This window comes from Gossypium hirsutum, chromosome A11 (assembly GCF_007990345.1).
Source record: "Gossypium hirsutum isolate 1008001.06 chromosome A11, Gossypium_hirsutum_v2.1, whole genome shotgun sequence".
NCBI lineage: Eukaryota > Viridiplantae > Streptophyta > Magnoliopsida > Malvales > Malvaceae > Gossypium > Gossypium hirsutum.
The window spans coordinates 7,795,039-8,083,396 of record NC_053434.1 but is presented as its reverse complement, the minus strand read 5'-3'; the positions used below and the strand labels follow the sequence as shown (position 1 = coordinate 8,083,396).

General features: G+C 33.3%; 25 protein-coding genes, 1 long non-coding RNA gene and 2 pseudogenes across 36 annotated transcripts; 13 read left to right on the top strand and 15 right to left on the bottom strand.

Annotated features, from left to right (window-relative positions):
- Window positions 1–9,948: 9,948 nt before the first annotated feature.
- LOC107923333 (cytochrome P450 704C1) lies at window positions 9,949–12,327 on the bottom strand. Its single transcript, XM_016853538.2, has 6 exons — window positions 11,948–12,327; window positions 11,496–11,711; window positions 11,130–11,423; window positions 10,720–11,040; window positions 10,423–10,626; window positions 9,949–10,354 (listed from the first exon to the last, which is right to left on the bottom strand). Exons 1-6 carry the CDS (start codon window positions 12,242–12,244, stop codon window positions 10,166–10,168), a joined length of 1,521 nt encoding a protein of 506 aa, XP_016709027.2. The 5' UTR covers window positions 12,245–12,327; the 3' UTR covers window positions 9,949–10,165.
- Window positions 12,328–23,056: 10,729 nt separating this feature from the next.
- Window positions 23,057–25,139, bottom strand: LOC107923219 (cytochrome P450 704C1). Its single transcript, XM_016853435.2, has 5 exons — window positions 24,590–25,139; window positions 24,212–24,505; window positions 23,778–24,122; window positions 23,485–23,685; window positions 23,057–23,398 (listed from the first exon to the last, which is right to left on the bottom strand). The coding sequence occupies exons 1-5, from the start codon at window positions 25,115–25,117 to the stop codon at window positions 23,195–23,197; spliced, it is 1,572 nt and encodes a 523-aa protein (XP_016708924.1). The 5' UTR covers window positions 25,118–25,139; the 3' UTR covers window positions 23,057–23,194.
- A 2,838-nt stretch (window positions 25,140–27,977) lies between these two features.
- LOC107924792 (growth-regulating factor 9) lies at window positions 27,978–30,679 on the bottom strand. The gene is made up of 4 exons (XM_016855385.2): window positions 30,499–30,679; window positions 30,089–30,415; window positions 28,903–29,493; window positions 27,978–28,622 (listed from the first exon to the last, which is right to left on the bottom strand). Exons 1-4 carry the CDS (start codon window positions 30,641–30,643, stop codon window positions 28,249–28,251), a joined length of 1,437 nt encoding a protein of 478 aa, XP_016710874.1. The 5' UTR covers window positions 30,644–30,679; the 3' UTR covers window positions 27,978–28,248.
- A 34,218-nt stretch (window positions 30,680–64,897) lies between these two features.
- On the top strand, window positions 64,898–66,906 carry LOC107923552 (fasciclin-like arabinogalactan protein 10; annotated as a pseudogene).
- Window positions 66,907–73,223: 6,317 nt separating this feature from the next.
- On the top strand, window positions 73,224–78,299 carry LOC107924389 (sporulation-specific protein 15). Of its 4 annotated transcripts, none has more exons than XM_016854819.2 (13): window positions 73,224–73,606; window positions 73,834–74,018; window positions 74,098–74,201; window positions 74,340–74,420; window positions 74,743–74,855; window positions 74,946–75,032; window positions 75,369–75,571; window positions 75,664–75,865; window positions 75,959–76,009; window positions 76,111–76,209; window positions 76,296–76,355; window positions 76,729–76,850; window positions 77,031–78,299. In XM_016854819.2, exons 1-13 carry the CDS (start codon window positions 73,358–73,360, stop codon window positions 78,139–78,141), a joined length of 2,667 nt encoding a protein of 888 aa, XP_016710308.2. In that variant the 5' UTR covers window positions 73,224–73,357; the 3' UTR covers window positions 78,142–78,299. The 4 variants fall into 4 exon arrangements, with proteins under 4 accessions (XP_016710308.2, XP_016710307.2, XP_016710309.2 ...); XM_016854818.2 differs by having other exon boundaries at window positions 76,726–76,850; XM_016854820.2 differs by lacking the exons at window positions 75,369–75,571; window positions 75,664–75,865; window positions 75,959–76,009 and having other exon boundaries at window positions 76,726–76,850.
- A 4,767-nt stretch (window positions 78,300–83,066) lies between these two features.
- Window positions 83,067–83,516, bottom strand: LOC107923553 (uncharacterized mitochondrial protein AtMg00820-like). The gene has a single exon (XM_016853741.1). It carries the CDS (start codon window positions 83,514–83,516, stop codon window positions 83,067–83,069), a length of 450 nt encoding a protein of 149 aa, XP_016709230.1.
- Window positions 83,517–88,398: 4,882 nt separating this feature from the next.
- Window positions 88,399–89,537, top strand: LOC107923276 (protein LITTLE ZIPPER 3). The gene is made up of 2 exons (XM_016853486.2): window positions 88,399–88,925; window positions 89,019–89,537. The coding sequence occupies exons 1-2, from the start codon at window positions 88,846–88,848 to the stop codon at window positions 89,233–89,235; spliced, it is 297 nt and encodes a 98-aa protein (XP_016708975.1). The 5' UTR covers window positions 88,399–88,845; the 3' UTR covers window positions 89,236–89,537.
- Window positions 89,538–101,446: 11,909 nt separating this feature from the next.
- LOC107924436 (kinesin-like protein KIN-UB) lies at window positions 101,447–108,586 on the top strand. 4 transcript variants are annotated; one of them, XM_016854885.2, is made up of 19 exons: window positions 101,447–101,808; window positions 101,894–101,994; window positions 102,127–102,249; window positions 102,361–102,546; window positions 102,794–103,015; window positions 103,139–103,292; window positions 103,532–103,681; window positions 103,857–103,945; window positions 104,201–104,395; window positions 104,538–104,660; window positions 105,283–105,411; window positions 105,503–105,634; window positions 106,018–106,141; window positions 106,228–106,320; window positions 106,741–106,866; window positions 107,015–107,140; window positions 107,520–107,663; window positions 107,864–107,992; window positions 108,083–108,586. In XM_016854885.2, exons 1-19 carry the CDS (start codon window positions 101,622–101,624, stop codon window positions 108,241–108,243), a joined length of 2,694 nt encoding a protein of 897 aa, XP_016710374.1. In that variant the 5' UTR covers window positions 101,447–101,621; the 3' UTR covers window positions 108,244–108,586. The 4 variants fall into 4 exon arrangements, with proteins under 4 accessions (XP_016710374.1, XP_016710376.1, XP_016710375.1 ...); XM_016854887.2 differs by having other exon boundaries at window positions 101,450–101,808; window positions 102,361–102,474; window positions 104,192–104,395; XM_016854886.2 differs by having other exon boundaries at window positions 101,451–101,799; window positions 104,192–104,395.
- Window positions 108,587–127,792: 19,206 nt separating this feature from the next.
- Window positions 127,793–129,695, bottom strand: LOC107923057 (AT-hook motif nuclear-localized protein 22). The gene has a single exon (XM_016853268.2). The coding sequence runs from the start codon at window positions 129,053–129,055 to the stop codon at window positions 128,150–128,152; it is 906 nt and encodes a 301-aa protein (XP_016708757.1). The 5' UTR covers window positions 129,056–129,695; the 3' UTR covers window positions 127,793–128,149.
- A 12,491-nt stretch (window positions 129,696–142,186) lies between these two features.
- Window positions 142,187–151,270, bottom strand: LOC107923843 (brefeldin A-inhibited guanine nucleotide-exchange protein 2). The gene is made up of 11 exons (XM_016853989.2): window positions 149,570–151,270; window positions 148,310–148,627; window positions 147,854–148,199; window positions 147,338–147,760; window positions 146,959–147,251; window positions 146,295–146,568; window positions 145,346–145,845; window positions 144,932–145,253; window positions 144,482–144,860; window positions 143,667–144,352; window positions 142,187–143,047 (listed from the first exon to the last, which is right to left on the bottom strand). Exons 1-11 carry the CDS (start codon window positions 150,742–150,744, stop codon window positions 142,427–142,429), a joined length of 5,337 nt encoding a protein of 1,778 aa, XP_016709478.2. The 5' UTR covers window positions 150,745–151,270; the 3' UTR covers window positions 142,187–142,426.
- Window positions 151,271–156,708: 5,438 nt separating this feature from the next.
- On the top strand, window positions 156,709–160,133 carry LOC107924279 (LOB domain-containing protein 19). Its single transcript, XM_016854640.2, has 2 exons — window positions 156,709–157,239; window positions 159,747–160,133. The coding sequence occupies exons 1-2, from the start codon at window positions 156,955–156,957 to the stop codon at window positions 160,020–160,022; spliced, it is 561 nt and encodes a 186-aa protein (XP_016710129.1). The 5' UTR covers window positions 156,709–156,954; the 3' UTR covers window positions 160,023–160,133.
- A 480-nt stretch (window positions 160,134–160,613) lies between these two features.
- Window positions 160,614–163,829, bottom strand: LOC107924278 (uncharacterized). The gene has a single exon (XM_016854639.2). The coding sequence runs from the start codon at window positions 163,577–163,579 to the stop codon at window positions 161,657–161,659; it is 1,923 nt and encodes a 640-aa protein (XP_016710128.2). The 5' UTR covers window positions 163,580–163,829; the 3' UTR covers window positions 160,614–161,656.
- A 6,632-nt stretch (window positions 163,830–170,461) lies between these two features.
- Window positions 170,462–174,275, top strand: LOC107924447 (AT-hook motif nuclear-localized protein 1). Of its 2 annotated transcripts, XM_041080893.1 has the most exons (6): window positions 170,462–170,755; window positions 171,310–171,639; window positions 172,114–172,181; window positions 172,430–172,561; window positions 173,266–173,427; window positions 173,713–174,275. In XM_041080893.1, the coding sequence occupies exons 2-6, from the start codon at window positions 171,351–171,353 to the stop codon at window positions 173,998–174,000; spliced, it is 939 nt and encodes a 312-aa protein (XP_040936827.1). In that variant the 5' UTR covers window positions 170,462–170,755; window positions 171,310–171,350; the 3' UTR covers window positions 174,001–174,275. The 2 variants fall into 2 exon arrangements, with proteins under 2 accessions (XP_040936827.1, XP_016710393.1); XM_016854904.2 differs by lacking the exon at window positions 170,462–170,755 and having other exon boundaries at window positions 171,247–171,639.
- A 12,480-nt stretch (window positions 174,276–186,755) lies between these two features.
- On the bottom strand, window positions 186,756–189,084 carry LOC107923786 (uncharacterized). Of its 2 annotated transcripts, XR_001691639.2 has the most exons (5): window positions 188,882–189,084; window positions 187,454–188,606; window positions 187,210–187,384; window positions 186,996–187,118; window positions 186,756–186,919 (listed from the first exon to the last, which is right to left on the bottom strand). It is a non-coding gene; the product is annotated as an uncharacterized lncRNA (long non-coding RNA). The 2 variants fall into 2 exon arrangements; XR_001691638.2 differs by lacking the exon at window positions 186,996–187,118.
- A 4,734-nt stretch (window positions 189,085–193,818) lies between these two features.
- Window positions 193,819–195,226, bottom strand: LOC107941749 (uncharacterized; annotated as a pseudogene).
- A 4,689-nt stretch (window positions 195,227–199,915) lies between these two features.
- LOC107941746 (ATP-dependent DNA helicase 2 subunit KU80) lies at window positions 199,916–204,909 on the top strand. The gene is made up of 12 exons (XM_016875350.2): window positions 199,916–200,051; window positions 200,286–200,378; window positions 200,522–200,573; window positions 200,708–200,839; window positions 201,301–201,704; window positions 202,336–202,625; window positions 202,734–202,929; window positions 203,043–203,246; window positions 203,600–203,767; window positions 203,852–204,163; window positions 204,457–204,587; window positions 204,686–204,909. Exons 1-12 carry the CDS (start codon window positions 200,037–200,039, stop codon window positions 204,747–204,749), a joined length of 2,061 nt encoding a protein of 686 aa, XP_016730839.2. The 5' UTR covers window positions 199,916–200,036; the 3' UTR covers window positions 204,750–204,909.
- Window positions 204,910–205,587: 678 nt separating this feature from the next.
- On the bottom strand, window positions 205,588–207,084 carry LOC107941748 (vestitone reductase). 2 transcript variants are annotated; one of them, XR_005904793.1, is made up of 4 exons: window positions 206,870–207,054; window positions 206,328–206,791; window positions 206,054–206,230; window positions 205,588–205,979 (listed from the first exon to the last, which is right to left on the bottom strand). XR_005904793.1 is itself a non-coding variant. In XM_041080892.1 (3 exons), the coding sequence occupies exons 2-3, from the start codon at window positions 206,722–206,724 to the stop codon at window positions 206,112–206,114; spliced, it is 516 nt and encodes a 171-aa protein (XP_040936826.1). In that variant the 5' UTR covers window positions 206,725–206,791; window positions 206,870–207,084; the 3' UTR covers window positions 205,588–206,111. The 2 variants fall into 2 exon arrangements, 1 of the variants encoding a protein (XP_040936826.1); XM_041080892.1 differs by having other exon boundaries at window positions 205,588–206,230; window positions 206,870–207,084.
- A 16,433-nt stretch (window positions 207,085–223,517) lies between these two features.
- On the top strand, window positions 223,518–226,781 carry LOC107941758 (probable protein S-acyltransferase 14). The gene is made up of 7 exons (XM_016875361.2): window positions 223,518–224,207; window positions 224,644–224,863; window positions 224,965–225,056; window positions 225,295–225,418; window positions 225,502–225,587; window positions 225,885–225,950; window positions 226,320–226,781. Exons 1-7 carry the CDS (start codon window positions 223,998–224,000, stop codon window positions 226,443–226,445), a joined length of 924 nt encoding a protein of 307 aa, XP_016730850.1. The 5' UTR covers window positions 223,518–223,997; the 3' UTR covers window positions 226,446–226,781.
- A 454-nt stretch (window positions 226,782–227,235) lies between these two features.
- Window positions 227,236–230,309, top strand: LOC107941753 (uncharacterized). 2 transcript variants are annotated; one of them, XM_016875354.2, is made up of 7 exons: window positions 227,236–227,392; window positions 228,153–228,521; window positions 228,603–228,766; window positions 228,844–228,924; window positions 229,430–229,505; window positions 229,591–229,683; window positions 229,884–230,309. In XM_016875354.2, the coding sequence occupies exons 2-7, from the start codon at window positions 228,164–228,166 to the stop codon at window positions 230,042–230,044; spliced, it is 933 nt and encodes a 310-aa protein (XP_016730843.1). In that variant the 5' UTR covers window positions 227,236–227,392; window positions 228,153–228,163; the 3' UTR covers window positions 230,045–230,309. The 2 variants fall into 2 exon arrangements, with proteins under 2 accessions (XP_016730843.1, XP_016730844.1); XM_016875355.2 differs by having other exon boundaries at window positions 227,318–227,444.
- A 248-nt stretch (window positions 230,310–230,557) lies between these two features.
- On the top strand, window positions 230,558–232,725 carry LOC107941751 (pentatricopeptide repeat-containing protein At2g45350, chloroplastic-like). The gene has a single exon (NM_001327455.2). It carries the CDS (start codon window positions 230,617–230,619, stop codon window positions 232,528–232,530), a length of 1,914 nt encoding a protein of 637 aa, NP_001314384.2. The 5' UTR covers window positions 230,558–230,616; the 3' UTR covers window positions 232,531–232,725.
- A 117-nt stretch (window positions 232,726–232,842) lies between these two features.
- LOC107941755 (40S ribosomal protein S13) lies at window positions 232,843–234,994 on the bottom strand. The gene is made up of 5 exons (XM_041082006.1): window positions 234,914–234,994; window positions 234,233–234,274; window positions 233,441–233,579; window positions 233,168–233,354; window positions 232,843–233,066 (listed from the first exon to the last, which is right to left on the bottom strand). Exons 1-5 carry the CDS (start codon window positions 234,992–234,994, stop codon window positions 233,033–233,035), a joined length of 483 nt encoding a protein of 160 aa, XP_040937940.1. The 3' UTR covers window positions 232,843–233,032.
- A 1,234-nt stretch (window positions 234,995–236,228) lies between these two features.
- Window positions 236,229–238,397, bottom strand: LOC107941752 (UDP-glucuronate 4-epimerase 3). The gene has a single exon (XM_016875353.2). It carries the CDS (start codon window positions 237,883–237,885, stop codon window positions 236,572–236,574), a length of 1,314 nt encoding a protein of 437 aa, XP_016730842.1. The 5' UTR covers window positions 237,886–238,397; the 3' UTR covers window positions 236,229–236,571.
- Window positions 238,398–240,793: 2,396 nt separating this feature from the next.
- LOC107941756 (transketolase, chloroplastic) lies at window positions 240,794–244,594 on the bottom strand. Its single transcript, XM_016875358.2, has 7 exons — window positions 243,706–244,594; window positions 243,383–243,473; window positions 243,181–243,286; window positions 242,818–243,100; window positions 242,400–242,548; window positions 242,171–242,324; window positions 240,794–242,050 (listed from the first exon to the last, which is right to left on the bottom strand). The coding sequence occupies exons 1-7, from the start codon at window positions 244,198–244,200 to the stop codon at window positions 241,091–241,093; spliced, it is 2,238 nt and encodes a 745-aa protein (XP_016730847.1). The 5' UTR covers window positions 244,201–244,594; the 3' UTR covers window positions 240,794–241,090.
- Window positions 244,595–246,250: 1,656 nt separating this feature from the next.
- On the top strand, window positions 246,251–249,333 carry LOC107941757 (protein GRAVITROPIC IN THE LIGHT 1). Its single transcript, XM_016875360.2, has 3 exons — window positions 246,251–246,657; window positions 247,085–247,141; window positions 247,606–249,333. The coding sequence occupies exon 3, from the start codon at window positions 247,672–247,674 to the stop codon at window positions 248,938–248,940; it is 1,269 nt and encodes a 422-aa protein (XP_016730849.1). The 5' UTR covers window positions 246,251–246,657; window positions 247,085–247,141; window positions 247,606–247,671; the 3' UTR covers window positions 248,941–249,333.
- A 1,380-nt stretch (window positions 249,334–250,713) lies between these two features.
- Window positions 250,714–251,426, top strand: LOC107941760 (pectinesterase inhibitor 9). Its single transcript, XM_016875363.2, has one exon. It carries the CDS (start codon window positions 250,718–250,720, stop codon window positions 251,342–251,344), a length of 627 nt encoding a protein of 208 aa, XP_016730852.1. The 5' UTR covers window positions 250,714–250,717; the 3' UTR covers window positions 251,345–251,426.
- Window positions 251,427–271,311: 19,885 nt separating this feature from the next.
- LOC107941759 (pectinesterase 2) lies at window positions 271,312–274,605 on the top strand. The gene is made up of 2 exons (XM_016875362.2): window positions 271,312–272,474; window positions 273,734–274,605. The coding sequence occupies exons 1-2, from the start codon at window positions 271,604–271,606 to the stop codon at window positions 274,420–274,422; spliced, it is 1,560 nt and encodes a 519-aa protein (XP_016730851.1). The 5' UTR covers window positions 271,312–271,603; the 3' UTR covers window positions 274,423–274,605.
- Window positions 274,606–277,274: 2,669 nt separating this feature from the next.
- LOC107941744 (plasmodesmata-located protein 8) lies at window positions 277,275–279,624 on the bottom strand. The gene is made up of 3 exons (XM_016875348.2): window positions 278,658–279,624; window positions 277,713–277,820; window positions 277,275–277,634 (listed from the first exon to the last, which is right to left on the bottom strand). The coding sequence occupies exons 1-3, from the start codon at window positions 279,412–279,414 to the stop codon at window positions 277,630–277,632; spliced, it is 870 nt and encodes a 289-aa protein (XP_016730837.1). The 5' UTR covers window positions 279,415–279,624; the 3' UTR covers window positions 277,275–277,629.
- A 1,044-nt stretch (window positions 279,625–280,668) lies between these two features.
- Window positions 280,669–281,802, bottom strand: LOC107941745 (auxin-responsive protein SAUR36). Its single transcript, XM_016875349.2, has one exon. It carries the CDS (start codon window positions 281,376–281,378, stop codon window positions 280,875–280,877), a length of 504 nt encoding a protein of 167 aa, XP_016730838.1. The 5' UTR covers window positions 281,379–281,802; the 3' UTR covers window positions 280,669–280,874.
- Between the last annotated feature and the right edge of the window lie 6,556 nt (window positions 281,803–288,358).

Genomic DNA, 288,358 nt, shown 5'->3' with positions numbered 1-288,358 from the left:
ATAGTTCCCATATGAAGACATGCCAAAGTGTAGTGAGAGCATTTGATGGCACGGAAAGGAAGGTAATGGGGAAAATTAAAGTACCCCTCTTAATCGGGCCGAGCACGTATGAAGTAGATTTCTTGGTCATGGACATTAAGCCTTTATATAATTGCCTATTGGGGAGACCATGGACACACTCGGCAGGGGCAGTCCCTTCATCGCTGAACCAAAAGTTGAAATTAGTGACTGAAAGTCAGTTAGTAACGATCAATGCTGAAGAGGACATCATCGCGACAATAACCAATGACGCCCCATATCTTGAGGCAAATGATGAAGCAATCGAGTGCTCTTTTCGATCTTTGGAGTTTGTGAACGTGACGTTCATCACCGAAGGAAATAAGATTCCAATACCCAGGTTATCTGATACTACAATAATGAGACTACGGCTAACTATTGGAAAAGGGGCTCTACCCGGAAGAGGACTCGGGAGATACCTCCAAAGAAGGATTACTGTGCCAATGATGAAGGACAAACAAGACCATTTTGGGTTAGGGTTTAAGCCGGACATGAAACAAAGAAAGAAGAAACTTGAGGAGAAGCAAGAAAAAAGGAGTGCGCGATTGAGCGGGGGAGAAATCGAATAGGAACCAATGATCTTCCTCCATATATCGAAGACTTTTGTGTTTGGAGGGGTCATTCACTCCGAGCGAAAGACGTCGGGAAAGAAAATCTTGGAAGAAATTATGGAGAGTTTGGACATCAACGCCACGTGTGAAGAAGGAACTGGGGTAGAGAATTTGTCGGGCATTCGCCCCTATGAGCCGGGAAGCGTTCTAAATAATTGGACTGTGGAAGAGATTTCTGTAGTCTTTAGAACTAACTCAGAGTAATGTCTAAAACACACTTATTGCTCTAGGCCTAGGAGTAAGAAGTGTCCTTTTGTGAAATAGGCTTATGTTCGAAATCGTTATTTCAATAAAATGCATCCTTTTGACTTATTCCATGCAAATATTTTTTTATTATTTCATTCATGATCATACCATACATATCTTTGTTCTTAGATTCTCTTGTTCTTTGTATCTTCCTTCGCACCTACAACAGGTCTCCAGATATCAATAATGTGAGTGACGTTGCTACTCATTCAGAGTCTCCTTTTGAGCGGGATATGTGTCTAGAAGGATCTCAAGACTTTGAGGATGACGGAGACTGTAACTTATCCCCTGATTTGTTAAGGATGGTGGAACACGAAGAGAAACAGATTCTACCCCATAAAGAGACCGTAGAAATCGTGAACTTGGGAGATGAACTAGAAAGGAAAGAAGTAAAGATCGGAGCTTGCATTACCACAGAGACAAAGCGGGACCTTATTGAGTTACTCCAAAAGTTCAAGGATGTATTCGCATGGTCATATCAAGATATGCCTGGGCTAAGTACTGACATTGTGGTACATAGACTCCCTATCAAAGAAGAATGCAAGCCAGTTCAGCAAAAGCTTCGAAGGATGAGACCCAATGTGTTGTTGAAAATAAAAGAGGAGGTCAAGAAGCAATTCGATGCTGGTTTCCTACAAGTGGTTAAGTACTCAGAGTGGGTAGCCAATATTGTCCCTGTCCCTAAGAAAGATGGAAAAGTACGGATGTGTGTGGACTACAGGGATCTGAACAAAGCCAGGCCGAAGGATAATTTCCCATTGCCTCATATTGACACTTTAGTGCATAACACGACAGGTTACTCACTCTTCTCCTTCATAGACGGTTTCTCAAGGTATAATCAGATCAAAATGCATCCTGAAGACAAGAATAAAACCACATTCGTGACTATGTGGGGAACCTTTTGCTATAAGGTGATGCCGTTCGGATTGAAAAAATGCGGGAGCAACATATCAGAGAGCCATGGTAACCCTATTCCATGATATGATGCATAAAGAAATTGAAGTCTATGTCGACGACATGATCGCCAAATCTCGAACTGAAGAAGAGCATGTGCAAGTCTTGAGGAAATTATTTTTTAAGTTGAGGAAATTCCAGCTGAAACTCAATCCAGCGAAGTGTACCTTCGGGGCCAGGTCTGGAAAACTACTTGGATTCGTAGTCAGTGAAAAATGGATTGAGATCGACCCAGATAAAGTCAAAGCCATACAAGAGTTACCTCCGCCGCGTACTCAAAAGGAAGTTCGGGGATTCCTAGGAAGATTAAATTACATCGCTCGGTTTATTTCACAACTAACAGAGAAATGTGACCCCATATTCTGTCTCCTTAAGAAACACAACCCTGGTGTTTGGGACGAAGAATGCCAGAAGACCTTTGACAAGGTTAAGCAATATTTGTCTAATGCCCCAGTGTTGACACCACCTAGTCCAGATAAACCACTAATACTGTATTTGACGGTGTTTGAAAATTCTATGGTATGCGTGCTTTGCCAACACGATGAATCGGGAAGGAAAGAAAGGGCGATATATTACCTCAGTAAAAAGTTCACTGAGTGCGAGACGAGATATTCGTTCATTGAAAAGTTGTGTTGTGCCTTAATCTGGACAATCTGAAGACTAAGACAATACATTTTGTATCACATAACTTGGCTAATCTCTAAAATGGACCCTCTGAAGTACTTGATGGAGTCGACTGCTTTGAACGGTAGGATGGCCTGATGGCAAATTCTACTTTCTGAATTTGATATAGTCTATGTGAACCAGAAGGCCGTAAAGGGGAGTGTGATAGCAGATTTCCTAGCCAGCAGAGCCCTAAAGGACTACGAGCCTCTAAACTTTGACTTCTCAAATGAAAATCTAATGTACATAGCAACCACTGAAGAAGACCCTCAAGAAGGTCATCCTTGGAAGCTAAACTTTGACGGAGCGTCAAATGCCGTGGGCAATGGAATCGGGGCAGTCCTGGTATCCCCGAACGGAGATCATTATCCCTTCACTAGTAAATTGGATTTTGACTGCACAAACAATATGGCAGAATACGAAGCATGCATCATGGGAATACGTGCAACCATAGAACGTAAAATCAAGGTGTTAGAGGTATATGGAGATTCTGCCCTAGTGATTTATCAACTCAAAGGTGAATGGGAGACAAGAGACCCCAAATTGATCAATTACCGAAGGTTGATCCTTGAGTTAATTAAAGAGTTTGATGATATTGTCTTCTACTACCTCCCACGAGAAGAAAATCAGATGGCTGACGCCCTAGCAACTTTAGCTTCTATGATCAAGGTGAACCAACCAGAGGATGTGAAACCAATCCAAATGAGCATTTATGAAGCTCCGGCTCATTGTTACAACCTCGAAAAAGAAGAAGAAATTGATGATCACCCTTGGTACCATGATATCCTGCGATATGTGAAGAATCATGAGTACCCCGATCAAGCTACCGAGAATGACAAAAGAACGTTAAGAGGACTGGCCCATGACTATGTCTTAGATGGGCAGATCCTGTACAAAAGAAGGAAGGATCAAGTACTGTTGAGATGTGTAGATGCTATAGAGGCTAAAAAAATCTTAGAGGAAGTCTATGAGGGCGTCTGTGGGACACATGCTAATGGGTTTGCAATGGCCAGACAAATTATGAGGTTTGGATATTATTGGTCCACCATGGAAGGAGACTGTATTAACTACGCCAAAAGATGTCATAAGTGCCAAATCTATGGAGATAAGATTAATGTACCTCCCTCACATCTGCATGTCATAACTTCGCCATGGCCTTTCTCGATGTGGGGCATGGATGTGATTGGGACAATTTCACCAAAAGCTTCAAATGGGCATCATTTCATCTTTGTGGTCATCGATTATTTCACCAAGTGGGTGGAAGCCACTTCATATGTCAATGTTACAAAATCGGCAGTTAGCAAGTTCCTAAAAAAGGAAATCATTTGTCGATATGGAATGCCGGAAAGGATCATATCTGACAACGCATTGAATTTGAACAATAGCATGATAGCGGAAGTCTGCAGTCAGTTCAAGATCAGACACCACAACTCGTCACCGTATCGCCCAAAAATGAACGGTGCAGTTGAGGCAGCTAATAAAAACATGAAGAAGATCGTGGGGAAAATGACTGAAACTTATAAAGACTGGCATGAGAAGTTGCCATTCGCCCTCTATACTTATCAAATATCTGTCAGGACTTCTACCGGGGCAACGCCTTTCTCATTGGTCTATGGAATAGAGGCGATTTTACCTATCGAGGTCGAGATTCTTTCCCTCAGAGTTTTGTCAGAAGTAAAGTTAGATGAAGCAGAATGGATCCAGTCCCGATATGATCAGTTGAATTTGATTGAAGAAAAAAGGCTAAGGGCTATCCGTCATGGTCAGATGTACCAAAAGCGAATGATGCGAGCTTACAACAAAAAGGTTCATCCCAGAGAATTCCACGAGGGAGACCTAGTATTGAAAAAGATCCTGCCCATACAAAAAGATTTCAAAGGAAAATGGATGCCTAATTGGGAAGGACCTTATGTGGTAAAGAAAGCCTTTTCTGGAGGAGCATTGATATTGGCTGAAATGGATGGCAAGACCTTACCCAATCCCATGAATTCGGACTCGGTTAAGAAATACTTTGCCTAATAAAAAAAAAGGGAAAGGCCAGGGTGAAAACTCGCAAAGAGCACCTTGAGACCAAAGGGATTTTGAATTGAAAACTCATAAAGGGCGATTCAAATTTTAATCAAAGATGGGGCATGCGATGGTCTTATGATACCTAAAATTAATAAGGATGAGAGATGTTACATTTTGGGGCATCTACAAGAGTACTCTAGATCCCTTAAACACATATTGGGCAAAAAGGAGTCCTCAAGAAGCCAGTACAAAGAAGCTCACGTTGCGATATCTGGGGCACCTATTCCCTTCTTATTCATTTTTTATTCCAGCAATGTTTGTTGACCGTGATGAATCTTTTCCCTTCAAATTTTGTTTCTGATAAATTTCAATTCCATCATTACTATAATCTTTTTCAAGCATTTTGCATTGAAATGATGATTAATGGACTAAAAGCCATTTTCACAAAAAGAGTCCTGAATATTGCTCTGAAAGTTTCTAAATAGTACAGGAACCTAAAACAGGACTATTATTTAGAACTAACCAAACTCAAAGATTGGAAGCATATGAAAAGAAAGAGTTTAAATTGAGACTACCTCTTCGGGTTTTCTGTTCAAAATTTGAGCTGAACAAAAAGACAGGGTACCATTTCAGTGAAAGAACCTTGATGAGCAAAGAGCAATGGCCACCTAAACATTAAAAAGGATTCTCGCTCACAATATGTTGCACCTATACATTCATAGATCATTCATAACGCATCTGATTAGGAGCATTTGATTCATTTTGATCATAGCATCCTAATTCGTTGGCATAAGCATAAATACATAGAATTGATTCTACAGGTCATGTTCCTAGAATCAGTGAATTCACCAGACCTTAACCCCCTAAGCAGTAGGGTAATAGGCTAAAAATTACAAGTCTCGTCTCCCTGAAGTTGCAGTGGAACAGATCAAATCCAGCGAATTCTGTCTTCCTGAAGCCTCAGCGAAGTAGATTGAAGTCACTAGCCTTATCTCCCTGAAGTGCAGTGGAGCAGATTGAAGTTACAAGTCTCATCTCCTTGAAATCGCAGTGGAGCAGGCTAAATGTACAGATCTTAAACCCCTAAGCAGTAGGGTAACAGATTGAATTCAAAGGGCTTTAACCCCTAAGCAGTAGGGTAACAAGCCGAATTTGCTGATCTTATCACCCTAAGTAGTAGGAAAACAGATCAAAGAAGATGGGCCTTAACCCCCTAAGCAGTAGGGTAATAGGCTAAAAATCACAGATCTTGCCTCCCTGAAGTTGCAGTGGAGCAGATCAAATACATCAAATTTTGCCTCCTCGAATGCAGCGAAGCAGATTCAAACCACCAAGCTTTAACCCCCTAAGCAGTAGGGTAACAAGCAGAAGTTTATAGATATTATTACCCTAAGCAATAGGGTAACAAGCCAAATTTTCAAACCTTAAACCCCTAAGCAGTAGGGTAACAGGTTGAGTTTACAGATCTAAACCCCTAAGCAGTAGGGAAACAGATCAATGATGACAAGCCTTAACCCCCTAAGCAGTAGGGTAACAGGTTGAAAATCAAATATCTTCTCCCTGAAATGGCGTTGGAGCAGCTAAAAGCCACAGCAGATTTCCTTGAAGTTTCAGTGGATTAATCGAAGCTACAGCAGATCTCCTTGAAGTTTCAGTGGAATTGATTGAAGTCACGTGTCTTATCTCCATGGAGTTGCAGTGGAGCAGATCAAAACAAACCTTACCTTCTTGAAGTTGCAGTAGAGTAGTGAAGCGAAGCGAAGCAACAAGATTGGAATAAAGCTACCTGGAGAAAATGAGCACTAAACAAGTCCAGACACAGTAAGACAGGGCAAAATTGGTCTTTCTTAAGTCTTTGCTCTGTTCTCGTTACATGACAACAAGCAAAGATGGGCAGCTGTACAAGCCCAATTTTGGGCCCAAATAAACATAACCCAACTACCCAATTAAAACCCAATACAAACCCAAAACCCTTAGCCCAAAACTTGGCCCAAAACACTAACCCAACCCCAAAAAAAATCAGAAAAAGAAAACCCTAATCCCACCTACTCCACCACCCTTGTTGGCCACCCACCTTGGCCACCTACTCCACCACCCTTGTTGGCCACCCACCTTGGCCACCTACACCACTATGCCACCACTCCACTTGCACTTACAAAAGGAAGAGAAAAGAAAGATAATATAAAATAAATCATGTAACAAGGCTATAAAAGCCATCAAAACACAATGTAAAAGGATTCTTTTTTTTCTTCATCAATACAAAGGAGAGGAGAAAAGAATTGTATTTTTGAAAGGTTTTTTTTATACAAAAAAAAAGAGAAGAATGTAAAAGCAAAAGGTTTGCAAGCAAATTTGAAATAAAAAAAGCGAGTATTGAAGAAGAAAAGATTCAAACGCGTTAAGGTTTTTATTTTTTTTTCCTTTTTATTTTCACTTTTTTTTGTACATATAAACATTTTTCTTTTTTTTTTCTTTTCTTTCAAAAATAGTATACATATATTTAGATATAAAAATAAAAAAGAAAACAAAAAACAATACATTTTTTAAATTCCGGCCGCCGGCGACGGCGGCAAAGACGGCGGACGGCGCCAGTCCGACGCCTGGGTACTGACCGGACCATGGCCGGAATGGGGAAAGAGGGAGAGAGTTGAGAGCTTTGTTTTATTTTTTTTATTTTATTATTTTTACTATTATTTATATTATTATTATTTCTCATCTATATATTATTATTTATATTATTATATTATATATACCCTCTCCATATTTATTTATATTATTACTATCATTATTGTTACTTCTATTATTTTTTATTTCTGACTACTATTATTATATATATATGTATTATTGTTTGTATTATTATTATTATTATCACCCCTATTGTTATTACTTTACTTTTGTATTCTAATATATTATTAATATTACTTATATTTTCATTATTTTTGCTATTACTATTATTATATATTAGTGTATATTTTTATGTATATATATATTTTTATATATAGTATTATTATTTACTTTACTTTAATATTATTATTATTATCATTATATCTAACCAAATAATAATTCTTTCATAAAAGTAATATTCCGTATTTGGTAATTCGAGACAATCGTGCCCTAACTTACTGGGTTTCGATTTTTCTCCTTTAACCTAAATAACGGAATGCTCTTTTAAATCGCGACATGAGTTTTGAAAAATACTTATTCTCGGAGATACGAGGTGTTGTGCCCTAACTTACCGGGTATGGCATTTTGTTACCTCGAAATAAGATTTTTGCAAGTAAAGGCAATATTCGGTGTTCGAAAATTCGAGGAAACGTGCCCTAACTTACTAGGTTTCGATTTTCTTCGTTCACCTTAACTAACTAAATAACCTTTTGAAATACACGAATTTTTATATAAAAGGCAAGCCCGCTCTCGAAAATTCAAGATGTCGTGTCCTAACTTACTGCATGTGACATTTTATATTGTGAGACGAGAAGGTCTTTAACATTTGAGCATTTTCTTTACAAAGAGGGATCGTATTTTAAATTCTTTCAAGTTTTCAAATTTTCGACACTAAGACACTAATTAATCAACTAGGTACCAATTTTGGGCGTATCGAGGGTGCTAATCCTTCCTCGTGCGTAACCGACTCCCGAACTCATTTTCTGATTTTCGTAGACCAAAAATTATCGTTTTAGTAAATCTTAACTTTTATTAAAATGATTAATTTAAGGTGATCCGATCACACCTCATCAAAAAAGATTGGTGGCGACTCCTCTATTCGTTTTCATTTCCCAAAATCTAAGTCGATTCCCGTTTTTTCCAAAAAGAGTATTCCGTTATTTAGGTTAAAGGAGAAAAATCAAAACCCAGTAAGTTAGGGCACGATTGTCTCGAATTACCAAATACGGAATATTACTTTTATGAAAGAATTATTATTGGGTTAGATATAATGATAATAATAATAATATTAAAGTAAATTAAATAATAATACTATATATAAAAATATATATATACATAAAAATATACACTAATATATAATAATAGTAATAGAAAAAATAATGAAAATATAAGTAATATTAATAATGTATTAGAATACAAAAGTAAAGTAATAACAATAGGGGTGATAATAATAATAATAATACAAACAATAATACATATATATATATAATAATAGTAGTTAGAAATAAAAAATAATAGAAATAACAATAATGATAGTAATAATATAAATAAATATGGAGAGGGTATATATAATATAATAATAATATAAATAATAATATATACCTGAGAAATAATAATAATAATATAAATAATAGTAAAAATAATAAAATAAAATAAAAATAAAACAAAGCTCTCAACTCTTTCCCTCTTTCCCCATTCTGGCCATGGTCCGGTCAGTACCCAAGCGTCGGACCGGCGCCATCTGCCGTCTTTGCCGCCGTCGTCGGCCACCGTGCGTGGTGGCCGGAATTTAAAAAATATATTTTTTGTTTTCTTTTTTATTTTTATATCTAAATATATGTATACTATTTTTGAAAGAAAAGAAAAAAAAAAAGAAAAATGTTTATATGTACAAAAAAAAGTGAAAATAAAAAGGAAAAAAGAAATAAAAACTTTAACGCGTTTGAATCTTTTCTTCTTCAATACTCGCTTTTTTTATTTCAGATTTGCTTGCAAACCTTTTGCTTTTACATTCTTCTCTTTTTTTTGTATCAAAAAAACCTTTTAAAAATACAATTTTTTCCTCCTCTCCTTTGTATTGATAAAGAAAAAAAAAGGGTCCTTTTACATTGTGTTTTGATGGCTTTTATAGCCTTGTTACATGATTTATTTTATATTATCTTTCTTTTCTGTTCCTTTTGTAAGTGCAAGTGGAGTGGTGGCATAGTGGTGTAGGTGGCCAAGGTGGGTGGCCAACAAGGGTGGTGGAGAAGGTGGCCAAGGTGGGTGGCCAACAAGGGTGATGGAGTAGGTGGGATTAGGGTTTTCTTTTTTTGATTTTTTTTGGGGGTTGGGTTAGTGTTTTGGGCTAAGTTTTGGGCTAAGGGTTTTGGGTTTGTATTGGGTTTTAATTGGGTAGTTGAGTTATGTTTATTTGGGCTTAAAATTGGGCTTGTACAGCTATTGTATGTTTGTTTTGATATGTCAATTAGAAAAGACTTTTCTTTAAGGATTACAAGATGTAGTTGCAGATGAATTTTGATGAGAGTTTTCGTGATAACTATGGAAAGAATTTTGTACTCTTTTTGAGTTTACTCTATGAGAATTTATACGTTTAGTACATTTAGATTTATTTTTTTCCTATTGTATTTTTGTTTGTTTACTTATTTAGTAAAAAGTCGAAGTCTCTTTTACCCATGATTTTTCCTTTCTTAATGATTTTCTACGCAAATATTTGTGTATTTCTACTTTTTCTTATTCGTTGTTTATACTGAATGATCCCTAACAGTTTATTTGGATGCAATTGCATGCTGTTCACTTAACAATTTATTTAGCACTTCCCTGAACTCATTTTCTTCGGACAGAGAAGGTTCAGGTTTCACGTGGTATAGATATATTTAAAGTGTGGAATTGCTAGGTACAATGAACCGAGCCGGTTAGTAGATGAAACCCTTCGTCGAACAAGAAGCAAGGACCTGGTTTTAAGTCCGACATCGGTGAAATGCACGAACGTGAAGGCCCCCGTCTATATGAAGATTGATCATCGTCCTGTATGTCACTTCTCTATTCTCATCACTCAATTTGAATACGAAGCAGCGGAGAAGAACAGCTGAGAAAATCTTCATCTGTCTATAGGCAAAGTCCTTACCCAGACACACTCGAGGCCCTGCCTGTTAATCGAAAACAAAGATCAACCGTAAAATCACACCAGTGAAACAATATTCAGGAATTTTCATACCTGGAAAGCTGTAAACTTGAAAGGGCTTTCTGATCGGAACATGCCGTTCTTGTCGAGCCATCTCTCGGGTCTGAACTCCTCTGCATCATCACCCCAAATGAACTTCATTCTACCCATTGCATAAGGTTGATAAACAATCAAATCATCTTTCCTCACACTAAAACCATCTGGCAGAGTATCATCAGAGAAACATATCTTTCCATCCTGCAATTGAAGTGATTCACAAATAAATTTTTCTATAAATGAGTTAAGGAAATTTCAGTAAGAGAATTCAAGATTCATGGCAACTTTCCTTACCATAGGAACTGCCGGGTAGAGCCTTATAGTTTCAGTTATAGCTGCATGAAGATAGTGCATTTTTTCTAAAGCCTCTTCTCTCAGGCTAGCAGCGAATTCATCAACATCTTTAACCTCCATTGATTTTGTTGCTTCCTTCACTTCCACGGCAACCTTTTCTTGAACATCAGGATGTTTGCAAAGCATGTATATAAACCACGACAGAGTGGACGCTGTTGTGTCTTTTCCAGCACCTGTGAAGTTAATAATTGTATCTCTCAAGTATTTTGGGTCAGTGTCATTCAATTGGAGGTATCTAGTTAAAATGTCTGCCTTTTTTATCTGCAGAATCCCATAGAAATACAGATCAGTTCAGAATTCTACTTCAATTCTTCATATAAAAAGCTCAAGTAGCTCTATTTTTTACTTACTACAGCCGAATCGTCCTTGGAGTCGCGTAGTTGCTCAATCTTGTTATGGATCAGCTTAAACACAAAATTGTCAACCACTTTTATATTTCTCTTTAATGCAGCTTCCGATCCGATGTTAAGATATCTCTTGATCTTCCAAAAGAGATCGACGTATCGGTAAACGACCAAAACACTTGCATTATCAAAAGCAGTTGCAAACTCCTTGCCTTCTACATTGGATCCACACATGCTATCTAGTTCAACCCCAAATGCAACTTTGAATATTGAATCCAAAGTCGATTTCATAAACAAGTCCTGCAGAACATTGCGTTAAGTAACAGTTTTGATTTTATATATCACCCAAACATTTCCATTAGGTGAACTTACTTGCATATCCATTGTCTCATTGGAATTAGCTGCCTCAGACACTATATTGGCAAGTCGTGCCACATTTTTCCGAAAGACAACACTGCTGAAATCTCTCAACACCTTTGTTGAGAATTCATAGCTTGATGCCTTCCTCTGTTGACGCCATTTATCCCCATCCACTGTGAAAATTCCCTCGCCAAAAAAATCCCTTAGCAGGCTGTGATTATACTCACCCTGCACACCAATTGAAAAACCAGAAACCTGTCATTTAAAACACCACTCTGCCCCTTTTGGGTACCCATATTGTTATCAAAAGCCATATCATTTTACGAGCTACTCATCAAAGTGAAACTATAACTGACATTATTAATACTGACTAGATTAAAAAGCTTTTTCCCCATCTAAATCTGGGTATTCCTAAATTCAAGCCAACAAATTATTCTGCGTGTTTTGGATGAGCAGGGAAAGACCTTGCCATAATTATCGAAGTTGGTTTTGAGTATATATTCAACGTTGGCAGGTTCCGAGGTATGAATCTCACTCCTGTAAGGAGAAAGTAGCCTGTAGGTCCGATACTTGGCTGCAAGATGAGCCATATAATGATGCAATCTATTAAAGTTGAGTAGCAGGTTAATAATCGTGCCGGCAACGGGGTGGTACTTGTTCTTTGTCTGTTTTTGTTTCAATTTCGCAGTGAAGAAGGTGAGGGAGATTAGGGAGAGGAGCAGAACCAAAGCTGTAAAGGTAAATGAGTAGGAGAAATCCATGGGGATGGAACAAGATGAGGGAAGCACTTCCCATAAATGTTCTCTTTTATGCTTCAAGGACAGTATGTTTGAGGCTCACACTATCACTACTAATTTTATTATTTCACGGCGGATATTATTGAAGCTAATTTCTTGTTTTTTGTCTCATTTGGTTATGTCTACGATAACTTGCAACTGTCGTGACAGATTGATTGTCTGTGTCCAACACTCTATTTCTTTTGGGGTTTTTTTATTGGTAAACTAAGTTTATCTTTTCATCGTTCAATTTTTTAAAAAATTATGAAGTAGTTATTAAATTATTTAAGTTTTTGAACTATTTGAAATTTTTTATTTAAGTTATTGGGTTCTTTAAGTTTTTTTTTTTAAATTTGACTAGCAATCTCTAAGCGACGATTCAAAAATCAATATAGTAGATTAATACCTATCAATGAATAGAAGAACATATCTTAGATCCAAGTCAATCTGACATTCAGTGTCAGAGATTAGAGAAGAAAATTGTTTGAATTTTGATTTGAAAATTCGTTACATTCAAAACTATTTCATGAAAAACTAAATTGTAGAAGAGAAGAAGAATAAAAGCTTTCAATTAGTGCAGGCGGTGCAAAAAAAGTTATATAATAGCTATTTTAACATCTCGGTAACTTAAATAAAAACTTTTGAATTGCTCAGTGACCATTTTGAAAATTTTTGGAGTGATCAAAACGTAAATTTACTAATAGTTTAGTGGTCTTAGTAGCTTACCCCCTTTTTTTTCATTTTAGGCCCCCTTCCTCCCGAAAATGAAAAAAAAGATATTCAAAAATTCAAAAAAAGTAAAACCTCCTATTCGAGTTAAACCAATTCAACTTTTTGAATTCCTCGTAGAAAGAGATTTGGCTAATGAAAAAGCTTTCAAGGCCGCCCAATATCCTTTCTTTTTCCAAACACTTTTTTGACGTAGAAGTACGTTTTTGTAACAGCCCGATTTTGGGCCTAGTCGGAACAGTGGTTTCGGGACTACTATTTTGAGGCCAGAGAAAATTATTTTAGTATTATTTTATGTGTTATAATATAATTTTATAAGTGCATGTAAATTTTGGTAAGTTAATTTTAGCAATTTCTAGTCTAATTTCGAAAAAAGACTAAATCGCGTAAAAGGTAAAAGTTGTGTTTTAATACCTAAAGGTGTTAAATTGCCTTGTATCTTAAATTGGGGGTCTTTAAAGTGAAATTAGGCCATTGAAAGTGTGATGGCCATGGGAGACAAAATTGTTGAAAAGTCAAAATTAGGTGAAATTTGGTCACCAATTTTGACTAATTTTATTATTAACAAATCAAAAAGAAAAAGCTATCATTTTTCTCTTCTCCTTCACCGAAATACGCAGCAAAGAAAGGGCTTTGAAGCTGGAAAATTTCAGCAACATATTTCCCTTGCTTGTAAGTGATTTTAATGTCTTTGCTTGATGATTTTTACATTTTTGGAACCACTAAAGCATGAGCTTTCATATGAGGGATCTATTTTGCAAAATGATGAAGAGTCTAGGGTTTTGCCATGAGAGTAAATGTGTTGTTTGTTGTGTTTTTATGGAAGATTATGAGTCCTAGTTGTCTAATAAACAACTTTTGTGAAAAAAATTGCATGAAAACACCTTAAAAAGGGCTAGATTGCTAAGTTGTAAAATGAGTTGTAAATGTGTGAAATAGTTGAAATTATGAGTTGTTATAGTTATGAAAATGGTTCATCTAGACTCAAGGAGTAAAGAAATGTGATAAAAATTATTTTACGAGCCTAGGGGTAATTTGGTAATTTTGGCAAAATATAGGGGCAAAATTGTAAAAATTGCCCAAGTGTGTCAATGGACTAATTTGATCAGCACATTGTTTTAATAAGTTGAATGTGATATTTTAGATGATGAAAATCGATATTTGGACCTAGAACGGAAAGAAATCGATTAAGGGATAATTACGTCTTTTTTTTCACCTTTGTGGTATCGAGGTAAGTTCATGTGTAAATAATGTAGCATAATTGTTATTTTTAAGTTATTGATGTTAAATATATGATATGCTGATTTTTATCATGAAATATATGCTTTGTGGTTATTTTCGAATAAAATGCAAGTTATGTGTATTATCTGTTAAATATAAAGTGCTACTGAGTATTGGTTTCGGTATTTTACGGAAGATGGCAAGGATATGTGTTCGAGGAAAATCCCGTTTGAACCTTAGGAATAGATTAGGATACAAGTGACATGTCACTAGGATGGTTGAGCATCCGAACTCGTTGAGTTGAGTCCGAGTTCACTTATGGATGCGAATGTTCGAACTCGTTGAGTTGAGTCCGAGTTCGTGAGATGTAACTAGGCATCCGAGCTCGTTGAGTTGAGTCCGAGTTCACTTATGGATGCGAACGCCCGAGCTCGTTGAGTTGAGTCCGAGTTCACTTATGGGCGGGTTACATGGTAGCTTGGCTACATATGTGGCACTTATGTGCAAACTTTCCATGTATCCGAATTATATTCCGATGTGTTCAACGGGTAAAATTCTACTCAAATGGAGGAATACTCAAGATGAAAGGGACGTATTGGTAAATGTTGTGAAATGGATACTTTGAACAGGTATGTACTTAACCCTCGAGTTGAAAACTCGACATAACAACAATATGGTAAGATGATAAATGAAAATGTGGTATGAATGTCTCGGTGATGATTATACAAACGATGTTGTATTAATTTTGTGAACAATGATCATGAATGAGTAATTTAGCCTTGACAGATTTGAGTTACTGCAGTAGTGTAACTTTGAAAATACACTAAAAATAGTGGAAAATGAGTCAGAGGAAGAATAAAATATGGGATTAAAGCTTAATGAGTCTATTTTCACATGAAAGAAACAGGGGAAGAAAAAGAATTCCATATTGTGTGATATTTGAATTCTTGTGAAACAGGGTCTGAATGAATTTGAGATCCCCTGTTCTGACTTTATAAATTCACCAAAAATTGTGAAAAAATTATTAAGAGTCATACCTTACATGCATGGATTCCTTATTGAGTCTGTTTTTAGGGGAAATAAACTCCATGGTCGTTGGAATTTTGTATAGGGAGAAATTCGGTTTGTAGTGCACAGGGGTCAGAGTGGTCATACCTTGAAACAGGGGAGACTTTAACTAATAAACTGTACTAATTGGCCCAACCAAAAATTCTAGAAAAAAATTAATAAGTAGACATATGAGTCTAGTTTCAAGAGAAATAGACGAGAACATTATTCGAGTCTTGTACTATAAGATAATTGAACTTTAGTACAGAAGGGTCGGAACTGTCAGACAGTGAATCAGGGGTAACTTTGAGGAATAAACTGTACTATTCGGCTTAACCAAAAATTCTGAAAATTTTATGGAAGAAAGGAAAATAAGTCTAGTTTCAGGTAAAATTAACAGAACTTAATTCGGAGTTTCGTAGCTCTAGATATAAATAATTTAGTGACCGTTGCTCAGAAAGACAGCTTGTAGTGAACTTGAGAATATGTTGTAAACATTGATAAAACAAGTTAATGAGTGCTTATTGTTTTCATATGAACTGACTAAGCGAAAGCTTACCCCCTCTTCTTTCCCATGTTTTCTAGAGTTTCCAGGTTAGCTCGGGTTGGAGGCCGTCAGGGATATTATCACACTGTCAAGCTAACGCTATTGGTGTAGTGATTTCAAGTACTTTGAGCCTATGGCATGTATAGGAGTTTAAATATTAGAGTATGTGATATGGCTTTAACCATATGTGTTGGCCTATTTTGATTATGGGGTTGTAAATCTATTTTAATTATGCATGCGTGTGCTATGGTATTATGTGATGAGTTTATAATGATTATAGTATGAATGTGGTAAAGATGTGAGTGAAATCTATGATATCTATTGCATGTGAAATTGCCATAATCATGACATGTTAGGAATTTTTAAGTACCTAATTTTGCCATGTTGTATGTTATTGTATAAGTATGCGTGTATCTATTGTGAGTGTGACAAAATGGCTTGGAAAATAGCCTTATATTTGTCCAGGTTTTTGGACACGGGTTTGGGACACGGGCGTGTCCCTAGCACACGGGCGTGTGCTCTATACCCACACGGGCGTATGAAGCCTTGATGCAAGAGATTTTCTAAGTTTTTCATGAGTTCTCGGTTGGGTCCCGAACCACTCCGGATGTATGTTTTGGGCCTCGTAAGCCCGTATATGGGACAGATTGTATGTGAAAATAAAAGTTTTTAATTATTTGAGATTTCATGGCCCTGTTTAGTATGGAAGTGTTAGTAACAGTCAGGTAGCACCTCGAACCCCGTCCCGGCGTCGGATGCGGGCGAGGGGTGTTACAGTTTTTTGGAACTACCATTCAAAAAATTAGTTATTCAGTGCTATAGTTGGATGTCAAAGACATCTATTTTTAAAACAAAAAGATCGGTCTTTTGATGGGCAAGGGCGAAGCCAAAACAATTTTGTAAGGGGCCGGATGAAATTTTAATTTTTTATGGTCTATATCTTTATAATTTTTAAAGATTAAATTGAATTTTTATAATTTTGGGGCGGGCCAAAGTGTAATTTTACCTTTACTAGTTTAAAATTTTTAAAAAATATCAAGGGCTTAAATAGTAATTTTACATTTTAGGGGGATCGGGGCCCCTGCCACCCCCTAGATTCGCACCTGTTGATTGGTAAACTACAAAGTTGGTCACTTAACTTTCATAAATTTTCATTTCGAGCATTAAAAAAAAAGTTTGCATTTTAGGCATTGTTGTTAAATATAGTATTCATTTTAGTCACTCGCCATTAATTCAATATTGTTGTACATTTATAGAGAAAAGCTTAGGTTTCATCGTTACAACTGAGTTGCTCAATTCCTTCCAAAATGAAAATTTATTAAGTTTAAATGATTAAAATAATTGCAAAATAATATTGAATTAACAACGAGTGACCACAATGAAAATAGTTTTTACCAATAACATCTAAAATATAAACTTCCTTTTTATGCCCAAAATAAAAATTTATGAAAGGTTGGTGAGGATATGTATAAAGTATCCTATACAAAAATAACTCCAAAATGTATATTTCTATTTATAATGTTGGAACTATATATAATGTTTACAATTTTTTAAATTGAAAGATAAATATATCTATATATATTGACAATTAAATTGAAAGATATTATACATTTAAACACATTGAAACTTATAATCTTTAGATTATTGTAATAACAATGATATCTTAAACTTAAATTTTTTTAGAACCAATTGTGAAACTTGATTTTATTACTGATTTGGATAATAAGACAAGTCTAAAACCATATATAATTTCTAATGAAATTCTCCAGCAACAATATTTAAATTCTACAAGTCTTTTCCTATTAGGCATGCTTGGTTGAATAAAAAAATGGGAGAAATAAAAGGATGTTGAAAATAATTCAATTTGAAAACGATTTTCTTATACAGCGAAAAATTAAAATTTTAAAAATTGAACCTATTTGTGATATTTATAACAAATAAACCCTAAACTGAATCCGTACTTGTGTTTTTCGATAGACAGATTCTTATCATTCTTGGCTTCCAACCAAACAACCTTCTCCGCTATTCTCGTAGCATGAATTGTTTCGAGTGTGGGCTCAAACGATTCGAATCAAATACAGAACTAAAAGTAGTTTTGTTTATTTAGATGTGAAAACAGAAAATCTCTTCTTAAATAGAAACTGACAGAAATTATTATTCCGGTTAATAGTTGAGAATAAATCTCTATCTATTTTCGAACAAAGCAACAATATCTTAAAATTGTGCAAATAGCCCTACTGGTTCAATCTATTTATAGAAAGTGGAGGTAGAACTCTTGTTGAATTGTAGAAGTTTATTTCAACTAAAAAAATAAACTTCTAGTTTATTTAGGAGTATATGGGGCAACAACCCTAGTTATTTGAGTTATTCAAGTCAACCCGAATAAATAGCAATGATATCCATAATCACGACGATGCTCCTTTTACTTGATCTTGTCATGGTCTCAACTTCCCCTTGGTGGTGGGTTTTTTGGTTGGAGACATGGAAACTTCCCTATCTCTCAGGCATATTGGATGGTCTTCTCTCTCACTGTGGCTACCAGCGACGATTGGTGGGGTAGTTTGGTTAAAGTTTGTTTATTTTGGGATAAAGGTTGTGTAATGACCCAAGATTCACAGGTACCGAAAAAGTACAGTATCGGGCCTCCGTCTTAATAAACCAAATTAGTAAATAATTATTAGGAGTAATTATGAGTCTAGTAGTGAGCTTAATTAAGTTTTAATTAGGCGAATTTAGCTTAATTAATAGTAATAAGAAAAAAAAAGACTAAATTGAATAAGAGTTAAAAGTTTAATTATAAATTAAAAGGAAATAAAAAGGACCAAATAGGCAACTAAGCCTATTTGGGAAGATAAGGCGACAAAATGGAGTAAAAATCTAAGATTTTTACTTAAACAATGATTATATAAATATTTAATTTAGTTACAAAATTTTATTAAATCAATTTAAAATAATTAGATTTTTATATGATAAATATAGTATGATTTTGACAAGTGGATGGTGATAAAAATATACAAATGTAATAATAATATGTATACAATTGTAACATAAATATTTAATTACTTTTTATTTAAGTAAATAGATATTTATTTTTATTATTATTATTATTATTATTATTATCAAATAAATTGAATTATGACAAATTTAGGGTGGAGATAAAATTCATGTGTAATAATATGTATAACACAATTGGAATACATGTATTGTTTATTAAAATAGATATTTATTATTTATTTATTATAAATAATTATTATATAAGATTTTTATATGACAAACTAATTAAAAGGTGACAAATATAATATAAATATTTGTTAATAAAAAGATATTTTATTATTATTTTTATTTTTATTATTATTATTATTATTATTAGTGTATATATATATAAGAAATGAAACAAAGGAAAAAAAGAAACAGAGGCATTCGAACAGAGCAGGAAAAAGAAAGAAAGAAAAGGAAAAGAAAAAACTGAATGTTTAAGGTTTAAAGCTTTGATTGATAAGTTAATTAAGCCATTTTTACTTAATTTTGATGTTTTAGAAGCTTTAAAACAAAGTTTTGTTGAAATAAAGTTGAGGTTTTGGAAGTTCATAGGTTTTTAAGCATGGTTCATGTTGAACAAATTGTTGAATTAGGGATTTAATTAAATGAATTTCAAGTTAGAATTGATTAAGGGATTAAATTGTAAAAGAAGCTATAAGTTTTATGTTAGAGGGACTAAATTGAAAGAAACTTGAGATTAGGGTTTTACCATGAATATTTGATGGTTAGGGTGAATATGAAAGGAAATTGAATAGAAATGAAGTATGAATTGAGTTATAAAAGTAAATGAGTTAATTAGGATCAAATTGAAATCAAGGTTTGAATTAAATAGAAATTCAATTATTTATTGTGAATTAATGATGTATTAATAGTATAAATTATTTTAATTTTCATAGCTAATAAGGAACCCGAGGCATCGGCATTGAAAGGAAAGGAAAAAATTATCGAGAAGTAACCGAATAAATCTGGATTTGTATTACTATAATTCAAGTTATTTTTTATTAAATGTTAAATTTTTAATTATATGTATGGTAAGTAAATTATGAGGCAAGTATTATTATGAAATTGAAAAGGAAATTGAATTGATGCATAAGTATTGATATAGAATTGTATATTAATGAAAAGTGAAATTGAATTGGTTTGTAAATGAATTGAAAGTGATATTGAATTGAGAAAGTGAATCGAATACCCTATTAACTAGTCGGGCTGAGTCGGATATAGTTGGGCATGTCATAGGATTAGAAGTGTTCAGGGATGCTTCGACCTCAAGTCGATGAGACACTGGGTGTCACTATATTACTTCGGATAGATTCGATGAGGTACTGGGTAACAACTTACTTCGGCTTGGCCGATGAGACACTGGGTGTCAATTATTTACTTCGAACTATCCGATGAGGCATTGGGTGCCATACTGGAGTATTTGGTTGGATTCGTGTATCCGCTAAAGTTTGAGTCTGTTAATAGCGGTAATTAAAGGAAAGGTTAAACTGAATAAAATGAATTGATTGAGCCATTGAAAGAAATGTGAAAATGGAACGTGAATTAAAAAAAATGTGATTTGAATGTGAGTATAAAAATGGAAAGCATGAACCAGTGGTTCATGAGATGGATAATGGCTCAACATAAATGTATATGATTTCAATTGTTGATTAACTAAATTGAATTGTATGAATATATTGAGAATGACAAATTTATGTTTGAATTGGTTTAGTTAAAAAAAAGAAAATAAATAAATAAAGTTATATGATTGAATGATATGATTATTATGTTTATAATTTGAATTATGGTAATACCACTGAGTATAAAATACTCAGCGCACGGTTGTTTCCGTGCGCAGGTTAATAAGTATTCAGAGTTTCGGTTCAGCATCCAGGCGATCCCGACTCCAACGCAAAACTCGGTGATGTATTCTTCTTTTGGTAAAAGTGGCATGTACATAGGTGTTAATTTGGTTAATTTAAAATGCTATATGATTTTTGTTGTAAAGAATGGTATTTGGTATTTTGGTGTTTAAACTAATGAAATGGTATGAAAATTTATATGATATACATGGTATAATTGGTGTTAAATTTAGAATGGATAAATGAAATTCTAATTTAATTTTTAATGGTAACATAAATGTTATAGGTATGATTTTAATACAATTAAACATGAAATTGTATTGGTTGAAATATTGGTTTTGGATTGGTCCCGGTTTGAAATTGCAGGGAAGGTTAGATATTTATAAAAAAGTTATATTGAGTTTTAAAAAAAAAAATCCTCAGAGCACCTGAACAAGTTTCGATTCCCCTCTAATACATATTTTGGGCTTTAAGTGCCCAATTAAGGGACTTTATAATTATTTTATAATATAATATGTTCGATAATTATTTGAATATTAATTGTAAATTGTTCGATTGTCCGGTAATGCCTCGTAACCTTATTCCGGCGACGGTTTAGCATTAAGGGGTGTTACAGGTTGGGCTTGAGTTAAACAAGTGTATTTACTGCTTGATCTCTTGATCTCATTTGGAACATTTGCTTATAATTTTACCTAGAGTTGTTCATAGGTCAAGTCGGGCCAATGCTCGGTTTCAAAAATATTTTATATTCAAGTCTGATTTTGGGCCGGCGTGATTCATTTAAAAAGCTCATTTTATTATTAAAATATTAATAAAATATTTTTAATTGATATTTTATATATTTTATTAGGGGTGAGCGTTTGATTGAATCGAGTGAAAAAATTTCGAGTTAACGAATCTTATTTTATCATCCTAAATCGATTCAAAAATTTTTCGAGTTGAGTCGAATGATATTATTCGAGTTAAAATAAAAAATTAAACATGTCAAATTAAAATATTGTTATAGCATAACTAATTTAATATTTTAACTTTCTTTATATTTTTTTTAGGATTTTTAAATTTTTTTATAATTTTTTAAAACTATAATTTTTGTAATTTTCATAAATATTTTGAATTTTTTAAAATTATTTTGAATGTTTTTGTAATTTTTGTTGAGAAAGTGACTAATTTGCTCATTTTCAAAATTGACAGGGACCAAAAGGGTATTTACACCAGTATGTTATTCGAATTATTTGAGTTATTTGAATTGTAAAATTCAACTCAACTCAAACTTGAAACTCGAATTACTTATTCACGTTGACTTAGATAACTAAAATAATTTGATTCGATTAACTCGAAATTCAATTTTTTTTCGATTTTTTCGAATTGAATTTTTGTTCATCCCTATATTTTATAATTAAATTTAAATTTAAAAATATTTTTTATTATTTAATTGAAATTACAAAAATTCTTATCTAAATTCAACTCCACTATCAAATCAAGTTGATTACCCAACCCTCAAATAGGATTACTCTTGATTGAGAAAAAAATCATAAAAATTTAGTGAAAATCAGTTGTCAAACCTAATTTCACCACTTATGGGCGGTTAGATAAGACTAAAACTAGATAATTTCTAATGAAATTCTACAAGGACAAGGTTTAAATCCACAATTCTTCTCCCTTCCCATCCCTACAGTCTATAGACAAACAATAAATACTCATCCGCGGCTCACCCACTTCCAATCATTGTAAAACCACAAAGGAAACAAGTTACAAAATTGAAATTAAAATCCAAAGAAATACATATATAAAAGACTGTATGAATACTTGTCATACCATTAAAAAGTAATGTTGCTACGAAGGCAAATGTTCACGGATAGAAGTCACATTGTTGGACGTCAACACAGATCTTGCACACTTGTGCATTGGATTTGTCATTAGCAATCTTGTCCTTCTATTAAGTTAAAAAAAAATGGATATATTTCAAATCAAACATAAACTTTAAATTTAAAATTAAATGATACATTAAATTTTATATGATATAATTTAAAATTTAAATTTTATATAAAAGTAAAATGGTGTAAAAATTAAAAAGTAAAGTAAAACTTAAACAAAGAGAGAGTGAATGGTAAAACTTCTGTAAAAACTTTGAAAATATAAAAGTCAAGATTTAATTCAATTAATTTGATTAAATTTTGAAGAGAAAGAATAAAAGTAAAATATTATGGTGAGGGTGAGAAATCCTAATATATACATATATAAATAATAGTAAGTAGAATACGATTGGCCAAATTCTGCCCATGTACACCTTAGCTGCTGCATTTTCAAGATTATCAATCTGGGCTCAAATTTAGTTATCAGATAGCAATGATCAAAGTGTATTATTTTGCGATCTTGACCCAAGTTTCATCTTCGATATTATTAGAAAAGCAAATAAAATTTACAGAATCCAGTTCTTATGCTGTGTACACAGAACCAGAAGCAGAAACGAAAATATATTTTGGACATTTTTCAAGGATCTATTATAATTGCTCATGTCGTGAAGTTGGTTTGAGTTGTCCTGGGAATAGCACGAAGATGAAGCCCACCTTTCATATGCAGAGTGAATGTTACTTTGTAGATTGCATCTTTCGATTCATCCGCTAGTTTGAAGCGAAAAAAATGAAGAAGTGCGATTGTGAATATCTTCATTTGTCGATAAGCAAATTCTTTACCTAAACAAATTCGAGGACCCGCCTGTAAACAATGCAAAACCCAAATCCAAAATTATGTACTATATATATAAAGATATGTATTAAAGAGGGAGTAGAAAGGGTTCAAACATGAAACGATATGAATTTAAAAGGCGATTCGGGTTGAAAAACTCCGTTCTTAAGCCATCTTTCCGGTCGAAAAATCTCAGCATCTTCACCCCAAATGTAAGGCATTCTACCCATGGCGTAAGCCAAGTAGTTAATCTCTTCTCCTTTCTTGATTATGTGGCCATCTGGTAAAATATCATCCTCCATTGCACACCTCCCATTCTTGTAAGTACAATAAGATTATACCAATGTTATGGGTTGAATAAAAAGTTGAACCAGGGAGAAGACATTCAAAATAATAAGATATTATATACCATTGGAGTTACAGGGTACAATCGCAAGGTCTCAGTTAATGCTGCATGAAGATATTGCATTTTTTGTAGGGTTTCATCAGTTAAGGTTGCTAAGATATCGTCAGTATTAGCATGGTATTCTCCGCTGCCGCTACAGGTGCAGTCTATCACTTCCTGTGCAACTTTTTCTTGTATCAACGGGTTCTTGCAGAGCATGTAAAAGAACCAGCACAAAGTGTTGGCAGTTGTATCTTTACCGGCAATCATGAAGCTAAAGATTATGTCCCTTAGATATTTATCACTCATCGTTTCTGGGTTCTTCTCTTTCTCTGCTAAAAACCTTGAAAGTATGTCTTCTTTAACATTCTTAAAATCGCCAAAAAAGGAAAAAAAAAACATTTAGCAATAATACTATACATTTAAAACTAAATTTAGCGCAAAAAGATATGACTCACAAGATCAGGGTTCAATACTAGTTGCTTCTTCTTGGTTCTCAGAACATCGTAAATAAAATTATCAATGACTTTGATGTTTCTCTTGAGGGAAGCTTCAGAGCCGAGGTTAAGAACCCTTTTCAGCTTCCACAAGGGATCAATATAGCGAAAGTAGAGCGACTGTGTTGCATCATCAAAAGCCTTAAGAAAGGAACTCCCCTCATTATCTTCATTGCTTGATAAACTCTTGCAATTCAAATCTACTCCAAACCCAACTTTAATTATGGATTCCATAGTGTATTTCATCAACATATCCTACATACACACCAAAAAAAAAAAAACCCGTAAAATCAACACTCAAACTTAATGTAAAAAGAAAGATTTCAAAGCATGACTTACTTGGAATTCAATTACTTGACCAGACATTGATAGCTCTGAGACTGCTGTCACCAGTTTGGAAGCATTTCGTTTAAAAACAGAGCAGCTAAAATCTCTAAGAACTTTGGCTGAGAACTCATAGCTGGCAAGCTTCCGCTGCTGCCGCCACTTATCTCCATCAACTGCAAAAATCCCTTCTCCAAAAAGGTCAGAAAATATTTCATGGGTATATTTACCCTTTCCGTAATGTTCAAAATTAGTTTTCAATATGTGCTCTACGATTCGTGTATCAGTGGTGTAGAGTTCGCTACGTCCTAAATCAAGTAACCTGTAAGTGTGCAGTTTTTTGGCAACTTGGGTTTGGTAGTCGTAGAGATAGTCGAAGTAAAAGATCTGGTCGAAAATAGTGCCCTTTACAGGAGCATATTTCGGGTCATTGATGGATTTCCCACTCAAGATTTTGATGACAAAAACAGATAGAATGATGAAAACGAAAACAAAGAAAAATGGCAAAGCTATGAAGAAGAAGATAATAGTTAGAATGCCCATTTTCTTTTAATTACCTATATACGTAACAGCCATCTACTTATACATAAATGAGTTTGGGTTTTCTTTTATTTAATAATTTCCTATTTATGCATAAGCATAAATTAACTTTCATTAAATATCAATACGTAAGATAATATTCCTTCGTTGTTGAATCATAAGAAAAATCCAATCCTCCATCTACCAAGTTATTTGTCCAATTCAAATGTTATACTACATATTCCACTTTCATTACACCAATCTGCCTCTTTCGTGATTTTAAATACTTCTTGTAAGCATTTTTTTGATTAATGTAGCTCTACTTGTAATTATTTTAACTACAATGAATTAACAACATTATTAAATATTATCTTTCTCTAAATAGAGAAAATAATAATTAATCAACAAAGAATGAAAAAGACTTAACAACAATATCGATGTAGACCACTTTAACTCTTGTGTTTCGGTAGAAATATACAGAATAATTATAAAATCATTTGCGTCACCCAAATTACGTATGGTTTTGTTTGTATTTCATTTATTTAATTTATACCTATTTATTATATTATAAATAAATAAATAAAAATTGGTTTCTTCTCTTTTTCTTTTTCTCTCCTCTAATTTAAAAGTTTGGAAACGAGATATTTGACTGTTGAAAAAGTGAGACACTAATTGTCTGGTGTTGAAACCATAACTTTTAGCCATTTTCCTTTTTCTATCAATTTTTATTTTAATTTATTGGTACCACCAATATATCAAATGACATTACAAAAAAATATTTTTTCACTTTTTCAACTTTTTTTTCTTGTCAAATCTTTAAAAAAAAAGCTCATCGGTGTCTCCAATGTGTCTGATGGCATCCAAAGTTACTTTGGCAAACATCTCAAATTTGTATTTAATTAATTTTATAATATTATTTTTATTAAAAAGTCAAACAAATTAGCTGAGATTCAATATGATATTTATAGTTAATTGCACTAAATATCCCAAATATTATGACCCTCATTTTACATTGGTCCCTAAACTTCAAATCGTTCTAATTGCATCCCTAAACTATCAAGCTTATATTAATTAGGTCCTTTTGTCTTCAAATCGTTCTAATTGCATCCCTAACTATCAAGCTTATATTAATCAGGTCCTTTTGTTACTAAAATTGTTAATTTGACTGTTAAATGACACATCAAATCTTATGTGACAAAATTTAAAATAAAAATTTTAAGAAAAATTGAATATCGTAAAAATAGATGTTTTAGAAATCTTAGTTTTGAGGTTTTTCAAACTTCTACAGAAGTTTTATCGTTCACTCTCTTTTTTTTTTAGGTTTTACTTTTAAAAATTATGCGACAACGTTATATTTCTTTAGATTTTTTAAAAATTCAATTATGTATGATTTAATGTGTCATTTAATAATTAAATTAACAATTTTAATAACGAAAGGATGCAATTGATATAGCATAGATAGTTTAGGGATTTAATTAGAATATATTGAAATTTGAAGACTAATTTAAAATGAGGGTCATAATTTGAGGATTTTTGGTGCAATTAAATCTAATGGCTATTAGAAAAATATAAAAACAAGGATATGTGAAATCTAAAAATATTTTAAGAATTTTAAATTTATTATTAAGGCATCTAACTAATCAATTTATTTAAAAAATTATAATGAAATATTACATTTTAAAATAATTTATTATTCAATTTACATAATTTAAATCTAAATTTTAGAATCTTATTCTCAAATGGATAAATTAATGAGATATTCTGTTTTTTTTTTAATTTAAATATTTAGGCTGTTACTTTCTGTTATATTTAAAAAAATATAATGAAAACACGTCTTATATGGCATGTTTTTAGGAGAGAGAAATAAAAATGTGCCCTATAGAACGCGTTTTCAGGGCAACAGTAACTTCTCCAATGGTCACAATTCCAACGGCTACACCTCAACATTCATATTTTTTTCCTATATAAATCCCTCCAAACATCGTTCTTTTCAATTCAAACTCAATTCTCAGTTCTCAATTCCCAATTCTCTAGATAATTTCATTTTAAATATTTCTCTGAATCCTATTCTGTTCGATTTTATTTTATTCCTTATAAATTATAATAGTTTGGATGACAAGTACATCTCCGACATTCAATTACAAATGGAAAAAATATTTATTAAATTATTTAATTTTAATTAATTAATTAATTATGTTGTTAACAAACTTTTTATGTTTATACACTCAGGTTAAAGATCGAATTTTGGAGAACTACATACTTAATTTAAAATTATTAAATTTTTATGTTTATATACTCCGTCCTGTATGATGCGTTTTCATTTCTCCCTCCAAAAACAATATATCACGATAAATATAAAAAAATAGCCTAAATACTTAAAAAAAACAGCATATTTCATTAATTTACCCCTACCTTTATATTATTTTTCAAAAAAGAAAAACCATCGTCATGGCTTGATAAAACAAGGGAGACCCGTTTTTGAGTAACTAGCAAAACTCTTGTATAAGTGACTGCTGGGCTTAGTTTTTAAGTTTATTAGGGCAAATGAAATAAAAGAAGTAGACCCGTCTTCTTTCCATTCTGTCTGAATATGGGAAAGTTTTTCATCTGTAATGGCCCAAATTAAGAGCTAATACTTATAACTATGCTTTCCAATTAGAGAAGTTCATTTTCCAATTTAATCTCAGAGATGATCTATTTTTAAAAGGTCTATTATTACAAATACCTTCGTGAAAACTAGTAAAGTGAAAGGACAGAATGAAACTTTAATTTATCTGTTTCCAATAAGAGAATGAAATCAGATTTTCTTCTCCTGATTTTTGAAATTTTTAGGTAGTGTTTGAGTTAATATTAAATTCAGGGATACCATGTTAACAGAGAAATGTACAAACTTCTACGTAATTATAGCATATGGAAGCCCAACAGCAGGGAAATTAAATACATGGGACATTATACAGAAAAACCCATTTCCATGGCCACATCAAGGAACACGTCTCATTTTGCTCACCTGAAAACGCAAAAATAAGGCACCCATTTTCATCTTGACAAAATTTTCGACTCAACAATTTGCCACTGATACCTATATACTAGTTTGTCTTTAGGAACAAACACCTCAATCATCACAACTTTCCAAATATCACATCTAAGATAAGTTACTATTCTCGAAGACAGTAATCGTTGGTGTCACTGATGGTCGTCTCACTGCTGCTGCTCGTACTCTTTTCATCTTCTGCAATGTGCTGCGACCTTGGAATCGAAATAGACAGACTGGTGCTCAGGGCTGGACATGCTGCTTTGTATGCTGTTGTTAATCTACTAGGCAGACGGCAATCACCGACACTGGGAACTGGAACAGGCCGAGTAACCTCAGTCTGTTTTCTAGCCCCTCTGTGCATGTGTCGTGCACAATATTTTTGATCGTGGATAACATCCCTGCTGCATCGCCATCTTTTCCCATCTGTTCTTCTACACCTCCCAGGTTCAAGTTCTATTTCATTTTTGTAAGCACGAGAACTGCTGTTGCCTAGCACTGAAAAGAATACCAGCAAAAACAGTTATATTCAACGCTATGCATAATAACACAAAAGTTAACCGCAACCAATTCTGCTATCAAATAGTACACAAGTAATAATAACAATGGTCATAGTAAATGACTTCATGCAGCACATCATTTTTCAGCATGTGCATTGTAAGCATAAGCTACTAAAACTAAATAAGATAGGATAACATGGAAAGGGTTCTTCTATATCTGTTTTTATAGCAGAAGGGATCATGTAACAAGAACATTATACAAACTTCTACGGAACTACCTTGAAGAACGCTTTTTGGAGAAAAACCCACACTCGGAGATATATTATTACCAACAGTGGCCTTGTTTCCACTCTTGCTGCTTCTTTTGATGGTATTATTGTTACTTACAGAGAGTTTTTCTTCACCCTTCTCACTAATATTTGTCACGTTTTTGTTCCTTTTCGGATCATTTTTGTTGTCGTTCTTCATTGTGGCAATGATGGTGCCACTAGTTGCAGCATTGATAGAAATGGAGTTTCGGTTGCTGCATACATAGCTGCTTTCTATAGCAGTGGTTCCATGGCTGGTGCTGGTATTACAGGAAAATGGGTTCGTGTACTGAAAACTTACAGGTGTTGGAAGGTTTTTTGAGTTTTCTGACAATCTGATTGAAAATTTTGATGATGTTGAGTCAGGCAAAGCGGATTGAGAAGTTTCCACAGGCTTTCTTGAACGCCGACAACCTCTATGCATGTGCTGTTCACAATATTTCTGATAAGGAATCACATTCTTACTGCACCGCCATTTTTTCCCATCAGTTCTTCGACACCTTCCCGGCTCAGGATCCGCCATGTTCCTATAATCCAATCCTTGAGGACTGACTCCTACAACTGAAACGACATTTTTCATGTAAATTAACATTCCTATAATACCATTACGAATTTACAATGCAAAGTAGGGAAATTCTGGCCAAGCGTATAAAGAGACTCAATTTTCCAGGAATAATTGAATTTTAATTAATAGTACTTAATGATTAATAAAGAATAGCATAAGCCTAACAAGCACCAAATCATCTGTTAATTACAATACATCTTCAAGTGGGATTTTACCATAGCTTAAATATTTCTTGGTAAAGACGAGGATTTTGTAGATCAGATGGTAAAGACTAAAGATGCATATCCACTTCCAGTTTCCTACCTTATACCTTATACTATAGCTTACATGTGTAGTCTAACTGATACTTAACAAAAGGTTCACTCTTATCCTTTCACATCTTCCTACCAATTAAAACTTACAGAAATGTATGGAAAAAAACCAAATTATTGATCTTCTAACTCTCTAGTAAAAAGGAAAAAGAAAATACGGTTGTAAACAAATTCATGAAGCAGAAAGAAACAGAAAACAAAATCAAATTCTATGCAAAAAAGAGGGGACAAGAAAACTGGCAGTAGGCAAGAGAAAAGTTAAAAAGAAAAGAAAGCTTACAACTGGGATACCGTTCATAGATACCGCCATGAGCAGAGCCAAAGGAGGAAGCGACGCTTTTCCAAATGGGTATAACAAGGTTAACAGGAACTTGGATTCCACCCGCTATGTATTTGAAGATGAGCGTTTGTAATTGCAGGTCATGCAACTGAGCTGTCGTAAACACACACTTCCCGTGTTTCTTCACGGGTTTCTCCGACGTCGTCCCATCAATCCCCAGTCCCAACTTGATCGACGGTGATCCTCCCTTCTCCGTCTCCTCCTCTTCCATCTTCACCGTCCTTCCCTTCCCCTCCAACCTCTCTTGGGCCCCACTCCCACCACCCCCTAAAATTAAAAACATGCTCAAAATTAATTAACCAGCCAACCACGATACTTAAAAACTATATATATATCTAGAAATAGACTACCAGAATCTGGAAGAATTCGAGTTTGAACCGGTTGGGCATCCATTGAAGAAAAAAAAGAAACACAGATTAAAGAAAGGTGGTACAGAGATCTGCGAGAACTTAAGTGTGAATGATATTTCAGAAGAAGTAGCTTGAACTTAAACATGATCGCCTTTGCTGTGTTTCAGTTTCACGATATGCAGCGACGAGTGTGACATAAAGTTGATGTTAAAAAACGCGTGTCAGGATTCTGACAGTTATCAGCCTTTTCGCAGTCACTGCAGGCGAAATTCAGTTACTTTATCATTTTACAGACTCCGTAAAAGGTAAGCTCACCTCTCAAAATCGGCGTTTGAAATGGACGTTCCAATGAGATGGTGAAAGAGTGGTGCTGTTGCAGACGGTAACAATGTGGTCGGTTGTTTTCCACGCGCGTTGTCAGATTAATTGCCTGGAACTGTAGATGGGCAGAAGAGGACACGTCACTGGATTCAGTTATGGTGGGTCCTACTTTAAGCATAGGACACGGTAGGGCCCGGTTCAGCACGTCAGCAGTGCCACGTGGACTGCTGGCAATGCCATCGAGTGGTTCTCAATTTTCTAAAAGCTTATAATTAGGCTATTTTATCCATTTAACCTAACAATTTTTAATATTTATAAAAATTACCCTAGTTCAAAAAATTCACTAATATGACCTGAAATGGATAATAAATTTAAGTTTTGAGAATCTAATAGTCGGCATCACCTTATGTTTTAGCTTTATTATTACCTGATAATTATGTCGACTTTAAAAAAATAATTTTTTTTTGTTTGGGAACGCAATAGCAGGCACCAAGACTTTTTTTTAAAATCGTAGTATACTGGTATACAAAAATATCAGTATTTGAAAGAAAAAAATTTAATTCTAGCTAGTATATGGTCGGCACCATGTACATTTTTCGGGCCCCAATATACTTTTTTTTTACTTTCGGACACTGATGGCCAGCACTAGTGTTATTTTTAAAAAAAAAACAATTTTGGATGCTAGCAAGTAGATAGCGAGCCCCAAGTACATTTTTCAGCTCCTTAGGCACTTTTTTTTTGGGGACACTGATGGCCGGCACCAATGTCATTTAAAAAAAAATTTTGGGTACTAGCAAATAAATGCCTGGCACCAAGTACATTTTTCGGCTCCCAATGCACTTTTTTTTTACTTCGGGACACTAATGGTAGGCACCACCTTTTTCGGGTCCAAATTTATTTTTTGGGGGACACCGATGTCGGCACCAATTTTATCATATTAAAAAAATTATTTTTTCTTATTTTGGAACACTAATGGTCGGCACTAAGTATTAAAAAATTTGTTTTCTTAATTTTGAGAATCAGATGGTCGACACCAAATTTATCAGATATATATAAATATTTTGTCTTCCATTTGAGTTTTTGTTTGCTTTTTTCTTTGCTTTGTTAGTTGAAATTTAAGATTAAAAATATTAGTTTTTTCTTTGTTGAGAATGAAGCAAAAAAATTTTAATATGAGTTCACAAATTTTGTTTATTTATGTTCATGTTGATGTTGAAACTGTTTTCTATAAATTTTTGGTTTTAACAGATCCGCTCAAGTTCTCAGAAATGGAGCTTAAAGATGATGATAATCTAGTTACAGTGATAGCAATTTATTGCCCCCTAAGATAGAAAATTCCAACCCGGTTGAGTTGTTCGCGGAGATAGTTGAACCGGATTCCATTCAAGTTGTAATTTCAGCAAGCCAGCGTTCTAGAATTAATTTTGATCTTAAAGTCTCCTAAGAAGATCAGTCGAGTTATGGACGGTCAATGCCAGCTCCTAAAAATCCAAACACCGGTGGATGTTTGTATAACATCTAAAAATCGTGTACTAGTCTAGAGATCCATCCAGAGGTGTTGATCACCATAGAATATGGTGATAAAGGATTCGATAACGATGATCAGTCCCACAGTGATCCCAACGATGATTTTAGTGGCCCCGATTTGGATAACATCCCTAAAGATATAGACGAGAAAGGCTCAGTGGAGGGTGAAAATGCAAACCCCCATTCGACCGGGAACACGGGCCCTAGTATAGTTATAAGAAATAATCCAGGTTTCTTCATAACCGATGTGGATCCTGATACAACTCTTGCACGCGAGTTCCCAGAATATACAAACATTGTGCCAGCTCACCTACTTGATGATGAATTCGACAATTAAGAGTTGTTTGTAGGACAACAATGTAACAACCGGATTTTGGGGCTAGTTGGAATAGTGGTCTCGGGACCACAAATCCAAAGTCAGAGAAATTATCTTATTATTATATTGGAGTCATAGCATGTTTATATTAGTACATGAAAAATTTGGTGAGTGTGAGCCCAATTGCGAAAAAAGACTAAATCGCATAAAGTGCAAAAGTTCTATTTTGATAGCTAAAGGTGTTATTTTATTAGAGAAACAAAGTTAGGGGATTTTAAAGGGCAATTAGACCCCTAGAAATAGAGTGGCCGGCCGTGTGAAAACCCCTGTAGGTTTGAATTTGAAATTAATTTCACAGGGTAAAGGGCACGGGCGTGTCCCTTGGTGTGTAGGCCGTGTGAGTCACACGGGCTATCAGCACGACCATGTCGAGTTGGTCACACGGGCGTGTTGCCCTTCCACATGGGCGTGTGCCATGTTTTAAGGTCAAAATTTTCATAGTTAGTTTAAGGACCCAGTATAATCATGATTAGTTTCTAATGGTCGATTTGGAGCTCATAGGCCCATAATACGAAGATTAAAGTAGAAATTGAAAAAGATTTAAATTGAATTGAGTCTGAGTGACTCGAGATGGTTTGTGTACATAAGATCACGTTAGGTAATGCCTTGTACTCTACCCCGGCGTGGGTTACGGGCATGGGGTGTTACATTTAGTAATATCAGAGCTATGATTTAGTCAGTTCTAGGACTAACCTAGCGAGAGTACGAGTCTAGCTATACATGCTATAACTGTATATTGATAATGTGACGATTTCTGACAATTATAAATTATGTTTTCATATAATAAATGAATCTTGATAGAACCACGACAGATGACGTGGAAAGAAATACCCTACCTCCTCGATTCCTCAGTATGTCCTGGTAAATCCGCAAGGTATGGACATGTTTAGAAGAGAGAAACCTCCGGTAGACAAGATCCAGAAACAAGAAGCCGAATAATTCCGGGCTAGCATAGATCATAACCCGGAGAGAGCAGAGTTTTGGCTAAAAAATACCATTAGGATATTTGATGAACTGTCATGCACACTTGAAGAGTGCGTGAAATGCGTAGTGCCGCTTCTACGAGATTCGACTTATCAGTAGTGGAACACTCTCGTGTCCGTCGTATCGAGAGAAAGGATCACATGGGAATTCTTCCAGGAAGAATTTCAGAAAAGTATATTAGCCAAATATTCATAAACCAAAAGAGGAAATAATTTCTAGAGTAAAAGCAAGGCCGAATGTCAGTGACAGAATATGAACGTGAGTTTGTGAGGCTTACCAAGTATGCGCGGTAGTGCGTGTCTACAGAAGCCACCATGTGTAAAAGGTTTGAGGACAGCTTCAATGAATATATCCGAGTGTTTGTTGGCATTTTAGAGCTGCAGGAATTTGTAGCACTTGTTGAAAGGGCCTGTAAGGCTGAAGAGTTGATTAAAGAAAGACGAAAAGCGACTTTTAAGTCGCATAATGCAAAGAAGTGACAGATGGGGAAATCACATCAGTCCTCATCCAAAAGATCGAGAGAGTTCACTACCCGATCAAGTGCTTGGGTGGGGTATTCGAATAGGAATAAGAATCAGCAGAACACAACTTCTAAATCCCAAACCACTTCGGTCGCAAGTGTTGGTAACACTTGGCCAAATAGGCCAGAATGCTCACAATAGCGAGTGCCGAGGGAATGAAATGGGCTATTTCAAGTGCTGATCATTGGAACATTTCATCCGTGATTGTCCCAAATTGGATGAGAGAGAGAGAAGACAATATGTGAAAACAAGTAGTGCTCCATTGAGGGGTGGACCACGAAAGAACCCCGGAAGTGGGGCTAGCAGTAAAGGCACGCCAAAAGATACTGCAATGAGGTTCGAGGGCAGGGCGCCTGCAAGGACATATACTATTCGTGCCTACGAAGAGGCAGAGTCTCCCGACGTGATCACGGGTACCTTTTCTATCCATGAAATATCTGTCGTTGCTTTATTTGACCCGGGATCTACCCACTCTTATATTTGTATAGAATTGATACCTCGTATGAGTATGCTAGTAGAGTCCACTGAGTTTGTAATAAAAGTGTCAAATCATTTACGCAGACATGTACTAGTGGACCAAGTATGTAGAAATTGTCCTTTGACAATTAGAGATTAGAGGTCATTGTTTTTTGCGTAACTTGACGTTATTACCATTTAATGAGTTTGATATAATCCTTGAGATGTATTGGTTGACTACTCATAGTGTTGTAGTGGATTTCGAGAAAAAGAAAATTGAGTTGAAATGTAAAGATAGGAATGTTCTTCGGGTTGGACCAAATGAGTCGATAATCTGCCTATAGTAATATATTATTTGATTATCGAGAAATATTTGAGGAAAGGATATGAGGCTTATCTAGCTTTTATTTTGAATACTCAAGTGTCTGAGTTGAAGATTGATTTAGTACTAGTGGGTTATGAGTTTACAAACGTGTTTCCGGAAGAAATACCCGGATTGCCTCCGGTAAGGGAGATAGAATTCGAAATTGAGTTAGTCCCCGGTACGACACCTATTTCTATTACTCCGTATAGAATAGCCTCGATAGAGTTGAAAGAGTTGAAAGTACAGCTGTAAAAGTTAACAGATAAATGTTTTACGAGACTTAGTTATTCACCGTGAGGTGCACCAGTGTTGTTTGTGAAAAAGAAAGACGGGTCGATGAGGTTATGTATCGACTATAGACAACTCAATAAGGTAATGGTGAAGAACAAGTATCATTTGCAAAGGATTGATGACTTGTTTGATCAATTAAAGTGAGCCACTGTATTTTTCAAGATTGACTTGAGATTCAGATACTACCAGTTAAAAGTGAAAGAGCAAAATGTACCACAGACTGCGTTTTAGACAAGATAAGAGCATTATGAGTTCTTCGTCATGCCCTTTGGTTTAACTAATGCTCCAGCGGTGTTTATGGATTTGATTAACCATATTTTCTGACCTTATTTAGATAAGTTTGTCGTCGTCTTTATCGATGACATATTGGTTTATTCACATGATGAGAACGGGCACGCGGAGCATCTGAGAGTTGTGTTGCAAACCTTGAGAGACAAGCAATTATACGCCAAGTTCAGTAATAGTGGATTTTGGCTTAAGGAGGTCGGATTCCTAGGTTACATTGTGTCAGGAGACGGGATCCGAGTTGATCCAAGCAAGATCTCGGTTATTATTGAGTGGAAATCGCCAAGGATTGAAACTGAGGTTCGAAGCTTTTTGGGTTTAGCGGATATTATAGACGGTTTGTAAACGGATATTCTATGATAGCTACGCCAATGAAAAGGCTGTTGCAAAAGGATGTCAAGTTTGAATAGATAGAAAAGTGCCAACAGAGTTTCGAAAAATTAAAGGCTTTGTTGACTGAACCCTCAGTGTTAGTGCAACCAGAGTTGGGCAAGGAGTTTGTCGTATATAGTGACGCCTCCTTGAATGGTTTAGGGTGCGTGCTTATGCAAGAAGGTAAAGTCATAGCTTACGCTTCAAGACAGTTAAAGCCACATGAGAAAAATTACCCGACACATGACTTAGAGTTGGCTGCCATAGTATTCGCGTTGAAAATTTGGAGACACCATCTTTCTGGCAAGAGGTGTCGGGTGTTCACTGATCACAAGAGCCTTAAGTACTTGATGACTCAAAAGGAGTTGAACCTAAGGCAATGACGATGGTTAGAGCTAATAAAGAATTACGAGTTGATTATCGACTACCAATCGGGAAAAGCAAACGTGGTTGCCAATGCATTGAGTAGAAAATCATTATTTGCACTAAGAGCAATAAATGTCAGTATGGCTTTGTCTGATGATGGTTCGGTTCTAGCAGAGTTGGAAGCTAGATCGATGTTTCTTCAAGAGATTTGTGAAGCTCAGAAAAGTGATAAGAAATTACAAGCCAAGAGAACTCAGTGTGAATCAGAAATCGAATCGGATTTTCGTATTGGTACCGATGGATGTATAATGTTCAAAGATAGAGTTTGTATACCCAAAAACAATGAGCTTATTCAGAAGATTCTGAGAGAGGCACATAGTGGTTGGTTGTCCGTCCACTCAGGCAGTGTAAAAATGTACAACGACCTTAAGAAAATGTACCGGTGGTCTGGTATGAAAAGATACATTTTAGAGTTTGTGTCTAAGTGCCTAGTGTGTCAGCAAGTAAAAGCTGAACACCAAGTACCTTCGGGTCTACTTCAGCCTATCATGGCCCCCGAGTGGAAATGGGATCGGATTTCTATGGATTTTGTGACGGGTTTACCGGTAACCCCGACAAAAAAGGATGCTGTTTGGGCTGTTGTAGATAAGCTAACAAAGTCGGTACACTTCATACCTGTGTGAACCGACAACTCCCTTGAGAGATAAGTCGAATTATATGTTTCTGAGATTGTAAGACTACACAGGGTGCCCATATCGATTATTTCAGACAGAGACCCGAGATTTACCTCAAGGTTTTGGAAAAAGTTACAAGAGGCATTGGGAACAAAGTTGAGTTTTAGCATAGCTTTTCATCCGTAAATCGACGATCAGTCAGAGAGAATAATTCAGATATTAGAGGACATGTTATGGTGTTACGTCCTTAAGTTCCAAGGCAGTTGGGAAAACTATCTACCGTTGGTTGAATTCGCCTATAATAACAGTTATCAGACAAGTCTGAAAATGACACCTTACGAGGCTTTGTATGGGTGAAAGTGTCGAACACCCTTATATTGGACTGAGCTCAGAGAGAGTTAAGTTCACGGGGTCGATATAGTCAGAGAGACTGAAGAGAAAGTTAAAGTAATTCATGACTACTTGAAAGCCGCCTCGGATAGGCAGAAATCCTACGCGGATTTGAAACGATAGGAAATTGAATTTCAAGTCAGTGATAAAGTATTTTTGAAAGTGTCCCCTTAGAGGAAAGTCATCAGATTTGGTAGAAAATGCATGCTGAGTTCTCGTTTTATAGGCCTTATGAGGTTATTGAGAGAGTAGGACCGGTTGCCTACCGATTAGATTTGCCACTTGAATTGGAAAATATTCACGATGTGTTTCATGTGTCCATGTTACGTCGATATAGATCAGACCCTTCGTACGTGATTTCACCGTCAGAGGTCGAGATTCATCCGGACATGACATATGGTGAAGAACCGGTCAAGATTTTAGCTCGAGAAGTTAAACAGTTGAGAAATAAGAGTATAACACTTGTGAAAGTTTTGTGGCATAGACATAGAGTCGAGGAAGCCACATGGGAACCCGAAGAGACTATGAGAGATCAGTACCCGAACTTGTTCACCGGTAAGATTTTCGAGGACGAAAATCCCTAAGGGGGGAGAAATGTAGCAACACGATTTTGGGGCTAGTTAGAATAGTAGTCTTGGGACAACAAATTCGAAGTCAGAGAAATTATCTTATTATTATTTTGGAGTCATAGCATGTTTATATTAGTACATGAAAAAATTAGTGAGTTAATTTTGACGTTTGTGAGCCCAATTGCGAAAAAAGACTAAATCGCATAAAGTGCAAAAGTTTTATTTTGATAGCTAAATCTGTTATTTTATTAGAGAAGCAAAGTTGGGGGATTTTAAAGGGTAATTAGACCCTTAGAAATAGAGTGGCCGGCCATAGAAGACATATGTGGTCAAAATTTTCAAAATTTGTTGGGTTAGGTGACCAATTTTGACTAAAATAGAAATAAAATAAAAGAAAAATGATATCATCCCTTACTCATCTCTTTTCTCCATCGAAAATTAGCCATGGAAGGGGGTTTGAGAGCTTAAGAATTTTCAGCAACTTGAAGCACTCGAGTAAGTGATTTCCAAGGTCTAGGGTTTTTCCATGAGAGCAATTAAGGTGTTTTCTGAAATTTTGTGAAAGAATATGAGTCTTAGTTGGGTAATAGACAACTTTTGTGAAAGGTGTTACCATGAAAACACCAAAAAAGGACTATTTTGCACAAGTTGTAAAATAAATGATAAATGTGTGAAACGAAGAGAATTTGGGGTTGCTATAAGAGTAAAAAGAGTTCAACTAAGCTTAATATGCGAAGAAATTCGATAAAAAAATCAATTTTTTAGCATAGGGGTAAAATGGTCATTTTGCCAAAGTTTAGGGGCAAAATGATTATTTTACCAAATATGTGAATTTTAATTGCTTAATATTATTTAGTTATTAAATGAGTGCATTTTGCTATTTTAGATCAAGAATTACCAAATCCGAACCTAAACCGAGGAAAAGCCAAGCAAATCGACTAAACTGACTAGTCGTGTACGTTTTGTAATCCGAGGTAAGTTGTATGTAAATAATACAACTAAATTGTTAATGTATGTATTGAATTGTATTGAGTTAATATAGCATGAATTGCTTGGTTTTGAAATTGAGAATGTATAATGATAATTGAGACAGTGGAAATTTCGTTGTAACCTTAGAAAGTAAATCAGATATTCACGCATGACGTTTGGGTTATTTGTGTGTGAGCTGGTGTAAGACATGTCTGTGACATGCATCGGCCACATTATAAGAGCCAGTGTAAGACATGTTTGGGACATGCATCGGCCACATTATAAGAGCCAGTGTAAGACATGTCTGGGACATGGCATCGGCATTGAGACGAGAGCTAGTGTAAGACATGTCTGGGACATGCATTGGCCTCGAGACGTAAGCCAGTGTAAGACATGTCTGGGACATGCATCGGCTACGGGATGATAGTCAGTGTAAGACCATGTCTGGGACATGGCATCGACTTGAGATTTGAGCCAGTGTAAGACCATATCTAGGACATGGCATCAGCACATTACCCACATTTGAGGTTTAATAAATATCCAGTAGTGTTCTAAATGGTTCAACGGTGAACGTTATGTTCTTAAGCTAATGAGGAAAATATAACCGTGTTGTGAATGATACAGTTACCTAATTGGTATATATGAGATATGAGCTCAGAATATATATAATAGGTGACTTGTATGGATGGTAATGAGTAAGTTACACTTATGCCTACTTTAGTGTTATGAGCATGTTGATTATGGATAAATTGTTGTTGTATACTTATTTATATGTCACTTACTAAACTTTATGCTTACTCCATTTCCTTTCAGTGCCGCTTAACTAGTTCAAGGATCACTGGAAGTTAAAGATATCGATCACATTATCAGTCGAAGCATTCGATATAGTTGGATTTATATTTTTGATTATGGCATGTATAAGACTTAGACTTTATTATTTTGTGTCTTTGATAATTGGCCAAATGTGTTGGCTTGGGTTAGAAGTCTTTCAAATTGTATTATGCTCTAAATGATGGCTAACATTCATTTTGAATTTATAAAAGATGCCTTATCATGGTGGAATGAATGTCTATTGTGGTTGATTTGATTTTAAAAATTTTACTCGTTTTAGTATTGGTTGGAAATTTGTATGGAAACAGGTAGGAAATGGTGGCAATGAGGCTTCGTAAATAGCCTTATATTGTCCATACGGGTAGACACACGGGCGTGTGTTTAGGCCGTGTGTGATGCACGGTCTGCCCCATGGGCATGTAGTCCAGCCGTGTGTCCCCTGCACGTAAAAATTTCAAGTCAGTATGCATGGTAATAAACACACGGGCAGAGACACGGCCGTGTGTCTCAACCGTGTGGAGGATACGGCCTAGTACACAGGCATGTGCCATGGCCGTGTGTCATTTTGGGAATGCTGACGTCAAAAATAGAATACCCAGGTTTTTGCAAACGGGCTAACACACGGGTGTGTCTTGACCGTGTGAGGGACACAGGCCATCAACACAGGCGTGTGACTGGCCGTGTGAAAACCCTTGTAGGTGTGAATTTGAAATTAATTTCACACGGGTAGAGGGCACGGACGTGTCCCTAGGTGTGTAGGCCGTGTGAGTCACACGGGCCATCAGCACGACCATGTCGAGTTGGTCACGTAGGCATGTTGCCCTTCTACACGGGCGTGTGCCATGTTTTAAGGTTAAAATTTTCATAGTTGGTTTAAGGACCTGGTATAGTCCCGATTAGTTTCCAATGGCCGATTTGGGGCTCGTAGGTCCATAATAAGAAGATTAAAGTAGAAATTGAAAAATATTTAAATTAGATTGAGTCTGGGTGACTCGAGATGGTTTGTGTACATGCTATCACGTTAGGTAATACTGTAATAACCCGAATTTTACGGTTATCGGAAAAGTGTATTTTCAAGTATTCGTTACTAAAAAATGAGTCCGTAAATATTTATCAAAAATATTTAAAAAGTTAATTGAGTGGTTAATTAGAGTTTAATTAAGTGAATTTAGCTTAATTAAGGATAATTGGAAAAATGATTAAATTGAATAAAGTGCGAAAGTTTAATTATAGATTAAAAGAAAATAAAAAGGACCAAAATGGAAATTATGCCATTTAGCATAAGTGAGGCGGCATATAAAGTAAAAAAAAAATCTAAGATTTTCACTTAGATTTTAATTATAATATATATTTATTAGTAATAAATGTTATTAAATTAATTTATTATAATTATATTATAAGATATTTATATGATAAATAAATTAGTATAAAGACAAATGTATAGTAAATAAAATATATAAGTGTATGGATAAAAATACATATATTTGTAATACATGTATTAGATATTAAATAAATATTTATTATTTTATAAAAGATATTTATTAATTAAATAATTATTTTATAAGATTTTATATGATAAATATATTAAATAATGACAATGTATGGTTATAAATGAATACAAATGTACTACTAATATACACATGAATAAATAAATAATACTTATTATTTAAGTATAAATACATATGTGTATATATATATAAAAAAGGGAAATAAAGAAAGAAAAAGGATAGAAAATGAAGAAACAAAGCAAACGAAACAGAGAGAAGGGGAAGGAAAGAAAGAAGAAGAGAAAAGAAAGAAGAAAAGGGAAAATTAGAGGTGTAAAGCTTGAGAGTTTAATAGGTAAGTCAATTTAGCCCTTTTTACTTAAATTTGATGTTTTAGAAGTTTTGGAATAAGATTTTGATGAAATTAAGTTAATATTTTGAAAGTTATTAGATTTCTAGATAATGTTCATGTTGAGTAAAATGATGAAATAAGGGTTAAATTGATGGAAATTCAAGTTAGAAATGAAATAAGAATTGAATTGTAAAGTAATTCATAAGTTTTATGTTGAAGGGCTAATTTGAGGAAATTTTGAAACTATTTAAATAAGCTGAAAATTTAGTAGTTAAATTTGAGTTGGGATGGAACTTGAATAGAAATAGAGTATGAATTAAGTTAGTAAAATTAATGGAAATTGATTTTAGGACATAATTGTGAAAATGTTGGAATTAAAGTCTAGTGCTAAAATTATGATTTCCAAAAGTTGTAAAGTAGTTTAAAGTGATAGAATAAAGTATTAATTGAGAAAAATCAGCTTAATTTAGAGGCTAATTGGGTAGGGACGAAATTGTTATTTATTAAAGCTTAAGGGAAAAATGGTAATAAACAGCTTGCACTAAAACAATATTGGACAGCAACAGTAAATTAAATTTGAAAAATAACCATAAATTTTATAAATCGAATTAGAAGATGAAAAAAATATGAAATTAAAGCTTATTGAGTCTAGTTTCTCATAGAAGAAACGGTGTAAGCAATAGATTTGTAAATCATGAGATATAATAAATTTTGTGAGACAATGTCAGAATGAATTCGGGTTCCCCTATTCTGACTTTGGAAAATCATAAAAAATTGGATAAAAATAATTAGGGACTTAAATTTATATGTTTAGAATCTGAATGAGTCTACTTTCAAGATAAATAAACGGGAATATCATTTGAATTATGTGCGAGGAGATAATTAATTTTTAGTGAAGAAGGGTCAGAACTGTCAGACAGCAGAAGTGGGGTAACTTTAAAGAATAAACTGTATTTATTGGCTAAACCAAAAATTCTGAAAATTTTATGGTAAGAATATATATGAGTCTAGTTTCATGGAAAATTATTGGATATTAATTTTTAATTCTATAGCTCCAGATATAAATAATTTAGTGACTATGAAACAGATGGACAGCTTGAATATTCATAAAAGTAAATAATAAAATTTATAGATGATGTTACTTACAAGTGTGTTATATACATTAAGGATGTGGAATGGAGAGGAGGAGGAGGAAAAATATATATGAATATCCAGATAGCATGGCTAATTTGCATGTTTTAGGCTTAAGGACTAAATTGAATAAAAGTAAAATTTCAGGGGGCAATTTTGTAAAAATGTCAAAAATGACCAAATTGAAGGGAATGAATTGTTTTATTATCCAAATTAATAAATTGAATGAAATTGTCAATTTAAGATCGAATGAAAACCGGGAAAATGGTAAATTATCAAAATGCCCCTGAATCTTGATATTTCTGCAATTTCGCTAGGTAAGTTCATGTAACTTGAATTATATTCTTAAATACTTGAAATGTATTTTATTGATGTGAATATGATTTGAAAGTTCATTCTATGAAAATTTATGAAACCTTGATATATTTGACAAAAAGGGGAAGAAATCCCGGTTGAATGAAAAGAAATTTCGATGGATCTCTAAAAAGGAATTGACGGTAAAAAGGATCTAGCCCGGACGGGTGATCCTATCCTGATATAGCCCTCCCGAAGAATATGTGGAAAATGGATTTTTAGCCCGGACGGGTAATCCGAATTAGGGTCTAAATTTAGCCTAGACTGGTAATTCAGATCCAAGCTCATTAAAGTAATTGTCGTTGCAGGGGATTTAGCCTGGACTGGTAATCCCGACAATACTCTATGAGTTTATATTATAGGGGATTTAGCCTGAATTGGTAATCCCACTGTAAGGATGAGGTTCGCGGGAGTGTGCTCTCTGAAATGAAATGTGTAAGACCATGGTTGAAAGATACCATGGCAACCTGATATGAAATGTGTAAGACATGGTTGAAAGATACCATGGCAACCTGATATGAAATGTGTAAGACCATGGTTGAAAGATACCATGGCAACGTAACATGAAATGAATAAGACCATGGTTGAAAGATACCATGGCAACATGACGGGAAAACGAATAAGACCATGGTTGAAAGATACCATGGCAACATGACAGAAAACTAGTAAAACCATAGTTGAAAGATACTATGGCATCATGTCGAAGATAAATAAGATCGTGGAAGAGAGACGCCAAGATATCTGCTGAACAACTAATATTTAGGTAATATATACCAGATGACAAATGATTATATGAATTGGTTATACAAAATGGTTGTGTGAAATGTTTACAAGAATTGGTCATATGGAAATATATGTACAAAATAGTTGTATGAAATAATTAAGAAGATAGATAAATGAAATAAGTATAGGTACATGGAATTTAATTTATGTTAAGTTTAATACGAACTATTACCGAAATAAATATACATAAAATATAAGGAAATGATGGTGCATGAAATATTGATATAACGAAATGAATGATATATGCTTACGAAGAAACAGTAAGAGAATAGTATATTTTGTGACATGTACATATATAATTATCTTTAATATGTTAATACAAGGAAATTATGTAAGTTGAGACTATTATTAAACTCAAGTGTGATATGTTGAGAAAATAAGTATATCAATGTTGAATTTATATGAAACATGTGCAAGTACACTAACAATGTTGTTCTTTGACGCTTAGACAAGTGCCAAGCTATTGATTGAATGGTAACATGTTTAATTATAAGAAGCATTGAAATGGTAAGTACTTAGATGAAAATATAATTTAAGATTTTGCGAAATTTTTTTTTATGATCCCGATTTTATTTTGATTGGTTTCTAATGTATGTTTTGGGCTTCGAGGGCCCAATAGAGAGACGTTATGATTATTTTCAAAATATGAATAATAAATGACTCAGAATTATCTGAAAATGTTCAGTAAACTCCGGTAATGCCTCGTACCCTATTTTGACAATGGATATGGGTAGAGGGTGTTACAAATACCTTGTACCCTGCCCCGACGTGGGTTATGGGTATGGGGTGTTACAAACAATATTATTTACATGCTATAAAACAACTTAGCTTAAAGTTAGGTGTGGATTATAAAGTGGCGAAGTCGACTTAGCCTTTGTAAATAGGAGAATGTTGGAAAGCCTCAAGTGGTTGTAACTAGTGTGTTTGAGCCGCATTAATGCAGCAGACACAGATGTGGATGATAAAGAAACTAAAAGGTCTACACACATGCACGTCTGCTCGTATGTCGCACGACTATCGAAAGTTAGATGCAAAAATTATATGCAACTGCATCATCCCTTCGGTGAAAGAGTCGTCCACCATTCAAGTGTTGGTCCTTATTGCGGACATGCAAGCTCGATTTAAGTCTAAAGTGTCGTACTGAAAAGCATGGTGGGCAGAGAAAATGACGATACGAGAGTTGTATGGTGACTGAGATGCGTCATACAACAAGCCCTAATGGTGGATAGTCGGGATGCGGGAGTATGTGTCTGAGACAGTGACCGATTTGTAAACACTGCCGTATAAAGGCCCAGACGGGGAGATACATCAGGGAAATGAGATTTCACTGATTGTTTTGGATGTTCGGGCCGTGTGTTAGTGCTTTCCCTTACTGCAAGCTGATGGTGCAGGTGTATAGATCTCCAGACATGGTTAGATAGCATGGAGAACTGAAAATGGACTCAAAGTTACAATAAGGGGTTTTGGTATGGACAGATGACGACCAACCTGGTAGTGGCAATCAACTCTGTATTGAGGCGCACACGTTATCTACCGATTTCTATTGTTTTTTCAGTAACATTCTATAGGTTGGCCACATTGATGCCTAGGATGGGGTTCAAACAAGCTAAGTAGATCAAGGCCGGGCACTTGTACGTTGAGGTTGTCTGAAAGGCCATGGTGGTAAATAGTTGAAAGGCACAAACAATTAACGCAGAATTGTATTCGTGCAACTTGGAGACTTTCTGAGTTCAAGAGTGCATCAACCATCGTTCGGGTCTTCCACTTAGGTTGTACGCAATTGAATTGCGAAACAGGAGTTGCGAGTGTGGGATATTACGACTCTTTGATATCCGTGTGCGCATGTTCATGCCGTGTGTGCAAGAGCAAACTTAAATGTCGAACAATTCATAAAAGAGATCTACACGTTGCAACGCACATTGAGTATATGGAAGAACGGATTTCTTGAAACCCCCGATGTCTCAAACTGAGAAGTTCCACCTCCTGCTTTTGAGATGGTGCCTGACCGTAGTTTCCGTAGACATCCTAAAGGTTGACAACAATCGACAAGAATTCGAAATGACATGGACGCCAAAGGGACGGGCGAATCCAGACTGTGCACTGTATGTTGAACATTCAGACACAATCGATCAACTTGCCCACATCGTGTCTATGCTTTCGATCAATTGTCTCGTAATGCCAAACTCGAAGACGACGAATGATATATTATTGAGCGCATGTTCTTGTAAAAATATGAAAAATTATACAAATGATATACTTTAGTCAAATTATACAATTGATTAAATGCAATTATTAATATATATTTTTTCTTATTCCTAGTTTAAAACATGTTAAATTATAATACAATATACATGCATATTTAATTTAAAGCACATTAAATTATAATACAACATACATATTTAATTTAAAGCTCGTTAAATTATAATACAATATACATACATATTTAATTTAAAACACATTAAATGAAATAAATTACAATGACAGAAGCATTAATATGAAAAAAATGTAAATTAAAATGGAAAGAAAGATAATTTAAATGAAATGAGAAAAAATTAAATTTAAATGAATAAAAAGATAATTTAAATGAAAAAGAAAAAATTAAATGGATAAAAAGATATTTTAAATGAAATGAAATTGGAACTGGATTGAAATGGAAATAGAAATGAAATGAAAAAAAAAAGTTGAAAGGACAGGTCAGGCCTGGATAAGCCCCTAGAAAGTAGGCTTTCAGTGGCCGGCACCAGCAGACGGCCTATAGGCACTATGCCTGCTACGATGTGACCTAATAGGTTAGGCTTAAAAAAACCAAAAAAAATAAAATGAGATTTTTTTTAATTTAAATAAAATTTAAAAATTTGAAATGAAATGATATTTAAATTGAAAAAAGAATAAATAAAATGTAATTGACACTACTTCTAATTAATATGAAAAATATGAAATGAAATGAAAAATAAATTTGAATTGAACAAAGATAAATTAAAATGAGACTACTTGTGATTAATATTAAAAAGAAATTGTATATTAGGGAAAAAATAAATTTAAAAGGAAATGAAATAAATTTAAATAAAAAATTAAATTAAAATTGAACAAAAAAAAATGTTGAAAGGACAGGGCCTGTGTCAGGCCTGCGTCAGCGTCAGAGGGCCCATTCGACCTTCTATTGGCCGGCACTGGCAAGCCTGGTGCGACATGACCCAATGGGTCAATACTTGAAACAAGTTTTTTTTTTGTTTTTTTTTTTCAATTTTACCCATGCTCAGCCACTATGGTCCTCTACTATAAATGGGGTACTTCAATCTAAAACCCGATTACCAACGTTGATAACTGTCGCTCACTGTCGACTTCCGCTATTATCTGCCGATTGTCACCATCCTCTGCCAACTGACTACCATCGATCACCTCCAAACATCTCCGACAACCGTCGCTCACCGTCAACCACCGTCAATCATTTGATGGATCCTAATCTTAATATTCTTTTAAATGACAGCAACCATATTGCTAAAAGTATGAATAAGGTAAACGAGAAGAAAAAATGTCCCACTTAATTTTTAATATTAATTTAAATTCATTTGTAAACGAGAAATGTAACATTCTATATTTACTATAAATGTAGGATTAGTACCGAATTGTGAGACCCCAGTTGCATGATCCCGGTTATTTTTTCGATCGAAAAGTTTTACAGTATTTGATTGTCGCGGGTTTTGGGCTAGCCACAAACAATCAAATATTTGAGTTGCGGGCTGATTTAATATCAGCCTTAGTTGAAAGATAGCGCCCTGAAACACATACGTTTCACCTCCTGTGTAAGGAGGTAACCATTATACTTCAAGACGTAGTAGTCCAGTTGGGGTTGTATATAAACAGTGAAGCAGTGACCGGGATTGGACAAATGCTTAGTCTATCGGGCACTTGCAATTGGTTACTTGGAAGAGTGCCCCCCAACGATGAGGAATGACAATTAACCTATATTAAATTTACTTAGATAAGAGAAAGCTTCCAGCATCTTCCAAGTAGTCCAACGCAGATGGACATTATCTACACTACAAGAGCGTTTATTCTACAACTTATAGGTGGGATACTATTGCCGGACGTCAATCAAAATAAAGTCCACATCATGTATCTCCCCTTATTAGAGGATCTCTAGCTTGTCAAAAAATTTAGTTGGGAATCTATAGTATTGGCATCCTTATACCGTAAGCTTTGTCGAGCGACAAAACTATGTACGAAAACAATGGGCGGTTGTTACCTTCTACTGTAGTCTTGGGCGTTATATTGAATGCCATTTCTGGCATTAATGAGCCACCAACCGTATGTGCGGCCACCTGCGAACAAGTAAATATATAGTTCAATTTTGCCATCTGTTTTTTAATTGTATAGTATAGTATACTCATTTTTGCATGGAAAAAATAATTTGATAATTTATTCTTTTTTTTAGATGGACAACTATACCAAGAATCAGGCGATCGTTCATTGTACATGTATCGTATGATGATAAAGACTCATTCTAGGGATGGCATAAAATATGTTTCTGGATCTTTCTTTTTTAAATACAATAATTGCACAAAAAAATTAACTAATAACATGTTATTTATATTATGCAGTTTTTATGGATGTTGTAACACCCAATACCCGAGACCGTTGCCGGAGTCGAACACGAGGTGTTAACGGACTTAATTCATTACTTAAACAGCTCATACAATTCATTTTAAAATTTCCAGACAAGCTGGCTAACTGCATCACAGTCGCTTTAAAAATCATATCTTGAGTTCCGAAACTCAAAATCCAATTCCGTAAATTTTTCCTGAAACTAGACTCATATATCTATCTACTAATTTTTTTCTAGAATTTTTGGTCAGGCCAATTAGTACAGTTTATTAGTTAAATACTCCCTTGTTTCAGGGTTCGACTACTCTGACCTCTGTGTATTACGAATCAGATATCTCCTTGTACAGAGATTCAATGACTATGCCGTTTGTCTCTAATAAAACTAGACTCAATAATTAATCTGTACATATAAAGCATGACTTCTAATTATCTTTGTAAAATTTATAGTGAATTTCCAAAGTCAGAACAGGGGATCCAGAAATCGCTCTGGCCCTATTTCACAAAAATTTAAACATCTCATAAAATATAGCTCATATACTTGTTTTGCCTCTTCCATATGAAAATAGACTCATCAAGCTTCGATTCCATAACTTATTCATTATTTAATTCCATTTCTACTATTTTTAGTGATTTTTCAAATTCACGTCACTACTGCTGTCTGAATCTATTTATAGTAAATTTTACCTATTTCATGGTTTCCATGGATTAGCTAGTAATTTGACATACATAACACCAAATATGATCATGATTAGCCATTCCAATGGCTACGCATTACCAAGCATTTCCATACCACTCAATAACCATATTATAAGACCATATATACAAAATGATTATAATGCTATACATGCCATACTCAAAATATACAAGCCATTATGCCAAGATGGTATACGGATAGTGTGAGCGAGCCTCCGACCGTTCCCAATTTCGGAGCTGGCTTGTCAAAACTACAAGGAATGAAAAGGAGGGAGTAAGCATAAATGCTTAATAAGTTCACATGCAAATAGCAAGTAACATAACCATATAAGCAAACATAAAACATCATTTGCATAATCATCACCAAGACATTCATATCACATTTTCATTTATCATTTTACCATATTGTTGTTATATCGATTTTTCAACCCGAGGGTTAAGTACATACCTGTTCAAAGTACCCATTTCACAACACTTAACAATACGTCCCTTTCATCTTGAGTATTCCTCCATTTCAGTAGAACTTTACCCGTTGAACACATCGGAATATAATTCGAATACATGGAAAGTTTGCACATAAGTGCCACATATGTAGCCAAGCTACCATGTAACCCGCCCATAAGCGAACTCGAACTCAACTCAACGAGCTCGAGTGTTCGCATCCATAGGTGAACTCGGACTCAACTCAACGAGTTCGGATGCCTAGTTACATTTCACGAACTCGGACTCAACTCAACGAGTTCGGATGCCTAGTTACATTTCACGAAATCGGACTCCACTCAACGAGCTCGGATGCTCAACCATCCTAGTGACATGTCACTTGTATCCTAATCTATTCATAAGGTTCAAACGGGATTTTCCTCGAACACATCTCCTTGCCATCTTCCGTAAAATACCGAAACCAATACTCGGTAGTACTTTATATTTAACAATTAATACACATAATTTGCATTTTATTCGAAAATAACCACAAAGCATAATATTTCATGATAATAATCAGCATCATATCATATAAACAACATTAAATTGCTTAAAATGACAATTATGTTACTACATTTACACATGAACTTTCCTCGTATGCGCAAATGGCTACTTTTACCATTTCGTCCACAACTTGGTATTTTCCCTATTTTAGCCCGAATTTCAGTTTTCCTTGCTCTATCATTTAAAATATAGTCTAATTAGGACTCACATTATTCAAATTGACCCAAAATCATATATTGGAAAAATTACAATTTTTCCCCTAAACTTTTGCATATTTACACTTTTGCCCCAAAGCTCGTAAATTAAACTTCAGCCTATTTCTTATGTTTTATGGCATGCTGATCATTTTTCCCTTCTATGACAACATCAAATTCTCACTCTAACATGTACTTATGACTATTAGGTATTTTTACCGATTAAGCCCTTTTGCTCGTTTTCACTTAAAACCGAGTAGCACAAGTTGTCTAACATAATTTAAAACCTCATATTCTATCATAAAACACCAAAATACACAAATTTCACCTATGGGTATTTTTCCAAATATAAACCCTAGGTTAAATTATTGCTAGCATAAGTTAAATCGAGCTACCGGGACTCCAAAAACGTAAAAATCATTAAAAACGAGGCTAGAACGGACTTACAATCGAGCTTGGAAGCTTGAAAAACCCTAGCCATGGTTTCTTCTTGCTATATTCGGCCATGGGGTTGAAGATGAGCAAAATCGGCTTTTAATTTTGTATTTTAATTCATTTTACCCCTAAATGACCAAAATGCCCTTACTACTAAACTTTCCAAAAATTCCATCCATGTCCAATTTTTATCCATAGACTTAGAAATTGGTAAAACTGCTATTTAATACCTCCTAATTAATATTTCAAAACAATTTCATACTAGAAACTTCTAGAATGCAAGTTTTGCAAATTATTCGATTTAGTCCCTAATTTCAATTTAAGCACTTTATGCATAAAATTTCTTCACGAAATTTTCACACAATTTTACAATCATATCATAGACCTTAAAATAATCATAAAATAATTATTTCTATCTCGAATTTTATGGTCACGAAATCACTATTCCGACTAGGCCCAAAATCAGGATATTACAGATGCCATATGTCGAGTAAAGGATCACGGCGCTCATACCATCATGGGTTATTGAGCAACAACAATTGTTCATGTCAAATGTTCTATTGATTCATTTCCATATGGTGGAGTGGCAAGATGGAGGTCGAGTATTGAGGCAGTTCGGTTGCGCACAACCTATCCCGAACCCTCCCGTCGACATCAAAGAAGTTCACGAAATGGACAAAAAGGGTTCGGGTCGAGACGCTTTAAATTAGATGGAAAAACATGAACTGTAAATCTTTCTGTAGAATGATCGACATTCGAAGCGCCCTCCATTGTATGTCTTAGAGGGACGGTTCTCTTATACGCGCGAGTATGCAGAATGGTACATGGCACACGAGAAGCCCTTTATATTCCAAGGTCGTTATATGCTGATATCAGAAGACGCATAACCAGAATCTTTCCGATAGCAATAGAGGAACACTAAATTGATTTTGCCTCGAACCCCCATCCTGAGCCCCAATATGAAGTATTCGACTCGTCATTATACCACCCGAAGCCCGAGTCTGAGCCCCAACTTCCTCAATCATTCGAGGATATGTTTGGTGACGACCCCGAGCCTCAACATTCGACACGATTCGAATCGTCCTCATACCATCCGGAACTCGACCGGGAAGCACGTACACATATTACTGAGGATATTTTTCCATCGGCACCTCCGGCACGCAATAGCCCTTAACTCTTGTTATGGTGTGTATGATTATACTACTTTTCTAAGTACACCGGACGGGACACCCAAGGCCGAATCGAGCAACCATCAAACGCATGAGCAAGGTGCACGGCATTGTTGATGGAGGCAGCCGGACTGTTACACTCCAGTGCCAGGGATGTCACCGAGATCACGATAATTTTGATTTTTATCTGTAAATATTTAGTTTATTTTTTAATTATTCTATTTTTTATATTAATTTAATTTCTCTAAGATAATTATTTATTTGAATAAACGACTTCGAAATATTTAATAAAAAATATATAATTTGAATAAGTAATAGTACACAACAAAATAAATTTACAGATACAATAAAATACAAACATTCTAGAATATTAATACACAAAAATATAAAATTCAAACAAAAATAATACGCACTAAATTAAATTTAAACTCCTAACAAACTACAAACAGATGGGTATAATTAATACACGAAAATCTTATATTCAAACTACATATAATACAAACTAAATTAAATTTAACCACCCAACAAACTAAAAACAGATGGATAAAATTAGTGCACGGAAATTTTAAATCCAAACTATATATAACACAGACTAAATTAAATTTAAACAACCAACAAACTACAAATGGATAGGTAAAATTAATACACGAAAATTTTAATTTCAAACTACATATAATACGGACTAAATTAAATTTACAGATACAAAAAATACAAACATTCTAAGAAATTAATACACAAAAATATAAAAATAAAACCTTAAATCCTAAACAACTATATTAAATTTAGAGATATAAAAAAAATACAAACATTCTAAAGAAATAATACAATTATTTTGAATAATAGTTTCTTCACAATTAGTCGTCTTCTACTTGAATCAGGTCTACGTTGCATCAGTACCCCACTTATAAATTGCGGAATAAACGCTATTGCACATTAGATAATATCTATCTACGTTGGACATCTCGGTTAGCCATCTATGGCGTAGAAAGTCATCCTACCTTTAATGGCACAACCTTTAAGATTGACATCACAGTATGTAATTCAACTCCATTAAAAATGTAACACCCCTTACCCGTATCCGTCGTCGGAATAGAGTACGAGGCATTACCGAGGAGTACAAAAACACTTACAAATAATTTAAATATATTTTCATAACAACTTGTCTCGATTTCATACTATTTCATATTTAAGCTTTACTCACCAAAGTATTTGAAATATCATCTTTATGCAAATAGCACACATGAGGTACATAATTCCATATTTAAGAATGAACACATTTATCAAACATATTCCACATTCATATATCAATGTCTTACATTTCCATATATCAATAACCGTTATTTTTCTTATTTTTCAGATAATTATGTGTAACCATTGATAAGCATGTAATTCACTGTTTCTTCCTGTCAATCACAATTTCAAATGACAAATTCGTGTGAATCAGCTCAACCTCATTAGGTGTTTAAATTCTATTACTTTGATTCACATACTCATAATTTACTAACATATCTTGTCAAACACAATCTCTGAATGATAAAATCACATAATTGAGCTCAATCATAATAATGATAACATTACTTACATTTCTTTTTCCACATGTTACATTTACGAATTACCAACTTGTCCATCCAAGGAATAGCTTACGGATTTGAGTACATCGTGATCTGAAGCCCGAAATCTAGCTGAAGCACATAAGTGCTAAACGGAAGCCCGAAGGCTAACTGAAGCACATAAATGCTAAACGGAAGCCCGGAGGCTAACTGAAGCACATAAGTGCTAAACGAAAGCCCGAAGGCTAACTGAAGCACATAAGTGCTAAACGGAAGCCCGAAGGCTAACTGAAGTTCATCAAAGCTGAACTGAAACCCCAAAAGGGTTAACTGAAACTCATATGAGTTAACGGAAGCTCGTAAGAGCTAAACGGAAAGCAAACACGAGAATTCGCAACAAATGCTGAATCTCGGTTTACTTGGGTAATTTACCGTCAATTCATCTTTTTCACTGAAAGATTGTACTCATTTCCTGCGTTCCGTTCCTCCGAAATTCTCAGTTTAATTTCATCACTTTTGTACATAATTTACTTATTTTCAACAATTAACATACATAAATATTAATCACCATTCATAAAATAATATTTAAATTTAATAATATTAACAAATGGTCACTAAATTTAGTTATATAAACTCACAAGTTCTATTTTTGTATTATAGCGATAATCATAATTTCATAATAAATATTCTAAATAAAACATTATATCGTTTCTAATTCAACACTTATCGATTATAATCGGGCATGTGATCAATTTATACACGAGTCATTCATATATTTTTGTATATTTTCCTCCTCCTCCTCTCCATCCACATCCTTAGTATAAACAACACACTTGTAGGTAACATTATCTATAATTTTCACTATCTATTTATGTGAATATTCAAGCTGTCTATCTGTGTCATAGTCACTAAATTATTTTTATCTTGAGCTAAAGAACTCAAAATTAAGATCCATGAATTTTCCCAGAAACTAGATTCACATATCTTCTTACCATGAAATTTTTATAATTTTTGGTTTGTCCAATTAATACAGTTTATTCATTGAAGTCTCCCCTATTCTGCTGTCTGACAGTTCCGACCCTTCTTCACTAAAAATTAATTATCTCCTCGTACAGGATTCGAATGATGTTCCTGTTTGTTTTTATTGAAAATAGACTCATTCAAGATTCTAAACATATAAATTTAAACCCATAATTATTTTTATCCAATTTTTGATGATTTTACAAAGTCAGAACAGGGGAACCCGAAATCATTCTGACCTTATCTCACACAATTTATCATATCTCATGATTTGCAATTCCATTACTTACATTATTTCTTCTATAAGAAACTAGACTCAATAAGCTTTAATTTCATATTTATTCATCCTATAATTCCATTTCTACAATTTTTGGTGATTTTTCAAAGTTAAACTACTGCTGCTGCCCAAAACAGTTTTAGTGCAAAATGTTGATTTCCATTTTACCCCAAATTTCACAATTCATACAATTCAGTCCTTGTTCAATTAACCCCTCAATTAAGATAATTTTCTCAATTAATACTTTTCATAAACATTATAAGTTATTTCATAACTATTTAAATTCAGAATTTCCACATAAAACTCTAACTTCAAACTCTTTTACAATTAGGTCCCAAACATTCACTTTCTATTCAATTCTTACAATAAAATCAACATATAAACAATTTAAAACTCTAATTCCATGCCAAATCATCATATACTACCAGAATATGTATATAAACTTCAATTTCTTTCATAGAATAAAAAAACTAATGAATTCAACAAGTGGACCTAGTTGTAAAAGTCACAAAAACACTAAAATTTCAAGAAATAATAAAGAATTGAACTTACTTGCAGTAAAAATATGATAAAACCAGCTTAAGAGAAATCTTCCATGGTGTTTTTGCTGATGAGAATGCAGAAAAATAAAGAGAAATCTAGATAATTCCACTTTAGTCCTAGCTTTATTAAGTAAATTTTGCAATTTTCCAATTTTGCCCTTAATTCTCTTTATTTTCTTGCTGATTTGATGCCCCTGCCGTCCAGCCCAAATAGACCTTGGGTCTATTTTCCTTTGAAACCCTCTTTCTTTTATCAATTAAACTATTTAATCATTTCCCACAATTTTGCATTTGATACAATTTAGTTATTTTTGTTCAATTAACTATCAAAACTTTAAAATTTCTTGACGAAACTTTAATACTAGCATATTAACACTCCATAAATATTTATAAAAATATTTATGGCTTGATTTAAAATTATCGAGGTCTCGATACCTCGTTTTCGATTCTAATTATTTTAATATTTATTTTTAGTACACTATTCACTATTTCAAATTTTTTTTCCTAACTTCGCATTTAATTTATACGTAATAAATTAATAATATTTCCTACTCATTTGTCGAATTTAGTGATCTCGAATCACTGTTCCGACACCACTGAAAATTAGGCTGTTACAAAAAACATGACAGCATATAATTCAACCCTGAAATTCGGTTGTACACTACAAAAAACTCTTATCTATAATCCACTACAAAAAACTCATTTAATGATACACTACAAAACACTTTCAATTTGATGGTTTTCTCAAAAAAAAATTCCTCATCCATTTACACTATCAGAACCCAAACCACCCACTATATATAGAGTGAGGGTTTGGTGGTGGCCATTTGATTCCCCAAATTAAGAAAACTAATTTTTTAATACTTGGTGCCAGCCATTAAGAAAAAATATTTTTTTTAATGTGATAAAGTTTGTGCCAGCTATCGGTGCCCCAAAACAAAAAAAATATTTGAGACTCGAAAAAGGTGGTGTCGGCCATCAGTGTCCCAAAGTAACAAAAAAAAGTGCATTGGAAGTGAAAAAATGTACTTGGTGCCGACTATCTACTTGCCAGCACCCAATTTTTTTTAAATGACTTTGGTACCGGCCATCAGTGTCCCCCCCCAAAAAAAGTACTTTAGGAGTCGAAAAATGTACTTGGTGCCGGCCATCTACTTGCCAGCACCCAAAGTTTTTTTTTAATGACACTGGTGGCAGTCACTAGTGTCCCAAAAAAAAATGTGCCTTGGGAGCCGAAAAATATACTTGGTGCCGATCATTTACTAGCCAGTACCCAAATTTTTTTTAAGTGATACTGGTGCCTGCCATCAGTGTCCCCCAAAAAAATGTATTGGAGCCCTAAAAATGTACTTGGTGCCAACCATTTACTAGCTAACACAATTTTTTTTTTAAATGTCTCTGGTCCTGGCCATTACATGACCAGAACCAATATTTTTTTTCAAATATTAGTATTTTTGTATAGTAGTATAATATAATTTAAAAAAATACATTGGTGCCGGCCATTGGGTTCCCGAACTCAAAAAATTTATTTTTTTAAAGTCTGACATAATCATCAGGTAATGATGGGGCCAAAACACAAGGTGGTGCCAGCCATTGGGTTCACAAAACCCAAATTTACTACTTATTTCAGGCCATTTTGATGAATATTTTTTGAACCAGGATTATTTTTGTAAATATTAAATTTTTTTGGGTTAGATGAATAAAATAGCCCCAGAATTAATATGACCGGATTTCAAACTCGGTCCAGTAATCCCTTTATGGGTAGGCCCAAACAAATCTTACTATTTATAATTTTAGAATTTAAAATTTTAATAATGAGAATTTATGGGGATAATAAAGCGGACCAACTAATATTATATCTTTAAAATCTTAATAGAGGTACAGAGTAGAGGTGTGCATGGGCCGGGCGGTCCGGCCCGGCCCGAAGGCCCGCCCGAAAAATGGGAGGGTTTGGGTAAAAATATAGTCCCGAAAAATAGGCTTGGACAAAAAATGAGGCACGTTTAGAAAACAAGCAGGGCCTTGAGTAAGATTTTTTTGGCCCGGGCCTGGCCCGATTTTAATATTAAATTATTTTTATTTTTTTTATTTTAAGTAACTTTAGTACTTTTACTTTACTCTTTTTGTTGTTTTTAATGTTATTTTGATATTGTAAAACTTTTGTTATTAATATAATTTGGTTCTTAATTTAGTTTTAATTTATTTCAACTTTTCAATTTTAATATAATTACTTTTTATTATATTTTTAATTTATGTATTATTTTAAGAATTATTTTAGTCTCATTTTTTATTTGTTTTTTGTTTTAATATTTGTTTTTATGTTTTTAAATGTATTTGATTTATTATATTTTAAAGTTTTTTATTTAATAAAAAAGCAAAAAAAAATTTAATATGGTCGAGCCGGGCTCGGGCCTACCATTTTTTTTCCCCGGTCGGGCTTGGACAAATTTCTTGGCTCACATTTCGGGTGGAGCTGGGCCCGAGCCTTGAAAACAGGAGGAAATTTTTTTATGGGCCTGGCCCGACCCATGCACACCTCTAATACATAGTCATTGTATCACATGACATCCAATGGAAAATAATCTCTGCATACTGCCCTCTTTTTTCTTTGATGCTAATGTTGCCGACAATTTCATACCTTTTGTAACACCCCCTAACCCTTATCCGTCCCCGAAGCAGGATTACGGGGCATTACCAGTCAATACAGTTCAATTACGGACATTATTTAATATAATTGTTTATACTTATCCTAAATTTAGTGTATCGTCCCTTTAATGGGCCCTCGAAGTCTAATATAACAGTAAAATCAATTCGGGACTAATTTAAAATCTCTACGAATTTTTCTCAAAATTTCAAAATTTCTTATCGAGCAGTACTCACACGCCCGTGTGGTCTAAGGGACACGCCCGTGTCCTGTACCTATATAACTCTCTGACTTATTACTTATGAAAAATTAGTTTTACACGGCCAAGACACACGCCCGTGTGCTAGGCCGTGTGGACTCAAAATGAGTCTTACAATTCAAGTTTACCAACCTTGCAAATCATAAACCACAAAAAAACATAATTTCTAATCTTTTAACTTACTCAAATTACGATCAAACACATCTAAAACATATTAAATCGACCATCTTAAGTGTCTAGCCAATGTACCTTCATTGGTACCACAATTTTTATCAACAAAACCTAGCGATAATTTACTAATCAAACCTATTTATAATTATTTCCAAATTTACATCTTTATACCAAACTTAATTAAGCTGTGTACTCAATCATTATCATTTATAACAACATTTATAATAACTTTCCAAAATAACCACTTTTGACATCCTAGGTACATGTCATTACCAGTAATGAACATACTTCTCCACTTACAGTTTGGGATCAGCCTAGGATGGTAATTCAACGATCTGGCTTTAACTTATCCTGCACATAGAAACAAACCGTACGCTGAGTATGAACTCAGTGGTATTTCTATAATCTGAGCACTTAATAACATAACATACACTTAAAATCATATAATGATCATAAATATTTAATTATTCATTTCATGGATAAATTCTTTATAACTCATTCAATCTTTATCATCTATTAACCCGACTAGCTTTTCAAAATAAATTCACAAATCATTTAAAACAATAATATTTTCCATTCATATGTTTCACTTACACTTCTGTTCACTATTCAATTTCAGTAAATATATTACATTTCATTCAGTAACCCGTATAATCCAAGCTCAATATTAGTCAATATTTTTCAGTGTCACTCAATTTATCAGTTTCATTTAGTAACATTCAATTATTCAATAGCAATTAGTTATTCAGTAACAATCATTTGGTCAGTAGCAATCAGTTATTCAGTAACGATCAATTATTCAGTAACAGTCAGTTATTCAGTACTTTTATTTACCCCTATTAACATGACTCGGATACTGACAGATACACGGATCCAACCATCACACTAGTATAGTACGGCACATAGTGCCTCATCGGCCAAGCCGAAGTAAACAGTAACAGTACGGTACAGAATACCTCATCAAAATAATCCGAAGTAACAGTAACAGTACAACACACAAGCTGCCTTATCGACTTAAAGTCGAAGTAACAGTACAACACTTATATTGCCTCATCAACTCAAGGTCGAAGTATCCCTGAACACTTCCAATCCTATGACATGCCAATTATATCCGACTTAGCCTAAATACTGTTAATAGGGTTTTCAATTTCACTTTCAATTTTTTTTTTCAACCAATACACATTTCAATTAATCACATATATTCTCAAATCAATACAATTCACTTTACTTTTCAATAACAAATATTCAAATTTCACAATAATCACATATTCATAATTAATTTCATCTCATTCCCAATCAATATATTTTTCAAATATAACATACATCCAATATTTAATTTTCACATCAACCACATATATCCATATAAATTCAATTCAATAACAATTACTAATACTTACCTTAATTTCTTACAATAACATATAAACCAGAATATAACAGTTAATAATTACAATTCAGATTAATTACCAACTAAATTTAAATTCAATACCAATGCTCAAATTGTAATACCCCTTACCCGTATTCATTGCCGGAATAGGGTACGAGGTATTACCGGAGTTTACGATTTTTTTTTATATTCAATATAGCCCCTTTATAAATATTTAACCTTCCCTGCAATATTAAATCGAGACCAATCCACATCAACCAAACCAATTCAACATATTTTCAAGATAAATTCATGGATATTTATAAGATAACGTCATCACGTACCCAAAACCAGGATTGTTAACCATACTAGTGGCTAACTTTACATTCATTTCACGTTAACATTTACTTTATTAGCTTATACATGCCATTGATTTCCAAAATAAAGTTTCTTTATAAACCGAAATCCTGAGGTTGATAGTGTGATGTGTCTCCGACCAAATCCGACCTCCGAGCTCTTAACACTACAAAACAGGGGAAAATGAAACAAGGTAAGCACTTTGTGCTTAGTAAGCTCATGTAACAAGAATTATATTTACCTAATATTTTAAATACAATACAATAAACATTCCTATATCCATTCAATGCATTATTACCCTAACATGCACAAACTCAACATTCAAGTTAGTACAATAATTTCTATGTACCAATAATATATACTATGATTGATGAGCTCATTAATACCATGATTTCCATTCCTTTGTTTTTTTTCCATATTTATCCCGTTGAATTTCTCGGAATTTTGATGGATTTTTCAGAGGTACACTTTTAGTGTACATTTCCGGGTCCGTCAATTCATATTCATGTGCACACATTTCCATTTCAGAGAGCACACTCCCGCGAACCTCATCCTTACAGTGGGATTACCAATCCAGGCTAAATTCCCTGCAATGACAATTACTCTAATGAGCTTGGATCTGAATTACCAGTCCAGGCTAAATTCAGACCCTAATTTGGATTACCCGTCCGGGCTAAATCCATTTTCCAAATATTCTTCGGGAGGGCTATATCAGGATAAGATCACCCGTCCGGGCTAGATCCTTTTTACCGCCAATTCCTTTTCAGAGATCCATCAAAATTTCCTTTCATTCAACCGGGATTTCTTCCCATTTTATCAAATATATCAATGTTTCATCAATTTTCATACAATGAACATTCAAATCATATTCACATCAATAACATACATTTCAAGCATTAAAGAATATAATTCAAGTTACATGAACTTACCTTGATACTTGTTCGTGTACAAAAATCTACTAATCTTGAACTTTTTCCTTTCCTCGATCTAGCTTCGTATTTGAATCGTCTGGATCTAAATAAATAAATTTAATTATCAATTTAATACATTTCATGTTCATATGCAACAATTTCTATAATTTCATTATTATTATTTATAGTTTATTCAAAGCTGTCTATTTGAGTCATAGTCACAAAATTATTTATAACTCGCGCTACGGAACTCAAAATTAAGATCTTTTAATTTTCCCTGAAACTAGACTCATATATCTTTTTACCATAAAATTTTCAGAATTTTTGGTTTAGCCAATAAGTACAGTTTATTCTTTAAAGTCACCCCTATTCTTCTGTCTGATAGTTGTGACCCTTCTTCACTAAAAATTAATTATCTCTTCATACAGAATTTGAATGATGTTCATGTTTATTTCTCTTGAAAATAGACTCATTCAGGATTCTAGGCATATAAATTTAAGCCCCTAATTATTTTTATTCAATTTTTTATGATTTTTCAAATTCAGAATAGGGAAACTCGAATTCATTCTGACCTTGTCTCACAAAATTCATTATATCTCATGATTTATAGATCTATTGCTTACATTGTTTCTTTTATGAGAAACTAGACTCAATAAGCTTTAATTTCATATTTTTTTCATCTTCTAATTAGATTCCTACAATTTATGGTGTTTTTTCAAAGTTAGTATACTGCTGCTGTCCAATATTGTTTTAGTGCAAGCTGTTTATTACCATTTTTCTCCTAAGCTTTTAATAAATAACAATTTCATCCCTACTCAATTAGCCTCTCAATTGAGCTGATTTTTCTCAATTAACACTTTTTTCTATCACCTTAAACTAGTTTACAACCTTTAGGAATCAAAATTTCAGCAATAGACTTTAATTCCAAACATTTTCACAACTAGGTCCTAAAAATCAATTTCTATTGAAATTACCTAATAAAATCATCTCATAAACAAATTAAAGCTTTAATTTCATTCTATTTCATCATAAAATTACAGCACTCAACCATGGTAACTTTCAATTTCATCCATGAAATCAAAAACTAATGAATTTAATAGTAGGACCTAGTTGTAAAAGTCTTAGAAACACAAAAATTATAAGAAAAAGGCAAGGATTAACTCACTTGGTGCAAAAATTATGGAATACCAGCTTATAGAATCCTCCTATGGCGTTTTTAGCTGCTGTAATTGAAGAGAAATGAAGAGAAATCTAGATATTTCTTATTTAGTCCTAGTTTTATTTAGTTAATTTTACAATATTCCAATTTTACCCTTAATTTATCAATTTTCGTGCTGATTTCATGCCCTTGCCGTCCAGCCCAAATAAATTTTGGGCCTAATTACCATTTAAATCCTCTCTCATTAGACACTTAAGCTATTTAATCATCTCATCCACTTTTACACCTTTTATAATTTAGTCCTTTTCATTTAATTAACTATCCAAACATTAAAATTTCCTAACGAAATTTTAATACCGCATTACTAACATTTCAAAAATATTTATAAAATTATTTTCGACTCGGTTTTACGAGATAGAGGTCCCGATACCTTATTTTACCTAATTTCTTCAATAATTTCTTTTTCTAACTAACCACGAAATCGGTAAAATTTTTCTATCAATATTTTCATACGATTTTCCTGTCATATCAATTTTCATGCAAAAATATTGAAATAAATTTCTCTTTAAATTGAATTTGTGGTTAGGAAACCACTATTCTGATAACCTTGAATTTAGGCCATTACACAAATAACATATAAATTATAATTTCATAAATACTCAATTCAATATCAAATATACTACACTTACCTTAATTTTCTTACCATAAACATTTAAATTACAATATAACAATTAATAATTAAATTCAGATTATAGAAATACAAACCGTAATTTCTCGAATTATTCTTTGTCCACCTCTTCTTTTCTTTCTTCGTAGATGTCTCGGGTGCGATGTTACCTACGAAAAATTAAGATAATTTTCATATCATTAATACAATACTAATTTACATTTAATATTTAAAATTGTTACTCAATTTCTATTCAATTTCTACTTTAATTTCAATTTTAATCTTAACTAAATTCACTTACTTTTTCTATCTCAATTCATACTTTGTTTCTACTCAATTTTCAACCAAACTTAAACATAACTATCTAAATTTCATTATAAAACCCTAATTTCAAAATTCTTGCAATTTAGTCCCTACTATGTAAAACTAATAGCTTCTTTTACAATTTAATTCTTTAATCAATTCTAACTAAAAATTCTATCAATTTAATCCCTAATTCAATCATTTGTTCAACATGACCGTTACTCAAAAACCTAAGAACTTTCAAAATCTCAACTTAATTTTTACAAAACTTTGTTCTAAAACTTCTAAAACATCAAAATTAAAAGAAAATGATTTAATTAACTTACCTATTAAAGCTTAAAGCTTCAAATCCCCAATTTTCCTTTTTTTTCTTTCCTTCCTTCCTTCCTTCTTTCTTTTCATGCAATTCTGTTTCTTTCCTTCTTTTCATTTCTTTTTCTTTTATTTCATTTACTTTATATATATTATAATAATATAATTTAATAATATACTTATATAATAAGTAAACATACATGTATTTCACAATTGAATGTATACTAATATTACACATGTCATTATATGCACCATACATTTGTCAACTTTTAATTAATTAATTAATTAATTTACTTTATTTAATTAATATAAAATAATATTAATACAATAATATTTACTTAAATAATAAGTAAATACATACATGTATTACAAATGTATATATAATATTTATTACACATGTATTTTATTTTTACCATACACTTGGTACTCATTTTGGCTTATTTCTTATTTAGTCCCTTCAATTTTCTTTATTCTATAATTAAATTTTCACACTTTATTCAATTTAATCTTTTTATCTAATTATCCTTAATTTAAGCTAATTCACTTCATTAAACTCTAATTAACTACCTACTTAACTTCGTAAATATTTTTAATAAATATTTACAAATCTATTTTTCAGAAACTGGGACCCAGAAATACACTTTTTCGATAACCGTAAAATTCAAGTCGTTACACCTTTTCTCCTTTTACTTTACTTAATCCAACAGATAAATTTTCTTTTTCAATAACTAGGCAAAGGCAAAGCTTATGTTATTTCAACCTCTTTTGTCTATTTTTTTAATCTTTGTCAATCATCATCGGCTGAAATTTATGCTTCCTGCTTTACTGTCTAGAGATTAAAGAAAATCTTGTAAATGAATAAAAAGATTGAAAATTAAAACTATATTGTGCTCGTAATTTTACAGCTAGGAAAATATGTAGGCACATTGCTTCCATTTGTGGCATTGAATGATGCCTTTCATCAATCAAGGCATCATTGGTGGCAAAGCAAGCTCATGCTACCTTTAAAGTGGTCTAAGCCAAAAAAGGGCAAGACATTTAAAATTTCACATGCTAAAAAGAGAAAACCTAATTAAATACCCTAATTACTCTTTGTTAAGTTTATCTATGTTTAACACTTTACATGTTAGGCACTATCTTTTAATCTCAATACAATCTACAATCTCTCATTCATGTTACTTTATGAAAGTTCATTAAATTTTAATGAAATCGCAATTTTCTGATTAATTTTTATGTTTATTTTATAAATCAAACTCATCCGTATAAAAAATAAAGACATCGATATTAATATTATTATTATGTCAGACAGGACATTTAAAAACCACACAAATAAGATGAGAGAGGAAAGGTTAAATAACACAGAACATAGATGCTTGAGAATATGGAGATTATGGCGAGGATGGGGGATGTGGATGTGCAAAGTAGTCAAGTGGTGTGGGGTACAAGCAAGCTTTATAAAAAGGAAATGTTTTGGGTGAATCATGAAAGTTCTCTGTGCCACATTGAGATTTATGTTAATAAGTACATAATTCATCAAATATTAATTAGATCAGACACTTGCAGTCGAGTTCTACATTCTTCACACCAACCCAAAGTTTTTAAAGCTAGAAATGAACCAAAGGATTGACCAAGCAACATAGACAAAGTCAACCTAAGAGTCGTTGACCCTAACCTTTGGGTTAATAGCCGTTATAAAAAGCCTATTTCGTCAATGACAAGCATAACGAATAGCTTCAATGATGGTATAAAGTAAAAAGGCAAAGTCCATTATCCTCAATATAGTTCACCCTCATAACCACAAAATCTTTTTATATTTCCTTTCCAGCTGTGGCGTCTGACTCATCTCACGTGGTCCTATCCTTTTTTCTGATTATTAAACCATAGTTGTTATTATTTTAACCCTGATTAATATTCTAACCCGAGTCCTCCTTTTTAGCTCTTGTTCGACTTGTACTTTGCTTATTCACTGATTAAGCTTTGCTGCCTGCCTCCTATCCCTTCAACGTTTACAAGGGGCGCATTTCACCGACTCAACTTGCTCTTTTTCACGCTCTCTTTAGTTGTCATTTCGGTCAATGGCCACAATATAATTGCCATTCTCGAAGGTTTTCTAGATTACTCTGTTTACAATAGTTTCCTCACCCAAACAAAGTTGGCCGATGATATTAACACCCGAAAGACCATCACTTGCCTTGTCCTCAACAAAGGGGCTATGTCTGCCCTCACATCCAAACATCCCCTTTTCGTCGTCAAAAACATCCTCAGGCTTCACGTTCTTCTGGACTACTAGGACCCCCAAAAGCTCCAAAAAATCTCTGATGGCACTACCCTCACCACCACGCTTTATCGAACCACTGGCAATGCCCTTGGAAACCTTAGTTTCTTTAACATCACCAACCTCCTAGGTGGCAAAGTCGGCTTCGGCTCCGCAATTCTTGGCTCCAAACTCGACTCCTCTTACACTAAGTCTGTTAAGCAGATTCCCTACAATATCTCCATCCTTGAGATCAACGCTCCAATTATCGCTCCAGGTATCTTAACGTCTCTGGCCTCGTTGTTTTTTGGCTTCAACATTACTGGTTTGCTTGAAAAAGCCGGCTACAAGACTTTTGCTAGTTTGCTTACCAGCAGTGGCATGCTTAAGACTTATAAGTCGGCGCTTGATAAAGGGTTGACCGTTTTTGCTCCGTTCGATGAAGCTTTTAAAGCTGAAGGTGTCCTTGATTTGAGCAAGCTCATCAATGCAGAACAAGTCTCACTTTTAGAGTATCATGCCTCTTCGGATTACAAACCTAAGGGAACGTTGAAGACGACGAAGGACCCGATCAGTACAATGGCGACTAACGGTGCTGGAAAGTACGATTTGACAGTTACAATCGTCGGTAACTCGGTGACACTACACACAGGGGTTGGCCCATCTAGGGTCGCCGAAGTAGTTTTTGACTCATCGTCGGTCGCCATTTTCACCGTTGACAATGTTTTGCTCTCTTCTGAGTTGTTCGACAAGTCACCGTCGTCAGCACCAGCCCTAGAACCAGTTTCTTCGCCTTCACCTACACCATATTTATCTCCAAGCCCATCTCCAATGTCTAAAGCAGCGTCACCACTAACAGCTTCACCACGAGCTCCACCAACTGGCACCCCAGTCGGATCCCCGGCCGATGCGCCAACTGGTTTGTTAGAGAACAACACATCGAATAATGCCGCCGGTCACGTGAGTGATTCTCTTTTGGGCACTATCATTTTTACGGTCTTTGCCACTGTCTTTTTTGTAACACCCCTACCTCATCGGAACAGGGTACGGGGCATTACCGGAGCTTATCGAATCATTATTAATTAGGGAAAAAAGTAAAACAAAGTAAACATGTAATATTTAATAACTTCGTATAACATGGTAATTAACTTACTGCTTCTATATATTCAACATAATTATGCAAAATATAATTATTCGAATTGATCATGAGCCCTAATACTTATTCTTATCACATTGTTAGTCATATAATTCATATAAATATCAAAAAGCATGTATGGGCTCAACTTTCATTAAATTTCTCATATGCATATACTTTTACACATCATTTATTCATATAACTTATAACAATCATATCTATATATTTTAAATACGCTTTCATAACAATTTGTATTAATTTCATACTATCTCACATTGGAGCTTTACTCATCAAATCATTTGAAATACTATTTTTATATAAATAGTACACTTGAGTTGCACAATTCTATAATTATGAACGAACACATTTATAAAATATATTCCATGTTCATATATCATAGTCTCATATCTCCATATATCAAATGTAACGCCCTTTACCCGAGACCGTTGCCGGAGTCTAGCACAAGGCACTACGAAACTTATTTGAGCACTTAACCAAATTTAGATAATTTATATCATACTTTTCAGACAAGCTGTCCAACTATGTCATAGTTGCTAAATAATTCATATCTCGAGTTATAAAACTCGAAACCCAAATCCGTAAATTTTCCCCGAATTTATACTCATATATCTACTTACCAATTTTTTTTTATAATTTTTGGTTGGTCCAATTAGTACAGTTTATTAGTTAAATCCTCCCCTGTTTCAGGGTTTGGCTACTTTGACCCCTGTGCACTACGAACCAAATTTCTCTCTGTACAAAATTCAAATAACCATGCCGTTTGTTTCTCTTAAAAATAGACCCAATGAGGAATCCATACATATACAGTATGACTCATAATTATTTTTGTGCAATTTTTAATGATTTTCTAAAATCAGAACAGGGGAACTCGAAGTCATTCAGACTCTGTCTCACCACAATTTAAATATCTCATAACATAAAATCCAATTGCATGCACCGTTTCCTCTATATGAAACTAGACTCATTAGGCTTTAATCTCATTTTTTTCCCAGCCCTTAACTCAATTTCTACAATTTATGGTGAATTTTCAAAGTCAAACTACTGCTACTTACTAAAAACTGTTTTAGTACAAATATTGTTAACTAGTTCATAACATCTTTACTTCAATTCATTCAAACTCTATACATGCCATATAAATCTTTAAATATAAAACAAAAACTACCAGAGTTGATCTGAATAGTGTGCCCTGTTGTGTTGATCCGATCTACCCACTTCACTTCAAGTCAATCTACATAAAAATATTAAACACACACAAGTAAGCTTATTGAAGCTTAGTAAACTCATAGGCATATAAACACAAATCATATCAAATATCGTACACAATCTTATATCTATTAGTTTAACCATTTCATCCTCCAAATCACAATTTCATTAATAACTCATTGGAATAATTTCCATATGACTACTCACAATTTAACTCCCTTAGGCCCATTTCTCATTTACTTCATTGTCAATTTAAGGAACAATAAGGGAATTGAGTGCTTCATTATCACATTGGCATAGTAAACTATGGACTTTCACATTGTTACGCATCACACACCGAAGCCATAGCCTTGCCATGATCTTACACGGTTCACATATCATACCGAAACCATATCCCAGACATGGTCTTATATGGAATCACATTATCACATTATACCGATGCCATAGCCCAGCTATGGTCTTATACGGAGTCACATTATCACATTGCACCGATGCCATAGCCCAGCTATGGTCTTAAACGGGCACACTTATCACATATTTTTCGTCAATTCATCAGGGTCACAGAATAGAAGCACTCAAATCCATTGTTCCTACTAATTTGTACTTTTAGTTACACATTATTCATTAGTTAATGCAAATTGATAGTATTCATCAACAATAAAATACTTTAACAATCATAAGATTTTCATATCAAAACATTGAACTTTGCCATATGAACTTACCTGGACTAATTTGCAAAAGTCGTAGAAATTCAGGGACTATTCTTGAATTTTCTCCTTTCCACGATTCAGTTCGTTTTCTTGATCTATAACTATAAAATCATTCCTTCATTAGCATCCATTTCAATTCTATTTCACTTCACAATTTATGCTGTTCAAATTTCGAAATTGCACTTTTACCCCAAAATTTACAGTTTTCACAAGTTAGTCCCTGCTCAATTCACCCATCAATTGAACTAATTTTTCTCAATTAACACTTTATTTTATCATTATAAACTATTTCAAAACCTTTTATATTCTTAATTTCAACAGAAACCTTCAATTCACAACTTTTTCACAATTAGGTCCTAAATATCATTTCCTATCAAAATCACTTAATAAAACCACCTTAATATGAAATTAGAACTTAAATTTCATAATAATTCATCATAAAATTCCCTTATCCATCCAGGGTAACTTCCAATTTCACCCATAAAATCAAAAACTAATGAATTCTACAAGTGGACCTAATTGTAAAAGTCATAAAAACATAAAAATTATCAAGAAAAGTAAGAATTAAACTCACATGATGTAAAAATATGAAAAACCAGCTTTCTCCAGACCTTCTATGGCGTTTTGGCTGAGAAAATATGAAGAAATGTCTAGATTTTTCAATTACATCATTATTTAACTATTAACTTTTATGCTATTTCCAATTTTGCCCCTTGTTCACATTGTTTTCTTGCTTATTTCATACCCAAACCGTCCAGCCATTAACCTTTGGGTCTAATTGCTCTTTAAATCCATCTTTTTAAATACTTAAGCTATTTACTCACAATTTAACAAATTTTGCGCTATTTTCAATTTAGTCCTTTTTAATTAATTAGCCATCCAAACGTTAAAATTTTCTAACGAAACTTTAATACTAACTCAATGACACTCCATAAATATTTATAAAAATATTTATAGCTCAATTTTCAACTTTGAGGTCTCGATACCTCATTTTTGACCCGTTTGACCTAATAAATTCTTTTAATTCACTAATTTCACCATTTCACAAATTCTTCTAAATTCTTCCTTGACTCATAAATATTAAATTACTATCTTGTTCAATCTTATTTGTCGAATTTAGTGATCTCAAATCACCATTTCCGACACCACTGAAAATTAGGCCGTTACATCAAATATATAACCATAATTTTCTTGTGTTTCACGTAAATACATATAACCACACATAAGCATGCCATTCACTATTTCTTCCTGTTTATCACAATTTCAAATCACAGGTTCATGTGAATGAGCTTAATAATAACCATGAAAATACTTACCACATTCTTTCACACATATTCCACTTATAACATATTTTTTTTTTATATTTGGCTTGACATTTACCAAGCAATATCGGATATTCATTTATTAGGCAATATCAAATATTCAAATTATTCTTTAATATATGTAACATTTAATTCAAACATGAATTTATAACATTTTTCATTTTAACAAAGTTTAACATTTACCAAATATAATCGAGCATGTGATCAATTTATGCATAAGTCACTCACATATTTTCCTCCTCCTCCTATCCATTCCATATCCTTAATATATATAACACACTTGTAAGTAACATTGTCTATAATTTTTACTATTTACTTATATGAATATTCAAGCTATTCATCTGTGTCATAGTCACTAAATTATTTTTATCTTGAGCTATAGAACTCCAAATTAATATCTGCTAATTTTTCTTGAAACTAGACTCACGTATCTTCTTACCATAAAATTTTCAAAATTTTTTGGTTTAACCAATAAGTACTATTTATTCTTTAAAGTCACCCCTATTCTGCTATTTGACAGTTCCGACCCTTTTTCACTAAAAATTAATTATCTCCTCGTACAGGATTTGAATAATGTTCCTGTTTTTCTCTCTTAAAAATAGACTCATTCAGGATTCTAAACATATAAATTTAAGCCCCTAATTATTTTTCTTCAATTTTTGATGATTTTATGAAGTCAAAATAGGGGAACTCGAAATCATTCTGACCGTGTCTCATAAAATTTATTATATCTCATGATTTACAATTCCATTGCTTACATCGTTTCTTCTATAAAAAAACTAGACTCAATAAGCTTTAATTTCATATTTTATTCATCCTCTAATTAGATTTCTAAAATTTTTGGTGATTTTTTAAAATTAGACTACTGCTGCTACCCAAAACAGTTTTAATGCAAATGTTGATTTCTATTTTACCCCAAATTTTACAGTTCATACAATTCAGTCCTTACTCAATTAACCCCTCAATTGAGCTAATTTTTCTAAATTAATACTTTAGTCTATCATTTTAAACTACTTCATAACCCCTGAAAATCAAAATTTTAGCACTAGGCCTTAATTCCAAACTCTTTCATAATTAGGTCCTAAAATCAATTTCCATCAATTTTACTTGATGAAATCATTATACATCAAAATTAAAGCTTTAATTCTATATTTATTCATCATATTCTTCCAGCACTCATCCATAGCAACTTTAAAAATTAGCCATGGAATCAAAAACTAATGACATAGTAAGTTGGACCCAATTGTAAAAGTCCAAAATCTTAGAAATTTCAAGGAGAAAGTAAGAATTAAACTTACATGAAGCTAGATTATGAAAACCAGCTTGAACCCTCTTCCATGACTGTTTTTCAGCTGATGAAAATGAAGAGAAATGAAGAGAATTCTAGATATTCCATTCTAGTCCCCTTTTTATTTAGTAAATTTTGTTATTTTCCCATTTTGCCATTATTTCCTCAATTTTCCTGATTTTTCTCTGCTTGTGCGGCCCAAAGTATCTCCTTTAGGCTTATTTCCACTTTAGGTCCTTCCTTATTTGACAATTGAGCTATTTAATCCTTTTAGTAACTTTTACACCTTTTTCAAGTTAGTCCTTTTTATTTAATTAATCACCCAAACGTCAAAATTTTCTAACGAAATTTTAATACTACCTTATTGACACTCCGTAAATATTTATAAAAATATTTATGGCTTGGTTTATAACACCGAGATCTCGATACTTTTTTTTCTTAATTTATTGACCAAACAAATCTTTATAAAACACAATTTATTATTTCAAAAATATTTTAAAAGCTACATTTGGCTCATAAATATTAAATAATATAATATAAGAGTTCATTTTTCAAATTTGGTGGTCTTGAACTACTATTTTTGACATTGCTGAAATTTGGGCTATTACAGTTTCATCAGTAATCTTGTCCTGAATCGTAATTATGCCAGTCCGTTAATTTGTTCTTTTCTTTGTTTTTTTTTTTTACATTGTTTAATTTGAGTAGGGAGGGCTTTGCTTATCTAATTTATGTGGTTGAGAGCTTTGTTAAACGTTTGTTTTTGTTGATTACAATTTATTAATCATAAATTAAAGATTTATACAAGAAAAAGAGGAATTGAGTGTTGGGAAGTACGAAACAGAAGCGCATGAATGGCAGGAATTGAGTGTGAGCGCATGTGAAGAGATTGTGGGTGGTTACAACAAGCGGAAAGTGCTTGTAGTTGTAGCAGTAGGCAAGGCAAAGCTTAAGTTGTGACAGTGGGTGGTCCTTCCTGTTTCGGCCCAAACCTTTTTATTCTCTTTCAAAATTTCGATGTGGGATCAAAATCTTGAAATGCTGCACTACGAATTGCCCATGCTCCTTTTTTTTTTTTTTTTGATGTTTCCCAACGTCTCTAGTTGCCAATTTATTTCAAATGAAAAATCGTGCTTCCCAAAACGCCACAGTGGGTGGCTTGGGTAAGTCATAACTGCTCAAAGAGGCCTACGGCTTCTGGACTGACCGATATGATGGCAATACCATAACTATTGTAATCATGTATTGGTATGACTGATGTTTGGGAAGACAGTCAGCATGGATTGCCATTTAAACGTTTATCAGGAGATAACAGCCACCCCCTATGGTAAATGTTAAATCTGTCCATAACGACGATATCGAAATTAAGATCCAAACTCAGGTCCCGGCCCACAACCTGGAAGTCATGTCTTGCACAACAAGCCATGTATCGAAATTAAGATCCAAACTCAAGTCCACTAATAAAAGCTGAAATTTGAAATCTGTCTAAAACCAAATACTATTCCTTCTACCTGATGCAACCTGTTGCTTTTTGAGAGATTCCAATTTCTAAACAACACTAAAATTTTATTATTTGTTATATTTTTTTTAAAAAGAAAATTGTTTTTGGTATATTAAAAAATAAATATTTTTTTACTGACTAGTAAATGACGTAGTTTTGTTATTTTGACAATAAGATGAGCTGACCAAGTGGATGTTTCTCATTGGATAAAAACCGGAAATCAACTAAGGATCAAATAGTAATTAATTATTTAAGCCGTTTATCAAAAGAAATAATGGCTACAATTGATTGTTGAACACAAAAATTAACGCAACAGCGACCAACCCGTGTACCACTGATACAAGGCAGTTAGGGCTTCAAAATCCCCGTATTTTTCTTTTTCTATTTTACTTCGCACTCTGCTTTCATCAATGGCCACAAAGGAAGATGAAGAAAAACCAGAGACACCAATTCCTTCAAAGCCAAGTCCAAACTCCAAGGACTTTGTGTCCCAGCCCAAGCAAAACGATGTCTCTCCGCCTTCTAAGTTGTCGTTGAGTACCAAAGAGTTAATAGTCTCAGCCGCCGCCAACATCTCCTCTCATCCTCTCCAAACCAACGATCCCAACGTTTGGGGCGTTCTCACCGCTATTTCTAACAATGCCCGCAAACGCCAGCAGGTTTCCCTCTTTTTTAAACCCTAAACCCTCTCTCTCCCTGTCTTCTCAATTTTATTTTGGTTGTCAAATTTCCCATTTTTCCACAACTTTTATTTACATTATAAGGCTTCAATTGCCTGACTGGTTAAACTGAAAGGAAAGGGATTGGAAAAAAAAATGAAAGAAACGATCAGACAGAAATCGTAATGTACAAGTAAAAGGCTAATGAGGAGATATCATTTTTCTAGGGTATGAATATGCTTTTGACTGCGGATGAGCACTGCATTGGTCGATCAGTAAAGGAAATAAGTTTCCGAATTGATTCAAATTCCGTTAGCGCGGTACATTGCAAAATATATAGGAAGAGAGTGACCAATGAAGATACACAGCATGCCCCCAACTGTTATACATCCGTTTTCTTGAAAGATACAAGGTTAATGTGCTGTCCATGATTTCTTATTGGTTTTAAGTATTTCTAAATTCTGATTCTTTTATCTATCTTTTTTTTTAAGCACAAATGGGACGTATCTTAATTGGGAGAGATTGAGAAAGAATAGTCCTGAATTTAAAGTCCAACATGGAGACATCATTTCATTTTCTGCCCCTCCACAACATGGTAATACTAATATCTGTATCGTTCACCGCCTTTTCTTTTATTCAGATAACTAGCATGTGATTGTTCTTTGTTTCTTTCATTTCAAAAGATATTTGAAGCTTATAATGCCTTGGAAAGTAACTGTCTTCCTGTTTACAGAACTTGCTTTTGCGTTTGTATATCGAGAAGTTCTTACCTCTATGCACCCAGCAGAAGGTGCATGTGCAAAAAGAAAAGCTGGTATATATATGAAAAGCTCATGCCTTTATTTTTAGCAACTCTTTATTTTCTTTAAAATTTCCATAAAATTGATATAAACTTAGTGAGAAATAAATGCCATGACTATCTTTAAGTTTTCAAACAACAACGAAACAATTAACAGGCGCATGTGTAAATCTGTAAGTCTAATGCTGTTATTGATAACAGTATTGATAGCTTGTTTTAGACTCGTTTTCTTCCTTTTATATGGTTGTCCTGTCTTCTTGAGGATAAATATACTGAAGCATTACTATGAAAAGCGTTTGCCCCTAATAAACTTCAAATGTTTTACTGGTCATCCCAGACTGTGCAGATGAGCTTACCTGTGAAAACAAAAGATTAAAAGGTATTGGCATTGGTGCTCCTGAGGGTCCTATATCTCTTGATGATTTTCGGAGTCTTCAGCGGTCAAACAGGGTATCCTATTTTAGTTTCATGGGTCTAATGATTGTTCAAACAATTAATTTATGTCACATTATAAATAATCCTGAGAACTGATGAATGCAGGAACTGAGAAAGCAATTGGAAGATCAGGTGCTTACAATAGATACATTGCGTAATGAGAATCGTGCAACCGTTGAGCGTCATGAAAATGTATGCTCTTCTGATGAATTATGACCTTTCATTCTTTCTGATTTATGTCTATGTTTGGGTTCATTGAGTTGGTTTAGCCAAGTGTCTATGTTACTGGATACTGTGGTTCCTGTTTGACTTAATTCAAATTCATGCATTCCACTTTGATTTTACCTGGCTATTACTTTCCCAGAAGAGAAAAATAATGTACAACATGGTGTCAATGATATTTCATGGGTCTCTTTCTAATTTTATGCCATTTTTTGTACTGTATGTTACTATTTCTTGCTTTTAACTGGTTACTTTTTTCATCCTTGGTGATTAAGAATTGAGATATATAGTTATCTATTTCTGAAGGAAATCAAAGAGATAAAAGAATCAGTTGCGATGTCATACCTTGATCAGATCAAAGAATTGCAAATTTTGTTAGATGGTAAGCAAAAGGAGCTTGTAGAGGTCAATCGGATATCAGCTGAACAAAAGCATGCTATAGAAGACCTTAATGAAAGACTTAGTGCTTCCCTCCAGTCATGTACTGAAGCAAACGAAAGGATTAAGAAGTAAGAAATGAAGGCTTTATTAACCATTGCCAATTTATGGCACCAAAAAGAAGACAAGAACAAGATATAATGTCCTAATTTTATACTTTTAGTCAGAAGGCATCTATAGCTGAACTTAAGGTTCAGTTAGATGAAGAGTGGGACAAGAGACGAGAAGAACGAGAAAAAGCTACTGCTGATTTAAAAGCAGCGGTGCAAAGAGCTCAGTTTGAGGCTCAAGAGGAACTGCAACGACTATCAGATGTTTATTTAAAACGAGAAACAGAGAAAAAGGAAGTAATTAATAAGCTTGAGGTCCGAATAATTTTCCTGTGCTTGCTTCGGTTTTGATGTGTAATTTATTTCTAGAGAATTGAGAAATGAATTGTTATGCATCTCCATTCTTAGGAATCACTGAGAAAAAGCTCAGCACAAGTGGAAGATCTGGTGTCCAAGCTGGTATTGTCTGCAGGGCCATCTGATTTTGAAGTTAAACACATGATACCAGTTTTCTACATAATCTCTGAAATTTTTGTTCCTTATTTCCCTATCTTCTGCAGGAAGACACTAGGCAGAAATTGGTCGATTCTGATAATAAAGTTCGCCAACTAGAAACCCAAGTTTGCGAAGAACAAAAGACCTCTGCAAATACAAGAAAAGTAAACTTGTTTTTCTTGTGCTTGCTTATATGGTCAAGCATATACAAATAGATTCCTTATCTGACATTTAATGTGCATTTGAGCAGAAAGTGGAAGAACTTGAACATGAAATAAAAGGATTGAGGAAAGAACTTGAGACTGAAAAGGTATAATTTTATATCATTTGCCTTTTACTTCACTTTGATGTTATACTTTTTTATTTCAACTGTTTGAACTCTCTTTCTGCCATACAAGATTTCAATTATTTATTGATTTTGTTGATAACTTGCTATCGCTTTCATTAATCTGCATGTAAATCTGGGTAGTACCTGCAGCTTTTGAAAGCATAAAAAAGAAAATGAATGTTGTGTTATGAGTATTTTTTATCTGAACACACTACAATTGATTTCTTCAGTCGTACCTAGATTGGCGTTTATCAGATAAATAGATGAATCAATCTGGGTACAGCAAACCTCTGTTCTTCATCATTATGAAGTTAGTCTATTGTTAAGCTGATGTTTCCTTTGCGGTTGGTAGCAGGCAGGCCGAGAAGAAGCATGGGCTAAAGTTTCGGCCCTTGAGCTTGAAATAAATGCTACAATGCGAGATCTTGATTATGAGAGGAGGAGGCTAAAAGGTGCCAGGGAAAGAATTATGCTTCGGTATGACTTCTGTGACAATAGCTATTGTTTGATTTTTAGTTGCAGTATTGGTGTAAGCATTTTGCTGAGCAAGGTTCTATCCTTTTGTACATTGTGGCCTTTGGTATTAACATTGGCTGCCATCAATACCTAGGAATTTTATGAATTGAGGATGGTGATATTTTTGTGGTTGCTCCCCAGAGAAACACAGCTACGAGCATTTTATTCTACAACTGAGGAAATCTCCATACTGTTTGCAAAGCAGCAAGAACAACTGAAGACAATGCAGAGAACTCTGGAAGATGAGGAAAATTATGAGAACACATCGGTTGATATTGACCTTAACGTACAGTACCAGAATGTAAATGGAACCAGAGTTAGAGAAAAGGCTCCTACTGGCCATCGTGAAAATAGTACCATGAGGGAAGGCTCCACTACTTCAGCTCAGAGGGTTAATATTTCTAGTGATGAGGCCAGTGTTACTGAGAAGCATGACTGCGGTATGAGAAGTCAAGATGTTGGCGAAAATACACAGGAGGCAGAATTTACAAGTGCTGATCGTTCTGTTAAAGGCATCTTTGGTTTTGACGTTGATGGTGTTGGTACAACACCTATTCTGGAAGGAGATCCCATTGGTACCGAACGTGTCCTTGAAACTGAAAGCTTTGGAATTGGGGTTGAACCGAATATAGATTTGAACAGGTGTGGAACTTTAGGTGGAGATACAATGCAGTTTGATTATGAAACTAATGCACATGAAAGTGATGAACGGGTTCAAACAACTTGCCTAGATACTTCAGTACAATCTCAGTTGAATAAACCACACGAGACTCAAAAATCCACAGAAGACAAAGAAGGTGGAGGCACGACCATGACAACAGAACTTTTAGCTTCAGAAGGTTTTGAGAGGCAGGCCAACGGTACTAATCCTTCCGTCCATGGAGAAAATGTCTTACCTAAATCTAGAGACAACGATAAGAATCGTGCTATGGTAGGTGAGAATCAAAGTAGATCATCTTCCGAGGCTACTACTTCCACGCGTAATGATGAACGTCAAGCATTGAGTGAGATGATTGGAATTGTTGCTCCTGATTTGAAAGAGCAATTTGTGGGTGCTGCTACTTCTGACTCAGGTACTGAAGATTGCGCTGACAGCGAGGATGGTGATCATAATAACTACAGAGTAGCTGCTAAGTCTGGATCAATATCAGATGCAGAAACAGAGGGAAGTGATCAGGCTGATATGGATCAAAAGCATAATGATAAAATGGATGACGATGATGAAACTACAAGTGAAGATTTCGTTGGGTAGCAGGCATGCCCTTATAGTATGAAACCTTGTTCATCTCCTTTTCAGTTTCCAGTTCATATGCATTCAGTTTCTTGTACATTATTTAACGCTTAAAGATGCATACCAAAAGTGCGTACATTGATCAACTCAATTCCTAATAATTAAAGATTTAATAGGTATGCATGGTTCGAGAGTTATAGTAGTATTACTCACTGTAAGGATCCTTCATATATGCCTGATCTCTTGCCAAACTTGCTGTGCCTACTTTTCAGTTTGCACATTTTAGATTTCTCGGATGGAATTGATGGTTGAACTACACTGGTTTACTTATGAATTAAGGTTTTAGGGTTTTTTTTTTTTCAACCCTTTATGGGGAATGAGAGAATGCAAAAGTCAAATGTGTGTGGATTTTCACGCCATTTCCATCTCTTTCTAGTAACTCGTAACTAATTCAGACCTCAAAAGTCAGAGACAACAATGAGTTGGCCAACCAGCCATCTAGGCAAAAAAATTGAAAAATTTCCCACTTTATTCAATTAGAAAAAGAAAAGAAAGAAGATATGCGTGGCAGAGGCTGGAGGGAGCTATGAGGCCCATGATTTGTTTGGGTTTTACTTTAAAGTCAGGCTCCAAGTTTCTGATTATGTAGACTAAAATTATAATATAATATAACTTGCTATAAATTGATCCAAAATTTTGAATATTCAAAGAAGCTATAATTGCAGATTTTTTAGGTTTAATGATGATAAAAAGAAAATCAAGAAAAAGGAGGAAATATTAGGGACAGCTGCATTCCGTAAGGTAGAGTGATAGATTAGTAATTTGAAATTTATAGAGTATGGGTGTGGGTATGGTGATTTGGACCACATGGACATGGTTGAGGGTTGTGAAGTAGTAGCTGCTCCACCGTTGATCACTCGTCATTATCAATGGTTGCATGTGAACTCATCATCCATAAAAGTTGCTCTCATCACTCTCAATAATTTCTTCTCCATTTCCAACCCCCAGTCTAGGAGAATAGCTTAAAAGGTACATAGAACGACAACTATTGAACATTCAATCATTCTTTTATATATTCCAATCCCAAAGATACAATCCAAATATAGGGCAATTAGCTCGTTTCCAAATGCCCACTAGAGATTCATTTCATTGTTGACTACTGCCTTAATATAATTCCATTGCACATGATACTACTACTAGTACTACTACTACTAGTGTGTTTCATTATTTGGTGATACTAATTTATGTTACTTCCCCTATTATTTCTTTTTAAAATACTTGTGCTCCGTATTTATTTAAATACGAATATATAAATATTTATATTTTATATTCAAATAAAATCCCAATAACTTACATAATAATATAAGAAATGAGTAAAGGTAAGCTATATTAGTGCGATGGTCTTACTTCCAATCAATTTCCTATCCATCTATATTCAAAATAGCATGATGAAGTTTTTTTTTTCCATTTTTTTTTCATTTACTACACTTCCAATCTATTACAAGGCTCTCTTTTTTTTTTTTTTTAACATTTCACAAAAATTATTGACAGTAGCCTCCAAATCTATGTCCTCATCATTGTTTTCAAGGCAAGAAATATTAAAGACTAAAAAGAAATGTGTAAAGATTTGTGATATTAGTCCCACTCATTTGTGGGCTGGGGAAGCCCAAGGTGATAAATTCCCTTCACCGCAAGAGAATTATTACCGTATCCACACTTGTATTGTCGTGTACTGGTTTTTTAAAATTATTTTATATGAGATTGAATATTTTTCAAATATAAATACTCACAAATTAAATTAATTTATTTATTAAATTAGAAATTATTACACATAGAGTAAGATTAGATGTATCTTTCTATCTATATATATAATATAGCAATTTGATGCTACAATAAAAGAAAACATTTCCTAAGTGCCACATTTAAAAATTTACCATTTGTTATTATAAAAAATTTCCATATGTATAATATTGAAAAAATAATTTGATGATTTAGAATCAATTAATTTGATAATCCAAAATCACCATGATAATATTTCATAATCATTTTTACCTTCTTAACAATACAAGTTTTCTTAAACAAAGGAAATATTAAATTTTACCATTACTACCAAGAAAAGAAGAGATGCCTTTAGGACATGAATAGGTTGTCTGCAATAAACATTTCAATATATTAGTATTTTTTTCTTGAATTACAGTTTATATAAAATATTGGTAATATTGTAAATAATTTTTTTAAAATACTTAAATAAATTTCATAGATTTCAAAATTTTTATTAGTAAAAATAATTTTAAGAAAAAAATCAAGTTATTATATGTTGTTTAAAATTAAAGTTTTTAAAACTAGACATTTTAAGATAAGTGTAAAATTATTTTTAAAAAACACATAAAAATAAAAAAAATTATTTAGTATACAGTTAACGAGTTTTTAAACTCACAAATAGAGTCTATAGAAGTATAATAAAATATTTAAAAAAAAAGAGACTCATATAAAAAATTTAAAGTTGCTTGTGGAATAAAAAAAATACAATACCACTATACCAAATACTCACCCTAAAAATAAACCATGCATGCAACCAATTTAGAAATCAATAAACATAAAAATAAAAAAAAATATATATTCCTATTATAAAAGTAGTAAATTTCAAACAACAAAAGTAAAATATTTTTATTGACAAAAAAAATTCAAGTATTGTGCATTTTTTTCGATATAATAAATACAGCCTTGAGCGAAACTAATAAATAGGCTAATTTACCTTTGAACATCTAAAATAATTCTCTTGAATTAAGTCCCGCACGGAATGGGGTGAAAACTCAAAAACTTGAATTTCAGTAAATCTTGACACCATAACCTTTATTATATGACCAACGACTGCATTGTGAGTCCTTAAAATATGTCGAAAACAAACTTTCTATTTTCGACACACCATTTGATGAGATGTTTTTCAATTTATATATATGATTTTAGAAAACCAAATTGAAAGGATTTTGATGTGCTCCATTAAAAATGAATTTTCTTAATATCCTAATATAATGAGAGCATAAAAGAATATTTGAATATTTGGATTTCGTTTTTTGACAGGTTCTTCATTTATAATGTATTTTTGAAGGAATGCAAATAAGAAGATAGGTGAAGAGAAAGATAACTATGTAAAAATGAGACAGGGAGGAGAAAAAATTAGAGCTCCCTCAAAGATTTAAACTAGGGTTTCGTATTTTTTGGGGTATTTTCATAAGAGGTCCTTCAAATTATATCAAGCTTATACTTTAGTTATAAGTCCTAAATTAAATCTAATAGCATTCATTTTAATTTTTTATCCATTTAATCATATTTTTATTTTATATGAATTTTGAAATATTATTGTTGTATTTAGCATGATTGGTTTGATTTTATAAAATTTTATGTATTATTTGCATTTAGAGATTTAAGATTATATCTTATCTTAATTTATCAATTCAAAGCAATGTAAATTATTTAAAAATAACAATAAAATAACATGTTGTATTAAATAGACATGAACAAGTACTCATACATCTCATGAGTATACAAACTAATTTATTATTAAAATAAAAGTTTTTCATCAGTATGAGTGATATTGATATAAATTTTACTTGAAATGCTTTCTTTTATTTATTGTTAGTAAGTATAGGAAAACAAAAAAGAAATATAAAATGAGGAATGACTGAATATTCTATTATTGATTTCTTGATTGAATCTGTACAGAAACTAGACTTATATACATGAGTAAGTGTCGACTGCTGCTAACCAATTCTACTAACAATATACCAGATTGTATGACTGATTGCTAACAACCTAACTTACCTTATACACTAACATTCACTCAACTTCTCAATACGTAAAACCCGAAGCAAATTTTGAAACCGAGTAAACAAAGAGACAGACAGGGGATTTGTGAAAATGTTAGCGACCTGGTCAGAGGCTAGTACTTCTTCGACAACAAGTGAACCTTGAGTGACCTTTTCGCGAACAAAAAACAGATCAAGTTCAAACATGAACTTGGAGTGTAAGGCCGGATTTGCAGCAACTGCTATTGCACCAGAATTATCACACCAAATAGTAGGCATATCGGCCAACGATATTTGTAGTTTCATTAGGAAAGAGACTAACCACGTAACATCACTGGTGGCCGCAACTAGACTGCGATACTCAGCCTTTGCTGTTGACCGAGAAACAACTTGTTACTTACACACAATACTCGGTTGTAGATCTGCGATCATCAAAATCCAATCCCCAGTTGGCATCAGCATAACCAATGAGAGATAGTCGGTCGAATGAACGAAAAATCCACCCATGATTTATGGTCCCACGTAAATACCGTAAAATTCATTTTACGGCCATCAAATGTACTGAAGTAGGTGCATGCATGAACTGACACACACAATTTACAACATAAGTAATATCAGGTCGGGTTTGAACCACATATTGAAGCGTACCAGCAAGACTTCGATATTCTATAGGATTAGCAAGGCGATCACCCTTATCTTTAGACAGGGCTGACGAACTGATCATTGGTGTGTGGACACTTTCTGCATTAGTCAAAGAACTTCTGTTAAGCAGATCCTTGATGTACTTGCGCTGGCACAAATGAAAACTTCCAGTGGAGGATGGGTGACTTCAACACCTAAGAAGTAATAAAGGTCCCCCATATCTTTAAATAATAGCTGAATAAAACTAGTTATACTATTAGCCATACTCCCCGTAATAATAATATCATCCACATAGACTAGAACATAGATGATGGATTCAGTTATTACAAGAATAAATAAAGACGCATCAGATTTGGATACGAGAAACCCAGTAGAAATAATAAACCTCTTAAATTTATCAAACCAGGCGCGAGGAGCTTGACGCAACTCGTATAGTGCCTTTGTTAGACGACACACCAATTGTTCACCGTTTAGACCAAACTGAACTTAACCAAGAGGTTATTGCATGAACACTTCGTCAGTGAGATCACCATTTAAGAAGGCATTGTTGATATCGACCTGACAAATCTGCCAACCATGAGAGACAACAATTGAGAGTATGGTTCGAATAGTAGCAGGCTTGACCACTGGAATGAACGTTTCCTTGAAATCATAATCAGGAACTTGCGAACACCTCTTTGCTACCAACCTAGCTTTACGCAGAGCAATAGTCCCATCAGGATTTTTCTTTACTTTGAAAAGCCACTTACACCCTATTACCTTACGTCCATAAGGAAGAGAAATAAGTTCCCAAATAGAGTTGGCCATGAGGGCATCAAATTCAACTTGGACTGCTAGTTTCCATGCTGGATCAGTAAGAGCTTCCTCAATTGTGCGTGGCTCATAATCAACAGCTTCAACAGATAGTGCCTTAGGTTTAAAAATCCCAGTCTTGAGCTGAGTAATCATGGTATAAGTATTCCTCTGTGGAGTAGACGTTGAATGTGAAGGGATAAGTCTGGAGCAGATGGACTATTCTCATTTGTCTAAGTTAAGGGCCAGAACTCTTCATGAGCAACCCCCAACTCAGCCAACGAATCTCTTGTTGTATAGATCATATAACTATTATGAGGAGTAGATGAGGAAATAATAGTAGGACTCTTGACTGTGGGAAAATGTTGAGGGGTAGTAGAATGATCAAGAGGAACATATGTGGAGACACATGGACTAGAGATCACATTACCCACAGTACATGAGGAAAACAAGAAGCGTCTTTCATTAAAAATAACATGACTAGAAACAATTACTTTACCATCTAGTGTGAGATAGTCATAACCTTTATGTTGGGAACTATACCCCAAGAATGTACACGAATGAGAATGAAACCCCAACTTGTGGCTCGCGAACGGTCTTAAATATGGAAAACAACAGCAGTCAAACACCCGTAAGTGATCATAGGTAGGCTTACGACCATAAAAAACCTAATAGGGAGACTGACCTTTCAGAATAGGAGTAGGTAAATGATTTATGAGATGAATGGCACTACAAAAAGCATAACCCCAGTAGTCCATGGGTAGACTGGAATAGGCTAAGAGAGTGAGATTGATCTCAACAATGTGTCTATGTTTTCGCTCAGCAATTCCATTCTACTCAGATGTATGTGGGCAGGGTAGACGATGTAGAATCCCAAGGTTAGCCAGAACAGATGTGAATGCACGATATTCACCTCCTCAATCACTTTGAAAGCTTTTAATATCCTTCCCAAACTGTGTCTTGACCATATTTTGAAACTGAAGGAAACAGTCGACTGCCTGAGACTTACGCTTAATTAGATAAACTCACGTAAACCGACTACACATGTTAATAAATGAAACATAATACAGACTAGTGCCACATACAACTGATGCCGGTCTACATAAGTTAGATGTAACTAAATAAAAAATATCCTTATATTCAGTAGACGAGTTTGAAAAAGATAGTTTATGAGATTTGCCCTTTTGACATGCAATACAAATGTTATCAAGACAGTTTATTTGAGACAACTTTGTACTTATCAAGAATAATTTTAATAGTCGAGGCAGACGGATGACCAAGTCATTGGTGCCATAATTCGAAAACATCATTACCATCATTACGAGCTTATAGTTTAGTGTTATGAATAGATGGAGCTGCAATAGAAGAATCAGGTAAGACCAGGGAAAAATAATAGAGCCCGTCATGAGTGTAGCCCCGTAATAAAATTTCTCGAGTCAGGATGTCCTTAACAACACAATAAGATGGATGAAATTCAAAAAATACATTATTGTCACTTGCAAACTGAGAAACAAATAGCAGATTCTTCCATATATTTGGAACGCACAGAACATTAGACAGATGAAGTATCTTACTCTTCGTAGGTAAAATAGAATTTCCAACACACAATATTTTTGTAAGGGTCCCATAGCCCATGAAAAGAGAAGATGTACTTAAGTATGGCGTGGACTCATGCAAAGCAGTAGTTTCCCGGCATACATGATGCATAACCCCTAAATCAAGACAATAAGAGGAGATCCCTACAGGCATAGGAATATAAGGATTTTCATTAACAAAATTAGAACCATATTGAGTCGTATTGATATTGGACCCGGAGGTGGTTAAAAAATCAGAGGCGTGAAAGCTTAGAAGACGAGGTATCCCGACGCATGGCGAGGCATTAACATTATGAAAACGGGCTATCGGTTTAGTCCGCCATGACACACCAGTTCTAGTATTTTGAAAAGAAAAATTTCTATTTGTCTTAATCCCAACAAAGTTAACAGTGGGCCCAACATTTTGGCCCACATTAGGGGCTGAAAGAGCTGGCCTATTATATGGCCCATACTCACGGTCTTGAGTAATTGGCCTACTAGATGGCATATTGGGACCAATATTTAGCCCATTTTGGAGACCCAAATCACGCGGCAAATTACGCTGAAATTGGGTGCCCAAATCATGCTGCAAGTGGACACCATATTGGGGGTCAACTTGATTAATATGCTCTCCCACATCATCACCAAAAATCCCATCCAAGTGACCAGCGTCACCTTGAGAATTAAAGAAGGGTTTCATAACCTTAGTAGCTGATAGGTTTGAGAAAGAAAAATTATGAGGCTGCCCTCCCCATACAGCGCCATAGATAGACTCCACCGGGACTGCCACCATGGGTCCAATGTACGGCCCAGAGCTAGCGAAAAAAGTCAGACCACCACGCACTGATGTGCACCAGCTAGACTCACCAACACCACTATCGCGTGATCCTTGACCCGCGTGACTAGAAAACACCGAGGCCATGGTTGGAGAAGGAGCAGAAGGATCGTCGTAGTCACGAACAAATCGATAGTAACATATTTGCGCCAAATGTCCATAGCGGCCACATATTTGAAACTAAAGTGGAGTACGAAATCCACGCCCACGAGCAGAAAGGAAAGAACAACCACCGCTTACTGAGTCAGTCATCGGTGCCATTAGAGTGACCGTCACCAGATTCGCGTGAAACGGCCCTTCATGAATCGCACGGGCTTGTCTATTCTCAAAATTGAGGAGCACATGGATGAGCTTCTAAAGAGGAAGCGGTTCTATCGAGAATGAGGCTAATGTGAGAATGGTATCGTAGTCCAATGAGAGGCCGACAAGAATGATTTCCACCTTCTCTGTCTTTGGTACCGCGAATCCAGATGCCTCGAGCAAAGTGTATGTGTTTTGTATTTTCGTAACATATTCATTCACTGACATCGTCTATTTTTTGATCGAGTGGAGGTTGTGTTTTATGCAGGACAACTTCACTCTAATGGCAGCGACGAATAGGCGATTCGCAGTATTCCACACCTCACACGTCGATTTCGCATTTGCAAAAGAGGACAACAGAGAAAAACTAATAGTTGATAATAACCAAGAGGCAAGAAGCTTATCTTGCTGAACATATAACGAGGCATCAGGATTTGGAGTCAAAACTCCATCTAGAGAGGAGATGAAATGGGGCGGCACAGGTAAGGTCCCTTCGAGAAACCGAGCAACTCATACCCTTCTGCACCATCATCTAACTTTATTGTATCATGAAGAGGGAACGTCTGAATTAAGCGCGATCTGGAAAAGGAAGGATTGCCACGATTAGCAGCGGTAAAATCAGCGGAATGAACCATGAGTTAGCAACGAGAAGAAGCAATAGGAGCTCAGGCGACTAATACCATGTTAGTAAGTATAGGAAAATAGAAAAGAAATATATAATGAGGAATGGCTGAATATTCTATTATTGATTTCTTGATTGAATTTGTACAGAAATCAAACTTATATACATGAGTAAGTGTCAACTGCTGCTAACCAATTCTACTAACAATATACCAGATTGTATAAATGACTGCTAACAACCTAACTTACCTTATACACTAACATTTATATAATATAAACATAGTTTATACATTTAATGCATGTATTATCAGTGAATGACATATTTTTATTTTATTAAAATTTAATTTTTAAGGTAAAAGCAAAGTAGTTTATACTTTAATTTATTTTAAAAAGGTTCTGATAAGATAGTATCAACTATTATCATCCCATTTAGAGATTCACTAATATATATATACTTTTTCATCCATTAGAAGAAGAACCTAATCAGATTGAATACTATAATACATGAAAGGAAATGGACAAAAGAAAACCTAACCGCATTAAACACAAAATATTATATAATTTGAATAAATAAATAATAGGTTAGAATATGTCTTTGAAATTTGGAGTTTAATCTACTATTTTTTTATTACATTCACGTTGATTACAATTATAATTTTTTAGTTATAATTCTTTTAGTCCTACTAAGTAAATAATTTTTTTTTATACTTCAAAGGGTCATATCAATAAATTTTTAAAAAATAAAATAAATATACCTAATTTTAAAATTTAAAAAATAAAAACTAAAATTAGAATATTGGACATATTTTATCCCAAATATAAATGTAAAGTAAAATAGGATTATAATAGTGGAACACAAAGTAAAATACGGAAGTGCCAGGTGTATCCATCCCTTTCTTTCCCTTCCCACTTTTGAATTAAATCATTGTTCACATTTTACGTTTGAAAATTCCTTCCCATTCGTAATAAAATTCAAATTTACTAATCTAAGTCTTTAGTTAATAAAAACAACAACAAAATATTAGAAACGCGTAACGAAAAGCGTTAGCACAATAATAAAAGATTAGTGTTTGACAAAGCATAATAATGAGGGTGAAAATTAACAGCATTTGGATTTGATTCAAACCCTTGCCCAGTCCAAGACGTAAAGGATTTCTTTGATAATTAAAAAAACATGGTGTTGGTTCTGCTTTTCACCAAACTTCACGGTTTTTCCTTATACGACTTTTAATTAATTCTCCAGTGAAGTTATGGGTGATGGTGCATGGATTCCTAACCAGCTTATTAATTAATTAAAAAAATGGAGGATTTGTTGGTCGGAAGACTCCCCTCTAATGTCACCCATTTTGGGTTGTCAAATAAATCTGCCTCCCAATGTCACATGAAACAAAAGGGAGTTTTATTTCTTGGTTTTGTAAACAGGTGAACGTAAGGGGCTAAGGGCTCATCAAAAGTTCTTCCCTTTCCCAAATTCCACCTTATATTTAACTTTTCCTTCTTTTGATGTTAATATGAACCCTGGATTTCTAGTTAATTTTCTACAGCAATGATAGCATCAACTACTTGCACCCACTTGTTTGATTCATTACAGCGCGTCAACGTAATATAATATATTGAAATTTGGACTTATAAGGTAAAGAGAAGGGGCCTAACAGTTGAGAAACGGAAGGGGAAACTTCTAAAATTCAAAAAAGTGAATGAAGATGGAGAAGGAATAGTCATTTTCTGTGTGCCCCAACTCAGCCTACACCCTTTGGCTTAAGTCTTTTACACACTCGATCATATTAAGTAATAATGGTACTTGCAATCCATAAAGGCCATCCATACAAAAGATAAGAGAGAAGCCCTTTTTTCTCCCACCCTTCCTTCTTGCCCTGACCTTCTCTCTGCATTCTTTTCTTCTATTGCTGCTCCTTTGTAATCATGAGTCCTTGTGTCATCATTACCATGAAAAGCCTCTCTTTCTCTCTCTGTTTTTCTTTTTTTTTCTCTTTTTCTTTTTTTACAATTTCAGATACAAACACGATTTCCCAGCTATATAACACTTGGTTTTTTCTCCCTACTTGGATCACACAAATAATCTTCTCCCAAGTCCCAACTCTCTAAACGAAACCCTTCCCTTGAGTTTTTTTTTTTTCCATTCTCATTATTAAACATGTTGGTTAACTCTTCTTCATGCTGCCGAAAACGTCAGTCCAAGCTAAGACATAACGTTCTTGTTCCAAGGCTCAACAGGTTAGTTAATTAAGATTCTTTTGTCTTTTTGTTGTTGTTGTTGTTTTTATCTCTGTTGGTTTCTAACAAGGTGCTTAAATAATGGTACTACAGGTTGAGAAGATTAAGGGCAAAGAAGATGGGGGCCGTCGGGATTAAAACAGATATGGAAATAAAAAACTTGAAACTGTACATGGAGAATCAGATTATCATACAAGAGAACGAGAAGCTGAGGAAGAAAGCACTTCTTCTTCACCAGGAGAACCAAACCCTGTTGGCTCAGCTACAGAAGAAGTTGTGTAATCCGCAGAATCAGTCCTTGAAAACCTAGAAAATAGCTGGCTAGCTAGCTGGATTGCATGGGATGGGATATGGGTAAATACTACCTTTATTAATATATACAGTGTAACACTAGATGATGTGCTGCTGAGACTGTAGGAGGAATTAAAGGACCAGGGGGGACGTGCTTCTTCATTTCTTTCTTGTTTATCTTTAGGGTTTAAATTGAAGTTGGTTTTGCAATGGGATCAGCTGATCAGGTTTGGAATAACTTTGGAGTTTTATTGGATTTATCAAGGATGGGAATATAAGTTATGTAGTGTTTAGCAGCTGCATGCATGTTATTTTTACTTATTTAATTTGTTGAGCACTATATATTTTCCTGGTGAATGGATGAATATTTTTTAAGAGGTAACCAGACACGAAGACTTAATTTTAATAAAATCATTTTATGGGTGAGAAAAAAAAAACATGAATCCATGATTCTGTAGCCCAAAACCTGGAGCAAGTCAGCAAATAAATAAATATTCGCTTTTTGTTTTTATCTTCCTTGCTCGTTTATTATACTAATATAAGCGATATGTTATCAAATGAAGTATAAAAATGAACGTAAAGAGGTTTCAAGCCCACCACGTGAAACCCATATTCGATGGGGCAGGACATCTCAAGACGATGAACCGTAAGTATGGGATTTGAAATTTAGTTTACTTTTTATTTTAGGTTACAATATTGTTATAATATTTAATCTTATTACTTTTTTATTTTTACATTAACGGTATCTAAACTCACGGCTGATCCAAATGACTGCCAACAAAAACACAAAGCTAACACCTCAGTGGATCAAAGAACTCCACGAGGTTAGAAACAAAATCCATGGGTGGATTGCACTACAATTGCAATAGCAGAAGAAGGAATTTGTTGCCTGCATTACCTTAGATTGTTTAGGACCGAAAGGACTCGATGGTCATGGCCCTGTGGCATATCAAAACGGGTTAATTGCTGCTAACAAGGTTTTGCTATATTTACGACAAGGAATGGTGGAATTATATCTGTAGCACATAACATACAGTAACTTCTGTTTTCGGTCGTAATTTAAAATAGCTTGTTAGATTATTATTTGTACTTTATAAAAAGAAAATGTAAAATTTGCAATCTCCAAATTGAGACACAAAACTAGGGTCTTAATTAAATATATATATATATATTGAATACCTTGTTCAGTCGCATGAATAGCTTCCATGGTTGAATGTGCTTCCAGTGTTACCAGTAACCTTAATCAATCCACCAAAACAATAACACTTTGAGCACCATTTTCAGTTCGCACATTCACCGAGCTGTAATATGATTCAAGATCAAAACTTCCATCACGTAGATTTAATATATCTTCTGCCGATGTCCTCCTGCAAAGCAACAAACAGACAAAAGAACATCGCCAACATTGACATCTACTTCAATGCAAACAGGGACAAAGTAAGATGCAGTTCTTATATTTAAAGGCAGTAAAACAACACTCTGATTAGGATAGTACAAAGTTTATTAAGAACCTGTTGTTAAAATCAAAACTACGGATCGGGGCAATCAAGGGATACCACATACTAAAACGCTCTCAACAAACTATTGAAAGTCTCCATTCCTTGTCTCTTTTTCTTTTGCAATACTGTTGGTTTCATTTATGGTAAGAGAAGTTATTTGGGTGGCGGTGGCTGTTATAAAAACAAAAATGCAACCTATTTGATACTGTTAAAATGGGATTTTCACACGGTTTACTGTGTCTCTGTGGGGTTGTGCTTGTTTTATTGAACTAAAACATGATATTGATATTTGTAAGATAACGAATGCTATTTGTATGATAACGATTGGTAGTTGCTTAAAACTTAATCCATCTTTATCTTATAAATGGAGTTCTATAGTGCATTGAGAGCAAGTTTTAATTAGTTCCTCGTAACCAGCATCACCGCATGTATCACAAAGCTTGTCTTATTGCAACGAGGAACCACTTTATTGTAAGAACCCTAAATATCACAAATGCAATTAAAACGAAGTTCCATTGCAAGCATATAATGCAATTAAACAACCATAACTTTGCACAAGCATTAGATGAATATAAAATCATATTTACAACTTCGATGAAGAACTGTGTTATATAGAGACCATACATTTATAAGCCCAGCTAACAGATTAAAGGAACAATCGTAAAGGATTCCTGTTTCGCATTCCAGTGATTAGATAATATGTTTGGTAACATTTAAAATTATTATTATTATTTACAAAATAAAATTCCTTACAACTAATTTAATATACTTTTTACACTCCAATTTTATTGTTTTGTTAAAAATACATTACTCTGTTACAAAATATCTTACATCTTGCATGAAGCCTAATATTTTTTGTAAAGTTAATTACACAATATCTTACCACAAAGTTAATTGTTTTGCTATAAAATACATTACTCTTGTACTCATAATCACCTTAGACACATGGCATCATTAGCAGCCACCTAAAAAACACTAAGTGCCTCATAAGACAATGCCGAAGTAAATAGTTTGTACCCAACGCTTATCAATGTGTTTGACACCTAATGTTTTATCGGTATAACCAAAGTAAAAGTTGTGCCCAGCACTCATCGATACTTAGTTGAAATAACCTTGACTCTATCTATCCTATGGCATGCAATTATATACGACTCTACCCGAATAGTTAATAGGGTAGCCAATAATCAATTTTCTTTATAGTTCGATCCTCGTTTTATCGATTTCAATATCATTAATTTATTAATCAAAGGCATCATTTAATACATAGCATAACATATATCAAGCCAATTTTACAATTTCATCAATGTATACTATTTTCACTTCTATTCAATTTATCCCTTTATTTCGAAAATCAACACAATCATATCAATTTAATTCGATTCAACTACTTAATCTCATATCACAATTCATTGTATTCAATTTATCATTCAATTTGTCATTTCTTTATAATTTAGTTCATATCTCACCTTCTTCTGCCAAATTGAAAACAACTCAAATTTCAATTAAACATATTTACAATTATAATTTTAAATACATAACAAACTGATACAAACATACCACATGAACTGACCTAGTCAAAACAACAAACTAAATTTTCAAGTACTAATCAACAATTTTACTTTTTTCCCGATTATCCCTAGTTTGGTTCAATTCTCGATCTATTTACTAATTCAATTTATCAATTTCAATCCTCTTGTTCTGTCCTACTATAAGCATATATCAGCTCAATTCCACTATTTGAATGTCCCTAAAATTTTATATTTTATTCAATTTAGTCCCTAAAACTGAAATTACCATAACTTTTAAATTTGAGCTTCGATTTTGAAATTGATCTCAATTTCATCCTTTTACAGCCCTTTATTATCTATAATTATAGAAATTTCATGCCAATTTCAAAATATTTATACTTTAGTCTCTATATTCAAATTAATAGTTTTCACTTTACAAATTACTATTTTTTTCATCTTTAAGCTTAAAATATAATAATTTAGTACTAAAAGCTTCAAGAATCAACAATGGAAACTTTCAAAAATGGTAACAGTTTTACAAATTAATATACGAGTTAGCTATATCAAGTTCCGAGATATAAAAAACATAAGCATTACAAGAAAATGACTTGAAATTACTTACCAATTGAATGATTAAAGTTAAAAAGCATGAAACCTTTATTTTCTTCCCTTAGCTACGGTTGAAGAAGAAGATGGAAAAAAAGATAGTTGTTTTACTTTTTCTTTTATCTTATATACTTAGTTTAAAATATAATTAATCTTAATTAACCTAATTAAATTAATCTTAATCTAAATTAACAACTTTAGTGGATTACACCACACATCTAACACCGTTTGGACCTTTTAAAGTGGTCTATTTACTGATTTCGTCCTCGAATTAATTAAAATTTCAAAGCGATTAATTTTTACTACTTTTACAATTTAGTTCTTGTACATTAATTAACTATCCAATTAACAAAATTAGAGAACCAAATTTCAATTAGACTTTATATTAACCTCGTAAATATTTAATATTTACGGACTCGATGATTGTAATTGGGGTTCCGAAACCATCGTTTTCGACACCACTGACTTTCGAGTCGTTACAATCAAATTTTAATTCATCAAAATATTAACTTTGTAAATAATTCTATTTAATGTTTACGAATTCAATTTACAGAAACGAAGTCCCAAAACTATATTTTCCGACACCACTAAAAATCGGGTTGTTACAATTTATCCAATTATTGGTCCTAAGTTTTGTTTGTTGACCATCTCCAATATACCAGTAGATGCTTCTATAAAGTTCTTCCCAAATCTTGCCCAGCAAACTCCATACAAAGCTACAATTATCTCTTTTTACACTCAATAGGCGCAGCCACCATACACTTTATATTTTGATCGTAAAATTTGGATCCAAAGAGAATCTTGCTTCGAAATAATAACAAAACCAAGCTTTAAAAGAAACGCTTTGTTCTGATTGAGTAGTTTTCGAAACTCAAGACTCCTTCTATCACGCGGTTGACAGAATGTATCCCAACTAACCAGAGGCGCCGCCTTTCTATGAGAATCAACAAACCCGGCCCCAAACAAAGCTCTTAATGGTCTTTTCAATTTCATTACAAGTACTAACCGGAATAAGAACTGTTTGCATGAAAGAGCTCGGGATTGCTTGGAGTACTGATTTTGCTAAAGTTATTTTTCCCGCTAAAGACAAAAGCTTCGCATCCCGACTATTTATTTTTTCTTAATCTTGTCTAATAAGAAAACATAAGTTCCTCTTGTAACTCTTTTATGAAAGAGAGGAACCCTATAGTGTATTTTCACGATCCTCAACCCGAGTAGCACCAAGTTTCCTACTAATATTATTTGTTAGCTCATTGCCAACATTAACAAAAAAAATAATTGAGTTTTCTGGTGATTCACTTTTTTCCTGAAAAAATAATTGAACCATGAGAGGATTTCATCAACGATTCCCGCTTGGTTTAAATTTGCTTTACAAAAGAGCACCAAACCGTCTGCAAAAAATAGGTGAGAAATAGGTGGACATCTGTTGAAAGATGAATCAGCTTCCACAAACTATCTACACCTGCCTTCTTAATACAATGACCTAGGCGTTCCATACATAGGACAAAGAGATACGATGAAAACGAATCTCTTTGTTTAAACCCTCTCATTGGTTTGAATTCTGTTGTAAATTCACCATTCCACAAAATTTACATAAAGACGTTAGTAACATAATTTCCCCCTTTTATTTTAATATAAATATACGTAAATATTAGGAAACTAAACATAACCTTCTACACTTATAACCTAAAATCCTTTAACCAACTTTACTCTTACTATTCCATAGTTGTTGCTAAGTTTCTTGGAGGCTTTTATACCTTAATATTGAAAAAATATAATTACCAAAATAGGCCCACTACAAATTATTTACAAAAACATGTAAAATGAATAGTGCATAACCGATGCCGCCTGACATGTCGGCATCCCTCAAATTCCCTCCAATCATTCACACATCATTACAAATTATATATAAAAAGTAATTTGGTGTCGGTGGGGGATACGCCGATTCGACTTTGTAACACCCTCATACTCGACCCGGTTGCTGTGTAATGACCTGAAATTCACGGGCACCGGAAAAGTGAGTTATAGGGCCGCCGTCTTAGTGAAATAAGTTCAAAAATAATTATTAAAAATATTTATGAGCCTAGTTGTGTGTCTAATTAGGATCTAATTAAGTGAATTTAGCTTAATTTAGAGTAAGTAATAAAAAGGATTAAATTGAATAAAGGGTAAAAGTTTAATTATAAAGCAATAGAAAATAAAAATGATTAAAATGGCAATTAAGCCATTGACTATAAATGAGGTGGCATATTGGTGAAATAAAATCAAAGATTTTTTTTTTAGGTTTTATATATTATAATGATTATTATGGTTTCATATTAAATTGTTATGATTATTTAATTGATAATATATTATAAATAAATTAAATAGAAGACAATTGTATGGTAATAAAATATACTTGTGTAAGAATTGTATTGGTACATTTGTAATTTAAATATTTAATTACTTATAATTTAAGTATAAAGATATTTTATAATTATTAATTGTATTAATTAAATCATGAGATTTTTATTTAATAAGTAAATTAGATAATGACATTTGTAATAATATAAATATGTACACTTGTTATATAATTATTAATTTTGTACACTTGTTATATAATTATTAATTTACTTAATATTAAAGTAAATGATATTTTAATATATTATATTAATATTATATTATGTTAATAAAATAATAAAGTATAAAAGAATTAAAGAAATAAAGAAACAAAAGGGGATAGAAACAGAATTGAAAACGGGAAGCAGGAGAGAAAAAGAGAAAGAAAAAGGGAAAGAAAAATAAAAGAGAAAATTCAGGATTTGAAGCTTGGAGTTAATTTGGTAAGTCAATTAAGTCCTTTTTAGTTAATTTTGATGTTTTAGGAGCTTTGAAGCAAGATTTTGATGAAATTAAGTTGATAGTTCAAGAGTTCATATGTTTCCAAGTAGGGTTCATGTTGGAAAAATTATGGAATTAGGGATTTAATTGAATGAATTCTAAGTTAGAATTGATTAAGGGATTAAATTGTAAACTAGGCTATAAGTTTTATGTTGTTGGGACTAAATTGAAGAAATTTCGAAATTAGGGAAATATGCTGGAAATTTTATAGTTAAGTATAAGTTTAGACAAAATTTGAATAGAAAAAGAGAGTGAATTGGATTAAGAAAATAATTAAGTTTAGTTAGGATTAAATTAGGAATAAGGTAGGAGTTGTTTAGAAATTTAATTATTTATTATAATTAATGTTGTAAATAACAATGTAAATTACTATTATTTTCGTAGCTAACAAAGAACCTGAAGCATCAGCATCGAAAGGAAAGCAGAAAGTCATCGAGGACTAAAACGGGAGAATTACGGTGTGTATTACTATAATTCAAATTTTAATTATTATTGATTACTGAAATTTTAATTGTTATGTATGGTAAATAAGATTTGAGGTAAGTATGTGAAATTGATATGAATATTGAGTGAAAATGAAAGTGATATAAATTGAATCAAATTGAATTGAATAAGTGAATTATGGAATATGTGATTATTTGAAAAGTGTATTGATTGAAAATAAATAAATTGTGACAAATGTATGGTGTTGATGGTATACACTTGTGTGAAAATTAATTTGTACATGAATTAAGATAATAGGGTAAATAATTGAAATGAAATTTTGAAAATGAGATTATTGGTTTTAGCACTATTGAAAAGTACGAGAAAGAATGTATGAACTAAATTATGAATTGAGTTAGTATGAGAAAAATGAATTATGAATTTAAGATTTATGAAGTAAAATAATTATATATAAAAGTAGTTTAAATAATTATAAAATTTATGGTTGATGTTTGTAATTTATTAATATTAAATAGTCTTGATTTATAGTAATACCACTGAGTATATCCATACTCAGCGTACGGTTGTTTCCGTGCGCAGGTTAGTAGAAGTCAAGTGTTCCGGCTCAGCATCCAGAACAATCCCGACTCCAACACAAATTTGGTGATGTATATTTTTCTTTTGGGTAAAGGTGGCATGTACATAGGTGTTATTTAGTCACTTGAATATGTATATTACTTTGGGTAGTGAAGGATGAATTATAAAATTTAGATGGTTAAATGAAATGGTAAGGAAAGTACATGGTATTTTGATACATGAACATTAAGTTGTTAAATGAATGAAGTTTTTAATCAATTTTGAATGATGCTATGATAGTTATTAAGTTAAAATTTTGTTAATGATATAAATATTAGTTATATGAATGTGAAATATTGGTGTCAGTTGTTTTGGTTTGAATTTGCAGGAGGTTTAGGTAAAAATAAGCAGAAATGCTGCCGAAATTTTTATAAAAAAAAATTTGGAATACTCGAACAAGTCCCGTTCTACTTTTAATACGTGTTTGAACTTCGAGAGTTCAAGATAGGGACTTAATTATTATATTATACTATGAATGTTATATTAATTGTAAATTATTCGTAAGTTGTCTGATATGTCCGGTAATGCCTCATAACCTCGTTCCGGTAACGGTTTGGGGCTAGGGGGTGTTACAATTGTTGGTATCAGAGCTATCAGGTTTAGCTGATTCTCAGGCTAAATTGGGCTCGGAAGTGAGTTTAGAAGTACATGCCACCGTCGAGTCGAAATTGAGTCGGGATTTTTGGATGCTAATATATTTATTTGATTTTGTTTTATAGATAAAATGTCAGATGAAAGAATGGATAATGTTGAACAGGAAATGTATACTGGAAGTCGAGAATTAGAAGAAACTGAATCTGCTACACCTAGTGTGAATCCGTTAAATAATCAATCTCCTAACGTAGGGAGAAAAAGAAATACCTCACAAGTGTTACAGAGTCAATGCATCAAGATGTCACATTCGTTGCCGAAGCAACTCTTAAAAATTTCAGATCAATGCATCATATTATTTAATTAATATAGATCATTAACTCATTTAAGTAATAATTGAATTTACAATAGAACAATTATGAGTTAAAAGAGCTCATAAAAACCTGATATTCAATCAAAGATAACAAAGTATATAAAATTAACACAAATATTAAAGTTTTACAAATAAGACCATTGGAGGACTTGCACTTTCAAAAGTAGTTTCCCCATTTACGTATATTTCATATTTATTTCTAAATTGTGCCAATCAATTTAATTCTTCATAAAAGTTTAATAAAGAATTCAATATCACATTAATTAACAATTATTCACTTATTATTTTATCAATTTGTTTAAACATACTCACATGTATTAATCATTTCATCACTTACAACCATTTCGAAACATTTTAAATTCATCTACTATATATATATTCATATATATTTTCCTCCTCTTCATTTCCATTCCACATCCTTTATGTATATATTTGTTAGAATCTTTAACTTTTAGTATATAACATGCCTATATGTAACATTACCTATAATTTCACTATTTACTTATGTGTTCAAATCAAAGCTGTCTAATTGAGTCATAGTCACTAAATTATTTATATCTTGAGCTAAAGAATTTGAAATTAAGATCCGTTTGATGTTTTTGAAACTAAACTCAAATATATTTTTACCCTAAAAATTTCAGAATTTATGATTTAGCCAATAAGTACAGTAAATTCTTCAAATTTGTCTCTGTTCTGCTGTTTGACAGCTACTACCTTTCTTTACTAAAAATTAATTATCTCTTATTACGGGATTTGGATGATGTTTCCGTTTGTTTCTTTTGAAAATGGACTCATTAATAATTTAAAAATACAAATTTAAAACCCTAATAATTTTTTTACAATTTTTTATAATTTTCCAAAGTCAGAACATGGGAACCCAAATCCACCCCGACTTTGTTTCACGAAAATTAATATATCTCAAACTATAAAATTCCGTTTCTTTCACTGTTTCTTCCATATGAAACTAGACTCAAGAAGATTTAATTACATATTTAATTCAATCTCTAAATAAATTTTTATAATTTTTGGTGAATTTTCAAAGTTAAGTCACTACTGCTGTCCAAACTATTTTAATGAAAAAAATATTTTTTTTCCATAGTTCTTTGCACTATCTTTCATCGATTCACACATAAGTGTCATACTTTTGATTACTATACAATTTAGACACTTATGTTTATGTGTAAATTACATATTCATTTCTTAATCTTAGTACTTTTCACCATACAAATCACATTATCTCTTACCAATTTAATGTTTTAAGTCTCTATTCTTCATCAAATACTTTCTATTTCTAGTATTTAGATTAAATACATGTTTCATACATCTCACTTAAAACATCTTTAACTCAATCTATTGAAATACCTCGCTTGTTAAGAATTTCTTTATTTCTTCTTCATTTCTATGCATTTCTTATCTTCACCACTTTCCTTCCTTTTTCTTCTCATTTTCTCCACTTCATATACTATTTTCTTGCTTCTAAACTGATGAACATATTCTCTAGAATCTCTACTTCATTTTTCTCTTTATTATCTAAGGAAATTTTCAAAAATTTTGGATAAAAAAGTAGGTTTTCATGGCAAAGGACTAAATTGTAAAGAAAAGAAAACTTCTTTTCTTATCCTTTCACTCACGACGGAGGGATGATAAATTTCCTTCACCCTTCCTTTCTTTTTATACTACCATTTTCTAAATAAAACAATAATAAATATCTAAGTAAAATATTAATAAAATAATTTTTAACTAATTAATTAAAAAAATCACCAAAATATCATCAATATCATCATTACATTCTCGAATTCTCCCTTTTTCTAATTGACCATTTTACCCTTCATGATCTTTCAAAATTCCATCATTGAATTATCACTTAATTTGGTAAAATTGTGGTTTAGGCCCTCACAATTCTTCACCTATTCAATTTGGTTCATGCATGCCAATTCCATATCTTAGTAGGTTAGATTATTTTCACATCTGGTCCTTCAAATTTTTTATTTTTACACTTCGATCCTTTAAATTTTGAGTATTTACACTTGAGCCAAAAACTTTTCACATATTTATGATTTAGTCCCTTCCTTAATATATCATGTCATGCTTCTTGATTTAACTCTCTTTTGATATATTGAAACTTTCATTTTCTTTGATCTTATACCTTATTTTGCTAAGATTTTATTTTATATTATTCACGGTTAAGGGGGTTTTGAGGATGTTACAAACTTTGCATCGTTGGAGTTTCTTGATTCCTAGACTATGTTTTACCCGTGAAGATGAGAATGAAAGATTTATTTTTGGGACTTTTTTTTTAAAGAATAAAGGGTGATAGTGATACAGGAAATATAACTTGTAATGATAGTTGAATGATTGAGTGAAAATTTAGGTGTACCACTTGATACGTCAATGACTCTGACTTTTTACTGTTCATTTGACTTATTTTCGTAAATAATTTATAATATGCATATTTGAATAATTAAATTTTTTCTCACATTATTGAGGTAAAAAAGCCTTTCATGTATAAGGAAGTGAGCATAGCCTCTTCTAAAATCCCGTCTAGATTTTTGTGTGCTTTTTTATTGTATATTCATAAAATTACCAAATTATTGACCCATCAATACCATTCATTTATTACAAATGATTTTCTAAGGAATTAATGTGTATCGCCTCATATAGCATATGTTAAAATAGTAAATTCTTTATCCACCAAAAAAAATAGTAAAATCTAAATACAAATATATATAATATGAGGGGTAGGAAGTAGATTCACATATTTTAAACAATAAAAGCTTTAATCACTTCTTTTTTTTATTATATAAATTGAGGACAATAAAAATATATATATTTTGAAAAGTCTAAATACAAAAATTTTACACATGTTTTAATTAAAATTTTAAAGTATATATTATAATTGTATCAATAAAGTCATTTCATCAACGTACCTTCAATTTTGGCATTAAAATAACATTTTAAATTTAACATTGAGCATATTTAACATATATGAATCAAATTACAGCATAGACAACTTAAAATTGGTGGTGTTAAAAGAACACATAAAGTTATTAAAATTGAGGAGAGTTTTTTTTTTAATACATCAAATCCAATAAATTCTTAAAATAAAGGATCTATTTGATAATTTATTAAAATATTTTGAAATTTGAGAATTAATTTAAAATTTAGGTAAGATTTTGAGATGTTTGGGGCAATTAACCTAATGTTAAATATGATTTATTATAATGCTAATGTCTCATTATATTCCATCTAAATGGCCGGACAAATACTACAATGAATTTAACGGAGCAACTACTCTCTTTCTTTAAAATAAAATTATGATTTGGTCTTCGTTTAAAGAAAATTACAAAAAAGGAAAAAAAGGAAACGTCAAAATGACGTCGATGAATAAGCATGGTAACACAGATATATACTGCAGGAGAAAAAACAGGGAGTTAAAAGGCTTCCGTAGTAAGTTTCCAGATTTATCGAATAGCGATCGTGGTTGTAGGAGCTGCGACGAAGGACAATCCTGTCATTTGAAGAAACTGCCGAGCTGTCCACTTCACGACCAATTGCCGGAATCTAAGTGCACCGCAAATAAAGAAGGAAAAAAGTTAAAACACTGTTTCGGTAACTTTTGAAAATTTAAACTTCAAAATGGGGCCCGTGGAGGATGAATCCGTGCTAAGCCTCAGACCGTCTTTGTCTCATTCCCAAACACAGTGGGCCCCCCTCCCTCCCTCTCTCCATCCATAATCGCTTTGTTCAAAACTTTCGAATTCACCGTATCACGAACCCACGCCAAAACTTGGTCACTGTAACTCTGTAACCATTGAACTTCAAAGCAAGCTATAACTCCAAAAAAGTTAAAAAACAAAAAACAAAAAACAAAAAAGAAGGGGAAAAAGTGATGGCTTCCAATGGTTACAGAAATGGTACGGGTACCAACAAGGGAGCTATTAAGCCCCCCGCTTCATCTAATATCAGATCATCTTCATTCAAATCAAGGCTTCCTCCTTCATCCAATCACTCGCCGGGATCTGCTCTTCGCCGGACTAGCTCTGCCTCTTTCACCACCGCCGCTGGAGGTGACGGCGGTTAGTCTTTCAATTATTTCCTGTAATTGATTCCATAGTGCTATACCAAGTAAATGATTTATTGCGCTCGGTTTTTTCTCTACAGTGCCCGGAAGAGTTCGAGTAGCCGTTAGATTAAGGCCGCGAAATGCAGAAGAGTCGACTGCCGATGCAGATTTTGCCGATTGCGTTGAACTCCAACCCGAGGTTAAAAAAAAAAAAAACCTAAAATATTGAAGTTCTCAATTTCATTTTGTTGCTCTTACTCAGGACGGTTATTAGTGATTTTTTTTTCTTTTACATTTATTGTTTTATTAATAAATTTTGTTTTACTTATAGCTTAAGAGGCTTAAACTTAGGAAGAACAATTGGGAATCAGAAACCTACGAGTTTGATGAAGTGCTTACCGAGTTTGCTTCTCAAAAACGTGTCTACGAAGTTGTTGCTAAACCTGTTGTGGAGGTCTGTTTCATTTCAAATGTTTTCTTAATTTTACAATACAATGCCATTAAATTATGCACGTTTAGTGCTTAGTGTTTTGCCCCTATATCATTTTTGCTTTGGTTTTTGCAGAGTGTTCTGGATGGTTATAATGGTACAGTTATGGCTTATGGCCAGACTGGAACTGGGAAAACTTTCACTCTTGGACGATTGGGTGAGGAAGATACATCCGCTCGTGGAATAATGGTTCGTTCAATGGAGGAGATTTTAGTTAATGTTTCTCGAGAAACAGATTCTATCTCTGTTTCTTATTTGCAGGTTGATAGACTCATGAATTTTATTCTGTAATCTGTGTGATGCTTAGTTCTGAAAATTAATTGAATGTAATTTCTTTGGTGGTATCATGTTTGTCCAACTGTGCTATTTTGTATAAAATGCTTCTTGGATTTTAAATTTTTTTATTGTTTCCTTACAGTTTATATGCTCTGATTTTTTGTTAGACTTTCTGCTTTTGTGTTTCCTCAGTAAGAACTTTTACTAGTTTGTTTCCAATGTTTCCTTGTAGCTTTACATGGAGACCATCCAGGATCTCCTTGATCCGGCAAATGATAATATTTCCATTGTGGAAGATCCCAGAACTGGAGATGTGTCCTTACCGGGGGCAACTCATGTAGAAATTAAGGATGAGCAGAGTTTTTTGGAGCTACTGAGGTTAGGGGAAGCTCATCGAATTGCTGCAAATACTAAGTTGAATACTGAATCTTCTCGCAGTCATGCCATATTGATGGTGACTAATTTTTTCATTTCTGCTTCCAAATTTATGCACCACATTTTATTACCTACCTGTAGTTATTTATGCAGTTGTATTATCCTTTAGTAAAATAATATATATTCAACCATGTTACTGCAGGTACATGTTAAGAGATCAGTCTTGGGAGAAGAAGTTGCCATTCCAACTGAGTCAGACAAGTCTTCTCACTTTGTCAAACCTCCAAAGCCTCTTGTCCGGAAAAGCAAGCTAGTATTGGTAGATTTGGCAGGCTCAGAGCGTGTTCAAAAGTCAGGTGCTTATCTTTTCTTCCCCTCCAGTGGCAAATCGGTTGCCTGCTGCATATCAAAGAGCATTTTCATTTTTTGCCACCTAAGATTTTTAAGCATTGCATCTCATATAAATATCTTTGGCAAAGAAGTTATATTTCCTATCCAACCTATATATGCCTGTATACTTTCTTAAGTGCTAGTGCTGGCGTTACTTATGAGTTGGATCCGGTTTGATGAGTTTGATTCTCTTTGCTTCTGGCAGGAAGTGAGGGACACATGTTGGAAGAAGCTAAGTCTATTAACCTGTCACTGAGTGCTTTGGGTAAGTGTATTAATGCTTTAGCAGAGAATAGTGCTCATGTGCCCATTCGTGATTCAAAACTTACGAGGCTACTCAGAGATTCTTTCGGAGGTAAGTCATCTTTTATGTTAATTTAAGTTGGCATGTGCCCGGGCTACATTTTAACCTAACTAAGCTATTATGGCGAAGATGTTTATGATCTAAATTTTTATATATTTCTTTAGGAGTTTTATATCTGGAGTTGAATGTTTTTGAGTTATTATGAGATAGATTCTATGTATTGCAGGTACTGCCAGGACCTCATTAATTGTGACAATTGGCCCTTCCCCACGACATCGAGGAGAGACTGCAAGTACGATATTGTTTGGTCAAAGGGTGAGTTCTTACACCTAAATGGGCTCAAACTATAATCTATCATGTGTTTGCTATAAATAATATCTGCTTTCAAACAACTCATGATTATAAAGTGAAGGCACTGGATGCATTGTAGTTATATTTAAGCTTCTCTTCGTTGTTTGACACATTTCTTTCATCTGTCCATTTCTTCATGTTTTGTGTAACATAGTCTCTAAATTATGTAAAAGTAAGATGCTATTACCTTGCTAACTCCATTATGTTCAGGCAATGAAGGTGGAGAATATGTTGAGAATAAAGGAAGAGTTTGATTATAAAAGTTTGGCTAGAAGGCTTGAAATACAGCTGGACAAGCTCATTGCAGAAAATGAAAGGCAACAGAAGGCTTTTGATGACGAAGTTGAAAGAATAAACTTAGAAGCACAAAACCGTGTCTCTGAGGTTGAGAGAAATTTCACAGATGCCTTAGAGGTTAGTTCAGCAATTCATCACTCCCCCTGATGCGTGATTCTATATCCTCATGTTTTTATATTTTCCATTATTCATTATTAAACAGTTATTTGCTTGAGAATGTGATATATTGATATTGAACATCTGGTTGCTCCTTTTACAGAAGGAACGACTAAAGTGCCAGATGGAATATATGGAATCAGTTAAGAAGCTGGAGGAAAAGATGATAGAAAATCAACAGAAGCATCAGCATGATGGCTTCATGAAGGACAAATGTAATGGGGAGGTACTTTGCATCAAGAACCATATCTTGTTTCATGTTAAGTTTATCAGGTGAATTCATGGCTAGCCAGTTGGGAACTTGTCTTGATGACATTTATGATCTTTCTTTGATATAACAGCATTAAGGAATTGTGCATTATTTTCCTAACTTATCATGGCATATTTTTCTTGTGTGTAAGTTTCACTTTAGATATGTAGTAGCATGCCCATTGTTGAGCCATGTTTTTTTCTAATTTTCTTGTATATGTGGCTTAAAGTTTCTTCCATCAGTCAGATTTTTGTCCCATACTGTGGCAATCACCTCTCAAAGCTATTTCTGCGAACTCAAGTTCAAAGTTCTCTATTTCGCATGCGTTTATTGGAAGATGTGATTAATTCAAACTTTATTCTTATAGTGTTTTCAATGTTTGAAATACGTATTTATGGCTTGTTGGTGATTTGTTTGGCATTCAACATAATGGTAAAAAGACTGTTTTTAATAATGGTGTACACATATTACTTGCATGATGGTCAAGTATAATGTCCTTGTACGAACTCAATTGCCATTACTAGGTGGTGTACACAGTATTTTAGTTCATCTTGTGTTGTCTTTTGTTAACATGTTTCATCTTCATCATAATTTTTAGGGGCCTGGATTTTGTGAGGACATTGCTGTGATAAAAAAACTGCTAGAGAAAGAAACTCATATGAGAAAGGAAGCTGAAAAGGAGGTCAACAAACTTAAAAGTCAACTAGGACAGCACATGGATGCCGGGGTATACTTACTATTCAAAAAATGAATACGTTTATACCAATTTCTGAGCTTCTATTGATATCGGTTATATGAGGATTAATTTGGTGTTTTAGGCAGGTGGAGATGCTGAAATCTTAAAGCTACAAATAGCTCTGGAGGATGAGGTTCATCAGAAAAAGAAGCTTGAAGAAGAAATAATAATACTAAGAAGTCAGATGTTACAACTGACTTTTGAAGCCGACCAGGTATTTGGTGTTATGCATGCTTTTCATGCTATTGTTAAATTCTCTTTCTGAATACAATTGACATCCTGATATATGTAATTCGAAGCTTTGTTGAGTATTTGAGCTTTCCACAATTGGCTTCTCTCATCAACATTATGATCTAGTATCTGGTCTCGATGTCAAAAACTTTGATCATATCAAAAGGAGCTCCTTGTATTTTTATAAATTTTCTGCTTGCATTGAACTTAGCTTAGAAAGACTAGATCTTCTACTTGATGGCTTTTCCTTTATGTGCTTGACTGAAAATTTTGGTGCATTTAATATCATCTGTGAGACTTAGCATCCTTGGCATTCAAACTCAAGCACACCTTTATGCTGATATCTTTTTTATTTTACATATGTAGATGAGAAGGTGTCTTGCAAGAGGTGGATCTGGAAATGCTTATCCTGGTTTAGATTCTCCAATGTCTCAAGTTAGGGACTCTTTGAGTGGACATAAGACACCAGTTTCTGCACTATTTGATCAAGGTCATAAATTATGTTATTTTTCTAAAATATTGCTTGAACTGTTTTTTCCCCATGAATTTCTTATTTTCCTTTTATCAATTTATCAGTTGGAGTGGAAAAGATATTGGATTTGCTTGAGTCAGAAGATGCTAACGTACGCATTCATGCTGTAAAAGTAGTGGCAAACCTAGCAGCTGAAGGTGAGCAAAAGCTTTGGTGTCTTGTGTCCTTGATAAGGTACTCTGTATAGATAGCTGATGGTTAGAAGTCTGTTCAACTTGTAATCTGTCTTTTGGAAAATTTGATTGTAGACCTTGGGTGCTAATTGCTTATACTCATGTTATGGAGTGCTTTGGGTAAAACTAATTTGAATGTTTAAGCATTAAAATCAGTATTGGACCACTATATTACCTTATTTGTTGTTGCTTTCTCAGCTTCAGTATTCTGCTTGTGTTGGTTGGTCAAGCTAATATTTCCATCTCTTTTTGCTTGAAAAGGCTTCTTCTTTACCCTGTTATAAAAGTTAATTGTTCAAATAAATCCAGTTCCTCTAATAAGGATGAAATTGTGCTATGTCTTCGTATGCGAGTAATGAGGAGCACTTTCCATTTACTGAGCAGAAGCAAACCAGGAAAGGATTGTTGAAGCTGGTGGTCTTACTTCCTTGCTGATGCTTCTAAGAAGTTATGAGGATGAAACTGTTCGCAGAGTAGCAGCCGGTGCAATTGCTAATCTTGCAATGAATGGTAATATTTTTCTTTAAATATCCTTCTTATCATTTTTGAGTATATCAGTCTACTTTTAATTGGTGTTTTTGTGCCAAGAGTTCGTCCACTGATTGGTTCTGAGTTCTGACTACATAGGTTTAATATATTTTCCTTTTATGCAAAGCAGAAGCCAATCAAGAACTCATAATGGTTCAAGGGGGAATCAGTTTATTGTCTACTACAGCATCTGATGCTGAGGATCCTCAGACTCTACGCATGGTTGCTGGAGCTATAGCTAACCTGTGTGGGAATGGTATACTAATTTATCTTTGTATTACCTCTTTTACATTACAGTGTTTATTTTCCCATATCTGGTATAATTTTAATTGCTATTATATAATTGATCTCTCGGTACTACATAAATTCTATGATTAATTAGATCTACTACATGAAGAATTTCTTGGTTGTATTATCCATTGCATGCACTATTTTGCGGCTTCATTCCATGTAATAGGAGTATTCCATTTATGGGATCTGTCACGCCTTTGGCTTTGTCATTTAGGCTTCCATGATAAATTCTAATTATGCTTAGTACTTGTCCTTATGGTTGCTATTGAACTTAAATCCTGCTTTGGCAATGCTTGAACTGGGCTGTTCTTTCTGCTTCTGACACATTCTCATGCTTCTTCCAGATAAACTGCAAGCAACACTGAGGTCTGAAGGTGGAATCAAGGCATTGCTGGGAATGGTGAGATGCAGACATCCAGATGTTCTTTCCCAAGTTGCTCGTGGAATTGCCAACTTTGCAAAATGTGAATCTCGTGCATCTACTAATGGTAAGTCTTGGATCTGTTGCATGCCATTGTTGACTGTTGACTGCTGTGAAGTTTTAGTTATCCTTCTGCATCAACGTAACTCTCTTTATTCTTAAGCTCAAATCTGACTTAAGCTGTGTAGTTCTTTTCAAAATATCAGTCATTTAGCTTGATAACATCTAGCACGAAATGGTCTCCACATAGCTCTCGTGTTACTTCAGGTATACGAAGCGGGAGATCACTTCTTATCGATGAAGGTGCACTTCCATGGATTGTGCAAAGTGCTAACAATGATGCTGCACCTATTAGGCGACACATTGAGCTCGCACTGTGTCATTTGGCACAGCATGGTCAGTTGAATTCTCCATCGATAAAAATTAATCTTTGTGAGACACTATACACGTTGGGACCTTTATTTTTTTAACCTTTTGAAATTTCAGAAGCAAATGCAAAGGACATGATAAATGGGGGTGCCCTCTGGGAGCTGGTTCGCATAACACGGGACTGTTCTCGAGAGGATATTAGAAGTCTTGCTCGCCGAACACTGAATTCGAGCCTGTTATTTCGATCTGAAATGAGGCGGCTAAGGATAGAGTTGTGATTGAGGTGAAGTTTTGGGCCTTTTTGTAACCTGTTCTAAAAGTGGCATGTCAGGAAAACAACATATCTCGACACTGTATAGTCTTGAAGGTCGAGAGATTGGTGTAATACCACCCTCAGCGCTGAAAGAGCTTCTACAATTTGGGGTGGGTTTGTAGTAGTATTATTTATTTTTGCTAGGTTCTTTCGTTGAGCTTAACGTAAGTTTCCGTTGGTGAAATGGTTGGGATGAAGAAAAATTTTGTTGGCCATGTTAAGCCGAAATATCATTTTGTAGTATGTGTTAAGGGGGCCACTCATTAATTACGTGTTCTTTAAAACTTTTACTAGTCATTTATTCTTTATTTGCCAATTGCAGTAAAATGAGTTCAAAGGGTCAAATAAAAAGCAAGTAAAATTTAATTTAAACATCTTTTTTAAAACTTTATAAGTACAAATATAATAAATTGCAAATACTTATTTGAACTAGAATATAATTGGATAAAATTTAGCTATGATAAATGGGCATGGTAGCGTTAATGATTCACGTATGGTAATTGTTTCTGCAGGATTAAGTTTAACTTTTACCAACAATTCGCTAAAATTTAATTTAAAATTTAAATAGCGATTAATCATATAACTTTTTGATATGAAAAATATGAAGACGCGCTATTTATTTGAGCAATTTTCTATAAGCCCAAGGCTGTAACAAGCCCTGTCGAGTTTCGTACAATTACTAACAAATAAACCCGAGTAGGAATGGACCCGCACCAAAACATAAGTGAGATTAGCGGTGTACTACGTATAACTTTTAGAAAATTTTAAAACATAAAATATGATTAACTCAATGAGCATCGCACATGAATATAGTAGTTTAAATATACTTAAAAAATAATTATGAATTTTATAAAAAGTAAAATAAAACACGTGTCAATTTCTTGTGCAGCTTATAAAATAGAAAAAGGAAATTTATTATCAACACATAAAGGGCTAACTCTACAATAAACACGGTTGCGAATTGTCTTTGAACGAATGATTTATAACTTTTATCAACATTATGATACGAAAAATTAGTAAAGAAAAGGCCATGCTATGATTGGCTTATCAACTTCAATTATATGCCTTGGGTTCTCCTGCAGTAGTGATTCAATATCCAGTAATACACTATAATATTCAACCGAAAGTTTCTTCTTTTTTGGTTCAATAATTACTAAACTAATTATACCATCAATCCAATATTATTATTTTTTATCATTCTTCTAGACTCTTCTATTTTGTAAACTTCTAATCTTGTTTACTTTCCTGATTTTGATGTAAAGTAATTTATATCCTTAAACTTATCTGCTTTTTTTTTCCCATTAGATTCATTGAAGATAATGAATAGAAAAAACTGTAATATAAATGGAAATATAATTAAAAAGAAGAAGAAGATAATAAGTTTTAAGGATCCAGAGATATAAAAGGACAGGCCGGGGGTCAACTTGTGGACAATGTAGGGGATGGCGGATGTTAATGGCTAGTCTAAAAATGTGGCCATTATATATGCTTTGTCTTTCATTTCATGAGATAGGTACCAAAAAAGGAAAAACAAAGGAATCTTAATATTTTACAAACTAATAATTGTTGCATTGTACTTCAAGGAATCAAAGGATCCATGTTAATCATCAACAACCTCAATTGCCATTTTCTTCCACTCCCTTACCAGTATAAATTTTTTAACTTCACAAAATGGACTTTTTTTTTTTTTGGTAACAAAGGAAAGGCACCTTGTTAAAAGGTACTTAATTAGACAGAAACTGAGACAAACTGAGTCCCAAGTGCATCGTTTTCAAGCTGATGCAAAGCTTCCGATACCAGATCTGGAAAAACCTGAAGCCCCAGTTGACCACCCAAAGCCAATTTAGCATCAATATCTACCACCTTATTTGCTTGCCGAGAAATATGGAGCACTGTAACCAACCACTGCTGCCTGCACAATGTACGTATTTCCTTAACCAACCAATTTGAGTAGAAGCTGTCCCAACCGTTGTTAATCTGTTCCACGGCCTCCTTACTGTCACTTTCCACTATTACTTCATGAAAACCACGATCCCAGTTTAGTTGCAACCCATCATAAATAGCCCAAGGCTCGGATTTGAGAACTGTAGCCAAGCCAATAGTTCCAGAAAACCCTAGTAACCATTCACCCTTCTCATCCCGAAAAACTACTCCTGCAGAAGCGACGCCCCTCGTCATACTAAAAGCAGCATCAGTGTTAATTTTCACCACTCGACAAGGCGGGCTTAACCATATATCAACCGGCTGGGAAAGACAATTAGTATTGGTCAATCGTTTTATCGATTTATTATAACCTTTGGCCAGACATATACTACGATGCACCACTCCTCTTGGATCCAAATCTTTATTCCGAAAAACAAAAGAAATTCCATTGTTTCCATATAAAGTAAACAAGCAGCCCCAAAGCAGCTCTTCCATCTTGAATCATTCCTCATGATGTTCCATATATTATTAATACCACCCATCAGCCAAGAATATATCAGCATCAACAGTAAAAAAAAAAACTATGCCTAACATTAACAAGTACTAATTGGTTTGTGTCACGAGCCATGGATTTAAGCCCATAATGAATGTGCATAGAATGTCTTATGGAAGTCGATTGATTAAATGGGTTCATTGACCCGTTTCATGGAACACATAGAGAAAGTCATCTATTTGAAGTCTTGGTGGGCGAATAAAACAGTCAAGTAAAACTATAGTTACTAGATAATTATTGTAAATCTTAAAGGATAACAACGTATAATGTTTAAATTTCTTAAAACTCTCATATTTTAAATACGCATTACTCTCAATTGTTGATATAATTTGATTTGTACCGTTGGATTTAGAGGAGCTCAATTATAAATAGAAGTTATCACCTCATATGTAATCACTCAAACACTTGGTATGTTATTAGTCTTTTATGAATTTTCTGTTTGATATAATTTCTTGTCTTTTCTAGTTTGCTTCCGTTTTATCTTCGGTGCCCTAGAGAATTTCTGTGAGAATTCTCATTTTTCGATAATAAAGTTGACTTAGGCAGATTTGAGCCCAAAAAATCGTCTAAGGCCGCGAAATTTGCTAGATAAAAGTTTTAGTCTCATGACACTAGCACCCATACAATCGCACAAGGCTTTTGTAATAGATTCAGTATGAACAAATTGAGCAACTAACATTGAATGTACCTCTTCTTAATCGTTCACTGTTCGTCAATAGTCAACCTTTAGCAGCTAGCAAATGAATTGTCTCACACGCTAAGGGTCCTGAATTCTCCAAACTCCCTTTCATTTCTCCTCACATGCTAAGGGTCTTGATCATGCTTTAAGTTGATGCCACCGTGCAACTACCATTTGATGTTTCACGCCACAAACATAAATCAAGATTGGCCTCAATATAAGGAGAACTTATAGAAGAAATTATGATGGTTATTTAAAAGATAATAAAAGGTTTGATAAATTCCCATCTCCATTCGCCACTTATATTCACATAATTCACTACCCAAATAGGATGTCGTATGTTTAAAGGAATAGCAAAATAGTTCACCAATAGACCTATACCAGGAATCCAACTATCTTTCCAAAACTTTATCGATTTACCATTTCCAATGATCCAATGTATATTGTCCCTAAGCAAATCCCATTCTTTAGACAATGACCTCCATATAAAAGAGCAACGAGTTCTATTGATGGAAGTTGGACAATCAATATCAATCTTATAATTACTCCTAAGCACTCTAGCCTACCAATAATCCAACTTAGTAATGATTTGGAATTCAATATTTAGAAGGACCACTTTGTTTTAGTTCAACAATTTCCTCAGCCCAAAACCTCTATTAGTTAGCGGTTGACAACAAGAATCCTAAAGAGAAACTTTCCGTGACTTATTTGAAGATCTCCAAATGAAACTTCAAACCAGCTTTTCAATTGTCTCATAAACTCCAAAAGGGTTCTTTGTAGTTTGCATCAAATAACTAGGAATAGTCAAAATAATAGATTTAGCCAATATAACCCTTCTTCCAAGAGACAATGACTTAGTGTTCCATCCGAAAGCCTACTTCGCACGTTATGGATAAAGAATTGAAAAGTAGCTTTTTTAACCCTTTGATGGAGGTATGGTACACCAAGATAAATAACTAGATCATTTACTGTTGAAGTTGGCTTCCATGCAGACCAAGAAGCAGGGGAAGCTGCCCAAGCCTTGCATGTTACAGCTGGAGTATATGCTGCTGTTTTGTTACTTTCAGCTAATGTTTTGTTGCTTAGTTTGATTTGAACTAAGTTGGTAAAATATTTTGATGTAATTAGGTAGTGATTAAGCTGATACATCAGCTTTGTTCAAGTGTACAAGTTATTTTACCAAGTTTCTATGTAATTAGATGTAGTAGGTAGTATTTGGTGATAGTTCTTAGCTATAAATGTATTGTTTTTCTAGTTGAATGAGTGGGCTAAATGAGCTAAAGCCATAGCTCCCTTGCTGCACATTTGTGAGAAAGTAAAAATTTTTGCCTTGTTCTGTCCTGTATTTCTTCCTCTGCTCTCCTCCTCCTCCAAAAACCCAACAATTGGTATCATGAGCCTTAGTTTTAATGGTCATTGATTTTTGCTTCCGCTGCTTGTTAAAAGAAAGAAGTTGTCAAAGCATGTCATCAAGGACTGCTTGAAAAGAAGACAACATCAGCTCAACCTTACTTGAATAAGCTGAAGGAGGAGTTTTCAAGGAAAGAATGTGAGCTTTCCAATGTGCAAGCTGCAAGCTCAGCAAGATGTCAAAGCTGCAAGCTTAGTAAGAAGTGATAGTTGCGAGCCTGTTGAAGACACCTGTTGAAGACAGTATGCAAAGATGTGAATCTATCAAAGGTGAAAGCTCAGCAACATACGGAAGCAAAAAGAAGCAGGACTGTAATTAGCAAGGGAAAACAAGGTAGGATGTGTTTGAATGGTGATACCAACCAAGGCTATGAAGGAGGAGAATACTCCATTCGATGAACAAATCTTTGCCACAAAAGACTGGTATGGTCAAATTGTGTGAGTCAAGATTTGGTTAAAAATGAGGCCAAGGTTGAAAATGTATTTCTTGAGCAAGTTCAGCTTGAAACAAAGCATCTAAGGACTGCCAAGTTAAAAAAAAACTTGATGAATGATTGGTATTTGCAGCATGAAAGCCAATGAGGAGTGTTGAAGTTGGCTTCCATGCAGACCAAGAAGCAGGGGAAGCTGCCCAAGCCTTGCATGTTGCAGCTGGAGCATATGCTGCTGTTTTGTTACTTTCAGCTAACGTTTTGTTGCTTAGTTTGATTTGAACTAAGTTGGTAACATGTTTGATGTAATTAGGTGTTGATAAATTGATAAATTAGCTTTACCATATGTGCAAGTTATGTTTATCAATTTACTAGGCTACTAGTAGGTAGTATTTGGTGATAGTTTTTAGCTATAAATGTATTGTTTTTCTAGTTAAATGAGTGAGCTAAATGAGCTGAAGCCATAGCTCCCTTGTTGCACATTTGTGAGCAAGTAAAAATTTTTGCCTTGTTCTGTCCTGTATTTATTCCTCTGTTCAGCTCCTCCTCCAAAAACCCAACATTTACTTGTTGAAAACCAAGTTGACGCGTAATAAGTGAAGCAACAAATTCTAAAATATTACTAAAAAACAAAACCTTTGACTTACTTGTATTAATCTTGTAACCAAAACAATAGTAAAATTGTTGCAGAATAGAACTTATAACCATAGCGTGTTCCGATGAAGCCTTACAGAACAATACCAAATCATCTACAAAGAAAAGATAAGAAAGTAAAGGTCCATCCTGGGAAAGCCTAATGAGGCGTCAAAACCTCTTCTGACCGTATTACAAATACTATGACCTAACCTCTCCACTTGCAAAACAAAAAGATAAAGCAACAAAAGGTTACCCTATCTAATTCCCCTAGAAGAGTAAAATGCATCATCGAACCACCATTCCAAAGAAGTTGCATTGAAGAGGAAGAGATAAAGTGCATTATGATTTTATTAAGGGTATGCAGAATATTACCATATACCAAAGAGTCATTCATAAAGTCCAAATGAACCCTATCATAAGCTTTCTCGAAATCAATCTTAACAACCATCCGACTTGTATTTCCTTTTTTTTAATTTGGAATGAGTGAACCTTCTAAATAATCAAAATGTTATCAGTAATATTCACCCTGCCACAAAACTTATCTGTTTCGGTCAAAAAATCGTAGGCATAATCCTTTTAATTCTATTAACAATCACCTTCGTTAAAACCTTGTAGATAATCGAGCAAAGATTGATTGGACGAAATTGGGAAATCTCCTCCAGTGAAGAAGACTTCAAAATAAGAACCAAGAGAGTTTTATTAAAGAAATGATTGATATTACCGCCTCCAAAAACATTCCTTACCCAACTAACAATTGAAGGTCCAACTGTTTTCCATTGTAACTGGAAAAATTGAGCATTCAAGCCATCAATACCCAGTGCCTGTAACGGTGCCATATAAAAAAGAACATATCTCACCTCCTCAGTCATCACCTTACTAGAAAGCCTAGCTTGGTTGTAACACCCATTACCCGTATTTGTCGCCGAAATAGAGTAGGAGGCATTACCGGAGTTTACCGAATTAATTTTCCATTAATACGAGTTAAATACTATTCATTTACTAAAACATGCCATGGCGTCCTTTAGATGGGCCTCCAAATCCCAAAACATACTTTGAGACCAAACCAGAATTAAATCGAAACCATAGGGAATTTTTTGCAAAATCCCAAAGTTTTTTTTTTTGCTCAATATAACCCCTTTATAAATATCTAACATTCCCTGCAAATTTTAAAACCGAGACCAATCCAACCAACCAATTCATTTCAATCAATTTGATACCAAATTATACTACTATTATAATTATACTATTTAACATATTCATCATTCTTTACTTTAATGTATATTTCTTAAACAAGTCTTAGTATTTATATAATCATCAAACCTTATACATGCCATATAAATCAAAAAGAAATTTACAAAAGCTATTGGAGATAATCTGGATAGTGTGATCTTCTGTGTTGATCCGATCCTCCGTATACTTCCACGCCAATCTACAAGAGACATTGATTACACTCATGTAAGCTTATAGAAGCTTAGTAAGTTCATAGGCATAAAACATAAATCTTACCAAATATTTATACACTTATACAATATACACAATTATTAAGTTCACCTATCAACCACAGTCATTGGTGAGTTCCCTTGTATAAACTTACTACCACTTATCCATTTCCTTTAATTCTTTTGGGCCCATTTGTCACATATCATTCTTTAACCAAATTAGGGAATGGTTACGGAAAATTGAGTACTTCACTTTCACTTTGCCATAGTATAACTATGGTCTTGCGTATGATCACTTATCACCTTTTGAAGTCATAGTCCGGCCACGGTCTTACACTGATCACATTTATCACTTGTCACTGATCAGATAAGTGTAGCTAAAGCTACCACTTATCACTTATCACTTGTCACTGATCAGATAAGTGTAGCTAAAGCTACCACTTATCACTTGTCACTTGTCACTTATCACTGATCAGATAAGTGTAGCTGAGGCTACCACTTATCACTTGTCACTGATCAGAAGTACTCAAATCCGACATTCCGCTCAATTTAATCATTTATTCGATTTTCGGGTTGTTATTTTATTCTCTATTTATCAATAAATATATTTCATCATACATATTACATTATATAATTCATAAAATTAATATATAATCATTCAAACTTCAACCATATGAACTTACCTGGGTCGATTTGCAAAATTTGTGAAAGTTCAGGGACTAATCAGCTACTTTTTCTTTTTCTCGACTTGCTTCGGGTTCTCGATTTGCAGTAAAAATATGAAAAACCAGCTTAAGAAAACTCTTCTATGGTGTTTTTTGCTGATGAGAATGTAGAAAAATAATGAGAAATCTAGATAATTCCACTTTAGTCCTAGGTTTATTAAGTAAATTTTGCAATATTCCAATTTCGCCCTTAATTCATCAATTTTCCTGCTCATTTCATGCCTCTTGCCGTCCAGCCCAAATAGACCTTGGGTCTATTTTCCTTTTAAACCCTCTTTCTTTTATCATTTAAGCTATTTAATCATTTCCCATAATTTTACATTTGTTACAATTTAATCCTTTTTATTCAATTAACTATCGAAACTTTAAAATTTTTTAACGAAACTTTAATACTAACTTATTAACACTCCATAAATATTTATAAAAATATTTATGGCTCGTTTTAAAATTTTCAAACTCTCGATATCTCATTTTTGATTCTAATTTTTAAAATTTTTATTTCTAGTACACTATTCGCTATTTCAAAAATTTTCCTAACTTCACACTTAACTTACTAAATTATTAATATTTTCTACTCATTTGTCGGATTTAGTGATCTCGAATCACTTTTCCGACACCACTGAAAATTTAGGCTATTACATTGGTCCACATCAGTACACAAAGGAAACTTGCACCAAATTGGAAAAATACCTTACAACAACCCTTCATTCATATAAAGATTCCTGAAAAACTCAATGGTATGGCTACTAATATCATCCTTATCAAAACACCAATCCCCATTTATCTTCAACGAGCATTATTTGTTTTGAGCCCATCGGAAAATTGTAAGGCCATAGAAATGTTTTGTATTGTGATCCCCATGGGCTAACTAATTACACGTTATCTCTCAATAGAAGCTTGAACACCCTTAAGTATTCCCATTACTTGGCGTTTCTAAGAGAAAATATTATTGAAAACCTCCTTATTCTACAATTTAACCTTTTCGGTAAAATGAGTGACAATTTTCGACAAAAGAGAAGTCAACCAATCATCCATTTCCAAAACTTTAAACGATGGATGAGAAATCCATTTAGCAAAAAATATAAAGGGTGGCTAAGCCCTCCTCCCAAACTCAATCAATATCGGTCTATGATCTAACTTTGTTTTCAACAAATGTAGGACCAACATTTTAGGATATAATCGAGTCTAGAAACCATTGTATATAGCTCAATCAAGCCTTTTAAACAAATGACCCCTACTCCACATAAAATTTGGCCCTTTGAAACCCAAATCCTTTAGGCCATTGCAAAATAGAAAACCATACAACAACTTACATCCTTTACCAACTAATCGAGAACCCTCGTTCTTTTCATCACTAGTCAAGATCGCATTAAAATCGCCTTCTAAAATCCTTGGGTCTTGCATTGTCCTAGCAACTATACATAAAAATTCCCACAATTGTTTATGTTTTGAAAAATTAGATTTACCATAAATAGTAGTAAAGTAACAATGAGAATTATTAAAAGGTAGTACCACTTTCATATAAATAAATTGAAAATGGTTGAAAATGACTTAAACTTTGACAAGATCAAACCATAAAACCGAAAAACCCATTAGTTTCAACACAATAAGAATATCGTAGACCAATTCTCTCTATGATATCATCGACCCTTGACCCATTGACTCTTTGCTCAAGCACCACAATAACATAAGGAGAATAATCTCTTATATATTCCTTCAGAAAATGAACAAAACTCAAGCTACCGCACCCTTAAATGCTTCAAACAAAAAATTTTCCACTCATGTTGCAACACCCTTAACCCCGTCCCGTTACCGGAACAGGATTACTGAGTATTACCAGTCATTATAGTACATTTGCACATAAACGAGTATAAATGCAATATATCCATCTAAATATAATTTTTAATGGGTCCACAGTACTTTACAAGTATAATTAAAACAAACCGGGATTCGATCCTAAAGCTTAGTAAATTTTTCTTGAAATTTTAAATTCACTTGTTTTGAACAGTACCACACGCCCGTGTGGCTAATTTAACATGCCCGTGCAACATGGGACACGCCCGTGTCCTCAACCTGTGTGCAACACTGACTTTAAGATACGGCCGTGGCAACCAAGGCACACGCCTGTGTGACAAACTATGTGAACTCAAAATGAACCTTGTATTTTAAAAATTTACTAATCTTGTAAATTTCAATCCACAATCAATACAAATACCAATATTAAACCAATCCAAACGTATTTTATATATTATCTAATATTTAACTTTAAACACTTATCATATATCATTATCAATTATCAATTTACTTACTTCACTATTACAATCACAATCCAATATAACACACTTAAGACATCCTAGGTACATGCCATTACTGATAATTAACATGCTTTACCTTTTTGAGTTCGTGATCGACTTATGATGCTGACTTGACGATCTGTCTTTAACCTAACCTGCGCACGGAAACAAACCGTACGCTGAGTATGAACTCAGTGGTATTTCTATAAACCAATACTTAAGTCAATAATAAATCATATATCAATGAACCTTGAGAATTCAATCTATTACTACTAATAGTTCAATCATTTGTTTTTGAAATATAATGCTAAGATCTTGTTAATCACTTTCGATGAAATGTATACAATTTCAATGTTTGTTCACTATCCATCGATTTTTCATATTTATTCAGTAATAACCTGTGTTCAGTATCATTCAGACATTCAGTAGCAGTCATTATTCAGTAACAATTAGTTTTTCAGTACTTTTATTTACAATTCATTTGAGTAATAATATTATTCACCTTTCATTCAATATTTTGTACTATCTCATTTTAATAACAATCAATATTCTTGGTAACAACCAATTGATCTTTATCGTTCATGACCAGTCAGTCAACAGTAATAATCGGTTAATCAGTAATATTCATTTATTCAGTATCAATTGTTTATTCTATAACAGTTAATTATTCAGTAGCAGACAATCTTTAATACTTTTCATTACCCCTATTAACATGACTCAGACCTGGACGGATACACGGATCCAACCCACACACCGGGGATAGTATACGATGTTTCATCGACCGAAACTGGAATACACCGTAAGGGTAACAGTAACAGTAACAGTAACAGTAGCGGTATACAAAGTACCTTATCGGAACAAATCTGGAACAGTAACAGTAACAGTTAGGTACGGAGTACCTCTTCGGAACGAATCTGGAACAGTCACAATTGTCGACACATATAGTATCTCATCGACACACAGTCGGAATATCCCTGAACACTTCCAATCCTATGGCATGCCAACTATATCCGACTAGCCCGAAACAGTTAATAGGGTATTCAATAAACTTTCAACTTTTCAATTTCATTTGTAATTTAGTTTCAATCCAATTTAATACATTTTTTCATATCAATCCACATGCAAATCAATTTCAATGCAATATGCATTTTTTAAATTTCCACTCAATATTCACATATTCTATTCAATATCAATAATCACTAATAATTTATGAATTTTTATTCAATTCAATACCATAATAATAATAATAATAATAATAATAATAATACTTACCATTCATATAAATAATAAATTCAACAAATAATTATTAGATTCAGTTTATAGAAATACAAACCGTAATTCTCGAGTTTACTCGATATCCTCGTCCACTTACTCTTTCCCCTTATTCGATGACATTTCTGGCGCTACGTTAGCTACGGAAAATTTTACATTCATTCAAAGTCATTAATATCATATTCTTCAGATTTCAATGTAACTTTTCCATAAATTCCAATTTAGTCCTTCCACCATAACCATTCTTTTTCTTCAAAATTAACTTAAGTTTTCATCTTTATACTTGCTTAAAATAAATTTCAGCTTTTCACATTCAACATAAAACTTAAATTCTGAATTTCTTTCAACTTAGTCCTTACTATGTCAAAACTTAACTTTCTCTTTATAATTTAATCATTTTCCCTCTTCTAACTTAAATTTCTATCAATAAAACTCATAATTCATCATTTTATTCAACATCAATAATATCTAGAAATTTAATAACCTCCAAAATATCAACTTAATGTCATTAAAACTTTGTTCTAAAACTTCTAAAACATCAAAATTAAGTAAAAATGGCTAAATTGACTTACCTATTAAACTTCCAAGCATCAAAATCCCTATTTACCCTTTTTCCTTTTTTTCCTTTCTTTTTCTCCTTCTTTCTCCCCTGTTTCGTTTTTCTCTGTTTCTTTCTATTCCTTTTTCTTTTTCTTTGTTTTGTTTTATATATATATAATAACAATAATAATAACTTAATAATATACTTATATAATAAGTAAATATACATGTATTTTACAAATGTACATATACTAATATTACACATGTCACTATACATACCATACATTTGTCAACTTTTTATTTAATTTTCACATAAAAATCTTATAATATAATTATTTAATTAATAAATACCTTTTATAAATAATAAATATCTATTAATACTTAAATACAAGCATTACAAGTGTATGTATTTTTATTAATACACTTGTACCCAACCATTACCATACATTTGTCTTAATTTTATTTATTTATCATATAATATCAATTTAATAATAATAAATAGTATTATTAAAAATAGAATAATATTTACTTAAATAATAAGTAAATACATACATGTATTACAAATGTGTGTATTATATTTATTACACTTGTATTTTATTTTTGCCATACACTTGGCACTCTTTTTGGCTTATTTACTTATTTAGTCCTTTCAATTTTCTTTATTCTATAATTAAACTTTTACACTTTATTCAATTCAATCCTTTTTCCTAATCACTCTTAATTAAATTAAATTCACTTAATTAAACTCTAATTAACCACTTATTTTATTTCGTAAATATTTATAATAAATATTTACGAATCCATTTTTAGAAACGGAGACCTAAAAATACACTTTTCCAATAACGGTAAAATTCGGGTCATTACACATGTAAAATAATTCAAAAGATAAGGGAAAACAAAATCACATTATGTTGACATCTCCAAAGCCACAACATCCTGATCAAGACTGACATCTAACTCAACTCCTTCCATATCTCTATTAATTGTTTCTAACTCATGGTTGAGACACTCAACCATGTCCTCTATTGCACGACAACCGACACTTTCAAGTCTTTCGAACGTTGCAATTGCACTCCCCTTCCAACCTTGAACCCAACGTGGGAGGATAGATTCTTAACAGTACCATTTAGAGGTCAAAAAGACGAACCCGAACCACCCTAAAAGAGCAAATTGTTCTCATCTCTTGACAAACATTGTCAATAGCCTTGTCAATATTAGGATTCATGTTTTCAATTTCCCCCACTGATACCACTACGTTTTTTCTTTATCTAAACGTATATGAACTTTTTTTCCTGTGAAAATTGGTAAAGAATAATCCACCTGATTTGCAATAATTAACAGGCCCCCAGAAATGGGTTTAGCTTTATCAAGCCCATGATCTTGTTTCTTCATGACTTGCTTACCTTCATCTCTCTTATTGGGCTTGTGAGTTAAGTATAGGCCCTAAAGAAAAAGCTCAGTACTTTCTTATATTGACCTTTTTCCCTGTTATCAAATATTTTTTCCAAATTTAACAAAGCCTCAATTTTGAAATTTTCTTAATTGCTGCCTTGATTCCCTTTGACAAAATTATCTATTTTCCTTGTTAACTTACATGATTTCTATTGGGCAACCATCCAGTCCCCGTACTTCTCTTTCTTGACCGAAGACTCCTACTTCAGTTGTACCAGTTGGTTTTCCAATGGGTCAACATCTTGTGACTCGTTTCTAGCATTCAATGCGTTGCCCTCATTTAAGTGACCATATCTTCCACAACTATAACAAATTTTTGGAAGGGGTTCATATTCAACCTTTTGAAGATAATCATTAATCCAAATCTTCGAAACTAATGGTTTGCTCAAGTCAATACTAACAGTCATAAGAGCAAATCTTTCCCGTGAACCACTATGAGTTTTGTAATTGATTTTAATAACCCGCCCACTTGTTTCACCGATTACCTTTAAAATGCTCTTCTTGTACATACACAAGAAAGATCGGGTAATCTAATCCATGCAACGACATTTAGAGGATAAGGTTGACTTGTACTGAACATGGGAGTCCATGGTTGAACAGTAACATAATTGTAGTACACGACCCATAGACCTTTCGAAAAAGTTGTCAAAAAATTATTCTCATTTTTGAACTTAGCCAAAACATAATCATTATCAACGTCCATAAGATGAACATATGGTTGTGGTTTCCACAGAGCATAAATATGATTGTACAAAGCGTTAAGTTCAATCCTCGTTACTAACAACTTAACAACCATCGTTCTCTCCATACTTATCTTTATCAACTTATGAACTCTTTCTGAGAACTTGATAGAACAGACTTTATCAATCATTCTCGTTGCAAAATCCCGATCCACAAGAGCAATGTCTTTATTGTAACCACCCCAGGGGCGAAGCCAGGGGGGCTGACATGGGCCCCGGCCCCCTAAAATATAAATTTGCTCTTTTGGCCCTTAAAATTTTTTAAAAATTTTAAATTAGTAAAGGTAAAATTATACTTTGGCCCCCCTAAAATTATAAAAATTTGATTTAATCCTTTACAAATTATAAAGATATAAACTATAATAAATTAAAATTTTATCCAGCCCCCTAAATATTTATTCTGGCTTCGCCCCTGAACCACCCATTGTATTATTAGTTTTTTATCCTTGACCACTAGCCATAAGCTGATCTTTGAAAGACCTAGTTTCTATAGTACCCCTTACTCGACCCGATCTCCAGGTCTAAGCTATAGGATGCCACATCCGTTGCTGGAGCAATTACTATAAAATATATTGCAAATAAACCATTCAAACAGTCAATCATATTCTAAACACATTTATATAAGGATATACAATTTTTTCTAAGTCTCAATTGAGCTTACAAAAGTTCTTTTGTTGACCCGAGTATGAAATAAGACCAAATTGTAAAGTTTAAACTTCAGGGCCTACGTCACGACATTATCACTTTCATGTCGTGATGTCGCCAAACAGTTTGTCACGTCACAATGTCAGACCACTTGACGTCGTGACATCACTTACTATCGACCGACGTTGCGAGGAGAAAAGTTGCTCATCGGGACGTAGACTCTGTTTTGGATAAAATATAAGTGATTCAGTACCTATTTCAAGCTTATTTTTATGCATAAAGGTACAACTTTACCTACACCAAAGCATTCCAAACACATGCTAAGACAATCCATTTAACCATTCCACTCAATCAATCCAAATTAACTTCAATTTAGCATCAAAACATATCAATTCAACTTATTGAATCACAAATCATTCAATCATGCATTTAACCATTCAACGTCATCATCTTAACTATACCATTTCATGCTCAACATGTCTTTTTAAGTGTCATTCATATATCTCAACATGATACCAAAACGTTCATATACAAATGGGCATTACCCTTATCAAAGATCAAACATAACAAACACCTACGTACATGCCATATAACCAAGCCTTAAAACAATAAAAAGATTGTTGAATCAATAATAGAATAGTGTGAGCTTCTTATTGATACACTTGACATGTTCTGCAATTCAAAAATCTACAAGGGAAATGGAAGGCAAAGGGTTAACCATATTGAATGCTTTATAGGTCCATCTGAAAATTACTTGACTTGCCTTAACATTTCAAAAATTTAACAATTAAAACACTTTGGTATATAACATGACATCCTTTGGCATCCTTATATTTTCATGTAAAATTCAACAACACAACCAATAAGTTAGTTCATTTGCGTCACAAGAACATATAACTCAAATCATATGCATGTTCAAACATTACATCTTACTATTCAAGCCATATACAATTTGCAATATAAGCTGTTCAATTCATATCCAATCATTTCAACCATTTCATATCCGTTAAGTTATCATTTTTCTCGCCCGAGGGAACCTTAGTAAACTGAAGCCGGATACACAGGATTATAGTGCTCACACAAGCTGGCAGTGGTTAGAGTTTCTCATACAAGCTGACATATTTGTTCACACAAGCTAACATTAATGAATCAATAATCTACAACAAATGTTGGATCTTAAATAACCATGTAAGTCCCTAATCATTTTTATATTTGACCCTAATGGTATGTCATATGTATCTTAATCCTTTACTAAGTTCACACGGGCATTATTACTGTGATAGTATCAATTCAATCCCTGTAACAATGTATACAATATCATGTCAATCATATAAACATTTCATTTCCATTCGATACCTTGTACCTATGCGTAGTCACCATATATTTCATGCTTTATGATTTACTCCATTCGATGCCAGAAATCAACTAGTTCACATTTATTTAAACTAATGAACTAATCAAATACAATTAAATCAAAAAATGAATAAAATAATAAGATCCATATGAATTTACTTGGAAAAACAGTAAACGAGCAATTCTCTAAGTACTAATAACAATTTTACATTTTCTCTGGTTATCCTTGGTTTGATTCAATTCTCGATCTCTATAATAATTCAATCCAATTTATCAATACTAAACATCTTATATAATTTCATTATATGCATGTATCAGTTCAATTTCATTATTCGAGTGTCACCTAAAGTTTTTCATTTTATTCAATTTAGCCCTTAAACTAAAATTTTCATAACTTTCAAATTTGAGCTTCGATTTTGAAATTAATCTCAATTACATCCTTATATGACCCTCTATTATCAATAATAACAAAAAAAAATTCATCGATTTCAAAATTTATACACTTTAGTCCCATATCCAAAAACTAGCAATTAAACTTTACAAACTAGTCTTTTTTCACTTCAAAGCTTAAATTCTAACAATTTAGTATCAATTTCTTCAACACTCATCAATGACAACTTTTAGTAACTTTAACAATTTTGCAAATTGATACATGGGCTAGCTAAATCAAACTCTCTTGACCTCAAAAAACATAAAAATTACAAGAAAAATAACTAAATTGAACTCACCTATTAATGACATAAAATTTTAACTATCCAAACCCTATTTTTTTTTCTCTTTTATTCGTGAAGTAGAATATGAGTACGAAAAAAAATGTTTTGTTTTGTTTTTATTTTATTTTGTCTTTTATACTTGTTTAATATATAATTAACTAATCTACATTAACTTAATTAGCATTTAATTAATTAACACTAAGCATAATTAACTAATTTGATGGATTACAACTAGCCTCCACCACTGTTTGGTTATATATTAATGGTCCAATTGCTTAATTGGTCTTTCGGTTAATTAAAAATTTATAATGATTAACTTTTACAATTTAATTATTATACCGTAATTAACTATAAAATTGACAAAATTAAAGGAACAAACTTTAATTAAGCTTTACACTGACATCGTAAATATTAAATAATAATATTTATGGGCTCAAACATCAAAATTAGGGTTCCAGAATCATTGTTTCTGACACCATTAAAAAATGAACTGTTACAATTTTTCTAACTGAATTTGTATCCATAAGGTCACCTGGATTGTTCAACGACTCTTCCTCTCGCCGGCGAACCTTTTTAGTGACCCGACCACCATTGGTGACACCCACCGAGAAAGAAAGGAATATTCTCACAATTAGCCATTTAAGATTTTTTAACTCCCTTCACAAAATGGAATTTAAAAACCTCAATGTGTCTTTATTTAATTAAATAAATATATTAACTTTATGTTACCAGTTAAAACCTTAGACTTACCAAGCATTACAAATAAAATCGTTCTCCCCTTGAAACGAAGATTACCATTTTCCAATCGTTCTTTTTTTTTTCAATTTCAGTAGATGAATTAGTATATTTTTGTGGAGGGAAGATCAACTATTTTTAAAAAAGTCTTTAAAATTTCGTTCGGTGAAAATTGATGGACCATTCAACGAATTGAACCGGAGTTTTGTCTTGAATGTTGGAAGCCAGATTCACTAAGGTCGATTAAGTGGTAGCATTGCCCTTAGATGCCATAGAAGGGGTAAAGATTCAAACCCTACCAAATGCGTGATGCTCATGTTCTTTTTGTAGGTGGCCGTGCACCAGACATAGTTCTATCCGATGAGGCACTCTTACTCTATGAGCTCTGCCTTCAGCTTGAGCTTTCAATAGAGTCGAGAGACAAAATCTCAATTAAAAACCAGAGTCAATATCAACTTATTGAGGGATTCATAGGCTCCAAACAAATAATTCTTTAAAAAAGTTTTCCGGAAAGAGTTCACCACTGCTCAGCAATCTAATTTCGAAGAAAATATAGAAAAGTGAATAAATACATTCACATATTGAAAATGAAATAATCAAACGATCGTACAAAAGTAAGCTACACGTTTGGTTCTTTAGTTGAAAAGATGTAAGAAATTTAGGGTTTATTTTATCACAATAAGAACCACCAAAAAAGAGGGTTTGCATGCATATGCATATATACTGTTAAGGACGATCAATGAACGTCTAAAGAAAAACTAATAATAAAGGTAAGTGCATATGCAATTGATGAGCTCAAGAAAACCCTGATGATTAATTAGAAGAAATGTGTACTCTATTATATATTATATACAACAGCCAAGGAGTAATTAAAACATATTTAGCTAAGTATGTAGCATGTACTTCAGGTAAAGTTTCTGTTTGGAGAACCCGCATAGATCAGTTAGGGTTTAAAAACAGCAAAAAATAAAAAATAAAAGATAATCAAACATTACTATATAGCAAAATGAGATGTCTCGAAGAAATGATAAAAAAAAAAAAGATTGGAGCAAATCTTAAAACATCAAATAGGGTTTAAAACTTTTTTATGTAAATATACAATGAAGCATATTAAATAAAAAAATCAATATTGATTATTATCATAGTGTAAGTAGAATATATGTAACATAAACTTACCTCCTTCACTAATTGATTCATTCCATGCCGTTTTACACGTATGATGGGATGACAGTTTTTTTTTTTTTTGAAAAAAAGAGAGAGAAAGGGGAAACTTTAACGCTTAAGGATGAGACCCAGTTTGTCTTGCTTGTTACTCATGTTTTTGTGGTAGCTTGCTTGTCTTTTACATGGAATTATACTGCAAGGAAATGGTTGCCTCGAAAAGGAGCTTTCTTTTTCTTTTTTTTTTGGCAGAGCAGCAGCGCACGTGTAACCCAGAACCCAATGTTCACCTCTTTTTCCATAATGAACCCTAGCATTACCAATGTAAAAAAAAAAAAATACGTAGCGAAAAGACAGCCAAACCCTAAGCCCATAACCTCCCATCTCTTGCCTTTCTTCAAGTCATCATTTGCCATCTCTTCGAACTTCAAACTGACACTAGATTTATTATATTTATATGAACCAATACTCATGGCGGTGGCAGTATTAGTGAAGTTTGTGATTAGAGTAGAAGATGGTCACTGTTAAATAAACAAGAAAATTTTTATATTATTATTTATGTGAACCATCAATAAACCGATTTTTTGTTAAAGAAACCCAAAACCCTTCCATCTCATGAATGTAAATTCATTTCATATTCTTTTTAAGAAAAAAGAAAAGTTAATAAGCAACAGAATCTGAAACTTGAAAGTATTATGGCACAAGAAAAGGAACCTTACTGAAAAGGTTGCTTTTTTTGGCTTTTTTTTATATTTTAAAAAGATGAATTTTATTTGTGGGAAGAACAATTCTGAGACAAGCTGCAAAAGAATGTGAGTGAGAAATGACTGCCATCTTCTGGTACTTAATCGTTAAGCTACAATAATGAGGAGAAGTGAGAAATTAAAAGGCTACTTTTTATAAAAATAAAACCGGAAAAACCCACCAGGGAGAAAATCCAGAAAATTTGTACATCATCCTTCTTCAAACTTCAAACCAAACCCAGATGAATCCCATGATCAGCAGCATCTTTAACACTTAATTTAAAAACATCAAAATCAACTATTTTATAAAGGAAGAAGATTAAAAGGTGATCAGAAGGTCAAACTAACAAGAGGTGACTGAAAAGGATAATTAAGGAGACCAAAAAAAAAAAGAAAGAAAAACCCGAGTTTTTTTTTTTCTGTTTTGTTAATAAGGAGGATGACCTGTGCCCCAGTAGGCCTCAGCTGGCATTTGGACTGAATTTAGAAGATTTGGTGGTAACCCTTGAGCGAAGGATCCGTTGGGATCTTGTAATAGTTGCTGCTGCTGTTGTTGTTGTTGTTGAGCAGCCATGCTTCCCGGTGACTCTAAGGATCCACTTCCTGGAATCGGGTCCAGAGGTTGTTCCTCTTCCTCCAACGGGAGCCTTTCATAGGCCGCATTACCAAAAGAAGCTGCCATAATCACCACCGGACCTGAAGCAACAAGTTGACCCACCACGGTTCCTCCAACTACTTGACCTTGACCACCGGCTAAATATATGGCCAATCCCGATGCAGCCGCTGGTGCCGGGGGAGGCAAAAATGACCCAGAAAGGGATAAAATTTCGAACCGTCCTTGTAAATTCACGACTGCACCAGGAGCTCCAGGTTGTTTTAAGGTTACATTCGTTACAGTTCCGCTCCCACTCAAAATGCAAACCCCTCTTTGTTTCCGCCTAGCGAAAGTCGAAACGCTCTCCATAATATCACAGCCGTTGGCAATTTCCATAACATGGGACCGGAGGGCGTTGGCACTATCACGGGTTATGATGATCGGCGGCTTAGGCTTGTTCTTGGAGCCCGCAGGTCTGCCTCGTGGTCTTCTTGTGAGTTCACCTTCAGTTCCAGGGGCTACGGCTAGGTCGTTGCCTCCACCACCCGTGTCGGAAGTAGTGCCAGTGGCGGCGGTGGTGGTGGCTGTTTCTTCTCGATCTCGTTTCTGGCCACGGTTTTGTTCATCTTCAGAATTTTGTTGTTGGAGGAGATGTTGGAATTGATGGTGCGGATTTAGATGAAGATCTCTAGCGAGGAAAGAAGGAAGATGACGGCCATGAGCTGTTACTGGGTCCATTTCTGTTCGTCCTTTCAAAGTTGAAACCTAATCATCAACAAATCAGCTAACCAGTACAAGAACCAACTGAATTCTGATGGAGAAAGAGAAAAGAAAGGACAATAAAGTTCCTATTTTTGTTCCTTTGTGGATTAGAGGTTTGGTATTGCTGGGTATGTTGAATAATTGAATATCTACAGGTTTTTTTCACGAAAAAAGGGCAAGAGAAGAGATTTGAAGCATCTACCACCAAATTTTAAGCTGAATCTATATTCTCTCCACTCTTGATGTGAGTTGACTAATTCTTGGAACTGATGTGCTTCTCATGTAATGAAGATAAGTTTTGGTTAAGGGTTTGGAAAGAAATAAGGAAGAGGAGGGAGGGGTATGAAAAATAGCCAAAAGATGCTAAGAGGGGAGAGATGGTTTATGGGTTTAGATCTGAGGCTTAGTAAAAGGTCAAAAATAAAAAAAGGGGGTGTTGGGTTAGGGTTAGATGATGAAGTGGAGATCAGGTGAGCTGAGGGTGGGTTTAGTATTGGTAAAGACTGCGTGAGTGAGGTGAGCATGGGATGGGCGGTGTATCCTCTTTCTCTCTATATTCTGCGAGTTTCCCCGCCCACCATGGGGCCCAACACCCCACGTTCTCGCCCCCCTCTGTCTGTCTTGTATTGAGAATTAAAAGCCTGCAGTATGAAGATCATGCTGTCCTCCATTTAATACCTTCATGCCTCCTCCTATCTCTCTTCTCCTTCCCTCTCTTTTACTCCCTAAAAATTCTGCCTCCTCCTCCCCCTTCCTATATTTCCCTACTTTCCACCCCTATTCATGATAATGACCCTACATTTGCCATTTCCAAATCTTGGAAACCAAAGCCAAAAAGTACAGAATGTTATGTTTCCTTTGTCAATCAATTAGCTTTATGTAATGTAAGGTCTCTTTCATGGGATGGGATTCTTTGTTTCATCCTCCAAATTGTCCCAAAAAAACCGTATCTGTCATCCAATCTAACAACTGAAAAATATAAGCATATCTACAGTAGTTCTCAATCTCATTAACTCACTTGCCCACAAGGTATTATTAAGTCTTACTGTAATAAAAGTTTAAAGCTGTTTGATACATAGCACAATTGGCTTTGTTTATAGGATTCCATTGAACTGCGGAGTCGGAGATTCTTTGTGTAGTGCTGCACTGTACATTTTAATAATTCGATAAAGCAATGAGAAAGTGTGAAAAACTGAAACCAGGCGTTATTGTGGTTGGAAAATGACAGGATGGAAATTAAAAAAAAAAAACTGAAACAAGGGTGAGCTAGCAGCTAGCGTTACGATATTTGGATTCATGCTTGCCGTGGCTGTTGCGCGAATAAAATGAAATAAGAGTCAGCCATCCATTTGACTACAGTTGCAACCCAATATATATTACTTACTAATTCATATGATTAAAGATTCCAACATGAGTTTTCAATATTTCTAAAAGCCATTCATGATTATTTTTTTCACATTACAACACACAAAGTTGTTGGACTAGATATATACTTAATTAAGTTAGCTCTTTTTAAAAGGAAATGAGATAATTTGCATAATTAATAATATGGGGGAAGGAAATTAAGGGGGGCATTAAAGGAGAGTGGGCATGGGGAATTGTAGTTGGACCTACTGCAACGGAAATAGGGTCAGGGGCGTGTCTTAAGGGGGACTCTTGTTTCTAGGATACCAATTCAATGAATCAACAATAATCTTCTCTTCTCTCCTCACCTCTCTTTTGTCTTCAATTTGATGCATGGGGAGATTAAGGGATGCTAGCAAGCTGCATGCCTTGTTTATTACACGATCATTAAAACGGAACTTATGATAAAAAATAATATAACTCATTCTCCACCCTTAATTTTTAGATTTTTAGGTACTCACTTCAACTTATGCTCCATGTAATTGAATTTAGTCCTTGGCATCAATTTGTGAAGCTGTAGAAATAAAATAAGAAAACAAAACCCATCCATAAGGTAGAGACAATTACAATACTGTTCATTATGTAATTTGTAAAGACAAAAAGTAGGTGCTTCTAGGAATCGTTTATACTACAATACATATATCGCCTCTCTCAATATATATATAAACGATTAAATGGACTGGGGATGATGATATAAAAATAAAGTTCATGTAAATGAGCATGGTGAGGTCTGTTGAGAAATACGAGGTTCATATTTATGGCTACCTAATGGGATGACTGAAGAGAAGAGTCCCCACTCTATATATTCACTTCTTAGTGCCATCTATCTATATAGAGAGTCCAATACACCTAAATCCCATGAATCCATTTGATGCTCTCTGTTGGATTTTCAGTTGTCTCCTTTGCAATTTTGGTTCCGCCGATAGAACCTGCAGCCTGGTTGTAGAAATTTAGATAAAAGCTACAAGTTCTTCCATATGGTAGAGTTGTGATGTAACTTCACTTACACATCATCGTTATAACAAAATATTATTAATCTAGCTGTCAAAGTATTAATATACAATTTGGTACAATATGGGAGCACCTCATTGGCTAACCGGTAAAAGAATAGTCGTGGTGACTAAGCATAATAGAAGATGGATACTAATTCCCTTATGTGAAATTATCTTATTCCTTTTATTTTCATCATCTTTAGTTTTATATTTCTTACTTCTTTTCATTTTTGGTTGACAACATTTCAAGTAAAAGCTTCAGCACTTTCATGGTTTGTTTTCATATAAATATATCTAAATCAATCACTGAACCCAAATTATCTCGGAGTGATTAGAGAATCATATACTCCATCAATAATATCAATTAAGGGTGTCTGCTTTTTTCACAAGTAATACTTTTACCATTTTCTCATATTTGTTTCATGAATATAGTTTATTCAACAAAAAATAATTCATAAATCAATGAAAAATAAGCTTTTGTTTTCTTCTAAAAATTAATTTTTCCTTTTGAAGAGTGCAAGTCGTGTTTTTGAAAAAGAATCTCTTATGAATAACTTGATTTTTATATAAAAATTAACTTGAATCAAGCCAAATATTATTATATTAATAATAAAATTTTAATTATAATTTTTAAAATATTTTAAAAATAATAAAATTTTAATATCAAATATTACAATTTTCAACATTATTAAACATATATATTTATATTTAATCATTAATATAATAAATTAAATATAGAGCACAAATTTGTGTTTAAATTCTTTATCATTATGTTATCATCAATCTTGAGTCAGTATCGAGTTAACTTATTCAATATCATAATTTCATTTAAAAATTTAACATTACCAATAATTTTAAATTTTAAATATTATTCTTAATATTTTATTAAAAATAATTTAATTGATGTTTTAATAATAAATATATATTACAATTTATAGTAATTTAGCAATAAATATTTTATAGTATAAAATATGAAAATTTTAATAATATAAATATGAGTATTTATTTAAATCATGCTTAGCTTGTATCCCTTCTAGCTAAATCTATCCATCGGTTGGGTGGCCAATTCAACTCGGTTCAAGCTTAGACAAGAAATTTTTTGTTCTTGGGCTAGCTCAACCCTACCTAAAATTAAATTAAATTAAATCTTAAAAATAATTTTATTTAAATTTAATTATAAATATAAGTATAAAATTATATGTTTTATTATTTTTAAATAGTAATATGGACTTTTTGGAGGGTTGAGCTTGGGCTTGGAATTTTTTCAGAATCAAACCTTGACTCGCGCCATCCCAATCCATTGACACCTCCACCTCCAACTCCATTATATCACTATTCACTTTCATATACATAACTTCAAATTAAATTTTAATTAGGCATTCTTTTTTTATTAAATCCATATAAGATTTTAGTTATTGTAAAATAAATTTAGTTTGTAAAACATAAATTGTTCTATAATGTTTTGTAAGAAATATAATATATGTTGTGCTTATTTTATCAAAAATAGTTTTAAAAAAATTTGTCAACTAGCAAAAAATATTTTATGCAGAAATATCTTAACACTAGAAAATATCAACTTTTTGAAAAAAGCAATACATTTTTCTAAAATAATTTTCCATTTTCATTTTCAAAAAATAATTTTTATTTTTAAAAAATTGAAAAAAAAAGTTTGATAAATAGAAATAAAAAATCTGTTTTCAATAATAAAAACATGATGTTTGCTAACTATTTCTCTCTAACAAAAATAAAATAAAGAAATTTACATTTATATGAATTCGAGTTAGAGTGCTATATTTAATATTTGAAAACATGTTGGAAAAAATATTATTACAAGTTTGAACTAAAATCAATTTATCAAAAATTAAAAGGGAATAGGTTACATTAGGATGATCCTAAAAACTAATGTTATTAGGCACCAATAAAATTTTGCCACATCATCAAATTGTAAAGACATAAAATAATTATTATACACTCATATATAGATAAATGATTTTATAGACCTTTCCCACCATATTATTTATGGTCCATTTCTAATCATTTCATAATATTCCAACAATTTTTTCATGTCATTGACACAAAATTTTGGTGATTCTTTTACCTTGAACCCCAACTCCAAAACCTTATACCTTGAATTTAGAATCTTGAACCCTGGACCCAAAACCTAAAACCCAAACCTTAAACTTAAACCCTAAATGTATAACCCCAAAATCCAAAACCCAAACCCGAACACTAAAACTTAATCTTGAACCCAAACTCTAAACCTTAAAGTTTAGGGTTCAAGATTCAAGGTTCGAGTTTAGGATGTGTGGTTTTGGGTTCGATGTAAGATCCCAAAATAGGGCCTATCAGTACAGTGGTTTCGAGACCACAAATCCAACGTTTAAATATTTATTTTATGATTATTATGAGGTCTAGAATATGAAAATATGCATGTGTTAAATTTTCATGAAGAAATTCTATGAGCAAGGTGTCCAATTGGAAAATAAGGACCAAATTGAGTAAATCGCAAAACTTGGATTCTAGAAGTAATTTGTATGAAATTGCTTTAGGTTATTAATTAGAATTCCTTAAGGAGAAATTTTCCAAATTTCTAAGTTTTTGGACAAAAATGGGCATGTATGGATAAAATTTTAAAGAAATGCTTTAAGGGCATTTTGGTCATTTGGCTAATTAATAAAATAAAATGGGAAAATGAAGGCAAAAATCAGCCATTCTTCTCCCTCATCCAGCCGAATTTCTCAAGCCCTCCATAGCTATGGTTTTCAACATTTTCAAGCTCAATAGTAAGTGCTCTCAAGCCCTGTTTTTAATATTCTTCGTATTTTTGAAATCCCAGTAGCTTACTCTCTCCATTTCTACCCATATTTCGAGTTAGGGTTCATGTTTGCAAAGTGACCCATGTGTGACATGTTTATTCTTTGATGTTTTATGGAGGAATATGAAAGTTGGATGTGTGTTAAACATTTTTTTCTTGGTGATTTTCATGAAAAACACCTAAAAGGACCTTTTTGCAAAAAGGTGTAAAATATGTGGTAGAAATGTGAAATAATGGAAAAATGTGGGCTGCCATAAGAGGAAAGAACATTTGGCTAGGCTTGGGTAATGTAGAAAATTCATGCATTTCATCATACGAGCCTAGGGACTAAATCGTAAATAATGTGAAAGGTTAGGGGCAAAACGGTCATTTTGTCTGGGGTGAAATTTAGACTCGAAAATTATAATGTGAGGTATTAATAATTCATTTTTATTGTTATAGACCCCGATGAACAAATTTCGGAGGTCGATCAAGGGAAACGAAAGATTTCGGAATAACCGAAACGTGGAACCGACACGAATACCAGGTAAGTTCGAATAACTTTAAGTAAACTATTAATATTCCTAATTGCATGTGTTATGAATGTATGATAATTGGTTATAATGATGGCATGAAAATTCATGAAATATGTTAATAATGATGATATGATAATAAATGTCCCGGTTGAAGTAAAAAGGGAAATTCGATGGATAAACCACGACTTACATGACTTGAGATCCTGCATGTGTTGCAGAAAAAGGATTTAGCCCGGACGGGTAATCCGTTGATCTCAAATATAGAAAGGATCTAGCCCGGACGAGTGTTCCTTGAGTGATCGAGCCTCTCGAAGAATATGTATGCATAATGGATTTAGCCCGGATAGGTAATCTGTCTAGGGTATGAATTTAGCCTGAACTGATAATTCAGATCTGAGCTCATTACGGGTGTTTTTCGCTACAAGAGATTTAGCCTGGGCTAGTAATCCCGCTGTAAGATGTGAGGTTCGCGGCAGTGCGTACTTGAGATGATCGCTCTTATGACTTGACAGTAAATGGATAATCCATCAAGACTTTTGAGAAACTCAACAGAATTAACATGAGATATAAAAATGAAAATGTTGAATGATGAGCTCATCTAAGACGAATTTACATGGTGTATTGTTATGAGACTAACTTGTTAATTGAGTGCATGTGATAGGGAAAACTAATTCATGCTTGTTGGTTTCATTGCCTAATATGGATGTATGCTAACTAATCGTAAGTTTACTTTCCAGTTATTCGGGCTTACTAAGCATGTAAATGCTTACCCCTCTCTTTTCCCTGTCTTACAAAGCTCGAGGACTCGTAAAGGTTGGAAGACGGTTGGAGAATCAACACACTATCATCTTGTCTAGCTTTGGTATATAGATACTTTTATTTTGTTCAATGGCATGTATAGGGCTTTTGTTATTTTGTTATATGTGTCATTTGATTACCCAACACGAAAGCTTATAAAAGTATACGTGTTCACTTGTATATGGCCATGGACATTGGCTCATTTTGATGTAGGGTTATGACATACAAATTTGTGCATGTTTATGTCCAAATGTTCTTGTGATAATTAAATATGACATATCACCATTAAGTATATGTAATGTGACCAAATCACAAGGGATGGCTAGGTTATAATTGGCAATGAGTTAAGATAATGAGACAATCTTAATTGTGTTATAAGATATAGAAATCCTTAATACAAAAGGGAATAACCTAACATGTATAAAACTAATGAGATGAGGTTTACATGCAATGAGATATATCAAGGTCATTTGGGATGTATAATTAGGACTAGTTATGTATTATGGTAATCTATAAGAGTATGGGGATGATAAAGGGTGACCAAAGGCTTGGAAAATAGCCTAACAAGGTTCACACGGACCGCCCCATAGGCGTGTGATATGGCTGTGTGTCCCTTGCACCTAAAAATTTTAAGTTAGAATGTATGGTAGTAAACACACGGGTAGAGACACAGTCGTGTGTCTCAACCGTGTGGAGGGTACGGCCTAGCACACAGGCGTGTGTCTTGGCCGTGTGCCCCTAAATGCATACTGATGTCATAAACAGAATGTCCAAGTTCTTGGACACGGCCGAGCACATGCCCGTGTCCCTAGCCCGTGACACGGTCGTGTGTCTCAACCGTGTGGAGGGCACGGCCTAGCACACGGGCGTGTGTCTTGACGGTGTGCCCTGAAATGCATGCTGACATCATAAACAAAATGTCCAAGTTCTTGGACACGGGTGATCACATGGACGTGTCTAGGCCGTGTGAGGGACACGGGCTAAGGACACGGGCATGTGCTCGGCCATTTGAAAACCCCTGCAGGTTCAAAATAAGAAATAAATTCAATTAATTCCACATGAGTAGGGGACACGGGCGTGTGCATTGTCTCCACACGGGTGTCTGAGACATTAGCCTAGAAATTTTCTTTAAATTTCCTTAGGTCCTCGATTTAGTCCCGAACCATTTTCAATGTATATTTTGGGCCTCGTAGGCCCATAATAGGGACACTAAGATGTTGTTTGATTGGGTTTAAATTGGAACGAAATTTTATATCCCGTATTTCTCGAAAATATTTGAGTATGTGTCTGGTAATACCTTGTGCCTGGTCCCAGTTTTGGGAACGGGTAAGGGGTGTTACATTCGGGGTTTAAGGTAAAACAATTATCAAAACTATGCATCAATGACATGGAAAAAATTACTATTTTTTTTAAAAGTGGTTGCAGAAAAATAAAAAATATTAACTTACATATGGAAAAAAGAAGACAAAATGATTAAAATTTATAAAAGAAGAAAATATGTTAATTTATAATTTAAAAATTAATTATTTTAAGTAATTTAAATAAAATTAAATTAAGTTGGAAAAAATATTAGATATAAACGAGTGTATAATAATGTTTTGTTATGTTTAAAAGTTAATGATGTAACACAATATTATTGATATTTAAGATTATCCTAATAGAAATAAGTTGTAAATTAAAAACCCTTATTTGCATTAATTACAGACCGTAAAAACAACCCTTTATTATTTTCTAATAATATAAATAGCATGGTATACGTACTCTTGGATATCGGAATACCATATAGATTGTACTGCTATTAATGTATTTGCTCAACTTATCACCAAGTATCTATATAAATAATCCCAAGCTCTGGTGTTCACCTTTTTTAATTACAGTAGTCACGTTTCTTTTAGAATTTTAAAAAAAAAATTATAAATGAGTTTTTATAATAAGTAATTTATTAATTAAGACTTTATATATTGGTATGTGATTGGTATTTATCATCATCAATCGAATGATTAATACGCAATATTGATTTAAAATTAAAACAAAATGATACTAACATCGTTTAGTTTTGATTTTCTTTTTACAAGAGAATGAAATAAAACAGCAACGTGAACTAAGTGTTCTCCAAAAGAGGAATAATGGTATGAAAATGTGATTTAACGCCATTCCTATCCTTTTCTAATAAAAGAATGTTAGATTTGTGTTACTCAAATTTTAAGAGATTGATTGCAAGTCAAGTTAAATAAAATATATTTTTTTGTAAAAGATTTAGTATTTATTAGTATAATATATTTAACATTTATTAGTATAGTTTATTTGACCTACTAATTTAGACTATAAATAGGTTCTTTCACAACCTTAGAAAATACATTTTTGAGATTAGAACTCATAAAATTTTGTGTTTACATTTTGAGATTTTGTACTCTTCGTTCTTTTACCATTATAGTAAAATTATATTTGCCCATGATTTTTTATCCTCTTTGGCTCAATTTATTCCTCTATTTTTTTTTCTTGTTGCTTAATCTGGTCGATCCTAACAGAGAATGACAAATCAAATTTTTCTTCTTAATTTTCAGTTTTTTTCAAAAAATCTGATTTGACATTTTCTTATTGAAAAGGGATAGGGATGAAATGAAATTACACTTTCATACAATCCTTTCTCAAGTGAAAAATAATTCCATCTTTATCATCCTTGAAAAATTGGAGAACCTCTTTTGAAAGTTTGTTAAATTAGCTGCATGTAGTATGTTTTATATATATATGTTTACAATTAAATTGAAATAAATTCAATAAGTTTGTAATACTTATAGATTAATAGCCAAGCTTTTTTTTTCCAATATTTTGACGTAACCTCTTCGACTTATACCTCATGATATTAATAGTGAATTAAGAGATGTGGCATTCAGATTTAGCTATTACTTAATTAATTTATTCATTGGCAGTTAAATTGTCAATTTGTGAAGCTGTAGTAGTAGTAATTAAAATAAGAAAACTAAACCCAACCATGTGAGGATAAACAATAAAGTTGAAACAATTATAATACTGTTCATTATGTAATTTGTGAAGACAAAAAAAAGAAGGGTGCTTCTATGGAATCGTTTATACTACAATACATATATATATATATAAACGATTAAATGGACTGGGGATGATGATATATATAAAAATAAAGTTCCTGTAAATGAGCATGGTGAGGTCTATTGAGAAATACGAGGTTTCATATTTATGGCTACCTAATGGGATGACTGAAGAGAAGAGTCCCTACTCTACATATTCACTCCTCACCATCTCTATATAATAGACTCCAATACACCTAAATCCCATGAATCCATTTGATGCTCTCTGTCCAACCCTGCAGCCTTGTTGTAGAAATATAGATGAAGCTACAAGTTCTTCACTACATTTCTAAGCCATGGTTTTCTTAATTAAATTAATCTCTTTGTCAATTTATTGAAACAACAGGGTTGAATTGTAACTTCACTTACATCATCCTTATACCAAAATATTATTAATTTACTTGTCATAAGTATTGTTATCTAACATAATATAATGTGAGAGCACTTTACAGATCATATGATTAAATAATAGTTTTGTCAATATAATCTCTTTTATTGATAACAATTAAATTGAAACTCAATCGATAAAAGGGTATATATTAAATGTTTGATTAAGAAGAAATAAAAAGAAGTTGGTGATTAGATGAACGGGTCCCCTTGGTAACGACCACGCTCTTTCATCTTCATCTTCCAGTTTAGCCAAACCTTCCCAATGAAAACAACCTTAATTAATATAAAACGCATGTGCTTCACTGTTTGATTCGTTTACCGATAGATTTGAGTAACAACTTTTTCATCTTGACGTGATTTTATTTTATTTTATTTTAAATTAAATATTTTATTAAAATTTAACCATAAAAAATACATAAATATTAATATAACATTCAACTTCTTTTAAATAATAAGATAAATTATTTGAATGTTTTGGATGAAAATTGGATTTAAACTTTGGGTGCTTCTCTATTCACCATAAAACAACACTGGAAATTGTAGGTTTATAATAAAACAAAACCTTCACTTTATTGTCAATATGTTAATTCAATCAGTTTTAAAAATTAAAAAGAATTGTAAATCGAAAAATATAAAAAACTCAAACCAAAAAATATTAGTTGGATTCCAACTATTTATATATATTTTTTACATAATTTTTTTCATTTATTCAATTAAATTAAAAATGGGCAATCTAACCCAATTCACTAATTGTTTTTTAGCCGATTTAAGACTCAAATTCCAATTTTTTTCTTTTTTAAAGTCAATATATTTAAAGCAACTTCTTATCTTTAGGTTGGAATCTTTTCCTATTTCTTATTATGTTTTCAGCGGTTTTGATTGATTCGTAAATTAATGTCAATGATTTGATGGTTTTATTAAGGGTAGAATCTTTTTATCTTCTTAAATAGCTTAGCAGCAACATGTTTCAGCGTTTTTCTTTGATTTTTTAATTTTTTTGAATGTTTTGCCAAGTAATAATGGCAATTAGGTTTAGGGTTCAAAAGATGCAGATTTCCATGCCCAAAACAGCGTTAAGTTCACGGGGTTTGAAACACTATTTTCCTTTAGAAAATCAAGCAATCAGCTTGAAATTTGTGAAGATAAGAGTTGAAGTCTTGAAGAAATTCAAGACAAAGTCTTCACTTTAGGAAGAAACAAACGAAGATAGCTTAGAAAACTGTTGGAGCTTTGGTCCAAGTGCTGCACTAATTCTATTTTAATCCTTTCATTAAACTAATGAAAACCCATTATGTTGTCCAAATCAACTCTTATTATTTTAGTATAAAGCTAATTAATGGATGAAGAGAGTGGACCACCTCAACGGGAAGAAAAAGAGTTAAATTTTGATATTAGTCTCCCTACTTTATAAAGTTGTGGATTTAATTCTCTACTTTTTTTTTAATTTTAAAATTTTAGTCTTGACTTTTTAATATATTTGGTTAAATTCAATTGTTAACTTTGTATTGTACCTAATGTTATAGGTTTAATCCATATTTTCAATTGGATCATTTTAAGTCCTAGTACTTAGTCGAATTTTTGAAATTTTAATCTCTACACAAATGTTAATCATCAATCTATTAATTAGATTTTTAATAAGTAATATGTGGAAAATAATACAGCATCAGATCTTGAAAATACCAAAATTTAATGAAATTAATAGTTATTGTATGATAATGATTTAAAATTTTAAAACTTGAAAAAGTATAAAGATTAAAGTATAGGGACTAAATCTACAACGTACAAGGACTAATAGCAAAAAGAAATGTGGTTTCAGTTGCATCATGTGAGGGTGCTTCGAATCTAACATTGTGTTTTGCATCCATGTTCTTGGTGTCTAAGAAGCCGCTTTTATAGCCAAAGTGAGTCGAGATTGTTGCACCCATTTTTCTCTGTCCTGCATGGAAGGGGCCAACTGAAAGCTTGCATTTTCTTTACTTAATTAAATCCAAACACATCGAGCAGTGGGAATTTTTTAAGACTAAAACAGCCGACCAAACTGAGCTTGCCATGTGATTGATAGCGATTTCTTTTTGGAATCATTGTTGTCATCTCTTCACCTGCTTGTATGACTTCTTTCATTTCAATCACTAATCTTAATTGTCAACACAGTTTCTTTCCCATATTTTCTTTTTTTCTATTTGAGCAGTCGTTGTCATTTATGAAGTTTTTGTTAAATAAATGAAGTGACTCATTTAAAAAATTTCGTATAAAAAAATTAGGTTAGACTTTCAGAAACAACAATATTTCATATATATGTATAACGGTTTCAGTTCAACCATTTGCAACCAGTTAAGTATGAGTTAGCATAACCCAGAAACTTGGTGGTCTTTAATAATTTCTGAGAGAGCGAGGTGTAAGTTCCATTTAAATAACAAAGCACTAGATTTGCCTTTTAATCATCAAAATAGTACTGTAAATTAACTCTTTTATAAGGCAATTAAGGGCAATTGATTGCCCTGTATAAAATTCACTCCCACATATACGGGAGTGCTGATTACTTTTGTTAGGAATCTTCTGTAATAATATTTTGAGTTCAACTGAAACAATTTTTTTGGAAAATTGTAATTTTTAATATTTAAGTAAAGAATGGTGTGATTTTCAGTCTCGCACTAAGAAATTGTGTAATGAACAATATGATGATAACTTTGAGAAGTTACTTTTCTGTTATCTATAAATTATCTTATTTTCATTGTGTGGGTGTTTGACCTGGATGATAAACAACGTCAGTTTTAGAAGAACTGAATATTTTAACAGGAAACAGCATGATTGCGTTTTACTTCAAAATGCTCATTGCAAAAACACTTGGGGGTAAAAAAGGTGAAGGTACGGTTTAGTGCATGCCTTCAAACTATTACAATAAAATATAATTTGCAACAGGTTGGACACAATAATGATGGACATTATGAGGCACCAACTTCATAAAGGAAGTGTGTATATACAATAAGATGTCTTTAATTTCTAGTAATTAATAATGTCCCTTTTTACATGAAAATTAATGATCTGAAACTTTGTTAAAGGCAAAAAAAGAAAAGAGAGATACAACAATAGAAAAAAAAATATCATATCTATATAATCTGAATAGAGTGGCTATTCTCCCACGTAATAACTACACAGCAAGATGGGAAGTATTAACCGATTCAAAACTAACTCTAAACACTCTTTTCATACACTAACACTGTATTCGTTAATAGTTATTACCTATAGGAGGAAATAAAACTATGGAGCTAGATAAGAAAAGGGGGGGGGGGACACATGTTTATCGTACACATCCAAAATACAATCAAATCTCACCAGGACAAACATGATCGCAGCAGAACGGGACCAACCGAGGAACTAAGCATATCACTGAGAGCTACCTGGACCTCAGTTGAACCATGCTCAGTACTTACCAAGTTCGAAATAAGAGGGAAGAATTGAGGTAAGTTCTTCTCAAACAAGGTTTCTCCCAAACAACAAATGGCCTGGAGAGTCGCCACAATGAGAGGTGCACGGGCAGCCAATTCTCTTCGTTTCCCAGAACCAAGAGGAATCAACCATTGAGTTTGTCCATTGGCAGATGTTTCAGAAGCCTGTCCAGAGCGCGCACTTTCAATATAAAACAGCAATACCTCCTGGCAAAGATCCACAAGATGGGACTCCACTTCAGCCTCCTCATACCTTGGAGGCCTATCCAAGATCAGGTTCTGCAGGAATGTAAGGCAAAATTGATACGACTCATTCTCAAGGCGCAATAATGGAGGATCTTGTAGTTGAGTCATGGGACCAAACTCTTGAAGCTTGGAACGTAGTATAGTATTGTTGTTGATCCTGTGAGCATGGGATGCCACATCATGCATTGCCTCATAGAGGATTATGATGCTCTTAGCCGAAAGGTGAGTTCGATACATGTTGTAAATTTCCATCACCGCCTGTTTGCAGAATAACACCCAAGGGTTGAAGTTAGTCCACTTCAAACATAGAATAAGCCTATTATTTAGTTAGATCTCAGTACAAACATTAAAAAATCAGAAAAGATAGCAGCTGTTCATTTCTAAGGTCAATTAACAGTGACGCTTGCTCGTTTTAGAAACTTTCAATCCAAAAAAATTATTATCTTCACAAAATTCAAGCCTTTGTTCCATAACTTTGACAATGTGGTTAAGCTAAACAGCTTGTTAGTTATCAACATTTCTAAAACTCGATGCACTTAGTAGGGGGACTAATTCCAAAAGATTATAGTTGGATGAACCATAAAAATCCAAGGCCATCATCTAAAACTTAAAGGTGTCAAAGTGCATTAGAAGAGACATGAAGTCAAAGGTGCATGCTTATGCTACAAATGTCTTAAGCATTAGATGGGGAGGGGTATGGCACCTTTCAAAAGTTTGAATCCTCCCTCAACTAACTCTAAATTTATAAAAAAAATATTTTTTTGAAAGAGAGGGAGAGAGAGAGATGGAAGATTAACTCCATTCCATTTCTTTACTTATTTTATGATATGAGGAAAGGTTTCAATCAGTTTTTCAATATTTAGAAGAGAGATCTTACCTGAATCAATAGAAGCTGAACAGCAGCTCGGCACTTGGCATCAGATAAAAGATCATAAACACATTGTGCTCTCGAGCTCTCTGAATCTCCATGAGATGTGTCAGAACCAGCAGAAGCCTCATTGCTTTGGCTGTTCAAAGCATGACCATTGCTTCCAACCATGATATCCCCACTAACAATGAAAGAAAAATTGGGAAGTGTAGCATTAGCAGCTTCTTTTAATGAAGAAACTACTTCCAGCCACTTCTCCTCTGAAAAAAGATCGCCTGCATTGCTCATCAAACGTACAAATGCAGCAATTCCAATACCAGCTAGACTTTGGTGGGGACGCTTGATAAAACTTACAAGTAATGAAAGAACCTTCCTCAAGAGAGGATTGACAGTATTATAGAAGTTCACAAAAAGATCTACAACTAATTGGAGTGCCAAAGTACACGTCTCATAGAGCCATGCATCTTGATCATGTTCATCAATGTCATTAACAATTCCCTGCCCAGGTGAGTCACCACCTGATGGATCAATAGCATGACGCACATAGTCAAATATTGGAAAAAGCACAGACTCAAACACCCTTTCCCACAAAGGTAGTGAGAAGAGGTGACCATGGTTCCGTAAAGTTTCAAACAACACTTGTAAAGCACTCTTCCTAATTTCTGGCCTTGGATCAAAGCTGAGTTCTGATAAACCTGCGGATCAAAATGTGATGCAATTTTAGAACAGAGTGCATTTGTAAAGTATTAGGATAAACAACTTTGAAAACTCAAGCAATTTCAAATGCATTGTGATATAAAAACAACTAGTTCATTATTCCGTACCAGCCAACAATGGGAACCAGAAATAGCGATGGTCATCCTTATCCACTAGCACTCCATTATCTTGTGTTCCATCTTTTCCCTTGTTAGATGAAGATGGAGAAATCTTCCCAAATTCGTTGTCCTTATTTTTTGACGAGGAGCCAAGATCCCCTTCTGCAAGCTTTGTGGCACAGAAACGTAGAAAAGCAATTGCATTGAGACTAATGTCTTTGTTGAATCTACTATTGGTGAATGCAATTAGGCAATTCACACAATCAGTGAAGGTGGTTGTTTCAGTTTCAGTGATGAATGGGAAATAGTCTCGAATAATCTTTTCTATTATTTCAAAGGCTAACAGTACGATGTTTTTGTGGTCATCATAAGCTGCAGTAGTGAAAACCTGAGAAAAGATTTATCAGTTCGGTAATAAATTGATAAAGACAAAAGTTTAAGTTATTAAAAATTCAATACCATGAACATGCTCTTCCATCCTGATTTGACATTATTGACACGAGATAAAACCATCTGTGAAACACATCTGATGATTAACTCTCGGATTTCAACGGCACTGCTCTTGCGCATAACAATGACAAAAGGCTTCATAAATTCATTCTGAAAATTATAATTAGCCAACTCTTCTCGCTCCAAAAATTTCATTGATAGCTGCCGTAAAGAGTCCATTGCAAAAATTGCAATTGACAGGTTTTCAGAACAGCCAATAGTCACAAAGAAATCAGAGAGTACAAGCCAGATGCTTGACCATACAAGCCTGATCCGGTTCATGTTATAATGCCTGTCAGTATATCAGAAAACTAACAGTTAAGAATATAAACAAATATACAGCATTTAAATAAGCCCTAGGAAGAGAAGTGGAATGAATCTTACGCAATCTCAACAATCTTCGTAAGGCTAAAAACCCGAGGGTCAGATGCAGATCGCAACTCCTCCATGGACACCTTGCAGAGAGCCTTAACAAAGTCTACGATAGCCTCACTATTCAATTTTTGACTACGTGTGAATATACGGTTCATTTCACCAACTTGTTCTAACATGTTGAGATTAGAAACTAAATTGTTCATCTGTTCAGATGTGACTGCCCCAGCAATATTACCTCCAATACCAGCACTATCATATGAGCCCCTCATCACAGCAGCAGCAGCATACTGAATTCTTCCGGGTCCCTTCTTCCTTAAAACAGGAAGTACAGTTGACTTAGCTTGCTTAGATTTTTCTGAATCATTCTGAGGAAAGGCAAAGAAAGTGGCATCTGGAGGAGCACCCTCCCCCAATAGATGCAAATGCTCAAACCGAGACACACACGTCAAAATATGTTCCCAAGCTTCTCTTAAATAATTTCCATCTTCATCTGCAAGTGTAACTATTGCCTATCAACAATGTAAATGGAAAATTCAATGTTAGATCTACAAGCAAGTGAAATTTTTCTCTCAAATAACTGGATCATACTAATGAGCTTTCTAAGGGTACTTATTAAACCTTTGCTTTAAAGAATACATTCATTGAATACATCAGGATGATCACATTAAGTAAGGCAAACTTGCCCTAATAGCACTCCTCTTGTGAGGTTTGGCAAGTCACCATCATTGTCACCACTATACCAAAGGTTACAATGACTATCAGCAATTGCTATAATAATGATAAGTTGCTGATGAGAATATACGGCATCACATAGCTTGCCAGTTTACAAGCACTTGAATGAGATAAGATAAAGGGGGGGGGGGTGGAGAACATAAATTAAGCACTACTAAAATTTTCAGATTAAGAATCCATGAAGCTAACAAACAACTTATCAGTGCAGATGAACCAAAATACTAACCCTGATAGCATCTATATTTTTCTGCTTGATATCTGCAGGAGAGTGCAGTGAAGTAAACTTAGCTAATGAAGTCACAAAAGCATCTCTATGAGTCTTCATGGACATCACAGCAGTCACATGGATTGCATAGCGGAAGCCTTCAAGACACAATGCTATCACTATTTCATCATCACTTTGGTCAAGAGGCACACTGAAGGCAGCCAACATAGGAGCCCAGCACACCTCAACCATGAATCTCAGAACCACTACATCTGTAGCAGCATAATAAACTGACCTACAAATTGCAAGTACAAAAGAAATCAAGGAATAATCAAAAACAAGCTTTCTTCTCCAAACAGGAAAAACCATATTTCTCAAAACATGTTTAGTGCTAAGTCATGGGAGAAAATCCTGTTAAATGTGTGACAGGGTAAAAGCAAAAATGTAGGAAATTGAATATAATGTTTACAAAATCTCAAAGTATTAATTTAGCTTAAACCATGTAAAAAAATTAAATGAAAGTACTCCTTGAAATTCCGCCCTTTTCAAATGATAAATAAATGCATAAAAATATTTTAGAAAAAGAAGAGGCACAGATAAAATGAGTTTAACTATACACGGTCAAACAGGAATCTCTCCATATAAGAGAGCACAATATGAAAAGTTAAAATCCAGTTGATCTTACTCAGATTTCCGAGCTTTCTCCTTAAATTGTTCTTGCATGTGCTTGATAAGATTATCACTGGTCTCCATATGTTGGTCTTCATCACGCTTGCGTATCACAATATTCAAGATACTGTCCAAACCTAATATTCTTGAGGAATTCACTGACTGCTTCTGCTGCACGGACAGATCATCCTCTTTCATTTTGATCTCATTTCTAGATATCCGTTCAAATAATGATCTTAAGTACTCTTCTGGCAAGTCTTTTCCATCATCTATACCACGATTGTTTCTTATGAAATCATCAGCTGACATCTGCACATTTCAAATAGGAAAGGGAGAACTTCATCAATTTTCTTGCACTAGAAGTCAATCGGATCAGATAGAGAATGTATATGCACCTTGTTCTTGACCATAGGGTTATGAGCATCGGTATTGAGCAATATGACAGAGTAAGCAAGGACATAAGCTGTATCAGCACTGATGAATGCCTTCGGGTTACATTTGCAGTAACGCTCAGCAAACTTTTCCATGATTCGGTCAATCTTTTGTGCCTCACCAGGCAATCTAAAGCCTTGCAGAAAGGCTCGAATTGCATCATCAAACTCCATGCCTTGAAAGTCAAAGGAGTCAACATAGGCATGCATAACTTTCAGTGATAAATCTTCCCTTTCTCCAAGATAATCACCAATCAACGTTTTGTTGAGACCAGATGCATTTTTAAGAAAAGCAGCAATCTCCTCTGGGGAGTCACCAACCTTATTTGCTCTAATTAGAAATTCAATTCCTTTCTTAGGCTTCCGATTAAAAAGTGAGATACCTTCCTGCCACAAATTTTAAATCAGATCCCATGAATGATGACTAGCTAAAATGAGATAAAGTCAGACCACTTTACCATACATCATCTACATACATACCTGAAGCTCAAGCTTGTAAGCTCGACGTTGCTCAATTGATAAAGCATCAGAAGCTTCACTAGAGGTTTCAGAATGAGAATCTGATCCTTCAACAGGCTCATCTCCATTACCATCTGCCAGGGGGACATTTACAGGCTCAGAACTGTTCTCAACAGCTTCAAATCTCTTAGTAGAATGAGGATCTGGAATGCGCAACTGTTTGTTCATCCAGTCTCCCATTGATTTTAAAATAGCCACTAAACACTTCATAGCTTCAAGTTTCATGGTTGCTTCCTGAGGTGGTAACAGCGTTGTAGCTGTACTGGGAGGAACACCTTGAGCCGTTTTTAGAAGTCCATTGACCATTCTATAAAGAACCATAATGGAAAAAGAATGAGAAATATGCAGAAGTCATGAACATCTACCAAACATTTGATGTTAACTTTGGTGACATTATTATAAGAGTACTGAAGATACCTCTCAAATATGTTTGATGAATTGACATCACAATCATAGTTGATAAAGATATCTACCAAGATCTGTGAATCAACACAAAGCTTGTCCAGAAAACGAAGAACTATCATCTTTTGCTGAAAATTAGGTTGAGCAACATTTTCCAAGACCCTGAGGACAATCATAGGAAAAAACACTCCAATCTCGGCTTTCAGGCCAGCTCGAAACCTTGAGACTAGACTAATGAAAATGGAGCAAGAAAGCTGGAAAACAATTATAAGAGATGAAGCGCTGTTCTTCAACAGTGACAAACACAGGTATTGCTTTATGGCACCTAAAAACCTGTACCAGCACAAGTATATCCACCAGAAGAAAATTTTCAAATTCAGGAAAAGGTAGTATCGGGACAGGTACTCTGAGCAAACAAAAACTAAAAAATGTGGGAAAGCAATAGAATATTATGTCAATTCTAATTAAGGAGATGGACAAGATTATATGTACTACCCCCATGTTAACTTTCAACTTTTTTTCTTAAAGTGATCTCAGCATCAGAATAAAGTAAAACTCACAAATACCAAAAAATAATGGTAGGGAAGATGGAAAGAGATATGGAAGGAAAATTTATTAATCATACAGTTGGGATTCAAAATCAGATTTGTTGTTTTGTAACTCAACTTTCCTTTCTCATTTCCATCCTTCTTATCAAACAGAGTGTAAAGGTTGTGCTGCACTATGAAGGCAAACAAAATGGATTGTTGAAATTAACAAGCAAATGCAACATACCTTTCTAAAATAAACAGAGGTGAAGAAACAAAAATGGTCAAAAAGAAGACTCCTTAAAAAACCATCCAGAGAAATTTGCTAAATTTTTCATGGGTGCGTGCCCAGGTGGTTACCACGAAAAGATCAAAATATTCACCAAATTTCCACACTAACAAGATTTATTTTAATACTCCTCGACATGAAAAGCAACTTAAGGTGTTTCCAAACCCAATAAAATGCTCTAATGCTTTTGCCAATCCTCCAAGATTCGATACCTAAGAGCCTATGCCTTATAGTTGTCTCTGGATATAGCCTATACTTGGAACATGTTTATCCTCTAGCACATACTAAATGCCTAGCAGCAAACTAATATTAAGAGGGTGTACTGTATCAAGAGTTGCATATCACATTTTCCAAGAACATAGCAGCAAAGCAAATCGACAATTAAACAGCTAACCATAAGAAACTTTTCAAAGGGCAGATTAAAATAATCAAAAAAATCAGATAAGACGTTAAAGGTACCTTTCACTTGTTCTAAATACAGCTCCAGCATTCTCTAACAAAATCTTCAACAACTCAAGCGCCACAATCTTCCCTCTCATCAACTGAGGATCCGCCATAGCCTCTTTCGGTGGTGTCTTCATTGACAACTTGCAAAGCGCTCTAAACACCAAAAAGGCATCCCTTCTCAACTTATTCCCAATCTGAACCTCCAAATCATCATCTCTCTCCACATCGCCATCTGCCAACTCCCCTTTCCTCCCTTCTAATGCTGTCTTATACATACTAATCTCCCAATATTTTGCATCCAACATATCCTTATCAGTAGAATCCAGCAAGTCAGTTGGATTAGTGGTCTCAACAGTGGTAGTTTCAAATGCGCCATCATGACCACCTAAAGAAACCTTACTCGGTGCCACTGGATTCAATACTCCATCAATGTCCTGCATAATTTTGGTTATAAACCCTTGAACAAACTGAGTCATCGATCCATCCGCATCGGATTTCTCAACAGGTTCCATTAATTCAGCCACTACAATTGGCTGAATTGGAACGGTTGATGAATCAGCCTCCATTCTCCTAAAAACAATCACTAACATTTGAACCAAGGAAGCTTTTGCTGTCGTTTGATTAACCACATTTTTACTCCCTAAATAAATGTCATAACAAGTTCTCACAATTTGCAACAAACAATCACCATGAATTCGCAGTGAGATAGATGTTACCGCCGATAAGAGCGTTTTCAAAACCAGTAATTCAACAGCATCATCCCCTAAATCGTGGCATTTGCAGACGGATTCTATCAATTTTGACAAGAGCTGAGCCTCGGGACCTCCAGTGGGGTCCGCTTCGCCGCGTAGGTAACCGTAGGCGATTAATTTCTGAATGCAATCAACAGCTGGATCGACGATCTTGTTGTAAGCGGTTCCGCATGCGTTGATCAGAGGGGTGAGAATGGACTCCGATTCAGCAAGGGAATATTCCACTGGGCCGCCGTCATGGAGTGGACCAGGGATCGAGTTATCAGGCTCCGAATCTGACGGAAATAAAGGCGACTTCGTGGTAAGTTTCTCGAGAAGGGATTTGCATTGGTGAGCAAGTTTGGAGTGCTTCCGCCATGAAGCGTTCTTGATGATCTTCTCAAGGGCCGGGACTACCACTTGGCTCATCCGGGAATCGGCTTCCGCAGAAGCCATTCCCGAGTCGGATATTGCACTTCGCTTATAAACTCGGATCTAGGAAATGGATAGCAAAATGATAGGGTCCGTTCTTTTTTTTTTCCTTAATCTGTCTCTACTCGTGGCAGGCTGAATTATCTGAGTAAGGACTGGAAACGAGTTGACTCAGTGAGTCCACAGGGTTAGCGTTTGTTCTAATTGCACAAGAAACGGGAAAACGAAGTGCAAAGAGTACGGAGCCCAGAGAAGGCAAGGAGAACAGTGACTTGTTTTGGTACACGCAGCCAAGCAGAGAGGCTGCTTCAGTCTTCAGATCCAGATCGGGCTTTGATTTTTTTTTTCTCTTTTCTGGTCAGTCCAAGTTTGAGAGCCAATAGACTGAAATGCCCCTCTCTTAGCTGTGGGCTTCGGCTACGGTTACTATTGTTTGAAAAGTAAATTGCGGCATCGTGACGAGGCGTTACGAAATAGGAAGTTCCTTCTCTTTTCTGGCTGCCGGGACTCTTGCATTGCTTTCTTTTTCTTTTTCAAGTTTAATTATACTAAAAATAAAGGTTTATAAAGCAAAATTGAATCAATATTTATAATATAATAAAGTTAATTCTTTTTTTAAGAAAAGCTTGAGATTTAAATCCAATAAATTTAAAAAAAATACTTTTATATTATATATGACAAGCGTGAGTAATTTCTCAAAGATATGTTATTATGATAAATATTTTATATTAGTAGTTAAAATTCTGGATAAGGGAAGCACGATCGATTTATGTGCTCTTAACATTTAATTTAATGACTGATGACGGAAGTCACAATTATTGCACAATTAATTAAACTTAAGTTAACAAATCCCACATATCAAAATAAATCACGAGTGGTAGGATTTTAGCTCGGAATTTCAATGCTAATATTGAAATTACTTTTTTCTATTACACTTTAGCTTAATATCAAAATAAGGTATCGAGAATTTTAAGGTCTTGTGTTTATATTGCAGTGTGATTTGATTTAGATTTAGATTTGTTGAGGAAGCATAGAGGAAATAAATAAAAGTATCATTAATTTTAAAGTAGTAATTACGTTTTTTTTACGTAATTTCTTATATCGCGTTTGGTTGTAAAATTTATTATATAATTACAAAATTTATACTTTTTAAAAAATATTAATTACTATAAAAATATTAGTATAAAAAAATCTAAACGAGTAAAAAAAATATCGAACAGCATATGATTGGTTGGCCAATTTTTTTTAACGTCCAAAAAACTGAACTGATAATGTCTAATAATATTTATAGGTAGAACTAAGAACATTTGATAATGCTAGGGACTGAGATGAGCAAAAAAAAATTTAAGGACCAAAGTGAGAAATCAAGTATACTAGTCATGTTTAAACTTAAATTAACATATTGGTCATGTTTTAAAATTAAAGACTATCCATCTCAATAATATCTACTTTAAGATTCGAACTAGCATCTCTCATCTAATCTTCAATATTCCTTAATTATGTCAGGTCACATAATTTTGTGTATAAAGTAATCGCATAAATTTGCGTTTATCAACACTACATATTCAAGTGTCTAAACTCAATATAAAATTTTTAAAGTTATTTTTAAAATAAAATAAAAAAAGAAAGTCAACATTTAAAAGTCTATGCTGAAATTATGAATTAAAAATTGTGTTAATCCATCAGACGTGTAGGAGAAGAAATTAATGATATTTTTAAAAGGAAGTTGATCAATATAATGAATATTGAAAATTGTGCCACTTCTAGTTATTTTAAAAAACTTCTATTTTTAATATATATATATATATAAAAACATTTAACTTTTGAATATTTTTATCTAAAAACATAAGGATATTTTTTTAAGTGAAATAGTGAATAACTTTTTTAAATGTAAGTTCCTCTTTTAATTAACTTTTTAATGATGTAAATACTACAAGTTTAAATCTTATCACATGTAAATAATATAACTTATTTTAACTAAAAACTAAAATTTTTGTAATCGCTTTAGTCGAATTAATATTTGATTGACTCGTGACATCAATTTAATCAAGGACTTAAATAATATAAAAACTTGTAAATTTAATTTTATTATTTTAAAATTTTGTAATTCAATTCTAATTGTCAAAAATTATTGATTTCGTGGCTTAATGCTTAAGCCGTGCTAAATCTTTAACTTAACTAGATTATGACATACATATGATGTAGGTGAAATAAATACAAAAAATTATATTTATTAAAAATATTGGCATAAAAAGTAGCTGAGCTTTTGATTGAAATAGTTAAATTAAAATTTTTTGAAATTATTTTGTCTTAGATTTAAGTCCGAACATAATATTATTTTATAAAATATAAAAGATAAGATTATTCTCATGATATTAATTCAATAAAAAAATTAAATAATATTATAGATAGATGATATGAGTCAAATATCACTAACAAAATTAATTAAATTATAGAAATACATTAGAAAATAAAAAATAAAATATTGTAAAAAATTCTTTGATTGAATTTGGTGTTACAAATTAAATAATACCAAATTGATCAATAATATCACCAAAATACCCTAAAAAATGTAAATCAAAATCAAAACAAATCAATCCTTTTTTTCATTTGAATTCAATCTTACCACCTCTTTATAAGACTATATATGTTTCTGTTTTTACATTTTTATTATTTTCTAACCTAAAATAATTCTTTATAAATTTTTATGGATTTTAATTTGATCCAATTTATCAGAGTCAAATTTTCTTTTGAAAAATTGAGTTTCGGTGAAAGGATTGGAGTAAAATTTAAAAAATTTGAATCGAATTTAAATTTTAAAATAAGCCCACTTCGCCCAACTCTAAACTAAAAAAAAGAAATCTTATTTACTTAAAAATAAAAAATAATTAAAATTAAATTCCTCGCCCCACCCCCAAATTATATTTAACTCACAAGGTTTCTCAATTTGTAATTTTCTTTAAAGGAATCCCAATTTGTATATAAACTGCTTTCAAGGGAAAATTGTGGATTTGTCTTTCCCTAGAAGCAAGCCGAATACCTAAAAAAATGAAAGACAAATAATACCTCCCATTTTGAATGTTCATCAAATCCATATGTTAATGGAGCCTTTGGGCTTTACATCCCATTTTTCTCATGTCCACTTTATTTGGGTATAACAGATGTGGAGTCAGAAATTATTTTGAGGGAGTCTGAATTAAATTGTATATTTTTATTATAGTAAAAATATAATTGTATCATTATAATAGTTTAAATTTTAATAATTTTAAAAAATTAAATTAAATTTTTATCATTTTAAGGGGTTATAATGTAGTTTTATTATTATCAATTTAAAATTTTATAAATTATGAATGGTCTAAATTAGTCTAATATTGAGGAAAATGAATTATTAATCGAAATTGTGTTTGATGAATTATTGTAGTTTAGGAATATCCGCTTTGTTATTTTGCATGGGAATTGTTTGTCTCACCTCTTTTCATAACATATCCTGAAATGGAATGATTTAAGTAATTAAATATTAGTGACATTAAAGCGACTTTACTTGTTTGATTTTGAATTCAAACACCCTTATGTGAATATCCAGTTATACTGAGAAATGATGTTTGTTCTGCCTATGCTTATTTCATGTCTCATTGTTCTTTGTTTAGGCGGCAGACCTTGCTCCACTTGAAGAATCTTTGTTTAGGTGGCACTACTATTTTAGATCACAGGTTTATTCACCATTAAACAATAGTCAGAGCAACAATTTTATTTTAGTTTTCATAATAAAGGAGAACTACACGATCCCAAGTATCACAACCTAGCATATACTTAATATTCATTACATCCTCAATGAGTATGTTCCATATACCAGCTAATGGCGTTTTCAATAATGTCTGCAACTTTGTATTTCTGTACTTGTCTACTTGAATCTGCCGCATGATTCTCGTCTACGAGATTTGAATCTCCCATTGTGTTTGCAGCAGCTGCCTATCCAATTGATCGGTTCCCGCATAATTTTCCAGTAGGTGAACTGCTGTAGACTTGTTACATTCCGCCACAATTCTTCTATAACCACGCTGCCAAGCAATACTCAGACCTTAGCTTCAAGTTCAGCTTTCATAACAGCAGCCAGGGCTGCAAATTTTATTGAAACTTTTGGTTTGTGGTTTGATGAATTTTTCAGTAGCCCTCTTATCTACAAAAGCTGCACTAAATTTGCTGCTCTAACCATATATAGCTAGAAGGCTAGGTATAAAAAGTTTAAGAAAGAGAGAAGATTTTCTTTTAAGAGTGAAAGGAGTAATAATTAAAAAATATAGGTGAGAAGTATGATTAATTAATTTTTTAGATCACAAATGAAATCATAATTGTAATTATAAAGAATATATTCAAATAATCATAATTAGAATGTATTGTGTTGGACAAATAATTAAAACATCTCTAAATAAGACCTATAAATATTAAGACTTAAATCAAAATATATTTAGAGAATATCCACATGTGATTTATATAAGATATAATTCTAAGCTAAGATCACAAAATTCTATAAGCCTCAATCTTGCCATTAAACCGTGGGGAGCTTGGATAAGAGGAGGCTTCAATTCCCTAATTTTCGACTGGCTTGATCACTTTTTGCTAAGGTCGTAATTGTTGGTAGTTTCTTAACCTTGTCTTTTATACTCTAATTATAGGAGTTGTGTTAATGATTAAAGCTTCTATCAGTTATGCTTCCACAAATTTGAAGTGAGGAATTTGTTTCTCGACACTATTTCTCTACGATTAATCATTCAACGTGCTTGACTGGGTAGCCATGCGTATGAATATATATACACATACATATGGCAATGTTAAGAGAAATTTACCACCATGTCGGTACATGATGAATTATAGGGCAAGTGATGTTTCAACCGTAAAAGCTAGACAAATCATTGCCATAAAAGTAAGAAAATAATTACAAAAAAGGTGAAAAGTACGTATGAGAGTGAGACAGCGAGAGACGTTAGACATACTCACACGATATCTTCCCCGAATTCTGTGTTCAACAATAATAAGCAAAGTAAAAAGGGATGGCCTCCAAGTCCATGTTACAGAGTGGGACCTTGATGCGCCAATTCAACTCAAATATTAGTTCAATCAAATTAATGACTTACGAACCACCTTTATACTATTTTCATTTCATGTACCCCAAAAGAATCACCTCAATCAACTCCATAACTAGCACGTGATTCTCTGGAAACAATAATTAGCCTTATAACATATTATGGTTTAACGTTGTTTTAATCATTTCGCCATATAAAACTGGTGAAAACAACAACCTGGTATTAAAATATTAAACTCATTGCAGGCTGTGACCTTGTATCAAAGACAAAGGTGAAAAATCAGCAGCACTAATCTATCTATCTATATCTGTTATAAAACGGCGTTGATTTCAACCAAAATTGTGTGAAAAAAAAGCTCTAGTAGTCAGAGCCGAGGAGATGAGAGACGATGAATGATAGAAATGAGAAAGGATGTTTGTCACACGTGGGTTTCGCACCTGTGGTAGGGTTGGAATGACAAATTGATAGTTGAGTTGAGACTGCCAGCCACTCACCGCATATATGTATTTATGTTTGCTTCACGCAAGCAAAGCTGCTGCTCCACTTCTTACCTTCTACTTTGCTTTGCCGTGGCTTTAAAGTTTCTATCCCAAAATACCACGTTCGTTTTTTAAAACAGTATCTACTACTAATAATTAACAATCTCTACATAATTAAACTTTAATAAAATCCAAACAAACGTCCATTGCAGTAGAATATTCAAATGTACATAAGCTGCTTATATATACGAGCATTTGAAATAAATTTCTAGGGTGTCAATGAATCTAACATGAAATTCTATAATTTCTTAAAAATGAAAATAAATAATTTTATATATTAATAAGTGTATAGATTTATATACTTAATCATGATTTGTATTTGAGACTTTTAAATTATACTTAGTTCTCTCTTGACAACCCTTACTACTATCACTTATATAAAAAAAATTAGACTTTTAACTGCATTGCTTAGAAAACACTATCCCTCTATTTAGAATTAGAAAAAGGATGGAACTACCAGTAATTTTTTTTCCTTTTTGGTAAATGACCCACAGCCTCAAGAGTAGCGAAGCTTTTAACATATTTCTTATCTAAAACTGGTTAAACAAACGACACCCAGTTTTCTACTTGTAAAAGGCAGAAATAATCTCTTTTAGAAAGAGAAAGGGAGGGAGATGAGTGGAAATAATGGAGGAGGGCCTTGTGGTGCCTGCAAATTCCTTAGGCGAAAGTGCGTAAAAGGGTGCATATTTGCACCCTATTTTGACTCCGACCAAGGGATGGCTCACTTCGCTGCGGTCCACAAGGTTTACGGTGCCAGCAATGCTTCCAAGATGCTGCAGCGGATACCCGTACACAAGCGCCTCGATGCCGTCGTTACCCTCTGTTATGAGGCTTTGGCTAGGGTTCGAGACCCTGTTTATGGCTGCGTCGGCCACCTCTTCACCCTGCAACAACAGGTCTGCCCTCCCCTCTTACTTTCATTTTAGATTTTCTCTCCTTTTTCTTTGTGTATTAATTATTTCTCTCCCAGTTCCAGACATCATCGCATCACTATTTTAACATTCATTGTCAGCATTAGGTTTAGTGTTTTTGCTTTCTTTTCTCTTCTTTCTTAGTTCAAAATTCTGTTCAATCATAGGAAGCCATGGCAGACATGCTGGCATGCATGCAGCTAAACATTTTACAGTTAACTTCTAAATATTTATTTCTTAATTCTTTCAGATTCTTCTAATAAGCTGGTAGCAATTGCATGCAGCAGGGCTACTTAGCTAGTTTGAAAAAAATTCTTATACCCAGATTTCGCATAAACTAACCAGCTGTTTCGTAGCATAGGATAGGCCTCCAAGTCCAACCAGAACACCCCATAATTGAAAAAGGCCAAAACTCTGAAAGTTCTTCACAGGTTCAATGTTCATGCAAACGTGTGCCTTGGAGCGCGCAGTCCATTTGGTAAAATTTTGACAACTGACTCAAATATTATATACATATATTGGACAGGGGAAGCAATCTAGTTAGTCAAGGTTTTCACATTTGTAACCAATAAATATTTCTTGAACACCAAAAATTAAATAAAAAAGTTGGTAATAAATACCTAATATTAGCACGTTCATAGTGACAGCCCCTACCTGGTAGTAGGCTTCTCTTGGCTTCTGTGATTATAAAATAGTTAAGCCTAATCACCCACAGCTTTGTTTACCCTCAAAAAACATCGATCACTCGATAACGGTGGTGATGAAACTCGGGCGTAGTTCACTTGGAAAGGTGGTGTTTTTTCGTTGGCTAACAACACTTTTTTAATTGAAATTGCGCCCCAAGAGTCATACTAACTGCGGTTTCCCCCGGCTGGCGGCTGCCACACGTAGTGGTGAATGGCAAAGTGGGTGTGGTTGCTTGCCGGAGCCAGCAAGCATAAGTTTAGCAACTCGAGAAATATTCAAATAGTTTTGGATTTGACTTTGTTTACATTTCCCTTTTTATTTATAATAAAAAAAAAGAGAGGATAGTAAAATGTAGTTAATTGATGGGTGTGTTCTTTGTTCTTGCTTTCAAAGAAGCTCATGGGTCCTACCATGTGAAGGTTCGATCATGGTGAACTTCATTCAACAAAATCAAATCTTCCTTTGATTTTACTTGTAAGGATTATCTTCTTCGTGAAATGCCTTTTGAGAAACTCCACATGAAATATGGATAGCTATTCTTCTGCATCACATCCATTAAATAGGGTCTTTAATTAATAATTTACAACTTGAGGGTTTCTTTTTTCTTTTTAGGGAATTATTATTAGTATTTAACCATCATTTCCAAGATATATTTTTAAGAATATTATTCTTTCTTTTTTCCACTTTCATATGTTAGGCAGATATACGAAAGGAGAAAAATAGTACTACATCATGGTAAAAAGAATTATTTAACAAATTTATAAAGAATTTCTATAAAAATTAAATATGGTTTTAATTGAAATGGTAAAAGCTGACTAAAAATGATAATGAGTTTTTGAGTTGAAATATTATGAAATGTACTTATTCTTTAGTATCTATATAAAAATATAAAAATAAAATAATATTTATTATTATAAAAAAAATTATAATTTTTTTAATTAAATTTAGATTTAATTGAGGGGTAATATCAACCTGTTAAGGATGTGACTTAAATAAATGGTTTAAGTAAATGTATAGGTGAAGCTTTAATTAGGTAGGATACCATTATCATGTTAATATTGACTATTCTAAATTTCTTGAAGATAGATAAAACAATAGTTAGCTAGATGTGTTGTTTAATTTGAATTACATCAAATTTTTAATACCCAGAAAGATATATAATTTTTTTTATAAACAATTAAATGATATTAGATGAAAAAAATTTACGTAAAGTTTGTATAAAATTAAATATTGAAAATGTATTGTGTTACATTCTCAGTTTTGTTTTATTTGAAGTATTTTTTATATAATTTTTTTTTTTTGGAGTAGTTATCTCTGTTTTATATGGTTTTGCATATGTTGTTTCTTTATTTATTGGGGCTACACAGAAGGCTTAGCCATTCCTCTAACTAAATCTTAATTGCCTCAAATAGTATGGTGATTGTAATGTTCACGGTAGGCCTGATATTTATGTTGATTACAAAATCTCCCACAAAGGAAATGAATAGATAATTTCATATTTCATTTGATCCCGTTTAAGTCCATTTTCTTCTCTCTTTTTGAGGAAAATATACAAGTCTTTAACTTCAAACGGTGATCAAACCATACACATTAAAAGCAATAGAGTAAAGAGGAATGGGATCCCATCTTTTTTCTTTTCTTTTGCACCTAAAATTTGAGTGTTCGTAATCTTGCTCGGAAATGGAATCGAAAACCTTTGTTTAGTTTTAAATTTTCTACACGGTTTCATCCTACATCAGCCTTGAATTGAACCGTGAAAAATCAAGTTTCTGTAATGTTAAACAATTACGTTATGATATTTGTAGGTAGTGAATTTACAGGCGGAATTAGCCTACACCCAGGCCCGTCTTTCTACGTTGCAGCGTCATCCTCCATCCTCATCGGAAATAGGATCCGAATTGATGTCTTCTTCTAACATGTCCACACACTTTGATCCGCCACAACAGACTTCAGTTGGGCTTACAAGTTTCCCAAATTCATTTGACCAAGTTGCAGAGAACGAGGAGCTTCAAGTTTTAACCAGGGAATTCGTCTCCAGATATCTCCCAGGTGTCCGATTCCACCCTTCTACTTCCACTTAAAAACTTCTGATTCATCTGTTGTAAACTCCCATAACCCTTAGTGGGCTTTGTCCTGCTTAACTACTCCTGATTCTGGAAGGAAACTAATGAAATCGAACTCTCTTTTTTTTCTTTTCTTTTCTTTTCTTCTTTCTTTCTACAGCAGTATATTTAAGTCCTTCAAAAATGGAAGGCATTCATGATATTAATCCAGTCAGTGCTCAATTTAGTTATAAATACAATCCAAAAGGAGATATATATATATATATGAGTGCGTGCATGTGATGTGGGGAAAAAAGTTAAAAAGGAGAAAGATGATGACATCAATTCCTCATGAAATTGACTGCAAAGCTAAAATAGATTCTAGATAAAAAAAATATGAACCAGTTTTCAGTTCAATCTGAAATCTGCACCACCAAACTAAAGACCAGCCTTTATATGCTATATAGTCATCTAATCAAAACATCTTGTCGCTTCTCATGCTTTCTACACAAAGAAACACAACTAGAACCAAGAACACTGTCTAAGCCTCAAATATTCAACCTATTTCTCTCCCATGCAACTGGGGACATGAATCAGCCTTGAGTTTATCTACCATCTGGACTCATCTAATAACTTTTATCAAAGCAAGCAGTATTTCCTTTCACTGCAATTAACTTATTTGAAACATATACATAAGGCATCGTATCGATAATGGATAATTAACCAATTTAAAACAATTACATAAGAAAGCATCACATTTGAAATGGTTTCCATGCAGGAAAACCATTAGATATGGACACCTTCGATGAACCAAAATGCCTTTCCAAAAGTCTCAACATAATTGAAGCATAACTGCATTATAGAAAACAGGCAACCTACCATAATTTTACAACAAAATGGCGTATACCTGCAGAGAAAGAAATGTAAGACCACACATATTTGGTACCTATGCATGAGAGATCCTGTAAATTAAGATAGATAAGGCACCAACTGTTTGTCAAAATAGGGTTGTTCCCCGCATCTATTAACTGCAATGAAAGCCCACCAATAATAAACTGCCTAGTAAGTCATAATTTTGTTATTTTGATAGTTTCAGTTGAAAAATATCACATAGCAAACATGCATCATGTCTTAAGATAGCAGTTCAAGTTTAAAAAGTCAGCCCTGGAGAGGTATTATTAAATCATTCAATAGATGGCATAAGAAACACAAACATAATTTTAACTATAAACTCACATACAATCTCAGTCTGCAGGCCAAAATCCTGGTCTGACTCCCTGCCATGCTCAGGGCATAAGTTGCAAAGCCTTAATCTTGTTATAATAAACTACAAAAGTATATTATGAGAACATGTCAGCAACTCTCTAAAGAGGCACATTAGTTGAATTTTAATAGTTATATTACCACCAAGTAGGGAAGGTAATATATGAGAAGCTAACTAAGAGTCATGAATGTCCACAACACAGTCAACAAATAGTTATGAATAAGGTATGTGCAGATGAGCCCAATTGGCTATACTTTACAGAACCAAACACGACACCTACAAGCTTGTGAGAAGCTCCAATCATCAGTATACATAAATGTACAATCCAGTGGTAGCTGTGAGAAGGGATGAAGAGGACAATATAAATTCATGTTTATGTTAGAGTGGGTTAACCAAGCTCATCAGGAGTCTACACAATCTCTCCATGTCTAAATCCACTGTCACCACAGTCTGTGCTGGAATCTAATCCACAAGGAGAATCATACCATTTGGGGTTATCTTGGTAGAAACTATCAACCTGAATGCCAACAAGACCTACATCTGTCCCTATGCAATCATCATGTCTCATGGACTTGGTTAGTTTAGTATCCTCGCAGTCAAGAATGCTCTTCTCGTCAAAATCACTGCATTTCAACCACTTATCCATCTTACAAGGCTCACTCATCAAATCCTTCTGACTCCTTCTATCCGTCCTCATTTGGTCCCAAGGAACAACATCCCCAAGTGTCCTTCCAAAACTGTCATCATCATCTTCAATCAATTCAGCATCCTTTCCATCCCCATATATCTGATCATGGTGGTCATCAGCCCAGTGCGCCAAATCATTTTCTTCTACCAACAAGTCATCAGGATGAGGCTTGTCAGACAGCAATCCAATTGACTTTGGACCCTCTTCTCCAAAACTTCTAACTTTATTTAAAATCTCAAACAGCTCCCTAGATACTGAACCCAGTAACTGATGAGGAATCTTGCCGATCCTCCCTTCTAACAACCCAATTTCAGCTCTCAACTCTCGCACCTGCTGCAAAATGGCAAGCTGCAAGTCTCCTTGTTCCTTTCCCATCAACCCAAACCCCTCGCTATCCAAATCCTCACTTACCCCATAAACCATATCTTGGTCCATCACAAATCCTCCCTTATGCCCAACAACCCTATGCATAATCCTTGCATTCCCGTCTAGTGGCCCTGGCTCATGCCCGGAGTGTACCGCATACAACTTAAAGACAGCCATCCCTTCCTCTTGATATACAAATGTCTTCTCCTTCTCGTTATAATTGGCAATTGGCACTATTGCCCTAATTCTAAATCCACAACCACACCTCTTAGATGCATAAGGTTCCCTCTTCAAAATCCTTGACTTCTTTGCTGCAGGCTCCCCAGCTCGATGACAAGCATAATCCTTCACCTCAGCCATAAAGGGCTTATACCTTATATACTTCTGTCTTATACAGAGCACAACCTTGTGCTTTGCAGCCAACTGCTGCAACCTATGAGGTACCTCCTTTGCAGGCACGTCAAAAGACTCCGTGTACTCAAAACGGCGGCGTTTGCTCCTGGAAGCAGAGCCCGAGGAAGCATTGCATACAGGGCACGCCGCAACACAACCCCTAATGTAACTCTCGGGAATACCGTAGAACTTAGCACCTACAGTCCAAACTTGTTTAATTCTCTCTATTGTTTCTTTAAGCCCTAAGTGCTTCAAATCGGCGTCTCCGTGGAAACTCATAACGATATCTTGCCATTGATTAACATGGGAAACGAATTGATTGGAATTGTTTTTGAAGCAAAGGAATTCGTTACCGGAATTGGGGTCGACGTGAGCCGTGAGCTTGTCCTGGATCCGCTTCCAGGCAGTTAGGTAAGCAGTGTCTTCGTTGCGGTCCTTCCAGACGGCGCGCCAGGATTTGAGGACGGAGCGCGGCGTGGCGGCTCGGATCTCAGCTGGTGTGGCCAAACGCTGCTCGCGGATGCAACGGATCATGAGGGAATGAGACTCAGCGTTGAAGGTGTAGAACTGAGAGGAAATGTGAGGCTCGGGGCTAATGTAGCCGAGGGGCTGATTGGTAATTTGATGGGAAGGGGTTGTTAGGTCAGTTGAAGGGGTGGAGGAAAGAGGGGGGTGAGCAGTGGCGGCATCGTCGTTATCGGAATCGCAAGGGGTGGGGGAGTCGGCCGAGGGAGAGGAGCGGAAAAGGACGATTTCGGGGAGGGAGAAGGAAGGGTCATCGTGAAGAGGAATGGAGGGCTGTGAATGGGAGTGGATGATGTGGGAAGATGGGCCCATAGCATGGTGTTGATGGAAGATGTGGTCTTGGGTTTTGTTGGGATTCATGGATTAGCGTTGGAGAAGATGGAGATGACGAGAAAGAGAAGGGTAGGGAGGGAGGGAGGGAGGGGGATTCAGTTTCTATCTGACATTTTTGGAACTCAAAGGGTTTCTTGTCTTCTACTGTCTCTGTCTATAATTTTTCTTTTTTATTCTTTTTGAAGAAAAAGGGGTCTAATCCGTGCCTTTACTCTGCTTCAGCTCCAATTTACTTTAATTTTAAAAATATACAGAAAAAACTTTATTTTCTCTTTGTTTGGTTTCTTTCTGTATGTAACTTCGCTATGTTTGTCTGTTACATAATTTTTTTTTCTTTGTTTAGCGTGACCTGATTTTTTTGATTGGATGGTAGATTGAAGCACAAAGGCTAATGCGTAATCCATTCAAGTTGAGCTACGAATAATGAAAAAGTTTGATTCCAGGTTCGGGGTTTTTTTATATTAATAATAAGGAAAATATTAATTACAAAAATAAATGAACAATAAAAAATAATATTGTGAGGCGATATTCTATAAAAATGTATTTTAATAATAAATTAATATTTTAATTTTCAAAAGGGGTGTCACCAAATAAGGACGCGGTACCCTTTTCATTTTATTTTTTAGTTTTATGTTTAAATTTTATAGTTTTTATAATTTTATTTTATTTAGTAAAGAAGCTTAAATTGTTTTAAATTTATATTTTTTAAAAAAATTTATTAATTATAATTTTTTTAATATTTAAAATAATGATCAATTTAATTTTTTTTGGTAAATTTGACATAAAAACATCAGATTTTTTTTGGGTGAAGCTGAAATTAAATTTTACATTTTTTACGATAGTAGAAATGCAATGTCACCATTTTTATAGTTTATATTTTTAAAATATTAAATCATCTTTTTATCTTTTTATTATTATTAATTTAAATTTTTATAAATTATAAAATAGCCTAAATGAAAAAATTTCTATTTTAAGGATCAGACCCTGTCAGCCCCTTAACTCCGCTACTAGATAAACTACCTAAACAATCACTCAAGATTTTTAATGAGTTCTTATTTGGTGATAGAAATTTTTAACATTTATAAAAATGGTTGAATCATTTTATTTTATATTTTTAATATTTTATAATTATAATTTTTTTAATATTTAGAATAATAACTGAGTTGATAACGTGTAAACATTGAGAGTGAAATGTATTGAATTTTCTAAAAATAGAATTAATTTGATAGGATGTGTGAAATATTAGAGGCTAAATTTGTTATTAAACCCATAAAAAAAAGGCCACATTGGCATTTTATTTAGTGATCAAATACATTTTAATATGTAAAATATTAGCAGTTAAATTTATTATTTTACCAATAAAAAAAATGTCATATTGAAATTATGGTTGGTAGCCAAATACATTTTAACGGTGAAATGGCTAAAAGTAATGAAATTTAAAAAAAAAATGATGACCAAAATAAAAACTCACTAAAAATGTTTATTTAGGAAGTTTACAATAATGTTTTTATGTCAAATTTATCAAAATTTTATCATTTTAGTTATTATTTTAAATATTACAAATTTATAATTATAAAATAAAGTAATTTAGCATCTTTTATTAATAAAATTAAAATATAAACATAACACTAAAAAAATATAAAATATAAAAAAGTAAAATGACATGTGAAAAAAGGGTGTCGCCTCCTTCTTTGGAAAATATTTTTTATTTTATTAAAATATTATTTTTATAGGTAGTGTTGTTGTTTTTTCTGTTCAAAACTATCTATTTTTGTAAATAATTTACTTTCCACCTTATTTTGTAATTTTTTTTGTATTATTAATGTAAAAACCCCAATTACACTCTTGGAAATTCAATTTCAGCTTACTCAAATATTCACATCTGATTCAAATTAAAATTCAACTCCTTCATTTTAAGTTTTTTCTGTTGAAATAATAAATTTTAAAAATATGTTAATGACAAATAAATCGACATGGGAAACTCTGAAGCTGGGAAAGCTTTATTCACAAACCAACATGCTTCTATATAAAAGAAAAAAAAAGATGGCAAATTTTTTATTACTAGGGTACAGATAGAAATCTAATAACTAGGCAAAATCCAATTACTAGGAACAAATAAAGAGAGAGAGAGAGAGAGAGCCGTAAAATAGAAGTGGTTTGTGAGAAGGAATGAGTGAAAAAAAGCAACGGCTGAGAGATCAGAGGGGTGGGAGAAAAAAAGGAAAACCGCGGCTGAGCCTCGACTGAAGGAGGGAAACAAAACATGGTTGAGATGGAAAGAAAAGTTTTTAGGCTGCAACTAGATCTATATATTTATGTTTTTATGAGTAAAATAAAACTATATCCAAAAATGTATTATAAATTTAAGCAAAATGAATTAGATTGGCACTTATCCAAATTATTTTTTTTCTTTTTAATATATTAACTTAAAATTATTTATTTTCTTATACTGATAACAATGTTAATGTTAATAAAGATAAAACTCAAACTGTCTAATGGATAATATTAAATCAAATTCAAATTTCTTAACTTAAACTTGAATAGGGATGAGAAAACTAAAACTGTTCAATAGATTTCAAACCACCCGACTTCAAATTAAATAATTTTTTTCTTACATTAATAATAATATTAATACCAAATAAACTAGGATTTAACTGTCCAATAGATAATATTAAATCAAATTCGATTTTTTTAAATTAAACTTGACACTCAAATTGTTCAAAAGATTTCAAACTGCTTCAAATTTAGTAGAATTTTCTTTTTAAAAGTGGATATAGAGGTGGGGATGGGAGATGAGGTGCGTGAATCTTTTCTTTTGTACAGTGCGAATGAAGTAATTATGGTAATTACTTAATTATTCTCTCCCGCTTCATTCTAAAAAAAAATTACCATTTTATATTTATTTGTGTTATATATATACCACGATCAAAATCGTGAAAATATAATCATATATCATAAAAAAAGTTTATATTTTATGTTTTTGAAGGATATTTATTTAATTTAAAAAATTAAATATATTAAAAATAGATAATAAAAATTAAATTAAAGGGAAACGAATCCAATGAAAATACTTTTAAAATTATACAATCATAATAAAACAATTATAAAACATAATAACATTCGCCTTACTCTGCTGCCATTCGTACACAACATCAATCACATTCGCTTCTATCCCCTAATTAGTTGATATTTAATATATTATTTTACTAAAATAAAAAATTAAAAGTTACGGAAAGGACACTTGTCTAAATCCCATAGCCCATACTAATGTAAAACCATCAAACAAATCTCAAAGCTCCGCCTGCAGGATAAAACAAGAGCCCACACTCCTTGCAAACCCAGTAATCCACTCACCAATATTCTTGTCCCGGACCACACCACTTTAAGGTCCCTCTCTAAATTAAGAAGATTCCTGGTTGCACCAGAGTCCAAGGACCTTGCCATCATATGCTTTTTGCTCTTTTAGCAGCCTCTACAAAAATACAATATATATAAATCTGACTAATTAAAAATTTAGAGTTAACTAATAAATAATGTATAATTTAAAGTAATACTAAATTAAAACTGTTTTTTGAGAGGCCAAATACAATTCTACATATTTCTTTTTATCAATGCGATAATAATTTTAAGAGTGAAATATAATTTTACCATTGTCAATAAAATTATACAAAGTCTTGAAAGATTGAGGAGGCCAGCCCCTGCTAGCCCTCCTTGACGACGCCCGTATTCATCTCCTAACATTACCCTTTGTGGTTGAAATATTTTTTCCTTCAATCTTTGTTCGATGATAACAAGTTTTATGTATTATTTGTATGGTCAAATTCTATATAAGGTATTCATATTATACATTTTTATGGATTTAATTTCTCTATCATTAACTGATAATTTTAAGTTCCTTTACTTTTTCAGATTGTATATTTTCATTTCTATAACTTTTTTTTTTCATTATATCAAATAATCTAACGTAAACATGTGATGATGTGATACATACAATTTGATTTTTTTTTACAATTGGATAACTTTTTGCATATTCAATAAATAAAAATAAAAATAATATTTATCTAATTAAAAAAAACAACATTTATACGTCACATCATCATTGTGTAGTGTAAAAACATTAGTCATACCAAATGATATTCACAATTAATGGAAAAATTAAGTTGAAATCAGGACTAAAAATATATATTTCAAAAAGTAGAAAGACTATAAATAAATAAATTAGAGTAAAAGAAATTAAATTTACCGAAAATATATAATAAAATGGAGTTTATGTGGAATTTTACGTTCAATGACCAAATGATAGTTTAGGGAAACATAATAATTAGGAGTGTACACAATTCGGTTAAAATTGAATTAATTGATCTAATCAATTTAATTCAGTTAATAGAACAGTGGTTGAATTTAGTTTGGTCGAAAATCAATTAATAATTTTTGAAATTTTAGTTATCGGTTAATTCGATACGAAACTAAATAATTAATCGAAATAAATAATATATATTATTTAAAGCTGTTTCTAATGTCTTATTTGTCATTTTCACTGGGTAATTAATTGAATTTCAAGATTTATGACGTGTTTCTAAAGACAAAAATATATAGATTTCGGTTAATCGATTAAATTAATTGAAATATTTCAATTCAATTAACAATTAATTATTTTTATATTTTAAATAATTCAATTAATAATAATTTGATTTAAATATTAATCGAATTCGATTGTTTAAACATTCCTGGTAAAGGAGGAAGAGGTTTGTGGGTCAAGACCAAGCCCATTCTTAAGCTGAAACCGAAAGAAGGCCTTTTAGACCTTCGTTAGCCGCTGCCGGTAATAGGAAACTCTCTCCCTCGGTGGAGAGAGATACTTGCCTTTTTTTTCCTTTAATTATTTTCCGATGGAAAACCGTTCTTTTAAATGAAGAATGAGAAAAAAAAAAAAGGGACTTCACTTGTATTCATTAATAATATCATTTATCTATACAAATCCAAAAGCAAATATAGTTCAGTGGTTGATGCCACCAATAAAAACACTATCACCCCTAATGTAGCAGAGCTAGCTAAATGTCGTGCGAATTGATTGTCCGATCTTAACACATGCTTAAACACCAAACACACTGATAGCATAAAGAATTTTAGTTTTAACAATCAAGTGTCCAAACTAAAGAGTCCTCTAGTTATCGATGCCACCCAAATCCAATGCCGACAAGTTTTCCTTCACCTCCTTTGCTTATGGCCTTACGGCGATAACACCTTCAACAAGCTGGGGTTTTTTTCCCCTCTTCAATAAGTCTGAATCAACTCATAGTCAACCTTCTTCCTTCCTAACCATATCTTTTTCCCCTTTTTGAGTTGAAAAAAAAAAGAAACAAATAATTTTTTTTCTTAAAAAGAAAAGCCATTTTCAACCTACATAATAAAATATTTGAGCAGTGGGGAGGAAGGAAGACCAAATCCAAAATTAGGAAATAGTGGTCAGGGTAAGTTGGGGACAGCTTATCTTAAATAATCTTTGAAAAAGATTCAAAGAGTAGGGCCCTTGTCTTCACACTTGACAGCCATGTGAACTTACATTAACAACATGCCTCTCTCTCACACAACTATACCTCTCAACAATATGACTGTAACTCAGCTACCCTCACAGCACTCTGCATTGAGATTAAAAAAACACTACAAGTTTAATCTCAGTAAAATTAAAAAAAAAGATTAATTAATACAATAAATTTATATATTTTTAAAAAACTTGCAATTTAATTTTGATTTCAATTAGTTCTTTTTTTTTTCTGATTTCGCCCTTTAAATATGACTTGCTTTGTACCATTAAAACAGTTTTTTTTTTTGGACATAGGCCATAAAATCTTACATGACGTATGGAAGAGGTGTGCCAGAGATTATCCAATCATATCCGACCATGAGACAATATGACTTTCACCCACAGGTGACGCGATCATCACTCCCAAACGCCTCATTATTATCATCAGGAAAAAATCAGAAACGCTTATAATAAAGAAATATAGAAAAAAAGGAAGAAGCAGAAGAACAAGAACGAGCAAAAAAACAAAAAGAAAGTCCACACTCTACGTCTACGGTGGCACAACCGTGATTAAGACAACAACTCAAGGGCAAAATCTAAGATGTTCGTTCTTTATTTGCTGCAAAAGACAAAAAGCAGACTAGCAGCGATATAATGTCGAAAAAATACCCGTAGTATTTATCAGCCAAGTATAATAGTATTTCGGATATGTTACAGGATCAACTTTCAAAAATTTAGAAATACAACATTTATAGTTGATTAAAATATGTGGTAACTCTATACACTTTTGGTAAATTTAAAATATAATTTTTTTTTATTTTTATTTTTTTAGAATTCAAGTATAACTATCAACATAATTAAAATATTTTTGTATTTAATAATATCTATGTTTCAAAATTAATTTATATTTTAAAATTATAAAATAATTATATAGATTAAATAAAATGATGGTTAAAATGTTTGTTAAATAAAATTTTGATATAAATTTATATAGTGTAACCCCATCATTACTTTAATATTATATAAAAAATAAAAAAAAGCTATTTATAATTAAAATTAAAATATTTGCTTTAAAAGAATTAGTACGGATTTATTTAATAAAAAATAGCATAACTTTGAAAAAGGTGGGCCCTCCAACGCCAACTTTCCAGCTTGAAATGGAAGACACAAATAAATATTTTAGGAAAGCTATTAACTTTACTTTTTCTCCCTTATTTTATTTCCCATATCTTTTTCACCAAATTACTATTTTACCCCATTTTAATTCAAGTTTCAAATTCAATTTTCGTTTACCGGACGTGAAATTCTTCTTAACCAAATTTTATATATCGGGGTTATCAATTTACCTACTAATTAATACTTATTTTAACTTTTATTAAAATATTTTATTTTTCATATTTTGTATTTTCATTTTGTTTTGTGTGTTCTCTCGGAGTAAAAGTCTCTGTTCAGACAATAAAATAAAAGAACCGGCAGCGGTTTTCTGAACTTTTTTTTTATCTTGAGTAACAGTTTTTTTTTTATATAAATATTTTAGATTTTTTTTGGAAAAGAAAATTATGTTGGTTGGACAGAAAAAAAAAAGTTTCGAAGTACTTTGCTACAGGGAAATGTGAACAGGTCTGAGAAGAATAGTGTCAGTGAAGAGTTTGTTCTGGTGTGGTGCTTAGAAGTTACAGGTCATGATCTCTACATTTAACATCGTTTAATTTCTAAGTTTATTTATAATACTTTCTTTTGATTTTGATTTTTTCTTCTTTTTCTTTGATTGAGATGAAAATAATTTTTTTTTTAAAGATTTGGTGAGTTACAAATTATCTTCTTCTGTTTTTTTTAAATGCTAAGCTTTGCAGGTATGAGTGTTTTTATGCTCAACTATCAGCAATTCTCTAGGTTGATTACGTAATTATTACTGTCACAGTAAGGTTTTTGTTGAGTATTAGTTTGTGTTAAGAAATTGTGATCATCACAACTAAACTGAAAGTTGAGTTTTTTTTTTAATGTACTTTTTTTTTCCGATTTTTTTGGGTGTATTTTGATATCTTTTTTTTTTTAATATTAATTTACAACTTCCGTTCTAAGTGAAATAAGTGATGATGGAGCAAAATATAGGAGGAGGATGTGTGTATCGTATAGTTACCTTTCTGATTTTTTGTTGAAGATTTCTGTTTTATAGGTGACCGGCTTGGAGTCTGTTAAGTATAATTTAATATTTGCATGGAGACAAATTCAGGTGTTACAGTGATAGGAGCAGAAGCTCCATCAGCTTATCAAATGGCACCTAGGACCGAAAATGTTAGCCAGATTGGTGTCGGCTCAACAACAGAGGATGTTTCACCAGTTAGTGTAGGGTTAACTGGTAGTATAGAAAAGAAAAAGAGAGGTAGGCCTAGGAAATATGGGCCAGATGGGACAATGGCGAGGGCATTGTCACCAATGCCTATTTCCTCATCTGTCCCGACCAGCGGAGGTGAGTTCTCAAGTGGTGGCGGAAAGCGTGGGAGAGGACGAGGTAGCGGGTACCAGATTAAACATCAGAAGGGAATGGACTTGGAGAATTTAGGTACCAAGCTTTTCTGTGGAAAGTTATTGCTTTTGATTCAAATTTTAGCATACTGTTGTTTTGTTTTAGTTTGAGTTCAATCATGTTATAGATTCTTCAAAACACCTGATTGGTTTGGAATTTTCTGAATGCCACTTTGAAAGATTCTATATGTGAAGTTGATAATACTTGTTGACCTTTTTGTGGGACCTAATCTGAGATGCCGTTGTTCAGATTTGGGAGGATGTTACTGGTTTCTGTGAATGAGTGGCCTTTTTTTGTGACTGTAGAAGGTCTAGGAATATTCCGTCTTTGATTTATGTTTCTTTCTCTGACCATCTGGAATCTGGTTTAAAGGGCTTCTTTGCAAAAATATGTAGTAGATCTATGTTTGTTTGACAAACAGGCTAAAGGTATATCAGCACATGATTTGTTTATTTGTTTAGTTTAACAGTGAAATTCTGTACTTATAGATGTTGCTTAAATGATTTATAGGTGAATGGGCTGCTACTTCTGTCAGGTCAAGTTTTACTCCTCATGTTATCACAGTCAATGCTGGCGAGGTAAGTTTTGATATAGGAAACAGAGAGGAGTTTATTCATTTTATCGGGGAACATTCTTATGCTTCATTTCTATCATTGCCAAAGACTTGTGTAGGCTTTCTGGGTCCATCCTTTTCGTGGTCGCTAGTGTTCTTTTCCTTGTTCATAACTTTTTTTCTAGACTTTAGACCTTCGATAGGCTATAATCGTGGTCTCTAAGGTGATCATTATCTACTTCTTTCCTTATATTTGATTTTGTGGTGTTTAAGGATGTGACAATGAAGGTGATATCATTTTCTCAACAAGGACCGAGAGCTATTTGCATCCTATCTGCCAATGGAGTAATTTCAAATGTTACACTTCGTCAACCCGATTCTTCTGGGGGCACTCTTACGTACGAGGTTAGGCAATTTTGAAATTACTATCACATTCTGAAATATGAGGAGTTTCCAATAACATATAGTCTAATTTATATGCAAAAACGGTAGTCTAATCTGTAATGTGTTTGATTATGGAAATTGAATCAATGTTTTGTTGCATGATTCTAATGTTTGCAGTACTGTTTAATATAAGTTTGTCAAAGGATTTCATAAGATACAAGACATTCTTTAAAATATACTCATTAATTTTAAAGGATGTTATGCCTATAAATGTTCGTACGCTAAGGAAGACGTTTGCTGCTGAGAATGTACTTTATAATGCAGCCGAGTAAGTTGAAGTTCCTCCTGGAAAAACATTTTCAGGTCTAATTTGAAATTATCAGTGCATAAAACTTGGAATGCTTTGGGAGGAATTGATTATAAGATGGTTCGCATTATTCTCCGAAGGATAATGCTATTAGGTGTGTGAAAACCACTGATTATAAAGATACAAATGTCAGGTAAGATAAATACTCGTGAAACCAAGTAGATAGTGCATATCGTTTGAAGGGAGAGGAGGTGGTTGTCAAAGCAAAATTTTAACCTCAAAAAGCTGGAACTTTTTTCCATTTTGACCTCAAAAGTTGTGCCAACTATGATGCTGAACAAGGCCAACATGAACTTCTTACTCTGTTTTGATTTTCTAATCGTTAATAGAAAACTTTGTCTGTCCTATTTTCTTGTAGGGTCGCTTTGAGATACTTTCCTTGTCTGGATCCTTCATGCCTACAGAAACTCAAGGAACGAGAAGTCGATCTGGTGGAATGAGTGTATCTTTGGCAAGTGCTGATGGCCGTGTTGTAGGAGGAGGAGTTGCTGGGCTTCTTATAGCTGCCAGCCCTGTACAAGTAAGCCTCTTAGTGCTAAATTTCCGGTCCCCTTTTAGAATTAATAATATGTTTAATTTGAGGGGCTTCAAGTGATGGCTAAGTACTCGTCTATCGGCTCTCAAGCTCGTAGTCTGAGTTGTATGAACACCTGAGAGAAGTGCATGAGACATCTTTCAAAATATTGTAGAGAGCTGGAATGGAATTGATTCATACTTTGCCTTTCACAATTTGAAAAGATTTAAGAGTCTAGACAAATCTTTGGTCTCAAACACATTGATGATTAATCTTTTGTTGAATTATCAGGTTGTTGTCGGCAGCTTTTTACCTGGCAACCAGCATGATCAAAAACCCAAAAAGCAGAAGATTGAGTCCATACCAGCTACTGTTGCACGAAACCCGAGTATGGTCGCTGCACCAGCTTCAAATGCTGAGAAAGAGGATGGCATAGATGTTGTTTCGCCACAACAAAATTCGAATGCCCTGAAACCAAGCCTCACCGGTGCTACCTTTCGGAGAGAAAATTGGGCGGCCACCATGCAGGAGCCAAGGAATTCAGCAACGGATATCAACATTTCGTTGCCAGCAGGTTAATCTTATAAAATCGGACTCGGAGGCTGACTAGACTAAAATCCCTGATGTTTTTCGTTCATCAAAGAGTACGGAGTGTTATGTGTTGTTGAATATTAATGTAGGATGATGAGGTAGGATTAATATCCAGCTAGGTTTTAATGTCTCAGGCAAAGACAATCTTTTCTTCTTTTTTTAGCCTGATTGATGAGAGTTGCCCTAGATTTTAAAAGATCTCCCAATTATGTAGTAGTGACATTTTTATCATTTCTATTCATATGGTTTCATTTTTCATTCAACTACAATGACTCTTATCATACCATTATTAACCTGCTTCTTCCAGTATGCCAAATTACACCCTAAACTATAATATGTAAACCTTGACCCTCCATTTTCTACTTATACGTTTCTTCTGCTTGAACAACTATAATATATACAATATAATTTTCATGAATTGAGAAAATAATATGAATCATTTTAAATTAGACTTTTTCAAATGTTAGACTATCTACTAAAGCCCAAAGTCTCACGTGGAATTTGGGAAGGTTTAGATAAGGTTTAGCTCTTAAAATGGGTGTGCAAAAAAAAGAACTTAATTGAATTATGAGCTTGGTTTGGATTTCATAATTCATGACCCGAATTTGACCCAACTTGATCCATTTTGAATATGACAATATATTTTTTCATTTTAATCATAGTTTAAAATGAAAGGAGCACTAATTAAAACTCTTTATTGACAACTTATCAAGATTCATATAATTTCCTCTCCCTCAGTTTGTACCAAAAAAGCGTCCTTTAAAATATGTTTTTTAAATATTTAAAATGATTAATTTCCAAAACTAAAGTAAAGAGGATGACTTTGTGTATAAATAAATAAAATAATAGAATCGGATGTAGGGAGTTTGACATTGCAAACAAAACAAATAAGGAGCTTATGTATTCTCGTTCAACAACACATGCTTCTCAATCTGTGTCTTTTGCTGTCGGAAAAACATGAAACGTCAATATGTCTATGTACCAGTTTATAATTATGTTATACATCCTCTACTCTACTAGTTATCTTGCCCGACTCATTAATCGATTACTTCGCCCAACACTTCTTCTTTTTTTTTTTTACCAAAATGACACTAAATTTAACCATTTTAATAAAATTATTGTTACTAGTAATTAATATATCATGTAATTTCATCACATCAAGTCATATAATCGATCTAACAAAAGATTTAATAATAATTTACCAATTAAGAGGCGACACGTAATTTATGAGTATCTCCCTTAAATTTTTTTTAAAATCTCATTATAAGACACATAACCTATGAATGTCTCACGCAATAGTCATTACTCTCTTTTCTCTTTAAATTTTTTATGACTTTTTCACTTAAAACAACATTTATTACTTTCAACTCATTAAGTAAATTGCTACATCAAATAAATGAGACATTTAACTTAGACTTGTCTATGAACCGAGCTAAATACTTGCTCGAAAAGTAGGAGAGTTTGGACAAAAACATAGGTCCTAAAAACAGGCTTAAACAAAAAAAAGAGTTTATTTTCTAAACGGGTGAAGCCTCAGGTAAACTTTTTTGCTTGGCCCAACCCAAATTTTCATAAAAAAAAAATATTGTTGCTATTTTTTTTATTTTTTACCTGTTTTTCATTGTTTTGCTATCATTTCGTTATTATATTGCTACTATTTTATTGTTATTATTTTGATATTGTATAATTCTTGTTTTATTATTAATTTAGCTACTATTTTATATGTATTTGCCTACTAAGTTGCACCTATCTTAATGTTATTTAAGTTTTTTTTTAAAAATTTTTCCATTTGTTAGGAAATATTTATTTTAATTTTTTAGTGTATTTGATGTGTTATATTTTTTAAATTTATTTTTTATATAAAAAATTTTAATGTGGGTTGTGCCGGACTCGAATTCTAACATTTTTATTTAAGTTGGACTTAGATAAATTTTAAGCCTATTTTTTAGGTCGGGCCAAATCCGAACCTAAAAAACATACCTAATTTTTTTACTTACCCAACTCATAAACAACTCTGAAAGTTTGTTGTGGTTTTACTTTCCCCGCCATGGCGCCAATGTAGTGAGTAGACGAGCAATGTAAAAAGAAGAAAATTGCGTGCGAATTATGAGAAACTAATAGTTTGTTGTTAGGATTTATAAATGTGGAGACATATGCTTGGAAGTTTCCCATTGAAAAGGACATGGACCAAACCACCCTGGTTTTAGGCTAAATAAATATCAAGTGAAATAATAAACAATGACCCAATTTACTATATATTGCAAAAATTGTTGACATGGAGATGGAATGTTATTATAATTCTCAAGTCACCAAATTCTTCTTTTCTTTCGCACACTCTTGTTTCGTCACTATATTGGTTTTCCACAAATACTTCCAACATCCAACCTATTTCATTTTCTCTTTTGGTTTAAATAAATGTTCCTAAAATGCTCAGAAATTTCCTCCTGCACCTTCATAATTAACTTCTTCCCATGGTTTTAATATTGCAATCAACCAGTCCTCTTTGCTTCCAGGAAATAGATGAGTAGCTTTTTTTCTGATTAACTTTATATAGCTAGTAAATCTTGCCGTTGTTAATTTAGTGACAAAAAACCTCTTATTAATGGCTAAAACTAGCAAAATGGAGGGAGGTGGTGGGTTCCCTGCCTTATGGTTTTTATCAAGTATTCCTTTGGTCATATTATTGGCTTTGTTACTATCAGCTCCTATGCATCATGAACTTGTTTTCTCCACCTATGACTTCATCGTGGTGGCAAAGTCTTGTCCCTTAGCTCGGTTTACCGTGTTCTACGCTATCCTTGGCATTATTAACATTATTATTGGAAGCCCTGATCATCAAGATGCAGCTGGTCATGAGTTCAACCATCCTGTCCTGGATTTAGGGTTTGTCAACATAGGCGCAAAAGAAGAAAAAATTTATTATGAGGGCAGTGACGTTGAGGATGTACAACTTTATCATGGTTACGATGAAGAAAACGATGATACTCTTGGCACAGAAGATGGTCAGGATAGTGAAGAAGATGAGGAAGATAATGATTTGGAAACGAGAGTAGAGGAATTCATAGCCAAAGTCACACGAAAATGGAGAGAGGAATTGCTTACGGAGAGGCTTTTTTGCATGGCACCAACTTAATTACTCTCAACTCCACTCTCACTGCTATATCTGCAGCAAAACCTATGTATATAGAATAGGTAGCATCCCACAGCCCCCCGTGTCTGTATATATGTGTATATATGTGGGGATATAAAAATATGGAGTATGAGAGACTTGGTTAATTCTGTAGATATATAACATATGGTATTGAAAGAATAGATTAGGTTGCTTGATTCCATCCTGCAGCCATGACTGAGTTAGATGAATTGGATATGGAGAATGTTATAATAAGTAGATAAGGTAGTTTTATTTAATAATTCCAGAATATTTGTAATATATACACCGTTTGATGATGTAGTATTATAGAGGAAACACTGGTGGTGGTTGAATCCTTTTCTGTCTAAAACAAAAAAAGAATAGCTCACATTTCCTCTTTTATTACCAAAGTGAACGTGTTATCATAAGAGTGCACGTATCTTTTTACTATTATATTGCAGTTGGTGAAAGAAAACAAAGAAGAAGAACAAGTACCTGGTTATTTCTTTAGTTCGGGTTTGCTGAGTTGAATCCCAAGTTTGGCAGATAATGCATATATGTATATCCCAAATTATCATTTATTTCAAGTGAGTTTGGATGACCGGTGTTGTGTAATTCAGTACGCTATATACGCTATATAGTATCTAATTTCATCACTACCGCTATTTTTACTCTAACCACAACTAATCGCACCACTCATCCATACCCAAATTTTTGTTTGCTGCTTCACCTTCATTTGGATCTTTGGTATTAACTTAACCTTCCTTCCTTCTTGGTCTATCATGTTGCTTTTGCTCTGCTCCCAGGCATTATCAGTTGTTTCCACTCATCTTTAATTTTATTATACACACTTTGTTATCCTCATAAGTTGTATTTATATTATTATTTAAGTTTTTAATCGAGTCAGAGCCAGATCACCAACTCGATTAGGAACTAATTAAAATAAGTAAAATTATTAGATGATATTTTAATCTTTTCATTTTTAAAAAAATTAATAAAAATATATGGATATGGTAAGATTTGAATCCATGCTAATTGGGTTAGTAAAATTTTTAATTTGCTATTCAATTAAAATTTTATTTTAATATTTTTATACATTTTAATTTTATTATACATATTTTATTACCTTCATCTGTTATATATCTATACTTCTATATACTATTGATTAAGTATTTTACTGAGTTTGTGTTACCCTTAATTAGGTCACCAAGTTAGTTAGCAAAATTATAGAAATATCTTTTCGTAATTAAAATAAATTATATTATTCGAGGGTAATTTATTATTTTTATTTTTTTAAAAACCAATAAAAATACATATAGTAAAATTTGAACCCAAACTAATTAAATTAATAAAACCTTTAATTTACCACTCAACTAAATCTTTATTTTAATGTTTTTATATATTTCAATTTTTATTTTGTGCACTTTATTACCTCAATCAATTGTGTATATATTAATGTATTTGATTGAGTTGGTATCATAAGTTAACTTGACAATGACTCAAGATTAATGACAACATCATGATAAACAAATTCAATATATATATTTTAATTTTAACATCATACATATTTCATGTGGCATTATTATTAATCAGTTTCAAACCACACATTTCATTATTTATTATATGTTATTTTTAAACACACATTTGAGTTCTAAATTTGTGATTTTTGCACGAATATGTGTGTGATAGAATTTCTAATATATATTAATAATTTTTTTGATTAAATTAGTGTCGCAAATTAACTCGACACTAACTCAGGATTGATGACAATACGGTGATAAACAATTGTGTTCATTTAATATTCTTAATTTGGTGTATTTATGTGTTTAAATTTGATTACACTCATAATTTAATCTATTTTATTCATTTTAATATTGTACATATTTTATATATTATTAATTAGTTTCAAATAATATGTTTTATTATTTATTATATGTTATTTTTAAATACACATCTATATTCTATATATGTGGTTTCCACAAACATAGTCGTGTGAGAAAAATCTTAGTATTATTATTAAAAGTTTGACTGGGTTGGTGTGCAACACCCCATACTTGACCCGATCGTTGGGTCCAAGTTTTGGGATGTCACATTCGTTGTCGGAGCACTTACAAATAATTACCATTCCATTTAACCTTTTGTTCATGCTGTTAAGATTATTACACCCTCATAACATGATTCACAATCTTATCCGAGTATTATATGAGCTTATGAAAGATTTTTACTAACCTAAAGTCGAATAAATATTAAATTATAAAGTTTTAAAACTTTCGGGTTGATGCCACGACTTTGGGGATTCTAAGTCGCAACGTCACTGACTGTTTGATTCTCATCAAACGTGAATTATGTTTTCAAATACCTTAAAGTACTCAAATATTAAACAACTAGACACTTTCTTTATTACTTCATTAATTCACCTATGTATATGTCATACTTTATACAGTAAAGTTTATTTCATACCCCTTTTCTCCGAAAATTTGATGATGATGTGGTGAGATGTGTCAAGGTCACCACTTCGTATAAAAACTTCAATTTGATCTTTCACCTACGCGATGAAAATAATGTGTTAAGTTTGTGAAAGCTTTGTAAGTACCCATGAATTTAAATCTTATCATTTCTTTAATTTAAAAATAGTAACAATATTACTAATATAATTTCATCAACATATCATTTATATCAAGAGATTATTCAATATATTTACGTAACAAACTTACTAACACTTTAATTTACTATATTATCACTTCACGTTTTAACATAGATTGTTATTGGAATTCACTTGCCATGCACATATATTTCTATAACAGCCTAATTTTCAGTGGTATCGGGAATAGAGATTTGAGATCACCAAATCCGACGGGTGAGTTAAAAATTTAATAAATTAATACCTATGAGTCAAATGCGAATGTAAAAGCATTTTTGAATTAGTGAATTTGGTGATTTAAAAGAATTAATTAGGTAAATTGGGTCGAGAATGAGGTATCGAGACCTCGACTTCATAAATCGAGCCATAAATATTTTTAGAAATATTTATGGAGTGTTGGTGAGGTAGTATTAAAATTTAGTCAGAAAATTTTGACGTTTGGGTGGTTAATTAAATAAAAAGGACTAAATTGAAAAGGGTGTAAAAGTTGCTAGAAGGATTAAATAGCTCAATTGTCAAATGAGGAAGGACCTAAAGTGAAAATAGTCCTAAAGGAGATATTTTGGGCAGCAATAGCTGAGAAAAATCAGGAAATGGATGAAATAAGGGCAAAATTGGAAAATTGGTAATTTTCAGTGGTATCGGGAATAGAGATTTGAGATCACCAAATCCGACGGGTGAGTTAAAAATTTAATAAATTAATACCTATGAGTCAAATGCGAATATAAAAGCATTTTTGAATTAGTGAATTTGGTGATTTAAAAGAATTAATTAGGTAAATTGGGTCGAGAATGAGGTATCGAGACCTCGACTTCATAAATCGAGCCATAAATATTTTTAGAAATATTTATGGAGTGTTGGTGAGGTAGTATTAAAATTTAGTCAGAAAATTTTGACGTTTGGGTGGTTAATTAAATAAAAAGAACTAAATTGAAAAGGGTGTAAAAGTTGCTAGAAGGATTAAATAGATCAATTGTCAAATGAGGAAGGACCTAAAGTGAAAATAGTCCTAAAGGAGATATTTTGGGCGGCAATAGCTGAGAAAAATCAGGAAATGGATGAAATAAGGGCAAAATTGGAAAATTGGTAATTTTCAGTGGTATCGGGAATAGAGATTTGAGATCACCAAATCCGACGGGTGAGTTAAAAATTTAATAAATTAATACCTATGAGTCAAATGCGAATATAAAAGCATTTTTGAATTAGTGAATTTGGTGATTTAAAAGAATTAATTAGGTAAATTGGGTCGAGAATGAGGTATCGAGACCTCGACTTCATAAATCGAGCCATAAATATTTTTAGAAATATTTATGGAGTGTTGGTGAGGTAGTATTAAAATTTAGTCAGAAAATTTTGACTTTTGGGTGGTTAATTAAATAAAAAGGACTAAATTGAAAAGGGTGTAAAAGTTGCTAGAAGGATTAAATAGATCAATTGTCAAATGAGGAAGGACCTAAAGTGAAAATAGTCCTAAAGGAGATATTTTGGGCAGCAATAGCTGAGAAAAATCAGGAAATGAATGAAATAAAGGCAAAATTGGAAAATTGGTAATTTTCAGTGGTATCGGGAATAGAGATTTGAGATCACCAAATCCGACGGGTGAGTTAAAAATTTAATAAATTAATACCTATGAGTCAAATGCGAATATAAAAGCATTTTTGAATTAGTGAATTTGGTGATTTAAAAGAATTAATTAGGTAAATTGGGTCGAGAATGAGGTATCGAGACCTCGACTTCATAAATCGAGCCATAAATATTTTTAGAAATATTTATGGAGTGTTGGTGAGGTAGTATTAAAATTTAGTCAGAAAATTTTGACGTTTGGGTGGTTAATTAAATAAAAAGGACTAAGATTAAATAGCTCAATTGTCAAATGAGGAAGGACCTAAAGTGAAAATAGTCCTAAAGGAGATATTTTGGGCGGCAATAGCTGAGAAAAATCAGGAAATGGATGAAATAAGGGCAAAATTGGAAAATTGGTAATTTTCAGTGGTATCGGGAATAGAGATTTGAGATCACCAAATCCGACGGGTGAGTTAAAAATTTAATAAATTAATACCTATGAGTCAAATGCGAATATAAAAGCATTTTTGAATTAGTGAATTTGGTGATTTAAAAGAATTAATTAGGTAAATTGGGTCGAGAATGAGGTATCGAGACCTCGACTTCATAAATCGAGCCATAAATATTTTTAGAAATATTTATGGAGTGTTGGTGAGGTAGTATTAAAATTTAGTCAGAAAATTTTGACTTTTGGGTGGTTAATTAAATAAAAAGGACTAAATTGAAAAGGGTGTAAAAGTTGCTAGAAGGATTAAATAGCTCAATTGTCAAATGAGGAAGGACCTAAAGTGAAAATAGTCCTAAAGGAGATATTTTGGGCGGCAATAGCTGAGAAAAATCAGGAAATAGATGAAATAAGGGCAAAATTGGAAAATTGGTAATTTTCAGTGGTATCGGGAATAGAGATTTGAGATCACCAAATCCGACGGGTGAGTTAAAAATTTAATAAATTAATACCTATGAGTCAAATGCGAATATAAAAGCATTTTTGAATTAGTGAATTTGGTGATTTAAAAGAATTAATTAGGTAAATTGGGTCGAGAATGAGGTATCGAGACCTCGACTTCATAAATCGAGCCATAAATATTTTTAGAAATATTTATGGAGTGTTGGTGAGGTAGTATTAAAATTTAGTCAGAAAATTTTGACTTTTGGGTGGTTAATTAAATAAAAAGGACTAAATTGAAAAGGGTGTAAAAGTTGCTAGAAGGATTAAATAGATCAATTGTCAAATGAGGAAGGACCTAAAGTGAAAATAGTTCTAAAGGAGATATTTTGGGCAGCAATAGCTGAGAAAAATCAGGAAATGGATGAAATAATGGCAAAATTGGAAAATTGCCAAATTTTGCTAAATAAAAATGGGACTAAATTGGAATATCTAGAATTCTCTTCATTTCTCTTCATATTTATCAGCTGAAAAACAGCCATGGAGGAGGGTTCAAGCTGGTTTTCATACTCTAGCTTCATGTAAGTTTAATTCTTGCTTTCTCCTTGAAATTTTTATGTTTTTGTGACTTTTACAACTAGGTCCACTTGTTGAATTCATTAGTTTTTGATTCTATGAAAGAAATTGAAAGTTGCTATGAATATGTGCTGGAAGTATATGATGATTTGGCATGGAATTAGAGCTTTAAATTATTTATATGCTGATTTTATTGAAATAATTGAATAGAAAGTGAATGTTTGGGACCTAATTGTAAAAGAGTTGAAGTTAGAGTTTCATATGAAAATTCTGAATTTCAATAGTTATGAAATAACTTATAATGTGTATAAAAAGTATTAATTGAGAAAATTATCTTAATTGAGGGGTTAATTGAGCAAGGACTGAATTGTATGAATTGTGAAATTTGGGGCAAAATAGAAATCAACATTTTGCACTTAAACTGTTTTAGACAGCAGCAGTAGTCTAACTTTGAAAAATCACCAAAAATTATAGAAATCGAATTAGAGGATGAATAAAATATGAAATTAAAGCTTATTGAGTCTAGTTTCTTATAAAAGAAATTATGTAAGCAATGGAATTCTAAATCATGAGATACAATAACTTTTGTGAGACAAGGTCAGAATGATTTCGAGTTCCCCTGTTCTGACTTTGGAAAATCATAAAAAATTGGATAAAATTAATTAGGGGCTTAAATTTATATTTTTAAAATCCTGAATGAGTCTATTTTCAATAGAAACAAACGAGGACATCATTCGAATCCTGTACAAGAAGATAATTAATTTTTAGTGAAGAAGGGTCGGAACTATCAGACAGCAGAACAGGAGAGACTTTAATGAATAAACTGTATTAATTGGACCAACCAAAAATTATGAAATTTTTATGGTAATAAGGTATATGAGTCTAGTTTCATGGAAAATTATAGGATCTTAATTTGGAGTTCTGTAGCTCAAGATAAAAATAATTTAGTGACTATGACACAGATGGACAGCTTGAATATTCACATAAGTAGATAGTGAAAATTATGGATAATGTTACCTACAAGTGTGTTGTTTATACTAAGGATGTGGAATGGAGAGGAGGAGGAGGAAAAATATGTATGAATATTCAGCTAGCATGGCTAATTTGTATGTTTTTGGCTCAAGGACTAAATTGAATAAAAGTAAAACTTTATAGGTAATTTTGTAAAAATGTCAAAAATGACTAAATTGAAAGGAATGAATTGTTTTATTATCTAAATTAATAAATTGAATGAAATTATCAATTTAAGATTGGGTGAAATTTGGGAATATGGTAAATCACCAATATGCCCCTAAATCTTGGTATTTCTGCAATTTAGTCAGGTAGGTTCGTATATCCTGCATAAGCATGTAAATATGAAAATTTAAGTATTGTTTCGTACTTTATATGATTTTTTTTTGAATATATGAAAAGAATGTTACATGAAACATGAAAATGAATACTAAATAATATAAATTAATTGAAATTATTCTGAAAATCTCGGTAATGCCTCGTATCCTATCCCGGTCTCAGGTACAGGTATGGGGTATTACATTTAATGATATCAGAGCTATGGTTTAGTCGGTTCTCGGATCAAACGTAGTATATGTGAAGTCTAAAAACACATGTCATTACAATATGTGATAGTGTGATATCTCTCGACTCTAATGAAATTTGTTTTACTTATAGAAAGAGATGTTTTATAACCAAGTTAATTATGATAATGCTAAAAACGATACTCAAGTATACAAGTAGAAAGTTGATTATGATGAATCGATAAAAAAAAAGGGGCAAGAATCAAAGTTTTATAATACATGTCGATGATGAATATTATGTTATATGTATTATTAAAAGTAAATTATATTACTATATGAAATATTGTGCTGATGACTAAATTACAAAATATATAAATGTGATATATGAAGTACATGATAAGGATTATTAGAGAATTATGAATGAATAGTGAATTTTGAAATATATTACATGTATTGAAGATACAGAAGATATAAGCATATAAATTATTGGTACAAGGATTAAATTGTAAAGCATGTAAAAATATTATGCGAAAGGTGTAAAACTGATATGCATGTATGAAATAATTTGCCCAAGTAGACAAGATTAGAACTACTAGGATGTTAAGGGACTTCAGCATGCTCTCTGAATATTAGCACGTCAGTGCTCTTTGATTAGCACATTTGTGCTCTCTGATATTTAGCACATCAGTGCTCTCTGATTAGCACATTTGTGCTCTCTATATAGCACTTCAGTGCTCTCTGTTCATTAGTGCATAATAATGCACCTCTGTATAAGTCCTGTATATCCGAAGTGTTCTATCTAGTCTACTGGGCCTCTGTTAAATAAAAAAATTAAACAATTTTCGTTACAAGATAAAGGATTATCCCTGAGTAAAAATGTTAGTTATGAAGAAGCAGTACTCGTAAAAGTACGGATAAATGTTTTATAATACTTGAGAATAATAAATGTTATATGAGTAAATACATGAAAATTAAATTATGAGGCTTTACGATCTATACCCCTTTACTAATACAGTTATATGCAATGAAATTCATGAGATTTATATTGATTAAATTTAGAAGCGGAAAGTGAAAAAAGTTCAATGGTTGAACAATTAATAATACAGTCGGAACTGAGAATGCGTTAATAGGTAAAGATGGGTTCTGAATAGAGACATCAAATTTTTCTGAAAGCTAGCTGGGATATACAGTACCACTGTTAAATAAAGAAGTTATTTATAGGAAAATCGATTTGTTCAAATATGGTATTTATAGAATGGTTGACTGAAAATTCCTTCCAAATTAATTTCTTGAGTGAACTGAATGATGTGAAATTATTGATGACTATACTAGTCAATAGATTGGTGAATAAATTGCAAAAATATTTGAATATAGCAGTTATAATTGGGTATATTATAGTAAATTTTTGGGATATTATGTGGGTATTTTATATGTATTGATATTTTCAGAGGCATATGCAATTGTTAATGTTTGGATGCTATAATAAATATATTAAAAGGTTAGATAAATATGCTAATAGACAGAAATTATCGCAAGTTTGATTGATTCACAAGCGGTACTACTCTATCTTTCTTTGGTTTTCCAAGCTAATATATGTGATAAAACACTTGATAATAAGATTCATATGATATTATCTTCTATTCCCGTTGGTAAAAGCTCTGAGAGGCAAATGTGAAAATTGAATTGAAAATAAAATGTGAAATGAAAGGATAGAAAATGGATATAAATGATAAACTAGGTAAATATGTGCAAAAAGAAACTATAGAATTATAGAAATAATGAAATTCATGATCAAAAGAAAATAATGTAAAGTCTTTAGAGATACATGCCATATAAATCTGTGATAGAGTGATGCGTATAATCCGATCAAATTTTTATTTTACTTATAGACAGAAATACTTTTTAAGCGAGTTATTTCAGAAAGTGTTGAAAGTGACACTAATGTGTCTAAGTAAGAATGTGTTTATGATGAGTTGAAACTTGGAAAGGTATGAAAAGAGTTCATGATATGGATGTGATGATGTATGAAATGAAATAAAAGTTTATCTTGTGATGAGCGCGCCTATGTTGTTTGGTATTTATATGATGTTATGTTGATTGATAAATGATATGTTAGATGTGTGTATATATATAAGAGCTAAAAGTCGAGGCTTTACAATCTTCACCCCCTATCATTATGGTATTATATAATAAAGTTTATGAAATTTATATTGAATAAGTTCACAAGTGTGAAACAAAAAAGTTCAAAAAAAAAAGTGATTTTTCCAATGAAGTTACCTAAAAAAATCTTTAACAGTGACGACAAACATTCTTAAACTTATTAAAAATACTTTTTCACAGTAATTTTAATGTCAATGATAAATTAGTTTTTACATAATTTAGGTAAAGTATGGTTGTTGCATTCATATATTAATCACAAAGTTGTTGAAAAAATAAAAAAATAAAAATCTCATTGTATTATAATAACCCAATGCTCATACATTGTACAAATTGTGAATAAAAAAATATTACGGTAAATTGGAAAAACAAAGGTTGGAAGAATATTTGATCCAAAGCCTGTTTAATAATCATCATCTTTTCCTACTGTCCAAATCAACCTGAAACATATTTAAACCAATTTTATGAGTAATTAAAAAATATATAATATTTGTAATTTGGTGAGATCATAATTACCAAAATATAAAAACAATTAAAAGGATAATAAGATAGCCAAGTTTGATTAGTCGTTGTTTCTTTTCCCACTTGAGCTGATTAAATATCTCTGTTACATCAACCAAATGTTTTCTCCTTCTATACCTGTTCATTCAATTCCAAAAACCCTTTTTTTTTTTTTAAAAAAGAAATAAAAATAGTTGAGGATAATTTTTGAAGGATTTTAGAAACTTACAATATGAAATTATAGTATGAATATGGGAGAGACGGGAAAAAAAAATATCCCGTAATTAAACAGACCAAACAGAAAACGGCTTGGATTATGAACTCCGGCATCACAACCTTGTTTATCCGTACCGCCGATCATAATGATTTATGTAATCAATTTCCAAATCAATAAAGCACATAAGCTGCAAAATTTGCCATTATCAAACGATTGTTAACAAAATTAAAATTATATTAAAAAGAAAGAAAATGACCTGATAACAAATAATGGCGAGAAGAGATATGAGGAAGAAGAAGGTCACGAGCCATCCCAAGAGACTTGCGATGGCCATCTTCCCTCCTATCAAAATCTCAACCTCTGTCTTTTCACCTTGTTTTTATATATTTTTTAAATTTAATTTCGGAATCAATTTCCATGCCGCCAAACCGGGATGTTGGCATTGGTTGAGAATTAAGAGCTAATAAAAAACATTTTCTCTTCCACTTTTCTTATTCTAACTGCTTATATATTCTTCATATCTATCTCAAATTACATAAAAGCCATTATGATTTTAGAAACCTTCATCCAAGCCCAAATTTTGTTTAAGGCCCACTTACACTTGGTTATGGATCAGGTTACCTACTCAGGCATGAAGGCTCGTTCAAAATCTAGAAATATTTGAATAAAAATATTAGACCCAAAAAATAGATTTATTTAAAATATGAGCTTGAACATTTAAAGCCTGAGCTCGACCCGATTTTAAGTTTGTAATACTTTATATTATGTTATTTTTATCTATTATGTAATTTAGAACACATTAAAAAAATAAGCCTATACTAAATATATATTACTACTCTAATGTAAATATTAAAATAATATTAAGATGACTATATAAAAAAATTCAATAAAATAAAATAATATAAATATATTTTTTAAAATCTTAAAAATAATATGAGCATACCTAAAATGATTTGGGTTAGTCTTTTGCAAATATGGGCGGGTTTGGGCAAATTTTTAAGCCCATATTTTAGACCGACCCGGCCTTAGGCAAGCATAAAGTATATTAACATTATACTTAAGTCCAACTCAATCCGACCTGTAAACGGGCCAATTTGTCCGGGTCTACATTAAAGCCCAAATAAGTAAACAAAAAATCTAAATCTTAATAGTCCATTAAATGTCCATTTACAGACTTTGACCCAATCACTAACCCAATACCCAAATTAATATCCTAGCCTAAGATTACACGGCACAGAGGCCCAAAGGTTAAAACAATTTCAGAAACCCTAGGTTTCTTAGGTGCGCCGCAGCCAACGCCCTATGTACGGCCTCCATGCGCCCAAAGCCTGGCTCCGTACCCTCCAGCGCTCCACCAGTCACGCCCCACGTCAAGCGCCACGTACCACCGCGCCAACGGGCCTCCGTACCTGCAAAGAAACAGACAAACAATAGCAGCAACAATAGCCAATACGAAAGCAAATAAAGAAAAATTGTATTTTTTTTATTTTGAACATTCGGCTATAAAGCCAGGGGGAATCGATTGTATTTTTTTTACACACATATGCATAGAGAATAGAAGAGCAATAAAAAATTATTGAAAGATGATTTCAAGCACCTTATATTTTTGTTCTTCGAATCTGTTTCATTTTTTTTTCTTTTCGTTTTGTTTTTTTAGTATAACGAAATAAAATAGCGATCTTACCTTGTGAATAGGCCGCTGATCCTCTTTTGCTTTGTTCAAATTGAAGTCAAGAAGGGATTTTCAGGCTGAAAATCGATTCGTCGGAGCCCCAAAACCAGCGGTAGCCGTTCTTGGTGGTGGATCAATGATGGGGTTAAAAGGGGGCTAGGGTTTGCTGGTAAAGAGGGAATGAGGCTAGGGTCGGCCGAATGGCTTGATTTTGGGCCTTTATAAAGGACTATTCAGGCTCAAAACGACGTCGTATTGATTAACCCGACCCGCTCCGAATCTTTGCCATAGGATCTGCGTATCTTTGGCGGGGAGGGATAATTGCACGCTAGGTCCTTTCTGTTCGCGCTATTATTCGATTGAATCCCTTTACTCTTTTTCGTTTTTTTAATTTGTTCCTAAGATTTGAACATAGTTTTAATTTAACCAACAGTTAAACGCTGCGCTTTAGAATTTGGGGACAATTTCCTCTTTAGTCCTCGGATATTTGTGCGTATCAAGCTTTAATCCTTAAGTCTGTTTTATAGTTTTATTTATTTGTAAATTATCCTATTTATTTTAATGTGATTTCAATTAAGTTTTCTTTTTAGATTCATTTCATGTTATTTTTATTTTATTCGTGTTTGTTCATTTGTGTTAATCGTATCATTTGTATCACTTACTTATTTACTATAATTTTGGTAATCGTATTTTCACACTTTATATGCTTTTTTTATGTTTTTTATATATACACTATTATATATATATGTACATACTTTATAAAAAAGTTAATTTTATTTCATGAAATACTATTAATATCATGTTATTTTATACATATAATTCCTTTTAAATTTATTCTTATACTTTATTACACGATCCTATATAATATATGTTTTAAATCATTATTATTGTAAGTATATATATATATACATTGATGCCTATGTTTAATCTATACACATTTCTAAATCTATGCATTTTATACATATAGTTTTCTTATATATATAAGCATGTTCTTAAGTCTATTATAATTTATAATAAAATTAATTTAATTCTATGCATATTATCATGTCTATGTTTTTTTTTTACATGTAATTGCTTTTAAGAGTATATATATATATATATGTGTATGCTTTTAATCCATTGTGTATATAGAATATTTTCTAAAATTCTATTTTATCATGCATCTTGGCTACCCATTCATATTTATATTATTAAATTCTCCATTGTTGTATTTACCTTGTAAAATGTTTTGACACCTTGTACATTATTCGATTTTAAAATATTTATTTTATAACATGTATTTTAATAATTATGTATATATCTCTAGTTTGTTTTTATAGGTTATTTTAAATTCATCAATTCATGTATTACGTGTATTATGTGTTCGTTCATTCGTTATTATTTTAAAGTTGTTTTGTACCACATTGGCTTCTAATTGCTACTTTTTCTTTTTCTTTTTTACATCTTGCATTGGTTATTTTATATCATGCTATGTATATTATTGTGGCATATTATTGTGTGTGTTGTTTTGGTTGTGTTGAATTGTTATATTATTATTTTCGTCATTGTATTATTATATCAATTATTTCTCATGCATGATCGTAATTGGGTTATATTTTTTTAGGTTAGTTATACTTAATTATTAGTTTGTTAATTGATTGTATCTCATATGTGAGCATCTTATCCCATATCATTGTTGTCCACTTGGTTTATGAAATTTGGTTTTATAAGGCCCAAATTTTTAAGATTAATTTCGTTTTATTTCAAGTCGCATTAACGCGTTTTAAGTTATTTTTATAATTATTCATTTAAAAATTCTTTAAAACGAAGGCAATACTCGATGTTTGGCAATTCGGGAATCGTGCCCTATCGTGCTGGGTTGCGATTTCCCGTTTGTTCAAAACAATCGAATATTCCTTTGGAATTTCACTCATGTCTTTAAAGACTCTTCAAAACGAAGGTAATACTCGATGTTTGGCAATTCGGGCAATCGTGCCCTATCGTGCTAGGTTGCGATTTCCTGTTTGTTCAAAATAATCGAATATTCGTTTAGAATTTCACTCATGTTCTCTAAATTCTAAAATAAGGCAATGTCCAATGTCTAGAAATTCGAGGAATCGTGCCCTACTGTGTTAGGTTTCGATTTTTTTCGTTGGACTAAATAATTGGGCATCCTTTTGCGGTTTTCAACATATAAACTTTTGGGAGTCGAAATTTATAGTGTTTTCGAGGGTATAAAGGATCGTGTCCTATCGTGCTGGATGTGATGCTGTATTCCTTTGAAACAAGAGAATTTTGACGACCAACTTGGGCTATTCAAATGTTTATAAAAGGAACCACATTTCAAAAAACATTTTTTTAGATATAAGGACAATATTTAATCGATTTGGTACCAATTTTGGGCGTAATGAGGGTGCTAATCCTTCCTCATACGCAACCGAATCCCGAACCCATTTTCTCATATTTACGTAGGCCAAAATCGTTGTTTTAGTAAAAAGAAATATTTTATTAAAATAACCGAACTCTTAGGTGATCCAATCACACCTAAACAAAAAAGATTGGTGGCGGCTCCACATTTTCGTTTTTATAGCCAATCCCCATTTTGTTTTCAAATTAAAAATGGTTTCGACACGACCCATGAGCACCTCTAAGCCCACTTTAGTATTATAGTCCAGATCAAAAAATTAATGTTAATTACTTAATTACATCAAACATCCTCAAATTATTATCTAAATTTAAATTCACTCTTTTACTTTAAATTGTTATAATTAAGTTTTCAAAGTATTAAAATCGATCAAATACTTCTATTAGTATTTCCGTCAACTTGAATGTTGAATATTAGCTCGAATCAAACAAGAAGCATGTTTAAAACAAGTTAATCAAATTTTAAACACATTGTTGCCCATTGTATTGTTTTTCTTTTTCAAGTCCGATCTAAGTTATTTAGGGTATATATGTTTAAAATTTGACCTGATGAATTCAAAACATGTCAACTTAAAACTTTTTGCCGTAATTTGGGATGTAATGGCCTAAATTCAAGGTTATCAGAACAGTGGTTTCGTAACCACAAATTCGATTTAAAGAGAAATTTACTTTAATATTTTTGCATAAATATTGATATGATAGGAAAATCGTATGAAAATATCGATAGAAAAATTTTACCAATTTAGTGGTTAGTTAGAAAAAGAAATTATTGAAGAAATTGGGTAAAAACAAGGTATCGAGACCTCAATATCGTAAAAATAAGTCAAAAATATTTTTATAAATATTTATAAAATGTTAGTAATATGGTATTAAAATTTCGTTAGAAAATTTTTACGTTTGAGTAGTTAATTAAGTAAAAAGGACTAAATTGAAAATGATGTAAAAGTTACTAAAAGGATTAAATAGCTCAATTGTTAAATGAGGAGGGACATAAATTGCAAATAAGCCCAAAAGGAGATATTTTGGGCTGCATAAGTTGAGAAAAATCAGGAGAATTGGTGAAATAAGGGCAAAATGGGAAAAATAACAAAATTTACTAAAATAAAAATGGGACCAATTTGGAATATCTAGAATTCTCTTCATATTTTCTTCATTATCATCAGCCAAAAATGTCCTAAAGGTTTATTCAAACTGGTCTTTCATAATTTTTGCACCAAATTCAGAAAATTCAAATACGAAACTAGATTGAGGAAAAGAAAAAGATTGGGATTAGTAAATTTTTGTATACGAACAAGTATCGAGGTAAGTTCGTGTAACTTGAATTATATTCTTAAATGCTTGAAATATATGTTATTGATGTGAATATGATTTGAATGTTCATTATATAAAAATTGATGAAACATTGATATATTTGATAAAAGGGGAATAAATCCCGGTTGAATGAAAGGAAAATTTGATGGATCTTTGAAAAGAAATTGACGGTAAAAAGGATCTAGCCCGGACGGGTGATCCTATCTTGATATAGTCCTCCCGAAGAATATGTGGAAAATGGATTTATCCCGGACGGATAATCCAAATTAGGGTCTGAATTTAGACTAGACTGGTAATACAGATCCAAGCTCATTAGAGTAATTATCGTTGTAGGGGATTTAGCCTAGACTTGTAATCCCAACAATACTTTATAAGTTTATATTATAGGGGATTTAGCTTCGACTGGTAATCCCGCTGTAAGAATGAGGTTCGCGGGAGTGTGCTCTTTAAAATGGAAATGTACGTACATTAATATGAATTGATAGACCCAAAATTTTACACTAAAAGTGTACCTGTGAAAATCCATCGAAATTCCGAGAAATGCAACGGGATAAATATGGAAAAATAACAAAGGAATGGAAATCATGGTATTGATGAGCTCATCAATCATGGTATATATTATTGATACATGAAAATTATTGTACTTACTTGAATGTTGAGTTTGTGCATGTTAGGGTAATAATGCATTGAATGGTATTTGAATGTTTATTGCATTGTATTGAAAATATTAGGTAAGTATAATTCTTGTTACATGAGCTTACTAAGCACAATGTGCTTATCCTTTTTCCTTTTCCCCTGTTTTTATAGTGTTAAGAGCTTAGAGGTCGGATTCTGTCGGAGACACATCACACTATCAACCTCAAGATTTCGGTATATAAAGAAACTTTATTTTGGAAATCAATGGTATGTATAAGTTAATAAAGTAAATGTTAATGTGAAATAATTGTAAGGTCATCCATTAGTATGGCTAACAAATCTTAGTTTTGGTATGTGATGAGATTATCTTATAAATATGCACGAATCTATCTTGAAAATATGTTGAATTGGATTGATTGATATAGATTGGTCTAAGTTTAAAATTACAGCGAATGTTCGATATCTATAAAGGAATTATATTGAGTTAAAAAAAATTAATTCGTAAACTCCGATAATACCTTGTACCCTATTCCGACAATGAATATGGGTAGAGAGTGTTACATGGGATATCTAGTGCAATTGACCCCAAAAAAGTATGGGTGAAATATATAATTTTAAGAATTGAGGATGCTGGGAATACGGTATCTGTGAAACATAAATCAAACAGTACGATGTTGGTTTCTTCTGATTAGTTATCCTTCAAAATGATGCTTCAGAAGCCCATCCTTTCTTTTCCAACTCCATTCGCAATGCCTGTAAGGAAAACAATGGTAGCATTTAGTTTGTTTGACGACTAAAAACTTGGTAAAAGATTTAAGAGATTAACAACTTTCACTTGATTCTTTTTCTGTTGACATCAAAATCAAAGTTTCCAATCCCTGATGCTGATCGATACTCCACCATTGATTTCTTCCCCGGTGGAAACCAGAACTCCACATCATCCACAATCTGGTTAACAACAAATACATGAATCTTCAGTTAAAATCCATTTTGCAAGTCGTCTCGTGTGCGTTATGTTTGGTATTGAAGAAGAAGAAGAAAAAGACGTTGAATTTTACCCCTATTATGGGACTTTCGTACCAGCACATAATCGTCTTTCTTCTCCACAATTTTGGGAGTATATTTGTCTGGTTTTGTTGATTTTATCTACAATATGCGGTAGCCATAGACTAAGTCACTAAAATACAGAGTATATATATGTATATATTTTTATAATCAGTTGAAAATTTACCCATTGGAGAAGTTCTTCCATTGCCATTCTCGACTCACAGGCTTTTTCCTAGTACGCCCACCATTATAGTTCCTGTTCAGATAACAAAAATCAATGTATATCAAAAAAAAAATCTACTCACATTTTTCATGCGTTTACGGTTAATCGACCAAAATAAGGGGGGGCAATGGAGAGAGCTTTACCAAGGAGGAGTGTAGTGGGTGATATCGCTGACGTTCTCAGATGTTGAAATACCGTTCTTGGTAGAAGGGCAAAGAGCCAGAGCTGGCGTATTTTTCTGAACTCCCAGATAATCTGGCCGCTTGCCACTGTATCACTATTCACTAATTTGTTAGCCATTTTAAGAACCCAAATTCAAAGGTTTTAGAAATGCTGATAGGGTATAAAAACAAGAACCTGTAACTGAAGATGGCCCCAATAATAGCTAATTCGCTGCTTCTCAATATTATCTCTCTTCAAGATTACAGCAAACTACAACTTGAGTTCTTGGTTTTGAATTCTAACACGAATTATACCGAGAGAGCAGTCCTTACCTTCGAGGAATTTGGCGGTGGGGTTGCTGGGGCTGACAAAGGGCGATGTGTGGAACCGTGGAGATTCTCTTGCTGTGGTCTTGGCTGGTGCAATAGGAGTATATGCTTGGAGATGCTATTGATGCCATCCTTAATTCCTTATTATGTCGCTGTCTCGTTCACTCGCTCGCTTCCTGGCTGCTAGTTTTAGCATTTTTATGGAGCTATAATAAAACGCCAGAATGCCATCCACCACGTTTTTCAACGACTGCGTTTCCGCTTATGTATCTAAATTATTATTTCATTGTAGTTTTCTTTCCAAAAGTTAAGGATAAACAATATTGAAGGTAATTAAATTACTAATAAATTTATATTTTGATCATTTAATTTTAAAATTTTATAAAATATCATTAAATTATTTAAATTTTTTCATTTAAGTTACTGAACTATTCAAAAAAAATTATTTAAGTCATTGGATTATTAAGTTTTTTTAAAGACAAACTAATAAGCTTCAAGTGATGATTCGACGACCGATATAATGGATTAATAACCATCGACAAGTAGAAGAACATACTTTAGATCCAAATTGATATGACGGTTAGTGTCGAAGATTAGGGAAGAAAGTTGTTTAGATTTTTGTTTACAGATAGTTGTTGTTCAAAGTTGTTTTGTAACGCCCCAATTTTTGGGAATTCTGTGAATGTTGGTAAAATTTCATGCTTTAATTTTGTCATTTGTGAGTGAAATTATGAAATAGGACCTATGTGAAAATGTTTGAAAATGCTATAGGCTAAATTGAAGTGGCCAAATAAATAGGAGTGCAAAATAGGAGGATTTGCATGACAAACCTCCCATTTTACATGAAGTGGCCAGCCATCATGTTGTTGTAGACAAAATGTGCACTTGATATCCATAATTTATGGTACAAATTGATACAAATTGATAATGGGTTAGGTAAATGTTTCATGATAATGGGTTAGGTAAATGTTCCATGATTGGAATTTCATGTCTTTTGTGTTAAAGAATTAAATAGATGAAATATGAAATTTTATTAAAAGAAAAAGGGGTGAAAAGAACAAAGTTTGTCCATCTTTGTTCATCATAGCCTAAAGTTAGAGAAGAGAAAGGAGAGGAGAAAGCTCTTGAATGTTCGGTCACTTGGGGAAGAAAATTGAAGGTAAGTTCATGGTAGTTTGCTTCTATCTTGATGTTCATGAGTTCTTCTTGATTCTACCTTAACTCTTGAAGCATATTTTGGTTTTTGGTTGTGTTGTGATTTGGTCATGAATTAAAATGAAGGAAATGATTGTTGTTTCATGTTCTTTTGATGAAAAATGGAAGATATGTGAAGTTGAGCCAAACAAATGAGCATGCATGTGCTTAGATGCTAAGGCGAAAAATCGGCTAATATGTTGTGTTTTAAAATGATGAAATGGAGATTATACTTAAGTAAAATCATAGATATGTGATGATTGATTGGTGATATACATGTTTAAAAAAACATGCATGCAAGTTATGTGTGAAAGAGTGATTTGGTAATAAATCTGCTTGGGACAGCAGCAGTAATGTGACTTTGGAAAATCACCATAAATTGTGGGAGATGAGTTAGAAGCTGAATAAATTATGTAATTAAATCTTAATGAGTCTAGTTTCAAATGGAATAAACGAGAACATATTTTGAATTCTGTACAATAAGAAATTTGATTCGTAATGCAGAGTGGTCGGATTAGTCAAACAGTGAAACATGGAAAACTTTAAGAAAAATCTGGTATTGATTGGCCATACCAAAAATTCTGAAAATTTTATGGATAGAAGATACATGAGTCTATTTTCAAAGAAAATTAACGGCACTTGATTTGGAGTTTCGTAGCTCCAGTTATAAATAATTTAGTGACTGTTGCTCAAGAAGACAGCTTGCAGTGAAATTATGATTATGTGGTAAACATTGACAAAAATTTGTTAATGAGTTGCTTATTGTTTTCTTATAAGCTTACTATGATCTGTAGGTGTGGTTGGCCGAATATTGTAAGGGGTTAATACGTAGTTCATATTTGAATAGTTAGATTAACGTGTTAGTAATCCAATTGTAGGCGGTTCGTGTGTGGATCTCGTCAGCATATCGTCGCAAACAAGTGTGTAACTAACACCCTCTTTCTTAGTCTGGATCGGCAAAAGTCGAAAAGCCGAAATGCCGAAAACCGGTATTTTGTAGATTTGCGAGTGTGCGAATACTCGTGAGGTAAATCGATTAATGTTTTTGGTAAGCTGCAAAATTTGGACTGCAAAGTGCATGATTTCTGTGCCCTCGATATTTTTGGGCTTAATGGGCCAAAATTGGAATAATGGGCCAACGGGCCCAATTCGGTAAGAACCCTCGGTACGTGATTCTGTTAGTACGTGAAAAGTAGGAATATGCATGAAAAACCCTAAAAACAGCTAAATTACTATAATACCCCTATGCATGGAAAATTACTGTTATACCCCTAGGTGCAAAATTACTGAAATACCCCTAGGGTTAAATTGACCTAAATGCATGTTTGACTGTTGTTATTTACTGCATGCCATGTTGTTATTATCTGATGCATGGGATTAGGATATTGACGGAGGAAGTACTGAAAGTGGCTTGTCCACGTACTGGAGGCTTTGCCTCAATTTACTCTTAACTGAGCAGCAAGGCTGCAACTGTGGAGTGTTGGGCTGGGTGGGTTGAGCTATTCCCCACATGGAGTGTATGGCTGGTACGGGTGGAGTGTAGTGGTTGGTGGGTTGAGTAGTCTCCCCAAATGGGCTTGCATATATTTATTGATGTTGCATGTATTTTGAAAGGGGCCTATGGGCCATACTGTTATCTGAATAAGGGGCTAAGGCCCAGTTTATTGTAATCTGAAAAGGGCTCTGGTCCAGTACCACTGTTACCTGAATGGGCTTAGGCCCAATAGGCTTGAGCTGACTTGGGCTTTGAATGGGTTTTCCTTACACATTGAGTTTCCCCAAACACACCCCTTTTATTTTCATCCACGCAGGAAATCCCCAACCATAGTGGGCTTGGAGCTGTGACGGAATTCGGAGTGGCCACCCGTTCTGAAAGTTTGATTTTCTTCTGGTGAACTGGACATCCTTTTATTTACGTTTGAAGTTTTGGGTTTTTAAATGTAATAAGGCCGCTTAATTATTTTTGATGGTTTTAATATGTATTACTAAGATAGGTATTACTTATTTTAACTGTTGAAATTGGATAGCTTTAGGGCGTGTTTTCAAAAACAACAATTGATTTCAAAATAACACGACAACAAGCAAAGCTTCCGCAATGAAAGTATTTTCCAAATTTAATCACTTTTTCCTAAAAATGACTTAATCAAATCGGTTTCCTAGAAATATCCATGACGTTAAGGTGTGGCAATGGCAGTATGCATGTCTAGGATTGGATCCGAAGGGAGCTTGGTACTTAAGCAGTCCGATGGACTCACCACCTCTTTTTCGGTTTCCTGCCTGGTGCACAGTTTCCATTCACTTTAACCTATAATAAAATTATCTTTTAAAACACTAAGTAAGTTTTTCTGGATCAACAATATGAAATGTTTTGAACGCTTCGATGTGGCATGTTGGATCCGGTCATAACGTCTGGGCCGGGTTTGGGGTGCTACATGTTTTATGAAAACAAAATCTGAATTGTAGAAGAGATAGGGAATGAGAGCTTTTGATTGATACAGGTGGTGCAAACAAAAAAGTCATATAACAATAATTTTAACAACCCAATGGCATAAAGAAAACTTTCAAATATTCCGGTGGTCGTTTTATAAAATTTTAAAGTTGAATGATAAAAATATAAACTTTCAAATAATTTAATGTTTATTGTTCCGGTTAAAATGCTAATGTGAATATTTTTTAAAAGCACCTTCGTAACAAAAGAAGAAGAAGCTATTTCAGCATAATAAATTGAAATGTGTATTTTTAAGAAATAATTCAACCTCAACATTTTAATTGAAATAATTAAATGTGTAAACTACTTGGACTAACTCATGATATTATAATTATGTCAAATTATATTATAGATCATGGTAGTCTGTACCGTATTGGTATGTACTGTTCAGGTCTTGAATCGATACTAGTAATCTATGTTCTGTTTTGGTCAAATTTTTGGAGCGTTTCAACCATTTTGATATATTTCGGCTCATTTCGAACAAATATCGATTTGTACCGGTGCATTCCTACCCATACTGATTAGTATAAAATTTTGACATTTTAAACTAATTTTAAATTTTTTTATCTTAACCATTTTAATATTTCCACAATTATATTTAAAATTAAAAATTATTAAATTGAATTATTCAACCTAATTAATAATTTTAAAACTTATATTTACATATAATACATATATATTTGCATGTGTATATAATATATAATTGCCAAAACAACTTATAATTTATGAAAAAATTAAAACTTAGACATATATGTGTTTGTGAGAAAAATATATATAATTTATTAAAAAAAGATTAAAAATTAGACTATTAATATGTATATGCATAAAAATATTTAAAAATTTTGATAAACTCAATAGTACACCGAAATATGCCAATATTATTACATGACAATACCAAGATAGAAACAATACGCCTACTAATACAGTACTGATAAATTGGGTACAAAAATATTATAACCTAATGCGAAAATGGGTGAGCTATACTAATTATAATATGATTTAAAAGACAAGTTGTTAATATACTAGGACTAATACTACATATTTTTTGCTATTTTGTAATAACAAAATTTAAAAGAAATGAATGTTCTTTTTTTTTTTTTCTCTCAATAAAATTATGACTTTTCTTTTTTCGATGCGTGTACCAAAAAGGAAAACAAAATTCTTCCATAAATCGGATTTATAAGGGACCATTATGTAATTTAGCAAAACTTGCTGACCTAGGCGGGAAGAAAAACGAAATTACTAGAAATGGTCAACAGTTTTCACACACTATATAACCCACCTCCCCATTTTCTCTTTCAAATTCCAAGCTTCCGCCACAAGCTTCTCTGTCTATATCTTCCTGGTTAGCCTGGCTACCTCACTACCCATGTCATGGCTCGAAACAAGGTGAAGTTCTACACTTCTAACTCTCTTTCGAACATTTTTTTTCTGTGTCACCTTCATTTTCCTTCAAAACGTTTGACACTGCATGTTCATATTTCTTGGGTTCACTCCTTTTTCGCTTGCTACCCGGTTTTGATTTTTCATATTCCTTTTTGGATTTTTTAACCATTTTGGATAATTTTATTAGGTTTTATGGTTATTTTTTCAGTAATTGAATTCGTAGTTATTTTGGAACAGGAGAAATTAGTATTATTGCTTGATGTCGGTCCATCGATGCACGGTGTTCTTTCAGAAGTTGAAAAACTCTGCTCCATGTTAGTGGAGAAGAAGGTATTGCTTTCAATACAAAATTTCAATTGATGTACTCACACAGTCACACTCCTTTTGCAAAATATGATGATATTTTCTGCTTTCAGTAAACATCGCAACTAAAAATATTAGGGAAAAAAATTGATTGCCTTTTCCGTACACAGCTTATTTTCAGCAAATATGATGAATTGGGAGTGGTGGTATTCGGAACCGAAGGTAACTCCTAGTTTTGTAATGAATCAGAGTAACTTTTAGGATTAATTTCGCCCAATTAATGGTTGCCTCCATATCAATTGTTTTTAGCTAAAATGTCAATGTAGCACTACTTATGTTATCCTTGTAAATTACAGAATCTAACAATGACCTTACAACGGAAGTGGGTGGATATCAAAATATTACAGTGTTGCAAGATATCAAAGTTGTTGATGGAGATCTTGTCGACACTCTACAGAAGCTGCCTCGTGGAACAGTGGACGGTGATTGTATCCCTTAATTTTCTTGATTATTTTGTTAAGATAATCTAATCTGAAAAGGGATAATGTTTACATTCATTCTATTGCAATTTCTTTTCTTATAGAAAATTAATTGCTCATGCAAATCTTCAGGACATGTTGGTAATTGTATAAAGTTGATGGCCTTATACTATTAAGTGCTTTTAATTCTCCACTGTTGTTACTACTACTACTACTACTACTACTACTACTACTACTACTACTACTACTACTACTACTACTACTACTATTATTATTATTTTGTGATTTCAAGACTCGAGTAATATTCGTTGTTGTTATTAATTTTGACTGATCTTTTTGTGCTTTTAAGTTAACTATTGGCTTGTGTAGCTAAATTAGTTTTGTAAGACTGTTGTTTTAAGGGCAAAATGCTATTCAAGCAGCCTGTTTTTCTGCTTATTGCTGCATTGTTAGTTCTTTAACTTCGGTAGTTCTTGACGCAATTGTTGTTGGGATGGATATGCTGATAAAGAAATATAAAGATCTACACAAAGGAAAGAAACGTCTGTGCCTCATTACTAATGCCATTCATCCTATAAAGGACCCTTTTGAGGGAAGCAAAGAAGATCAGGTCATGACCATTGCTGAACAGATGGCTGCACAAGGCATGAAAATAGAAAGTATCGTTGTGAGGGGTAGGTTCAGTCGTGATGCAAATAAGGGAGTAATGGATGAGAATGATCATCTCTTGAGTATATTTTCAAAGAAAACCCATACACGTACTGTATATGTTGATACTCCAACTTCATTACTGGGAGCACTTAAAACTCGAAGAGTAACTCCTGTAACAGTTTTCAGAGGTCATCTTGAGCTCAGTCCTCAGATGAAAATTAAGGTGAGACTATCAATGTCAATCATATATTCTTGAAGTAATTACATTTCCATTATTTGTATTTGGCTACCTTGTTCATTTATGATAGATGCTATCAGATACCATTTGACAACATTATAATTGCTTTTACCATATATTCTTCTGGCTCATTTGTGTCATAACAAGCATTATACTCTATGTGATTGTCATATGCATGGAGAGAGAGAGATGGTGTTTGGTCTCTTAAGAATAAATATGTGTTTTTTAAGGAAATAAAACCATGAATATCAACAGTTAGGCTTTGTGAAGCATTCTACTTGATGCTGCACATTTGCTTGTACACTGACAATTGGTCCATGTTGCTATAGATGGATGATTGTCATCTTAATTTGCATCAATGGCTCTGAAGGTAGTCATGCCTTTTTGAGACTTGCTATGCCATTTATCCTCCTTTATGTAGGTTCCTTGCGTCCAGCTTTCAGGCTGAATGGGATGGTGGCTTGATGGGTTATATTGCCCTTTTCAGCACGGTACCATGGTGTTGTTGAGACAATCAATTAACATACCACATTGAGCTGCTAGTATTTTCTTCATGTTAGGTTCTCATTAGCTTTTGTGAAAAAGGATTCTGATTTAAGTATATAATGACACACAGGTGTGGGTTTATAAAAAAACACAAGAGGAGAAGTTTCCTACTCTGAAGAAATACTCAGAAAAAGCACCAGCAAGTAATAAGCTTGCAACACATCAAGTCAAGGTTTCTTATGAGTACAAAAGTGTTGATGGCTCCAGTAATTCAGTTATACCACCAGAGCAAAGGATTAAAGGTTACCGTTATGGACCTCAAGTAGTTCCTATATCAACTGCTGAATGGGATGCTGTCAAGTTCAAACCAGAAAAGGGTATAAAGGTTCTGGGATTTACTGATGCTTCAAAAATAAAGCGGTAAGTTGCTTTATCTGGGATAAAGATGGTTATATTCTGATTAGATTTGATTCAATTGATTATTTATATGATCTTTGTATCCGTGTCCTGCCTGGCAATTAATCAAAGACACTGCTACATGAAAGATGTCTATCTTTTTATTGCTGAACCGGGCAATACAAGAGCCACTCTTGCTGTTTCTGCCATAGCAAGAGCAATGAAGGAAATGAACGCGGTTGCAATATTGCGATGCGTTTGGAGGCAGGGACAGCAAAACATTGTTGTGGGGGTCTTGACACCAAACATTTCACAAAATGATAAAATTGTAGGATTTTATCTCTTCTCACTGCATCTTTCACTTGAATTTGTTACTTCCACACCCATGCTTCTACAGTGACCCTTGTGACACTTGTGATGCTCTCTGATTTTTCTGTGCAGCCTGATTCGTTTTATTTCAATGTACTTCCTTTTGCTGAGGATGTTCGTGAATATCAGTTCCCCTCTTTCAACAGTTTTCCAGCTTCATGGCAACCTAATGACCAACAACAAAAGGCAGCTGATGAATTGGTGCAAATGCTTGATCTTGCTCCATCAGGCAAAGAGGCATTGTTACCTGAGTTCACCCCAAATCCCGTTCTGGAGGTACTTAGATATGCATGTAATCTGTGTTTACACAACGTGATTCTGTTTTTGTATCGTGGCAAGTGGCAACATGTTGGCTTATAAATACAAAAGTCCCCCCCCCCCCCCCATGTTGTTCAAAGAAAGAGATAGTATCTGTGAAGTACTAGAATTAGGAGGTTGTACCGATGCTATGGTTTCCTCACTCAGTCAACCCCCAAATGCTGCATTTGAGTTATTATGTGTTTAGTTAGAATAGACGCTGGTTGAAGGCCTGCCAAAGGTGGCAGGCGTTTGAAGTTATTGTAGTCAGGTATAAGTAACATTTAAAATGTCTTGATTGTTTCTCTGACATTAGTGTTGTACATTGTTAGCGTTTTTATCGTCATCTAGAGTTGAAAGCAAAGCAACCAGATGCAGCTGTACCTCCACTTGATGAAACTCTAAAGAAGATCATTGAACCAGACCCGGAGCTTGTTGCTGAAAACAAGTCTGTTTTTGATGCATTACATAGACACTTTGAACTCAAGCAAAATCCTAAGGTCAATTCTATTTAACTTTAAAGTGATAGGATTTATTTTATCTTCTGCTTGTGTATTGCGGTATTAACTGTAATCTGTTTGCAGCTGAAGAAATCATCCAGGCAGTGGTATCAAGAGAAACAATCTGGATCAAATGCACATGTATCTGGCGGTCAGGCTGTCAATTCCATTGAAAATCAACCACCAGTTAAGATTGAGAAAATTGGAGATTTAACTCCTGTCCAAGATTTTGAAGCCATGATGTCTCAAAGAGATAACCCAGAGTGGGTTGAGAAAGCAATCAAGGAATTAAGAGAGAAGATACTTGCTCTATTGATACACCCTGATGGAGAAGATAAGTATCAGAAAGCAGTGGAATGTGTAGCTGCTCTTCGCAAGGGTTGCATCATTGAGCAAGTATGTCTCTCTTCTTCTCTTTATTCTATGCATGTATGTGCGCATGTGTATGCTATCGAGAATTGTCGATCTACTTTTTCCTAGATATTTACTGATGATTGTGGTGTTTTTGCTTGATTGTATTGTAATCTTCTTAGTTTGTAATGAAAAATATATCTGAAGGTTAGCTCTTAAGAAAACAACAGGTTTTCAGTTGACTTAAAACAACAGTTTTTCAGTTGACTTCATTGGGTATTGGTCCTAGGTTTCATATGGTTAACGTTTCCCATTGGTGAAATTTATTTCCATTGCAGGAGCCAGGACCCTACAATGATTTAATGCACCGTATTCGGCAGTATTGCGAGGAGAAAGGAATCAAAAGTTTGCCACAGCTCCTTGCTTCCAGGGATCTCACTTTGATCTCCAAGTCAGAAGCTGAAGACAGGTTCCATGTCCCTGCGTTCTTTGAATGCCTTAAATTGCTCTCCTTACTTTTATAAGCCAATCTAATTTTATGTCCATTTATTTATGTATTCTGAGCAGCAATGTTACAGCTGAGGAGGCGAGAAGCTTTTTCGTTAAAATGGAGCCAAAACCCGATGTTTAGAGTTGTTACTACGTTTCTGTTTCTTCTGTAGTTGGCTCTGAGTTTATGTGCAGTAAACTTAACTTCTGTTTTGATTATAAAGTATGAACTGTATATTCAACATGTAAGATCCATGTAGGTTATCTGTTTCCTCTTAACAAGTTCATTATTTCTCAAGATCCATGACGTTGCGTATCCAAATTTTTTAGACCTTTATTGCGATAGGACGGGTGATAAAATATCGGCCTATTTCGGACGTAAAATATCTGATCCATGTATCTCTTTCATAGTTTTGTAGTAACTTGCAAATATAAATTTGGAGGAAAATGAGTAAAAATATCTTAAATAATCTAACGGTAGATTAGTAACCTGGACATTGAAAAAGAATAAAATAATTTGTTTTAATTAATTTGGTAAAATAAGAAAAAATGACGAGAATCTTTTATTTATTTATTTCTCGCTGTCTCAAGGTAAAATACTCGACTGATCTTTCCAATTTCTATTTTAACAAATATGTATGAGATGAGAAGAAGACAAAACGTTTTCCGTAGAAAACTCTTTGCTGACTGACATAATGAAATCAGGTAAAATCTGCTCTCTTTTTTTTAAGTCTATGTATTTTTCATACATTTGAACTTTAGAACTTTAGTTCCTTACAAGGAATTTAAGTCTTTTTACTTTTTAGATTAAAAAATATAAGTCTAAATTAAATTCTAATATTATTCTTTTAGTTAAATGGCTGCCAATTGTATGTTTCTTTTTTTTAACTTTAAAATGTTACACCAACAAATATAATAGAAAATTTTTAATTTTCTTAACAAATTAAACTTGAATTTTAAAATTTAAAAAATAAAGAAATTAGATTCATGAAAATATAGTAACTAAATTCCAATTTTGAAAAAAGTACAGGGACTGGACATATTTTAACCAATGAAATGATTCGCCGTTCTTAAAATTTTGACTCGTGACTCAAAAGAAAATACATAAAATTTCCTGTGATAACAGACCAAAACAATGAGCTTCATATCCCTCAATTTATTCAGACATAATCATCTTCCAGCCCTTGGTTCCTGCAATGAGCATCAAATCAGTTGATACATATCCCTTTTCCTAGAGAAACCCTTTTTCCCTGCAGCACTTAATAGCTCCATCATACATACCCTCCGCCCCATAGTTAAACTTGAACCCAAATTCCAAAGTTTCTTTGATGACAAACCAGGCAATTTTTCACCTTCAATCTCTGCTACGAAACTGCATGCCCAGAATTAAACAAGGCTTTTAGTCCCAGGAATAGATAACAATGTGTTTGAGAAAACTTTACTCACTCTGCAAGCTTGAATTCTGGATAATTAGCTGAAAGAATTTCAACTATCTTTTGAATAGTTACTGTGTCTGAGGAACAATTAAATCTCCTTTTTCCCTCAGGAAAATCATTGCCCTTGCCAAATCATCAATATGAACCGTTGCTACGTAGATTAGAAGTTTATAGTAATCCTTTTTCCCTGCACCCATATCAAATGAAAACTCATAAACTCTCTTAATACCAATATTAAGATGGCATCAATAAGTAACAAATTAAACACAAACTTCAACTTATACCAAAGATAGGAGCCAATGCAGAGCGTGTTGAACCGTGCATCTTTGGACAAATGAAGGGACCGACGACTATGAGAGGAATGATGGTCACAAAATAGACTGCCTTTTCTGTCTCAGTCTTGGATATGGCATAAGAACTTACGTACGAGTTAAGTTCCGATCGGACGTAATCCACATCAGTCCAATAACTCTCATCCATCATCTCCACATTCTCCTTCTTGAAACACATTGCGGAAATGCTGGAAGTGTGGACCACTCTCTTCACTGTTTTGGACCTCAAGCATGATTTCAATATGCCTAGTGCTCCATCGACTGACCTTTGTGTCAACACTGCCTCAGGCTCGTTATCTTGAAAATCCATGGGAGCTGAAACATGGAGAACCCTTCGACAACCTTCCATGGCCGCATTGAAACTCTCGGGAGAGCTGAGATCTGCTTTGAAGATTTTAAGCTTTTCATCTTGTTGCCTGCTCATATATGAACATCATGTCAACAGGCTTTTAAGAAATTAAATAATATTTGACATAGATAATATCATACCTTACCTGGGTCAGGTCTAATAGTGGTATGAACAGAGTAACCCTGCTGAAGAAGGACCTTGATCAGCCAGTGGCGCTCTCCTCCCATTCCCCATCATATCCCTTCCTTTTCTCTTTCGGCAGTTAGTTAGAGATGTGAAATTGGTCTTGCCTTGCCACTGTTTTTAGGCCAACTTCCTCTTACCTTTTACTTTCTTAAGATGCAATGACGATTGGGCATCAAATTTGAGTACCCTATGACGACGTATTTGACTAAAGCAAAAGCTTCTTTTTGGGTCCATAAGAATGATAGATATGTTAAATTATCAAAGGTTAACTCCAAAGATTTCATATTCTAATTTATTTGTGATGGTCATGTAAGTCTAGAAAATAATTTAATTATTACTTTGAGTTAATTTTAATTCTTTATTTTCAATTAGTGAATGCGTTTGAAGTCCATTGTTATCAATTTACTATGAAACCTTTTCGTAATTTGCAAAATTAATTATAATTAATTATGACACTTTTCTTATCTTTATTATTTTATTCACTCAAAATAAATATATTTACTTTTGATGAAAAATTAATCTTAATTATATTATATATCCTTTTGATTTAAAAATTGAAAACAATATCTTAAATATAAATTGATAAATCACGTTTTTTGATAGAAAATAAAAATATATATATGTCGAAACCATCTTTATTTTATTTAAAAAATGGATGATCGACTTTGAAAACGGAAATGCAGAGTCGCCACCAATCTTTTTGTTTAGGTGTGATCAGATCACCTAGAAATTCGGTTATTTTAATAGAATATTTCTTTTTACTAAAACAACGATTTTGGTCTTACGAAAATATGAGAAAACGGGCTCGGGAGTCGGTTACGTATGAGGAAGGATTAACACCCTCACTACGCCCAAAATTGGTATTGAATCAATTAAATACTATCTTTATGTCTAAGATTTGAAAAAGAGTTTTTGAAATGTGATTCCTTTTGAAACATTTGAATGGCTCGAGTTGGTTGCCAAAATTCTCTTATTCGGGGGAATGCAGCACCACATCCAGCATAGTAGGAAACAATCTTCTATACCCCAAAACAACGATAAATTTGATTTCCGAAAGTTTATACGTTGAAAATTACAAAATGATGCCCAATTATTCAGTCCTAACGAAAAATCGAAACCCAGCACAGTAGAGCGCGATTCCTCGAATTTCCAAACATTGAATATTGCCTTGTTTTAGGAAACACGAGTGAAATTCCAAAGGGATATTCAATTATTTTGAACAAACAGGAAATCGCAACCCAGCACGATAGGGCACGATTCTCCTAATTGCTAAACATCGAGTATTACCTTTGTTTTGAAGAGTTTTTAAAGACATGAGTAAAATTTCAAAGGAATATTTGATTGTTTTGAACAAACGGGAAATTGCAACCCAGCACGATAGGGCACGATTCCGAATTGCCAAACATCAAGTATTGCCTTCGTTTTAAAGAATTTTTAAATGAATAATTGTAAAACCAGCTTAAAACGCATTAATTTGACTTGAAATAAAATGAAATAATAAAAACCTTGTAAAACAATGTTTTGTAAACCAAAGGCAAAAATAAAAGCATAGGGTAATGTGTATGCATCAAATACAATGATGGATGAATGAAGATAATATATCGGGTTTTTTACCTCAATATTATAAGAAAAAATTATACACCAAAATAGGTTGTCAGCCAGATTAATTACGAAAATGGTATGTTTTTTTTATGTCGTGCCTATCTGACAGACACAACCGATTTTTTTAATATTAAATTTTTTTTCGTTTAAAAATTATTATTATATTATTATTTTAATATTTATATTAATATATATGTAAAAATACGGGTTTTATACGGGTAAAAATACCCGAAATGGGTCGAGCCTGTCAAGTAGGCACGACTAGTCATGCCTGACAGGTAGGCACAACACCCCCTATTGCTGCTGCCTTCCCCCTGCATGCTGCCCATTTTTTCTCATGCATGAGTCTTATCACTCATGGGGAAAAAAAATTTTATGGGGGACCTTAGAAGCATGGTCCCCCCACATTGAAGCATCCACCGACTGTGAGAAAGAAAGGAGAGAAAGGAGAAGGAGAAGAAGAAGGAACAAGAAAGAAGAAGAAGAAAAAAAAGGTAATGTATTATTTTAGTAATTTATTATAAAATTATGGTGTTTTGTGAGTTTTTAGTATGTAAATTTTTTAAAAATAATTGTATAATTATTTTGTTAGTAGTTTATGATTAGGTTATAAATTATTAGTTTTTTTTTTGTATTTTGTTATAGTTATTTGTTTTGTTAATAATTTATGGGATTAGGTTACAAATTGTTAGTGTTTAGTGTATTAGTGTATTGCGATTTTTTTAGTAATAATATATTTTTAAAAAAAATAATTTTATAGTTGATTTGGTTATATAAATTGTTAGTGTTTAGTAGTTTAGTGTATTAGTGTATTGTGATTTTTTTAGTAATATATTTTTAAAAAATAATTTTATAGCTATTTTATTAGTAATTTAAGATTAGGTTATATAAATTGTTAGTGTTTAGTGGTTTAGTATTAGCGTATTGTAATTTTTTAGTAATATATTTTTAAAAAATATTTTTATAGATATTTTATTAGTAATTTAAGATTAGGTTATATAAATTGTTAGTGTTTAGTGGTTTAGTGTATTAGTGTATTGTGATTTTTTTTAGTAATATATTTAAAAAAAATATTTTTATAGCTATTTTATTAGTAATTTAAGATTAGGTTATATATTGTTAGTGTTTAGTGGTTTAGTGTGTATTAATGTATTGTGATTTTTTTTTAGTAATGCATTCAAAAAAATAATTTTATAGTTATTTTGTGTTAGTATATGATTATAAATTGTTAGTGTTTATAGTTTAGTGTTTTGTGATTTTTTAATGTAATTTTTATATAATGTAATTTTATATTATTATATATTTATTTGATAATTTTTATTGATTTATTAAAATGTTGATTAAATTTGTTGTTACATAATTTTATAGGTTATTTGGAAGTTCTTCTAATTAGGTATGTTTCTAGTTCTTTTTTTTTTAATTCGTATGTTTTTTATATTTAGATAGTTTATATGTTTTTAATTATATTATTATTGTTATCTAACATAAAAAAATTGTAGGTAAAAAATGAGAAATTATGAGATATTTACTGTGTTTATTTCTAAAATTTGAAAAAATTTATTGTATCTTTTGAAATAAGAAAAACTGAATTCAATTTTTTTAATTGCAGATTTATAACAAATGGGTTCTTTGATTGATAATACAAATCACATATCAAGTACCATTAAGGAGATGGTAATAAAATTTTTATTTCATAGTCATGTTATTTGTTAAATTAAATTATATTGTATTAATTATTTCGCTAATATAATAATGTCAAGAGTCGTACCGCGTATTGAGAGGCCGTGTTAATAGTATAGGGTTTCAGCCAAATGAACGCCTAATACCGTTCTTGGAGTTAGCCGGGTTCGGATCAGTAGCATTGATCCGGACTTTTGATCTGCGATATGACCTGATTTCCGCTTTAGTCGAACGATGGCGTCCGGAGACCCACACATTTCATTTGCCGTGTGGGGAGTGCACCATCACTCTAGAAGATGTTGCAGTACAGCTCGGGCTCCCCATCGACGGGAATGTGGTCACGGGCGTAAGTTCGATCTCAACGGCTGGCAACCCTTTGCTATGAATTACTTGGACGCTCGCCAAGAGGGGAAATTTGCCAGTTTGAGGTTGTCATGGCTAAAGGCCAATTTTGAGTATTTGCCGAGTACTGCCAATGAACGGGAGGTGATGCAGGCCGTTCGAGCTTACATTATGCACCTTATAGGGGGTGTACTTATGACGGAATCAAACGGCAGTACTGTTCACTTGATGTACTTACCTCTATTATCTAATTTGCATAACACCCGTTCATACAGTTGGGGGTCCGCAGTGTTAGCCATGTTGTATCGAGAACTTTGTCGGATGACAGATCCTTCTGCGATGGACATAGGCGGATGCCTCATACTGCTGCAGTCGTGGGCACTTTACCGGATGCCATTCTTAGCATCAATTAGTCACCAATCATATAAATTTCCACTCGTTAATAGGTGATGAATTTTTATGCATTGTAACAATTAGTTGACTTTTTTTTCGGATTATGTTGTTCTAACAATTTTTTTCTTAGATGGAGCACAAATCCGGGTATCGGAAGGTCATACACGGTTCCGATATACCACCTGATGATCGAGAATCATTCTGGAGAGGGGGTAAGTTTTTTCAATATCAATTTTATTTTATTATTTTATTTCACTCGACCTACATTAATACAAAAAATGTGGTTAATTGTGCAGTTCATTTGGATGTCGTATTCTATTCTAGAAATTATGGCAGTTATTCCCTCGTCAACCCGCGTCCACTCAAACTTATGGTGCATTAGCACACCCATTATTAATTTTCAGATAGTGGAATGGTATCATGGCGATCGAGTACTTCGGCAGTTCAGTTGCATTCAATATATCCCGAGTCCACCAGTACGATTGGGGGATATCCATGGGATGACCAAGAGGGGAAGGCATGGGCTTGATTGGGGAGATGAACATGAAGAATATGTTACGATGTGGAACAACCTGTTTGAGAGGGCACCTCAGATGGATCATGGCTTGGATCTTCAGCCTTCGTTATAGTACCTACAGTGGTACTGTGAGATAGGGAAACCATTTTTGTTTGGTGGGCAGTCGATGGTAGTCCCCCCACATACGACACGAATTGCGCAACATCTTCCAGATCCGAATCATGCACCAGAGTCGGAGCCACAGCAGGAGCCAGAGCCGGAACTACACTCTGGAGGTAGTTCTTATCATCTAGATTTAGGGGGCGATGACTATTTCTCGGGCTCCTCAGGATCATTCAGAGTTTGATATCTTCAGCCCACTACCACCTCAGTAATCTAGTCATCCCGGTTCATATTTATCTCAGTACTCTACTCCTTCCGGCCCGTATCCACCTATGTACTCAACTCCTCCAGAGCCGTATCCACCGCCGTACTCTACTCCTCCCGGCCTATATTCACCTCCATATTCTACTCCTCTCGGCTCAAGTTCATCGATGGCGTTTGAGACATATGATTTTTCGTCTATGTTTCACACACCCCCACATACAGATGAAGAGAACGTTGATCGTCGTAGTCATCCGCAACGTGAACGTCGGGCTCCACAAAAATATACCCCTAGAACCACACCATCAAACCATCAATTTTAAGGGGTTTTGTAATATAAATAACTTCATTTTTTATGTAATAAATTTTTTGGCATTTTATTTATAAATTTAATTTATTTTTGGTAAATTATGTAATGACTATTTATGTAATGAGTTTTTATCATTTAATTACAAAGGATAGTTATCATTCCCCCGGTTGAAGAACGTTATTATAATAGTAAATGAAATACATAATAAATCCGAGTTAAGTATGTATGAACACAAATAGTCATGCTTCACCCGGAGTAAGTATGTAAATTGTGTGCTTCGAAGGCGAATTTTGGATTTGTTTGGGTTGAAGTACATAATTTAATACTACTCGGCGGGACTTTTTCTTCCAACATGTAATTAACAAAATGTAACACCCCCTAACCCCAAACCGTCGCCGAAATGAGGTTATGAGGCATTACCGGACATATCAGACAACTTACGAATAATTTACAATTAATATAACTTTCATAGTATAATATAATAATTAAGTCCCTATCTTGGACTCTCGAAGTTCAAACACGTATTAAAAGTAGAATAGGACTTGTTCGAGTATTCCAAATTTTTTTATTTTTTTATAAAAAAATTTCGGCAGCATTTCTGCTTATTTTTACCTAAACCTCCTGCAAATTCAAACCAAAATCACCAACACCAATGTTTCACATTCATATAACTAATATTTATATCATTAACATAATTTTAACTTAATAACTATCATAGCATCATTCAAAATTGATTATAAACTTCATTCATTTAACAACTTAATGTTCATGTATCAAAATATCATGTACTTTCCTTACCATTTCATTTAACCATCTAAATCTTATAATTCATCCTTCACTACTCAAAGTAATATACATATTCAAGTGATTAAACAACACCTATGTACATGCCACCTTTATCCAAAAGAAAAATATACATCACCAAGTTTGTGTTGGAGTCGGGATTGTTCTGGATGCTGAGCCGGGACACTTGACTTCTACTAACCTGTGCACGGAAACAACCGTACGCTGAGTATGGATATACTCAGTGGTATTACTATAAATCAAGACTATTTAACATTAATAAATTACAAACATCAACCATAAATTTTATAATTATTTAAACTACTTTTATATATAATTATTTTACTTCATAAATCTTAAATTCATAATTCATTTTTCCCATACTAACTCAATTCATAATTTAGTTCATACATTCTTTCTTGTACTTTTCAATAGTGCTAAAACAAATAATCTCATTTTCAAAATTTCATTTCAATTATTTACCCTATTAACAAAGCTCGGACTATGATAGATACGCGGATTTCCACCCAAACACACCAGAATGTCCAACCCAAACACACCCAAAATATTTTAAATCCTCCATAACACACCAGTAAGGCATTAAGTGCCTCTTCGGATAAATCGAAGTATATAATAACAGAAACATCTTCTCGGCCGAACTACAATCTCCTCATCACATCACAAATCCAATGGCATGCCATTTGTACCAAATCTAGTCCGACAAGTTAATTGGGTATTATTTTATTTTTTCTAATTTCAATTTCATTTACACAAAAATTTTCAATACTCATTCAATTCAAATATCTATTATCTTAATTCATATACAAATTAATTTTCACACAAGTGTATACCATCAACACCATACAATTGTCACCATTTATTTATTTTTCAATCAATACACTTTTCAAATAATCACATATTTACCTCAAGTCTTACTTACCATACATAACAATTAAAATTTCAGCAATCAATAATAATTAAAATTTGAATTATAGTAATACACACCATAATTCTCCCGTTTTAGTCCTCGATGACTTTCTTCTTTCCTTTCGATGCTGACGTTTCAGGTTCTTTGTTGGCTACGAAAATAATAGTAATTTATATTATTATTTACAGCATTAATTATAATAAATAATTAAATTTCTAAACAATTCCTACCTTATTCCCAATTTAATCCTAACTAAACTTAATTATTTTCTTAATCCAATTCACTCTCTTTTTCTATTCAAATTTTGTCTAAACTTATATTTAACTATAAAATTTCCAGCATATTTCCCTAATTTCGAAATTTCTTCAATTTAGTCCCTTCAACATAAAATTTATAGCCTAGTTTACAATTTAATCCCTTAATCAATTCTAACTTAGAATTCATTCAATTAAATCCCTAATTCCATAATTTATCCAACATGAACCATATTTGGAAACATATGAACTCTTGAACTATCAACTTAATTTCATCAAAATCTTGTTTCAAAGCTTCTAAAACATCAAAATTAACTAAAAAAGACTTAATTGACTTACCAAATTAACTCCAAGCTTCAAATCCTTAGTTTTCTCTTTTATTTTTCTTTCCCTTTTTCTTTCTCTTTTTCTCCCCTGCTTCCCGTTTTCAATTTTGTTTCTATTCCCTTTTGTTTCTTTATTTCTCTTTTATATTTATTTGTTTTACTTATTTAATTAGCATATATTATAATATAATTATTTTAAATATCTATTTTAACATCATTTACATATTTTACAATTGTACACATATTTAATTCTACATTTGTACCAATAATTTTATTACATTTATCATTATTTAATTTGTTTCTCAAACAAAAATCTCATAATTTAATAATTTAATTATTTAATTAACAAATATCTTTTTACTTAAATTATAAGTAATTAAGTATTTAAATTACAAATGTACCAATATAATTTTTACACATGTATATTTTATTACCATAGAATTATCTACTATTTAATTTATTTAATAATAATGCTAATAATAATAATCTAATATAAAACCATAATGTTAATTAATAATTATAATAATTTTATATAAAACCATAATAATAATCATAATAATATATAAAACCTAAAAAAATCTTTGATTTTATTTTACCAATATGCCGCCTCATTTGTAGTCAATGGCTTAATTGCCATTTTAATCCTTTTTATTTTCTATTGCTTTATAATTAAACTTTTACCCTTTATTCAATTTAATCCTTTTTATTACTTACTTTAAATTAAGCTAAATTCAACTAATTAGATCCTAATTAGATACACCACTAGGCTCATAAATATTTTTAATAATTATTTTCGAACTTATTTCACTAAGACGGAGGCCCTATAACTCACTTTTCCGGTGCCCGTGAATTTCGGGTTATTACACAAAATCTTAATTTTTATCTGATCGCGACGATTGTCCAATATGGTAGTTTCGGAACGGGCATTTATTCCGATTATGACCTGGTAATCTGCAAACTCCAAACAACTTCCCATCGGATTTCTCTCTAATGTCCATTTCGTTATGGATTCTAGATGATTGCGGACAACCTTTTGGGTTCCTACGCAACCCTTTGTCTGGGACAAGCTCAAATGTCGTCGGAGGAACCTCCCAAGTAGATAGGTCAGGAAGTACGAGAAACTCATTCTCCCATACACGCAACGTGCGTTCGAGGGTATACATTTCATCGATAAATTGATCTACATTGAGTGAGACTTTAGCACAAGCTGCTACAACATGTGCACAAGGATAATGAAGTGTTTGGAACCTCCTACAATCGCACCGTCTATTTCAGAGATCAACTCCGTAGGACCTAGGTGGTATACCGGGTCGACGACTGATGGTCTCTGTAATACGAAACGTTTCATTACGTCGTGAATATACTTCTACATTCATCGACCTCGTCATCCGACGGTTTGCAACCATTGCATCCCTGACATATTCGACAAACACGTGTCCTGCCTTTATCTGGTTGACTTGTTGCTGACCCATTCTTGGCATCAAGGTAGCCAACCTGTAGAATGTAGCCGAGAAGACAGATGAAATCGGAAGATGTCGTGTTTTCAATAACACAGTGTTGATGCCCTCCACCAAGTTTGTGGTCATTTGACCGTAACGAAAGCCCTCGTCAAAACTTTGAGCCTATTGCCACGGCTCCATGGTACCCAACCATTGTCGGAAAGATGTGTTCATTTGACCTTCCATGTCATTCTCAAGTCGAGTCATCCTTTACCGGAAAATGTGTGGCTCAAGCTCGTATGCTGTGTATGTATTAAGAAAATATAAGTTACAGTCTCATCACAAAACATTAGGTTATATATTAAAAGGATAAGGTTATTCTTTACCCATTTTCACAACTTGTCTCTTCCAGTATGCATTCTTATAATCTCGATGAAAGTTAGACGCAATGTGCCGTATGCAGTAAACAGATCTCCATGGCACACCGGAACGCCTAATGGCAGCAATTAATCATTTCCCTCTATCGGAGATGATGCAAATACTATCATTACTAACAACATACCTTCGCAAGTTTGTAAAGAAGAATTCCCATGACTTCATATTCTCTTTATCTACGATGGCAAACGCAATCGGGAGCACGTTATTGTTCTCGTCCTGAGCAATCGTAAGAAGTAAAATCTGTGTATATTTACCGTATAGCCATATCCCATCTACTTGCACAAACGGCTTGCAGTGGGGAAATGCACGTACACATGGATCAAACATCCAGAACATTCGTTGGAAAATTCTTTTTCTCGGTTGTAGTTACTCATCCGGGCCATAATAAGGTCGTGTCTGCAACTCAATAGCAGTCCCTGGTACGTACTCCCTCATAGCGGCAATCCATCCCTGCAACTCATTATATGATGCATCGAAATCTCCGTACAATTGCTCCATTGCCATTTGTTTAGCTATCCATACCTTCCGGTATGACACTCGATACTGGAATCGTGCCTGTATTTCGGCAATCAGTACCGAAACCTTAATGGTCGGCATGTCTTCAACCATTGGCATGATGCACGTACAGATAGTTTTGGAATCAAGTTTTCGATGATATTCTGTCATACGTGATGAAGTGCATGTGTGAGGCCCAACAAATTTTCGTATCTCTCACATCTGTTACTTTTGGATAAATGCAGCTCGTATCTGCTAATTGCAACCTTCCGCTGACTTCCAACACTTTCTAATATATAATGTCGGTTTAGATACAACGACTTTATAGTCTACTGATATATTCATACTATACCGTTTAATGGAAAATACGCACTCTTCTTTATTTTCGAATCTCTGGCCCACGAACAACTCCTCAGGATCAGAATATACGGCCATCCGATGAGCAGATTGTATTTTAGGGTACTCTGGGAACTCGGCTACATGCGCCGAATCGGGGTCTATCCGAGACATGTGTACCCCAAGATTATTATGTATCACAATACGACGAATCTGGTTCCCGACTGAAGAAGCATTAACATTTACTTCCTCATTCACGCCTTCATCATCAATATCATCCGGGACCTCATCCACGTCGGGATCACTTTCACTATCGACTTCATGATCAGAATGATTAGTACTATGGTATACATCATCACCAACCACAACAGTCTCGGATGCAGCATTAAGATCAATATCGATCCCATGAATAGTTGATTGACTACCAACGTATGATACCGGAACCACCATACACGGTTCTTGAACTCCATTTTCTTCACCTAATGGAGTGGCATCTTCAGTTTCCTCCACACCAGCTAACTCAGCAAATAACTGAATCGGTGCATTTTGGTTGCTCCAAGTCCCACAATAAAGAGCGACCATTGTCTCCACGTCTTCATCGTCTACAAGTTCCATTTCGGTGAATTTTATGGGATCCATCGAAACTGAGAAATTGTAGAAAAGTTTCGAGATCCTTCTCCCACAATGTTTATAAATTTTTTCACTAATTTTTTCCTTCATATCATCAAAAGAGATATTTCTATTGAATCTCATTGCTACTTGTTTGCGACATTCAAATATACATCCTACGCTTGTTGTCAAAATTTCTCCATCAAAATAAACGCATACGAAAAACTGATTCTCCATATTCAATACTAGATCTGTTAAAAAAATTTCAAAATTCTCAAAATAGTTTCGAATAGCAAAAAAGTTACATAAAATTTTTAATGCAAAATTTTTCATTCAGAAGCTAACAAAATTATTAATTTAACAAACTTTTAAATAATAAAATTTCTAACAAAATTCTACATTCTATTTAAAAATAAATAAATTAAAATACCTTATCCTTCTTCTTGCTTTCCTTTCTTTCCTTCTTCTCACTCTCTTCTTACTTCTATTTTGCTGCTAAATTTTCTGTATGTTCTTCATCTAATTTTCGGGGGAATATATAGGGAAAAATTAAGCATGTGGGCCCCACCAGTTGTGCCTACCAAGAAGGCACAACATGTATGTATGCTTTCATATACACGGGTTGTTTACTAACCCGAAAAATAAAATATATATATAATAATAATTTTTTAAACGAAAAAAATTAATATTAAAAAAATCGGTTGTGCCTGTCAGATAGGCACGACCTAAAAAAAACATACCATTTTCGTTATTAATCTGGCTGACAACCTATTTTGGTGTATAAATTTTTTTTTATAATATTGAGGTAAAAAACCCTAATATATCTTATTTAATCGGCTAACAAAATACATAATTAAATAAGATTAATCTCAAAGTATAACCCAATTTCAATAATGCACGGAGAATTACTAATATAACAATACAAAATAATGAATGAATAATATAACAATACATTACAATAAAACAAGACAAAACAATACACACGATAGTATGCCATAATAATATACAAAGCCTAATATGATATAATCAATACAAGACATAAAATGATAATTAAAAAGACTATGGTATAAGACAAATTTTAAAATAATGATGAACATGATATATGCATTGGTGAATTGATCAATTAGAAACCATTTGTAAAGATAAACTAGATATATACATGCAATTATTAGAAAACGTGTTATAGAATGAATTTTTTTTTAAATACATAATATACAAAGTGTTAAAAATATTTGTTAAAATACACACAATAAAATAAAACTTAAATAATATATGTAGTATGAAAGAATAGCAAGAATGCATGATAAAATATAATCCTAGGAAATGTACACAATATGTAATGACCTGAATTTTACTAATACTGAAAAAGTGCAAATTCGGATATCTGTTTATGAAAAATGGATTCATAAATATTTATTAAAAGAATTTACGAAGTAAAATGAGTGGTTAATTAGAGTTTAATTAAGTGAATTTAACTTAATTAAGAGTGATTAGGAAAAAGGATTAAGTTGAATGAAGTGTAAAAGTTTAATTACAGAATTAAAGAAGATAAGGGGGACTAAATAGGGAATTAAGCCTATTCTAAAGAATGAGGTGGCAAAACATAAAAATCTTTGATTTTTATGTTGTTTAAATTATAAATATATTATTAATGTTATTATTTATTATATTACAAATTAAATTAATTATATTATTATATTTTGAAATAAATTAAGAAAAGGCAAATGTATGGTGTATATGGATATGGTGACATGTGTAATATTAATATACATACAATTGTAAAATACATGTATATTTACTTATCATATAAGTGTATTATTAAATTATATATTAGTATTAAGTAAAAGATATTTATATAATAAATAGATTAAAGAAAGGCAAATGTAAGGATATAAATGGATACAAATGTTAAATAAATATTGGTTATTTAGTAGATTTTTATTGTTATTATATTATATATATAAAACAAATGGAATAAAAAAAAAGAGGATAGAAAAGAAACAGAACGAAACGAAACAGAGAGCAAGTGAGAAAAAGAAAGAAAGAAAAGAAAAAAAGGGGGAAAAAGGAAAATTAAGGTTTGAAGCTTTAAGCTTTAATAGGTAAGTCAATCAAGCCCTTTTTACTTAATTTTGATGTTTTAGAAGTTTCAGAACCAAGTTTTGATGAAATTAAGTTGATATTTTGATAGTTATTAGATTTTTAGATATTATCCATGTTAAATAAAATGATGAATTAAGGGCTAAATTGATAGAAATTCAAGTTAGAAATGATATAAGGATTGAATTGTAAAGTAATTCATAAGTTTTATGCTTTAAGGACTAAATTGAAAGAATTTTGAAATTATGGCTTTATGATGAAAAATAGATAATAATGTCTAATTTTGGCTAAAAATTGAGTAGAAGTAAAGTATGAATTAAGATAGAAAAGCAAGTGAATTTAGTTAGATTAAATTGAAATTAAAAGTAGAAAATCAACATTTTGCACTAAGACTATTTTGGAAAGCAGCAGTAGTCTAAGTTTGAAAAATCACCAAAATTTATAGAAATTGAATAAGAGGATGAATTAAATATGGAATTAAATCTTATTGAGTATAATTCCTTATAGAAGAAACGGTATAAGCAATTGAATTGTAAATTATAAGATATAATGAATTTTGTGAGACAAGATTAGAATGAATTTGGGTTCTCTTGTTCTGACTTTGGAAAATCACCAAAAATTGGATAAAAATAATTAGAGGCTTAAAGTTATATTTTTAGAATCCCTAATGAGTCTATTTTCAGGATAAATTAACGGGAATATTATCTGAGTTTTGTACTATGAGATAATTAATTTTTAGTGAAGAAGGGTCGAAACTGTCAGACAGCAGAACATGGGTAACTTTAAAGAATAAACTGTACTTATTGGCTAAACCAAAAATTCTTAAAATTTTATGGTAAGAAGATATATGAGTCTAGTTTCAGGAAAAATTAGCGGATCTTAATTTTGAGTTTTATATCTCCAGATATAAATAATTTAGTGGCTATGACACAGATGAACAACTTGAATATCCATAAAAGTAAATAATAAAAATTATAGATAATGTTACTTACAAGTGTGTTATATACATTAAGGATGTGGAATGGAGAGGAGGAGGAGGAAAATATATATGAATATTCAGTTAGCATGGCTAATTTGCATGTTTTAAGCTCTTGGACTAAATTGAATAAAAGTAAAACTTTAGGGGGCAATTTTGTAAAAATATAAAAAATGACTAAATTGAAGGGAATGAATTGTTTTATTATCTAAATTAATGAATTGAATGAAATTATCAATTTAAGATTGGGTGAAATTTGGAAAAATGGTAAATTACCAATATGCCCCTAAATCTTGGTATTTCTGCAATTTAGTCAGGTAGGTTCGTATATCCTGAATGAGCATGTAAATATGAAAATTTAAGTATTGTATCATATTTTATATGATATTTTGAATTGAATATATGAAAAGGATGTTACATGAAACATGAAAATGAATACTAAATAATATAAATTAATTGAAATTATTCTAAAAATCTCGGTAATGCCTCGTATCCTATCCCGGTCTCAGGTATGGGTATGGGGTATTACATTTAATAAATATTTACGAATCTATTTTTCATAAACATATATCCGAAATTACACTTTTTCAGTATCGGTAAAATTCGGGTCATTACACAATAGATTTATAAAACATATATACATAAATAACTTTAAAAATAATTATTTGTAAAAACATAAAAATGCATACAAGCTTAAATTAATTTTATAATAAATTATATAATAGACTTAAGAACATGTTTATATATATATATAAAGAAGACTATATGTATAAAATACATGGATTTAATAATATATATAGATCAAATATAGGTATCAATAAATATATATACTTGCATAATAATGATTTAAAAGATATATTATGTAGGATCATGTAATAAGATATAAGAATAAATTTAAAAGGAATTGTATGTGTAAAAGTAATATGAAAATATTAGTATACATGAAATAAAACTAACTTTGTTATAAGATATGCATCTTTATATCTATATAATTGCGTATAAATAATATATAAGAATAAATTTAAAAGGAATTATATGTGTAAAAAAAATAACATGAGGTTAATAATATATATATGAAATAAAATTAACTTTAATATAAAGTACACACATATATATATGTGTGTATAATAGTGTATATAAAAAATATTTTCATAAAATAGTGTACAAAATATAAAGATATAATTACCCCAAAAAAGTAAGCAATGATAAATAATGATAAACACTAATTAAAAAGGTATAAAATGAAAAAAGAAAAAAAAAAGAAAAACTAATTGGAATCAAATTAAAAATAATAAGGATAATTTACAAATGAGATAGTTTATAGGGCCAATATGTAATGCGCACAATTGTATGAGGACTAGAATTGGGAATATCCCCGAGTCCAAAACGCTGCGCTACACAGTGGACTAAACTGAAAATGCGTGCAAATTAAAGAACTAATTTAAGAAAGAAAGAAAAAAGAAAAAAGGGTCCGATTGAATGTACGCGTGAAAGGGGAGGACTTATCGCACAAATTGCCCATTCTGAACAAAAAGGCGCAGATTCGGCCTGCACATCTGGTTGACACGCGGATCCTCACCCATTTAAACGGCGCCGTTTCAATTTCTGCATAATTAAGCCTAAAAAAAACCTACATCAGATACTAACCCCCCCAATTAACGAATCAAAGTAAAAAAAGAACTAAAGCTTCTATCTCCTTTGTTCAGACGAACCCTAAATCACCCCTCAAGCCACCGATTCCCATTCCCCAGGCAACAACCTGCCCCTTTAGGCCCAGAGGATGATTTTTTAGCCTCAAGATCTCCTCCTGGCTTCGACTTCAACAAAGCAGAAGGAGGTCTGCGGCGTATTTCCCAGGTAAGCCCCTTTTTTCCCTTTTTTTTGTTGCTTTTGAATATCAGAACAACGAAACCCAGACGAATGAAACTATAAGAAATCCAAGATTTTTTAAATCGGAAAATCACCTTGATTCTTTTTTGTATTTGATTGCTTTTTTTTTGTGTAATTTTTTGTTCGTAACCTTTATACAATGGCCATGTTCTTGGCTTTATAGCCGAAAACAGAGAAAAATGAAAAAGAGAAAAAGAAAAAAAAGAAAAAAAAATACAAATTTCTTGCTTTTTCTCTCTGTTGTGTTGTCCCTTTCGCATTTGTGCGCAGGTATGGAGCTCAGTGGTCGTACGGTGTTGCGGTGGCGGTAAGGACGAAGGGTACAGAGCCAGGCTGTGAGCGCACGGAGGCCGTACATGGGAATGTTTGGCTGCGCGCACCTAAGGAACCTAGGGTTTCCGAAAGTGTTTTGATTTTGGGCCACTTGGGCCTTGTATTTATGGACTAGGTTTAATATTAGTTGTTGGGCCATTGAAATTTGACAAATTTGGGCGGATGGTTTTAGGGTCTTGAATATTGAGCTTGTAATTGGACATTCATGAACTTTTTATTATTTTGGTTTTGTGTTTATACTGGCCCGGGCTAAATTGGCCCATTACAATATATATGTCAGCAATTACTTTCATTTGTAAAACATTTAATTACTAACTGTGCAATATACAATATTTAATTGGTGTAATTTAGAATACCATTATTTAAAATTATTTGTGAAAAAGTACAAATCTCTAAAAAATTATGTAAATAAATTTTAAGTAATGTATACAATTAATCCACAGTTAAGGATTATGATTTATGACGCAATCAAACAATTAATACATCTCGCTTATCCCATTTCACTTGTAATTAGCTTTTGAGTATTTTTATTTTTTGCAACATTAATTTTTTCCCAATTACCCATTGCCTTCTTAGTCCGAGAAAGGAAAATACCAGATATTTTCTTCAATCCTCTGTTACTGGTCTTCAGTCTAGCAAGATAGATATGGATTCCACAGCTTACCTGGAAACCCAAATTCCGGTGTATACCAAATCCCATAAACTCTAGATTCACAATCCCACTCTCACAATATATTGCAGAAAGGAAAAAGTTTCTTTCTTTCATTTCTTTTCGGAAAGAAACCCTTTTTCTTTTTTCTTGTTTCACTGTAATCCCAGTTTTCTTCTCCACTGTTCTCAATTGGAAAACCTCAGATTGCTTCATCTTCAAAGTCATTCAGACAACCTTAATTAGGACTCCTAGTTTTTTAAAGAGTTACAAAGCACTGTGAATCAGAAGGGTTTTATTTATCTTATTGGTTAGCTGGGTATTATGCACAGATCCGGAGCAACGATGGCTTGGAATGTATTCAAGTTTTGCACGGCTCTGAGGGCTCTGGGCTCGATCATGATCCTTTTGGTTTTAGGGGTCGTGGGTGTCACATACTACTCTGTCGTTTTGACTAATTATGGCCCAGCTTTATACGATGGTGGCTTTAATTCCCTTACTGCTGCTGTTATCTTGTTCTTCTTTCATTGTTTCGTAAGTCTCCAAACTTGTTACTGGGGTTTTCTTAGGTTTTACATATCTTCCTCTGGATTACGTATCTTGACATTTAACATATTTTTATTGGTTTTGTAATTAGATTAGACATCAGGTCCGTTGAAATTAAATTAATTAAATTCAACTAAATAACGCGGCTTTTTTTGTTTTTTCTTTTAAAATCATTAACATGGTTCTGAAAAGATCCAAGCTTGAGTTTTGTGTTTGCTTATTCATTAGTTAGTGGTCTTTCTAGATCTTATATTTTCTTCCTTTTTGCCTTAGTTGTTATGAATCATTAAGAATTTCAGTATTTGGGGTTCTGGTGTAATGATTAATGTTATTGCATTTCTATAAGAATGTAACAGTTGTGGACGATTAATTGTTTTCTGGAAACTAATTCTCTAAATGTGGAAATTTGGATGTGATTCTGCAGTTGGTAATGCTGTTATGGAGTTACTTTTCTGTTGTTTTGACTGACCCGGGTAGTGTGCCACCTAACTGGAGGCCGGCTTTGGACGAGGAGAGAGGAGAGGCTGACCCATTGAATGGTTCAGAGTTCAATGGTTCGCAGCCAGACCCATTAAATCAAAGAATTCGATATTGTCGGAAATGCAACCAGCTGAAACCACCCCGCTGCCATCATTGTTCTGTTTGTAAGTTCTTCATTTACTAAAACTCTCCGTTAATTGTTCTTGATTTGCTAATAATGTTGTTATCGTTGGTGACCAGTTTCGTATTAATATCATTGTTTCAGGTGGGCGGTGTGTGCTAAAGATGGACCATCATTGTGTGTGGGTTGTCAATTGTGTTGGTGCACAAAATTACAAGTATTTTCTTCTTTTCTTGGTATGTCTGCTTTATTTTTGAATTAGTTGTACATACATTTTGTCCTTTTTGAAATCCTACAAGTTTGGTTCCTATTTTCAAGTCTCTTTTAGAAACATAAGTTGTGCCTTGGAGTGTTTCTTTTTGCTCTAACATTCTGATTATAGTAATATATTTTGTGATTGCAATTCATGAGATGTTAAGGAGAAATACTTCGGTTTTCTTGGATTGCTTTGACTATGTATTCCCATCACTGCAGTTTTACACGTTCCTCGAGACTAGTCTTGTGACTATGGCCTTGTTGCCACATTTCATAGCATTTTTTAGTGATGGAGAAATTCCCGGAACCCCCGGCACCCTTGCTACCACTTTCCTTGCCTTTGGTAAGTGTTGCTTTGACTGATCTTCTGACCAAGTTAACTTCTGCGACTTTGTACAAATGTATGACTATGTTCTCTTGTCACAGTTTTGAATTTGGCATTTGCATTGAGCGTCTTGGGGTTTTTGATCATGCACATATCTTTGGTTTCAGCTAATACCACTACCATTGAGGTACTGTGATTTTCTCTTCATATTGAAGCTCAATTTCATGTCATAATAGTTGGGTTTTTTTAGTATTTTTCATTATATTTATTATTTTAGTACCGTGCCATAATACAGGGAGACATGCTGAAAATCATTAGTGTGTTAATTTCCCCCCTCTCCCCTTGCCCTAATTTACTGAATATCCTCAATGAGAATTTAGATCCATCTTTCAGCTAGATCATGTGGTGTATTGTGCTTCTTGATGATTAGAATGCAGCATAAATGGACTCAAAGTTAAAAAATTGGTTATTGTCTTTGAAACAGGCATATGAGAAGAAAAGCACTCCAAAATGGCGTTATGACCTTGGTCGAAAGAAAAATTTTGAGCAGGTTAATTTTTTTTACAAATACATCGCTATTTACCATTACATGCAATTCTTGCACAAAAAAGGCATTGATGTTTGGTCATTCGATGATTGATCTGGTTGAAATCAGTTAATCCCTGTTACTGTCCTTTATCATTTGGGTTGTCTGGAATTTCTTTTAAAAGTTTTGCTTCTAATGTTTCTTCGACAAGTCCTCGTGGCAGTTGGTACTTTTTTGTTGGAGGCCAACTTTTTTAGTATTTGTGCTGAATTATTGGTTAGAAGTTAGTAGTTTTACACTGTAACTGGGTAACTGGAGTATGTGGTCTTGTAGCTGGCTTTTCTGGCATGCTGTCATCAGTTTACTCAAGTTCTGGTTTTGGTATATATATAGGTGTTTGGAACAGACAAGCTATACTGGTTCATTCCCGGTTATTCAGATGAGGATTTACGACGGATGCCAGCACTCCAGGGTCTTGAATATCCATCAAAGCCTGATTTCGATTCCCAGGAATTCTAAAAAGTAAAAACCAAACCACCACAGGCAGGAAAATTTTCTTCTAACTCTCTATCGGTACAGAAGCTTCAGGCGTCGCTCCCTTTGTGAGGTATATATCACGCTCAGTGTTGGGTTTCGGCTTCTAACCATTGATTCCCACAGGCATCTTCTTCACCTAGAAATAAAGAGTAGAGGGAGGAAGAGAGAGAATATGAAGCAGGGAAAGCAAGCAGCATATGATTAAAATGGTGTAGGGAGAGCAGTAGGCTTTGCTTATGAAATGTTAACATTTGACGTTGTTGTATTGTAGATTTGTTGTATGTACTGATTGGAAATAAAGAGATTGCTTTTGGTGGATGATAATGTCCATTTTCTATTCAACTGTGGCATACTATGTTCTTGTTTCCATAATTTCTAAGTTCTCTTCATCAGCCTACGGATTTGATAAATTTATTATTAATTTTGCAAGGGTTTTGTATCTGTTTACCGTAATGCAAGTTCATAAATTTTCATTGAAACGTAGCTAGCCTAGCCTATGGTGGTACGCTAATCCAACAAATTTCCTTTTTAATTAAGAATATTACGTTATTTATATTTTTATTGACTAATATTTTAATACGGTATTAGATTACGCACGAATATGTATATTTCATATTTTCGCAATAATATAAAATAAAAAATTGGATACAAACTCCATTTTGATAACTCTTAAATTTAAACAAAATCCAATAAATTAAGATCATTATCCTAATAAAACCTGGAACATTCTAGCTTTAACTAGGAGAAGAAAGTGAGACACGTGTCACCTTCTCATACGTTCTTATTTAGTCCCGAATTCAGAGGTAGTGAGAGCAATTTTGACCACGACACAAAGAGAATAGAAAAGGAAAAAAGAAAAAACCTTGAAGCGTCCTTGTGCTTCATTTGAAATATTTCTTCCGGTATTTGAAATCCAATCATTTCACCTGGTAATATCATCTCTCTTTTTCTTGAATTCGCATTTAGAAGTTAGGGAATCAGGTTCATGCTCTATTCGATATTTTCTTCATTTAAAATTGTCTATCTTTATGAATTATGATAGCTTTCATGCAAATTCTGGATGCGGATTACCTGAAGCTGAATTTCGATTCTTTTTCATCTATGATCATGTGAATTCCGAGATCATGATGAATTTTTTTTAATAACGAAATGGTTTTGTTATAGGAAATGAGCACTTCAGTAATTTAAGGATTACATGTGTGAAAGTTTCTCGTTTGAATAGTTTTTTCCCTGTATTTTTAGGCAATAGAACGGAACGTAAATAAGCCTTATAGCTGCATGTTTAGTTAGCTAGTTTAATATCAATCTGAAGGAACTAGCATCTCCTTTTAAACAAATGTGATTAATTTATTAACAGCTGCCCTATAAATTATTTTTGAATTATTTTGCTGTTAAGTTGCATTTAAGAGATCAAATATGGTAGAGCTCTATCTCTTTGACTTGTTAGATAGATGATGGTTGATGGAGTTGATAGATTGGTTTCATTTTATTATTCAAGTGTATCCTCTCTAATAGATAGATGGTAAAAGTTTTCTTTTGGTATATCTCAAAAATGTTTCATTTTCGAACTTTTAATTGTTGGTGTTGAAATTTTCTTTTTTGAAATATATTACAATGTTTTTCTCAAGGCCATCTTTGCCAATTCTTATCAGCATGTTTCCTTTTTTAAACTTGTTATGTTCTTTTCAGACAGCAGACAAATGCAGAGGAGAAGAGAAAGCACAAATGACCTCTTTGATAGGGGTGAGCCATTTGATGCTTTCCGAAGGTTTGGTAGCTTTGGATCCCATAATGGTATGATGTCTAGCCTCTTTGGAGGTAAAGATCCTTTTGATGACCCCTTCTTCAGTCGTCCGTTCAGTAGCATATTTGAACCTAGCATCTTTGATCAAAGTACAACTTCTCGTGAAGCACCAAAGGGCAATGGAGGAAAGGGAATAGTTATAGAAGAACTGAACTCTGATGGTGAGGAAGAGAAAGAAAAAGATAAAGGCAATACTGAGCATGATGGTTCAGGCAAGGAGCCATTCGTTGAGCACCTAGATGATAGTGATAATGGTAAATGGAATTTTATTTTGGATGAGTGCATAAGACCTGTATTTTTGTATGTCATAATGATTGAGGTGGTATATTTAACAGATGGGAAGATTCTGAATTTGAATATTAGGAATGAGTATGACAAGGTGAAAGGCTCAAAGGCACAAGCTCCTAATTTTAGTTTTCAGACCTCCAGAGCTACATATGGAGGTGTCGATGGAACTTATTACACTAATACAAGAAGCAGGAAGACAGGCAGTGATGGAGTAAGTAGCTCTTTGTAGTGAGTGCTCAATTATAATTAAAACTCTTCTTGTTTCTAACATATGTGTTGGTCTTTCAGGTGGTGATTGAGGAGAGAAAAGAAGCAGATACAACAACTGGTCAAGCAACACATAGGATTTCTAGAGGAATTCACGATAAGGTAATTATTCCATTGGTGGTCGCACTAGCCTTTCTTGGGAACAATTAAAAAATGGGACGCTAAAGAGGGCAGTTATATATGTCAATTATCGTATTGAATAACTGCAACTTTGGGTGTGTTCTGAAAGGGCATATCCTCCAAGGAACTTCAGAATTCATTGAATGTACAGCTTGTTGTACAATATCAAAATACCTAGTTGATTTGCAGTTATCTATTTCATTGTCACAATGAGACTTATTTTTAAGCTCTACTTTAGAACTGATTTTTGTCATCAGATATATTTTCATGCCGTAATTTGGAATCAGTTTATTTCCTTACCACTTGTCCTCGGAGTTAGTTTTGCTTCTACTGCATTTCATGTATTTGTTCACTTTCGTTTGCTACCTTTCACTGTTATGAGAGATCTTTAGAAATGATAAAGGAAGAACAAAGATTTAACCTTCACTTGCAATAATTTGTGCATTTAATTCTTGCTAGGATTGAGAATGTTCCTTTCTTCATGCAGGGCCATTCTGTTACAAGGAAGCTGAGTTCAGATGGTAAGGTGGACACAACGCAAACATTACACAACTTGAATGAAGGTTTGTTCCCTGGTTTGCTTACCGTGATTATTCAAGAACATTGTGCTTGAATGGAACTGATATTTTTCGTATTGCAACTTATTAGACGAGCTTGCGGAGTTTGAAAAGGCCTGGGAAGGTAATAGTCAGGGTCATTTGACTGGTTGGAGCGATGGATTTAGTGCACCTGCGAAAGCTGGTAAATGTTTCTTTTAACCTTTATGAGCGATTATTGGTAGAGATCTTATTGTTTATTCTTTTTTCTTTTGAGCATATAAACTCATTTATTCTAGTTTTACTAGAAAATTTATCGTTAACAAAGAAGGTATCATTTTCATGGATTATGAGTTTGGCATCACTTCTTTCATTTTCTTTTTTCAATATCCAATGCGAACGTAGGATCTGGAACTAATGAGCAAATGGGAGTGGCAGTGAAGGACAGTTGGAGACTTCCATATAGAGAGCAGGCCCGAAACATGGGAAATCAAGGAGCAAACACTGAAGCAAGAACCACTTCTGGGGGTAGAACAAAGAAGGTTGTTAGGATTAATATAGAATGAATCAGGTATGAGCATATACTGGTTATGCCGCTTTGGTCACTGCACTCTAGTGCTCATAGGGTTCTAGCAATAATTCCGAAGCATGGATCTTTTCTCAATTTAGTTGAAAGCATATTTTGTCCTGCTACATATGTATTTGTTTGGGATTCTGGTAATAGTTGAGTAAATGAACACTAGAAACTCTTCATTTTAAAGTTGTTTTGCATTAAAACTAGCGATACAAGTGAAATGGAAAGAAAAGAAAGGGCAGAATTTCATTATGGTCTATCCTCGGCTCTTTCTTGGTTGTGTAAAAGTTACTTTGATTGTTCATAATTGCTATTGTACTTGTGGGCTTTAACCAGGCTCATTTTTCTTTTGAAAGAAACAAACGACGTCGTTTTGCACTCAATCCACTCCATCGTAGCTGGATAGTGCATGAATTTTGGCCGTTGAAAACCGTTGAAAGATGATAATATCTGAAGCGTTTGTCTTTTTGTTCAAATAATATCTAAAGATGATAATATCTAGAGTATGGACACACTAATTTCTAACAAGGGATTGTAGAATCTAAAACACAGAGAATAGAGTTGATGCTTATCTGTGCGAATCTAAACCAGCCTTGGAACTCAACACTGCCAACTTTAGCTCTTCTCCAGAAATGCAGGACTCTGACCGACGTAAACCAAATCCACGGCCGTTTAATAACCACTGGTTTCATCAGAAGCCAAGTTCTCACCACCAAAATCGTCCTCACTTTCTCTCCTTCACCCTTCACTCCTTTAGTAGATTTCGCTCGCTATGTCTTCTTTACGTACCTTGCTTTTCGTTCACCTAAACAAGACGAGGACCCTTTTCTTTGGAATGCCGTAATAAAGTCATATTCTCATGGACGTGAGGCGCAAGAAGCTTTTATCATTCTCTGTTTGATGCTTGAGAATGGGGTTCCTTTTGATAAATTCTCGTTGTCTTTGGTGCTTAAAGCCTGCTCTCAATTGGGTTTATTGAGGGAAGGAATGCAGGTACACGGTTTGCTTAGAAAGCTGAATTTTGGGTCTGATTTATTTTTACAAAATTGTTTAATTTCTTATTATTTACGCTGTGGGTTTATTGGATATGCACGTCAATTATTTGATAGAATGTCTATGCGGGATTCTGTTTCATATAATTCGATGATTGATGGGTATATTAAAAGGGGGATGATTGATTTAGCAAAGGAGTTGTTTGACGTTATGCCACTAGAGAATAAGAATTTGATAACTTGGAATTCCATGATTAGTGGTTACACGCAATTGAAAGATGGGATGGGTTTGGCTTTGGGACTCTTTGAGAAAATGCCTGATAGAGATTTGATTTCTTGGAATTCAATGATTAATGGGTTTGTAAAGTGTGGGAACATGGAAGATGCCCAGATATTGTTCGATAAGATGCCGAGAAGGGATGTCGTCAGTTGGGCTAATATGATCAATGGATATGCTAAAGTAGGTAAGATTGATCTAGCTAGGTCTTTGTTTAATGAAATGTCAGAAAGAGATATTGTTGTCTGTAATGCCATGATGGCTGGTTGTGTCCAAAATGGATATTGTGGAGAAGCTTTGGAAATATTTTATCATCTACCAAGGAATTGTAGTTTGCAACCTGATAGTGCCACATTGTTGATTGCTCTTTCAGCAATTGCACAATTAGGGCATGTCGACAGAGGGTTAGCACTACATCATTATCTAAAGCAAAAAAAGTTCTCTTTGGGCGGAAGGCTTGGCGTTGCTCTTATTGACATGTATTCAAAATGTGGGAGCATAAAGAATGCTGTGTTGGTTTTTGAGGGTATAAAATATAAGACTGTTGATCATTGGAATGCTATGATTGGTGGATTAGCTATTCATGGCATGGGTGAATTGGCTTTCAAATTGCTCATGGATATGGAAAAGCTTTGTGTGGAACCCGATGATATCACATACATTGGGGTGCTGAATGCTTGCGGCCATGCTGGCTTGGTGAAGGAAGGCCTAATTTGCTTTGATATCATGAGAAGAGTTCACAAGATGGTACCGAAACTGCAACACTATGGATGCGTAGTAGACATCCTAGGCCGGGCAGGGCAGATAGATGTAGCAAGAAAATTTATAGAGGAAATGCCTATTGAAGCCAATGATGTGATATGGAGAAGTTTGCTCAGTGCTTGCAAAAACCATGAGAACATTGAAGTTGGAGAACCAGCGGGTAAGCATTTAATCACACTGGACTCTTGTAATTCAAGCTCTTATGTACTTCTATCCAACATGTATGCTGGTCTGGGTATGTGGAACGCTGTTAGTAGTGTCAGGTTGATGATGAAAGAAAGAAATTTGAAGAAAATTCCTGGTTGCAGCCGGATTGAACTTGAGGGAACTGTTCATGAATTCTTTGTGCAAGATAAGTCGCATCCCCAAGTTATGGAGATATATTCATTGTTGGATAGTTTATTAACATCCAATTCAGAAGTCACACCTTACGTACATCATGGCTAGTTTGGAACCTTACAACCTCGAAGCCTGCAAGTCAATTATAGATTTAACTAGGAGCTTATTTCATGTAAGCATGCAAGCCAGGAGGTATCTAGTTTTTATCAACATCCCAGGCTGTCTTAATTTGATAGCGTATTAAAAGATCTCATCTGTATGCCGTCTGATTAATTTAAGTAAATTTCCAATGGGTTTTTGTTTTTTCCTCCCTTCTGTGGTCGTCGTCATCTTCCACTGATTCACGTGTGGAGCAATTCTACCTAGTGAAACAAATCCAAGAAAAAACCTCTATGAAAAAACTTTTCAAATATGAAAAAATGAAATGAAAGATGAATTATTCCAATATACTAAACATAAGATTTAACACATTAAGTATCTCAACTTCAAATTAAGTGGACTAGTTCTTTTACGGCATTAATAGAACGTAATACAAAAAGTCCAACTCCTCCTAGCCGATCCAGAAGAATATCAATCGAAGCACAGGAGGACAGTTCAAAATTTGATTTATCTAGGCCACAAGAGTGCTGGCAGTAGTAGACTCACTGGATTGGAAAAAAAATAAAGTTCATTAAAATTTACGAGCTAAAACCAATTCATGGCAAGAGAGTAGAGAGTAAAAGGCAATAACCACAGAAACACTCACTATTTCCACACTGGTGGCAGCTTCTTTGTCTTCTTATAATAGCGGGCGAGTCGGTGGGTCCTGCTCTCAACCAAGATCAACCTAAACTTGGAATCCTTGTCTTTTCGGTTCCTCTCAAGATGCTTTCTGATGGCAACGGCTTTCTTAATCAGGTGGTACAGATCCTCGGGTATTTCAGGAGCAAGACCTGACAAAGACAAAGGGATGCGTTGAATGTTAATCTTCCAATCTGAAGGAAAATGGAATAGCAGAAAATGATGAATAAAGATGCACCATGGGCTTTCAGTATGCGCAGAATCTTGCTGCCAGTAACACTCTTCACCTGAGCAATCCCATGAGAATCTCGGAGAATGACACCAATTTGAGATGGGGTCAAACCCTTCTTTGCAAACTTGCAAATGTTATCCTCAACCTAAAAGATGAAATCAAGATAGGGGTTTGAGGAAGACTTGATTAACAACTACTATTATTTCATTCGTTCAAGACTACAACTTCCACCTACATTTGTGGGATATATAAACCAAAATAATATCTTCCACAAAAATATAGTAACCTGAGCTCGAAACAACTTGAGGCTTATGTCAAGTAACCAACAGAAAGAATAAATGACTATTAAGATTGCACATTTCACAAAGTTGAAAAAAGTCAAAACAAAATACTGAAACATAAGTACATGCAATATCAAACTTCAATTTTCTATTGAACCTATCTTTAGTTTTACTTCATAAATCCTGACAAGTTTAACTTCATGAAGCAAAGCAACCAGTTTAAAATGTATGCATTACTATAGAAAAACTCTAGACTTCAAGCAGAGCATAACATTGCATTGAATTGTATCACAGCCAATGAGGATAACAACTATTCCATGTTACATTTGTTAAAGCATCTGGTTCTTCGAGGACTCAACTGACATAAGGCATTAAAGGAGTAACTCCACTTCTCATATAACCAATTTCGAAACGAAAAGTCGAAATCTCTTTTAAAGAAGATAAAAGGATACTATCATTCATTTGCCTAACTAAAGCAGAAGCAAAAGCTTAGGGCATGGTTAAAACAGTGACTCACATCTTGAGAGGACTTGACCTGTAGCAGGCAGATGCAGAATCCCTACTGCACAGACAGTCATGCCAAAAACAGAAGCAATTACAGTACAATTCGACCAGACAATCACATGGTTGTTTATGATAAAAGATTTAGAAAGAAAAGAAAAAAATAAACAAAAAAAGAGATTCTAAAGAGGATACAAACCCTCGGCTGTGCATACGACCCATGATGGAAGAATTCCAAGCTTAGCTGCTTCACTCTGATTCTGTATTGCCTGCTAATTGCTAAGAGCAAAGAAACCCTAGCCTAGAATCAAAGCGGAAGTTTGGGCTAGGGTTTTTATTCTTCTAGTCCTTCTGTTAGTGATTCATTATTGGGCTTTTTTTTTTCCATTGATGGTTTAGTTTTTAATTAAGCCTATTATTTATGTAGATTAGCCCAAGAAAGCTTCAAAGGCAAAATGACCCCAGCAATTTTTTCTTTGTCGATTTTAAATTAGGATTTCAATCCTTCAAATTACTTTCTTACCCTTATGGAGGTATTTTGTCTCATTTATGATATGCAAACCGAGCCTGAAATTTGAGTATTTCCATTGTTCAAGATGGATAAAGGAAACGCCCAATCCTGGAGCTTTGAGGCTTCGGAACAATGGGACAACAGAAAAAAAGGCCAAGGTTATCCACTTTGGGAGACCACCACCACCTTTTCATCCCATCTCGTATTCCGCAACACCCATTCCAACAACAGCTTACACACAGACAACTGCACATGCCTCAACGCCATTCTGACTTCTCATGTATTCAATGGACTTCTTCGTACATGAAAAAACTTTCCTTATCCACTACTGACCATGACACAGAAAACAGCAAAATTCAACACAAATCAAGCTGGTAAGATAAGTACAAAAGAAGTATTATGGAGCCTCGTCATTTTGGCCAAGCTAACTCGATAGATGCCTCGGAAAGTTTTAGTTTAGCAGACAACATATTTGATTTAATCTAACACTCCATCAAATTCTTTAAACTAGCACTATAGGCTTGATGTTTATTAAAGAGTTGTCTCGGTAAGAATTTCGTCAACCTCCTTAATAAAGTACATTCTTCAATGAAAGAACCCATAATTATCTTTCACTGCCAGTGGAACACTAAAAACATTTATGATTCTGAAAGTAGACAAATGGCATCAACCCCACAAGACACAATAACCGATCTTAGATAATATGAGAAAAAAACTACTGATTCAGATGTGTCTGACCCAGTATTCCATATCTTGCTTTGATGAACAATCCATGCGACTTCATTTTAGCTACATATATGCTCACATCGTGTAAAATGAGGTTTTCAACCGCTGCAACACTTACGAAGACACCACTTTCCATGAAAATGCCAAAGCTAAAATAAATTATCAAAAGATAGCTTTAAGCAGATGCTTCTATTGATAAGGATCTTTTAGTTCTTTATGGACCACGCCATGAATAAAATCGTCTTGGATTGCCTAGTGTTCCACTATTTGTAAACCTAAATGATTCTTGGATCATGGACCAAGTTGGATAACACTACTTTGTGTACAAAGCTCAAAAAATCCATAAATCAAGCAGCAACAGAAAAATCATAGTCCTAAAGTTAAACAGCCGATTGCCAGCTCTTAAACATTAATCAAACATATCTTAGGAACCCTATCATATTTATTCATTTATATCAAGCTCTAAGAAAAAATATGAAAGGAGCAATACCTCTATGCTATTGAATGAAAATGTGCAATTAGCAATGATCTAGCATTAACTAAAAAAGAAGAAATAAACAAAACTTGGACCATTGGCTTTTTTAGGTGTCAAAGTCAAGAAAAAATTACTTATCTTAAAGGCAAAAGAGAACAGCAAGGAATCAACATCAGCATATTAATTTTACAAAAGTACAATGAAGTTAGAGGGCATCTTTTTTTTTCTTTTGCTTTGGGGGGTGGGGATTGGTAAACATTAGAAGAAAAGTCACAAAGTAAATATCCAGATGCAACCCAATGGTCGTATTATCGAGTTCTATTTTATTATCAATGACATATGCTCTATCAGTTCATAAGCTCTAAACGGAAAAACTACAACAGTTACATTTCAAGGGACAGAAAAATGAAAAAAAATAAAATCTGGTGTTCTTTTGATACAACGTGTGCCTGGCCAGCAAACAATGTCCAGTTATCACAAAACTTCTCCCAAGTAGGACATAATATCCTTCCTTATACGATGGCATCATTAAAGATGTATGAAACAACGATAATTTCCTAACGAACAGAGTATTGTTAAAAACAAGGATTCGAATGATAATGAACAAGAATTTGGAGGCTCGTACCGCAATTCAAAGAATGAATTACCCAGCAGCCTTCTTCCCACCATTATAGTAACTAAGATACCACCTGACAAATTTCTTCAAACCAGTCTGCAAATCAGTTGAGGGCTTATATCCAAGCTCTCTCTGAGCCAAGCTAATATTGGCATGAGTAAACTGAACATCCCCGTTTCGTGGCAACTTCATAATATCCCTCTTTGCATAAACTTTCAACAGCCTCTCCAAGATACTCACAAGATCTGAAACTGGCACAGGCGAAGTATTCCCCAAATTATATACCCTCAGTTGAGCCGGACCCTTCTTCTTCCCTCCACTTCCGGTACTCTTCTCGGCAGTATCCAGTGCTGCTAAACACCCTTTAACAATATCATCAATGTAGGTAAAATCCCTAGCCACCGTACCATGATTAGCTGCCTCAAATATTGGTATGGACTTCCCCTTCAAAATATCCCTAGTGAAAAAGAAATATGCCATATCCGGCCTTCCCCATGGACCATAAACCGTGAAAAACCTCAAACCAGTTAAAGAAAGTCCATATATATGATTATAAGTATGTGCAATTTCTTCACCAGCTTTCTTAGTAGCAGCATATAAACTAGCAGGCTGATCAGTCCTATCTTTCTCAGAAAACGGAACTTTGGTATTAAGACCGTAAACAGAACTAGAAGAAGCCCACACAATTGCAGGCTGTGGATTGGCTGACTTACAAACTTCAAGTAAACTAACAAGACCAGCAATGTTGCTATGAACATAAGAGCCAGGGTTTTCCATTGCATACCTGACCCCAGCTTGAGCAGCCAAATGCATAACGTGCGTAAATGCAACAACCTCGAAAAGCTTCCTCAAAAGAGCCGAATCATTGATATCTCCTTCCACAATGAAAACCCCACTTCGTTCCAGAAGTGCTTGCCGAGCCCTTTTCAGTGAAGGGTCATAATAGTCATTGAAATTATCAAGTCCAAGAACACCATCGCCGCGCCTTTTCAAAGCAGCCGACACGTGGGTTCCAACGAAGCCGGCAGCTCCAGTAACCAAAACGGAGATGCCATTGTGGGAACGGACACGAGCAGAGGAACGAACCCTTTTTTCCCAAGCGGGTCCTCCCCAGTTGTACGTACGGAGAGAGCGTCGGGAAGGATCTTGCGGAAGGGGATTGGAAGAGGGAGATCGAAAGAAGAAGATCAAGATCAGGCCCAAGAAGATAAATGACCAAAATGTGAGCTTTGCAAGAGAGGAATGCCACCTTAGCCGATTGTGAACGAACGGCGATTTTTCCATCTTGAATTTCCCCGGCGTTGATGGAATGTCGTCAAGATGAGACATTTGTTTTGACATTTCTGAGGTTATTTGGAAAAAGACGTCGACTTTGGAATATCCTTTTTTTTTTCTTTTTTATTTATTAGGATTTCGAGAAATGGGTATCTATCGTTTGAGGATAACTCTGCTTCGGCGGCGGTGGCGGCTGCGGCTGCGGCTGCGGCGACGGCTAAGGTACAGGCTGAAAGGGGACTTCTTGCTATTATTTTGGGGGTGGATTTTGGGCTGGGGGTGGGGTTGGGGGTGGTGGTGGACTTCTCTCGTGCAAGCTCTCTTTTTATTTTGTGATGAAATGGGGAATCTTTGGAAGGAAGGGTTTGTTTGTTTTGTTTGTTTGTTGTTGGTTTGGGTTTATTTAGTCTCTCTTCTAATGGCTCTAAAATTAAAGAAGAGAGAACAAAAGAGGGTTTTTTTAAATAAAAACAAATGGTACTTAATTTAAAGAAATCAATGGACTTGGTTAAAATTAGGGAGTTTAAACATTTTCTTCTTGTATTTCTTTTGACAATTAAAAAAACAAAGCAAAAACAGAGACAATTAAAACTTAAAACTTTCTCAACAATTTAAGATGATCTTATTCATGATCGGCATGATTTTTCCTAAATATGCAATTAATAACTTAAAAATGGTTTTTTTTTTGCAGCATTATTCTGATTCATTTGTTTCCTAATGTTAATCGATGTCAAAGTGTCTCCAAATATAAATACATTATAATGCCACTACAAATACTGTAGTTATTATTATTATTATTATTGCAGTGTAAGGCAAAAGCAACCAACTTTCCTCTGGAATTTTCTATAGAAATCTTGGATTGTAATTTATGTAAGCTAAGCTAGCATCATGTGGATTGTAGATAGCAATTCACATTGTTAAAGTCTGAAGAAAGAATTACACTAAGCTTGTTCAAACAAAGCTTTACTTCATTTACAAGCCCATCAAAATTAAAGAGGAGTGAGCTTCAAGATTTACACCAAACTCTGACCAAAAACCTCCTTACGCATTGCCCCTTCACCCATCATCTTCATCTTCATCCTTGTTCTTGAAAAACATGTGACAATTTCTAGCATTGAATTTCCTCACGGCTTCCACCAACCCCATGTGAGGATCTGGTGGAAAGGAAGCTGTCTTTAAGTTGTCCTTACTTTAGAGCTGGCAAATAGGCAACAAGTTCCATGCCTGGCTAGTTAATGTAACCAGGAACTAGTAAAAAGTGCATGTTTTTCTATCATTTATGGAAAATACGCTTATCCCATGATCAACAGTAGCTATCCCTTTCAAACAAGTTCCCTTCTGGTTACTGAATCCCCTGCCATTGTCGGCTTCTTCCTCTTATTGTTACGGCAATCTAAACTGCCGCTCCATAGATTATACTAACTTCTTTTCCAAGTTCTCACAATAATGTTTCAACTGAAATTGTATGTGTGCAAAATATAAAAGAAAATTCCCTGTTTTCATAGACATGGAAGGCAAATCTGTGTTGCAGGCCTCAAAGAAGAAAATGGTGAGAGCCCTTGAAATATTCAATGAATCAATCCTCAGTTGAGTTTCATTCTGTTTAATATTACAGTCTTCATGGCAAGAATTAAACACCATGTCATCCATCGCTCTAAGCAGAAAAAGGAGTTACACTTTAGGAAGCTATCATGGCAAACTCAACTTGCCCATGATAGGAGACTATCAAAGATTAAAAGCTGACATCAAATGCAAGGCTGAATTTGCTTTATTCTCTTGTTTTAATGACAGTGGGATGAACCTCTCTCAGTTATTCTTTGTCGACAACTTCAAATCAAGTCAGGGAAGGCTGCAAGAGAGAATGCCAAGGCCATTCAGCGATCATCACGATTGCTGTCTAGTTTAATTTCTCGGATGGAGGAGTGATTACACAATAATCTGGCCCTTCTTCAACTCTTGCTCCGAGCATAATCTAAAGGATTTGTATAAGAATAAAGGTAGCTAGAATCTACCTTCTGAGTTGTGTCTGTGCATACAGCAATCATTCTTTCAGTCTCCTTTTGCTGCTGAAAAGAACCAAGGAAATAGTCTTTAGTTGGGAGGAAGAAGAAGAAGAAATATGCATATTTCAATATCCAAATATAATGTTCATGCCCAGAAATCACTTATTGCTCAGAACTACTGATAATAATAAAAGTAAGCATCATTTTAAAATCAAATTTGTTTCATTCTTGTAAGTGTTGTTTCATTCCTTAGGGAGCAAAGGGCTTGCCAGAAGCAGTGCAAAGAATGAAAGAATTTATTAGCCTTCCTAACAACTAAAGATCTCTGAAAGATGATTAACGAAAACAATTGAATCCAAGTATATGTAAAAAATTTCAATATTAGAATTCTTTCAGTCCTCTCCTTGGATCTGTTTTATAGCAAGAGAGCATAACAGCCAAAAGAAATCCAATAGTTGTGTTGTAGGTGGACCTTCACCTTCCACGGTTCACCATCAAAATAATAAGGCGGCTGAAGAAAAATAATATGGAATCAGGATATATGCTGAATATGCTGAAGTAGCTTTTTCATGTCCAAATCATGCATAAAACCAAAAACCATGTTCTTAAAATAGGTCCCATGCCAATACCAGACTTGACAGTCAATTTCATGGAAATAAACTGAGATACGGCTGGAAAATAAGAGACTGAAATTTCCTACTTTCGCAAGCCATTGTTTGTCAAATAACTTTTAGTCATAAAAGACAAAGAAGATAGACAGGATCTCCAACGACCACAAACATCCCCAAGCCTTTTGAATGGCTTGAAACCATTTCCGAATCATTAAGTTTCGCTTCTAATGACTGGAACCTACCAACAAATTCCAACCACCCACCACCTTTCGTTTTCCGGGTAGGGTCGTATTATTATTTACTTGATACTTCAATAAAATACGTCAAACAAGTAAAGGGTAGAAAATAAGCAATTTAGTGTGGGGGAATCAAACTGTTTATTCTGAAAAGCAAAATTATACAAACTCATTTTATATCTTAGGCCAAAGCAGAAATCCGGAGAAGTCCCAGGAGGAGTTACAAATCCATAAACATAAAGAAACTCTAACCTCCCTTTTGCTCACTGCTGCTATTGATGAATCATAAGCAACAAAAGAAAATTTGAATCTGTTTCTTATTAAAGAAAACAAAACAAAAGAGACTGTCACAATTGGAACAGCTCTTCAGCGACATCTTCAATCGAAAACCTTAAGTTTCCTCAGAGACTTTGAACCAAGCTTAGCAAAGTTCTTTGGCTGCAGCAATAACAGCCTCTGGAGTTAAGCCAAATTCCTTGTATATTCTCCCTGCTGGTGCACTTGCCCCAAACCGATCAATTCCGATTGCCTTCCCTTTGGATCCAACTATCTTCCCCCACCCAAATGTTGATCCAGCCTCAATACTCACTCTAGCTGTTACAGCAGATGGGAAAACACTTTCCTTGTAGGCATCTGATTGCTCATCAAAGAGCTCCCATGAAACAAGGGAGACAACCCTTACAGCCTTCCCTTCCTTCCGTAGTTCATCAGCAGCTTTAACAGCGATCTCTAACTCAGAACCAGTTCCAATCAGAATTACATCAGGATTGTTGCCTGAAGAATTGTCTGAAATGATGTAGCCACCTTTTTCAACCCCCTCAATGGAAGTTCCAGCTAACTGGGGCAGCTTTTGTCTGGAAAGGGCAAGAATTGAGGGTGCCTTCCTCTTGAGGACAGCAACCTTGTATGCTCCAGCCGTTTCATTTCCATCAGCTGGACGGAGCATCAAAACATTAGGCATTGCACGGAAGCTTGCCAAGTGCTCAATTGGCTGGTGAGTTGGTCCATCTTCCCCAAGACCAATGGAATCATGGGTCATAACGTAGATAACTCTAGCCTGACTCAAGGCAGAAATCCTAATGGCGGCCCTCATGTAGTCAGTGAAGACAAAGAAAGTAGCGCAGTATGGAATCAGGCCAGGGCTGTGAAGGGCAATGCCATTGCAGATGGCTCCCATTCCATGTTCCCTAACACCAAACCGAACATTGCGTTCCTCAGGGGTGTCCTTCTGGAAATCCCCAAACATTTTGAGCAAGGTCATGTTGGAAGAAGCAAGATCTGCACTTCCACCAAGAAGTCCTGGGAGTACTTTTACAAGGGCATTAAGATTTTGTTGAGAGAGATTTCTGGTAGCATCAGCTGGGCTCTCTGGAGTGTATGTCTGGAAGTAGCAAAAAGAAAGGGTCACTAGACATTCTACATTCCAATAAAATCAGACAGCATTAATCATATTAAGAAAATTGTGAAAATTATGGATGTTTGACATCAGAAGTCTACTCACTGGAAGTGCCTTCTCCCAGCCAGCAGGTAGTTCACCAGTGATTATTGATTTGAGCTCTGCAGCTTCCTCTTTGTACTTCTTCTCATATGCAGAAAACTTTGCATTCCATTCAGCTTCGAGAGCAGCCCCTTGAGGGACATGGCGACTCCAGTGCCTGCAAAAATGGCAGAAAAGTTTGAACATCAAACCAAAATATAATCAGATGGAGTATTTACTGATCTCCCCTTACCCTTTCACATCTTCAGGTACATGGAAAGGCTCATATGGCCATCCAAGGTTTTTCCTAGTAGCGTCCACTTCCTTGGCACCCAATGCACTACCATGTACACTGTATGAGTTTGCCTTGTTTGGAGATCCATAACCAATGGTGGTTGTCACCTGAAAAGAACAAGAAGAAAAAGCAACTTCAAAAAACTCAATAACAAAGTCAAAGTGTAAATACATAGAGAGACGCAAGAATTTTCAATTTTCAATAAGGGCATTCTTCATGCTTCTAATATGATGTAGCACACTTTTATCAAAAGCTATAGCGGAGAAATGAGTTTAACTAAGAATCATGAACCTTTAAATTTCAAGAATACAATATTCACATCAATCTAGAATACAAGCGTATTACTTCAAAACAAAGAATTTCGAAAATATCAGACCTTGATCAGAGTGGGCTTGTCTTTGACAGCCTTTGCTTCCTTAATAGCAGCACGAATTTCATCGTAGCCAGTGTTTCCATTCTTGACCCAGATAACATGCCACCCAAGCCCCTCAAAACGCTTATCAACACTCTCTGTAAACGCAATTTCAGTGTCTCCATCAATGGAAATGTGGTTGTCATCATAGAAAGCTATAAGCTTTCCAAGTCCCCAGTGCCCAGCAAGTGAACAAGCTTCATTTGCAATACCCTCCATCTGGCAACCATCTCCCAAAATAACATATCTACAACAACAAAGGCCAAACTATCACTAAGATTGAGCATGCAGGCAATAAAAAACAAAGGACAGAATTGGCAAGTATACGTGTAGTGGTCGATGATCTCATTGTCTGGCTTATTGAATCTAGCAGCCAAGTGTTTCTCAGCAAGAGCCAATCCAACAGCATTTGCAATGCCTTGACCAAGAGGACCTGGAGGTAAAGGAAAAAGCCAGATATAAGCGCACACATTTCACTTTTATTGACAAAATCAAATACAAATCACTTTGCCAGAGGAGTCAAACAAACCAGTTGTGACTTCAACTCCAGGTGTTTCAAAGTTCTCAGGGTGTCCTGGAGTTCTGCTTTCCCACTGCCTGAAATTCTTCAAATCATCTTCCTAAAGGATAATCCGATAATCATAAAGTTTAGTCCTTTAGTGCAAGAATCAACTGCGTTTTACCATAAGTCATCCTAAAAAGAAGTACTACCTAACAATAAAAATAATTTATCAAATAAATAAAGAGGAACTCAGATCCAGTTTTCACCAAACAGATAAAAAAAACGTATGTATCCAAAGTCAAATAGCTCTCAATAATATGAATTCTTTGAAGACTTCTAAAGAAACTTACTCGGACACTGTCGTAACCAGCGAGGTGAAGCAGAGCATACTGTAGCATGCAACCGTGACCAGCGGACAATACGAAACGGTCACGGTTGAACCAATAAGGGTTCTTCGGGTTATATCTCATAACTTCATCGTATAAAATGTGACCCATTGGAGCACAGCCCATGGGCAACCCAGGATGCCCTGAATTGGCTTTCTCGACAGCATCAATGGCCAAGAATCTGATCGTGTTGACCGATTTCTCGATCAATGAAGTCTCGGCGGCAGTACCAATCGTCTCGACAGCGGCAGAACGGACTTGGTGATTCCAGGTAGAGCGCGTGGGAAGGCGGCGACGGGAAGTGGAAGGGCGTGGGGCAGCAGATTTAAGGCCGGAGAAAGTGGGAATAGAGAGGGCAGAGAGAGAGACGCGGTGATCAGAGGGTTGGGCGGAGCCATGGGAAGAGATGGCTCGGGCAAGGAGGGCTTGAGATAGGGTGAGAGAGGAAGAAGAGGCCATTGTTTTTCGATCGAATAGAGAGGCTGGTGAAAGGGAAAGGAAATGACCCTCGGCCGCTTTGTTTATTGGTAATGTGAAGAGAAAGAGAGACTTTTTAACTCATAATATATATTCAAATGCAAAAGGCAATGGGGGCAAGTAGTCGTAACTCGTAACCAGTCCAGTAGCCACCAACTCTCCTTGATCTTCTCGTCTACCCAAAGGGACAAAATGAGAACAGATGAGCTGACCGTTAGATTCGAAGAGTGCCGGATCTCAACCGTTGACTGTGGGTAGCAATGTCATATTTGCTCTCTCCGCCTTTCATTTCATTTCATTTTCATTTTTTTAAGGTTGCCAGGGTGCTAATATTGTACTGTCAGCTCTCTCCTAAACCCTTCTTCTCTTACTTTATTGTTTAAGTTTAGCCTTTATTACATCAGAAATTTATTTTCCCTACTAATGATGACGTCAATAATCGGCTGGCTGTGGCTGAGGACTCAAAGTGAAAACTGAAAACTGATTTGAGTGATTTCTGGCTTCACCGTTGTGCCTCGGGAGTAGCGGAAATGTAGGGAAAATTTTACATTTACCCCTTCAAGTTTTCAATTTTGGCATTTACCTCTTTAGTAGAACGGAAAGAAGAAATGAAATCAAGTTGGTCGAATTTGGAAGGTAGTTGGTGGGAAGCAAAATTCAAGTTAGTTGGGTGGAGTTGGTCAAGAACATCTAACTTGCTTGGAATTCAATATTCTTGTAAAAGTCATATTTCAAAATAAGAAAAAAAGTCCGAAAAATAGTATCTTCATGTTTCACATTTAACTTTATTTTTAATGTGGCATTTAAGTATTTAAATGCAACTGCTAATATCATTTTGCGGTGCTAACAGATATTGAACGTTTTAGGTTGGATTCTCATTTTTTTTTTACTTAAATCAAACATATGTAAGTGCTTCCCAGAATAATTCCCCTTTTGGCTTGTGTACCTCTTCTTCAGTTCCATCTATATCCTACATCAATTTCATCCATTTAGAGGTTCAATCTTCCAAGCCCTAGCTGTATTGGTGGTTCAAAAGAATGCGAGGATTTCTCAGTCTATGCTATTTCGTCCTTCATTAAAACAATTTGACTTTATTATTATTTTTGGATAAGTAATTGGTTTTATTATGCCCAAAAAGCAGATGGTTGCTACAGTTTTACATCATCACACAAGCTGAATAAAAATGCATAAAATAAGCTACACGACAAATACAATTTTTCAAGCGAGCGACCTGCAATAACTGGCCATGAATGTCTTGAACCTACTCCTCATGGTTACACCATGCACGTTAAACACTGTTACTATGGCACAATAAACACGGGACGATGCAAAATTTTAAGATTATTTTTTATGTTCGGGTTTAGCCCAAAAAATAAATATAAAATTTTATTTATGCTCAATCCATATTAAAAATACTAAACTTAAATTCGATTCAGTCCACACGTATTAAATTTTTTAAAAATATATATAATACATCAAATATAATAAAATAAATGTTTACCAACAAATTAAAAATACATTAAATAATTTTTATACTTAAATAAGACTATAACAACAAAACAACATTAACAATATAGTAGCAAAACAACAGTAATATAATAACAATATGATAACAAAACAACAAGAAAATAACTAATTCGAACCGGACTTGAATAAAAAAATTCTACCCGAGACTGATTTATTTAAAAAATGGGCCTATTTTCGAATCCCGTTTTCTAAACTTATATTTCTGCTCAATCTCTACTAGCTTTTTAGACGGGTGTTCGAGTTCTAGCAGGTAGATCGACCCCAATTAGGCAAGCACACATCTAACAATAGCAAGGAAACTGAGAAGTTTAAACAAGAGGCATAGGCATAGGCATATCCATATCTAGCTTTAAAATGGGCCCCCAATGCATTAACCAGCGAAACCAGACCTACAGTGAGAAGGCCGAAATTTCTCTTAGGCAGTCCCCATATTTAGGGCCTCTCTCGTTTTGAGCTAGTCCCTTAATACTTAACACATACATATCCCCTAACTCGAAATAATTAGTGGGATGGATGATCATTAGGCGTGACATGAACCATGATTATAGTATTTTCATACACTCAAAATACAGCTAATTTAATCTCCTTATTTTGACCTACTTGATTCACTTCCTTGTAAAAAGAAATTAAAAATTATGAACTAACAAGCTTCTTATAATTTTTTTGTAATTTATAATTTGAAGATAAAAGGAAACTAGAAAGACCAATTTTGAATTCCAAGATAACACATCAGTCATCATAGCCATAGGGTGTGCTTTGTTCTATAGTGGTGGACCGTGGGCCTACTACCCCCAAAAAAGAAAAACTTCAGCAAAAGGTTACCTATTCGACGCTTTGCTTCTCTGTCGCTGACTTGTTTAATAATTTTGTCCGAAAATATTCCCCATCTCGTCTGGCTCCGTCTCCGATCAGGTAAATTTCTTCTTCCACCCGACAAAGCTAATCACTACCAAACCAAAAAATTACCTTGTTAACCATGGTCAGTGTAGGTCTTATATTACTGTACAACCATAGATTTGGAGTTTAAGTTGCTTGCTTTTTCCCTTTAAACAAAGGATATTTTCTCTTTAACCTAAATATTGTTGTCATTACTGGAATCTTGTTTAGCTGAACGGTTTGCTTATAAGAATGTGTTATTTACCTCGTTTTCTCACCCAAATGAAGAATTCTGAGTGGTTCCAGAATTTTATCATTTTCTTCTTAAAACTTTGCTTTTAGGGTTGTAGTGTACCTTATGAGATGAACTTCCAAAATGATTAATGATTAATTATTTGTTGCATATGTTTTAATCTATCATGCTCTTGGAAACAATTTAATTATTCATTACTATTGCTTTCAGGTTGAAGGTGATTATGTTTACTGGATATATCTTGGAGAGGGGCTGTGATCTTTTCAGGTATGTACAGGTCCTTACTCTTTTGTTATATATCTACTTGTGTCCCCGTAGAGTATTCAATTACCAAGATGTGTGCCTGATGACTTGGATCACTATGAAATTTCAACTGTATTTTTGTGTTCCTATTGTGTATGAAATATATGTTAAATGTAGGGATCACCCTTTGTTGTTTATAATTTCCAAGTTACCATACAGCACAGAAATATCAGTCAAGTGATGCTGTGTGTTAAACCAGAAGTTAGATTTTAACTGAGAACTTGGCGAGTTTAATAAATATAGAGATTGCTCCGTGTTGGTATATTATGTTCAGTTTGAGAACTCGTTCAAATCTTAACCATGTCTAGAATAGCAGATCATGCTGAGAGCCATCTGTCTTTTGTATTTTGATGCTTTGCATCATATATGATATTCGTGGAAACTTGCATAAGGTTTACTTACATTAGTAATGTTGTCCAAATTTGCAGGTGTTCTGGTAGCAGTAGCCTTTCTGAAAGATTCCATTTCAATTATCCCCTTGGTTGGTAACAACTATGCTACCGACTGGGGCAAAAGATACTCATATCCGTGATAGCAGCAATCAAAAAGTCCACCCTCAACCTATGGAAGAGAGCATGAACCAGAACCCAGAAGCTGTGGAAGCTCTAATATCCAAATTATTTACGAACATCTCCTCCCTCAAGTCAGCTTATATTCAGCTACAAACTGCTCATACTCCCTATGACCCTGAAAAAATTCAAGCTGCTGATAAACTTGTAATATCTGAGCTGAAGAATATATCTGAACTGAAGCACTTCTATAGAGAAAAGAACCCCAAGCCAGTGTGCGTTTCTCCTCAAGATTCTCGTTTAGCTGCTGAGATCCAAGAACAACAGAGCCTGCTGAAAACCTATGAGGTCATGGTTAAGAAATTTCAGTCTGAAATTCAGAACAAGGATTCTGAGATTCGACAGTTGCAGCAGCAAATTGAAGATGCAAACCAGAAGAGAGTGAAACTGGAAAAGAATATAAAGCTTAGGGGCTTGTCTATGAAGGAATCTGAAGGCTCAGGAGAAGAAAATGGATTCTTTCCTGCGGATTTGACCCCTGAGCTCTTCACATCAGTTGTTGAATCTGCTTACAAAGCTATTCATGATTTTTCTAAACCATTAATCAACATGATGAAAGCTGCTGGTTGGGACCTTGATGCTGCCGCTGACTCAATTGAGCCCAATGTGGTTTATGCCAAGAGAGCTCACAAGAAATATGCATTTGAGTCCCACATTTGCCAGAGGATGTTCAGTGGGTTTCAACAGGAGAGCTTCTCCATTAAATTGGATAATGTTACAGTCAATAAAGAGAGCTTCTTCCAGCAATATCTGGCTCTGAGGGAGATGGATCCATTGGACATGTTGGGCCAGAATCCTGATTCCTTATTCGGGAAATTTTCCCAGAGCAAGTACCTGATGGTTGTTCATCCAAAGATGGAAGCTTCGTTCTTTGGAAATTTAGACCAGCGTAATTATGTAACAGGAGGTGGGCATCCTAGGACTCCATTTTACCAAGCCTTTCTAAAATTGGCTAAATCTATTTGGCTTTTGCATCGGCTGGCTTACTCATTCAACCCTAACGTGAAAGTCTTTCAAGTTAAAAGGGGAAGTGAATATTCAGAGGTTTATATGGAAAGTGTAGTGAAGAATTTGATAATGGATGAAAGCGAGGAGAAGCCTAAGGTTGGGCTCATGGTCATGCCTGGCTTTTGGATTGGTGGCAGTGTCATCCAGAGCCGAGTTTATCTTTCCGGAATGAAGGTTAACGAGTAAATTACCACCACTATGCAAATCTAAGAGTTTGATGAGTAATACACGTATGGACTAATATAGTGTGCTGTTTGTCTTTGTGATTTGTTGTTATTGCTGTAGTCATGCAACTGTAGTAATTGTATTACGACATAGGAGCTCACTGTTTGTTGACAAAGTTCCTTTGTCTTTGTGTGCTTCAACTGTTCTTCTGGGTTTGATTGCCTGCAAGAATGCAGCAGACAGTCCATGATTTGAGCATCATCTGTCTCTACGCTGCATTGGGACCTTAGATTACTGAAGAGCAGATGTAAGAAAGAGGTTATGGTGATGAAAACGTTGTTGTTCATCTCAAAAACGGTGTTTGATCATCAATGTTTCCGTTTTCATGTTAAATGGTATTACTTGTTCTTTTCATGTGACTGCATAGATATGTACAAGCTGCTATCCTAGATAACAGATGTTGATCTATTCTATTGCATGTATTTAACATGTATACTACTGTTATTCAAAACTGACCCAGGACTCAGCTTTAGCTTACATGGTTAGTTTTGTTCTTATTTTTTTAATTTAATTTCAAACCCAGTTATTTATGTTGGAGCTTGAATTTGAATTAAAATTCTTTTATTATTACTTAAAAATATTAAAGAGTTTTGAATATGTTTATGAATTGCTTGAGATCAATCACAGTCCAATCAAAGTTTTTTTTCCCTTCTAAACCTCATATGATTAATTTGATTGTGCTAGTATTTCTATGTGAAGAGATTCGAGCCTTAAAGATTCAGCTTGGAAAAGCTATACCATTTGATTGATTTTGTGGGTTTGATTTTGAGCAGAAACCACTCAATCACATGATCCATGAGTGCCATAAAATCAAGTAACTTAAACTAACCATAATTTTTGAAGTTTAGATGCATGTTCTTAGCTGGGTCCCTTGAACGAAGGATCATGTTGGCCACAGAAGCTTTAACTAGTTGCGGTCGGCCATAGGCATCGCCGATAAACCAGTCATTTTTGTCAGAAGTCTAGTGCAAATCATACTTTTAGTTTAGTATTTGATGTTAAAGAAAATTTTAGGTTTAGAAAAAAATGTCTTTAAACAGTGTGATGAAAAATTTTATTTTGGTGTTTTGGGCATATGTAGATAAAATGTGGGGTAAGAAATTAAAATCTCAAAACTTACATGTTTAAAATAATTAAAACTTAAAAAAGTCAAAAAATAATAATATTTTCTTAGAGTTCCTTTAAATAGATAGTGTGTTTATTTATGGTTAATGTAAAAAAAGTAATAATAAAATTAGATATTATAAGATGGGATTAAAAAAAAAGTTAAATGTAGTGCACTGGAGGTAAGCGCCTCTCTCCAGAGCAGCCCTTACTTTTGTTGTTTGATTTGTCAAACTATAAAGTCAAAATATTTTTATCTATTTAACATTGTTTTTACTAAAAAAAACCTAACTCATAATTATATAACCCAAAATTTCAACCAAAAAAAAAACCAACATTTTGCATTGTCTCATAATATACTGCAAAAGGAAGCTTCAAATAATGCGCTCTTAACGGCGATTTAACATGATCTGGGAGACATTTTCTTATTTATTCTACTTGCTTCGCTAAATTGACACCAAGTTTATTTGCTCTTTTAACTTCACGTAAATTGCAAGCTTAGCAATGGCTTCGCATGCCACAAATCTTCTTTATATACTTTCCATATGCATTCATTCTTTGTCTCAAGTCTTAGTTCAAACCCTTCAAATATCAGCTTCCCCATTTTTTACCAATGGCCGAACTCCGCCTCTCCATGGTGTTCTTCTTTCTCTTCATCTTCTATTACATTAACCTCAGCACGGTTGAATCATCCATGGCTCGAGCCAGACATTTTAAACATCCGGATACCAAGGCCTTCATTGAGGTCTCGTGTCAAACCACTCTATATCCGGCCCTATGCATTAAATGTCTGGCCCGCTACGCCAACTCCAACGTTCGGAACGAGCAGCAACTGGCTCAAGTTGCCTTGACAGTGAGCCTATACAAGGCTCGTTCAACAAGGTTGTACATGTTGAAGGTGGCAAAAGAGCTGGAGTCAATAAAATCGAAGGAGTGTCCAGCCCTGAGAGATTGCTTGCAACAAATAGATGATAGCATAAACCAGCTTAGCCACTCAATCAGAGAACTCCGCCGGTTTGATCTGAAAGCGGGGATGATCGATGACCTATTTTGGCACATAGATAATGTTGATACTTGGATTAGCGCTGCCCTAACCGATGCTAGCAATTGCGTGGATGAGTTCCCGGGGCATAGGATGAGTAAAATGAAGGCCACCATTAAAGGTAAAGTAATGAACGTTGCACAGCTAACAAGCAATGCACTGGCCTTATTTCACCGATATGCTGCTAGGTATCGATCTGCTACCAACAAGAAACCATAAGGCTAAATGTGATGTGAATATATGATTGTTCTATTGGATTAAAGTGTGAATAACATGAATTTAAAGGCATTACCCAATATGAGACATAAAAATTTAGGTTTAACATATGTTCCTTGTAATTATACTCAAAATAAACCATCATATTAACATCCAAATAGGCGTGTCGGGTCTAATGTTCCAATCTTTGCCTAATAATTTCGTTACGGGCCGAAGAAGAAAAAAAGAAGACGTTTTGTTTTAGGGCCTTGAATTTTCTTCTCTTCTAGGCTTGATAAACATGGACAATTTTCAACTCTGGCTGAAAATGGATTTTTATAAAATGGGTTTTTTGTATTTTCTTGTTGGGCCTATTTGTTTTTTTCCTTTTTTATTTGAACGGTGATTATTTCACTAATTATAATTTGTAAACTACAAAAAGTTGTAGTTATTAACTTCAACGACAACTACGCCTATAAATGGTTGTACTTTTCAATTAAACCACTTCTATATCAATCAACATGATATTAATGGTATCAGTTTATTTTAGTATACAATTTCAAGTTTATTAATATTTTTATTTTCACATATATTTTTTATATAATAAATTATATTATATATATATATGCATTTATATCTCAATTACAATATATTTATATGCAAATATAATTTTTAAAATTATTAATTAGGTTCAATAATTTAATTTAATAATTGTATTTTAAGTTTAAATGTGATTTTATCTTTACCTGTATAGAGTGATGATTAAATCTTTCGTTAGACATCCTTTAGACATTGGTTTAAATCCTGTCACCCCATTTCCTACTTTTAATATTATATAAAATAAAGTTTAAATAAAAATTTTAAAATATTTAAAATAAGATTAATATTGGCCAAAACACACTAGAACAATCGAAATGCATCAAATTTTGACTAAACAATAACTTGGATTATTTGATACTAATCAAGGATAAGAATGATGCATACCAACTGATATAACCGATAAGGATACAGTATTGACTACTATAGTTGTAACTCAAGGAGTTTTTTTTTCCAAAACTCACGTACATTTAAACGTTTTATAAGAAGAATAAACCTACATAATAATTTATTTAGTTATTCACCATTGAAATTATGATTTATTCTCACATGTCCATGTGTTTAATACATGTAAAATATAGATAGTTATAACGTGAATGTATAAACTTTTCATATATATACATATTTTATAGAATTTTGATGTCTAAATAAGATATTAGTTATATAGAAAGAGTCTAGGTATAGGAATGGAAAATTTTGTTTCTCAATTAAACTTTTCAACTAACTTGCACACCTAAAATTAAATTTGTTGAGGAAAAGAAAGTATGGAAGAAGAGAATTATGGTTCACATAGTGGAAAGTGTATCTATTGCAAGTCGAGTTAGTGGTAGAAGGTTGGGCTATATGTCGATTTCTTGGAAAGTTCCCACTGTTTTGGTGAAGGGCTTTTGTAGTTATAAGTAAGGCCGGCCTTTGATTTTCCTAAGCTTAAATATGTGTCTAATGGAGCTTTTATTGGTTTACCCCTCAAGGGCAAGATAGGCCTTCTCATTAGGCAGGTGATGTCTCTTTGTTAGGTCAGCTATGTGACTTGATGTGATGGACTACAAAGTATGTGAGTGATAGATGATAGCCATCTCGTCAATAGAGGCTCACTAGTTAAGTGCTCTAGTTTGGCGTAGCCTCACCTCGTCTCTAAGTGAGATTATAATAGTTCAGTTCAAGGCCACCAAATTCGGCAAGTAAATTCGTAAAAAGTGATTTTAGAAAGTGAGATATCGGGACCTTATTTCTATAAACCGAGTCGTAAATATTTTTATAAATATTTATGGAGTATCATTAATGTAGTATTAAAGTTTCATTGAAAAATTTTAATGTTTCGATAGTTAATTAATTAAAAATGACTAAATTGAAAAAAGTGTAAAACTTACTAATTGTAATATTTAAGAGATTAAATATCTTGATTAATAAAAAGAGGAAGGACTTAAGAAGCAAATATACCAAAATTAAAAGGGTGATGCGGCATAAGGAAGGAAAATAATAAAATAAATTCATTCAATGGCAAAATTGTAATTTAATTGAAATTAAAATGAAACAAATTGAAAATTGAAAACTTTCTAGACATTTCTTATTGTTTCGGTCTAAACTGCCATAGGAGAGAAATTTTTAAGTTGGTTCTTCATATTTTGCTTCATGTGAGTTCAATTATTACCCGTTTCTTGTAATTTTTATATTTTTGAAATTGTTACAATTAGGTCCAACTAAACCTTACCTTAGTTTTTTATCTTATTAAAAATCTTGGAAGTTGCAATTGATGAATCTATATGATTTTAGTTATTAAATTATGAATTTTAGATAAGTACTTTATTAAGTGATTTTTGATGAATTTCCTGATTAGGGACTAAATTGTTGAAATAGTAAAAATATAAGGGTTTGTTGTGAAATTATTACAAAAATGGTTGTATTGGATGCCATGAATAGTCAGCTAGCATGGGTTTGCATTAAAAATAGTTAATTTGCATGATTTGGGCTTAGGGACTAAATTGAATAAAAGTAAAACTTTAGGGGTAATTTTGTAAAAATGTAAAATATGACCAAATTACATGAAATGAATTGTTTTATTGTATAAATTAATAAATTGAATGGAATTATTAATTTAGATCAAGATCGGGTGCAAATTTGAGGAAAATAAAAAATTACCAAAATGCCCATGAACCTTCGTATTTCTGTAATTTAGCCAGGTAAGTTCGTACGGTTAAAATTTAACATTTTGTATAAATTGATGAATGATATTATTTATTCTATTGTTGGAAATAAATTATTGTTGGAATTATAATATTGAATTGGGTTTCGGTTTGAATGGAACGCGGGATTTGAGTACATTCGTAAATTGGTGTACGATGGTATTGGAGGGAGATATTGGCATATAAACCGGAGTTCAGCATTTGTTGCAAACTCTCATGTTTTACTTTCTGTTTGGAGTGATTGGGTGGATCAGCTCTTACGAGCTTCTGTTAGCGTGTTCTGGTGGACCAGCTCTATGAGCTTCTGTTGATGATGTACTCTTATCCGTAGGTCTTTTTTCATATGGAAAATCTCAATACAATAAAATTTTTAATGAATTTGAAAGATTTGTTAATTATTGAATGGCTAATGCCAATTATAAATAATTATGGTTTGATATGTGAATAGCTATTTATACAGCAATTGTGTGAATTAGGACATTATTAATCAAATAAAAGATGTTAGCATGTGCAATTTGAGTATAGTACAAAATGATGTTGAAATGATGTGCTAATATGTATGAATTAAAAAGGTTGACATTTGATAGTTAATTGAAATGGATTGAATTGGTGTATAAATTATGAATGTGTTGATTATTTGAATTGAAAGGAATATATATAGGTGCAAATATGATAATTAGATATTGGTTGTATTTGGAAGTGAAATTAAACTCTATTAACTGTATCGGGCTGAGTCAGATATAGATGGCATGCCATAGGATAAGAAGAGTTCAGGGATTTTTTCTACTTCGAGTCAATGAGCCACCGGGTGCCAATTTACTTTAGTTTAATCGATGAGGCACTAGGTGTCAAATGTATATAGCGCTAGGTACATATTACTTCAAATTTATCCAATAAGGAACTGGGTGCCAAACTGGTGTGTTGGTTGAATCTGTGTATCCGTCCAAGTCCGAGTCGTGTTAATAGGATAATTGAATGAAACGGTACTATGATTGATATTGGATGATATTGTATGAGTATTGAAAATGGGATAGTGATTTGAAACATGAAAATGAGTTATATACATAAATGCATACATAAATGCACTAACTTGTGTATGATGGTGATTAGGCTTATGTCAAGCTTGAGATTATAATTGATGTATATGCTTATGTCTGGTATTATACAAATGAAACGATAAGTTCATAATTGAAATGTGATATGATGAAAAAGGGATTGATGAGTTGAAAAATGTACTTATATATGAGAAATTACGTATGTTATGGTTGAACTTACCCATGTTATGAATAAATATATTAATTAGTTAATTGATTTGTTATTTAAGTTTATGTTTAGTAAATAGAATGAAAAATAAGTAAAGGAAGTTATTCGTAGTTTTATGAAAGGGTTAATGATGATGTATAATATTTATAAAATCCTATTAAGTTAGCAATGAATACATATATGATGTTGATAGACTTACTCATTTATGAGTTAGTGGTTATGTAGTTGATAAATCTTGAGGCATTGATATAGCTTTATATTTAATATATAAAGTTTATTATTGAATTGGAATATTATGATTAAAGTTTGTACGAGCTTCCTAAGCATTCATTACTTACGTAGTTGTTTATCATTTATTTCACATATTATCGGAAGCTCAATTAGGTTGGAAGCTTGTTGGAGTTATATCACACTATCCATCAATTCTATCAGCACGTTCGGATGTTTTGATTTTGGTTATAATGGCATGTATAGATTATTTTCGATAAATGTTGGCCTATATGTGTTTTGTTGAGATAAGCCACTTATTTGACTTATGTTTTGGTGTTTTGGTATTTTGGTGTGTGCATAATTAGCCTTATAATGTTGATGTGTGGAATAATTTGTGGTTGAATGATGAAAGGTAAAATAGTAGTTGAATATGCATATGAGGTATGTTTTATAACTTGGTGTGATTTGATACTATGCTATAGTAAGTGTATATGTATTTGATGCTATTGACTAAGTGATACAATTGGTACCAAATGTCAAGTGTTGGTAAATGTTTTACATGTTGTGTGTTAATGTAATTATACATAAAAGTTGGTTGATTTTTTGGTTACATGGATTACATGATTAACATGTTTATAATTGTCATTTGAGGTGCCTAAAGGCATATTGGTTGTATGTAAGTATACTATATGTTTAAGAGTTGATTTTGCTTGTTTTGGATGCCATAATACGACTTGTTTATATGCATAATGTGGATTGTAGGTTGACACCGAATTGGATGAGAAATATTGTAATGACCAAAAATTCGCGGCCATCGGAAAAAAACATAATCGGGCCTCTGTCTTAGCGAAATGGGTTCATAAATAATTAATAGAATATTTATAAGTTTAGGGATGTGTTTAATAAGGTTTTAATTAAGTGAATTTAGCTTAGTTTAGAGTAATTAGTAAAAGGGACTAAAGTGAATAAAAGGTAAAAGTTTAATTGTAGATTAAAAGAAAGTAAAAAGGACTAAAAAGGTAATTAAACTAAAATCATGAAATTGAGGCAGTTTATGTTTAAAAAAATCTGATATTTTTAAGTTAATATATATTATTATATTATTATATAACAAAGATATTTATGTTTTATTATTATTATTATTATTATTATAAAGTAACGAAAGAAAGAAAAAAAGAAAGAAAATAGAAACAGAACAGGGGACGAAACAGAAAGAAAAGAAAAAGAGAAAAGAAAATAAGAAATTTAGGGTTTTCAATGTTCAATTTTAAATTGGTAAGTCAAATTAAATCCTTTTTCTTGTAATTTTTGAGTTTTTATGAACTTGGAGCAAAATATTATTAAGTATGTGTTGAAATTTTCAAAGATATTAGATTTTTAGACATTAAATTTTATTGAGTAAAAGTGTGAATTGAGGATTGAATTAATAGAATTTCTAACTAGAAGTGGGAGATAGATTAAATTGTAGAATAAGTTATAAAATTTGTATGATAGGGACTAAATTCCAAGAATTTCTAAATTAGGTATTTATGATGAAAATTAGATAGTTAATTTTAAGTTTAGTTGAAATTTGAGTAGAAATGAGATATGAATTGAGATGGAAAAATAAATGAATTTAGTTAGGACTAAATTGAAATTAAGATAGAAATTTAATAGAAATTTAATTATTCAATATAAATTAGTGTTGTATTAATAATATAAAATATTTTTATTTTCGTAGCTAATAAAGAACTCGAGATATCCGCAAAGAAAGGAAAAGAGAAGGTTGACGAAGAGTAATCCGAGAATTACAGTTTATATTTCTATAAACCAAACTTAACATTTAAATTGTTGTTTTTACTATTTGATGTGTATGGAAAGATATTAAGGTAAGTATTAGTGTTTTGATAATGAATTTAATGTATGTGATTTTGTGATCATTGTGAAATGGATATTGAAATAATTAATTACTGTGAATTGGGAAATGAATTGAATACCCTATTAACTGTATCGGACTGAGTCAGATATAACTGGCATGCCATAAGATTGGAAGTGTTCAGGGATACTTCGACCTTGAGTCGATGAAGCACTATAAGTGTCGTATTGTTACTTCGACTTCGAGTCGATGAGGCACCTTGTGTGTCATACTGTTACTATTACTTCGGTTTAATCCGATGAGGTACTAAGTACCGTACTACTACTACTTACTTCGATAAAGCCGATGAGGCACTGAGTGCCGTACTGGTGTGTTGGTTGGATCCGTGTATCCGTTTAAGTCCGAGCTATGTTAATAGGTGTAAACTATTGCACTGAATATCAAAATCACTGTATTACTGGACTGAATAACTGAATGTTATTAATTGTTTGATACTGAATAACTGATTGTTATTTAAATGAATGAATGACTTTATAATTATACTATAATATGCTTGTTATTTATTTATTTATTAAGAATTATTCGTAAATTGTTCGATTTGTCTGGTAATGCCTAGTAACCCTGTTTTGGCGACGGTTTAGGGGTAAAGGGTATTATAATTAGTGGTATCAGAGCTATTTAAGTTTAGTCGAGTCAAGGATTAAATTGAACTTGAGATTTAGTCTAGAGGTACATGCCATAATTGAGTTAAATTTGAGTCGGGATTGGATGTTGATATATATGTATACTGATTTATTGTTTTTGTTTTATAGTTAAAGATGTCTGGTGAAAATATTGAAGATACTGATTGAGAAATGTATAATGAAAATGATGAATTATATGATATGAATAAATCAGAGTCTGCAACGCCAAGTGTAAACCCAATAAGTAATCAACCATCAAATGTTGAAAGGGGTAATACTAGAGAAAGAGATAATTCAAAAATACTCAGAGTGATCGTCGATGCCCTTCAAAGAGCAGTAGGAACTATACCTGTTATGACCCCTAATCCTACTACTCGACGAGCTCCGATTAAAGAGTTACGGAAGTATGGTACTATCGAATTTCTGGGTTCGAAGGGAGTTGACCCGTCAGTAGCTGAAAATTGGATAGAAACTACAAAGAGAATTCTGAAGCAACTTGAATGTACCCCACAGGAAAGCTTATTGTGTGTCGTTTATTTGTTACAAGGAGAAGCGTACGTATGGTGGGAATCGGTAACTCAACATGTATCAGAGGAACAGATAAGTTGAGAATTCTTTTTAGGAGAATTTCAAAAGAAATATTTGGGAGAATTATATATGGAAGATAGGAAACAGGAGTTCTTAATGCTGGAACAAGGTGACATGTCCGTAGCAGATTATGAACGAGAATTTTTGAGACTGAGTAGATGTGCAACCGAATTTGTACCGACTGAAGCTGACAGATGCAAACGATTTCTACAAGGGTTATTATGATGAACTACGATTACAATTGGTGTCTCTCCGAATTACTGAATTTACAGATTTAATTGAGAGAGCTAAAATGGTTGAACAAGTGTTGGGATTAGATAAAAAGCCTGAAATTTCTCGTTCACTTGAAAAGCGTCCTGGAACTACAAGTTCTAATCCACAACTTAAGAGATCAAAAGAATTTCGAGGCAGTTGTAGATTTGGTTCTAGATCAGATAGAAGTGACAAAAATTGTGGTAGGCAGACGACAGTTTCCACTAGTAGCATCAGAGGACCAACTCGGAATACTGAAATTCCAAATTGTCAATACTGTGGAAATAAACATCGAAAAGAGTGTTGGAAATTAATTGGAGGTTGTTTCCGTTGTGGATCCACTGATCATTTTGTTAAAGATTGCCCAAAGATTAAAAGTATAGCACAAGAAGTATCACAGTGATCTTAATCTGTTTCCAGAGGTCGAGGGTCACGCAAAGGTGGCTCAGTTAGTAGAGGAGGTGCTAGAAGAACAAGTGAAGTTGTCACTCAACAATCGGAAGTTGGAGCCCCGCCAGAGCATGCGTTAAAAGAACTCGTGAAGAAGGAGATGTACACAATATGGTGACGGGTATATTTTTATTGTACTCAGAACCCGTTTATGCTTTAATAGATCCAAGATCATCACATCACAATATGGTGACTGGTATATTTTTATTGTACTCAGAACTCGTTTATGCTTTAATAGATCTAGGATCGTCACATTATTATGTTAATACAAAATTAATTGAAATGGGAAAATTAAAACCTGCACTGTCTAGAGTAACAGTAGAAGTATCTAGTCCTCTAGGGCAAACTATGTTAGTAAATCAAATATGTCGAAGATACTCGTTAATGATGCAGGATAGAATCTTTTCTATTGATCTGTTAATTATGCCATTTGGCGACTTTGACATTATACTAGGTATGGACTGACTATCAAAACATGGGGTAATTTTGGACTGCTATAAAAAGAAGTTCACTGTACAGAATGAAATTGGTGATCAGATTGAAGTAAATGGTATTCGGACCAGTGAATTAGTTCGTATTATCTCAGCAATTAAAGCTAGTAAGCTTGTTTATCAAGGTTGTGCTGCTTTCTTAGCATTTGTTATTAATTCAGATTCGGTGGAGAACAAATGTAGTAAAATTCAGACTGCATGTGAATTTCCTGATGTATTTCCTGAAGATTACCTGGATTACCTCCTGATCAGGAAGTTGAATTCGTGATCGAAGTATACCCGGGTATAGATCCAGTGTCGATATCTCCATATTAGATGTCACCTACTGAATTGAATGAGTTGAAGGTACAACTGCAAGATTTACTAGAACGAGGTTTTATACGACCTAGTACCTCACTGTGGGGAGCTCCAGTGTTATTTGTTAAAAAGAAAGATGATTCGATGTGGTTGTGTATTGATTATCGACAATTGAACAAAGTAACAATCAAGAATAAATATCCGTTACCACCTATTGCTGATTTATTTAATCAATTGAGAGGAGCTTCGATATTTTCAAAGATTAATTTAAGATCGGGCTACTATTAGTTAAAGATGAAAGAAAGTAATGTACCGAAGATAACATTTCGTACAAGATATGACCATTACAAGTTCTTAGTAATGCCATTTGGATTAACAAATGCTTCAGCTACTTTTATGGATCTTATGAATCGAATTTTTCAGCCGTACTTGGATCAGTTCGTGGTAATTTTTATTGATGACATTTTGGTATATTCAAAGTCCGAATCTGAACATGAGCAGCATCTTTGAATTGTTTTGCAAACATTACGAGAGAAACAGTTGTATGGGAAATTGAGTAAATGCTAATTTTGGTTATCAGAGGTGGTATTTCTTGGTCACGTGGTATCAGCAGATGGAATTGGAGTGGATCCAAAGAAGATTAAAGCAATCGTCCAGTGGAAAACTCCCAAAAATGTGTCAGAGGTACGTAGTTTTCTTGGATTAGTTGGGTATTATCGAAGGTTTGTGAATGGATTTTCAAAAATAGCTTTACCGATGACAAAATTATTGCAAAAGAATGTTCCGTTTGTCTGGAATGATCAATGTCAAAAAAACTTTATGAAATTAAAGCAGATGTTGACAGAGGCACCATTTTTTACTTTACCAGAATCAGGAAAAGATTTTATTGTGTATAACGATGCTTCTTTAAATGGGCTCGGGTGTGCACTGATGCAAAGTGAAAAAGTGATAACTTATGCTTCTCGATAATTGAAACCACATAAACGTAATTATCCGACACATGATCTGGAATTAGCAGCTGTGATTTTTGCTTTGAAAATATAGAGACACTATTTATACGGTGAAAAATGTTACATTTATACAGATCATAAAAGTCACAAGTATCTTCTGTCATAGAAAGAGTTGAATTTGAGGCAGCGTCGATGGATAGAACTTTTAAAAGATTATGATTGTGTTATTGATTATAATCCAGGTAAAGCTAACGTGGTAGCTGATGCATTGAGTAGGAAGACAGCAATTGAATTGCAAGCGATGTTTGCACAGCTCAGTATTAGTGATGATGGAGGTTAATTGGCTGAATTAAGAATTAAACCAGTGATGTTTGAACGAATCAAGCTAGCCCAATTAGAAAATGATAAGCTAATGAAGAGAAAAGAAATGGTTCAAAGTGACATAGTAGGGAATTTTAGTATTGATAAGCATGATTGTCTGAGATTTTATAATTGAATCTATGTTCTAAATGTTTCAGAATTGAAAGAGTTAATACTTTGAGAAGCACATGATAGTCCTTTTGTATTACATCCCAGATGAATAAAAATGTACCGTGATTTTCGAGAATTATATTGGTGGCCAGGTATGAAGAGGGATATAATGGAATTTGGGGCTAAATGTTTGACATGTCAGCGAGTCAAAGCAAAGCATCAGGTTTCAACTAGTTTACTTCAGCGTACTAACATTCCTAAATGGAAATGAGACTGCATCACAATGGATTTTGTAACAGGGTTACCACTGTCAGCAAGTAAGAAAAATACTATTTGGGTGATTGTTGATCGGCTTACAAAGTCAGCTCATTTTATAGTAGTCAGAACGGATTGGTTACTTCAGAAACTTGCTGAAGTTTATATTTGGGAGATAGTACAATTACATGGTATTCCAGTGTCAATAATTTCTGATCGAGATCTACGGTTTACATCCAGATTTTGAAGGCAACTGCATGAATCTCTTAGTACTCAACTTAATTTTAGCAAAGCATTCCATCCACAGACCGATGGACAATTAGAACGAGTTATTCAGATTCTAGAAGATATGCTTCGAGCTTGTAGTATTGATTTTGAATTAGGTTGGGAACGTTATCTACTGTTAGTTGAATTTGTATGCAATAATAATTTTCAATCAAGTAATCAAACGGTACCATATGAAGCTTTATATGGTCAAAGATATCGGTCACCAGTGTGTTGGATAGAATTGAATGAGAAGAAAATGATTGGGCCAGAATTAATTCAAGAAACAGGAGATACTGTTAAGAAGATTCGAGAAAGATTGAAAGCAACTTTTGACAGGTAGAAGTCATATGCAGATCTGAAACGTAGAGACATTGAGTATGCGATTGGTGATAAGGTATTTCTAAAAGTTTCACCTTGGAAGAAAATTCTGAGATTCGGTCGAAAAGGAAAACTAAGTCCTCGTTTTATTGGGCCATATGAGATTATTGAGAGAGTTGGACCAGTTGCATATCGTCTGGCTTTACTTCCAGAATTGCAAAAAATTCATGATGTTTTTCATGTTTCTATGCTCAGAAGATATCGATCAGATCCTTTTCTTATTATTTCTACAGAGGAATTGAAATTAGACCTGATCTTGAATCGGTTGGGAACGTTATCTACCGTTAGCTGAATTTGTATGCAATAATAGTGGGCCAGAATTAATTCAAGAAATAGAAGACACTATTAAGAAGATTCGAGAAAGATTGAAAGCAGCTTTTGACAGGCAGAAGTCATATGCAGATCTGAAACGTAGAGACATTGAGTACGCGGTTGGTGATAAGGTATTTCTAAAAGTTTCACCTTGGAAGAAAATTATGAGATTCGGTCGAAAAGGAAAACTAAATTCTCGTTTTATTGGGCCATATGAGATTATTGATAGAGTTGGACCAATTGCATATCGTCTGGCTTTGCTTCCAGAATTGCAAAAGATTCATGATGTTTTTCATGTTTCTATGCTCAGAAGATATCGATCAGATCCTTTTCTTATTATTTCTACAGAGGAATTGAAATTCGACCTGATCTTGAATCGGTTGGGAACGTTATGTACCGTTAGCTGAATTTGTATGCAATAATAGTGGGCCAGAATTAATTCAAGAAACAGAAGACACTGTTAAGAAGATTCGAGAAAGATTGAAAGCAGCTTTTGACAGGCAGAAGTCATATGCAGATCTGAAACGTAGAGACATTGAGTACGCGGTTGGTGATAAGGTATTTTTAAAAGTTTCACCTCGGAAGAAAATTATGAGATTCGGTCGAAAAGGAAAACTAAGTTCTCATTTTATTGGGCCATATGAGATTATTGAGAGAGTTGGACCAGTTACATATTGTCTGGCTTTGCTTCCAGAATTGCAAAAGATTCATGATGTTTTTCATGTTTCTATGCTCAGAAGATATCGATCAGATCCTTTTCTTATTATTTCTACAGTGGATACTGAAATTCGACCTGATATGTCATATGAAAAAGAACTGGTTAAGATATTGGCTTAAGAGGTAAATGAATTGCATAATAAACGAGTTCTTTTACTGAAAGTATTGTGGAAAAGTCAAAATATTGAAGAAGCAAGTTGGGAATCAGAAGAGATTATGAGATCACAGTATCCCACCTTTTTTCAGGTAAATTTCGAGGACAAAATTTATTAAGGGGGAAGAAATGTAATGACCCAAAATTCACGGGCATCGAAAAAGAACATTATTGGGCCTCCGTCTTGGCAAAATGGGTTCGTAAATAATTATTAGAAATATTTATGAGTTTAGGGATGTGTTTAATAAGGTTTTAATTAAGTGAATTTAGCTTAATTTAGAGTAATTAGTAAAAAGGACTAAAGTGAATAAAAAGTAAAAGCTTAATTGTAGATTAAAAAAAGTAAAAAGGACTAAAAAGGAAATTAAACCAAAATGATAAAATTGAGGCGGTTTATGTTTTAAAAAAATCTGAGATTTTTAAGTTAATATATATTATTATATTATTATATAACAAAGATATTTATATTTTATTATTATTATTATTATATATGTATATAAATTAATGAAAGAAAGAAAATAGAAACATAACAGGGGACGAAATAGAAAGAAAAGAAAAAGAGAAAAGAAAAGAAGAAATTTAGGGTTTTCAAGGTTCAATTTTAAATTGGTAAGTCAAATTAAGTTCTTTTTCTTGTAATTTTTGAGTTTTTATAAACTTGGAGCAAATTATTATTAAGTATGTGTTGAAATTTTCAAAGATATTAGATTTTTAGACATTAAATTTTATTGAGTAAAAGTGTGAATTGAGGATTGAATTAATAGAATTTTTAACTAAAAGTGGGAGATAGATTAAATTATAGAATAAGTTATAAATTTTGTATGATAGGGACTAAATTGCAAGAATTTCTAAATTAGGTATTTATGATGAAGTTTAGATAGTTAAGTTTAAGTTTAGTTGAAATTTGAGTAGAAATGAGATATGAATTGAGATGGAAAAATAAATGAATTTAGTTAGGATTAAATTGAAATTAATATAGAAATTTAATAGAAATTTAATTATTCAATATAAATTAGTGTTGTATTAATAATATAAATTATTTTTATTTTCGTAGCTAATAAAAAATCGAGACATCCGCAAGGAAAGGAAAAGAGAAGGTTGACGAAGAGTAATCCGAGAATTACTGTTTGTATTTCTATAAACCAAACTTAACATTTAAATTGTTGTTTTTATTATTTGATGTGTATGGAAAGATATTAAGGTAAGTATTAGTGTTTTGATAAAGAATTGAATGTATGTGATCTTGTTATCATTGTGAAATTGATATTGAAATAATTAATTATTGTGAATTGGGAAATGAATTGAATACCCTATTAACTGTATCGGACTGAGTCGGATATAATTGGCATGCGATAGGATTGGAAGTGCTTAGGGATACTTCGACTTTGAGTCGATCAGGCATTATAAGTGTCGTATTGTTACTTCGACTTCGGGTCGATGAAGCACCTTGTGTGTCGTACTGTTACTGCTACTTCGGTTTAATCCGATGAGGTACTAAGTACCGTACTACTACTGTTTACTTCAGCAAAGCCGATGAGGCACTGAGTGCCGTACTGGTGTGTTGGTTGGATCCGTGTATCCGTCTAAGTCCGAGCTATGTTAATAGGTGTAAACTATTGCGCTGAATATCAAAATGACTGTATTACTAGATTGAATAATTGATTTTTATTGATTGTTTGATACTGAATAATTGATTGTTATTGAATAACAATAAACAAATAATTGTTATTGAAAAATAATGATTAATACTGAGCTTATAATAAAATAGAGCACTGGATTAAAATGTGAATATTTGAATAGGTATTGAATTTATGTAGTGTTATATATGTATTTTATAATTATTTAAGTGATGGCTTATAGAAATACCACTGAGTGCATACTCAGCGTACGGTTTGTTTCCGTGCGCAGGTTAGGTACAAAAGTGATTAACGACTTAGCATTCAAGCCGATCCCGAACTCAAATGCATGGTGATGTATTTTTCTCTTTTGTAAATGACATGTACCTAGGTCGTAATAAGTTGTTATTTTGTTATAGAAGTATTACTGATAAATGATGTTAATAGTTGTTCCATACAATTATATATGTCTTAAACACAGTCTATGTCATAACTTTATGCAATTTTGTTAAATGATAATTTAAATGAATCAATTAGACATCTTATGTTAGATTGTTAAAAACATAAAAATGTTAGAACTTTATATTATTAATTTTATTATAATTAGAGATGTATAAATTCATGAATTGATTTGTTTGGATTGGTTGTTATTTGAAAATTGCAGGGAAGGATAGATAATTCTAAAGGGGTTATATTGAATTTTTATTTAAAAAAATGACTTTATAATTATACTATAATATGCTTGTTATTTATTTATTTATTAAGAATTATCCGTAAATTGTCTGATTTGTCTGGTAATGCCTTGTAACCCTGTTCTGGCGACGGTGTAGGGTTAAGAGGTATTACAAATATGGCTTGTAAAATGATCTATTTTCGTCCACACGAGTAGAGACACGGGCGTGTGTCTCAATCGTGTGTGACACACGGCCAGGTGACATGGCCATCTGACCCTTACAGCTTTGAAAATTTTTAATGTATTTCGAAAAATTTCCTAAGCTTTCGAATTAGTCTCGACTTGTTTCTAACGCGTGTTTTGGGGCTCGAGGGCTCGAATAAGGGACAATATGTATGAGTTTGATTGGTTTTTAACATGAATGTTATGTTATATGAAATGTTGAAATTTCTATCTGTTTGATCTGTAAACTCCGGTTATACTCCATAACCCGGTTTCGACGAGGGATATAGGTTGGGGGTGTTACAGAGACATTTGTCTTATGAAGTAGTCCTCTAACAATGTATGTACAACAATTGCCACCCAGTGAAGGGAGACTTCCTCCTAGACCAAAGGTTTTGCTGAGGGATCTCATTTTCTTATGTGGCATGGTATGAATTAGGAGCAAAGCCAAAACAAAAATTGGGAGGGGGCGGGATAATGTTATACAACTTTATGAGAGTTAAAATACAATTTCACTATATTATTGTAGAATTTTTGCAATTTTTAGGATTAAATTAAAATTTTATAATTTTGAAGGGTCAAACTATAATTTTGCCGTATCCTTGTAACTTGATAGCTTTTAGGGGGTCTAAACCAAAACTTTCCAGTTTTAGGGGGCAAGGGCCCCTCCCTTCGCCCTTGTATAGAATGTTCAAATTTTCAATTTTGTAACTGTTGATTTAATGAAAGCATGACTTAAGGATACGCGCATTAGCCGTTATTTAGATAACATGATTTATAAACGTTATAATGATGTGTAGGCCATGAGTCTTCTTGTATTTGATTAAGAGTGTTGCCAAAATCAGTAAACATGTGTTGATGGTGCATGAAACGAGTGTCATATATATAAAGAGCTCTCATGTTGTTCTCCTCACTTCTGCAATCTCTTTAATTTTTTTTTTTTAATTATCAAACTCTAATTCTTCCTCTATAACTTTTTTTGCAAGTACTTTTGTTCTTTCTTATTCATTTAATGCTTGAAGTTGTCCAAAGTATTTTGAGTTGCTTGGGATGTTTTTGTTAGGTGAGTGTCTTCATTCATTTCTCTCTCTCTTTTTTTGCCTTTTTTACCATGTTGTGTGTTTTTCTTAGGTAAGGTTGCTAGTAAGGGTACTAGTAAAAGCAAGGTTAGTGGGAATAGGGACAGAAAAGTCCCCTTTCTTATCAGGGGTAAAGCTAAAAAAAAAAATGAGTGGTGGAATTAAGTTGTATATTTTTACAATAGTAAAAATGTAATTTCTCCATTTTAATAGTATATATTCTTTATAATTTTTAAGAAATTAAATAAATTATTTATCTTTTGAGGGGACAAAATGTAATTTTATCATTACTAATTTAAAATTTTATAAATTTAAAAAAGCTAGAAGAGAAATTTTTCATTTTAGGAAGTCATTGACTATTAACATAAGGGCCAATTAACTTTTGGGGGCCAATTGAGGACACAGTTGGATCACTAAAAGCTTTTTCATTTGACCCTTTTCCCAAAAATAATATATATTAAAGATATAAATATTATTACAAGGAAATAATTTTATTTTTACTTTAATTTTTATAATTTCAAATTAATGTTGAATTAACTTATAATATTAAACATTACCAAGTCATTTTTAAACATATATCTCATAAAAGATTATGGTAACTATAATAATAACTTTTAAAATGAGAATGATGAGAGTCAAATGATCTTAGTCATTAGATCAAAATAAATGGTTCTAAGTTTTAGATTTTGTATTTATCTTATTTTATTAAAATAAAATCAACAACACCCAACTTTTCTCTTCTTTTTTTCTCTTTTCACTATGTAATTGAAGTCTTAGGGTGAAAAAATTTAGATAATCTTTACTTTCAATTTTTTTTTGAAGGAAAAAATTGGAATGAAAAGTAAGAGATAAAAATTATTATATGATTAATCAAGTTCTACATTAAATATTTATTTTTCTTAATTGAAACTTATTCAAAAAATTTTGAGATTTTATGAGAAAAGATGGATATTGAAAGGTTTTATTTGAGACTATCACTTTTGTAGAAGTGGCATCGAAAATTAATATACGAAATCAATTGATAGTTTGCTTTCTTTCAAAAGGTCAAGGTGCTATATAAATACAAGGTAATTTTAGTTGTGGTTGTGGTACGAATTGAAATCACATGTCGAGGTTTGTATGGTGCGATGGTTGTTTCGTTTTTAGTAGGTTTCCGTTGTTTATCTTGTGTGGAGCTTTTTGGTTTCATTGTTGGGGAATTCTGTTGTGCTCTTTTATGTTTTTGGCATTGTTCCGCTATTGTTATTTTACTTGTCGAACTGATCGGGTTAGGTGATGCCAATACATTGTCTTGTTAAAAAAATTGTCAGCCTAAACAGTAAAATAGATGAAAATACATAGAAAAATCTCCTACAGAGTTGTTCACCCACAGCCTTTTTTGTTGAAACCCATATATATATTCAAAAATGTTGGGGATCAAACCGTGGATGGATTTTATTTCTTTTGAACGGCATTTGAATTTTTATTTTATGATTAAGGTGCAAGTGTGCACACGCAACTTGATAGTCAAAATCATTTCTCAATTAAAGTGGATAATGATGCTTAAGCATATGGCTAATTTGTGTTAAGAATCTGATGAAACCAAAACCAAAGGCCCTTTAATACAGCGCAAAAGAATAATAAAAAAAAAGTCAAAATCAATCGTCCATGATTGGATACTTGGATTAGTTTTTAAACTTCCAACATTTATTTTCTTAACACCTCAACTTGTTTCCCAAACCTTACAAATTCAGTAATTGAACTTTTTGGAAAATGTATTTGGATGAAAAGTTATGTAGTTTAGAGGGAATTTTTCATAGCTTAGGTCAAATGATTTATTTATTCATGGTATGATATATGAGTGTAGCTAGATTTGATCGTAAGTCGGGTTATTAGTTTAAATTTGGAGTTCCGTTCAAAAAATGGGAGGAATATTTAGGTAAAAATATAAGTTCAAAAAATGGGTTTAGACAAAAAAAATATTTGTTTTCCAAAACGGGCCAAGCCTCGGGTAAGATTTTTTTGACCCGGCTCAGCTTAAATTTGTCTAATTTTTTTTACTATTGTTTGTTGTCATTTTGCTATTATTTTATTATTATTGTTTGGATATTGTATAACTCTTATTTTATTATTAATTTTGTTACTATTTTAAAGGCATTTGCTTGTTAAGTATAAAGACTTTTTTAATATATTTTTAATTTGTTGGAAAATATTTATTTTAATGTATTATATTTTTAAAATATATTTTATACAAAAAAATAATATCGGAGTTAGTCTTGAACAAAATTTTAGGCCTATAGGAATCTAAAATTTTAGATGAAGTGTAATTGTAATGTAGAAGTGTTATTTTGTGTTACATTTATAGCCAAGAAGATAGTTAGTTATAAGTTTGTTATCACAGCAATTAAATGAAGTAATGCCAACTATTTTTTGTTATCAAATGGCATCCTTTTTTCAGTTATTGGCAGCTTTCACCTGAAAAATAAAAGAAAATGTTACTGAGTATGAAGGATGAAAAAGACCTAATACCGTATTATCATTACAAAATGAAATTAAAGACAAGGGTTTTTCCTCATAAGTATTAGAAACTGTTTGATTATGACTGTAATATGTTTATACAACTTTCGTGTTACAAACTAATTAACAGAGACGTTTTGAGTTAGGATTATAGCACAAGCGATGCGTATGGATTAACTAAAACATAACTCAACTTAATGCAAAGTTTATTTGGATATATTCGCAATTATTTGATTGCAGTTAACTAGTTAGTCCAATTTGGCATGGAAATTGGCTTCCTTGACCTTGATTACGATATAAAGTTTTTATATAAACGTAGGGCTTTTGCGTGGAGTGGAGGCGTGGGGCACAACCTTTAATTTTTATATAGTTTTAGTAAAAATAGACTTAATTATTTATTTATTTTAAAATTCAATCTTTTTTCGATCCATGAATTATACAAACATGGTTTGGATAAGAACAACATTCATATACTTGAGAAGTCACTTTGTAATTCAATTTAAATGTTGATTTTTTTTATTAATTATCACTTGTAACGATGTGTTTGTGGTTTGTATTAGCTATTTCAACGTGTCCAGATTTGATATATATATATATGCAATAAAACCTAGCATGCTGTTTGATATAATTCAACCAAAAATAATGTATTTGTACTCGTATCTTATTATTTTTCCGCACCTAACAGAACAATTATCATAACAAGAATTCATGGTAACATTTGAGACTTTTCTTTAATTATTACGGGAACATGAGTTGCATGCTAAATAATTTTATAGGCCAATTTGTCAAGCCCCAGCCATTTAAATAAATTGAGAGATAAAAAAAAAAAAGTCAAACAAATTGAAATTTTAGACCAGAGATGAGTCTTAAGGGAAGATCGGTAAAATAATTCAGTAAGCCAGGTAAGTCAATGACGACTTGGAATCTTTCCTCACTATTTTATTTGCTTTTAAACTATATTACCTTTAAATTGTTTTCGCATCTCTTTTATTAAAAAAAACCCTAATTTTAAAATAAATTTTTAAACATGTTTAAGCATATATATTAACATGTTTTTTAAAATTAAAAGGGTTGGTTCAGTCTGCTTGGCTCAATCAACCTAGCCCCCTTTGTGTTTTTCAACCTTATATTTAGTAATCTTATAAGTTATAATTAAATATAAATAAATAATAATATTTTTTTTGATCTTTTTTGAATAATAAAATGAAGGTATTAGCTAACTGCTCTCAACTTAAGATTTACTTACTACTTTATATGAAAATTTTAAAACTGGAACTCGCCGGATCCATCCTATTAACATCTCAAACTTAAAACAATTTGTACACAAAATATATAATAGAATCCGTTGAAATTAAGGACCCGTTCCATGGTATTGAGAGGCTACATGCAGCCAAGCCAATTACGTAATCAGAAATACAAACAATCTGACTTTTCAGCGTCATAATTGATGACAGGTCGCTCTAGGTAAGGAAGGGAAGGATTGTTACCTAGTTGTCTGTCCAATATATACTGCATTTGCATGTAATTCAGAAGGTCAATGCACATTGTTTTTCTCTTCTTTTTTTTCCTTTTTTTTTTTTTTACTTTCTTCAAATAATATGTACTTGATAGAAAAAGGCAGCCATCAAATTTTATTTCGCTTACAAAACAGCCATCATACAGTTTTGTACTAATTACTGCTAGCCGAAGCAAAAAACATTTTAGACTTTTCAGTACCCCAAACATCTATATAAAGAGACCCAGAGATAGAGCATTAATATCCCACAATAAACCCCACTTAAACCTTTCGAAACCTATTACAATTCACACATTGGTGAGCCATCCATGGCATTGGCACGTCTTCAAATCCTCGTAGCACTTTCCTTGGTGCCTGTTTTTCTTTTTCCGGTTACTTTAGGATATAGGGCTAATGATGTGAGATCATGGTGCAGGAAAACTCCTAACCCACAGCCGTGCGAGTATTTTTTGAGCCATGATCCCAAAAAAACCCCAATCAAAGATGAGTTCCAATTTTTCAAAATCTCCACCCACCTCGCTCTAGAGCGTGCCGCACGAGCAGAAAGTAACACGCATTCATTGGGCACTAAGTGCCGGAATGAACGTGAAAAGGCTGCATGGTCCGATTGCGTAAACTTGTATGAGTTAACCATCCTTCGTCTCAACAAAACTGTTGATTCCGGCACCAATCTCAATAAGGATGATGCTCAAACATGGCTCAGCACGGCTTTAACCAATCTCGAAACATGCCGGACCGGGTTTATGGAACTCGGGGTCCCGGATTATCTTCTTCCCATGATGTCTAACAACGTTTCCCAGTTAATTAGTAACACCCTGGCTCTCAACAAGGCACCTTACAAGGAACCAACCTACAAAGATGGGTTCCCGACATGGGTGAAACCCGGTGACAGGAAGCTGTTGCAATCGTCGTCGCCAGCTTCTACGGCGAATATCGTCGTGGCCCAAGATGGTTCAGGGAATTATAAGACGATAAAAGACGCTATATCCGCTGCTTCGAAGAGGTCCGGAAGTGGAAGGTATGTGATATACGTTAAGGCAGGCACATACAAGGAAAATGTTGAGATAGGAAGCAAGCTGAAAAACATCATGATGGTGGGCGATGGTATAGGGAAAACTATAATCACAGGGAGCAAAAGCGTCGGAGGAGGATCCACAACGTTCAATTCAGCCACCGTTGGTGAGTAAACTTTTGGGATTTTCGCATGATTTTCTTACGAGTGCCGTGGGATGGGAGTGTAGCTTGCAAGAAAAGGCAGCCAATATTAGCAGGGAAACATCTTGCTAGTTACTAGGTTTAGACTGGGTACCAACTAGACAACTAGTATAATAAATAAAACTGACCAGTTTAGCTGTACGTTATAAAAAATATTTTTGAGATAAAAGTATTATTAAATAAAAATTTTTTAAATTTTTTAAATTTTTTTAATAAAAACCAGAAATAAAAGGTTTTAGCTTTTCTTTAAAAATATTAAAATATTTTTTAATAAAAACAATACTAAATTAAGACATTAATTTAATACATAATTTTTACAGAAAATAAACATGCCAGGCTTATACAAATCAATGATAATAATAGATGTATTAATAAGAAATTGACTAAATCCCAATTCAATTCAATGAAACATAACTTATATATAGCTTAGTACATACATAAAAGTAATAGTAGTAGTGTTAACATGGAAAATGTAACAAGCCTAAAAGTCTAAAATTAATGAGGCACCTAATTTTGTTGAAAAAAAATTGTAGGTATCTAATATATAATTATAAATATTAATTAAGTTTTAATTTGATTGGCATCAAATTTATTATAAGTGTAAGATTATAAATAATTTTAAATATTACATCAAAAAATTATACAGCATAATTACCAAATAACATATCACATATATGATTTTGTATTAGCTACATTGATAATGAATTAACAATAAATGATATATTTTTTATTATTTTCTTCATATATATATATTTAGGGTATGCCAGAAGATATGTATACTTAATTTTATATATCAAGTTAGATTAGGATAAGTAGCAAAAACATAGTAAAATTACTACCAACTGAATTATTTTTCTTTTGAAGAAGAAACTTTGCATATAATTTTTAGTAATAAACATTTGAATGTTGTGAAACTTAATTGTTGTTTATTTCATTGTGAATATAAACACTTCATAAAAAATATATTAATAAATATAATTTTACATTTACAAAATCTAAATGAAAATTTTTGAAGTGCTGGCAGGAGCTAGGCTATGCATGAAAGTGACATGTATTACCTTTCAATGTCATAGCCTTTATAGTCAAGGAATCATCAATTTGATTGATGTGATAGGATCTGCAATAAATAGATTTTTTCAATTTCTAGATTGAAAATAAAAGGCTAACTTACGTTGGTTTTTATTATTTTAATTTGTTTTTTTTATAATAATGTCGAATATCAGCCGTTGTTGGAGATGGGTTCATTGCTCGTGGCATTACGTTCAGAAACACCGCTGGTCCTACTAACCATCAGGCAGTGGCTCTACGTTCAGGCTCCGATCTCTCGGTGTTCTACAAATGCAGCTTCGAAGGGTACCAAGACACTCTTTACGTCCATTCCGAAAGGCAATTTTACAGAGAATGTGACATCTACGGGACCGTTGATTGGATATTCGGCAACGCAGCCGTTGTGTTTCAAAACTGCAACATATACGCACGCAATCCCCCTAATAAGACCAACACGGTGACGGCTCAAGGCCGGACCGACCCAAACCAGAATACTGGAATTATAATCCACAACTCCAGAGTTACAGCAGCTTCCGATTTGAAGCCAGTGCAAAGCTCGGTGAAGACATATCTAGGGAGGCCATGGAAACAATATTCGAGGACGGTTTTCATGAAAACGTATCTGGATAGCTTAATTAACCCGGCCGGCTGGATGGAATGGGATGGTGATTTTGCACTTAAGACGCTGTATTATGCGGAGTATATGAACACTGGCCCCGGTTCATCCACGTCTAATAGAGTCAAATGGGGAGGCTACCATGTTCTTAAGAGCGCAAGTGAGGTGTCAAAGTTCACCGTCGGTAACTTTCTGGCTGGGAATTCTTGGTTGCCGAGCACCGGTGTGCCTTTCACTTCAGGACTTTAATTTGTTGCAATTTTATAGTTAATTTAATTGCTTGTAAAATAAGTAACAGGGTTTAATAGGGTTAAGGCTGTATAAACCCTCAATATTGTACTAAAAATGCTACTTTCATACAGAGTTGCCATCAATTCTTTGTGTAACGTTCTAAAATCTTTGTTAATGAATAATAAAGTTGAATTTCATCCATTGTGTTCGTACTGTACGGTTATATATATAGAGAGAGAGAGAGAGTCTCGTGGTTGGGATGTTCAATGGTGTGGGTTAGTTAAGATATCAACATCATTAAATCACGAACCAAAACAAATATTTCTTCAAAAGATGAGTTGGATTTGTCTGTAAGACATATCTAATAAAAACCATGTAACCAGATTAGGCTTTCGTTATTGTTTGGTTGGTCCATTCATTTCTCAGGTACACAAAGTCATTTATGTTAATTTGAAAATGACAATAGTTCGTTTTCAATCTACGACTTGTATGTTTTCTAGAAAACTCAAATATATTCCTTCACATTGCTTTGACATTAACCAACCCAGACTTTTTTTATTTCTTTTTTCTTCTTTAATAAAAACTTCAACTAATTAAAGAGTGTCACGTGTTGTAGTTTTTGTTTTCTTTTGATTTAAAAATATGTTTATTTAAAAGTATTCTCTCTCTCCTCCTCCTCTTTCTTCTTCATCTTCTTATCCAACACATAACCGCATATTCATATCATACCAATAATCACATTACACAAAAAACCGCAAGCGAAATTCCAGCATTCTAGATATTGTTTGATTGACTTAAACGGTGATAGAAAAACTCAAAAGAAAATTTTGAAAATTGAAAACAATCCAACCAAAACATACTTCATTTTAATGTTGAAGTTTCGACATTGATCTTTGAAAAAACAAAAAAAAAAAAGAGGGTTGAAAACAAAATAATGGTGAAATCTAGACTCAAACAACCAAAGTGGCGGCCAACGAGGGTGAGTGGTAATCAGCGGGGGCCATCCACGTGAAATCTTTGGTTAAAATTTAGAAGAAAAAAAAGATTATTTAAGTATTAACTTAATTAAAAGGAATTTTAAAGAAAATGGAATACCAGTATGTAGGTTAGTGGGTGGAAATTTCCCGATCATTCACAAATTTGTATAGGTTTGTTTAAAATCATTTTAATATTTGAGGGAAGATACCATGATAATCTGGGAAGTGAGAATATTGAACCCAAAATAATAAAAATAAAAAGAAATTTGAATCTTCAAATCTAAAGGAAAACATGATGAATCATGAAATCCAAAAAAAATAAATTTCAGAATTCTTTTTTTTTAATTTGTTTAATTATTTCATTTATTGAGGGGATTTGTATACAAGTTTTTTTTTTATTTTAAAACTTCTTTAATGCACCACTAATGCATAAATATCATGCACCATCAATAAACCACTTAGATCATCTCAACAATAAGTAAAGTAGTAAAATCATTAAGGACTTATAAATAATATAATTCAAATAAATTAAATTTTTTATTATTTTTCATCTCTTTCCTTATATATCTACATAGCAAAACGTCTCTAAATTTGTTTTTTTTTCCTCAATTTTAAATTATTTCATTAATATTCAATCACAAAACAATTAGAATTAATTTTGGGATTTTTTTCTCATCTCCCTCTCCCCCTTACATAAACTGGGTTTTGAATTATTTTTTCTTTTCAAATTTAGAATTATTTTATTGATTTTCAATCATCAATAATAATTTATTCTTATGAAAATCCAAACTTATTAGTAAAGCTAATGAAGATCCACAAGTAAAGAACTATATAACTAATTTTTTATTATATAGTTTTGACTTGTTTGATTAGTATCTAGCTTTTATATTTCTATCGGTTTAGTACCTATATCAATATCATAAATAGACTGCAATACCATCAGTTAGATCTTCTAGTTTTTGAAATAACAAACATTGGTATCCAACAAGGTCCAACTCCGATCATCTAATCCAAATATTAGTTGTTTTTGTAAAGAAAGAGATGAAAGAAATAAAAAAATTTAATTACTTTTAATTATAATTAAATAAATTTATTAATATTTATTTATAAGTACTCAAAGACTTTATTTTCTTAATTATTATTTAATGTGGTTCATTGATGGTGTATTAAACTAATGCATCAAACATTATCCCCATATGTGTGTATATATATACATGTTTGTTAGGCATTTATGATCAACCCAAAAATCATATAAGGTCAAGGTTGCTACCCGTGACTCAAATAGGGCCCACCAATCGGATACATGCAAGCCTTACGGTATGAAGCTAGCAAAGGGTGTTCGCAAGGGAAGTTCGCAAACTCAGCTCGCACAAGACAAGAGGAGTTTACAAAGGGAGCTCGTAGGTCTCGGCTCACAGGAGTCAAAGGAGTATTCAACAGGCAGCCCAGAGCAATACACATGTCTAGCATGCATAAAGTCAGTTAAGAGCGTCAATTCTATGAACAATAGCTATATTTATAAAGATTCGATTGCCCCCTCTAATGGGACACAGTGAAAAATTACTCAACAAAATATTATATATTTTTAAGTTTATATATTTGATGAAAGGAATTTTATATAGTTTTTTTTATAAAAATGCAAAGTGGAGCCTTTTCATTGTCTAAAACTGTTTAATGTTTGACCAATTGATGATATCGCATCAAGCGGATTGATAATATTGCATTAGATGGGTCAAACATAGATAGTAGGCCTTAAGCCCAATTAATAATATTGCATTAAGCTCCTTTTGTTTTGGGACTAATCTTCTCATTTCATGTTATTATTTACATAAGATTCACATAGAAACGATTTTGAAACTGAAATTGAGATATGGAATGGTTGAATCTGTTGGAAACAGAAATGCAAATTTTATTGAAGTTTTTCCCATCTAGAGAAACGAAGAGAAGGCAGATAAAGAAGCCGGATTTTGATTGTCGGTTTAGTTTACTTACCAATTTATAATTATGATCAACTTGGCTTACTTTTGTGAAAGGATAAAGTTTTGCTGAAGAAAGGTGATGGATTTTCATGTCAGGTTTGTGATGGAATCAGCATATGTTGTGAAGTTGATGGAGATTACATTCACTGCCTCCCTTCTTTTTTATGACTAAAAAAATAAAGTAACTGATAAAGTTGCCACCTTAATATTAAAGAAAACAACCCAATACACTAATCACGAATACTCTTTCGGAAGCTGGGCAGGCTCATTCAATCTGGGAAAAGAATAAAGGTCAAAGTTATTATCTCTAAAAAATATGAGGAAATGGAGAGAAAATTAAGAAGAGCTTTACGTTTGGTTTTTCGGCAAACTGAGAGAAGAACAATCAGAACCACTACACCTGCCAATACACCCACGATTATTGCTACTGTTTTCCCGACATCATCTTCGTGGGAGGATTCTACACACACACGAAAAAAAGCCAATGTTATAATAATCTCAATTATTTAGCTTCCTATGCCTATACTTACAGACCCTACTTCTTTAGTTTTTTAACATCACAATGCCACTAGCAAATGTGTGTTTATTTCTTTTCACCTTATATATATATGTTATCCTTTTAATTTATTTATTATTTTATTAAGTTTCAAGTTGAGAAAAAGTACTTTATGTAGAGAAATTCTGAAAGAAGACTGGAAGGTTTTAGGGGGAATCTTTCCACTATTTAGGGTTAGGTCATGGTTATACCAATATTCCCTCAACTGCTTTATTGATCAGCCAACAATGCTGCTTTTAAGGCAAGTTCTTATTCGAAATGAAAGTGGGAGATGGTGGATTCTCGATATATGGAATTGACCTTAAAGGAATATAACACTTCTTTTCCTTCATATCTATCAGTACTCAATAGGAGGTCAATTAAGATGCTGCTAACCCTTCGAAGTTACTGCCTTATAATAAAACTGTTGGATTGTATAATTATTTATTTTGCTTTCTAACTAAAAATAAATATTTTAGCTATTTATTTAATTTTTTATTTTTTAACCTTTAAATCTGTAGTATTTTTTAAATTATCTTAAAATGGATAAAAAAATTTATAGACTTTTATGATATGATATACACATGGATTATCGTATAGACATCACATTAATAATTAATATTTTTTTAAAATTTTTAAAATATTTTAAAAAATTAAAATATATGAAAAATATTTTTAAAAAAATTAAAAATTTAATTAATTACTAACATGGGAAAACATGAGGATTAGACTAAATGGGGTTATCAAGGATATGAATTGCACCTGGAGTGAGTTCAGCATAGTAGCCGGATGCCCAGTATCGAGCATAACACTGCCCTAAGTATACACCAGCAGCTGCAGCTGATCCACATAAACTCTTAAGTTTGGCCACAGCATCCGAAAGGCATGCAGAGCAATCAGAGGAGCTCAAGTCCCCCAAACACTGAGAAAACCCTTCCACCAACCCTGAGGAACTGACTTTGAAACCAATAGCCGACTGCAAGTCAGCTAGAACATCATCTCTACGCTTAAAGAATTCCACATCGTTGTTAACACTTCTACTGCATTTCTTGAACATGAGAGTCGTATCGGGACTCCCCAAGAAATTACTATGCTCATATCTTAAATAGCAGCCTTCGAGTTGTACTGAAGCGCCGTAAGAGTTGGAACAAACCAAGCCTATCTGCTTAACAGCACTTTGCATACATCTTGAGCATTCAAACATCGGCAAATCACCCCTGCACTGGTACAAGCCATATATGGCGCCTTCAGGAGGGGTTGAGCTTCCATTTCCAAGAGCATACGCATTGTAAGACACTTGAGAGGATGAGCTAACGACTGATGATAGAAAAGAGTTGAGGTTACCTTCAAAAGGGGAGTTTGGTGCGTACTTTTCTTGAGAGCAGCCAGCGTAGATTAAGACATAAGCTTTAACCAAATGACCAAAGCAACTAAGAGAGAGCAAGAGAATGAAGAGTGTAGGGAGTCCCAAGGCTTTGATAGTTTTGTGAGTGGGATGTGATTCAAAGCTCCCGAACATTTTTTTTCTTTGTTCTCCCTTGTTCTTCTTTTCCCAATTTGACTTTCTTTTGTTTCTTTTTGTTTTGTGCTCTGTTTTAGTGGTGAGGAGGTGAGGGAGGGAGTGATTACTTTTTTGCTCTTATTTTTTTTTTCCAGCTTTCCTATAAAGAAAGGCCCCATTTAATCTTCCTTGGGCTACTCAAATTTCTACTTTATCTCAGAGTAAAATAGCCTAAAAAGTAGACCATATGCCGTTTCTTCCATTTCTAGCCAACAGCTGGTTGCATCCTATTTGGGCTCCTAATAAGGCTGTTGCTGCCTTTGATGCCATTGGGCAGGGACAGCAAGCAGCCCATTATCTTACAAAGAAGAATCGGGCTTCTTCACTCAAGTGTTTTAACCCAATTTGGACCAGCTTCGTTGGGATTCTCATGTGAGTTGTGTAACTATGGTCAAGCATGGTCAGGTTCACCCCCACATAAGCATAACGATATGAAATAAGCTTGTATTTTTCTCAAACAGAGGGGAAAAAAAACAGAAAACAGCAAAATGGAATAATGTGAAATGAAAATTGAACCAAATATGAATAGATGCACATGGCAGTCTGGATCAAGTAGGGGGTAAATGATGGAGCACATGGTCCAGGGAGCTTTATGTGGCAATTGGCACAGGCCATCACACTCTCTAAAGGACCCGTTTTTACGCATCCGAAGTCCTGTGGTGCAATTCCCTCAAGATTCGCCACTCCCACCTTCAAGATGCGTGATATTGACATTTATGGTGACAAACGCTGTGCTGGCTCTTTTCCATTAAGTTTGGTTTTTATATTTTATTCCTTTTCTTTTTAAATATCTAAAAGGAAATAAATAATTAAAGATCCAGCTTTTAGTCAATTTCTTAAATCAAACTATCAAAATCGATTATTACCATTCTTTGCAGAAGTAGAGAAAGGACATGCATATTTAGAATACGACCAAAATTATAACTGAAAATCTTTTTTGTTAGAGGCACCTATTACTTTACCCAAATTCTACTACTAAACATGATGAAGCACTTGTTTTCATCTTTGATAAGCAATCTTCCACTGCTGTTGGTCGTTTTTTTCAAGACAAAAACAGCAGAATGCAAATACTGCATTCTTAATATTTATTTTAGCACTTTCTGACAAATACTACAAAGCAAATAAACAGTTGCAATAACGGAAAAAAACCTAACTAGTAACCAATTTCATTTATCTACTGTAGCATTATTTTGGACATAATTATTTATAATCTAATCGAAAAAGTCACTTCTAAAATATATATTCTCGATGAGTGTACACCTAAAAAAGTGAAAATCCATTAAACGAGAATGTGAAAATACAAAGGTAAATAAATCCGCTACCAAAACAAAAATTCCGGGCACATTGTAATCACAATCATTGACCACAATTAATTATCGTCATCATCAACCACTACTTTTACTACCACCACCGGTCTCTCAATGGTGGCCCTTCCTCGATATTTTCCTTCCTCCGGTTCCCGCTGCGATCCGGGTCTGGACCTTCTCAAACTCGGAGAACCGGCAAGGAATGGTGATTCCACCTTGGTGGCTAAATCCATATTCCTCTTCGGCTTTTCTCAAGAGCTCGCCGAACAAAGGGTGGTTAAAGTAAATAACCGGCACCAAAACTCTATGAAAGTCGCCGTCTTTTTTACCAACGTAGACGGCTAAGTGCCCTTTTGGAACTTCCGCCCGTTCCTTTTTGATGGGGTCTTGATCAATGGGAACGTAACCCGACCCAGGTTTCACTGAGCATAGAGATTTGGCTCTTTCTCTCAAACGGCGACCCCAACTGATAAGCTTGGAGAAAGGCTTCGAGTTACAAAAGGACCCAGAATGGGACAGGGGAGGGTACCCAGGTGGGTTCCGAGGTTCGCGGATGAAGCATCTGGAGATTCGGACAAGCCGTTTCCCGATCTTGAAGCCTCTTATCTTTCTCATGGATCGTGTCTGACCGGGAACAGAAATAACTTCAAGCGAAAAAAAAAAAAGGAAGAGGAGCTTGGATTTAAAAGGGTATGGTTAGAACGAAAAAGAAGCTTAGGAAAAGGGCCATGGATCGGCGATGGACATGGTAAGGCGAGAGAGAGTAAGGCAAACTTCAGAGAGAGACGTTGGTATATTAGACATCCTTATTCCTCTCTGCAACTGAGTATTTCATTCGAAACGAAATTCACATGAATAAATTGAGCCTTAATTTCTTATAGTCTCGCCCTCACTTAAAACCTTCGGTAGTTGCAGGTAGAATAGGGAGATGAAGGACTTGTTTTATAAATAGAAAGTGAAGCAGTGAAAACTCTTGAAAGGTAAAGAAAAAAAAAGGGATTCGGCAAGGTGGTCAACGGGAGGACTAAATAGAGTATAAGAGGGGCTGTGCAGGGTCACTCTCACGCGTAATAATGTGTTGGAAACTTTTTTTCTTTTTTTTTTTTGAAGAAAAAGAAAAATATGTTGAAACTTTAAACTAAAAATAAATGTTTTTGGAGAAGGTCACCACCGTTGGATTGACATTTCCTTCCCGTCTCCGCGTTGAAAGGGAGCTGAAACTAATAATTTAATAAATAAAAATGAAATCTCTCTAATTTTTTATTATTTAATTATATTTTTAATATTTCTTCAAGGAAAATGGTTTTATAGTTTTAATTTTTTTAATAATATAAGAATATCCAAATATCCTTAGTCATATCAATTTTACATTGGAATTTTATTGTGGCTCACAACGATATAGGGATGTAGTCCATAGAATGCTGATTGTGGAGTGCCCTGAAAGTCATGGCATCAAACTTCAAAGCATTAGGTTCCATGCGTAAGGTTGCATGGCCTCCGACGAATTATCAATTATTGCATCCTTTCTTCTTCTTCTTCTTTTTTTAATATAAACATAAACATATAATTAATTGATTACAAACTACTAATTTAAAAAAACTCCCTAGACTGATCCAAATCCAATGAATTCTGGATCATGGTAGGAGGAGACTCAAAAAATTACAACTCAACATTATGATAAACAGTCGCTTTCACCAAATAATCAGCTACTTTATTTTGCTCTCTTAGAATGAACAACAGAACCCATGAATCCAAATCCTTTCTTCTTATTCTTTTTAAATACACAATTTAAGGCTCTAAATAAATATTTTAAATATAAATTATTAATGTAATATCTTAACAACTATATATAGAAATATATACTTTCAATAAATTAGATGATTACATGTAATTAAAAATGAAATCTTTAGAATTTATTTTTTTAAATTCTTTTAATGATGTTATATTATTTAGTGAATGCATTAAATATAAATCTAATTAATTTAATATCTCAAGCACGATGGTAATATTATATACAAATATTGTCATATCTAAAATAATCAAAACTACAAAATACATAATTAATTCAAAGTGATGTAAAATATTTTTGTTTGGTGTATCTTTCAAGTCCTCAAATGGCTGGTATTGATTTTTTTTTTTTAGGATCATATGTAAGTTATGGAGTGTCCTTTTTTGTACTTTTATCTTCTATTTATTGTTTTCTTTCGAGTTTTTCTCTAAGTTTTCCTTGAGCCTTGTGTAGCTTTTTTTTTTCTTTTAATTTCAGATTAATTTGGGACTTGTGTTTTGATCTTCCTTTTTATGTTCTTTTATTCGTTCTATGATTTCCTTGTCTTTTCCCTTAATGGTTCAAAAACTATGAATTTAATCAATTTCTTTCTGTTGTAAAACAACATATCAATCAAACATTATTAACTAATAATAATATTCACCCATCTCTTTGCAAACAGTTGTAGCCCTTCATTTTTGTCGAAAGCTAGTTTAGCGATATCATTTGCTTCTATGTTCTCTTCTCTAAGAATATGTTCAAGTTCCCAAAGACCTGTTTCCAACAGAAGTTGTTGAATATGTCTGATTAATGTTTAATGAGATGTCTTTGAAAATGCTTCATGAATTTCCTGGATAACATTAAAGTTGTTCGTTCGAATCAAAACTCTATCGTATTGTCTGCTCTGAAGAAGAGTCAGATCATCTAAAATACCCTAGAGCTTGGCTTTAAAAACCGAACATTGGCACAACCATCTATTAAATCCAAGAATCCAATTCCCATGTTGATCCCTGAGAATACCCCCCGTAACAACATCCTCGAAGCCAACTCTAACAACTCCATCCAAAAATAAACGAGTCCAATTGTTAGTCCTGCTTGATGTTAATCTTAACTTCGACTCTCTAAATTGATATTTCTTTTGCATGGAGTTACAATATAAAGCCCAATTGTACAAACATTTAATAATTTCATCCACACTCCACGACAACCCTTGAAAAATGAAAATATTTTTGTTTTTCCGGATGCGCCAAGCTACTAACTCAAAGAAACACGATCAATCAATATCCCTCAATGAACGACTATGATGATTACCCAAATTAGATGCAAGCTATTCATGCAAATCTCCCGAAAAGAACTGTTCCTGTTCATAGGTTAGAATAATCTACAACCAGAGATCTTTAGCCATAGAATAGTCTCTAATAGCATATTGCAAGACATCTTTCACAAAAAGCCCAAAAACTGTACAACGCTCCTCTACCCTAACGTCGTGTCTCACTCACTCCACCAGTGTTAGTAATCTTTGTTTGAAGGCTAGCCAAATAAACATCCTAACCCTCTAAGGCCCCAAAAATTTCCATGTCAAATTCCAATATTCCTTTCTTTAATCCCAAGAACTCTCCGTAAGCATTTTATAAGCACTCTTTATGGAAAATGACACGGATCCCACTCTTAGCCTAAGCAATTCTATTAGGTCTTGCTAAAGAATAAGATGAGGGAATACTAATGATGTGTCTTATGATATCATCTGACAACCAAACCTTGAAAAGATCCAAATTTCATAAACCTTCCTCTGTAACCATATCCTTAAGCAGACAACCTAAATCAAAGTTTGTATGCATAGGAATTAGATTAACGAAGGGTCCAATATCAGTAATCCAATTATCTTTCCGACTTTTAACTCTAAGGCCATTACCATTAACCAATAAATATTATCTTGGAGTAAGGGTCATATCTTAGAAAGAGATCTCCAAAAGAAGGACCCCTTATCGCAAGCTAAGGAATTAGGAATGCCTTCTTTAATCTCATATTTTGATTTGAGAATGCGAACCTATAGAGGATTAGTGTGAGCCACAATATCGAATCCCAATTTTAGCATGAAAGAATTGTTTTGATACTTCAATTAATGCAATCCGAAACCACCACAAGCTTTGGGTTGATAGACCATCTGTCAGTTAACTAAAAAATCTTCTTTTTTCCCCATTTGTGCCCTAAACAAATTGTCGCACCAATCATTCTATCTCCTCACCAAACTTTTTGTAACAGCCAAATTTTTCAGTGGTGTCGGAAACAGTGATTCGAGATCACTAAATCCGACGAGTATGTTTAGAAATTTTAACAAATAATAATTATAGGCCAAGTGCGAACTTAAAAGAATTGTTTTTAATTAGTGAATTTTACGATTTTAAAAGAATTAATCAGGTAAATTTGGTTGAAAATGAGGTATCGAGACCTCGGATTTATAAACCGAGCCATAAATATTTATAATTTATGGAGTGTTATTAAGTTAGTATTAAAGTTTCGTTAGAAAATTTTAACGTTTGGTTAGTCAATTAATTAAAAAGGACTAAATTGAAAATAGTGTAAAATTTATTAAATTGTGATTAAATAGTTTAAGTGATTAAAAAGGAGGGATTTAAAAGGCAATTGGACCCAAATTGTATGGGCTGGACGGTTGGGCAAGAAAATCAGCAAAAAAGACAAGTAGAAACAAGGGCAAAATGGGAAATTTTACAAATTAAACATATAAAACAAGACAAATTTGAAAAATCTAGAGATATCATCATTTTTCTTCAGCAAAAATGCCATGGGAGGTTTGAAAGCTGCTGGTTTTTCATACTTTGACACATGTGAGTTCAATTCTTACCCTTTTCTTTGAGATTTTTATGTTTTTGTGACTTTTACAATTAGGTCCAAGTGTTTAATTCATTGGTTTTTGATTTTATGAACAAAATTAAAAGCTATAATTGATAAGTGTTAGCTGTTTATGATGAAATAAAATGAATTTTAAGCTTTGATTTTGTTTTTTGATGATTTTATCAAGTAATTTCAATAGAAATTGATTTTAGGACCTAATTGTGAAAAAGTTGTGAATTAAGGTTTAGTGTTAAAATTCTGATTTTTAAAGATTGTGTAATAGTTTAGAATGATGGAATAAAATGTTAATTGAGAAAAATTAGCTTAATAGATGGGCTAATTGAGCAAGGACTGAATTGTATGACCTTTGAAATTTAGAGGAAAAATGGTAATAAACATCTTGAACTAAAACAATATTGGACAGCAGAAGTAGACTAACTTCGAAAAATCACCATAAATTGTAGAAATTGAATTAGAAGATGAATAAAATATGAAATTAAAGCTTATTGAATCTAGTTTTTCATAGAAGAAACGGTGTAAGCAATAGATTTGTAAATTATGAGATATAATGAATTTTGTGAGATAATGTTAGAATGAATTCGGGTTCCCCTGTTTTGACTTTGGAAAATCACCAAAAATTGGAGAAAATTAATTAGAGTCTCAAATTTATATGCTTAGAATCCTTAATGAGTCTATTTTCAATAGAAATCAATGGGAACATTATCAGAGTTTTGTACTGTGATATAATTAATTTTTAGTGAAGAGAGGTCAGAACTGTTGGATAGTGAAACAGGGGAAACTTAAATGAATAAACTGTACTAATTGGCTAAACCAAAAATTATCAAAATTTTATGGTGGAATGATATGTGAGTCTAGTTTTAGGGAAAATTTACGGATCTTAATTTTGAGCTCTGTAGCTCGAATTATAAATAATTGAGTGACTATGACTCGTGTGAACAGATTGATGTGAGCATTAATAAGTAAATTGTGAAATCGTACTTACAAGAATGTTATATACATTAAGGATGTGGAATGGAGAGGAGGAGGAGGAAAAAATATATATGAATATTCAGTTAGCATGGCTAATTTGCATGTTTTAAGCTCATGGACTAAATTGAATAAAAGTAAAACTTTAGGGGGCAATTTTGTAAAAATGTCAAAAATGACTAAATTGAAGGGAATAAATTGTTTTATTATCTAAATTAATAATTAAATGAAATTATCAATTTAAGATTGGGTGAAATTTGAAAAAATGGTAAATTACCAATATGCCCCTAAATCTTGGTATTTCTGCAATTTAGTCAGGTAGGTTTGGATACCCTGAATGAGCAAGTAAATATGATAATTTAAGTATTGTATCGTATTTTATATGATATTTTGAATTGAATATAAGAAAATGATGTTACATGAAACATGAAAATGAATACTAAATAATATAAATTAATTGAAATTATTCTGAAAATTTCGGTAATGCCTCGTATCCTATCCCGGTCTCAGGTACGGGTATGGGGTATTACACTTTTGTGGAACACTCAAAGACTACATAAAAAAATTAGGAATTGACAAAAGCACAGATTGGGGTTATGATGGTTGAATTCAATGGCGAAATCAGAGATGGTTGGCAGGGTCTCGAGTCCTCTTAAAATGGAAAATTTTCCATTTAGGTTTATTTATAATTTATAAAATTTTAAATTAATAATGATAAAATTATATTTTGGCTCCTCAAAATGATAAAAAGTTGATTTAATTCTTTAAAAATTATAAAGATATAAACAATTAAAATAGTGAAATGACATTTTTACTATCATAAAATGTACAATCTAATTTTGACCCCAATTTTTTTTTTTGGCTTCAACCCGGTTGAATCCTTTGATTCAGACATGATTTTTAGAGTTTTAAAATATGCTTTGAATCTTTATATTCTTTTTTTAAGAGTGCAATGTGCCTTATCAACATACATTAAATACTTGTTCGTAAAATTATTGAAAATTTTAAACCAACTGAATAAATTACAAAGTCCAACAATATTCAGTAGTTGGTTTATAGAATTAAATTTTCCTCCCTTAAAGGAGGCTTTTTTTTTTAAAATAGCCCAAATAAATTAATTATTTACGAAAATGACCTACTTGCAAAATCATGTATGAAAATAGCCCGTTTTGAGAAGTGAACCTTGGTGTTGTAGTTGCCATTGACGACACCACTCTTCATAATAGGTCAACCATTGCCTTCTTTTTTTTGGGTGTCGTTGTTGTCATTGGTGGCATTGGATTGAAGTGTAATTATATAAAACGTTCAGCGACCTGATGAAACAATCACCCTTTTAGATTAAAGGGTCGCACAATTACATCTTGAGACACCCAATGTTTTTAAACTTTTAGTCTATTTGCATGGTAGGTCTATCCCATTTTGAAATTAAATTTAAATAACCCTTAAAAATATAAAAATAACAAAAATAAACTTTATTTATTTATTTTTTATTTTTTAAAAACAATAAACATAGAAAACTATTTAAAATTGTTATTTAAAATACCCAAATATATCTCTCCAAAATTTTTCTCAAGTTTTAAATAAGAAATTTTGACTTGAGGAAAATTCTTGAGAGATATATTTAGGTATTTTAAATAAGAAATTTATATAGTTTTTTAAATTTGTTGTTTTTAAAAAATAAAAAAATAAAAAAAGATTTATTTTTGTTAGTCTTATATTTGTTAAAGATTATTTAAATTTAATTTCAAGAGGGAATAGGCTTAACATGCAAATAGACCAAAAGTTTAAAAACATTTAATCAGGTGTTGCCAAAAGGCATGGCATGACCATTTTTTCATCCAATCTAAAATGGTAATTACTTCATCAAGTCCCTGAACGTTTTATATAATCATATCAATTCATTGCCGTCAATAGTAATGGCGGCAACAAGGTTTATTATTAAAAATGGATCATTTACGTACATGATTTTCAAGATGAGTCATTTTTA

Coding starts and splice junctions, on each gene's coding strand:
- LOC107923333 (XM_016853538.2), bottom strand. CDS start 12,244: ATGGATTTCTCCTACTCATTTACCTTTACAGCTTTGGTTCTGCTCCTC. Junction 11,712..11,947: donor ACTTCGATAATTATGGCAAG/GTCTTTCCCTGC, acceptor ATTGGTGTGCAG/GGTGAGTATAATCACAGCCT. Junction 11,041..11,129: donor CCAAGGACGATTCGGCTGTA/GTAAGTAAAAAA, acceptor GGGATTCTGCAG/ATAAAAAAGGCAGACATTTT.
- LOC107923219 (XM_016853435.2), bottom strand. CDS start 25,117: ATGGGCATTCTAACTATTATCTTCTTCTTCATAGCTTTGCCATTTTTC. Junction 24,506..24,589: donor GTCAAGTAATTGAATTCCAA/GTAAGTCATGCT, acceptor GTGTGTATGTAG/GATATGTTGATGAAATACAC. Junction 24,123..24,211: donor TAGTATTGAACCCTGATCTT/GTGAGTCATATC, acceptor GGCGATTTTAAG/AATGTTAAAGAAGACATACT.
- LOC107924792 (XM_016855385.2), bottom strand. CDS start 30,643: ATGTTTAAGTTCAAGCTACTTCTTCTGAAATATCATTCACACTTAAGT. Junction 30,416..30,498: donor TCGAATTCTTCCAGATTCTG/GTAGTCTATTTC, acceptor TTTTAATTTTAG/GGGGTGGTGGGAGTGGGGCC. Junction 28,623..28,902: donor TCCAAAAAGCGTTCTTCAAG/GTAGTTCCGTAG, acceptor TATTCTTTTCAG/TGCTAGGCAACAGCAGTTCT.
- LOC107924389 (XM_016854818.2), top strand. CDS start 73,358: ATGGCCACAAAGGAAGATGAAGAAAAACCAGAGACACCAATTCCTTCA. Junction 76,210..76,295: donor CCTCTGCAAATACAAGAAAA/GTAAACTTGTTT, acceptor GCATTTGAGCAG/AAAGTGGAAGAACTTGAACA. Junction 76,356..76,725: donor AAGAACTTGAGACTGAAAAG/GTATAATTTTAT, acceptor TGCGGTTGGTAG/CAGGCAGGCCGAGAAGAAGC.
- LOC107923553 (XM_016853741.1), bottom strand. CDS start 83,516: ATGATTACTCAGCTCAAGACTGGGATTTTTAAACCTAAGGCACTATCT.
- LOC107923276 (XM_016853486.2), top strand. CDS start 88,846: ATGTTGGTTAACTCTTCTTCATGCTGCCGAAAACGTCAGTCCAAGCTA. Junction 88,926..89,018: donor CTTGTTCCAAGGCTCAACAG/GTTAGTTAATTA, acceptor ATGGTACTACAG/GTTGAGAAGATTAAGGGCAA.
- LOC107924436 (XM_016854884.2), top strand. CDS start 101,622: ATGGCTTCCAATGGTTACAGAAATGGTACGGGTACCAACAAGGGAGCT. Junction 102,547..102,793: donor TCTCTGTTTCTTATTTGCAG/GTTGATAGACTC, acceptor GTTTCCTTGTAG/CTTTACATGGAGACCATCCA. Junction 105,635..106,017: donor TGACTTTTGAAGCCGACCAG/GTATTTGGTGTT, acceptor TTACATATGTAG/ATGAGAAGGTGTCTTGCAAG.
- LOC107923057 (XM_016853268.2), bottom strand. CDS start 129,055: ATGGACCCAGTAACAGCTCATGGCCGTCATCTTCCTTCTTTCCTCGCT.
- LOC107923843 (XM_016853989.2), bottom strand. CDS start 150,744: ATGGCTTCTGCGGAAGCCGATTCCCGGATGAGCCAAGTGGTAGTCCCG. Junction 147,761..147,853: donor CTTACAAGCTTGAGCTTCAG/GTATGTATGTAG, acceptor AATTTGTGGCAG/GAAGGTATCTCACTTTTTAA. Junction 147,252..147,337: donor ACCCTATGGTCAAGAACAAG/GTGCATATACAT, acceptor TGAAATGTGCAG/ATGTCAGCTGATGATTTCAT.
- LOC107924279 (XM_016854640.2), top strand. CDS start 156,955: ATGAGTGGAAATAATGGAGGAGGGCCTTGTGGTGCCTGCAAATTCCTT. Junction 157,240..159,746: donor TCTTCACCCTGCAACAACAG/GTCTGCCCTCCC, acceptor TGATATTTGTAG/GTAGTGAATTTACAGGCGGA.
- LOC107924278 (XM_016854639.2), bottom strand. CDS start 163,579: ATGAATCCCAACAAAACCCAAGACCACATCTTCCATCAACACCATGCT.
- LOC107924447 (XM_016854904.2), top strand. CDS start 171,294: ATGGAGACAAATTCAGGTGTTACAGTGATAGGAGCAGAAGCTCCATCA. Junction 172,562..173,265: donor GGGGCACTCTTACGTACGAG/GTTAGGCAATTT, acceptor ATTTTCTTGTAG/GGTCGCTTTGAGATACTTTC. Junction 173,428..173,712: donor TAGCTGCCAGCCCTGTACAA/GTAAGCCTCTTA, acceptor TTGAATTATCAG/GTTGTTGTCGGCAGCTTTTT.
- LOC107941746 (XM_016875350.2), top strand. Junction 200,574..200,707: donor GGTGGTATTCGGAACCGAAG/GTAACTCCTAGT, acceptor TGTAAATTACAG/AATCTAACAATGACCTTACA. Junction 201,705..202,335: donor GTCCTCAGATGAAAATTAAG/GTGAGACTATCA, acceptor AATGACACACAG/GTGTGGGTTTATAAAAAAAC.
- LOC107941748 (XM_041080892.1), bottom strand. CDS start 206,724: ATGGAAGGTTGTCGAAGGGTTCTCCATGTTTCAGCTCCCATGGATTTT. Junction 206,231..206,327: donor TGCATTGGCTCCTATCTTTG/GTATAAGTTGAA, acceptor ATATGGGTGCAG/GGAAAAAGGATTACTATAAA.
- LOC107941758 (XM_016875361.2), top strand. CDS start 223,998: ATGCACAGATCCGGAGCAACGATGGCTTGGAATGTATTCAAGTTTTGC. Junction 224,864..224,964: donor CTGCCATCATTGTTCTGTTT/GTAAGTTCTTCA, acceptor TCATTGTTTCAG/GTGGGCGGTGTGTGCTAAAG. Junction 225,419..225,501: donor TACCACTTTCCTTGCCTTTG/GTAAGTGTTGCT, acceptor CTCTTGTCACAG/TTTTGAATTTGGCATTTGCA.
- LOC107941753 (XM_016875354.2), top strand. CDS start 228,164: ATGCAGAGGAGAAGAGAAAGCACAAATGACCTCTTTGATAGGGGTGAG. Junction 228,767..228,843: donor GGAAGACAGGCAGTGATGGA/GTAAGTAGCTCT, acceptor TTGGTCTTTCAG/GTGGTGATTGAGGAGAGAAA. Junction 229,684..229,883: donor TAGTGCACCTGCGAAAGCTG/GTAAATGTTTCT, acceptor ATGCGAACGTAG/GATCTGGAACTAATGAGCAA.
- LOC107941751 (NM_001327455.2), top strand. CDS start 230,617: ATGCTTATCTGTGCGAATCTAAACCAGCCTTGGAACTCAACACTGCCA.
- LOC107941755 (XM_041082006.1), bottom strand. CDS start 234,994: ATGGCGTTGAGGCATGTGCAGTTGTCTGTGTGTAAGCTGTTGTTGGAA. Junction 233,580..234,232: donor AGGTCAAGTCCTCTCAAGAT/GTGAGTCACTGT, acceptor TTCATCTTTTAG/GTTGAGGATAACATTTGCAA. Junction 233,355..233,440: donor GCGCATACTGAAAGCCCATG/GTGCATCTTTAT, acceptor TGTCTTTGTCAG/GTCTTGCTCCTGAAATACCC.
- LOC107941752 (XM_016875353.2), bottom strand. CDS start 237,885: ATGTCAAAACAAATGTCTCATCTTGACGACATTCCATCAACGCCGGGG.
- LOC107941756 (XM_016875358.2), bottom strand. CDS start 244,200: ATGGCCTCTTCTTCCTCTCTCACCCTATCTCAAGCCCTCCTTGCCCGA. Junction 243,287..243,382: donor TGGAGTTGAAGTCACAACTG/GTTTGTTTGACT, acceptor CTTTACCTCCAG/GTCCTCTTGGTCAAGGCATT. Junction 243,101..243,180: donor GAGATCATCGACCACTACAC/GTATACTTGCCA, acceptor TTGTTGTTGTAG/ATATGTTATTTTGGGAGATG.
- LOC107941757 (XM_016875360.2), top strand. CDS start 247,672: ATGCTACCGACTGGGGCAAAAGATACTCATATCCGTGATAGCAGCAAT.
- LOC107941760 (XM_016875363.2), top strand. CDS start 250,718: ATGGTGTTCTTCTTTCTCTTCATCTTCTATTACATTAACCTCAGCACG.
- LOC107941759 (XM_016875362.2), top strand. CDS start 271,604: ATGGCATTGGCACGTCTTCAAATCCTCGTAGCACTTTCCTTGGTGCCT. Junction 272,475..273,733: donor GTTCAATTCAGCCACCGTTG/GTGAGTAAACTT, acceptor GTCGAATATCAG/CCGTTGTTGGAGATGGGTTC.
- LOC107941744 (XM_016875348.2), bottom strand. CDS start 279,414: ATGTTCGGGAGCTTTGAATCACATCCCACTCACAAAACTATCAAAGCC. Junction 277,821..278,657: donor CTATGCTGAACTCACTCCAG/GTGCAATTCATA, acceptor GTGTGTGTGTAG/AATCCTCCCACGAAGATGAT.
- LOC107941745 (XM_016875349.2), bottom strand. CDS start 281,378: ATGAGAAAGATAAGAGGCTTCAAGATCGGGAAACGGCTTGTCCGAATC.